Below are 288,358 nucleotides of genomic sequence, written 5' to 3'. Positions count from 1 at the left end.
ACAATAAAATACAGGGGATAAATCTAACTGAGGAAGTGAAAGATCTGTAAAATAACAAGACTTTGATCAAAAAATTGAAGATGAAACAATGGAAAGATATCTTGAGTTCATGGATCAAAAGAATTAATATTGTTAAAATGTCCATACTAGCCTAAGCTATCTATTGATTCAACACAATCCCTAAAATTCAGTGACAGTTTTCATAGAAATAGAAAAAACAATCCTAAAATTTTCAGGGTACCACAAAAGACCCTGAATAGCCAAAGCAATCATAAGAAAGAAAAAGCTCAGGAATCTCTCTTCCTGAATTTAAACTATACTTTAAGGCTATAATAATTGACAGTATGGTCTTGGCATAAAAACTGAGCCACAGATCAATGAAAGAGAATAGGGCCCAAAAACAAACCCCTGTAGGGATGCCTGGTGGCTCAGTGGTTGAGTGCCTGCCTTTGGCTCAGGGTGTGATTCCAGGGTCTGGGATCAAGTACTGCATCAGGCTCCCCTGGGGGAGCCTGCTTCTCCCTCTGCTTGTGTCTTTGCCTCTCTCTCTCTCTGTCTCTCATGAATAAATGAATAAAAATCTTTAAAAACAAAAAAAAAGAAAGAAATGCCTGTGTTTACTCTTAACTAAAAATGGACAGGGAAGCCAAGAATGCTCCACGGGAAAAGGATGGTCTCTTCAACAAATAGCATGGGGGAAAACCAGTAACCACCTGCAGAAGAATGAAATTGGACACCTGTCATACACTGCTCATAAAAATTAACTCAAAATGGATTAAAGTCTTGAACATAAGACTTAATATTATAAACTCCCTAGACAAAACCATAGGAAAGAAATTTCTTGGCATTTTACATATGACACCAAAAGCACAAGCCCCAAGACCAAAAAAAAAAAAAAAAAAATCGATAAAGAGGACTACATTAAACTGAGGCACTTCTATACCGCAAAAGAAACTGAAAAAAAAAATGAAAAGGCAACCTACCACATGGGAGAAAATATTTTCAAACCATATATCCTACAAGGGGTTAATATCCAAAATATATAAAGAATTCCTACAACTCAATAACAACAAAAAACAACTAAAATGGACAAAGGAACAAAATAGACATTTTTCTAAAGATACACAAATGGCCAACAGGTACATGAAACGGTGCTCAACATAACTAATCATCAAGGAAACACAAACCAAAACTATGAGATATCATCTCATATCTACTAGAATGGCAGTCATCAAGAAGGCAAATAATAACAAGTGTTGGTGAGAATGTGGAAGAAAGGGAACGGTGTAAGACACCGTTGGAGGAATTGCAAATTGGTTCAGGCACTATGGAAAACAGTATAGAGGTTCCTCAAAAAATTAGGTAGAGAACTACCATATGATCAAGTAATTCCACTCCTGTATATATTCAAAGGAAATGAAAACAGGATATTGAAGAGATACATGCGTTCTCATGTTTATTGCAGAATTATTCATAATAACAAAGATATGGAAACAACTTAAGTGTCCATCAATAGATGAATAAAGGTGTGGTATATACATATACAATGGAATTTTGTTCAGCCATGTGAAAAAAAACCCTGCCATTTGCAACAGCATGTACAGAACTTGAGGACATTATGCTAAGTGACATAAGTCAGACAGAGAAAGACAAATGTTGTATTATATCACTTATATGTGGAATCTAAAAAAGCTTAACTTGTAAAAACACAATAGAATGGTAGTTATCTGCAGTGGGGAGTGGGGGAATTGGAAAGATGTTGTTTAAGGGAACAAAATTACAAAGCTGCTAAGACACTAGATCTTAATTATTATTTCCTTTTAGTGGTGGAAACAATTATGTGGCATGATAAAGGTGCTAGCTAATGCTATGGTGAAAGCTACTAGCTAATGGTATATGTTGCACTATACAAATACATCAAATCAATATTCTGTACACCTTAAACTTATACAATGCTATATATCAATTATTATCAGTAAAAATAAAATTTTTCCCAAAAAGTGAAAAATAGACTAGAACTATTTCCAAATCACATGTCCTGGTAAGGGGCCTATATCCAGATTATATAAGAAATACTTGTAACTCAAAAGTAAAAAGACAAATAATGCAGCCACTATGGAAAACAGAATAGAGATTCCTTAAAAAATTAAAAATATAATTTCCATATGATCCAGTAATTCCACCACTGGGTATTTACTTATAGAAAACAAAAACATTAATTCTAAAAGATATATGCACTCCTATGTTTATTGCAGCATTATTTACAGTAGCCAAGATATGGACGCAACCCAAGTGTACACCAACAAATGAATGAATAAAGGTGTGTTATATATATATATGCATATGTATAGCCACACACACACACATATAGCCATATATATCTGGAATATTAGAATATTACTCAGCCATAAAAAGAATGCCATGCAGCCGTCTCACAACATGGCAGCTTATTTCCCAAGGCCAGCAGGAGAATCTCACACTATGGTCTGCTAAGACGATGTCTTCTATAATATAATCATAGGAGTAACCATCCCATAATATTTGCCATATTCATTAAGTAGAAGCAAGTCTCAGGTTCTGTCCACAACCATGTGAATGGGATCATCCAATGGTGTGACTTCTTGTGGCCTCCCTTAGAAGCTAAAAGGTAACTCAGAGTTGTCCCACTTGCAGAAGGAGGTTGGTATTCATCTGCTAATTCCCAGCCTGCTCCACAAAGGGCTAACAAATATGCCTCTGTATTCAGAGGATGCCCTGGAGCAGTGAGTTTCTTGAGCTTGATGTGAGAACCCCACAGGTTTAAGAACTTCAAAGGCCCGAGGGGAGGTGGACTGTGCCCTAGAGCACATGCTGACTACTATTAAGCAGAGAAGCCTCAAAAAATTAAAATAAAGGTAGAGGCAGGACAGCAAATTCTAATATCTTAAACAGTTATTCTTTTAAAGGTGCTTAAAATGTTAGATACAACAAATGAAAAAGGTTAAGACTGTAGAACGTGGGTATAATACTTGTAACAAATGTATGAAAGACTTACATCATGTTAATAATGGTTTTATAATGATTGTTTTTACTTAAATTTTTTAAATCAAAGAAAGTCACAATGAAAAAACTAATCAGAAAACTTTTAAACATATTCCCAAGATCCAGGCCCCAGCCAAGTTTTTGGCACAAACTGTTGGGCTGGCGAGACTGGAGACCTCAAAACCGCCGACCCCAGACCAGCAACCTCCCAATAAGGCCACCTTGCCGCCCTACCCTACCTTAGCACACAAAGACCTGTAACCCTTGCCCTAACTGGAATGCAGCCCTACCCCCATCTTCCCACCAAGACCACCTTACCTCCCTACCCTAACTTAGCTTACAAAGACCTGTAACCCTTGCCCTAATCGGAATGCCACCCTGCCTCCATCTTCCCGCAGAAAACTCTTCGTAGACCCCCCTGCGGTTTGCCTGAACATGACTTCCCTGACTCAAGCCCCTCTGAGTCTCAGAACCTCACCTGGGAGCGCTCCCCATTAAAGCACTCTCGAATTTGAATTCCTACTTTTTGTTTTTATTTCTCCACCATTCATTTGGGAAAAACCTAACCATCCTCAGAGGTGAACAAAAGGTGATCGTAAGCATGCCACAGGGCTAACATAGTAGAAAAAGCAGAGGTCACTGAAGCCTTCAGATTTCCCTGGACTTTGAAGGAATAGAGGCTCAGACTTTATATGTCACCTCAGTCTGTCCCATAGTACAGGGCATCCTATTGTTACTTGGTGTTCCTCTTTTATCGGAGTTGCCATTCAGGCATCCAAAGGAGAGTGGTAAACCCTAGCCTGCACTCTTTGGAGTTGAAGTGTCACATGGTCGTACCCCTGAGATTACTCTTAACAGAAGCATTTATGGCCAAGGCTGTGGTTTTTACTGTGTCCTCACTGCCCTCCTCCTGTTGTACATTAGAAGCAGGTAGGATATATCAGTGCATGCAACAGAGAATGAAGTGTAGGTTTATGTCCTGGCTCTCCTGATTATAAACTGTGTGATCTTAAGCAAGTCCCTTAACTGCTTTGGCAAATAGTTTTTCAACTGGAAATAATGATACTTAATCAGATAACCTCTTTGTTCTCTTCTAGATCTAAATGTTCTGAGCTCTGATGACAGTATTGTCAGGTCTCTGTAAAACAGCACAGCAATTTTTCCACTGATGGAAGTGTACTTTATCTGTGCTATCCAATATGGTAGCCACGTGTGGCTATGGAACAGTTAGAATGGGATAGTGTGACTGAGGAACTAATTTTAATTAAATTTAAACAGACACATGTGGGTAGTGGCTACTATACTGGAGAGCACAGCTCTAGCAACACATGCATGAGTAGAGAGAATAATTATTTCCTTACTAATGTCTAATCAGTTATTCCATTTTTTTTATTCATAGAGTGTTATAAGGATTAAACAAGAATACATGGAGAGAACTTCAAACAATACGTGGCCCACAGTAAGCACAAAATAAATGTTAGCTATTCTGTTAATACTCTTATTTTATGTAGCTGGCTGTTAAATTTTAATTACTAACTAGCTTATTTTTTGTAGCTTGATAAGATAAACAATAGATTTATGAAATTCTAAGCAATTATCTCCTTTGGCTCAATATGTATCTTCTCCGAGTGGAGGAGAATGGAGCATGGGAGTGTGGGGAAAAAAAGATTAACCAATTCCTGAGATTTTAACATATATGGCAGCATAATCTCCAAAATTCTGAACTGAATTCTTTATGCTTTTATGAAGTGGTTTTCATTTGTGATGATATTTTTTTTAGTTTCAGCTCCATTTCCTCTGAGCCCTTAGCCCTTAAAGGGTCTCACCTCTGTTTCTGTGGCTCAGTAGTTTTACAGCCACTGAAAATAGCTCATTTTACCTCTTGTTAGGTGCCTTTCAGAGCAAGATAAGATGGCTAATTACATATGCCATTAACTGAATGCAATTCCAACTAATTGACAAAAAGTATTATACAGCAGCAATTTTTGAAGAACAAAGTTGTATGAAATACAAGGTCATACTTCAGAAGTTTGTCTCCAGAAACAAAGAATTCTAAACATTTACTGTCTTGCTTATGAATTATCCTAAGATCTCAGCCTGTCTTGTAGTGTCCCAGAACCACCCCAGCTCCAGCATTTAACCAAAATTCACTGAGTGCCTGCTACATATAAGAAGCTCTGCTAGGTGTCATGATGGAAACAAATGTATCTACGATATAGTCCCTGACCCTCAAGAGGCTTGCATTCTCCTTCCGTTGATAGTGCTTCCATGAGTCCTCTTTGCCCCTAGGATAATATCTGTAGCACAGTCTACAGTCCAGCATGCTCCTGCTCCAACTTTCTCACTCAGCCTGATCTCTCCAGTTCTCCCCCATATGTCCTGTGCCTCAGCCTCCCAAGAACACAACTGTTCTTTCATCAGTGCACCACAGCAGCACATGCAAGACCCACCCCCCACAACTGCTCAACATCTGTTACCTTCCAGCTTCATTTTGCTCATACACACACACCATTTTATTCATCACTCATTTTTAAACTCTAAACACAGTTTCTTCTGTGAAAACCGCACTAAAGCCATTCTCTCTCCTTTCTGCTCACAATGCAGCTTCAGCATTACACAATAATGACTGTGATGAGCTGTTTTAGGTGTTCCTCTCTCCTGAATCAAAAGTTCCTAGAAGACAATGACCAAGCCTTCCCATTTATGTAACCCAGGTCCTATACAAAGGTTTTCAAAGTTGACTAAATAAATGAACTAAAAATGAGATTTTAAAATATGCACTTAATTAGATTTCAGTGCAAAACATTACAGGATGCATTCAGATTTTCAAACATATTGCCACTGAGAAATTTAATGGGGGGGTATCTTATACAACAAGATCTCTCAGAAGAATATCCTTTTTGGTTAGGGTGACAACTGAGCCAGTTCCTGATATATAGGGTACAAATGAGAAGGAAATCACATCAGATGTGGCAGGCAAGAGTTAGGGGATAACCACTATGACTAATATTTATTTATTCATCCATGACCATCTAGTGGCTGAGTGCTTTGAGAAATCCAGAGAAGATGATGCATAGTCCTTATTCTCAGGGATTTCAGGATTTAACTGAACAGATAAGAATTTTTGCATATTCTTATACTGAGGGATACACCTGAACTAACAGGAGATTCTGAGCATGCCATTCACAAAAATAATTCCATTTCTTCCTTTAAAGAATCCAAAAGAAGGCTTAGATAGGACTGGGGGAAAGTAGGTGACAGTCCTACTCAAACAGATACCTTCAAGGATTATTTTGGGGGCTTATTTTTTAATCAGAGTGAGATTTAAGGTGCATACAAATCCATCCAGAAGTCAATGTGGAAAGAATACCAAATTGGAGGTACTTCTGTCCAACCCCCAGGATACGGAAGCTTCCTTCTTTTTCTCTCTTAGCAGCCTGTCCACACAAGGTTGTCTCTACTTCTGGAGGTAGAGGAAATATCACAGAGGATCTGACTCCCTGAAGAGCTGCTGATGAACAAGTGAGACAGGAGAGTTAGCTCCTCTCTTAAGGACCAGTAGGAAATAAGAGAAGCAGACAGATAAAGGTTCTCCTTTCTCTTCCCTGTGAACTCCTGAAGTATGGTTCTTTCCTAGAGAAGACGCATGTGTTGAGTGAATACAAGTGCTAAGCAACACACTATGTTCTTTAGCAGCCTGTTATGTAGCAACAGGCACTAAGATAACTCTTGAACTGCTTCACATCTTTCCTTGACTCACTTCCCTTCTCCCCTCACACTCACTGCCCTGGGCTTGGGCCTCTCAAAGTTGTAACCCCTAAATCCTTGTCTCAGGACAAAGAGTGTGATTATCATTCTCCTCTTGCCAGGTTAATTCAGTTAGTATCACAGGACATATAACTCCATTTGATGTCTTTCTTCATGTCATTTGCTCTTTTCTTCCTCGGCTTTAGCTCCCTAGTCTTGGACCTCCAGTATGAGTATGGCCTTATTCTGCTTTCTAGGTGATCAAGAAAGATATACACTAAACTTAGGCCTCAATTTTAAAATTGTACAGTCATTTAATTTCAGTAAGTTAGCTAACCCTTACTAGAAAATCATTCAGTCAGCTTCACTTCTGTGTAAGAAGATTGTCAATATGCCCAGCAGAACAGAGTGATGGGGTTTTACCAAACTTGCATGTTGGTGCCCATGTCATAATGGTAGCAGCAAGAAACCACACATCAAAGACTGATTGTAAGTATAGCATAATCTGTAGTAGTAATTCTGCAGGAGAGGAAAACTATAGCCCTCATCTACCTAGTGGTCTCATTCCAGTATAATGAAATTGTTGCCACCCATTGAAAACCTTACTTAAACCAATTTGCCTGTTCACAAAAAGCACACAGTATTTTTCCTTTTTTTATTATGCCTATCCTGGCTCACACAAAAATTAAGGCTATTTTAAGACCTATTAAATACATTTATAAAATAGAAAATATCAGTACCATGAAAAACATATGAGTGAATAAAAGGTCAGAACTTTGAGATGGTGGCTGTTCAGGTTCTATCTTTAATAAGAAACAAGAGAAGGACTGAAGTTGCATTCATTCAATCAACATTCACTGTCCTGATGCTAGTCACTGTGCTAAAAGCAGACAACACAAAAATGACTGAAGCATTGTCTCCCCCAAAAACAAGGTTATCATCTAATGGAGAAGCTGTGATCTGAGAAAAAGCTATAGAAGATAGGACCCTACACTTAAACCTCATAGTAATTCGGAGACCTTCAAGAGTTCTTTACCTTCATTTTCTTTTTTTCCTTTATTATTATAGTAAATGTTATCCCCATTACAGAAATTAAAAACTGCAAAGCTACATCAAAAAAACTATTAGTGATATAGGTAAAAAATAAAGCTAGAACTTGGTCTGAATGTTCATAGGCATTTGATTTCTAAAGGACCTTTGAGGGCCTTCTTTGCTTATAAACTAAAGTGTAGGGACTCAAAGCTTAGTTTCAAGATAAAGATCATCATAAAATTGTCCTAAAAGAAGCTTCTTGATATAGTGGTCAAGGAACAGAGTAGGTACCTATTGTATGCAAGTCCTGAAATAGTCATAAAATATATGGCATTTGAGGTTGACTGATTATCCGTAAAAATGGAACCAAAAGTTTTACTGTCTTATCTACAACTAGTAATTGGTATTGGAAGCAGTATTCAAACTGGTCTGATTCCAAAAGCAGCATGTTTCTGTTATAGTCCAGCTTCTGCCTCATACCAGTCAAAATAATGTCTGGTGTTGTCACTAGTGTGTGACTTTGAACTCGTCACTAGAAACCTAAAGCAAGAAAAAAACAGGGAAATGTAGCTTAGCTCCTACATTTCATAGGCAAGGAAACAAATTTCAAACAAGCTTAAAGAAATGGAGTTAAGAGCATTTGACAGGTTTTGTTGTTTTCTACTTAGAGATAAGAAGAAATTCTACTAACGTGCTTAGTGCCTCCAGACAAACTTACTTAGACTGTTTGCTAAAATATCCTTGAAATACCTGTAAGAAAAAAAAAATCAATTTAGAATAGCTGTCATTTTTACTCTAAATGCACCTCAGGTAAGAAAGACATCTGCTAAACCTTGCCAAAACAATACCCAGAAGATTCTTTTCTGAAGATTTTTAAATAAATGCTGATGTCAACAGAGATAGAGAATCTTTAGTTGGGGTGAAACCACTGCATTATTTATTATCTCATTATGAACCCACATATTTTAATGAGTTCCTTTCTCCTGAGGCCCATTCACCGGAGGGTTTGAAAGAGAAGAGAAGGTCATGCAAAAAATAAGAAGGAATATGTTCATACTGAATGGAACATGAAAATCCAATTTGGGGGCATTTCTATCAGGTGGCTACTTTTTCACTCCCTTGGCAAAATAAAGAGCAGAGAACACAAAATCCAAAAGTACTCGCTTCCTCCAATCTTCATTTTTTTTGGACCATGCTGTATGGTGAAAATTGTTTTGTTTTATAATTATCTGTTTCAGATAGTTAATGCTATTCAACATCTGTCAGCTTGTTAAAATTTTGAAACAAAATCTTTAAAATATGAACTTCACATATATTTGAGGAACAACTCTATCCATGGCTTCTTTGCTAGATCTTATTTGCAACTGCCTCCAATGCTCACTCAGTTTTATTATCGGTTTTTCCATCAGGTTTGGGCATATTCCAAACCTAACTTTCCAAATCCATACCATTCCCCATCCATCCTCTGTAAATCAACCTCCACAGTTATTTTACTGCCAATGCCATTATCCTAGTAACCTAGGTTCAAACTCTTGGATTTTCTATCTTCTCACATTCAGTTACCTAATCCTGTAGCTACTACCTGAGTAGTATGTCCATTTCTTTCTAAGATGCCATCTGGGGCTTCATAACCACTTGCATAGCCACTCTTATCACTGGATCTCTAACTGGTCTCCCTGTCACTTCCACTCTTACCAAATAGCAATAGGTAGGCCAAATTAATTTTCCTAGAGCACAAAAATTGTCAAGTCTGTAATAGAAGTAAATACCACACGTGACACATAATGAAGGTATAAGGCAGATTGCTTGTAGATACCTGAAGTCCTAGAATTTGCAAAAGAATATATTTGATAGTAATTTTTCACTGTCCCACAGAGAGGAATACTTGTGTATAGCTGGACACACCAGGGACTGGGCTCCAAAAGACAGGCACAGCCCCTCCTCCCAGTTCTATTTATTTATAGAACAGTAGGGGAAGAAGGAACAAGAACACACCAACAATCATCTACTAATTGGGATTAAAAGGCCCTGAGGTCACATGGCAAGAGAAAATAGCCTTGCTGCAAAAGAAACATCCAGTTTCCAGAGTTAGTAACCTAGGGAACTATGTAGAATCTTCAGTATCAGCTAAAGACCTTGTCACTATTTTGCTGAGACATTTATTCTTATTCTAGCTAAAGGAGCCACCTGGAAGGAGCCCCAAAGCAGGCATGTCTTACTTCAAATCAAACTATTTTCACAGCCTTACTCAAAGGATCATGAGAGACCACCATGAGTTATTACAGACCAAACTGGACAACCTAGAAGAAATGGATCAATTCTAAGTAACAGACAAACTACTAAAATTGAATCATAAATAAATAGGAATTCTGAACAGACCAAGAAGAAAGAAGGAGATTAAATCAATAATAATAAACCTTCCAACAAATGAAAGAGCAAGACCACATGACTTCACTGGTAAAAATTCTAGGTAACATCTAAAAAATACCCATCTCTCCCAAACTCTTCCTAAAGAAATAGAAGAGGGAATGATCCCAAATTTATTTTACAAGGCCAGCCATACCCTAATACCAAAATCAATCAAGGACACACAAGAAAACCACAGAACAATATACCTGATAAACACTGATACAAAAGTCTTCAACAAAAAATTAACAAACTGAATTCTACAGTAAAGAATGATATGCCATGATCCAGTGAGAATTATACCACGGATGCAAGGATGGTTCAACATACACAAGTCAATGTGATACACCGCATTCACTCCATGAATAAAAATCACATGATCATCTGAATAGATACAAGAAAAGAATTTAATGAAAGCATTTGACCCATTCATGGTAAAAATCTCAACAAAGCATTGTAATGAAAGTCTTAGCCAGAGTAATTAGCAAGAAAAAAGAAGGCATCCAAATTGGAAAAGAAGTGCATCTGTCCATTTGCAAATATATACAGATATATAGATACACATACACCCTTAAGAATCCACAAATACTGTTAGAACTAATCAACAAATTCAGTAAAGTTGCAGAATATATAATCAATATATAAAAGTTAGTTGTCGGGCAGCCCCAGTGGCTCAGCAGTTTAGTGCCGCCTTTGGCCCAGGGCATGACCCTGGAGACCCGGGATTAATCCCATGTCAGGCTCCCTGCATGGAGCCTGCTTTTCCCTTTCTCTCTCTCTCTCTCTCTCTCTCTCTCTCTCTCTCTCTCTCTGTCTCTCATGAATAAATAAATAATCTTTTAAAAAAATGAAATAAAACCTAACATTTAAAAAAAATAAAATAAAATAAATAAAAGTTAGTTGTCTTTCTATAAACTAAGAACAAACTAGAAGAAAACTTAAAACAATTTCATTTACAATTGCATCAAAAAGAATATGTAGGAATAAATTTAACCAAGGAGATGAAAGATCTGTACACTGAAAACTATGACACTGACAAAAGAAAATGAAGACACAAATAAATGGAAAGATATTCTATGCTCATGTATTAATGTTAAAATGTCCATAATACCCAAGGAAAACTATAGATTCAACATGATCCCTATAAAAATTCCAATGGCATTTTTCACAGAACTAACAAAAACCATCCTAACGTTTGTACAGAAACATAACAAGCCCCAAAGAACCAAGACAATCTTGAGAAAGTATAAAAAGACTGAAGGCCCCACACTTCCTGATTTAAAACTATATTACAAAGCTATGGTAATCAAAACAGTATGGTACTGACATAAAAACAGACACAGATCAATGGAATAAAATGCAAAGCCCAGAATAAAGTCCATACATATATGGTCAATTAATATGACAAAGAAGCCATAAGTATATGATAGGGAAATAATAGTCTCTTCAAAAATGATAATGGGGGGATCCCTAGGTGGCTCAGTGGTTTAGCACCTGCCTTCAGCCCACGGTTTGATCCTGGGGCCCCAGGATATAGTCCCACATTGGGCTCCCTGCATGGAGCCTGCTTCTCCCTCTGCCTGTGTCTCTGCCTCTGTGTGTGTGTGTGTGTGTGTGTGTGTGTGTGTGTGTGTGTCTTTCATGAATAAATAAATAAAATCTTTAAAAAATGATAATGGGGAAAATGACAGCCACATTTAAGAGAATCAAATTGGACCCCTATCTTACAGCATATGTAAAAAGCAATTCAAAATGGATTAAAGACCTGAACATAAAACCTGCAACCATAAAACTTCTAGAAATAAACATAGGGGGTAAACTCCTTGCAATTGGTCTTGGCAAGGATTTCTCGTGATGATTTCAAACAAAAGCAAAAACAAACAAGTGTCACTACATCAAACTAATAAAAAGTTTCTGAACAGCAAAGGAAACCATCCACAGCCTACACAACCTACAGAGTGCAATAATAATAACAACCATCCACAACCTACAGAGTGCAAGAATATATTTATAAATCATAAATCCAATAAGTAGTTAATATTCAAATTATATAAAAACTCACTCAATAACAAATAACAATGAAAAATAAGCAGAGGAACTTAAAACCCATTTTTTCAAAGATGACATACAAATGGCCAACAGATACATTAAAAGGTGCTCAGTTTCACTAATCAAGAGGCAAATGCAAATCAAAACCACCTCAATCTGTTGGAATGGCTTTTTGGTAAAAGCCAAAAACTAAGAGGTAAGTGTTGGGGAGTTTGTGGAGAAAAAGGAAACCTTGTGCAGCCACTATAAAAAAAAGTATGGAAGGAAGCCTGGGCGGCTCAGTGGTCAAGCATCTGCCTTTGGCTCAGGGCATGATCCCAAGTACAGGGATGGAGTCCCACTTTGGGCTCCCACTGCAGCATTGTTTATGAAAGCCAACATATGGAAACAACCAACCATAGGTACAACAACAGAAGAATGGATAGAGAAAATGTGGTATGTATTACACAAGGAAGGGTTTTTCAGCCAGTAAAAAGAAGACAATTCTGCCATTTGCAACAACGTGGATGGATCCTGAGGGCATTATATTAAGTGAAATGTCAGCCAGAGAACGACAAATGTATGATTTCACTTATAGGAGGAATTACAAAAAAAAAAAAAAAGTGGAACTCATAGATACAGAGAACAGATTAGTGATTGCCAGAGGTGGGGTGGGTGGCCAAAATAGGTGAATGTGGTTAAAAGGTACAAACTTCCAGTTACAAGATAATTAAATTCTGGGGATATAATATATAGCTTGTTGACTAAAGTTAATAACATATTGTATATTTGAAGGTTTTGCTAAGAATACATTTTAAGATTTTTCATCATAAGAAAATAACTATGTGAGGTGAGGGAGGTTAACTAAACTGACTGTGGTGGTCATTTTGCCGTACATACATATACTGAGTCCTCATGTACACCTGATACCAATACAATGTTACGTGCCATTTACAGCTCGATAAAACCAAAGAGAAAAACCAGATGCAATGCATATCATGGTACTATGTATACAGTCATAATCCATTTAATTTACTGGTAAACTTACCTGTTTTGAAAAATTGTTTAGGTCTAAATATATAGATGATATAGATATAGATATATATTCTATGAGTAGATACTTTTTATGTATTTAAGTACTATGTATGCTTTACATGTAATTCAAGGAAGCTTCATTTGTTGAAGCCATTTGGTTTTAAGACACATTTAACTAGTTAGAGCAAAACAAGTTTATTGTAAGATCATAGGTTTGTCTCACAGTCAGGAACCCAAAAGGGATGAGAGCCTCAGGAGCATATCATTCAGTCATGATCCCAGCAGGAAACAGAAGGCATTCTCAAAAGGTATACTTAGATTAGTTACAAAAAGGTCAAAGGCAGAATAAAGAGAAACCAACAGGGCCAGATGAAGCTCCTCCTCCCCCTCTCCTTCTCCCTCCCCTTCCTGTCTGCCTGTCCCTAGACCTGAGAGGGCATTCCCTGAAACGCAGTGAGATCTATAGCTACAGCTGGAAGAGAAAAATGATCCTGTAAGTTCTGTGACCTTGTGACAGAAAGGCGACCGCTGCAAATCTAGAGCCGGAGAATGAGGAAGCAAGGAAATAAATACTCCGACCTCACTTCCACTTCCTACGTTTTGATCTCCTAATGATGACACTGTCCAAACCCACCCAGAAGCCAGAGGATGAGGGAGTCACCTTGAATCAGATGATGGAGATCAGACCCCTGGGAAACAAATCAGGGGGAAGAGTGAAGAGTGGATTCAGAGGGGGAACATGAATATCATCCCTATTGACATTCTCTCTTCATACCATATGCCTATGAAAAACAGGAAGAACAGAATCCACATAGAATAAAGTCAGGTTGGCTTTTTAGCTTCTCCCCCATATGGGGGAAAGATAGCTACCCTGTAGCTCTCAGGGTTACAGATCACCTGGTCAGGGATCAGCCCTCTTTCCATCTCAACTGCAAATTCCTGACAGAGAATGGGTTTGGCCAGGCTTCCGTTAGGTATTCACTTCTCATTCAATCACAGGTGACTGAGTATATAAACGTCACTGCCAAAGGACTCAACCCAGATGATCCGTAAAAATTTCAAAGGTAACCAGGGCAGCACAGACATCTCCAAGGAATCTGCCACTGAATCCTAAGGACACATATTTAAAAGCAACATGCTCAACTTGTGATCATGATCATCAAGTGACCAAGAGTTCAGAAGGGAGAAAAATAAGCTGGAAATAAGGGCTTACCTATGCTCTGGGACCTACCATTAAAGCAGCAAAATGTGATGCCCACCCTATTAGGCCCTAATGTGCTGAACAGATTAACGAATCTGAAAGGAACATTTTCATTTACCAACAGAACTCACTATTAAACATGCACTTGGGTACAGTTTCTGTTTATTTGCCTCAAACTCTGCCTCAGGCTCATTAAACACCACTCAAAGAAAAGAGCATCTCAGAAATGGTTCAAGGCCTGAGGAAATGTATTGACAACTCACAAAAATAAATAATAAAAAACCCACAACACTGAGAGGAAGTATGCCTGAAATTCTGTCTCCACTGTGAAAAAGCAAGCGACTCCTTATCATACTACTACCCCCAAGATAGTGCTAGCAACAAGCATTACAGTAACCTCGTATCACATGTGCTACAAAGCTCCTTGTTCCCAAATGTGTGTATATTAGATTGAACCTCATGAAAGAGCCAGAAATTATTCCTTCTAACAGATCAACTCTATTTGAAATAACAAGCTAAAACCCCTATTCCATGTCTTCTTGATTTGTCATTGGCATAGAAATTGTGTGCTGCCTCTACCACATATGTGTTTTCCACCTTTAAATTCAACCTCCTTAAAGTGAAACACAGTGTCTTGAATGTATGTTGCAGAGTCAGACTTGGATTCAAATTCTGGATCTGCCACTTAATCATGAGACTGACCTAGGTTCTCAGGAAAGAAGAAATTGGGGGAAAGATTAAAGTGATAATATCTTCTTTGGGAGACACAAGACATATTGGTGAGGATGAAAAGCAAAGAAAGGAGAAAAGTATGTGATGTGACGCCTTCCCACCCTAACTACTATTCACAACAAGCTATGAAAGGACAAAGCAAGCGCAGCAACAGGTGCATTCCCTCGGCACATACCTAGTACTTCTTTAGAAAAGTTACAAATTGAAAACAAAACTTCAGAGTAGCCCATGGAGGGTGGGAATTTAGGAATTAATGCTCCTCTCTTCCTCCCATCTTTCCCATTCATTGAAATTCATAGCTGGGGAGCTGACTCCCCAGTACTTCTGGGTTGTGTCACCTGACTCCAGCAGTCCCTTAGGAGACCAGATCCCATGCGCTGTGGTGTGTGTTTCATTTTATATTAGTTTTCCGTTACTGCATAACAAATTACCCCAACCTAGCTTTATAAAACACAGTTATCTCCATTTCTGTGGGTCAAAGTTATCTCCATTTCTGTGGCTCCTCTGTTCAGGGTGTTATAAGGCTGACATCAAGGTGTCAGCTAGCTGCATCCTTATCTCAAGGCTCGACTGGGGACAGATTTGCTCCTCTCTTCCTTTGACTTGTTGACAGAATTAATTTCTTTGTAGCCATAGGAGGGAGGGCTCTATTTTCTCCCTGGCTGTTAGTGGAGGACTACTTCAGTTCCTAGAGGCCTCTCATGGGTCTTTGCCAAGTTGCCCTCCTCACAGCTTACAGCCATTACATCCACTAATGGTCCAGAAAACCCACTATGGCAGGGGTGATGAGGGCCTGCTTGCCTGAACCTGAACAAGATCACGTTCATTCTCCTCCTGACCCCCATGTCCATGCTCAGCGGTTGAATTATTTGTCCCAACTCTGGCCAAAGATAAGTTTCCCTCCAGACGCAAAGGGCAGGGGATCATAGTTTCCATAGCCCGCCCAGCCTTAGACAACCTGTGAGGTTTAATTGGAGGACCCTGGGCCCAGATAAGCAATAGTGCCTTCAGGATCACAGAGTATTTTTGACTGGTTTAATGTGGTACCAAACTGAGTCAAAGTGGGAGCTGTTCATAGATGAAAGAGCATTTCATGCTTCATACATACATTTTAACTTGAAAAAATATTCATTGCTTTATATCTACATAAATGTGCTTTGCTGAGAAGCTAGGTCTGTTTTAAACCAGGAACCACATGTTGTGATTCCACATTTTCTTATTTTTCCTAGGATATTTCTATTTACAGTAAACATTGCCAATGTATAAACAATGTACATATATATTTGATTCTGGAGTGTTTGCTTTTCAATGTATACACTCCCACAACTTGCATGAAAAAATACCCTGAATCTATTAATATTTGGTCATAAAGCGGATAGTCAAATTGGAGGATGCATGGCTATCAAATTGCAAATACTGTATTCACAAAATTAAAAAAAAAGTTCAAACAAACAAAGAAGGGACCCCTTTGATCAGGTCAAACCCACACAGAGTAATTTCCCTTTTGATTAACTCAATGGATTAGTAACAGATCATGGAATGATACCCCATGATATTCACAGGTTCTGTCCATGCTCAATAGGCAGGTACGATACAGGGCATGTATAACAGGGGCAGAAGCTTGGGGACATTTTAGAATTCCACCTGCCATATCCAATTCCAAAAGCTGAAGAGCTGCCAGTGTTGCTGGGACACCAAAGAGAGAAAGGAAGAATCCAGGAGATACTGAGAACACATATGATGTTTTTTGTCCCAGTACAGTGGCCTTAGTCAATGTTCACTAGCATTTTCTCATGCGAAAAGTAGAAAAAACTAAAGCTAAAAACTTGTATTCTTTGGTTGGAAGAAAATATTAAGTCAGGGCGTATATTAGCTCTCATTTATTCTTATTTTCTGTGTGTTGGACGCTGCACTACGCATGCACTCCACATGCATTCTCATTAAACTACTTCCTATTTTGACAAATCAGTGAGTCTGGTCTTCAAAGCTTCATTTTCCAGATAAGGCTATCCATCTTGTTATTGCCTATATATCCTCTAACATACTTAGCACAGTGTCTCATACAAAAGTATATTTTTAATGGTGGCTATTAGTTTAAGAGTTGTATAACGAGTTGTAGGTTATTTTTTGGCTAGTCACACTTTTATATGAAAATTTAAGCTGTATGGACCAACAAGAATCCCCATGCCTCCTCCAAAATTAAAAATATAAGTTAGGCAAACACAAACAAAAACTTCTTTTTTTTTTTTATGATTCACAATACGCTTACTTTATTTCGGATTATGTGGGAAATTTTTTTTATAAATTTATTTTTTATTGGTGTTCAATTTGCCAACATATAGAATAACACCCAGTGCTCATCCCATCAAGTGCCCCCCCCCAGTGCCCGTCACCCAGTCACCCCCACCCCCCACCCACCTCCCCTTCCACTACCCCTAGTTCGTTTCCCAGAGTTAGGAGTCTTCATGTTCTGTCTCCCTTTCTGATATTTCCCACTCCTTTTTTTCTCCTTTCCCCTTTATTCCCTTTCACTATTTTTTATATTCCCCAAATGAATGAGACCATATAATGTTTGTCCTTCTCCGATTGACTTACTTCACTCAGCATTATACCCTCCAGTTCCATCCACGTCGAAGCAAATGGTGGGTATTTGTCATTTCTAATGGCTGAGGAATATTCCATTGTATACATAGACCACAGCTTCTTTATCCATTCATCTTTCGATGGACACCGAGGCTCCTTCCACAGTTTGGCTATTGTGGACATTGCTGCTAGAAACATCGGGGTGCAGGTGTCCTGGCGTTTCACTGCATCTGAATCTTTGGGGTAAATCCCCAACAGTGCAATTGCTGGGTCGTAGGGCAGGTCTATTTTTAACTCTTTGAGGAACCCCCACACAGTTTTCCAGAGTGGCTGCACCAGTTCACATTCCCACCAACAGTGCAAGAGGGTTCCCCTTTCTCCACATCCTCTCCAACATTTGTGGTTTCCTGCCTTGTTAATTTTCCCCATTCTCACTGGTGTGAGGTGGTATCTCATTGTGGTTTTGATTTGTATTTCCCTGATGGCAAGTGATGCAGAGCATTTTCTCATGTGCATGTTGGCCATGTCTATGTCTTCCTCTCTGAGAATTCTGTTCATATCTTTTGCCCATTTCATGATTGGATTGTTTCTTTGCTGTTGAGTTTAATAAGTTCTTTACAGATCTTGGAAACTAGCCCTTTATCTGATATGTCATTCGAGCAGAACTCAATGAAATAGAGACCAGAAGAACTGTGGAACAGATTAACAAAACCAGGAGCTGGTTCTTTAAAAGAATAAGATGGATAAACCATTAGCCAGCCTTATTAAAAAGAAGAGAGAAAAGACTCAAATTAATAAAATCATGAATGAGAAAGGAGAGATCACCACCAACACCAAGGAAATACAAACGATTTTAAAAACATATTACGAGCAACTCTACTCCAATAAATTACGCAAACTAGAAGAAATGGACACATTTCTGGAAAGCCACAAACTACCAAAACTGGAACTGGAAGAAATAGAAAACCTGAACAGGTCAATAACCAGGGAGGAAATTGAAGCAGTCATCAAAAACCTCCCAAGACACAAAAACTTCCTTAAGATAACTAAAAATATCTTTGGCTGCTTGTGTTACTATTTTAAGGCTTAAACTTCAGTGAAGAAAATAAAAGCTTACCTTCACTGATTATATGTGTTTCTATATGTGTGTTTAGATCTACAGAATGTGTACTATTTTTAAGTGTAGAGCTAGATGCAGGAGAGCCTTATGTTTTCCCCTTGATCCTAACAGCACTTCAGAATAGACTACTTACAGTATCACTTTCCAAATAATTAATAACATATATCTTACAAAAATGCAAATTCAAAATTAGCAATTGATCTTTTTTTTCTTTTTAATTACAGAGCTGCTATTATCCCCACCCATCATCCCCAGCCCCAGTCAGGGATTTCTTTTTTTTTTTTTTTTTTTAAGACCAATTCCGTTTCCCCATGTCCCTCCCTGCATTCCTTTCCCCTCCTAGCCTTTGCTATTGCCGCAAAACTAAAAGCAAAACAAAACACGAAAAACAACCAGATTATAGGAATGAGATCCAATAGCCAATTGTATTTTAGCAATATTCCTTCCAGAAACAGAATTACTAGTCTGCTGCCCCTTAGGCATTTTTAAGTGAAAGTATCAAGTCTCCAAACAGAAAATGCACAAGATGAAACAAATGGAAATTCAACTGTATCAGTCAGTTTGGGTGAAATCATGCCATGATAACAACCTTTCAGCATTCTCAGTGTTCTGAAACAGCAAAGGTTTTACTTCCCCCTCACTCTGTATTTTCATCATGAGTCAGCAGTAGCTCTGCTCTATGAATCTTTATGGTAAAGCCCAGACTGACACAGCAACCGCTAACTGGAATATTTTTCATCTTATGAGATAGGTAAAAGGGATCAAAGGGCACCTGAGTGGTCCAGTCAGTTAAGCATCTGACTCTTGATCTCAACATCATGAGTTCAATCCCCACATTGGGCTCTATGCTGGGTATAGAGCCTACTTAAAAAAATGCATGGTGGGGAGGGCCAAGTAGTAGACTATACAATGGCTTTTAAAGCTTCTGTTCAGGACTGACACACATCACTTTTACTCATTAGCCATCACTTCATGCAACACACAGAGCTGAGACTGATACCAAAGGAGTGAGTGGGGATATGTGATCCTTCCCTATGGGGAAGGAGCAAATATTTTGAGCAATAGAAACTATCATGGTAATTCATATTAATTCTCTAAGGTAAATTACTCTACCACACTCTAAGTAAAGTAACATAACATTTGTTGTATATCACCAATGAAACAGTTCCCCCAAGTAAATGATTTTGGATCTTCCACCAATTTTGGTACATGGAATCCTTGAGCTAGGCCCATGTTTATTTAGATAAAAACCTGAATGATGATGGAAGACATAGCCCAACCACACAGAGTGAAACTTTCAGAAACAATAGCAGTCTAGCCTCCATCCCTGCCACCCTGGCTACTTCAAGTGCCAAGCACATGGGTAGCTACTGACAGAAGCTGGTTAACACTAGTTAAGTTATTCTGTGTACTTGGTTATTAAGTACTAACACTCTATGCTTGACATATTCTGGTGATGCCAACACGTTATATATGAAGATCTTCACATTTCATGCCAATACTTACCTGCGTCTCCCCCCAGGCCACTCTTCTCTGATCTTCTAATCTTTCTCATTCTAAATAACCAACCAAATCACCACCAGTGTTCATGGATTAGGGTCTGCATAGCCCTTCAGTTAAGGTATCTAGGGCATCAGAGGTACTAACCAAGATGAGGGGCTTCTATAAAAGGTATTAGAAGAAGGAGATGATGAGTATCAGTTGTGTTGTCAAGATCGGCAACAGCATCAGGAGCAAGAGTATATCCCCCCTGATTTTCTTTTTTGTAAGTTTCTCCAGGAAAAGAAACTAACCAGGATCCTAGAAGATATCTTCACAGGTGGTATATAAACTTACTATATAGAACAAGTGGGTATAAGTGACACACACACACAAAAAAAATGTATCCTAATGGATCAAAACCAAGGCACTCATTTCTCCCGCCACTGGAAAGAGGTCTGCTGCTATAGACTCAAAATTGTGTTCTGCACAGGGAATTGTCCTCAGCTAAGAGTCTGCTTCAACTAAGGTTTTGCTCCCTCCCCAGCTGATCCATATGGAGGCACAAAGGTCTAGTCTCTTTGCCAGTTGGTACTTCTCTGAAAGGCCATCCCAGTTGTGGAGCTCCTTATGTTAATATTGATAATTGCAACCATATCACTGTTAAACTTCTCCCTCAGAAAATTCTGCTTTTCTCACTTCTTTACAGGTGCCAGAGCATTCCCCAGCAAACCTTCTGTACACAAATGTGAGAGTCAGAATCTTGTCCTCACCGAACTCTACCCAGGACAGTCCTAGGCTGTCCCACAAAGGCCTCTCTTGAGATTGTCTACTTTTCATCTGTAACTTTCTTGACATACAAAAATAGCAAATTTCTGGAAGCCAAAGCTTCACATTCCAGATGAGTTGAAGATTAGTAAACTGTACCCAAGCCTACTCCTGCTAGGACAAGGGAAGTATTGGTATTGTCTAGTATTGTTGTTCCAAAAGGCCCCAGAGAGCTACTGGCTATTTCAAGAAAAATAGCATACAACCTCAGCAACAACAACAAAGACAGGAAAGAAGGAAAGAAAGAAAGAAAGAAAGAAAGAAAGAAAGAAAGAAAGAAAGAAAAACTGAAATTTAGATAGGTCTAAGAAATTGACCACCAGCCAGAAGAAACAGATCTTAAACATCAAGAATACAACCAAACGTCTTCAGGTACTGAGGAGCTTCATAATGACAGCATCCTAGAGCTCAAGCAAACGGTCCAATGGAATCATTTTGAATAAAGGACTGGCCACAGTGTCCATGAAAAGCCAAAAGTCACTGATGTATATGAAGGTATCCTGGTTGGTCTAAATGGCTTTATGCCAAAGAGGAGAAAAAAATGGAAATTTCCTTGGAACAAATTCAATGACAAAAGGGAACACATTTTCCAATCAGTTCATTGGATTGATTTCTGACTCTTCTTTCCTAGATGCTAACAACAGTGTCTATCCCCTTCACGTTACCAAGCTGACAATGGAAGTATCAGACCGTAGGAAGTAAACCTGGAAAGGAAGAAAGAAATTTTACTTGATTTTATAATTTTTTTTCCTTTGCCCTACATAGAAGAAATGATAGTAATCATCCTTTTAACTTTGCTACCAGACAAATATTTTCTGGTAATTATAACTTCCAACGCATATCCTCTGACATTCTTTTACAGAATAAATGTCCACAAGGGCAGACTAGTGGCAAGGGGATAAATCTAAGTTCCCGCTTCTGGAGAGTCAGGCTTGTGGCTGTTTGGGAACAGTGACATTGTCAACTAGTGCATCTCTATGCATATATACACAATTTATGTATATATACATATAGAATTTAGATACAGTGTACAGCTCAGTGATGTTTACATCTGCATATTGATCTGGGTAATAGCTACATGACAAAGTAGAGAACATTTCCATCACCCTTGAAAGTTCCTTCATGCATCTTCCCAGTCAACACACAACTCCCATCCACTTAAGGTAACAATTTCACTTCCCTCCCCAGACTAAATATCAGTGCCTCTTTTATTTTTTTTTATTTTTTTAAAATATTTTATTTATTTATTCATGAGAGACACGGAGAGAGAGGCAGAGACATAGGCAGAGGGAGAAGCAGGCCCCATGCAGGGTGCCCAATGTGGGACTTGATCCCGGGTCTCCAGGATCACGCCCCAGGCCTGAAGGCGGCGCTAAACCGCTGAGCCACCCAGGTGTCCCCAGGGCCTCTTTTAAAGAAAAGTTCAAGTCCCAACAAATTGTTCCTAAGATGTGGGCTCTCCTTACCACAGCTGAGGAGGAAAGAGATTGGGCTAGAGAATAAAGACTTAGTACCTTCCCAGGAAAGGGGATCTAGGCAAAGTTGCCATTCCTTCTTTCTGGGTCTATGGCAGCAAGAAACCCAATTTCAATTCTCCGATGACTACATTACGTTAAATTTTCAAATTATTTTGCTATATTAGATCTCATTTCCGCATCACATGGACAAAGAGAAATATATCACAGAGATGAACAGTGGATCAGGAAAATCCAAACAAGGAACCTGAGCTTTCTAAAAGAAATAAATATGTCAACAATAGCCAAAGTCTGTGGGCTCATTGAGGACTCAAACACCACCTTGCAAACTAAATTAAACTGCCCCAACTTTAAGCCTATTTCCTGAGTAATTAAGGAGAGTTACTGGTATAATGGCAGAACAGTGAAAGCTTAACCTTTAAAAGCAGATGCCCTAGGTTAGGGAATGTACCAAATTAGAGTGTGAACATGTAACTAATCAGTCCCCAGGGTATTGGGGAAGGAGGAGAGCAGGGAAAGGAAGGGAGGGAAAAAAAAAAAAAAAGAAAGGAAGGGAGAGTGGAATATATTATTTCTCATTTTCTCCCCCCAGAGATACAGACACCCCTCATCCCATCTCCTAATAGAGCTGTGCCCTGGTAGAGCACTGGAAATCCAATGCTTCTATTCCTTGCTCTGCAACTCTCTCTGAATCATTCTCCTTCACACCTCAGAGGTAGCCAGCTAGGGAGAATATTGTTTCCTATTCAAGGGAAGAGATAAATACTTTGATTTTAAGCTTTCCCACATTTCTCCTTTCTGTTTCCAAACTAGGGAATTCTCTTCAGAGCAAACTTGCTTTCCAGTCCAGGCTTCAGTTGTTTGCCTTTTATATCCTTCTTCTAGACTTTGGAATATTTTTCTCACGGAGAAAGGGAATTATTATATTTTCCTTGTACGTTTGATCTTCCTTTTGTTGTAAGTTAAGACCACCAAGAAGCAAACTCCAATGGAGTGTAGTATTCAGTATGTTTATTAGGGAGTGTGACCTTGGGGTCAACACAGGTAGAAGTAGGGGAAAGAATCTAGAGTGGGTAAGGTGTCAAGCTACAACAAAATCCCAACAGCCAGCCAGTGAAAGAGCTTTATCTTAAGGAAAGGATTCACAAAATTGTGGAGGCCTGGTCAGTCTGAAATCTGCAAGATCTGCATTAACTGTACCTCTTGAGATGGTTTTGTTTTGCCCTTAACAGTTGGATGGATTTTGTCAATCAGCCGGATATGCTGTTTAAGTTTTTACAATATATTACTAAATAAAATTGACATTCCAATTGCCTCATTTCCCTTTAAAAAAAAAACTCAAGGAGGACAATTAGCTTTACTGAAATGAGACTTCTGATTTAAATGCGAATCTCTCTCTAAAAAAAAAAAAAAAAAAAAAAAAAAATTTCCATCACCCTAGAAAGTTCCTTCATGCCTCTTCCCAGTCAACACACAACTCCCATCCATTTAAGGTAACAACTTTCACTTCTCTCCCCACACTAAATATCAGTGCCTCTTGTAAAGAAAAATTCAAGTCCCAAAAAATTGTTCCTAAAATGTGGGCCCTCCTTACCACAGTTGAGGAGGAAAGAGTTTGAGACTTCCTTCCCAGGAAAGGGGATTGAGAATAAAGACTTAGTACCTTCCCAGGAAAGGGGATCTAGGCAAATTTGCCATTCCTTCTTTCTGGGTCTATGGCAGCAAGAAACAACCCAATTTCAATTCTCTGATGACTACATTACGTTAAATTTTCTAACTATTTTGCTATATTAGATCTCATTTCCATATCACATGGACAAAGAGAAATATATCACGGAGATGAATAGTGGATCAGGAAAATCCAAACGAGGAACCCGTTTCATAGAAACATCTAGAATAAAGTTTGACCAAATATCTGAGTATAGTGGTCTAGTCAAGTTGACACACACATTTAACCATCGTGCCACCCCAGAAAGGCATGATTTGGGGAGAAGATGGCTTCCTACAGCTAAGGCCTTCGGTAGGGATTAACAGCTGAAAACTATCTGCTAATGGTATTCCCTGCAGCTGGGGCAACGACTCTTCCCCATAAGTGGGAATCTGAGCAGATGTTCCTGTTCATCACACCTGAGATTAATTGTGTTAAACAATTAACTTTACAGTTAAAACACTTATTCAATAATATGTTTCAAAGCAAAAGTTGATAAATATATATTAATGTATAGATGTAAAGAACACATAAACTTTTTTTGTTCAAGAGAAATGATTAAGAAAGAGTGTTTAGGGCTGCCTGGGTGGCTCAGTCAGTCAAGTGTCTGCCTTCAGCTCAGTCATGATCCTGGGGTCCTGGGATCAAGCCCTACATGGGGCACCCTGCTGAATGGGGAACGTGCTTCCCCCCTCCCTCTGTTTGTGTACTCTCGCACTCTGTCAAATAAATAATTTTTTTAAAAAAAAGGAGTGTTTAAAATATCTGAAATTATTGCTTACACATGCAGTAAACCAAATGCCGAGTCTGTGCTATTGGTGGGGGGCAGGGGCCACCCAAAGCCTGGAGCTGGACTTCAACCTCTCTCACAATTGGGGCAAGGTCATTATGCATGGAAGGTGCTGCTGGCCAGCCAGGGAGGACCACAAGCCACGCCTGCACCAGCAGCACCCCATCTACAAGCTGGTAAAGGACACAAACACAGGTCCAGAAGCAACCTGAAGCTCCTCCTCACGCAGGCAATGGGAAGACTTGGAGTCTTGAGTGACCTGGTTTCAGAAGAAATCTTTGAGCCAAAATCAACTACTGCCTCACTATATGCACCACCCACCTGAAAACAAACTGTTTGAGGAGTAGAAATTACTGAGAGAAGAAAAATTTTAGAAGATCTAGGTCAGGGCAAGCGAGATGACAGTGAAGTTTCTGAGAAGCTGTCACCCGGAGGTGGAGATGAAGAACAACTTCAAATGGAAACTAAACCCTGCAAGAGTTGCCCGCCATTTCTTCAAAACTAAAATCAGATAAAAACAGACAGGGAGGCAAACCCGGAGAGACTCTTAACTCTAGGAAACAAACTGAGGGTTGCTGGAGGGGAGGCGGATGGAGGTATGGGGTCACTGGGTGATGGACATTAAAGAGGGCACATGAGGTAATGAGCACTGGGTGTTGTATGCAACTGATGAATCACTAATTTCTACCCCTGAAACTAATAATGTGTGAACTAAATAGAATTTAAATTAAAATAATTAAAGTATAATAATAATTAATATGTGAACTAAATAGAATTTAATTTTTTTTAAAATAGGTATTGTGGTTGCCTCACATACATTAAAGTTACTGGAAGAGCCCATTACACAGAGGGTAAGTGGTGTGAGGTGTGAGGTGACAATAAGTGGACTTGACATGGTGAGAGTGCCTATGTCTGTGATGAACTTTGAGAGGCCCAAGACCAAAAAGCTTACTGGTTATCCCAGCGAGCTGCCAAGGGAATGGGCCCTACCAGCTCTGGGACTATCTAAACCCACTCTCCCTCAAAAGCAGAAGAACAGAATCAGAGGAGGAGCAGTGCAGCAAAGATGGGCCAGCACCCTGGTACCACCCACTCCCAGCTCTGACCAAATAATGAAATTTTAGAGAACATATGGCAACATCAACCTAAACTGCACATCTGCTTTGAATGCTCTGTATCTCGCACCTCTGTCTTTACGTATTATCACATCAGGCCTTATTGGGGCAGTCAATTCACCTCAAGGAGTACCAGGCTATAGATTTGATAAGCTGAATATTAACAGATGGAAACAGTCCAGATCCTGTTTAGGCTCTTCCTCCATGGGAATGCTTTGGAACAAATGGAAAAGCTAGCCACTGTCTCCAGTACTGGGGCTGTTCTCACACAAACCTAACAGCTGTATCTCATGAGAGAATAAAGAGGCTGTGTTCCTTTCATTTAAGAGAATAAAATAATAAAAGCAAAAACAATTATAAAGCAAACATCAGTCTAACCACCAATCAAGGCAAGAGAATATTTCTAGCACAGCAGAAGGCACTTGTATACTTCTCCCACCCCCCCAGAGGTAAGTCTTTGCCTAACTTTTGTGATAATTATTCCTCCTCTGTACTGTATAGTTTGTTTGCCCTCAAAATTTACTCTCCATCTTTCACCTTGCTCTGTACCCCAAGAGAAATACATTTATGTATTACATTAACAGATTCTCTTGTCCTCTGGTTTTCAGTTGAATGTGACCAAAGGGAGGGATTGGAAGAAAATTAGAATATTAGAGATGAGAAACCAGGGAATTTCTTTGTCACTCAGGCTCTAGGGCAGTGGCTGGCAGCAGCTGTGTCTCCCCTTCAACACTCCTTCCAGGCCTTCTCAACAGCCCTTCTCTTTGTGTTTCCAGCCTCTACCTGAAGGCCCCAGCTTCCAGGCCCCTGGTAATACTCCCTACTCTCTCTGTCTCCCCAACCCAAGGAGTTCCTACTAGGAACTCTAATCTCTGGTAAGAACCAACATCCCTCTTTGGTTTTTCAACTCTTATAAGTTATACTTGCTCCCAAATGATGAGTTGATTCCCTAGACAGATGACACTATATCAGGGGCTTAGAACTGGTCTTTATCGCTGGCAGGTTGGGCATTTGATGACAGTAGAAGCTAGATAATTCTGTTTGCTTATATTTTGTTCATGATTTCTCTTCATGAGTGCAATTTTTTCACATCTTAATAGGTGGCAGCAACATTATTATGACATTAAAATTTTAATTAGGAACAGGGTCATCTTTTCTGATTCTCTGAAAGAGCTTTAGGTTGGAAGTATTTCTTCTGGAATGGCAGAAAGAACTGACTGGAAAATATAATTTGAGATATTCTTTGGTTTTAACTATGGTTCCAATCCTTTAGGTGACCATCCATACTTGCTACTTCTTTCATATGCTTTGATAAGTTCACTTCTCTAATAGAAATATTTCCATTTTTCTAAATTTTCAAAGTTATCAGCATAATGTTGTTCACACTTTTTTCACACTATGCTTTTTTAAAAAAAATATTTATTTACTTACTTGTTTTAGAGATAGAGCACATGCACATGAGCCAGGTGAGAGGCTAAGGAAGAAGAAGAGAGAATCACAAGCAGACTCCTCATTGACTGGGGAGCCTAACACAGGACTCAATCCCATGACCCTGAGATCATGACCTGAGTGTAAATCAAGAGTCTGAGGCTCAGTCCACTGAGCCACCCGGGCACCCTATTTCTCACTAACCTTTCAAGAAATGAAGGATCTATAGTGATGGTCCTGTTATTTCTGATAATAGATATTAATGTTTTCTTTCTTTGAAAAAAACTCAACAAAATCAGTCATGAATTAAAGAAATAGATTATGGATTTTAAAAATCTCTATTGTTTGTTTTCTAGTTCAACGATTTCTACCTTTAATTATTATTTCCTTCTTTCCAATTTTTAGATTGGTTTTGCTATTTGATTTTTAATTTTTTAAACTTCCTAAATTTGAAGTGTAGACTGGGTGCCATATTTAAGTGATAAGTCACTAAATACTACTACTCTTAAAACCAAAAATAAATAAAATACTTCCAACCCCTGCTGCCTGGTACCTTGTCCCCTCTTCAAGAACTTCTCCCTCCCAAAACCTACCCATACCCACCAATCCTGGCATGTACTAAGGGGTAAGTGCTGGGGTGGGGGCTTCAGGACACTACTGGCCTTGGTCCTCATCATTACTACCTCTACAGTTAAATACCATTAATATTGCCCCATCCTCTTCCTCCTCCTCCTCCCTCTCTCCCCACAAAACAGTTCCTCCTCCTGACTTGTTTCTGGGTCCTGTATCTCATTCTCCTGTTCATGTTACATGGAACCTCTTCTGAGCCCCCCTCTCCCATCCTCTCCTGCTCACCTTCAATTGGTTGTCTTCCCTGTGGCTTTGACCTCTTGCACCCTCTGCCACTCCTCCCTCATCTCCTCCTTTCCCCTCACTATGGCCTCCATCCTGGAACAGACTCTGATTCAGCCCAGTATTCTTGGCCCCTACTGAACTCTCCTTACCTCCATCCCTTCATCCTCCACAAACTTGAGGCCAAAGCCTGCCCTCCCTACCTTGCTTCCTCATGGGAATATACCTTCTAACCAAGGAGGTGGCCTTTCCCCTGCAAATGCCACCTCAATTAGAAATCCTTATACAGAAAAGGTATTTCATAAACATTTATTAAATCCAGTCAACTGAGAAAAAATTCAAGTGCACAGAATTACATTCATTACAAACCTTAGGTCATGATACACTCTTAACATTTCTATATACTATATTGGTCCCACCTTCCCCATGTCTTTTTTGTTACTCTTACCCTCTTTTGAGTTGACTATATTTTATTCCTCCTTTTTTCCCTCAGCTAGTTTACATTCCTTTCAGTGTCTACTCTTTTATTGGTGTAGTGGTGACCTAAAAATTCCAATGTGTGTCCTATGTCTGTTTAACCTATACCTTCTCCCTACTTCTTTGAAGACTTCAGCTCCACTTAACTCCTTCTCTACTTCTCCATTATTGTCATGTACTTTGATTATACATTTTAACCCCATCAGACATTATTGTTTCATACAGCCAATACTCATTTAAATGTACCAATATATATTTATCACTTTTTTGTTTTGAATTGCTCCTTGCACGGTAAACCCTCAATGTGGAATCATTTTTCTTCCTGTTGACTTTCAGAACTTTCTTTAGTCAGGGCCTGCTAGTAAGGAAGTATCGATTTTTAATTTAAAATATCTATTTCATCTTTGATCTTGAAATATTTTTTTAAGGTATAGGATTTTATTTTGGCAGATATATTTCCAACTTATTAAGGATCATATTCCATTGAATACTGGATTCCATTGTTAACATTAAGGAGCTAACTAACAGTCTGCTAATTGCCACTCATTGCAAGTAATCTTTTTTATGACCACTTTTAAGACTGTTTATCTTCAGTTCTCTGTAGTTTCACTGTGTGTCTACATATGAGTTTCTTTTTACTTTTCCTGCCTTGGATTCTTTGGGTTGAGTCTTTGGATTGGTCTGTCATCAGTTCTAGAAAGCTACCAATTCTCTTTCTAAATATCTCTTCTTTTTCACTCTCTTGTCTCCTTATCAGACTCTAATCAGATGTCAGACCTTTTTACTCCTATCTGCATTTTCCCTCTTTCTGCCTCTGGATAATTTCTTTTGACCTATCTTCCAATTCACTTATGTTCTATTCACCTACATTTAATCTGCTATTAAGCCCCATCTACTGAGGGATTTTTTTTTTAACCAACTTTATTGTAGTACAATTTGCCACCCATTGAGTTTTTTAGTTTATTACATTTTTTTATTTCCCAAATTTCTATTTGGTTTATTTACAAAATTTCCTTTTCACTTTTTATAGTTGTCTGTACCATCCTAAGATTTTTCAAATTTGTCTTTATTTTAGTGCTTTATAATCAGTGTCTGATCATTTTATCTTTGGTCTTTCTGGGTCTGTTTCTATTATTTCCCCAGTAGCCATTGCTGTCAGTGCCCTGCCCTTATCCTTGGGAACCTCTGGTACTCTGCTGAGTTCCAATTGCCACTGTCTGCTGTCTATTCTGCACACAATGGCTCTTTTCCTCAGAACCAGGGCACGTGTGCTACCTATGAGTGTGGCTGGTTACTAGTGCAAAGGAATTCACAATATCAACCTCCACACTGGAGCAACAACCAACCAATGTTTGATTGACCAGGACTGGCATAAAAGGCGAGTTTCCTCACCTCTTAGATGGGATTATTCTGAGATGTGTGTTTTGTACTATTTCCCAGTTTCCTCATGAGTTTAAATTCTAATCTCCCACATTGGGCTTTATTCGCTGTCTTCCCTATATCACATTTCCCCTTCCCAGCTCATTTCACTTGCACTGCCCAGATATTTACGTACCTTCAAATCCTTGTCTTGGATTCTGCTACAATGATTAAGATAAGGGTTTCCCATTTTCTTCTCTGCTTAGTTGCCCAGTCACCATCACCACACCCCTTCTTTTTAGCTTATCATTTAACTTAGCAAGTGTTTTGTAGAAATTCAGAACCCAGGATAAAGATATATTTATCCGAAGATTTGTATTTGCTCTGCCAATTCTGGGATGCTTCTTGAACCACCAAAGTGATGCAAATTTAAACTAAAAATTCACTTGAGGGCCAATCTATTATTCAAACTTTTCAAAACTTTTTACGTTTTGCTCTGCTCAGCACAAAAGTAGTTTCCTACAGGCTCCTGGGGGTATAGCTCTAGAGCAGAATTTTTTTAATTTTTTTAAAGATTTTATTCATTTATTCATGAGAAACACACAGAGAGAAGCAGAGACATAGGCAGGGGGAGAAGCAGGCTACCTGCAGGGAGTCTGATGCAAGACTCGTTCCCAGGACCCCAGGATCATGCCCTGATCCAAAGGCAGATGCTCAATCACTGAGCCACCCAGGTGCCCCTCTGGAATAGATTTAATTCTGGATCACCCTTACTCTGAAGAATAACCTTTTGAGGTCCAGCCTTATTGACAGGGTGGTCTCCCATGAGGTGCCCCATCTTGAAAAATTGCTACGTTTTGTCTTGACTGCTGTACCTAACAAAACTACCCCCCACCAAAGAAAAACAGGGTTGGTAAATATTGTGTGTGGGTTTTAAGATTTTATTTCTTTGACAGAGAGAGAGAGAGAGAGAGAGAGAGCACAAGCAGGGGGAGCAGCAGGCAGAGGGAGAGGGAGAAGCAGGCTTCCCACTGAACAGGGAGCCTGATGCATGGCTCAGTCCCAGGACCCTGAGATCATGACCTGAGCCAAAGGCAGATGCCTAACTGACTCAGCCACCCAGGGGCCCTGGTAAATATTCTTTGAACAAAATAAGAATTCTCAATTTACCTCTCTGGGCTCCCACCTTGTTTGATAATGTTTGAAAAAGTAAAGTCTCCCGCGTTTAATTTTTCACAATCTAGCATGTCTCTAATACTTTTTAAAATAGTTGTATTTAAGATAGCATTTGTATTTGTCCTAGGAGGAATGGTCAGGTCAAATATGTAACCAATATTATTAGAAATGGAATTCTACTTCCTTTGGTTAAAACCCAACTTGACTTAAGTTTTCTGTCACTTCCACATGAAAAAATCCTAATAATGAAGAAGGAGATGTGTCAAAAAAAAAAAAAGATGTGTCTTTACTTGTATCAAAATAATGTATAAATATTATACATATATTATAACTGGCTAAGCATAAAGGAGACAGTGTCACTGCATTTTCCTTTGTCATCCGATTGCTCCTTAAAATAAATCTCAGAACTTGAGGTACATGGTTTCACTAGTATATTCTATGCACATGTCTATATCATCCTGTGAGCATTACTGAGTCACATTAATTCATGGGTTCTATCTATGTAGGCTATAAGAGCCCTCAGGACAATGGACCAGACTGATTTCACCTATTATTCAGCCAACAAATATCCATTAAATGTGCTTTGTAAAGACACTAAAAATACAAAAGCAGCCAAGATCCCTGACTTCATGTATCTCACATAGAGGTATGTAAGACAGACATCAACAAAATAATCACATAAGGAAATATATGCATAGACATGCTGCAGTGAAAGCATATAATAAGGGAACATGTCCTAGCAAGTAAGGCAGGAAAGACTTTTGATGAACAATAAATGGAGTTGTCAGCCTCTGCAGAAACCAAGTTATTATTTGACTTTTTAAGGGATTAAAAATCATAGGGTAGAAGCTTTTTTTCTGTTAATTTGAAATTGTTCATTTACAAATAACTGTGAACATGGGGGTCTCCAATTCGGTTAGTTCAAAAATCAATCAAGTATATTGTGTTACCCCTTGTCCAAGCCAATGAACTCTGTATGGGATGATTTTTAACCAAAGGGCCATGCCCGAAATCTAAGCATTCACCTCATACAAAATGTCAGGTGCCTTTCTCAAGTACCAATTATTTCAAATTCTACACACTTCCCCAAGAACTACCACGATTATAAAGCAAGGTAAGGGCACCATCATCAAAGACTAAAACTATAAATTAAAGATGCCATCCCATTTATCCATGTTATACTAGTGCCTGTTATTTTAGACAAGGTACAATTGGCTATGGATTATTTGCCAGCTGAGCTTAAGAAATTGGCTCAATCGAATAACCCAAGGAATCTCTGCTTCCTCAACATGAAACACTCTGTGGTAAGCATTAGTTTCTGGATGTGTTTTTTCAGTGAGGTGTTTAAGATTTATGAGGTCATTTTTTATGTGATTATTTCTGATGTTTCCTGACTACATACACTGTTTTCAGGACTCAATGCAGCAGCTCCAACTCACTAAGTCCTGCCTGGACCTCTCATAATTCACTCCAGCAGGGCACTAACTGAACCAGAACCATTCTGTATTGCCATCTGCAAAACAAGGTCTAGGAAGTGGAAAACTTTAGTATTTGAACCAGAGTAGAGTGATTCAATTTTTTACAAAAGTCACCTTGAATTTTCAATACTCCAGTACATCTATTTCTCCTCACTTCACCCAACTCTAATTCTGTAGAAATTAATTGTAAAGGATGCATTTTAAAGTAAAAAAACATTAGAAATATCACAAGTTTGTATTTTCTTCATATTAAGCCAATAGGTTTAAAAATGTAATTTGCCTACATCAAGATTTAATTCCCAACTGTGAATATTCCATTTAGAAAATTCTCCTATATTGGACACATCACAATGCAATACAATTCCAAAATAAACAGCTCTGCAATATTATCAGCTAAAACTTAAACCAGCAAGTCATGGAAACAATCAGTGTTCACACATCATATTGTATTTAATCACATTAATTGCAAATGAGTATTGATGATGTTAAGTTAGCTGATGGTGATGTTTATTTTTTCAATTTCTTCATTAATGCCATATTTGTATAGGTTTAGACAGTAAGTTGTCAAGGTGATAGAACACATTTTGTTGAAAATAATGTAAATATCTTTGCCAAGTATAAAAGTCACTAGTATTATAAAACTGTTCCTCACATAATTCTGAGAAACTTTTCAGAGCTTTGCTCAGTAACCTCTTGAGGATAAACTTCATTGAAGTTTTAGTTAATGGTAAAGACAATCTGTCTGTATTGACACAGAGTTCATGTTAGTTCTACCTCACATCACTTAAAAGAAAAGGTCTATAAATCAATCATGGAAGAACAAAGATATTTTACAAAGAGAAATATAATGAACACGATGTTCATTCTTTACTTGTCTTTACATTAGAACAGGATGAGTGACCAAAATAAACCTCCAGTAATGACATGTAATTACTAATGTTTACCCAGAATGACATTTTTTATGAAACAAAATATGTGATGTTCCCTAGGTGCTTTCATGTCTCAGTTTATCTATACCAGATACAAAGATCAATAAATCAGACTTGAAAGTAAAAACTTTCAAGTTTCTCCTCCTCACCTTTAATCTCCCCTCTTCAGGTCTCATTTCTCTCTGTTTTCCCTCCAGTTTTTCTCAAAAAGACCAATAGGGCGGAGAGGAGGATCGAAGGTCTTAGCAGAGTGTACAACCAGACTATAATAATGTTCTAAAACTTTTTAAAATGTTATTAGAAAATAAATTATGTTAAATTCAACAAAGGTGAATTACTATTTAAAACCTTTTTGTTACTGCATCTAGCTGTCTCTCCATTTCTAAAATCAAGCATACTGTACTTGCATCTTCTTTGTGACCAGTATTGAGTGCAAACTCATCATGTGGTGCTATAGGCCAGGGGTCAGCAAACTTTCAGAATGACTGATCCAAGCAGTTATTATCCCTTCCCTTCTTAAAGAAGATTAGAAATGCAGCCAGGAACACCCGTTAAGTCTGAGGCTATGAACTTTCCACCTTCATCTTCTCTACCAGCTAGGCAGTAAGTTGGACTTCAATTCCCACTTAAAACTATAACAGCCCTGTGAAAGGTTGCTCCTTAAGTCTTTGCCAAATATGCAAGTTTTCAATTTTCATTTTTAATTTAATTACACTGAGCTCTGTTCATGATGCAACTGTGTACTGTTTCTTGCCAAGGTGGGGCTCCAGAGGGCCCTGCGGGAGAAGCACCTGAAAAAAAGTATATCCTGAGACAGTAGCAGGACCGCTGCTTGGAGAAGTCATACAGAGCCCAAACAAAAAGCTTTCTCACTTGATAATTATATCTGGACTATGGTGCTTTATCAATATGCTGGCCTCGACCAGGGTTGTGTTTGTTCAAACTGAATGCAGGGATACTGGTTTTGAATATGGACCTAGTTTATAGCTGCCTGGCATTGGAAAAAGCTGTAAGGTAGTCATCTGCTTGGTTCTTCCTTGGGAATGAATAGAAAAGAGAACTATGTGTATGATCATTCCACTCCAGGTTAGGGGTGCTTTGTTTCATTTAATTTTTTAAAGAAATGAGGGACAAAGGCAGAGAAAATATTAAGGAGGCTCCACACCCAACACAAAGCCTGACACAAGGCTCGATCTCGGGACCCTGAGATCATGACCTGAGCCAAAATCAAGAGTCAGATGCTTACCTGACTCAGCCACCCAGGACAAAGAGTATTTATTTTTTAATTAAACCATCTATTGCGGGGATCCCTGGGTGGCTCAGCGGTTTGGCGCCTGCCTTCAGCCCAGGGCGTGATCCTGGAGTCCCAGGATCAAGTCCCACATCAGGCTCCCTGCGTAGAGCCTGCTTCTCACTCTGCCTGTGTCTCTGCCTGTCTCTTTCAATCTCTGTGTGTCTCTCACGAATAAATAAATAAAATCTTTAAAAATAAATAAATAAAAATAAACTGTCTATTGAATGAATGAATGAATGAATGAATGAATGAATGAATAGTGGGTATAATAGAGAAGAATCTTACTAGCAACAATACCTTGGCTTCCCAGACTATTCTAATTAAAATATAGGTCAGATCATGTCAGTTCTTTTTCAAAATCCTCCAGTGACTTCCCACTTTACTCTAGGAGCCTGATCTTCTGTCAATAATAATCAAACGTGTATTAACTATCAAATACCAGGCACTTTTCTAGGCACTAGGGATATAAAACAGACAAAAACTCCTGCCTTCATGAAGCTTATATCATGAGGCCAGAAGTTATTGGAAACTAAACAATAAAATACCATATTACATAGTGATAAATGCCAAAGAGGAAAAATAAGAACCAATTCATATGTGCAATCCTCTATGCAGTGTTTACATTTTAGACAGGATAGTCTGAGGAAACCTCAATAAGGTGGCTTTTGGGTCAAGATTTGAGAGACTTAACCATCTCGGGGAAGAGAGTTCCAGGCAGAGGGAAAAGTAAGTGCAAAAGCCCTAAGGCAGGAGTGTTCATGGTGTGCACAAAGAATAGCAAGGGGATCAGTGCAGCTGTTTGGAAGGAACAATAACAGCAAGAATGAGTTTTTACTATGACTTTCCAGGTCCGGGGATCCCTGGGTGGCGCAGCGGTTTGGCGCTTGCCTTTGGCCCAGGGCGCGATCCTGGAGACCCGGGATCGAATCCCACATCAGGCTCCCGGTGCATGGAGCCTGCTTCTCCCCCTGCCTGTGTCTCTGCCTCTCTCTCTCTCTCTCTGTGTCTATCATAAATAAATAAAAAAAAAAATTTAAAAAAAAAAATCTAATTAAAAAAAAAAAAAAAAAACAAAGAGGGAGTAAAAGAATAGATTGTAACCAAGAAAGCACAAGGTTCCCTTCAGTTCTGGGTTTCCCACTGCCTCTTCTGGAAATAGGGAAAGGGAAGTATCTATCTGGTCAATTCTGGTCTGTCAGCTACAGATGTTGAAGACCTACTCCTTTAGGATTAGGCTGAGCTGGACCCTGAGCCAACAAGGACTGAGGTTGACGACATTTTAATAGTTACAGCCACCAACCCCACAGCAGACACCACAAGAATAGGAAGTCAAAACCTCATTGACCCTGATCTCGTTGGATAGCTACAAGTGTTCTCCTATTCTGATAACTATTAACATTGTTTAAATGTCTTTCCGTTTCTTTTTACCATTCCTATCTTCCCCTAACTTGCCAGTCCACACAATCTACTTGAGAAACTGAAAGTCCTCTAGAACAGAATGGATAGCCACTTGCCTTCTTTTCAACCTATTCTCAGTGACCTTGAAATACTCTAGATAAAAAAAAAAAAGTTGCAAGCTTTGATTATGCAAGAGATGTGTTACTGAAAGGGATGTAGAAATAGAATTTTTCCACTAATACCTCATAACTTGAGATCCATTTAAAAGGAATAATTCTGGCCCCAAGATGTCATTGAAAATCACACAAAGAACAGAAAATGCTATTTTATGAACTAACTCTGATAAAATATTTATAACCTCAGTTGAAAACTATACTCAAATGGTGGTACTCTAGGCTACCACAAGCTGAAGTAAGTGCTCTTGGGTTGTGGGCAGAAGGCCTCATTTCACTACACTTAAGAATTTGTGTTACAAAAAAAATAACTCCGGTAACTAACTGCATTGAACAAATGTTCTTCCCATTCAGTTCCCTGAGGTGCCTAAAAAATCATTATTAACTCTCCTTGAAATGTTCAGGTTACATACATGATTACATCCACTTGATAGGATTGCAAATCTGTCTTAAATTGCCCAAAAGGCTTACGCTTTTACACTTGAAGCTAATTAGACTACCCCTCCCCCGATTTACTGATTTCTAAATTTCCTTTATCCAGGTGATGAAAACTTAATGGGATGCTAAATACTTCACAGGTGTCCCCCAAAAGTTCCATCTCTCTAATCCCAGAGGTATGGAACCAAGCCAAAGCTTCTGCAGTTCCCGCAAGCATGAGGATTTGGGGAGACTTTGGCAGAACGCAGGCACCGATTGGAATTCGGACCTAGTCCTTCAGCCCAGCCCAACCTCAGAGTTGCCGATAAAGAGGGCAATGGGCAATGCATATTTCATAGGTTTGTGGGAGAAAAAGAAAAACATTTACCCTAGAGTGCCTGAAATTTCATAGGTGCCCAAATGTTGATTAAACACATTAAATCCATACCTCTATCCTAAAGGTCCTAAACACTACTAACTGTCTGGGGGGCCAGGCATAAGCGTGTCCCAGAGGGCCTGAAGGCAAGGGAGTCACTCAGCGGGGCTGCTGCTCAGTGCTCCCTGGAAAGACCACTTCAGTGCTGATGAAACTTGTGGTTTTTCCCTTATAGTGACAAGTCTGAATTTTTATGTGAAAAGATCTCAACTTTTAACTATTGCCTTAAATCTTTTTAGAAAGCTTGTTTTAAAATAAATTTTAATACAAATTTAAATAAAATTTTAAATAAAGCACACCTGCTAGACCAATGTCAGCTGTGAGCCACCAGCTTGCAAAGCCAAATTTATAATTTTTTCCTGTTATTAATCATAAAAAAAAAGCCAAAGGGACACCTGGGTGGCCAGTGGTTGAGTGTCTGCCTTCGGCTCAGGATGGGATCCCAGTGGGATCGAATGCCGCATTGGGCTCCCCACAGGGAGCCTGCTTCTCCCTCTGCCTATGTGTCTCTGCCTCTCTCTGTGACTCATGAATAAATTAAATCTTTTTTAAAAAAGAGAAAAAGGAAAACATCCAAAACCAAAACAAAGAACAGAAAAATGGCAAGATGATTCAATAGCAAAACACAGAAAGGAATATATTTATTGGTATCACCTATAGACAGGAAGGTTTTAGGCAACATAGGTAAAGAAATAATTTTATTAAAGAAGTTTCACATTGCAGACTTTTGAAATTGTATATATTGAATCATCTAGACTAAAGTGATTCTCAAACCTGGCTACACTCTACTTTCACTTTGGAGGCTTTTAAAAAACACCAATGCCTAGTCCCTGCTTTCAGAAATTCTCATTTAATTGCTGTGTGGTGGAATCCGGGTGTTCTGGTTTTTTTTAAGTGAACCTCTCTACCTCCCTACCCTCACCTCCACCCTAGAACTTACAGCTGAGATTAGGAACCAGATGTAAAGCAGCGACTCTCAAACTAAAGGAGGTTTCATTGTTGTTTTAACTGTGTCTTAGATCTACAGAATTGAAAACCAGTAGCTGGAGGTAGGGCTCAGAAATTTTCTTTGTTAATTTGCTCCCAGGTGATTCTGATGCAGGTGGTCCACAGACCACACTCTTAAAAACATCACTAATGTGTGGGTTGAGACACAATGCTTTCCTCCTATTTAGCATGTTCAATATGTGCACACTTTTTTTTTTCAACCTAAGTATCATTTCATAAAGTGTAATAACAGGGAAGGATCAGAAATGTGCTCACCAGGGAACATGGTGGAGCTCACATGGAGACTGAATCTGATGATTTAACCTAATTGGATGAGGTCAGCCAAGTGGTAGCAACAGCGAAGAAAGTACAGCAGGGCCCAGCAACTGTTGGTCACCAAGGCATTTGCCAACACAGGGAACACCAGAAAACAAAAGCATCAGACTATATTTGCCATCAGGAAGGTCATGGCCATTTCTGAGAGAGCTGCCCCAGTGCAGCACCCACACCAGCGGGAGGTAGTGAAGCACAGAGGTGGTAAGAGTGGAGAGTGAGGGGCGAATGGAGAGGGCTGAGGAAGGCAGTCAGGGAAAGTAGGCAAGGTCGAGCAGCTCAGCCACTCACTGGCATTCACCACAAGGCTGGGGTCCTGGCAGGGTTCTCAAGCAGAATTCATAAGTGAGAAAGAGGGAGTGCCCAGCCTAATAGCTCCCTCTAACTTTAGCATTCTTTGATTCTTTTTTTCCTGGTCTCCCAGCCCTGGGAGTTCAATAAGAGGTTTCTGGTTGGCTGGGTAAATCTGACTGACTAAATGGACCCAGCTTGTTTATAATTCATAGGCATGCCGCATTTTTGTTAAGCATCAAATCATTCTTAAAAGCTTTGCTTTCCCAGGTCTCTCAATCAGCATAATTAGTCGAACACCTGTTATGTATCTTGAGCTGTGACCTAGGTATTACAGTGTGAGACAGAGGAAATGAAGATACGAATTTGTCCTGTACCCCACCAGACCCCTCCCTGTCAACCACAAATACAGCTGAAAATGACAAGATAATACAGCGAAGGAAATAGAGGGAAATGCAAACCCTCCACCACATTGTACCACATTCTCTACAAGGCTGGTGCTCATTCTCTGTGAGGCTTCCCCTACCAGGGAAGGATCCCAGTGGTGACTCAATATTGGTCACTGGGTCAACTGTATCTAATTCTCTCTTCCTTAAGATGAAGGTCCTTCCCAGGAGGCTCCCCTGTCACTCATGTAATAAATTCAGGTAGGCATGCTTCCCAGTCATCCTCAAATATCTAGACACTATTTACACAAGCTGTACCTCCCATTCCCCACTCACGACAAGAAGGAAGGTTAAAGAGGTGGAGGTGTCTGTCACTTTTACTGTCAAGCTCACTAACAGGATGTAGAATATTTACTAACTGGAAACAATCTAGAGAAAGCTGAAGGCAGAGAATATATGAGAATAACTAGATGAATTAATTTCATATTTATATGAGAGCCAAGTGCCTATTTGCTTTCCTTCTAGATTCCCTTGAATTTTCTACTTTCAAATCCAGCAGGAGATCATGAGTTTTGTTTCTGGTTCTTAAATGACTTCCTTTTGCCTTTAACATACTTACTATGAATGTCCATCAACTGATGAATGGATAAAGAAAATGTGGCGTATATACACAATGGAATATTAGTCATCAAAGAGGACAAAATCTTGCCATTTGCCATGACATGGATAGAACTAGAGTGTATTATGCTAAGTGAAAAAAGTCAGAGAAAGACAAATACCACATGATTTCACTCATGTAGAATTTAGGAAACAAAACAGATAAACATATGAGAAGGGGAAGAATGAGAGAAGCAAACCATAAGAGACTCTTATCTTAACTACAGGAAACAAACCGAGGATTGATGGAGGGAAGTGGGTGAAGGATGGGCTAAATGGGTGATGGGGATTAAGAAGGGCACTTGTCATGTCAAGCACTGAGCATTAAATGTAAGTATGAATCACTAAGTCCTTCTCCTGAAAATAACATTGCACTATATTAGTTAACTAGAATTTAAAGAACATTTTGAAAAATAAAACCATATTTACTCTGTTTTCCTCTCCAACTTTTGAACTGATTTTCCACATCAGCAGTGAGATGCTGTATCCCTTTGAAAAGATGCATCCTCTTTTAAGTCACTAAGATTTCTCAAACCTCTAGCTTGCATCAAAGTCACCTAGGGGACTTCAGAAAACACAGATGGCTGGGCTCCATCACCAGAGTTTCAGATTGGGGTGTCTGGCGTGGGACCCAAGATTTGCATTTCTAACACATTCCCCAGTGATGCTGAGGCTGCTGGTCCAGACATCACACTTGGAGAACCACGAGTCTAAACCAACATCCAGTTCCTTTGGATTTAGGAACTGAGTGGAATATCGCAGTGAACTTGCAAATTGGCATCAAAGAGCCTCCATAAGGTAGATACCAGAGTTGTATATACCTGTTCCCCTCAGAAAGTGTCTCACTACTCTTCCTAAAGGTCTGTTTCTACTTCTCCTGCTAGATTGTCCTAGCTTTGGTAATGAGAATTAGAATAGGCTATTTCTGAAGACTTTTCAGGCACTCACCAAGTTACATGCCTCTTCATCTGTTGAACCACTGCCTTGATATTAAGCTTTATTAAGCTTTATTGCTGTTTCCAAACTAACTTTACAAAACATAAAATGGGAAATTATAGGAGCAGCCAGACTAGCAGCCTTAGGTTCCCTATGTGCCTGCAAGGTCAAAATGCCTAATTGTACCACCATAATTACAGTCACCCTTGAGTTCTCCTCAGACATAAGGGGTTACACAGAGAGAGTCATTAAACAATTACTTGTAAAAACACACTATGAATTCAAACTTGGCCTTCATCAGCCCAGCCTAGCAATTATGACTTTTAAAATAAATATAAAAACCTTATTTAGTCTCCAGGCAATTGTAAGTATCAGTTAAAATAAACATTCAGAAAATACTAAAAGTATTTGTCTTCCAAGCAGCAGACATTTATGTTTTGCTCTAGTCCAATTAAAGCAAAGTTTTAATGATGCTAAATGTAATCATTCAGTGGGCTGGGACCACAATGCAATGGAGGAACAATTATAAACTGCTTTGTTTAAAAAAAAAAAAAAACTGCTTTGTTGTTAAAAACCCATGTTCTAACATACCTGGAGAATAGACTTAGTGCTTGAACTACAGAAATCTAGACATTCCTTCCTCCCCCATCAAGAGAAGGTAATAATTCAAAGTTAAGAAACGCTGGTATGGGATGAGGTCAGGTATTTAGAAAGCCTCATATAGGGTGGAGAAAAAGTAGGCCAGAATATTAAAGAACGTCCTGCAAGCCCTTTACCTGTAACAGCCATCCTCTGGGACAGGTTTGACAGATGCTGCAGATGCTTTTGTACATGTTAGTTTGAGATTTTTCCAAAAGATCTTTTCTTTCGGCATCTTCTCTAAAATCTAAGACTAACAATTTGTTCAATAATCGACAAAAACTTATCTAACTCATATTATGTGCCAGATACACATGTTAACACTTGTTAACACTTAATTCAAACATATATTTTAAAATTTCCTCTGTTCTCCTTAGGTTTTAGTGCTAGAAGAGGCATACTGTGCAAATCTAGACAAGAGCTAGACTACACAAAGGTTGTTACCTGGGGAAAACCAACCAGCCTCCAGTCTCGAGTTTTCTCATCTGAAGAGAGGCCATCTGGTACCACATTAGCAGGTCTCAAACTATAGGATGCATCAAAATCACTTGGAGGACTTGTTGAAACAGAGTTTGCTAAACTCAATCCCCAAGTTTCTGAGTAGGTCTGGGATAGGGCTTGGGAATTTGCTTTTTTTTTTTTTTTTTTTTTTTTTTAAGAGAGTGGGGGAGTGGGGTGGGAAGAGAGACAATCTTAAGCAGGCTTCATGCCCAATGTGGAGCCCAGTGCAGGGCTCCATCTCACAACGCTGAGATCATGACCTGAGCCAAAACCAAGAATCAGAGGATTAACTAAGACTCAGTTAATTAACTCACTCAGGCACACCTGGGAATTTGCATTTCTAGTAAGTTGCCAGGTGATGCTGATGCTGCTGGTCCAGTTGCCACGTTTGTCTAGAGTATAAAGATTATTATCTAGAAGTTTTCTCTTGCCAGGTTGCTCCTTTCCAAGTCCAAGAGCAGGCTTTTTTGCAGAATGTTTTGTTTGTTTGTTTGTTTGTCTGTGGCTGTTGGTGTTTCTGGGTTGCAAGTATCTTCAGCTAAAAGTCTGTATGTGAAACTAAAAGAAAGCCCAGGGAACTCATCACTATGTCATTCCTTGGGTCCTGAGATCCCTAGCCAGTCTTTATTTTTCCACCCTTTAGAGTCTTATGTTTGCTTTGTATAAAATGTTTAGGACATTGTACTTACCATGAGAAAAAGAAAGGTGGGATAGTGCTTCTCCACCCTCCCAGAATCAAAAGTCTCTGGACCTCATTTTGAGAACCACTACATTAGAGACCTGCCACATCCTTTCCAACTCTATACTCTATGTAAAAAAGTGTCTCCATGAATTCATAAGACACATGACAGGGTAGACACTGAGCATCATAGAGAAGGGATAGGGGTTAGCTCTCTGGGCTTCTCTGTATCTATTTTTCAAATTACAAGTCAATTAGCACTACCGGGTGTGAGGTCTAAGGCTCCTCCACTAACTCCCAACTGCCAAGGTTGACCCGCACAATCTGTCCACACCATACCTCCACACAAGTATTCTGGGTTCTACTGTTTGCTAACCTAGGACCCATTCTCTGGGCCCTCTCTCTGTGCCAGAACTAGTCTGTCAAACCTCTCTGTGTGTGACACTGGTGAGGCTCCAGATCACATTTTTATAAGAACTTTATTTTGCTTTAACTTGGAGGATGGACTGGTAGTGATTTCAGTTGCTTCAAATCATCCTTCAAAGCTGGCATCCCTTCTTTCCTGGTCTCCAACAATTGCTTCCCCACAGATCTTCTTCTGTACACTCTTGCCCCATTCTAACTTTCAATATGGAAGTCTGAGTGATCCTGTCAGAATGAGAGGCTCATGGCTCATTTAGGTTTCAATCACTTTAAAACAAAAAGTACCTGCTATGTCTGATGTGGCTCTGCATGACCTGGGAGACACTTATCTCCTCTGCTCCCTGTACTCAGTGACAATGACCTGCCTTGATTGCCTCAGCTATCTTCTTTAGTTCCAGGCACCTTCCTGCCACAGGGCCTTAGCTCTTGCTGTGCATTCTCCCTGAAATGCTCTCCCTATTCAGTCCGTTAATTCACCCTCCTTCACATGCCAAATCAATGCTTTCCCTGATCACTAAGACCTCATCACACCCAGCTGTTACTCATTTATAGCACTGTTTCCTTTCCTTCATGGCACCTATTGGCGAATAATCACAAAATCTCTTCTACTTTATTTTTCTTGCACCATTATATCACCAGGACCTACCACAACGCTTGGTATATGAGATGTGTTTAATCAATCTCTCTTAATTGGAATGTATTAGAAGAGGAGAAACCACCAAATAAACCAATTAGTCATGTGCTGCAAAAAAGAAACAAAAAACTCACATTTGTTTCATTTCAATCAACAGTGCCTAGCACAATGGCTTTTCAAACATGTTGAAAGAGAAAATTTTCACATTTTATTTCATATGTTAAAGAACTAACATAGTGCTCAATACTCAACATAGCAGATTTTGCCATCCATAAGGGTGACATCCATAAGGGTGCTGTCTGGAGACTTTGGCTAATCCCTCAATACATGAACAACCCCCTCACATATTATTTACTCCACAAAAGTTTGGTTCAACAATGACAGACAAGCCTTTAACTCCTGATGCTTCAGTAAGATGACTGTACCACCTCTCAACTTTGGATCACATTTGCAAAGAGACTCAGTCATGAGTTTCCTGAGCACGACCCCAACCACTGAGCTAACTGCTGGCTAGCCACACTGAAGTTTTCTCTCTTACCTACTAAGCCATTCTAGACCTAACCAAAACATTCCTTGAAATATATGTCACTTTTCTTATTCCATAGAGTGCATATGGTAAACTTGTTCTGGTCGGTCAGAATAAGAGCTAGAAATCATTAGGACAAATTAAATGCAGAACATTGAATTCAACTAAGAAACATCACTTTCTCTGACCCTGTCTAGGGTCACAGACACCATATGATGTCTGTAGATCTCACAGGTGAAGAATCTTGATAAAGTACAAACTGCAGACTACACTGTAATGCTGATTTATATGTAAGATCCCAGTTCATTTATTTAAGTGTAATTGGAACAAACTGTATAACATTGGTTAGCATGTATTTACAGCTACTTCTAAAAGGAATCATATTTTGAGGTATTACATTCATTAAAGCAAGCTAAAAATTATCAAATATTCATAGAACAAAAAAAATTATGTAATACAAAACACTTGAAATATGACTTCTACTGTGAGAGTGGTTATTCAAAGCTTCACTTCAGTGAGCAAACATGGCTTGGACTAGAAAATTCAGTCAAAAAGCAGTCTGTAATGCCCAGTCATAAATGGTCACATACCCAAAGGAGTTCATATGTACCCACTATAAGAATTTAATAACTAAGCTACAGTAGTAGCTGTAGTGTTTTATAAACAACAAACATCAATTGAAAAGTGTGAACCAGCAAAACATAGGTACCAATAAGGGAAAGACCATGGAAAGTCCAGAAAATGTGAATTGAGCTATGCAAAAAAAGGATTAAAGATGCTCAAAAAAGTTACTTGGAACCAAGGTAAAATTAGAAGGTAGAGGAAAAACAGTAAAGTACCCTCCAGACTGAGAAGGTACTTTGAGACCAAAAAAACAAAGCAAATTACTCCATACCATGTACAGTTTTATGCAGGGTAACTTACCAACAGGGGCGTAATTGGGCAGACAACAATCCAGGAGCTATTCTCTCCCAGACCATAATCCACAGCTTTTATAGGATGAGAGGCATCGTGGTGAAGTCAAAGGGTTGTGACCTAAACTGTGCCATCTGTGTGCCAGAGGGAAGATCATAACAAGCCTTCTCACATTCTGGTCAGAGTGTACATTAACCTCCCAGGAGCCTGGAACACATAACCCCGAGGTAGGTCACCACACAAACATGAACAAGATGGGATTCCAAAGATGCAGTCAGAGTTGTTAGCACTCCTACCACAAGTACTTCAAGTGCCTATTCTGATATGCTGTTGGGGACTTCCTAATGAGTTAGGCTTACAAGGACTGTGAGGCAAGATCTAAACTTAGCAGAAAAGAACAAATCACTAATTTTTAATACCTGCCATGGGCTTGAGAGCAAAGGATGGTGGGAGAAATACCATTTTTTGTTGACCCCGGGGTCGCTCTGGTTTTAGAGCTACTTCAAATTTCTCCTGGTCTTCACCAGTACAAGCAGTTGACTTTATTAGAGTCAATATTTTTCACAAAAAACTAAAGTGTTTGTTTCACTTTAGCAGAATTTCTACCTGAGGGGTCATGCATAGAGGATGGCCAAATCTCACTGGGATGCAGTGAGGTTTACCACCTGGCTAAGTGGTTTTGCTGCTGCACAACAGCCTCACACATGGTCAGTTTCAGTTCTTGCCTCAGCATTGCCCAAATCACTACATGGGCATTTAGGGTCACTCACTGTTAGTTAAAAGTGTGATAGTTGAATGTGTAAATAAGGTTCAGTACTTGATTTGTGTACATGATTAGTAGTTTTGGACATAGTCCTTAATACAAGTTGACAATTTCTGCTGGAAAAGTAGATACAGTTGGATAAATACACATGTAAATAATGCTAACTATGCAAATGTGAAGAAAGGAGCCCTTTTTAGAACTGAGCCTTGAAGGATTAATAGAATTTTGAATGCAGGTTTTTAGTAAAAAAGAAAGTATTTCAGGCTGATCTTCCCTGGAGAAAATGTTTTTAACTCTAGTCCTGCTGCTTCTTCCAAAGATCCCATGGCTACCTCACCAATACTACTAAAATCTTGGTTTATATTAACTCTCCACAATTCTGCTTCTTGGCTGTATTAGTGGGTGTTATCCTAGGACATACCCAACAGTGGAAAAGAACTCCACATAGCTGAAAAGCACTGCTGTGGTCTACAAGTCTCTAATTTTTCTGGACTGCCACAAGCAGAAGCCATGAACAGGATATATAATATATTTTGTCTCCCAATGTTCTGAGGTTGATGAAAAGGAATAGCAGAAACTCAATAGATTGATGACAGGACAGACATCCCTTTATCCCTTTGCTTTTTTTTTTTTTTTTTTTTTTTGGTTGGGTCAAGACACAAATGCTTTTGTGCCACATAGAAAGTTTTGAATGATCTGAACTCAGCAGCTAGTAAGAAAGGCTCCCTGACCAGAGACACTTACCCAGAGCAGCTCTTCCATGGGTGACAAAAGGTCTCAAACCTGCATGTATGCATCTACTGTATGTTGACGCAAATCCAGTGCTTGTGACCAAGAAGAATGTAAGATGGTAAATTGCTTTAGTATGCTTCTCTGACCATAATTTGTAATTTATCACTGAAAATCATATCTATAAAAAATTTTCAATAGAAAGTATAAAATTCAGTGCAGCTTTTTGTGTTTTGCATTTATTTCTATCAGAAATTTGGCAAAGTGCATACCTCGGCACTAAATATTCCTAAGTCAGAATCCATGGAAGCAGGGTCTGAGAGGGAGTACTTGTTCAAATGATTTGTGGGAAGAGTACTTTCAAGAATAGGGGCATGAGGGAAGCAAGATAGGGCAGGGGGAGGAAAGGGAAGCAAAAGTGTACTCTCAGCTGGAGACGAGCTTGAGTCTCATCCCTGGGGAAGCTCTGGCGTATGAATTGCACCACGGAGTTAGTTCACTTTGCCAAAAGAGAGACAACCTTTGTACATACTTGCGGCAGTCATCAGCCAAAGTCAGTTCTCAGGAGGGAACATCTGTCATGTTTGTCAACACTCACAGTAACTGGGAGATCTGGGTGGGGCACCATCAACACCCACTGAAGCCATTTTTATTGGTAACTGGTCATCTATGCCATGACAGTTTCACTAATCAGTTGATTTTTCCTACTTCACTTACCTTTTCTCTAGTCCAGAAGTGTCAGCAATCTTTAAATATTGTAGGTTTTTCAGGCCACATCTCATCTCTGTCACAACCACTTAATGTTGCTGTTTTAGCACAACAGTAGCCACAGACAATCTGTAAATGAAAGAGCTTGGCCAGGTGCCAGTAAAAGTTTATTTACAGAAATAGGCAGCTGGTCAGATGTGACACGCAGGCTGCTGACTGTTGCTCTAAGTCCATCTCTCTCTACGTCCTGACTTGTTTTCTTCACTACTCATCATTGATCTCCTTCACGTGTGATCACATGTCATTGCACCTATTAATTCCCCATTGCTCTCCTTCCTATTCTCCCCCTCTTCTGACATGCCTCCCAGCCAACTTCCTTTCCCGACGAGTCCTCTTCTTCTCCTCTTACTTGACCTTTGAAATACAGCATCATCTGAAGTACTTCACACAGTTGCTTGATAATATTCCCATTGTTCCTTCTCTCAATGACCTTTTCCTTGTTTTACTATCACATTTATCTTCTATTTCTTCTTCATCAGTATATCTGTTTATCCCAAAATTTAGTTCTCTTAGCCTGGTCTTCTAGAACACAGCAGCGACCTTGTGGGCATCAACCAGGAACAAATTCTGTACTTATTCCAAATACCTACAAAAGTCCTGGTTTTCTGTTTGCTTTTCTTCCTTTTAGATATTTCTATAATTCTATTAACACTGGTTCAAGTTTTATATGCTGTATTTGGAACGCGAAAAAATACTGATTTCCAACCAGTCTGGTAGCCCAATCTTACCTTACACCCTTCTCAAGGAGTATCTAAGGACATCATGAAATCAATACTCAGAAAAGCAATCAGATATAGGATATGGAGTTTTCTGTGGAGCAGAGATAAACTTGTTTTCCATGTAGAGAGCTCTTTTTCCTCCCTCTTTAAGACTAGTTTTTTCTCTAAGAACCCACTTCTTCATGTGGTGTTTCTGAAAATAATGGACAGGAGGGATTCTTCTTGGGTGGGGATCTCAGAAGCAAGAAAGTATGGAAATGCGGCAAAAACCTCTACATTAGTAGCCTTCACAGTTCACTCTTAGTTATGACAAATTCATGAAGATAAGATATTGCTTAAGAGTGTGGGCTAAAGCTCTGGCTACATTGGAATGAACCCAAGGCATGTATCCCTGGCGACTAATGGAAGTGGCAGCAATCACGGTAGGCAGCTGAGCAAAGATTTGAGGATTCAGGATACCAGTTAAATCTTTTCCCAGAGGGACACTTGGGTTGCTCAGTGGTTGAGCATCTGTCTTTGGCTCAGGTTGTGATCCCAGGGTCCTGGGATTGAGTCCCGAATCGGGTTCCCTGCAGGGAGTCTGCTTCTCCCTCTGCCTATGTCTCTGCCTGTGTGTGTGTGTGTGTGTGTGTGTGTGTGTGTGTGTGTGTGTGTCTTTCATGAATAAATAAATAAAATCTTTAAAAGAATATCTTTCCCAGAATCATACCTGATGGAAGTGACTAGATGCAGAACAGCACAGGATATGGGAGACAGGCTTACTCAGAAAGATCAGACTGCAGGGGCACCTGGGCGCCTTAGTTGGTTAAACATTGGACCCTTGATTTTGGCTCAGGTCTTGATCTCAGGGTCATGAAATGGAGCCTTGCATCAGCTCCATGCTGAGTGTGGAGCCTACCTAGATTCTCTCTCCCTCTGGTCCCTCACCACCACCACTGCCATTAGCTCACTCTCACTCTTGCTCTGAAAGAAGAAAGAAAGAAGAAAGAAAGAAAGAAAGAAAGAAAGAAAGAAAGAAAGAAAGAAAGAAAGAAAGAAAGAAAGATCAAACTGCAAAAGAAACAACTTCTCATGGGAAAAGCCCCAGATGGAAAGAAAAAAATCTCTGGTATTGAGAGATGTTCTCCATCACTGGTTCTAAAAGTCATCTCAGGGGGATAAGGATTCATCTTAAGGGCTAAGGCAGGTTCACTCCTAAAGTACAAATTATAACAACAATTATTTATCTAATCTCACCTGAAGCAACAAGATCTTGTTTCAGACACTGATAGGAATTCATTTCTGGATTGGGGCAGGCTCAGGTTAGTTGGGGAAGTGCACTTTGGATCTGACAGTATGAAGAAATAGTAGGAGGCAGTGAACTCACTATTCTATTTTTGTTTTCCTTCTTTCTCCTACATTCAGTGAGGACTGGAGACCAGCATTTCTGGGAATGCAAAGCTGTGAATTTTACTTCTACAGTCTCCTATTTTCTGTGAGGAGTTGCTTGCCTGTCAGAAAGTGGGAGTATCTTAATTTGGATTCTCCCAGAAACAGAATCTGAGACAAAGAATTGAGTATAAGTTGTTTATTTCAGAGATGATCCAAGAAACACTTGGAGGGAAGTGGGAAATGAGGCAGGAAAGGGAGGGTATCAAGCCAGCTAATCACTGGGCCACTAGAGGCTCACCCTGCTGGGAAACTAGGAATCATGGTTGAACAGGCAATCCAGAGATATCCCACCCAAGTTATTGATTAAGGGCTGCTTATGGGGCATCAATTTTGTGGCACTTAGGTACAAGCAGTAAGTTCCAGCTACCTTAGTAGCTCCAGCAAATATGTGCAAATCCTGGCGGTTGGAAGTAAGATAGGGAATATACTACAAACATAAGGCTCAAAGAGACATGGTTGGGGGACCAACAGCATCTTTTACAAGGTATAATCCTGAATTCATTTGACTGTGGACTCTTCAGAAAAGTAGCAAAATTCCAATGTCCGAAAAAAAAAGGATAGAAGGCATTCTTGGTTCCTCCTTTTTTTTTTTTTTTTTGAACTTAAAATATATGATCTGTACACTAAATGGAAAAAGGAGACTTTCAAACTACCTGGATGAAAAATCTTACCATCCCAAACTTAAGAGATTTTACTAAAAGAAAGGAATGTTTCAGAGTTGTGCCTACCTTCCTCTCCCCTTTCTTCTCCCCACCAAACATGACAATTACAGTGTAAAAATGCTTTGTCAGAACTATTACATTTGAGTTTTAAATGGAGAGGGTGGGAGGGATCCCTGGGCTTTGACCCTGGATCTTAATCATTACAGCCCCATGTAGGCTGGGGCTTCTCACCAGGGTAGAAAGGGTGGGGGGCTCATCCCACCTTCAGTCCTAAGTGCCTGTCCCCTCCTCCTCCACATTATAACTAGGGAATAGTTTGACAAATAGGGAAGAAAAGAGAAGAAAAAGCAACAGCCACATCCGTTGGCTGTTGGTCTCACCCCAAGCAGGGGACAGGCTGGCCATCCTGTGCAGTGATGTGGCTGTGCCATGGGGATGGGAAGATGGAGGCCAGAGCAAGTACCTCGGTGGGGAAGCTCCCGTCTTGCCATCTGCCGGGTCCAGCTTGCCTCCTCCACAGGGGGCCAGTGGGTGGGGACCAAGCGCCAACAGAGTGGCCCTCTAACTGGTGAGGGCCACGCCCCAGCTAGTGCCTCTGGGAAGGGGTTTTTAACATTGGTACATGTGCTGTGGTTCTTGAGGTGCCTTCCACTGCCCCCTGCTCAGTAACAGGGCCTTGGTAATTGGGCTGTCACTGGACGAAAGTGCTTGAGATTTAAGTTACCATCCTGGCTTTGCCCAACCTCGGTGACTTGTAAGACTGACCGTGAAATAAACGGTGTTAATCCTGAAAAAAAAAAAAAAATAAATGAATAAACACAAGTAGGCTAGACAATAGGTACCAATTAGTCTTGCCCTATGGAGAAACTAAAAGTCTCTCTCTCCCTCTCTCTTTTTCTCTCTCCCCCTCTCTCTCATCTTTTCTTGGTTTATATTATCTCCAAAATATGCTTCATCTTTGTGGTGGTCTCTTACTGATAATAGCAACTTGTGGTTAGATTCTAAGATACGTGTTTGGTACTGGAAACACTGGATTGCTTGGGAAATACATGTGCATATAAGGCAATTTGTACTTAGAATGTAAATATTTAGTTCAGTAGATCTGGGTCTAGACAGTTCCTTGGAACTTTGGAAAAATGGAAGATTTGAGACTGGGGTAATTTCTGGAGGTGCCAAAGGAACGGTGCCATTTCCTATGGGAAATACTCTGGGTTACAGCTGGAAAAGAGATCTAGACACCAGAAAGATACTGCAGAGCTGAGACTGAACCAAACAAGAATATAGTGATGGGCAAAGTATATATGTATATGCGTTTATATTTATATTTATATTTATATTTATATTTATATTTATATTTATACACACACTCATATGTAACATAATACCTGTACAATTATATATATATATACTTGTATGTAATATATTACTTGTATAAATATACATGTTATTAGACCTCTAATCCTTCTAAGAACAAGAGATTGACTTTTAAAAGCAAGATAATTTTTAGAGTTATATCAAATAAGATTGTCGAGTAGAATAATAGGAACTGGAGTTATCCTCCCAACTTAAATAACTAAAAACCTGGACAAAATATATGAAACCACATTTTTTAGATATTAAGTGACAAAATAGCAGTACAAAAGTCCCTGAGAGAAGGGAAACAAATGAGAAGATATCTACAACTTTACTGGTTTATGATTTAGAAGCAATTTTCAGGCCTTTGTGCAGAGGAAAAAGCCAAATAGCCCAGCACTTCTTGAATTGAGAAGACAGGGGCTGGAGTACAGGAGGCCAAGACAGCTAGAATTTGTGGGGCAGAAAACCAAAAAGGAAAGGCAATAAAAAGGAGAGCTTTAGATTTCTACAGCGGGATCCTCTAGAGTCTTTGGTTAAGTATAGAAGTACATGTGTAACAGGGAAATAATCAAAAGAAAAAAATAGGAAGAAAAATTCCTGAAAAGCCCACTCAAAATAGGAATAGATTTTTATCCTACTGACCAGAGTATAAAAATATCACAACACCAGGTACATCGTGTAAGAGACTATAACTGTCATAATGGAGTTAAATTGATGCTAGAGTAAAGGATCATCTGGATCCACTCTAACAATTCTTGAAAGCCAAATTCAAAGATTCAACTGATTCAAGGTAATTTTACTGCATATTTGAATAAAATGCAGTATTATTTAATAAAAACAAAACCCAGCAGCCAAAACTAAAAACAATGTAAAATTAAAATGTTGGGCATGCAATAACAAATTATAAAGTATACAAGGCAGCAGAAAATTTTGACCTATAACTAGCCAATGCAAAAAGTAAAATAAAAAAAAAATTTGATCACAAAATGGCTGAGGCAATCAGCTAGCACATAAACCATAAAAAAGGATATAATATGTTCTACATGATCAAAAAGCTAGAGAAAAATATAGGCATTATGGAGAAAGAAGTGAAAGATAATTTTAAAAGACACAAATAGGTTTAAAAGTAACAATATAAAAATATGTACAATAGGGACACTTGGGTGGCTCAGTTAAGCATCTAACACTTGATTTTGGCTAAAATAAGGATCTCAGGGTTGTGAGGTCAAGCCCCATATCAGGCTCTGTGCTGAATGTGGAACCTAATGAAGATTCTCTCTTTCCCTCTCTCTCTACCCCTCCTTCCTTGCTTGCCCTCTGTCTCTGTTTCTCCCTCTCTAAATATATGTGTGTATGTGTGTGTATGTGTGTGTGTGTGTGTGTACAATAAAAACACTAATCAAAAGCAAGAAGGAAAAGTTATACTAAGGCAAGTAGACTTTAGTTTGAGAAATACTGCCACAAATAAAGAGAGATATTTTATAATGGCAAAGGGGTTGGTTCATCAAAAGTATATGCATTATTTTGCTGGGCCTACCATAACAAAGTACCACAGACTAGATGGCTTAAGCAACAGAAATTTATTTGCTTATAATCTTGGAGGCTAGGAGTATAACATCTAAGTGTCAGTATGCTTGGTTTCTTCTGAGACCTTTCTCCTTGCCTTGTAGATGGCCATCTTCTCCCTGGGTCTTCACACTCTCTGAGTGTGTCTATATCCTAATATTCTATTCTTATAAGGAAACCAATCATATTAGGTTAGAGTCCATATAATGAAATCATTTTAATTTAATTACCTCTTTAAAAAACCTAGTCACATTCTGAGGTACTGAAGAGTAGGAGGACTTCCACATATGAATTTTGGAGGGATACAAATCAGTTCACAACAATACATAACAACCCTAAATGTATATGTACCCAATAACAGAACTTCAAAATAGACAAAGCAAAAACTATAAGAACTGAAAAGAGAATAGACAAATCTGCAATTAAAGTTAGCTAATTCAACATATCTTTCTCAGTAATTAACAGAACAAGCAGAGAGAAACGTCATTGAGGATACAGAATGCTTGAACATCATTATCAACTAAACCAAACTGACATTTATTTCACAGCTCATCAACTGCAAAACACACATCTTTTTCAACTGCATATGGGATGTGCACTGAAAGAGACCATGTCCTAGACCATGACACTAACTTCAACAACTTTAAGAGAAGTTAAATGACACAAAACATGTTTTATAACCAAAAAATGAATTAAACTAGAAATAATAGCGAAAGATAACTAAAAAATCTCTAATATTTTCAGGTTAACTGACACACTTTTAAATAACTGCATGAGTTGAGAAGAAATCACAAGGGACATTTAAAAATATTTTTGAACTGAATGAAAATGAAAACACAGCATCTCAAAATTTGTGGGATGGAGCTTATAAGAACATTTATAGCAATAAGTGTATTTAGAAAAGAAACAAAGTCTCACAGTAAGTTATGTATATCTCCACTTAAATAAACTAGAAAATATGAGTAAATTTAACCCAAATAATAAGAAGAAAGTAAATAAGGATAAAAGCAGACTTCAATAAAACAGAAAACAAGAAAACAATGGAGATAGTCAATTAATTTAAAAAATGTTTTTAATTGATGAACCTCTAGCTAGTCATGCTAATTAAGAAAATAGGAGAGATGACAGAAATTACCAATATCAGCAATTAAAGAGGGTTCATCACTAGAGACCCTATAGTTATTTAAAAGATAATACAGGAATATTATACACATTTATGCCAATACATTTGACAAATTAAATGCACATTTGTGACTTAAGACTCTTAAGATGCCATGGCTCACTCACCAAGAAATAAATAACCTAGGTAGTCCTATATCTTTTAAGTAAATTGAATTCTTAGATAAAAATCATCTCAAAAGTAAAACTTCATTCATCAGTGGTGAATTCTACCAAATATTTAAAGAATAATACTAATCCTTCCCAGACTTCCTTAGGAAATAAAAGAGAAATACTTCTCAAATATTTTTTAATGAGGCTAGCATTTCCCTGACAGAAAACCAGATAAAAATATCCTAAGAAATAAAAATGAAAATTACACACATAGATGCAAATATTCTTAACAAAATATTGGCAAATTAAATCCAGTAATAGATAAAAAGAACAAAGCATTTTTACCAAGTAGAGTTCATCCTGAAAATGCAAGATTGGTTCCCCAAATCAATCAATATAATTTGCTATTTATGGACTAAAAAGAGCAATATGATCACCTTAATAGTTGCATTAAAAGTACCTTAAAATTTAAAAATTCAGCATCTACTTATGATAAAAAGCTCTCAGAAAACTAGGAATAGAAATATCCTGATAAATAACATATATGATAACTAATATCCTACTGATGGTGAAAAACTGAATGCTTCCTCCTGAGATCACGAGAGAGGCAGAGATGTTCGCTTGTCACCAATTCTATTCAATGTGGTGATAGATATCCTGGCTGGGGCATTAAGGCAAAAAGAAGGGGGGGTGGATTTTTTTTAAAGACATACAGATTGAAAAGAAGTACAAGTCTTCATTTGCAAGTGACATGATCTATGGAGAATATCCTAAGGAATACAAAAAAGCTACTAAAATACTAAGTATGGTGAGGTTGTGGGATACAAGATAAATATGCAAAACCATATTTCTATATAATAGAAATCAACAATTGGAAGTTGAAATACCATCAAAAAGTGTGAAACAGAGATAAATTTGACAAAAGTCATTGAACTTTTACAGCAAAAACTATAAAATATTGCTTAGAGAAATTAGAGAAAATTTAAATAAGTGGAGTGAAATTTCTAATCCTCATAAACTGGAAGACTCAATAATGTTAAAATATTGATTCTCCCCCAAACTGACCTATAAATTCAACACAATCACAGGAAAATACCAGCATGTATTTTTATATTTCTTTAAAAGATGCTTCTAAAATTTATATGGAAATACAAAAGACCTAGAATAGCCATAGTCATTTTGAAAAAGAAAAAAATAAAGTTAGAACTTTCCTGTTTTCAAGGTACATTGTAAAGCTAGAGCAATAAGAGACTGGAGCATTTATATAAAGAGATATACCCCATTACAGAGAGCAGGAGCTTGGGAAGATGGCAGAGTAGAAAGACCTTGAGCTCACCCCATCCCACATTTTCAACTAAATATCATCCACATCCAAGTCAACAAACGGGAGAGTACAATCCAAACACTGGCAGAAAAAAAACTCTGCAACTAAATATAGAGAAAAAGCTGCATCTGAAAGGTTAGGAAGGTCAGAAAAGCAGACAGAGGCTGCCTGCAGGAGGGAAGGAAAGACACACAAAGAGGACAGAGAAAGGGATCCTCACACCAGGGAGCTCATACTAGGAAGACTAATCCCCATAATGTTTGGCTTTAAAAATATTCAGAGGGGCTGAATTTCATGAGTTTTTAAAACCAGTGGGACTTGGAGCTTGGAACTTTAAAAGTCAGCTATCTCAGCACGGGTGAGCTGGGAAGGCAAGTCATAGCTGGGTCACAGCCCTCACAGAGACAGCAGCCTGTGCAGAGAGGCAACATAAAAACAGCAGTCTACACAGCATAGGGGACAAGTAGGAGGCAGATCTGTTTATGCTGATTTGAGTGTGTTGGGGTACTTCTCTGAAAATTAGGGAGCTGACAGGTGCCATTTTCCTTGCCCACCCCCAGCATAAATAACAGAGCCATGTGTGGTAGATGAAGTACACAGACACTGGTAGCTCGGCCCAGGGCTCAGGTTATGTTTTTGTTAAGGTTGCTCAGATGCCATTCCCTGCTGCTGAGAGACTAGCTGCCACTGTGCACCACACCCAGCCACAACGCAGTACCAACCACTTGCTCCCACCCACCATTGTGCGCTGCACCCAGTTTCTGGGTGCATAGCTACTACCAAATGGCACCTCATCTGCCACACCATACACAGCCACATGCTCTCAACCACCACCATGTGCCCAGCCCACCATCACTGTAGGCCACCCCCAGCCTTCTGCCCCCAGCACACAGCCCACACTTGCCACAGCACATCAGAAGAGCAGCATAGACCCAGAGCAAATTTTGTTAACACTCCTGCCCCACTCCCAAGTTCCCCAGCAGGCACACTGCCTCAGAGCTGGCCAGTCTGGATCCCATTAACACCATAGACTGCAACACCAGACAGACAGTACAGATGACTGCACTGAAAGGAAAAGTGACTCAGAGACATAACAATGGGGTGTAAACAACACACATAAGATATTCTCCATTAGTGCAAGGGTCTGGTGAACAGGGGAGTCTACTGTAGATCACTCCAGAACCTCTTATTCATAGTCACTACTTTCAAGAGAAGACACAGCTGACTTTGTTAACACAGAGTAGCAGATGCAAAGAGGCAGACAAAATGAGGAGACAGAGAAATTTAACCCAATTGAAAGTATAGGAAAAGGCCACATCCAGAGATCTAAGCAAGACAGATATAAGTGACATGCCTGATAGAGTATTTAAAACAATGGTCATAAGGATACTCACCAGACAAGAAAAGAATGGAAGACATGAGTGAGACTCTTAACACAGAGGGAAAAAAAATAACATGATAAAGATAAAGGGCTCAATAAATGAAATGAGAAACACTCTTAATAGAATAAACAGCAGGATGTAAGAAGCAGAGGAATGGATTATGACCTAGGAGAGAGTAATCAAAAGTAGTCAAGCTGAACAAAAGAGAGAAAAAAGAATTAAATAAAATGAGAATAGACTTAGGGAACTCAGAGACTCCATCAAATGTGATAACATTTATATTATAGGAGTCTCGGAAGAAGAAGAGAGAGAAAAGGGAGCAGAAAACTTAATTGAATAAATAATAGCTGAAAACGTCCTTAATTTAGGGCCCAAGGAAACAGATATTCAGATCTAAGAGGCACTGAAAACTCCCATCAAAATCCACAAAAGCAGACCCACTCCAAGACACATTGTAATTAAATTAGCAAAATATAGTGATAAAAAAATTTTCAAGCAGCAACATAAGTCAATAACTTACAACGGAAAACCCATAGGGGTGGTGGGAGATTGTTCAACAGAAACTTTGCAAGCCAAAAGGAAGCCATGATCTATTCAAAATGCTGACTGAGGGACACCTGGGTGGCTCAGTGGTTGAGCATCTGCCTCTGGCTCAGGGTGTGGCCCCGAAGTACTGGGATCGAGTCCCATGTCAAGCTCCCCTTGAGGATCCTGCTTCTCCCTCTGCCTATGTCTCTGCCTCTGTGTCTCTCATGAATAAATAAATAAAATCTTTAAAAAACAAAAGCAAAACCAAAATGCTGACTGGGAAAAATCTGTAGTTGAAAATGCTCTATTCAGCAAGGCCACTATTCAGAATTGAAAGAGAGATAAAGAGATTCCCAAACAGACAAAAACTAAAGGAGTTAATTACCACTAAACTAGCCCTGCAAGAAAAATTACAGGGAATTCTTTGAGTGGAAAGGAAAGGCCAAAAAACACAATATGAAAGTAGGAAACATAAGAGCAGTAAAAATGAATACTTCTGTTAAAAAAATCAGTCAAGGAACTCAAAAAAGAAAAAGGATATAAAATATAATAACATATACCTAAAAAGTAGAGAGGAGAGGAAAAAAGAATGTGTTCACACTTAAGTGACTATCAACTTAATATGAACTGCTATATGTAGAAGATGTTATATACAAACCTAATGGTAACCAGATATCAAAACCCACTAATAAATATGCAAAGAATAAAGAGATAGAAATCTAAATATATCACTAAAGAAAATCAGCAAATCCTGAAAGACACAAAGACAAGAAAGGATCAGAAAAAATCTTTAGGAACAACCATAAAACAAGTAATAAAATGGCAATAAATACATATCCATCAATTACTTTAAATGCAAATGTAATAAATGCTCCAATCAAAAGACATAGGGTGACAGAATAGATTTAAAAAACAAGATCCATCTATATGCTGCCTAGAAGAGACTCATTTTAGACCTAAAGCACATACAGATTGAAAAGTGAGGGGGGGATCCCTGGGTGGCGCAGTGGTTTAGCGCCTGCCTTTGGTCCAGGGCGTGATCCTGGAGTCCTGTGATTGAGTCCCACATCAGGCTCCCTGCATGGAGCCTGCTTCTCCCTCTGCCTATGTCTCTGCCTCTCTTTCTCTCTCTCTCTCTCTCTCTCTCTGTATCTCTCATGAATAAATAAATAAATCTTTTTAAAAAGAAAATAAAAGTGAAGGGATAGAGAAACATCTATCATGAAAATGGATGTCAAAAGAAAACCAGAGTAGCAATTCTTATATAAAATAAACTTTAAAACAAAATCTGTAACAAGAGCCAAAATAAGATGTGATATAATAATAAAGGGGATAATCCAACAAGAAGATATAAAAATTATAAATATTGGTGCACCCAACATAGGAGAACCCAAACACATACAACAATTAATAACAAACATAAAGGAACTAATCGATAATAATACACAAATAGTAGGGGACTTTAACACCCCACTTATATCAATGGAAATATCTAAACCGAAAATCAAGAAGGAAACAATGGCTTTGAATGACACACTGAAACAGATGGATTTAACAGATATATTCAACACATTTCATCCTAAAACAGCAGAATACATACTCTTTTCAAGTATACATGGGACATTCTCTAGAACAGATCCCATATTAGGCCACAAAACAAGCATCAACAAATTTAAGGGTATCAAAATCATGCCATGCATCTTTTCTGTCCACAACACTATAAAACTAGAAGTCAACTACAAGAAAACATCTGGGAAGACCACAAATTCATGGAAGGTAAATAACATGCTACTAGAAAATGAATTGGTCAACCGGGATATAAATAAGAAATTTAAAAGTACATGGAAACAAATAAAAATGAAAATACAATGGTCTAAAACCTTTGGTATGCAGCAAAAGCAGTTCTAAGGGGAAGTTTATAGCAATACAAGCCTACCTCAAGAAACAAGAAAAATCTCAATTAAACAACCTAAACTGGGACGCCTAGGTGTCTCAGTGGTTGAGCAGCTTCCTTTGGCCAGGTCCATTCCCACCAGTTCTATTCAACATAGTATTGAAAGTCCTAACCAAGCAATGAGATGGCAAAAAGAAATAAAGCACACTCATATCAGTAGGAAAGAAGAAAAACTTTCACTGCTTGCAGATGACATGATACAGAGAAATTTAACCCAATTAAAAGTATATATATATAAAACCCAAAAAAAAAAAAAAAAAAAAAAATAAAACCCTAATGACTCCACTAGAAAAGTGCTAGAACTGATAAACAAATTCAGTAAAGTCACAGGATACAAAATCAATGTACAGAGATTGTTGTATTTCTATATGCCAATAATGAAGCAGCAAACAGAGAAATGAGAAAACAACCCCATGTACAATTGCACCAAAAATAATAGGAAACCTAGGAATAAACTTAACTAAAGAAGTGAAAGACCTTTAAAACATTGATAAAAGAATGAGGAAACACAAATAAATGGAAAGACATTCCATGCTCATATATTGGAAGAGCAAGTATGGTTAGAATGTCTATATGACCCAATGAAACCTACACATTTAATGCAATTCTTATCAAAAAAAAAAAAAAACAGCATTTTTCACAAAACCAGAACAAACAATCCCAAAATTTGTATGGAAATAGAAAAGACCCTGAATAGCTAAAGTAATCTTGAAAAAGAAAAGCAAAGCTGGAGGCATCACAATTCCAGACTTCAAGCTATATTATAAAGCTATTGTCATCAAGACAGTATGGTACCACACAAAAATAGACACATACATCAATGAAACAGCATTGAAAACCCAGAAATAAACCTACAGCCAATTAATTGACCTGCAGAAACAAAGACCTCTTCAACAAAGAGGGAAAGAATATGATGTTGGGAAAACTGGACGGCAACAAGCAAAAGAATGAAACTGGACCACTTTACTACTCCATACACAAAAATAAACTCAAAATGGATTAAAGACCTAAACATGAGGCCTAAAATCATAAAAATCCTAGAAGAGAACACAAGCTTTGACATCAGCTTTGGCAACTTTTTTCTAGGTAAGTCCCCTGAGACAACAGATAAAAAGCAAAAATAAATAGTGAGACTACATCAAAATTAAAAGCTTCTGCACAGCAAAGGAAACAACCAAAAAAACTAAAAGACAACCTGTGGAATGGAAGATATTTGCAAATGACATATCTGATAAAGGGTTAGTGTCCAAAGTATGTAAAGAACTTATAAAACTCAACATCCAAAAAACAAATAATCCAATTTTAAAATGGACAGAAGACACAGACATTTCTGCAAAGAAAACATCTCCAGATGACCAACAGATAAGTGAAAAGGTGTTCATTATCACTTACCATCAGGTAAATGCAAATCAAAACTACAATGAGATATTACTCACACCTGTAAGAATGGCTAAAATCAACAACACAAGAAACAACAGGTATTGGCAAGGATGTGGAAAAAAAGAAGCACTCCTGCACCATCAGTGGGAATGCAAACTGGTGCAGCCACTGTGTAAAACAGTATGGAGGTTCCCCCAAAAAGTTGCGATCCAGCAATTGCACTACTGGGTATTTACCCAAAGAATATAAAAACACTAATCCAAAGGGATACATGCACCTCTGTGTTTATAGCAGCATTGTCTACAATAGCCATGATATGGAAGCAGCCCAAATATCCAATATCCATCAATTGATGAATAGATATGCATATATATATTCATATATGGATGGAGCTAGATAATATAATGCCAAGTTAAATAAGCCAGTCAGAGAACAACAAATACCACAAGATTTTACTCATGTGGAATTTAAGAAACAAAATGAGCAAAAGGAAAAGAAAAAGAGAAAGACAAATCAAGGAACAGATTCTTAATTATTAGGAACAAATTGATGGTTACCAGAAGGGAAGTGGGTAGGGGGAGAGGTAAAACAGGTGTTGGGGATTAAGGAGCGCACTTGTGATGAGCACCAGGGGATGTATGGAAGTGTTGAATATTATATACCTAAACTAATATAACACTGTATGTTAAACAAAGCAAACCAAAAACCCACTGTATATTAACTATTAACTAACTAGAATTAAATAAAAACTTTAAAAAAAGAAATACACCCACACTTTTTTTTTTTTTGCCAGTTGATTCTTGACAAAGGTGCCAAGGCAACTCAATGTGGGAAGGATAGACTTTTCAATGGTGTTGAAACAATGGGATATTCATATGTAAAAAGAAAAAGAAGCTTAACTGTTGCCTTATAGCATCAACAGAAATTAAATCTTAAAATAACATTACCTTATATTAATATTATAATATACAGAAAAATATTAACAACTTAGTATGATCACAAGAATCATAGACCTAAATGTGAAACCTAAAAGTATAAAATTTCTGTAAGAAACCATAGGAAAAAAACAAGACAAAATCTTTACGTTCTTGGGTTAGCAATGATTTTTTTTGGTAAGACACAAGAAGCACAATCTATAAAAGGAAACATTGGTAAACCTCATAAAAATGAAAATTTTTCAAAAGATACTGTCAATAAAATGAAAAAGGAAGGCTACAGATGGGAGAAAATGTTTGCCAAACATGTATCTAATAAAGGACTTGTATCTAGAACAGAGGTGGGCAAATTACAGCCACCTGTTCTTGTAAGTCAAGTTTTATTACTTGTTTGTCTTCTTTCAAGCTAAAATGTCAGAATCAAGTAATTGCAATCCAGACCTTATAGCCCAAAAGCATAAAATATTTGCTAGCAGGCCCTTTAAGAAAAAGTGTGCCAACACCTAACAATGTTTAAAGAATTCTTAGAACAAAACAGAAGGTAATCCAGTTTTCAAACAGACAAAAGATTTAATAGATACTCCATCAAAAATACATATACGAAAAGAAAATTGAGTTATAGTTAACCAGATAAATAAATTCGAGAGATCTGCAGTACAACATAGTAACTATAGTTAACAGAACAGTATCCTGCACTTCAAAGAGGGAAGATTTCACGTTAACTGTTCTTGCCAAAACAAAATCAAAAACAAAAGGTAAGCAAGGAAACTCTAGGAGATGTTGGATACACCATTACCTCAATTGTGGTAATGGTATCACAGGTGTTTGCATATGTCCACACTCATCAAATTGTACACATTAAATATGTGCGGTTTTGTATATCAATTATGCCACAATAAAGCTGTTTAAATATACCAAATATCATTAGTCATTAGGAAAATGCAAATTAAAATCATAATGAAGTACCCCTATACATAACTAGAATGGCTACAATGAAGAGGACTGACAAAACCGTGCCAGTGAGAGTATGATACCACTAGAACTCTCAGTCTATGCTTGTGGCAATATAAAATACTATAGCCATTTTGGAATAGTTTGGCAGTTCCTTATGAAGTTGAACAGACATCATTTCACCCAACAATCCCATTCCTAAATATTTATATGAGGGAGATAAAGAATATGCCCACACAAATATGTTCATAATAGCCAGAAACTAGAAACAACCCAAACGTCTATTGATAGGTGAACAGATGAACAAATTGCAATGTATCTATCTGATGGAATACAGCAATAAAAAGGAAGAATAAATACAGAGAACCTGGATGAGTCTCAAAAGCACTAGGCTAAATGATGGAAGTATCAATTGGTTTTCACTTTCTGGAGTTTAAGTCAAATTTTTTACTATATTTGGACAACATCCTTCATTGTGATTGGAGGTTGTTGCTATTCCCTATGTTCATTTTATTTTTTTTAAGATTTTGTTTATTTATTCATGAGATACACAGAGAGAGAGAGAGAGAGAGAGAGGCAGAGACACAGGCAGAGGGAGAAGCAGGCTCCAGGCAGGGAGCCTGGTGTGGGGCTAGATCCCTGGACTCCAGGATCGCACCCTGGGCCAAAGGCAGGCGCTCAACTGCTGAGCCACCCAGGGATCCTCTCCTATGTTCATTTTAGATGGATTTTTTTAATTCTATTTTTAAAATTTTATTACTGAAGCATAATTGACGTATGAGTTTTGAGTGCATAACACAGTGATTCTGATTCAACAATTTTGTACATTACACAAGGCTCACCATACGTTACCATAAGATGTTACCATCTGTCACATACATTATTAAAATTATATATATATGGTACTTTTCATCTCTGTGACTTATTTTATAACTGGAAGTTTGTACCTCTTAATCCCTTCACCAATTTTGCCCATCTTCCCTCTTTCCTCCCCTCCGGCAACCACCAGTTTGTTCTCTGTATTTATGAGTCTGTTTTGTTATGTGTTGTTGTTTGGTTGGTTGGTTTTTAGATTTTACATATAAGTGAAATCATGTAGTATTTATCTTTCTCTGTATGACTTATTTTACTTATCATAATACACTCTAGGTCCATCCATGTTGTTCCAAATGGCGGTATCTTATTTTTTTTATGACTTAGTATTTCATTATATATATTATATTATATTTCATTATACATATATTATATATGTATCTATACATATATACATCTATTATATATATGTATTACATATACATATATCTCACATATATACCATATCTTTATCAATTAATCTGTTGATGGATACTTAGGTTGCTTCCACAACTTGGCTATTGTAAACAAAGCTGCAGTAAACGTAAGGGTGCATATATGTTTTCAAATTAGTCTTTCTATTTTCTCTGGGTAAATACCCAGGAGTGGAATTACTGGAAATGGTATTTATATTTTATATTTGTTAAGGAACCTCCATACTGATTTACAAAGTGGTTGCACCAATTTATTCCCATTATCCCATTATTAAAAGGGTGCATAATAGCTCCCTTTTCTCCACATTCTTGCCACACTTGTCTAAGAGAGTACTGCCTATGTTTTCTTTTAGGAGTTTTTAAGCCTCACATTAGGTTTTTAATCTGTTTTGACTTTATTTTTGTATAAAGTTTAAGAAAATCATCCTGTTTCATTCTTTTGCATGTAGCTATCCATATTCCCATCACCATTTATTGAAGAGATTGTGTTTACCCTGTTTTATAGTCTTGTCTCCTTTATTATAGATTAATTGACCATATAAACATGGGTTTATTTCTGGGCTCTCTATTCTATTGATCTACATGTCTGTTTTTGTGCCTGGCCGTATTGTTTTGGTTACTATAGTTTTGTAGTATGCCTTGAAATCTGGGATTGTGATACCTCCAGCTTTGTTCCCTTTCAAGATTGCTTTAGCTATTCAGGGTTACATACAAAATTTAGAATCATTTGTTCCAGGTCTTTGAAAAATGCTATTGGTGTTTGATAGATATTACATTGAAACTGTAGTTTTAAAAATATTAATTTTTCTAACCCATAAAGTATGGTGTTTCTTTTCCATTTGTTTGTGTTGTCTTCAATTTCCTTCATCAATGTCTTACAGTTTTCAGAAAATAGGTCTTTCATGTCCTTGGTTAGGTTTATTCCTAGATATTTTATTCTTTTGGGTGCAATTATACATGAGATTGTTTTCTTAATTTTGCTTCTTACTACTTTGTTACTAGTGTATAGAAGTGCAGTGAATTTCTGTACATTGATTTTGTATTTTGCAACTTTACTGACTTCAATGATTAGTTCTAATAGTTTTTTGGTGGACTCTCAAGGTTTTTTATAGACAGTATAATGTCATCTGCAAATAGTGAAAGTTTTACTTCTTCTTTACCAATTTGGGTGCCTTTTCCTTCTTTTTCTTGTCTGATTGCTGTGGCTAGGACTTTCAGGATCCTGTTCAATAAAAATGGTGAGAGTAGAGAACATCTTTGCCTCATTCCTAATCTTAGAGAAAAAAGTTCTCAATTCTTCACCATTGAGTATAACATTAGCTGTGGGTTATATATATGCTTATTATATTGAAATATGTCCTTGAGAGTTTTATCAAGGACATAAAAGGATACCGAATTTTGTCAAATTCTTTTTTCTGCATCTATTGAGATTACCATATATGTTGAGTTTTTTTTAAAGACTTTATTTATTTGAGAGAAATAGAGAGAGAGGGAGAGAGCACAAGCATGGGGACAGCAGAGGGAGAGGAAGAAGCAGGCTACCTGCTGTGCAGGGAGGCCGACACAAGCTTCGATCCTAGGACTCTGGAATCATGACCTGAACTGAAGACAGAAACTTAACCAACTGAGCCATTCAGGTGCCCCATATATTTTTTAAATTTTTTTATTTAGATTCAATTTAGGTAGCATATTATTGTTATTAACTTCAGAAATAGAATTTAGTAATTCATCGGTAACACCTAGTGCTCATTACATCAAGTGCCCTCTTTAATGCCCATCACCCAGTCACCCCAACACCCCACCCATCTCCCCTCCAGCAACCCTCAGTTTGTTTTCTAGAGTTAAGGTCTCTTACAGTTTTCCTCTATGTTTTCATCTTATTTCATTTTTATTTTTCCTTACCTTCCCCATGTTCATCTGTTTTGTTTCTTAAATTCCACATATGAGTGAAATCATATGGTACTTGTCTCTCTCTGACTTATTTCACTTAGAATAATACCCTCTAGTTCCCTCCACATCATTGCAAATAGCAAGATTTCATTTTTTTCCACTGCATCCATGTTCATCAGGGATATCGATCTGTAATTCCCCTTTTCGGTGGGGTCATTGTCTGGTTTTGGGATCAAGGTAATACCAGCCTCATAGAATGAATTTGGAAGTTTTCCTTCCATTTCTATTATTTGTTAACAGTTTCAGAAGAATAGATATTAATTCTTCTTTAAATATTTGGTAGAATTCCCCTGGGAAGCCATCTAGCCCCGGACTCTTGTTTGTTAGGAGATATTTGATTACTGATTTAATTTCTTTGCTGGTTATGGATCGGTTCAGATTTTCTATTTATCCCTGTTTCAGTATTAATCCATCATTCTGATAATGTGATGTATCATGTTATTGATTTGTGAATATTGAAACCATTCTTGTGTCCTTGAAGTATATCTCTGCTTGGTCATGGTGGATGACCCTTTTAATGTATTGTTGAATATGAGATTTGCTTATATTTTAATGAGGATTTTTGCTTCTATGTTCATCAGGGATATTGGCTTGTAAACTTTTTGTACTATCTGGCTTTGGTATCAGGAAAATGGTGGTCTCACATAATGAATTTAGAAGCTTTCTTTTTTATTTTTTGGAATAGCATGAGAAGAATATGTATTAATTCTTCTTTAAATAGTTGGTAAAATTCACCTGTGAAGTCATTCAGTCCTGAACTTTTGTTTATTGGGAACTTTTTGATTACTGATTCAATTTTGTTACTAGTAATTGGTCTGTTTATGTTTTCTATACCTTCCTAATTCAGTTTTAGAAAATTACATATTTCTAGGAATTTATCTATTTCTTTTACATTGTCGAGTTTGTTGCCATATAATTTTTTGTAGTAGTCTCTTATAACCCTTTGTATTTCTGTAGTGTTAATTGTTACTCTTCTCAATAAGTCTGGGTAAAGGTTTATCAGTTTTGTTTATCTTTTCAAACACCAGCTCTTGGTTTCATTTATCTTTTCTGTCATTTTATTTTATTTTTTAATAATAAATTTATTTTTTATTGGTGTTCAATTTGCCAACATACAGAATAACACCCAGTGCTCATCCCATCAAGTGCCCACCTCAGTGCCCGCCACCCAGTCACCCCCACCCCCCGCCCTCCTCCCCTTCCACCACCCCTAGTTCGTTTCCCAGAGTTAGGAGTCTTCCATGTTCTGTCTCCCTTTCTGATATTTCCCACTTATTTTTTCTCCTTTCTCCTTTATTCCCTTTCACTATTATTTATATTCCCCAAGTGAATGAGACTATATAATGTTTGTCCTTCTCCGATTGACTTACTGCACTCAGCATAATACCCTCCGGTTCCATCCACGTTGAAGCAAATGGTGGGTATTCGTCGTTTCTAATGGCTGAGGAATATTCCGTTGTATCCATAGACCACAGCTTCTTTCCATTCATCTTTCGATGGACACCGAGGCTCCTTCCACAGTTTGGCTATTGTGGACATTGCTGCTTTTCTGTCATTTTATTTTGGTCTTTATATTACTTATTTCCACTTATTTATTTATTATTTCCTTTCTTCTACTAACTTTGGACTTTGTTCTTTTTCTGATTCCTCTAGGCATACAGATTGCTTATTTTGGATTTTTCTTTTTAAGATTTTATTTATTTATTCATGAGAGACAAAGAGAGAGAGGCAGAGACATATGCAGAGGGAGTAATAGGTCCTATGCAGGAAGCCTGATGTGGGACTCGATCCTGGGACTCCAGGATCATGCCCTGAGCCAAAGGCAGACACTCAACTGCTGAGCCACCCAGGCGTCCCTCTTATTTCTTGATGTAGGCCTGTATTGCTGCAAAATTCCCTCTTAAAACTGCATTTGCTGCATCCCAAAGATTCTTGGACTATTGTATTTTTGTTTTCATTCATTTCTATGTATTTTTTTAACTTCCTCTTTGATTTCTTTGTTGACTCAATGGTTCTTTAGTAGCATATTGCTTAGCCTTCATGTGTTTGTGGTTTTTTTTTTCTACTTATAGCTTGATACCTAATTTTTTATTATTTTTATATCTATGGCCTTTTGGGAAGGGAGAAGAGTAAGTATACCTTTATCTCCTGTCTTTGGCTGGATATTATAAGCTCATGGTTATGCACTTCTCCAAATTGGTACAGATTATACTATACTCCTTGCCCTGAGTTGTGACTAGGATCAGGGAATAGGCCACTAGTTATTAAATATCTCATGCTTGCTTACTAATGGATTTAGATAAAATTTTTTAAGTTAATCTATAAATGAAAAATAGTTTTAAACATAAGAGTGAGAAATAAGGGTAAAAGGGACAGAGAAAAGAGAGAAGGAAAATTCTGCCGGCTTTCTGTGACAACACTGAAATTAACTCTAAGCTTCCTAGAATCGAAGGTTGGGGAGTGAAATCACAATGGCTGATTCAGTTCTAATACCTTGATAAAAGAAAGCATGTTATCCAGTGGTAAGCAACTATTTTTTTCTGGCTTTAAAAGAATTCATAATAAGGATTTGTTCAATAGATAACTATTGTTCATTATCTCACCACATATCCCTTATATGTTTTAAACTGCAAAAGATAGATTATTCTCCTCTTTGGAGGAGAGGAGCTAGGAAGGGGGAGTGCCTAACATTCAGGTGATAACAAACAGTGAGAGTAGAAATTGCCTCTGCCCTATCTGTGAATTTACTACTAGTGCTGGCTCTAGGTCTTCCTACAATACTTACACCTAGACTGCATTCTTGCCAATCCTGATTTCTGAGGCCTAGTTAATCCTCCTGATTTGGTTTTTCTCCTGGTTCCCATAGTTTCTACTTACTCCAAATAATGAGAACCTCCTAGACTTACTTGCCTTATCTTTCTTGGGCCCATAGCTTGCACCTCTTGCTTCAAATTCTGTATCTTGATGCCATAGTATGGTAATGTGTTTCCTTATACAGAAACATAAAGGGTCAAGTCAGCCCCCTCAGTAAATGGTGGATATAATCATGGTGGTTTAATGGCCTCTAGAGAAGAGTGCTGAGATGCATTACTCAGATCCCTCACAAGGAGTAAAGGATTTATTCCCCCAGCTACTGAGACTGCTGATGGAAGAGATCTCAGCTGTCAGATCTCAGCTTACCTATTGCCATGGCTGAAGGTGATGATTCTTCCCAAGGCTGCCTGAATTCAAAGAGTGATCTTCACACGGATATGACCTTTTGTCCCTACAGGATTCAGAACTCCCTATAGGGTTTGGCAGGGGCCTTTCTTGAAACTATATTATAACTAAACTTCTCCCTCCACACAATCTGGCTTTCTTCCCTTTCCTTCCTCACTCACTAACAACTCTCCTGCCCACTGATCCCCATTGAGGAGTCTACTTTCTATAGAACCTAATGGGTAAAACTTCTTTTTTATATATAATAGATTTTATTTTTTTAAGACTTTATTTATCCATGAGAGACAGAGAGAGAGAGAAAGGCAGAGACACAGGCAGAGGGAGAAGTAGACTCCATGCAGGGAGCCCGATGTGGGACTCCATTCCCAGTATCACACCCTGAGCCAAAGGCAGATGCTTTAACCTCTGAGCCACCCAGGCATCCCTGGGTAAAACTTCTTAAAGCTAGCTTGGGCTGATCAACTGCATCATCATGATCAGAACATCATAATTGGCATAAGTGCCACAGTATTAACTAATAAGAACATGTAGGGCCAGAAATGAAATACAAGGTACTAGAAAAGATTTAGAATTCTAGAATAGAAGGGGATGAATTAAAAGAGTAGGTAAGAAGGAAAAAGAACAGCAAGCATATTAGTGTAGCTATCTCTATCCTCAAGACACAAGTCTGGGGATTAGACATTGAAGGAATATCTAAAAACATTCCACCAACACCATACCACCCGAAAAATGAACACCTGAAACATCTTGAAGATTCCGAATCCTGAAACCTCTAAAATGTTTCTATGAATCTTCCAGTTTGATTATCAAGCTTTATCTGCCTGAAGAGGTGCCACCTTCATCTCACAGAAGGGGAGGAATACTCAGAGAGTTTAGACAATTTGTCCCAGGCCATCAGCTACATGCCCAAGGCCACCCCCATTACAGTCTCCTCTGAAATAGAGGGACCCAAGACAGCCAGTTGGCACTTAATCCATTTTAACTTAGCTTTTTAAAATTAGAGTTGCCCATTTCCTGGGGTTATATACACAGCTTGAGTAAAACACTCTTGGATCTCTGGCCTGCATGAAGTCACTGCAAAAATAATGGAAAGCCAGTTAGAGTCAAAGAGAAAAACTCTGATCCTCTCAGCTGCTGCCTTCCACTCTCCACAGGTGTAAATACTACTCCACAGACCATTTTAGTGCAGGAGCTAGAGGCCTATTTATTTTCCTAGTTAAAAAAAAAAAAAAAAAAAAAAAAAAAAAAGCTTTTCTGAAATCTTGCTTGGGGTCTCAGAGCTTCCTGCTTTGCCACTGTGTACCTGCAGTTTTAGTATATAAATATATGGAGCTTGTCCCTGAAGTTTCCATGGGGCCTACGTTAGCTTTATTTTCCTTGTGGGGATCTAAGCATCACTTAGCAAATTAGAATCAATTCCTGGAAGACCATATAATAGAGAGTTGCGACTTAGCTGGCAAGGGACACTCTGCTGTGAGTCTTGCTACTGAATATTTTAAAACAGATATAGATCAAGGAACTGGAGAAAATCTCCCTATGTCTTTGCTCTGACTCCTGATTCTTGCTCATTTGGATCTGTGTCCAACATGCCCTGTTGCCTGCATTTTGTGTTGCTCTGGGAGGTGCCAGACTCCCAGGATTAGTAACAATGTATGTTTCCTTCTGTTTCTCCCCTGGACAGCATGGTTGAATTTTTTTTTCATGTGTAAGTAAAATAAGCAAATCTCTAAGAACATCTATGGGAGAAAAATCAGGGACTTTCTACTCCAGCCACCTCTTGGAAGACTTAGCACAGGTCCTCTTCCCATGTATCACATGGGCTGGTTTGCCATGCCTCTCCCTTTAAGCCTGATTCAGGAGAGATTTTTACAAAGCTATTTTGATACCTGAGAACTTCTCTTAAAACAAAGCAATATTTAATTATCTTTTCTTTCTTTTATCCCCCTTTTATTTTGGTGTTTTATTTTTTGTTTTTTTGTTTTGTTTTGTTTTGTTTTGTTTTGTTTTAAGTAGGCTCCACACCTAGCATGGATCCCAATATGGTGATTGAACTCACAACCCTGAGATCAAGACCTGAGCTGAGATCAAGAGTCAATCACTCAACTGACTGAGCCACCCAGATGCCCCTTGGTGTTTTCTTTTAACGAGAAGTATAGGAGTCATCCATACTGGCCTTTATTTTGTGGAAGAATACTGTAGGTAATAGGACTACTTTGTAGAAGACAACAAGTGAAGAGGTTTAAACATAAATTACCAATGCTGACATTTATGGCGCTATGTGGTATTCTTCTTTTTTAAGTATTACTACCACAATGGAGTTGTGGGTGATGGATGCAGATAGTCAATCAAGAGCCATACAAATAGAAAGTGACTTCATTTAATTTTCTTTGTAAAAGAACAGAAAAAACAATTTTACCTGGGTATTTTATAATTCAGAACAGAATAAAATATTCTTCCATCCAAATGAATAATTTTAGTGAATATTTTAAAGAGAAAGCAGGGTAGGAATGGTAGTAAAGTGTTGTGTGTGGTGAATCATGTAACTATTGAGTGAAGACAGTCAGGACTGTGCTGCAATGTACTGGATAAGAGTACTAACTGGGAGGTAGATCTCTTGGTACTGGCTCCATAGGCTAGAGTAAAATTAAGGAACATCCTATCTAATCATTCTCAGCCCTGTTATTTATGTCATTTAAATCTCAGTTATGGCCAAAGACCAAGTTCTGAATGTTAGGAGGTTTACTCTACCATATTAATACTGATAAATTTTACTGAGGGCTATTTCTTCCCCCTGGGGAAGGTCATCTTTTTGCCCAATTTCATACTGTTAAGAGGGAGGCCTGAAAAACCATAAAGCAGGAACCAGTATCACTCTAACCAATCAGATCAACTGAATCAACCTTTATAATCAAAGCAGTAACATGTTTCTTCTAGACTCTTCTTTCCCTGCATATCCACAAAAGCTAGCCTCCATACACCAAAACATACAATCTTTTTGCAAGATGCAATTTCCATTAATATAAGGTGCAGTTTTGGAACATGAAGTGTGTGCGTGTGTGTGTGTGTGTGTGTATATCTGTGTGTATGTCTGAATGTGCTGATTTGCTGAGTCTGATGGGAATGGTTTGAAAAAAGATCCCAGAGTTAAGAAACCTGGAACAAAAAGCAGCAAAATAAACCTTTAAAAAAAACATCCTCAGATGGTAGGAAGAACAAGTGTGGTTAGACACAAATACATGCCACCCTTTAGAAAAGGAAATCTACTAAGCTATCAGATTGTGGGAAATATGGTCAACAAGATGGATCTGCCTCAGCTACAGACAGCTGCTCAGCCAGGTTGCTGCCTTTCCTGGGACAGCCTATATTTAGTGACCGAGTGAAGTGGAGGGACAAAGTCCTCCTATGTCTGTCCACCAGATAGTTCTGATTGACAACACACATTCCCAAACTTCCCACCAGCTTCCTGTAGACAAGTTGGGTCTGCACTGCAGTACAATTGCTTCCCACTGACACACCCTTCCTTTCCCAAGTGTTGGCTCTTAACAAACTGCCTCCATCCCAAACTCCATCTAGATGTCTACCTCTGGACAATCCAACCTGTGACAGTTGGTGTCTGTTTCTGAGAAAGCTCAGATTGGGACTTGGAGATGGTTTGCTGGTCCTGGCTGGCACTGAGCTCCCCATCATTAGAAGAATGTGAAGGATAATCAGCTCCTAGTACCACTGGCAGTTGAACTGTGAAAACATTGGACAGTGCTAAGTTGGAATGATGCACTTTTGAAAGTATGGTAGATGCACTGGCGAACGTGTCAGGTGTTTGAGACCCATAGAGGAAATAGTAGCTCTAGGGATAATAGGAATGCATGGTTATGCCTGTCTTCCATATTCCAGAAAGATAACTAATAGCTGAGCATAAGTAGAAGCATAGCTTGGCTCTCATCTCCAGCAGGAGGAGGGAAGAGGATTTAGAAGTTAGAGTGGCTCAACATCAAAGAATTAAACACCCCAACAGGACAATCATCTTATCCTGAGCTCAGGGCCTAGGTTAGGAAAACACAACACTAACACACCAGATGGAGACTTCTGTGTAAATGCCCTTGAAGATTTTATCTCCCCAGACTCCTCAGAACATTCTCCAGTAAGAACAATCATTTCCCCCAACTTCTCCAACTGGAAGAGAGAGCAAAGGCCTCTCCCCTGAAAGGCAGCATGTGCTCTGGACAGGCTCCACCTCCCCTCCTAGCTATTTAAAAGGCCTATTTGTACGTAATCCAGTTATCTTTCTGGAGTATGGGACAGCAGCCCAATCCTGCTACCTCATCGTCCTCTCAAAGGCGTTGATTCCAAACTCCTCATCAATGCTTACTTCTGGAGAATGCTTCCCACAAAAGGAAGGGTCGCTTAAGATAGGCCCCAAATCATTTTTAAACATTAGTGTGAAAAACTGGATGTGTAGCACAGGATAGTATATTTTGACAAGATATAACTCTAGGAGGACTGGTTCTGGGGTAAAACTGTGAAGTAGACAGAATTTATCTCTAGAGCATTTCCCATCACCCTGTCTGCCTCTATCCCTACCTGTCTGCCTCTTCCCAGGTATGTAAGGTCTTCTGCTCATCTGGATGCTCCCTCTCCTCATATTATGGCTCCCTACACACAAGGCTCTCTTGCTTTGGTCTCCCCTCATATCAAAATTGATCTCTAATACATAAGACACATAGGTATTAACCATGCACAATATCTTAAGGTGTTTCTCCCACAAATGTTTAATAGCTACGGTCAGTCAGCATTCTTCAATACCTATTAGGTGCCATGAAGAATTTGGAAGGGATTGTTTCCTGCCCAACAGCTTCCTCGTTAGTTCTACCTGCCGTTAGCCTTGTCCTGTGTAAACGTATTCAACATGCTGTCCCTTGAGCAACCTTTCTAAAATGTAGGTTGATTATGTTGTTTGCTTGTTGGAATGCCCCCATGACTGCCATGATGCTCAGACTGAAATAACAACAGCAATAATGATAACTATCCTTTACCAAGTACTTTGTATATGCCAGGCACTGTATTCAACATTCTCTATGGGTTAGCTCAGTAACTCCTTACCACATCCCACTGAAGCAGGTAAATTGTTTCGATTTGACAGCCCTGATTCAGGTGCAAGTTCAGGATCCCAGCTCCTGCCCTCCTCACCATTACACTATACTACTGAATCCTTTCGGTGACTTATAGAAGCCCTGTATAATGTGGTTCCAGTTTTTCTCTCCAGCCTCACCCAGTCTCTTGCCTCTCCCTAGCCTGAACTCACTGGGCTCTGCTATGCTTCCAGACCTTTGCCTGATGTTTTCTAGAACTGCCCCCAATGTACTCTATAGCCCTGCTGCTTTCTTCTCACTTAGGCTTTATTCACTCTTCTAGCATCCATTTAGACATCACTTCCCATATCAGTTCCCCTCACCATTCTCCTAACAAGTTGTAAACACATGTATTTACCCTTATTGTGATTTCTATTTGCTTGTCACCCCCACTAGTCTGCAAGTTCCTTGCAAGAAGGAACATCTTGCTTACTGCTATATCCTCAGTACTGGTAGCACCTGACAGAGAGTAAATGCTCAAAAACAATACTTGTTTGATGAGTGGATGAATGAAGCCCAAAGGAATATATGAGATGGGAATTTCTTGGTGGTGGTGGAGGTGTGTGGTTAATTTTATGTGTCAACTTGACTGGACTAGGTGGTACCCACAGAGACAGTAAAACTATTTCTGGATGTGTCTGTGAGGGTGTTTCTGGAAGTGATTAGCATTTAAATTGGTAGACTGAGTAAAGAAGATAATCTCCCCCAATGCCAGTGGGCATATCGTCCAATCTGTTAAGGGCCTAAATAGAACAAAAAAGTAGATGAAGGGCAAACTTGCTGTCTGCTTGAGTTGGGATATCCATCTTCTCCTACACTTGGACACCAGTGTTTCTGGGTCTTGGGCTTATGGACTTATATGGAGACTTACTTACATCCTTCCCCTCTTCCCCTCCAGCAGTTCTCCAACTGGTCATCTGCAGATCAGGGGACTTCTTGGCCTCCAAAATCACATCAGCCTATCCCTAGAAGAAATCTCTCTCTGCTCTCTGTCTCTCTTTATATACATAAATATATAAACACACACCATATATACACATATTTAGTATATACTTTCATTAGTCATACTTTTATTTATATGTATATATAAAATACATACATATATATTGTATATATATGAAAAAATAAGAGTTTGAACACTAAGCTCCAGGCATATTGCCCCACAAATTCATCCATGAACTCTTAGGTGACTGGGGCTAAATTTTGGATCCAAGTCAGGTTCAGAGTCTGTTATGCCATTTTGTGTCTGACCACACGTGCCACCCAGAAGGATTTGGGCTGGCAGGTTCCAAGCCAGAAGAAGCCTGACAATTGCTTGTTGAAAGAAAATTGTTACCAACTCTCTAGATATTTGCAGTCTAACAAATAAACTGTCTTCCTCAAAGAGTTTAGACATACGTAACTAAACACTGAATACCCAGATGGCCCATCATGAATGAAAAGGTGGTAAATAAGAAAAACCCAGTGTAATCAATGTTGCTGTCTTCTAAACTACATGGAGAAAAATCCCAATCAATATTTGGGATAGTCAGTTCTTTTAAAACTGGGGAATGCTGAGAATGAAAGACTATTCCATACACAGAAAATGATTTGCGGAAACCTTCATTCTAATTTAAAATGTTCACATTTTTGCAATTCATGAGATTTGCTCTGTAGCAAAAGAAGGGAGCTACTGTATATAGAATTTAGCAGCTCTGGACAAAATTGACTAAATGCTGTAAACACTTTTGCAGTGTTTTTTGCCTACAAAACTGTACAGGAAAATAATAGCTAAAAGGCAGCAAAAAATAAGCAGCCTTAGTTTGGAGGACTTATTTTTGCAAATGCATTTTTTTAATCACCAAGAAATTGCCTCAATTAATTGTTTTTAGGAATAAGGCATAATGAAAATCTAAAAACAACACTTTCTGGAAATTATTTAAACCAACTTGGTTAAAAGACCTTTTTAACTTGCTATAAGTACAGCTTGCTAACTAAATATTTATCTTACTAAGAAATCGAGACTATTTTTTTCATGATCTCTTGTTTTTTCCCTTAGAAAGGGAGAATGTCTCTTTCCTTTCCAAACTTCAGTAAATTAGAATATCGGTCATATTTATTGAGTGCCCATGATTTGACCCATGCTGGTCTACCGGTTAGGCCTTTCTTCTGACAATATCTCTGCTGCTTTCTTATGTATAGAGAGTGATTTCTGCTAATTTTGAAGAAGCTAAAAACACATTTCCCAATGGATCTCAGGACATCCTGGCTATGTGTGTCTGTTCTAGCCCTGACTCTCTCATGATCCCGGGAGTGCTCCACTCACTTAGGCCTCACACCCCTCTACCCCCATCATCCTTCCTCCCCAATCTCAATCTCAACACTCCACATCTCTGTGACCATATAACCATCCCCAAATGGAAACTCAGGGCACAAAGCAGAGGAATCACTTGTCATCATTCTTTCATTCTTTCCTTCTTTTGAACACTTAAGCATTTAGTCTGTGCCAGGCTCTGTTTTCGATATTGGAGAGAGACAGAAATGTATGCAAACAATAACCGAGATGACTCCAGATGATGAATGCTAAGGAGGGAGGAGTAGGCTTTACTTTTATTGAGAGTGTGGTCTAAGTGTCACATAAGCAACCACTTTGCACAGATCTAGGGACAGAGAACTTGGGGCACAGGGATAAGTAACTATGAAGGTAGTAAGGTGGGAACAAAAAGCCCAGTCCGATTGGATCACAGTGCTTTCTGGAGGGAGCTGGAGATGAAGTTATAGAGGTAAGGAGTGGTCAGACCATTTACCATCTTTAGTGGATAGCTCCCATCTGACCCTCCAGGTTCACTCTTCACCCAGCTTTGTGTCCTGGGGGCAACTTTCCCTGACCTTCTGCCTTCTGTTTGTGTCCAGCCAATGATGAGTCCCAGCAGATGACAGAATATAGGGGCCTGAGTGTTTAACTGCTAGTCTCAGCTCCACGCAGGCAGTCCATCTTCACGTTAGTTAACAGGTAGCCTTCCTTTCAGACCTGGGGTACCATCTGTGCCGTTCTCTTACTATCTCTGGGGACTCCACACCACCTGTTGCTTCAGGATAGTCTGCCCACACTTTTAAGGAAAGTTCACCAAAGTATTTACAGCTTTTTTTAAATTTGAATGTGTCATCTATTTACCATGGAACCCTGACTCATATAGCCATATCAGCCATGGCAAAGAGTATGGGTTTTGTCTTAAGTACAATGGAGAGTTACTTGCAATTTAAAAATTTTTAAATTTCAAATCACGCTTATTGAAGTATGATTTATGTATAGTAAAAATCACCCCTCTTAGGTGTACAATTTTATGAATTATGACAAAGGTGGGTCATATGATCCCACCACAATCAAGATACAGAACATTTCCAACCATTTGAGTGTTAAACAAGGGGGTTACATGATTTTTGTTTCTATTTTTTAAATCTTACTTAAACTTGAAGAAGGGTCATAGGAAAGCAAGAGTATATGTAGAGAGGCTAGTTAGGAGGCTACTAGAGTGGTTTAGGCACTATGCTGGTCAGGGTATGATAGTGAATGATCTGCTCTTTAAAACATTATAGTCTAGCAGGACAAATCAACAAGGAAGGAGAACATTATAATTCAGTGTTATAGTTTATGGGATATCCTGAAGTATGGGGTGCTATGGGAATACCTGGGAAGAACAGAGGGGATCAAAATTGCACAAATTTTGTCTTTCTGTGACCTCTCTAGTCTAACCAATCCCTTTGGCCTGGGAGTACCCAGAAGAGGTCTGATTCCATCAGCACCAGTACTTGTGGGCAGAGGGAAAAAGGGCTTTTGAGTTCTCAAAATCCCAATAGTTCAAGGTATGAGTGCCACTCATTCGAAGTATAAAGCAAAAACATAAAAGATTAATACATCAACATCAGATAACATATATCAGTGCTTCCTGACATTTTCCATATCACAGTCCACATAGCACACTGGGGTAAAGATCAGAGGTGGCTCACCTCCAAGCGTAGACCAACCAGGCTATCTTGGCACACAGTTTTTACCAGACCACCTTGAGGGCTGAGGAGTGTTAAGATTTTGGCTCTCATTTAAGCTATTAATTGAGAAGCACTAACATAGTCTCCCTCTCATGTGAAAGGGTGTCACAGAGAGTGAAAAGAACCATGGAATTTAAAGTCACGAAATCTGGTTTAAGTCACAACACTGTTTGTGTCATCTCTGCCAAGGAAAATCTCTTTGGGCCTCAGAAAATACCTTCTGATTTTATAGACTATTGAGCACTTTGTCAAACATCAGTTATTATTACACTGTAAAAACTTCAGTTTTTTGGTGCATACAGAATCTTCAGGATTGATCACAATGCCCTGCTTGATGTGTGTACCTGAGAAAAATACTAGTTGTTGCCTGACTACCTCAAAAGAACAGCTCAGACGAGGGCAGTGAATGGAGAAGGGAAAACTTTGATGAACCCTCATCATTAACCACCTGCTGTCACTGCCCACCTGAATCACTTCCATTCACCTATATCAACAATCACCCTCTCCACCAAGCCCCTGGGAAGCAGAGGCTAGAAAAGAAAAGTGAGACAATGTGGTTGGAAGTACCACTTGGGTTGATTTTAGGTCATTAAATAATAGACTTGAAGAGGGCTGAATGTCATTCTTCTATTACAATTTGATCCTTTGTTATATTTTTCTAAGTTTTAACATTACCTTGCATCTGTAGAATTATCTGAAATGGCTTGCTAAAGGTAAACAGTGGCTATCAAAGGATTCCACTTTAACAGGCAACTAAAGATCTGTCTGGATACTCAGAAGAGGAATGCTTTCAATCCCACAGAATAATATGAGTGGTAAATCCAGGCAGGAGGAAGAGGATGGTTGATCAATATCAAAATCACTGAGATGATAATAAGTACAAAAATAAACATAAGACATAATGATAATGCTAACCACATTGACAACATCAATGTTGACATTAACGATGAGCTATAGTGGTGTAAATGGTATAATGGTGCAAATAATTAAAAAGCATGAAATCTGAGGTCTCATTATTATAAAGTTAATGAAATGATCAAGGTGAGCCTGCTGTGGAGGTTGGAAATCACTTACTAGTTAAGGTTATCTAAATTTTCCAGGTTTCATCATACATACTATGTATTAGGCTTTGCGCTAAGCGTTATTATGAATTATCTTGCTTAGTTCTGACAAACAACCATAGGAGGTAGGTAAGTACTATTACCAAATAACCAATTAGAAAACTAAAACTCAAAGATTCAGTATGGTTTTGTAGCCAGGCCAAGGTCAGGGAAGGGGATCAATGGCAATATCAGAAGACTCGCACTTTTGGGAGGCAACTTTGCCACGACTTGAACCTCCTCATAGAGCTATGTAGCCAATGCAATTGGTAATTTATTGCCTCAAGGTCTTTTATGATGTTTCTGATATTATTCTCAGAAGTCTCTGAAATAGACCAGAGCATGACATCAATTCATTTTACTTCAAGGTCAGCCTCTATACTAGATGGATGGTTTTCAAATTTTGCCATGCATCATAATCACCTGAAGAGACCATTAGATTACAGAGGTCTATCCCCTATACTCGGCCTTAAATCAGAACCTCTGGGAGTGGGGCCTGGGAGTGGGGCCTAGAGAGCTGCATTTAGACAACATCCTCAAGGAATTCTGGTGTATATCTGTTTGGGAACTATCACAGCAGGCAGTAAGGAAAACATGTCTTATTATATTTTTTCATCTCAAATTATGCTCATGTGTTGTCAAAACTTTCTTAGGATTAAGAATCTAGTATATACAGTTAAACAAATAGAATTGTGTCAGCAATATATAAATACTGCACATTTGTTGCTATCTTCATCTAATTTTTAAAAATCAAAAACTTCATCAATTACTGGATACAATTTGGTGAGTTTTGTAAATGTATATAAATATATATAGTTGCGTATCTACCACCACAATGGTGATATGTAATATTTCCATTATCCTCAAATTATTTTGTGTCTCTTTGCAGTTAATCCCTTCCTTGGCCACTGGCAACCACTGATTGGCTTTCTGTCAGTATATTTGCCTTTTCTAAAAATTTCATATAAATAAATCATACTAATTATAGAATAGGATAATAGATTATATGTCTTTTATACATCCTTGGGTCTTAATAAGAATAAAGATTTTTCAGAAAATCAGTGAGAGACCAAGGGGCCTAGCTTTACCTGGAAGGATGAGTATGAGTGCATGCCCAGCCCATGCAGAGACCACTATGGAGACTATTACACACTGAGGAACAGAACAAGAGTTGAAGAAGTGTTGTGTCCATTTTCACATTCTCCAGTTATGACTCCTGGCCTGAAAACAACCAGAGGTGAGAAGGTTGAAGAGAGACTAGATTTGCTCTTGCTTATAACACCCAACTAAGCAAGGTAAATAAGTACAAAATCACCAAACAAAAGACCTACAAGCCATGGAGCTGTACTACAAATTCACATGGGTCTTATGCCTGGTGATCTGCATCCCCACAGAGGGGACAAGGGGAAGATTATCCCAAAACCCAAGGGATAGTAGTAGCATAGATGTGTGGAAATACCAAAATGAGAAAAGAAATTAAAAAGGCAAAAGAAAAATGAAGAACACATATCAGGAAAAACTATGGTGGTAAAGTCAGAAAGAGGATATAATAAAACCACTACGAAAATGTAAAACATTAAAAGCAGCAAAAGAGAAAAGAGAGACATCTGAAATGCAGTGACATGAACTCTTTGAAGCTAGGCAATAAAATGGGAAAAAAAAGACAAAAGAAGAGGCTAAAGAGAAGATCAGAGGCATGGAAGATGAAAGCAGGTTACTAATACACACATAATTGATAGTTCTCAATAAGGGAATGGAACAGATGGATGCCAAATTTTTTTCAAAAATATAATAAAAGTTGGCAGAGAAAAAAGCAAGCCCTAAATCTGCAGTAGCAAAGATCACACTGTGGCCCAAGAAAATTTGCAGGAAAGCACTATCCTCACTGAAAAAGTCACATGCAAGGGGATAGAAGGTATCAGGTTGGCGCATATATTCTCAACAGGAATGACATCACCTCCAAGGGGAGAAAAATTGGTTCTCAGAGGGTAAGGGGGACTAGAAAAATCTTAGATGTTACGATAGTTTGTGGCCCACCAGAGGCCATAAGAGTAAACAATGTAGAGTATATTTGTGGTATTAAAGGATCTTTCAGAGAGAAAGCAGTAATGCAATTAGAACATATGAGATATATGTATATGTGTGTGTGTGTGTGTGTGTATATGTGTGTGTGTGTGTGTTATATGTGTATATAAATATAATAATAGTGAAAATAGAAACACTGGATTAATATAACAAATGTCCACAAAATCTTCCTTGCCAGAGCAATGTTTAGAGAGGCCAGGGGAGAAATAAGCATGTCCCAAATAATTTCAAACTAATCAAACATCAATCATGAATATAGTCATTAGCCATGCATTTGCAACTACACAAAGAATCACAACATAGCAATCATAGGCCCTAATGGGAAAAACTGAGAGAGAATGAACTCCAGCTAGCCAAAAGAGGACCTGAAATAAAGAACCAGAAATGAGGGAACTGTGATTTTTAAGGACTGGTGGTGAACACTGAAGCCATTAGAAGTTTATTACATTCACTAGAAGTGTTGTAAACTTTAATGCTGTGAAAATAAAGGAACTAAAAAGCAAAGTAGTGATGTAGGGGTGATGTAGGATTTCCCCATATTTCATAGCAAGGAGTCAATAGACCTAACTTTAAAAAATATTAACAATCATAAAGGTAGCCACTAGAGGAACTAAAAACCAGATTATAAATCTCTCAAAATATCAATAGTAGGAGAGCAATAGAACCAAAATAAAGACATAACCATATAGCAAAAGATGAAAAGCAACAGAAGCTTTAGAAAGAGAAAACACAAAATGACAGAATTGAAATGTATTATATATGTAATAAATGTGTTCTATATATATATGAAATATAAAAAATTCTTCAAAGATTCTCAAATTGTATTTAATAAACAATAACTATATGTCTTAGTCATTCAGGAATGTTAAAAATAAAATGAATGATATGACATGTGGTTCTGGCTTTTCTTTTCTTTTTTTTTGGCAATAATTTGTCATGTCTACCAGACAGACTTCAAGGCAAAAAGCATTAAACAAGACAAAAGAGTAGTTTATCATTACAAAAACATTCAAACTTAAATGAAGATATAACTACCGTTATATTTTACATTCCAATTATTGTAACATAAAAACACATAAAGCTTAAAATACAGGGAATTTAAAGAGATTGCTCCAAATGGAGAAGGATTTTAATTTATTTCTTTCAGCTGCAAAAAAGTCAAATTCTCAAAATGAGCAACAGCATAAAGAATCTGTAATCTGATCTATCAGATTAACATTTATTATTACAAGAATGGGCTTGTTTTCAGGTACTTCTAAAAACACTTACCAAACTTGACCATACTGTAGGCACAAAAAAGTACTTAAAAACAAATGATAATAATAGTAATGACCATGCTCTTAGGTTATAATGCAATTAGAGTAGAAATTAGTAACTAATAAAACCAACCACTTGAAATGTTATAATTCATTCTTTAACAATTCTGTTCATGATTTCTTTATTGACTCCAAAGTTACAGAATATCTAGCAAATAATAATATTGAAAACACGACATTAATAAAACCCCATGTCAATAGCTAAAGCTATGCACTGTAAAAAATATGAAGTTATTAACACATTACTAAATACAAACTCAACTCAGTAATTTAAAAAGAATAAAACCTAAGGCAAGCAGAAGGAACAAATTATTTAAGATAAAAAGCAGAAATTATATATTATAAAACAAAAGAGAGAAAGTAAACTTAATCAGTAAAACCAGAAAGTGATTCTTAGGGTGAAAAGAAATAGAGACAAATCAGCTGTTAGTCTAAACAAAAAATAGAAAGGAGACAACACAAACACAGATCATTAACAATGAGACTAAGGGAGGAAGAAACTTCATATGCAAAAGATTTTTAAAAGAATTATGAGTACTTTGCAAAAACTCAAATTCAAAATATTGAATTCCTAGATGAAATGGATAGTTTCTAAGAGTTTAAAAAGTACCAAAACTGAAAGCATTCTTAATTTCTTTCATGACTATAGATTTGTTTATCTTCTTTCTCTTCTGGGGTCAAAGAATAACTACTCCCCATCTCCCTAGTCCCCCAACAAAAGTAGGTCAAAAAGATGCAAAAATGCATTTTGTCAAATCTTCAAGGAACGAATAATGTGATATTATTTACACTCCTTCAAAGCATACAAGACAAATAAGAAACAAAGTTCAATCTTGCTAATGAATGTCAATGCAAAAATCTCTAATGTAATATTAGCAAATAGAATCCAACAGAACATTTTAAAAAACGTCTCACAACCAAATAAAGTTTACTGAGAGATGAAAGGATGGCGCAAGAATAATTAGAGGCCACAACCTTCCCTTTGCTATTGATCATTTCTTCCCTGGACCAGTCTTGTAACTGGCCCCCTGCCTTCTAAGTTCATTCATCTTCCCTCCCTCCTCATCATTCCATCAGAGTGGATCATCTACATTATTGACTGAGAAAGCGTGCTAATACTTGAATTTATATTTTGTTGTTTCCCTACTTGCACCATCAGAGATTCTCCACCCTTCAAATAAAGTGTTATCCTCTATCTGTGGCATGTGAGGCAGGTCTCGCCCACCTGTCTAGCTTTGTTTCCTGCCTACATAGACACACAGTTGATTCTCTAGCCACTGCAAAGTACTTGGAGATCCTTAACTCTTTTTATTGTTTCTCACCTTTGTGGCCCATGTGCTATTTCCTCTGCCCAGAACACTTTTCTTCCTCCTCTTAGCTTCTTTCTCAGCTATTCTGGCATCATCTCCTCCAGGAAGCCTCTCCCACGAGGCTGAGTTGGTTTACTTCTGTGCTCACTACAACGCCTTGTTCAGACCTCAGTAGGACTTACCACAGTGCATTAGAATTGTTAGCTGTGTGGCAGTCTCCCACTTGACACCTTAACTTCCTTGAAGATGAAGAGTTTTACTTTGTCTCTTGCATTGAGTGTATGTCTGGCATATGGCAGACGTTAAATAAATGCGAAAAGGGGGAGTACTTCCCAGTCTGGTGGAAAATCAACTCCAGATTGACCAAGTCACTGTAAGTTGTTAATGAAATCACCTAGAAATGGAATGACTTTGGGGGCCCGGCTTAGAACTACTATATGCCAGCTTCTGACAATGAGAGATTTTTTCCAGGAGTGTCGCCACTTGAGAAACAGATGATTATGTTAGAAGACTGTGCATTTTAATGTGTTTTCCTATACTTGGGAGGATTAGAAACAAAATCCCATAGTTTGAAGATGACAGGATGCCAAAGACTAAATGACCCATCTCAAAATTCAATTTGGAGCAAGAAGAGATTTAGTTTACTACCACTGCATAGGCAGCATGCTTGGACACAAACACCCCTGGTTTGCCACTGCAGAAGAAGAGCTACACACAGCCACACATCACATTATTTTCTATTGCAGAGTGTAACATCAGTACTGGGAAGAGACCCCCATCCTTACCCCTATTGCTAACTAAAAACAGCTACTTTGTTTCTCAGTAGGATATCATCTGCATTTCTGGGTCCTCGATTCTCAAACATTTCTACTTCAACCACAGCTTCAGTTGTATTTGTTTTATATAATTTATTTCCCCCTGTAATTTTATCTAAAGATTACCTTCAAACTTTTTGGCAGGAAAGCACTCTGATTTGGTGCAACTCTTATTTCACAGATGAAGAATGTGAGGCCAGGTAGATTAGTTACGTTTGCCCACACAGCTAGTTATTAAAACCCAAACCCCAAAGAAACACTAAAAAATCCTAGATACAGTGTTCTTTAGGGAGAATAATCCTTATACTTATTTCTGCTTCCAAGGTCTATTATAGCACAAAAGTCTATGTGCTCATTGTCTATGTCTCTTAATACAGCATCAGCTACTATTTTATTCAATTTTCTGACCTGGGAAGTCATATTTTCTCAAGTATTACTCAAAGACAGTATTTTTAAAACCTAACACTAACCAGACAACACACACACTCCCATGAGGTTACCAGACACATATCTCATGCCACCTGGAAACTAGCTAGCAGATTTCTACTCTAATCAAATCCATTGTCGATAAGTCACAAAACAAATTAAAATGCAGCAGAGAATGAGGGAAGTTAACTTCAGAGTCCACCAGTGTGTTCATTCCAGCACCATCTGTGCATCTGTTACATGATTAGACTCTGTGTTGGGCAGTTTTTAAATAACTGGGCAGCCCTACCATAAAGACCATATGCTTATAAGTGAATAAGACTTGTCAATACAAGAACCATCAACTCCTCTGCAGATTTCTGTCTACTCTGAGATAAATCTTCTTTAAAAAGTTTTGTTTTTTTCTCCGACTGAAGTAAGATTGTAGAAGGGAGTTCTTTCTAAAGAGCTTATAAACTAGAACTACTTTGGGGCTGCAGCACAATTACATGCAGCCACAAACCAAGCCGCCATTGCATGTGCCATGGTAGAAATATCAGTTATGCCTTCAGACCTCACAGAGCCACTCCATTCTGCAAAGTTTCACACAGCTATGAATGAAGTGGAAGAGGGCACTAGAGGAAGTATACTGAATTTCATATACACTATTCCAGTTTTTACTATGCACTTCATACTAAGTCATGCATTTGGTGTGTCAAAAACATAGTAAAAATTTTTTTTCTACTCTACTCTTTTCAAAACTCATTACAATGTAATCTCTTGCCAGATCATGTCTTACCAAAGAGGCAGTTATTTTTCCCTCCTTTTATGTGGAAATATTACACTCTTCTTAATCATCTGTTTTGTTTGCTAACCCCCGCCCCCACCAGACAGGGAGCAATTTTGTATATCTACTACATAGTGCAGTGCTTGCCACATGCTAGATACTAACAATTGTTAGAGAGAAGGTGAGACGAGAAAGGGAGAGAAGGAAGTAGCTGTTAAGTCATCAGAACAAGAGCAATGTGAGAAACACAGAAAAAAAGTATAGATCAGATGAGTTGTAAGATTTTTGCCATTTTAGCACATGGGCTATGGAACTTCAATCTTAATGAGAGAAAATTAAAGACTGACATTGAGAGACACAGTAGATCTTCAAATTTTGTTCTTTTAGTATATACATATTATATACCATTTTCATTTTAGAATGTAAGATCAAAGGGATTTGTTGAAAGTGACAAAAGTCTTTATAAAGCCCACATTAATAAGCCTCTTAGATACTGTCATACACCTAGGTAGACATTGCATTACTATTAGAGTCCCGATCCTACAGCTGAAAGTGAGCAAAACTCCTTGCACTCTACCTGCACCTCCACCGTTCCCTGTTAGACAATTTTTTTCTGATGATGTTACTCATTTCATGACCTTGAGCCCAGAGCCTAATGTGAGCACATATGATCGGTTTACCCATCTAATGCCAATTCAAGAGGAAATAGCCAGACAGAAGGTTACCATGGGAGGGAAAAAAATCAAGTCTGAGACAGAATATAAAGATAGAATAGGAACCAAAGACTAGATTGGCCTTGATCTCTCAAAACTGACAATCCCAGACTGAAATATCAATAAAGATGTGTTCAAATTTCACTTGAGATTGACTATGAAAGTTTGAAACTGCTAGGTTATGAAGAAGAGATATATTAACCACATTTGAAAGTAATACTGTTTCTCTGAGAGCACTGAGTAGCAAATATAACTTGAATTGAAAATTCTTAAGCATACACTCAGATATTAGTGATGTTAAGAATCTTAGAATCATGTTCAGATCCCTAACACTAACAAAAGAGGAAGTTGAGGTTCAGAGATATTTCCCTTGGTCTAAGATCATTGAGTTAGTGTCAGATTGAGATTCCTAACTCCAACCAGAATACTCTCTCTTTCTGTCCATCTGAAATAATTCCTAGTTATGCGTCATTTGCACAAAACTAGCTTAAACAATGAGGAACTATATGATTTAACTGGGCCAGAAACAGAGTAAGCTTCCAGGTACCCTTGGTCAGCAACTCAGTAATGTCATCAAAGACGCGGGTTCTTTCTATCTGTTCTACTCTGTCTCCCTACGTACAACTTCCTCCTAAGCCTGATAACCTTCATTATTTCAAGACAGCATCGATTGCTACTGGGGGTTATGTGTTTATTTGTTAATATTGGTTATGGGAGGTAGGGAAGGAATATAAATCTTTTCTAATTCAGCAAATTTAGATTTTATGCTCACTCCTCGTCTTGAAAGCTGGAGATGGGATGGATACCTAAATAGATCCAGAGTGTTGTTATCCACTAGGAATTTAGAATTGGGTAATGAATTTAGTTTGACTATTATGTGTCTATCCCAGTGATAGTTCAAATCAGTATGCAAGTAATCAGAAATGCAAGCTGCCCTAGATACACCTTAAATGCTCCCCTCCCACTTCTAACCCACCATTCCTCAATATTTCCTCCATCAAATATCCAAAGTGATATAGCAGATGGGGTGAGAGAGAAATTGGCATAAGCTATTGTATCCATTTGCACGCAATTTCTGTTCCTGATTGGCAGGACTCCTTCAATTTTTCGGGTGGGCAAAACACAGCAGACTCTGCTAAACCCAGCTTTTGGGTTTAAATTAGTGTTGCATATTAGAATATTGATACCTTTACAGCACCAGGAAACTAATTAAATTAGTCTTTTGGGGGGTAGAACCTAGGCATAGGTATTTTTTAAAAGCCTAGGTAATTCTAATATGCAGCCAGAGTTGAGAAACACTACTGTGTTAAATTTCTCAGTTATTATCTTTGAGTTGTCTAGTTGGCCTAAGACTTTGAATTCAGTTTCTTTGCAATTCCCCCAGGTGACTTAAAGCATAATACATTTAAATAAAACATCATCTGTGGTATGATAACAACCACAATTTGAGGTAAGGATGCTGTGTCAGCTTCCTTTTAGAGAATGCTGCTCAATCAATGGATGAAAGTCTGAACCAAAATATTATATAGGCATGAGGGTTTTTGTATTGCTTTCTATCTATTTCTGGGTGTAGTGTATAACATACATTGGCAACATTTCATTTTTATATTGTAATGGGATCTCCATGGGCTTATATTGAAATTGGTTTTCTGTTGTAATCTCACATTTTAACAGCCTCTATAGACCTGCTCAGAAACTGACTAAAAATTGTTGTGAAGAATATTTGGCATCATAATTTATTTTTTTAAATTATACAAATGCCTCAATCCCCTCTACCACCAACCACAGGAGATATTGAAGTACCATTATAACTGCAATGGGAAGTAAATACTTGACATATTTGATAGTCATTTTACAAAAGCAAGAAACTGTTTTTCCCCCTGAGTAGAGAGTCTTCAGTCATCCTCAGACTTTTTAATAGGATTTTGATGTCCATTTCAAATTATAAGAGAAAGTGATTTTATCACTTATTTTCTTTGAGTAAATGTTAACTTGAAATTAATATTACAGGCACCAGAGTTCTTCAAAGCCCCTAGTGCCTCCAGGTGGTAACTCTCCTTTATCAGACTTGTCACATTCAGGCTGCTGTCCAGATCAGCCAGTGTTGGAGGAGGTCATTGAGAGGACATGACCAGTGGTTGACTCATGAGCTGGACCTGAGCTTCAGGGGCTTCTTACCCCCTTCCGTGTTCTTGGGATGTATATTTTGTTAGGCCTTCCCCAAGCTAAAAGCTTCTCCAAAGACATAACCTTCAGATAGTTATGTGGTATCAAAATCATCTGGACAGTATACACAACTGAACCCAGTTAGGACAACTAATCCTGTGGCTGGCTGCCCAAGACAAGCATTGCAAGTAAGTTCCCCTGCTTATTAAATCTGCCCACTTACTATCTGGAGTGGCCTCTTTCTTCAGTCTGTCTTTCCTCCCAGTGTAAGGGGGTCAGTTTGCTAACCAATAGTGGGTGAACCATCCCAGAAACTAAAGAAATGGGTGGAAAAGAGGCATCCCAAGTTGGCCATTGACCTCTATGCAGGGAGGGATAGCCTATATGTTAGATGTTTTGTGGACTGCCATGTGAGTAAAAGGATTCCCTGAAAACACTGGCTGCATGAATGCACACTTGTTTAGGAAACTACACATGGTGCATTGTGGCAAAGAAGTGAAATGAATGGCTGACACAGAGGGTTGGCCTCTACTGTGGGCAATTTGGCTAGACACTGATGCCTAACTAGAAGCTAAAGCTCAAGTTAGAAAGCAGGGAGGAGAACTGAAGTTAGAGAAGGATGTGCAATCTCCCACTACGCTGCTAGCTTCCAGGCTGGCAGGCAAGGTAGAAGAGCTGAAGAATAACTTGGGAGAACTTATTGTGCCATTTTGTAAAGCTAGGAGGCCTTGTGACAAAGCCTGATTAGGATGCTAAAAGGTAGAATCCCTGGGACAGTAAGGAAAGCAAAGGGAAGGATGTTGTGATTGACAGTGAAACATGAGTATCCCATGCTGTCTGACCCCTAACACAAAGGAAAATTTTAAATAGCAAATATCTAGACTTCTGATAATAAAGAAAAATACCTCAAAACTCCTAGGAGAAAAGTTGCATTCTTTCTCTGTCCTTTGAAGTTGTAAATCTTAAAATGTCTTTGAAATATAAACACCCCAGGAGATAACTAAAACACTATCCACAAAGACTGAAGAGGGAAAATGGGGGAGAGAAAGAGACTTTTTCAAATATGGACTGCTACAGAAGCTCCCCTGTCCAAAATCTAGTCCACAGCCTCCATATGATTATTCATCAAGAGCTAAGATTTTGGAATAAAAGCTATGGGTCTCTGTGTCTGTCAGTATGTTTGTGTATGTCTATGGATGTGTGTTATGTATAAGTGATTTTTTTTGTACCTCTAGAGGTTATTTACAAAATTGATTTGTAAAAGAGCTCTATTTAATTGACCTAAAGAAAAATTGGCTTTAATATCAAAGTGTATTTATGTAAAACTGAAAACTAATTTTCTTTCATCTGCTAAAAGTTCTTGGTCTGTTCTTGGTAGGGTTGTGAAAGTCTTTGCTTTCCTTGTTAAGTAATATGCCAAAAAAAACAAAGATTCTGTATTTTATCAAACTAATTTCTTGTGCTCTGTATTGTATTTATCAGGTCTTTGATTACTGGAGAAAACTGAGTCTTCTCTATTCAAAGAGCTAAGATTTTTTACAACTATGTAACTTTCTGTATTTACTTTGAAGTCTTTGTCACTTTCATTAATGGATAACTAAGTGTTGTTTCACAGTGACCTATGATCCTATTTAATCAAATGTTTTAAACATTTTGATATTTTTAACAAAGTTCCCCAAAATCAAATCCTGAATGAAGTCTTATTGACCCTGAGCAAACTTTGGGACTTTTCCAAAGGGTCCTGGACCATCTCAAAAGATATATTCTTTCTTCTTACGAATGCAAGACGCTGAACTAATTAGGCTTAATTGGTATATCATTTCATGGGAAACATTGTCAAATAAGAAATAATACTAAACTTTCCTTGGGATATATTTGTATGAAATTCCTAAAAATCTGACACGTCCTGGTATAATGTTATCAGTTATAACTTTAAAATGTGTGTCACTGAAATAAATTCCCTTGTCAACTGCATTATAATAAACTCTCATCAGATCTTTAACCATAGGTTGTTTTAAATCTTTTGCCATTTACAAACAGTTATTGTTTTACTCTGATATTTGCGAAAGTGTTCCTGCAAAAGTGTTTCATCTTCAAAGAGATTCACAGAAATGACTCTGCCAAGTACAGTTTTCTGATAATTAAGATCAATTGGCTTTCACATGGGAAGGTTAACAATGGACCTTACATATGCTTCCCCAAAGCTACCTATGTGGTCTTACAATATGTCATGGGATGGTAGCCTGAGACCTGTCCCTGTTCTTCTTCCCCGCATCAGTAAAATGAGCAATTCCATTGATAATATAATGTTTACATGTGAAGACTTGCCTCTGCTGTTAGACACTCTTCAGGCTTTGCTGAAACATCTGTGAGGGAGAAGTTGGGTGGTAAACTAACAAAAATTCCCACAGAGAAAAAGGCCAAGGCACCCCCACAAAGTATTTGGGAGTCATTTGGTCAAGCAAGACATACATCCTCTTAGAAACTGTTATTGACAAGATGCAAGCCTATCCAACCCCTAAGAATGTGAAAGAGATGCAAGCCTTTGTAGAGATTTTTAGGATTGAAGGACTTTTTTTCCTCACCTGGCAGATTGCTTCCATCCCTCATACCACCTGGTAAAGAAAGAGCATGTGTGGAATGAGGATTAGAACAGTAAGCTGCCTTTGGAAAGACAAAAATACTAGTGAGGCAAATTAAAGTGAAGCTCTGGGCATCTCCCAAGCAGGACTACCATTTGAGTTAGATGTGTTTATATTCTGGAATTTATAGGTCACACACTGTGGCAAAAACAACAGAAGAGAGTACCTTAGGATTCTGGTCCAAGCTCTAAAAGGGGAAAGAAACCCAAAATATCTCCTAGAGCAACAGTTCTTACCTAGGAATGCAGTTCTCCTCCAGGTAGATACTCTCATACAGAAGCCAGTGGCATAACCAGTAGGCTGAACTCAGAGCAGCTTGGCTGGTGATCACTCATGATGCCTGACCATTAACTGTTTGCACTAACAGTTGGACTATTCTAAGGGGATTAACATTATGGCTTATATGATGGGAAGCCAAGATATGGATAATGATGAGTGGATCCTTGTAGGGTCAGGATGTGTGGAGGGAAATTTGGGTTCACCTGCAGGAGCCTGAGCCATTCTTCCCTATCTTCCATGTCCTGGCTCATAATGCACTGGTATTCCCTGGCAATCAGGAAGCTGATACCCTAACCCAGGTATAAGCCCTAACAACTGACCCTTCTGTAGATATAGCAGATTGGGTGCATAGGAAGAGTGGCCATCATTGCACTTGGGTTGTTTAGAATGCTGGTATTGCATTAATCAAGTCACTGTAATTCAAAAGCAAACCAGTATCATTGGCAATATGCCATCCCACCTGGGTACAAAGATGACCCAGTTGGTAAGTGATTGGAAAATTGATTATATTAGCCCCTCCATCTGAGTGAGGATTGTACATATGCCTTGGTTTATGCAGACCCCATATCTACACTCACTCAAATTTCCCCATGACCATACAAATCAGGCTGCCACCATTAGGGGTTTAGAGAAGCTGAGTACCATGTATAGATATCCTCATTAACTAAAAAGTAATTAGGGGTCACATTTCAACCTGTGCCGACTGGACAAAAGAACATGCCATTGAACAGAAGGTCCATCTCTCCTATAACCTGCACATAGCAGGGTTGGTAGAAAGGAAAAATGAAATATTAAACTAGCAGAATAAACTAATGAGTAAAACTACCTCAGTTGGGTAGACCAAAGTACTGTCCCAGGTCTTAATACATATGAATGTAAGGCCCATTGTCCCATATGCCAGACTGAGAACCCCTGCTGAGACACCCAGGGCCACAAGGGTATGGAAGTCGAAGGGAAACACCATTGCCCACTCTCACTATAGATCAATGTGCTATGCTTCTGAGAACACTAAGCCCCATCAGACCTGGAAAAGGGGTTATCTATTAGAATTTATAATGGGATGTCCCACCAGGATGGGTGAGTTACTTCACACCCCTGGGTAAGGAGGAACTATTCCTTCTCCACTGAGATTCCCTTGTCCTGCTATAAGGCGGACCTACTGAAATGGAGTGGAATGGAACTATACCTGGAATGGAACATGCAGCATTAAAACAGGGAAGATGGTGGGGGTCCTGGTCTGGCATATCTGGTGACAACCAGTCCATCTTCTCATGCCTGGCAATACTGTCTCCCCCAGCTAACAAGTATGGTATAAACAGTCAGGTCAAGCTCCTAAATCTGTCAACCTCCCTCTCCTCAAGTCCAGGTGAGCACATTTTGTTTTCCAGTGGTATGATCATTTGGCCACCATCATTGTTCCTGCCTTTGGCCTGCAGAATGTTATAGCACACAGGAAAGTCCTTACTATATGCACCCAGCAAGCCATAAATAACAGCCCGTCCTTATCGAACACTTAAATGTCTCTAGTGAGAAAGGTTGTCCTCCAAATAGGATGGCCTTGGATATTATTACTGCTTCACAAAAAGGCACCTGTGCCATTAGCCAAACAATGCTGTATGTTCATACCTGATGCATCTGCCTATGTGTCATCTTTATTAAATTACAAGAGGACATGTGAATGCTCTGAGTGCCTAGAAGACTTAATAATATCAGTGAATGAGATCATGCAGTTCTTGGTGGAAAAAGTTTTCACTGATGTTGGAAATGATTGTCTTAATTTATTTTCTTTTGGGTGTTCCTGTATTGTTACTATGGTATCTGCCTCCAATGCAGCCAGATTGCTGCCACTGAGCCATACCCAAGCTAGCAAAACCCCTTGCCGACCACTCAGGACACATTGCAGAACAGGGGGGTGTCTGAGATTGTAAGAACTGGTCATGAGGGGTGGATGGTCAGAGGAGGTCATTGAGAGGACATGCCCACTGGTCAACCTACAAGCTGAACCCAGCCAACCAGAAGGTCCTTACTCCCTTCCCTGTCCTTGGAATGTGCATTCCTTTTGCCTTCTCTACCCTAGAAACTGCCTCAATTTAGCCTTGAAATAGTAATGTGATGCTGAGACCATCTGGACAATGTACATGACCAAGCCCAGTTGGGATCTCTATATAAATTTTCAAGATTTGGCAGGTGGGTACAGAGATCTACCTGTCTTGCAGCCACCCAAGACTAGCTTCAAGGTAATTCTCTTGCTTATTAAACACGCTACCTACCAATCTGGAGTGGTCTGCCTCCTTCTTCAGCCTCCCCTTGCTTTCTGTGTATGAAGGGTAGTTTACAAACCAACAGCCAGGCCACTCTTTTTATCTCTTCCACCACTTAGGCATCCCCAAAGTGACAGGAGAACTAAACCCACCTCCTCTGTGGTGAAATCAGCATTATCAGTTGCCTCAGAGCCTATAAGATTCAAAAGGGAGGTAGCCACCTGCTCCCTCAGGTCATCCCCTCCTCTGGGCAATCTCTCTGGGTTAGAGTTTCACTCCTTTATCCCACAGCATCTCTCTCTGGAGCTCTGCAGAGGTTCAAAGTCAGATGCACGATTTACTAACTCTAGGTTATTTAAATAATTTTGCCTCATCGAATCTCCATTTCTTAATTAGTAAAATGCTAACATTACCTTTTAGTATCTTTGGGAGGATTAAATGAGATAATGCATAGATTGTGTTCACTCAGCACAGTACACAGCACAGATTTTTAGCTCCTGTTGATACAACACTGCTACTGGCCATTGTTGCCACCACCATACTGATGCTTGCAGAATTCTATGGGGTTTTTTTACATCTAATTTATTTTTTCCCATTGCTGCTTCAGTCCTTTACCACATTATACCTAGACTAACATTGTTAAGGTCCATAATAGTCCTCTTTTCCTGCCTTAGCTGCTGGTCTTTCCTCTCCAGCAAGAGGAAAACAAACAAAAACAACTCAATTCTCTTTGTGAGAACTTCACAAAGAACCTCTAGTTGAAATGGAAGACCATAGATGCTGTTCCCCAAATTTACCCCTCACCCTTTTTTTAGTACAGCTCTTACCACCCCTTTGAACTGGAATGCTGCAGAATACACTTTGGGAAATGGTGTTTTAGGGAAATGATAGGACTAAGTCACAGAAGCCTACTATGCTCTTTCTCGATGTTCCCATGCCCTAGAGAACAAAAGGCCAACAGCCTAAGAGAGGGAGCACAGTCAAGCCTAATTGAAGTCCTCCTTCATGAACCAAGTTTCCAGGAGTCTTCACTTCTGTCATGATCTGTAAGGAGATGGCTTTAGGAAAGATGGTGACACATACAGTGTGAGGCCATCAAGACATACACAGCAATGACATCCTGCATCTGATGCTGCTTTTCAAGCCTTTTCAGTAACACAGGAAGGACATGGAATTCTCTGAGTCACTCTATGAAATCTTCATTCCCATCACCTGCTCAGCATGAACCTTGCTTATTGCTTGGGTTTGAGGTGATTTACTTAGTTGCTACTTTAGGATGCACCAACCACTGTTCTGTTCTAATTAGGCTAATGTAATAACCCAGGGTTCTGAAAAGAAAGCTTTGCTACTTGGTACAGAGATTGGTGCAAAAATTTATAAAAGCATTCTCTCCTGCCACTTCTCTCTCCATCAAAATATACAGTTCTGTAAACAGGAGTAAGGGATTTGTGCTCACAGAAATAACCTCTGCCACTCCTAACTAATAGTCTAAGTCTTGTACCTGTGGCAGCAGAAGCTCCATTAAGTGTTAAGCACCTGTTCTCCTCATCTCAGTTCACAATTTAAGGGTACAGTGGGCAGTGTAACTGCAGTCACTGCTTCATGGTACAGTATGAGTAGGGGAACTATGTAATTAATTATCCAGACCAGAACTTCACTTTTAAAAGTGAAAGGGAACAATTAACAGTTTTACTTGGACAACAGGCATAAAACAGAATGATCCCAAGGAAACTAGGAATTATATCACCATACTTAACAAATACTACAGTTCTTAGAAAATGCTATGGGAACACAAATCTCAGTCCTGTGTCCCCAGAGATAAAGAAGATGACAAGTCTTCTGCTACTACCAACTGGCAGAAAAGAGCTCTTCTTCCCCATTCCCATCATCCAGGCCTTTTCTTCTAATCTGATATCTAGGATGAGAACTGTCTACCACTCTGACCTTCCAACATCATTCCTCAGAAAAAAGGGGAGCTGCGTTCTCTGGTTTGATTCCATCTTTGCTCATTTTATTTGCTCAAAGGAAGAAAGTATAGACTATCCCTGACTTACGATGGTTCAACTTATGACTTTTCTACTTTACGATGTGCAAAAATGATATGTATTCAGTAGAAATCTTATTTCAAATTTTTATCTTTTCTTGGGCTAGCAATATGCCCCATGATACTCTCCAGATGTGGAACAGTGGCAATGAGGCATAGCTCCCTCAGTTACACAATCACAAGGGTAAACAACCAAACACTACAACCATCTGTTTTTCACTTTCAGTGCAGTATGCAATCAAATACATGAGATATTTGACACTTTATTATAAAATAGGCTTTCTGCTAGATTACTCCACCCAGCTGTAGGCTAATGTAAGTGTTTTGAGAACATTCAAGGTAGGTTAGGTTAAGCCACAATGTCCAGTAGGTTAAGAGTATTTAAATGCATTCATCTTTCAATGGACGCCAAGAAGATGTGGTCTATGTATACAATGGAATATTCCTCAGCCATTAGAAATGACAAATACCCACCATTTGCTTCAACGTGGATGGAACTGGAGGGTATTGTGCTGAGTGAAGTAAGTCAATCGGAAAAGGACAAACATTATATGGTCTCATTCATTTGGGGAATATAAAATTAGTGAAAGGGAATAAAGGGAAAGGAGAGAAAATGAGTGACAATATCACTGAGGGTAACAAAACATGAGACACACCTAACTCTGGGAAACGAACAACAGGTAGTGGAAAGGAAGGTGGGCGGGGGATTGGGGTGACTGGGTAATGGGAACTGAGGGGAGCACTTGGCGGGATGAGCACTGGGTGTTATACTGAATGGTGGCAAACTGAACTCCAATTTAAAAAAAAGACATAAAAAAAGAGTATTTAAAAGCATTTTCAATTTATGATATTTTCAACTTCCAATGAGTTTTCTGGACGTAGCTTCATTGTAAGTCGGGGAAGATCTATAATTTCCTTTGACATTAAATCATAAAGTCAACTGATTATTCAAATTAATAATTCTGAAAATACAGCTCAACTTGTGATAAATACACAAAAAGAAAAATCTAAGTTCACAATACCCCAGAAATAGGGGAAAATTCTAGTAGATGAATGGATAAAGAAGATATAGTATAGATATACAATAGGATATTACTCAGCCATCCAAAAGAATGAAATCTTGCCATTTGCAATGACATGAATGGAACTAGAGGGTATTATACTAAGCAAAATAAGTCAGAAAAATACAGATACCATATGACTTCACTCATATGTGGAATTTAAGAAGCAAAGCAGATGAACATAGGGGAAGGGAAGGAAAAAATAAGAGAAAAGCAGAGAGGGAGGCAAAGCATAAGAGATTCCTAACTGTAGGGAACAAACTGAGGGTTGCTGAAGGGGAGGTGGGTGAAGGATGGGTAGCGGGGTGATGGACGTTAGGGAGCGCACTTGGTGTAATGAGCACTGGGTGTTTATGCAACTGATGAATCACTAAATTCTACCTCTGAAACTAATAATCCAGTATATCTTAGTTAAATTGAATTGAAATTAAAATTTTTAAAAATTAAAATAAAATAAATAAATCTTTCTAAAACATAAATAAGAATTTCAAGTAATAAAAGCTGAAAAAATTCAAGAAAAAATTTTTAGAGTGTGTATACTGTCTCACAGTAGAAAATATGCTAAAATATATAAATGACCTATGTGGCAAAATTTGAAATGATTATGAAGGGGATGATCAACTATTATAAAGATAACTGATCTTTCCAAATCAATCTATAAATCTAATAAAATTCCCATCAAAATTGCAGCAAAATTAGGACATGAGAGAATTGCCAAGTGGTTGTCAAGTTTATCTCTAAATATTTTATTCAACATCATTTTTGCTATTTTCACAGATGGAGGATGTCTAACCCTTACAAATATTAGAATATATTATAAAACCACAATTCCTAAAATACTATTAAAATAAGATTTTTTTAAAGTAAATATCGATATACATCTAAAAGCCAAATACATGGAGATGGTTTCATTAACCGAATTGGGAAGGGATTGTTTGAATAATAGGTGAGAAATTCATTTTTGGAAAAAAAATTCTAAGTCCTCAGTTCATTCCATAACCATAACCAAATAACCTAAATATATGTAAAAGTTAGATTTAAATTAAAACCAAAAAAATAAAATAAAATACATTCATATATTTAGTTGATTTCTCAGTGACAGATTTTCTACACATTAAAACAATGGAGAAATCACAAAGGGGAAAAACAGATTTGGTTTTATAAACCCCTTCAACTTCTAGAAGTCAAAACATCATAAACAAAATTAAAAGGCAAGATCTAGGACGTATTTGTAATTTAATGGCTAAAAAGAGGATAATAGTTGTATGTTATCTATTACCATAGCAATCAAAGCCTCAGAAGACAATAACAATATTTACTGCTCACAGTTCAGGGTCAGCTAGGCATCAGCTAGATTGTCCTGCTCATCTTGACTGGATTCACTCTCATATCTAGGAGTCAGCTACTGTCAGCTGACTTAAAATGTTCTTGGGGCACCTGAGTGGCTCAGTCGTTGAGCATCTGCCTTTGGCTCAGGTCGTGATCCCCAGGTCCTGGGATCGAGTCCCATATCAGGCTCCCCATGCGGAGCCTGCTTCTCCCTCTGCCTATGTCTCTGCCTCTCTCTCTGTGTCTCTCATGTATAAATAAATAAAATCTTAAAAAAAAAAAAAGTCCTCTTCTCCTTTCCACATGCCTCTCATCCTCCAGCAAGATAATTCTGGAACATATATACTCATGATAATGGTAGAGATACAGGAGAAAATGTGGAAATATGCAAAGATGTTTGGGACCTAAGCTCAAAAGCAACACATCTCTGCCTCATTTTATTGAAAAAGGAAGTTCTATAGGGTGGGAAATAGACTCTGTTTTGTTGGGAGGAACTTTAAAGTCACAGGTCAATGGGCATAGGTGAAAATTTGTGACCATTGATGCAATCGATGTCCCACAACATCATTAATCAATTAAGAACACGATCTTACTCCAATTAATAAGGGGACAAAGGCTCAGGTAATCACACACAAAAAGACAGATATACAGATGGCAAATAAAAATATTAAATTTCAATGAGGATAAACAAAATGCAATTTTTAAGAGATAATATGTAAAAATATTTTTTAATTTATTCTAATTTGATAGCTTTCAAAAATATAACTTTTAAAACAAGAAAACATGCTATTATTTCCTAATCTATTTTCTAATTTGATACTATCCAAGGAGTGGAAAATTGGACACTCAGATGGAGCTGGTGCAAACACATATTAGTACACCTTTTCTAGAGGAATGCTGGGCAATATATATTAAAAGTGTTTTCTCTATTACCTCTAACTTAGAGGAAATAAATACACCTGAAGAGGTTTGTAAAATATGGAACACACAAAAGTCAATAGCAATGTATACTACAGGCATTTATTAAAGTTTGAGAGGGAAAAAGGAAGAATGGAGATAGGAAAGCAGACTACTAAAGTAAGAATCGGAATAAAGGGGCACCTGGGTGACTCAGTGGTTGAGCATCTGCCTTTGGCTCAGGTCGTGATCCTGGGGTCCTGGGATCAAGTCCTGCGACAGGCTCCATGAAGGGAGCCTGCTTCTCCCTCTGCCTGTGTCTCTGCCTCTCTCTCGGTCTCTCATAAATAAATAAATAAAATATTTAAAAAAAAAGAAAAGAATCTGAACAAATACAGCTCCAGATGCAGTCCTTCCTTAACTAAAAAAGATCATTTTTCTTCTTTGGCAGAACACACTTCGGTTTTTTACCCACATCAATCTCTTTTCTTTATCTTTTCTAATAGTACCCCAGTGTTGTCCATGCATCTTCCCCATTTCCTGAAATCCTGATCCTGTCCCAACCTGCATATAGCATTTTCCTGATACGATTACTGATCTTGATAGGAGCACATGACCCATGATAGGTCAATCATACCAAAGGGAAGAATGTATATTTCTTGCTACGGGAAAATGTTTTCCTCACTCTTCTACTGGTTGTGAATAAGGAAGCATGGTACCCTGATTGCTACTGTGATCATTCTGCAACCACAAAAGAAACAGCCCTAGAAGGTAATAGAGCAGAGAAATGGAAAGAACCAGAGTCCTGGGTCACCAAGCTTAAAGTCAGCTTGGCCTCTGGGTTCCCAGTTATGTGAGATATTTCTCCTTATTGTTCAAGTCTGAAAGTGTCTAGGCTTTCTGTTACTTATAGCCAGAGACATCCTAATCAGTACACATTCCCCCCAACACACACACAACTTTTTACTAAAAGTATCTCCTTCTAAAATATGTGCCGCCATTGGAACTAAAACTTCTTTACAGACTTCAAGACATTGTATAGAAAAATATTAATCAGTATCACTAGCCACTTTTGCCTCCTAACGAAAGCACCAAAATGTGAGACACACCTGCTCCCGCTTTCTTGCAGCCAGATATTGGAAAAGCATTCCACACAACCCTGAGAATGTGAGATAAAGGGGGTGGCAGTGGCAGTGGCCCGCTTTCTAGGGATCTATCTGTGGCCATAGACACAAGTCAGAATCTCAGAAAAGTCTGTTATGTGCAACAAAAAGAGCATGGTTTTATGTAATATCTCCAAACATATTCCTGATTTAAGACTTAAGATTTAAGAGCAAAAAAGCTCTTTTGTGCTTGGTGTTTCTAATCTGCGGGAATACTACTTGCGTCCCTACTAAAAATGGTTACAGTCTCAATATTTTCTTATCTGAGAACCAAAATACTAAAGATTGTTACCCGTAAATGTCTTTTATAAAGACAAGAGTTGTAATTTCGTTCTCCATATCACAATTTTTAAGCTCTATTAGAGTGATTATGACCTTTCATTTGAACCGTTCTTGAGATTTTTAAAAGCCATATCCATATGATTAGATAGAAAAAGAATATTTTCAACACACTTTTAATAGGACATTAGGGTCCAATAAAACAAATGTTCTGTGGATATGAGAAAGTTCAAATTATTGGTGCCTTTTTCGAAAATTTTTATTAAGATTATATTGAATTTTAGTACTGAGTTGGAAGCTATTCCTATAGTACAAATGCAAAACCTCATCAATTTTGACTGCATGAGAATGCAAACTCTGTCCTTCCAAGTACCTTAATGAATAATTAATATCATGTTCAATGATCTGGCTGCAAGCACCAATCAGCTGGCCAAAATAAATTGGATTTGTATTGAGGAAATAGTTCCCCATGCTCATCACAAAGATTACTGTTTCTTTTAGGGAAAGCCTATAATAGTATAAAATGAAGCCCTGTTGGAAATACCTTGCTGCTATCTGCTTGAATAATCATTCCTTTTTTAAACTACACTGTCAAAGCACTAGCTGTTCCTAGAAATTAAAAGATGGTGGTACAGGTTGTTCCCGAGTCTGTTCCCCACCACCTACACACACACACACACACACACACACACACACACACACACACAGAACTAACAACTATTCAAGAACAAGATACCACTGAGGGAATTTCCAAAACACAAGTGCGAGGCTAAAGCACTCCCCTGCACCACAGAGGCCGGGACCGACTGCATTAGAAGGATAAGAGGAACATTTACACATTAACCACATGATCCTCCCCCAAACCAGCACAGCACCATGTGGAGAGTCTCCTCTGGTCCTCTGGTTCCTCCAGTGGAAAAAAAGAACCCAGAAGGACAACAAGCTCCTTCCACCCCAGCACTGTGAATTACTTTGAGGTAACCCCTATTTTGATCTTGCACCACCACAGGGATTGCAGGGGAATTTGACTATGATGGAGAAGGAGGGAGGGACTTGCAACAACTAGCACACAGATCTTGACAAACCAAGTTTATATCTGGATCGTTCAACCAGCAGATTTATTTCCTCATCTGTAGAACCAAGTCAGAGGAGCAATCTAAGCAGGGAACTCAGTAGGGTACAGATCTGCCTGATTTGAATCCTCAAGAAGATTTGCTAGCCCTAGAGCCCAGCTTAACTGTGCCCAGGAAAGGGGCTAAATCACAACCACACCTGCTTTGGCAAATCTCCTGCCCCCATCTGACCAGAAAGGCTCCTGGAAGATGTGCAGCCCAATGGTGTTTAAGCCAAGACGTGGGCATGCAGAGATGCTCACCTCCAAAGCAAAGCCAGTACAGGGCATGGTCTATTCCCATGCTATACACAGGCAGGGGGATTAATTCATAGCCAAGACTACAGGTAGCTCCCAGCCCTTCACAACCAGAAAGTCATTTTGGGAAATTGAGAGTAAAACAATCCTTCCCAGTCCTACCCAGACAAAGAACTGAATCATAGCCCTACATGCTATGGAGAGTGTCTTTTGGCCTTATCTGACCAGAAAGACATTCTGTGTCCCAGTGGTCCTTGAGCTAACAGGTGGGCAGGCAGGGCCAATACATTGCATAATAAAGCCAGCAGCCCTGTTTGGTCAAGAAATTTAGGTCTAAGTCACATTAAGAGACCGAAGAGTTTTACTGGCTCTTCTCCCACTGCATCCAGGCAGTGGGAGAAGAGCTGCTTCTCCCACTGCATCCAGGCAGGGAACATACTTCACAGCCCCATTCATCACTGGATATAACCTTCAGCTTTGCTGGCCAGGGAACCTAACAAGAACACACAGGAAGTGGCTAAAATACCCATTCAACAGCCCCATATACAGTAGCACTTGAACAGAGAGCACAGCTCATAGCTTCCCCTGTTTGCAGAGCAAAACCTGTGGCCTCACATAATCGAGTAATTCACACTCTGGCCTTATTCAGATCCCCCAAACAATGAGCTATACAGGCCCTGAGTCTGTCCTGCTGCCCTGCCAGAGCAAGGAAGCTAATTCATAGCCCCATTTACTACTGAATATAGTACACAGTCCTGACCATCTAATAAGCCTGATTAGAGAATTCAGACAAATGCAAGCTTATCCTACACACTTGCTTGGGTAGGGAACCAACCCAGCAGTCCTATCTAACTATTCTCAGACAGTGACACACTGCCCATCCCTGTCCTCAGGGCTCAAACAGTTACCTCACCCAAAAATAGACCATAATAGTCCTGCTATTTACCAGCAAGCACAACTGAAAAACCCAAAATGAGCTGACTAATGAACTGTCTCTGCCAAAGCAAACCTGTAAAGTCAGGAAAAGGAGCCCAGTTGTTCAGCGGGCACAGAAACCAACATAAAGAATTAAGGATCACAAAAAATCAGATAAATATGATACCACCAAAAGAAACTAGTAATACTCCAATAACTGACCTTAAGGAAATAGAGATGTATGAACTGTCAGACAAAGAATTTAGAATTCTCTTAAGGAAGTTTAGTGAACTACCAAAAAAACACAGACAACTAAATGAAATTGGAAAACAATGTATGAATAAAATGAGATGTTTAGCAAAGAACTTAGCAACCATCAAAAACAAAACAAAACAAAAAAAAAAACAAAAAACAAAAATAGAAATCCTAGAGTTGAAAATACAATAAACTGAAAGGAAGAATTTAATAGAAAATTTCAAAAGTAGTCTTAACCATGAGGAAAAAAAAATCAGCAACCTAGAGGATAAGACATAGGAAATTATCCAGTCAGAGAAGCAAAAAGAAAAAGAATGAAAATGAGTAAACAAAGCCTATGGGAATTATGAGACAAAATGAAAAGAAACATTCTTTGCATTATGGGAATCCCAAAAGGAGAAGAAAAAAAGAAAGGGACAGAAGATATATTTAAAGCAATATTTGCTGAAAGCTTCCCAAACCCAGAGAGGGAAATGGACACCCATCCAAGAGGCCCAAAGCACCCCAAAAAGGTTGAACCTGAACAGGGCTACACCAAGATACATTAAAATTAAATTGTCAAAAGTCAAGGTCAAAGAAGAATTTTAAGAGCAACAAAGGAAAAGACGGAAGTTAAGGGAACCCCCATAGCCTATCAGTGAATTTTAGTGGTTGAGCATCGGCCTTTGGCTCAGATCATGATCCTGGGGAGCCTGCTTCTCCCTCTGCCTATGTCTCTACCTCTCTCTCTCTGTGTCTCTCATGAATAAATAAATAAATCTTAAAAAAAAAAAAAAAAAGAAACTTTTCAGGCAAGTAGAGAATGAAATGACATATTCAAAATGTTGAAATTAAGTAACTGTTAACCAAGAATTAGATACCCAGTAATGCTGTCCTTCAAAAATGAAGGTGGGATAAAGATTTTGGTGAGCAAACAAAAGTTGTGGAAGTTTATTAACACCGGACTTGTCTTACAAGAAATGCAAAAGGAATTTTTTGAGAAGTAAAAGAATATTCATTAACATAAAAACATAAAAAGGTAATGTAAATATTACTGCTAATGATAAACACATAGTCATAGCTAGATTCTTCTATATGGTAACAGCAGTATCTAATTCACTTTCAAGTATAGTTTAAAAGTTAAAAAAATGTAAAAATAATCATAATTACAACAATCTGAAAGCTATATTAGTTACACAATATGAAAAACATGTGAATTTTAACATCAATAACTTAAGTGGGGGGGGTAAAAGTGTAAAGTTTATAAATTCTATTGAAGTTATTTGTTTAAAATAGGGTATTATAAGTTTAAGATATTTTATGTAAGCTTCATGGTAACCACAAGGAAAAGGTCTGTGGCAATTATGCAAAAGAAAATGATAAAGAAGTGAAAGCCTACCGATACCAAAACACATCACACACAAAAAAAAGGCATCAGAATAAGAAACAGGACAATAAATCTACAAAACAACAGAAAATAATTAGCAAAATATTAATTAATAGTAAGTCCTTGCCTATCAATAACTTTGATGTAAACATATTATATTCTATTACATTCTCCAGTTAAAAGACATAGAATAGATGAATAGATAAAAACCAAGATCTAACAATATGCTACCTACAAGAGACTCATTTTTTTCTAAGAGTTATTTATGTATTTATTTGAGAGAGAGAAAGCATGAACAGAGGCAAGAGCAGAGGGAGAGAGAGTGAATCTCAAGCAGACTCTGCACTGATCACAGAGCCCAATGAAGGGCTCAATCTCCCTACCCTAAGATCAATATTAAAGCTCCTAAATACATAGGGACACTTAGGTGGCTCAGTTAGTTGAGCATCTGCCTTCGGCTTAGGGTATGGTCCAAGGGTCCTGGGGTAGAGTCCTTCCTTCAAGGAGCCTGCTTCTCCCTTTGCCTCTGTCTTTGCCTCTCTCTCTCTCTCTCTCTCTCTGTGTCTCTCATGAATAAATAAATTTTAAAAAACACCTAAATAAACAAAGCAAAAACTAACAGAGCCAAATGGAGAAATAAACATTAACATAGTAAAATAGTTGGGGATTTTAACACCCCACTCAACAATGCTTGATTAAATGTTTGTTATGTCTTCTTGATGTATTAACAATTTATTATTTGGTTTATAATGCTGTTTAGATCTAGAGAATCAATAAGGAAACAGTAGATTTGAACAATGCTATATACCAAATGGACCTAACAGACATATACAGAACAATCTGTCCAAAAAACATTCATCTCTCAAGTGCATATGGAACATTTTCTATGATTGACTATATATTAGGCTACAAAACAAGTCTTGGTAAATTCAAGAACTTCGTTTTTTTTTTTTTTAAACCCCACAAACTCTTTATTTTTTTTTAATTTTTTTTATTTATTTATGATAGTCACAGAGAGAGAGAGAGGCAGAGACACAGGCGGAGGGAGAAGCACGCTCCATGCACCGGGAGCCTGATATGGGATCCGATCCCGGGTCTCCAGGATCGCGCCCTGGGCCAAAGGCAGGCGCCAAACCGCTGCGCCACCCAGGGATCCCAAGAACTTTGAAATCATACCAAGTATCTTCCCCGACCACAATGACATGAAACTAGAAATCAATGACAAGAGGAAAATTGGAAAATTCATAAACACATGTAAATTAACACTATCCTAAATAACTAATGGATCAAAAAAAATAAAAGAAATAAAAGTTTCTTGAGACAAATTAAAATGGAAACACAACATACTGGAACATGTGGGATGCAGCAAAAACAGTCCTAAGTGGGAAGTTCATAATAATAAAAATGTACATTAAGAAACAAAACAGATGCCATATAAAGAATCTAACTCCAAGCCTTAAGAAACTAGAAAAAGAAGAACAAACTGAGTCCAAAGTTAGCCAATGACATGAAATAATAACTATTAGAGCCAAAATAAAGAACAGAAAAGATTAACCAAACTAAGAATTTGTTCTTTAAAAAGACAAACGAAATTGACAAACCCTCAGCTAGAATAATCAAGGAAAAAAAGAAAAAGGACCAAAATCAACACAATTATAAATTTTTAAAAAGGAGATATTACAATGGATACCACAAAAATTCTAATAATCATAAGGAACAACTATATGCCAAGAAACTGGACAATCTAGAAGAAATAGAAAATCTCTTAGAAACTTACAATTTATGAAGACTGAATCAGGAAAAAATATAAAATCTAAATAGATCGATTGTTTGTAAGAAGATTTAATCAATAATCAAAAATCTCCCAATGAAGAAAAGTCCAGGACCAGATGGCTTCACTGGTGAACTTAACCAGACATTTAAAGAAGAATTAACAGCAATCTTTCTCAAAATCTTCCAAAAATTAGAAAACCATATCTGGGGGCATCACAATGCCAGATTTCAGGTTGTACTACAAAGCTGTGGTCATCAAGACAGTGTGGTACTGGCACAAAAACAGACACATAGATCAATGGAACAGAATAGAGAACCCAGAAGTGGACCCTCAACTTTATGGTCAACTAATATTCAATAAAGGAGGAAAGACTATCCATTGGAAGAAAGACAGTCTCTTCAATAAACGGTGCTGGGAAAATTGGACATCCACATGCAGAAGAATGAAACCGGACCACTCTCTTTCACCATACACAAAGATAAACTCAAAATGGATGAGAGATCTAAATGTGAGACAAGAGTCCATCAAAATCATAGAAGAGAACACAGGCAACACCCTTTTTGAGCTCGGCCACAGTAACTTCTTGCAAGATACATCCACAAAGGCAAAAGAAACAAAAGCAAAAATGAACTATTGGGACTTCATCAAGATAAGAAGCTTTTGCACAGCAAAGGATACAGTCAACAAAACTAAAAGACAACCTACAGAATGGGAGAAGATATTTGGAAATGACATATCAGATAAAGGGCTAGTTTCCAAAATCTATAAAGAACTTATTAAACTCAACACCAAAGAAGCAAACAATCCAATCATGAAATGGGCAAAAGACATGAAGAGAAATCTCACAGAGGAAGACATGGACATGGCCAACATGCACATGAGAAAATGCTCCGCATCGCTTGCCATCAGGGAAATACAAATCAAAACCACAATGAGATACCACCTCACACCAGTGAGAATGGGGAAAATTAACAAGGCAGGAAACAACAAATGTTGGAGAGGATGCGGAGAAAAGGGAAGCCTCTTACACTGTTGGTGGGAATGTGAACTGGTGCAGCCACTCTGGAAAACTGTGTGGAGGTTCCTCAAAGAGTTAAAAATAGACCTGCCCTACGACCCAGCAATTGCACTGTTGGGGATTTACCCCAAAGATTCAGATGCAATGAAACGTCGGGACACCTGCACCCCGATGTTTCTAGCAGCAATGGCCACAATAGCCAAACTGTGGAAGGAGCCTCGGTGTCCATCGAAAGATGAATGGATAAAGAAGATGTGGTTTATGTATACAATGGAATATTACTCAGCAATTAGAAACGACAAATACCCACCATTTGCTTCAACGTGGATGGAACTGGAGGGTATTATGCTGAGTGAAATAAGTCAATCGGAGAAGGACAAACAGTGTATGTTCTCATTCATTTGGGGAATATAAATAATAGTGAAAGGGAATATAAAGGAAGGGAAAAGAAATGTTGGGAAATATCAGGAAGGGAGACAGAACATAAAGACTCCTAACTCTGGGAAACGAACTAGGGGTGGTGGAAGGGGAGGAGGGCAGGTGTTGGAGGGGAATGGGTGACGGGCACTGAGGTGGACACTTGATGGGATGAGCACTGGGTGTTTTTCTGTGTGTTGGTAAATTGAACACCAATAAAAATTAATAAAAAAAAAATAAATTAAAAATAAATTAAAAAATCTTCCAAAAATTGAAGAGGAGGAAGTATTCCCAGACTCATTTTATAAGGCCAGCATTATCTGGATACTAAAACCAGAAAAGGATGCTACTAAAAGGAAAACTACTTTAGTAATACAGATACAAAAATTCTGAACAAAATACTGGCAAATCAAAGTTAGCAGCACATTAAAAGCAATATTCACCATGATCAAGTGGGATTTATTGCTAGGATGCAGGGATGATTTAACATACACAAATCAATCAATATGATTCATCATATTCATAGAATGGAAGAAAAAATTTATATAATCTCAATAGACACAGAAAAAGCATTTGACAAAATTCAACATCTATTCAAGATAAAAACTCTTAACAAATTAGGCATAGAAGGAACATATCTCAATATAATAAAAGCCATATGACAAGTCACAGGTATCAAATCATACATGTGATAAGGGCTTAACATCCAAAATATATAAAGAACTCATACAATTCAATAACAAAGCCAAAGACATAACCCAATTAAAAATGGGCAAAGGACCTGAACAGAGATTTCTTCAAATAAAATATATGAAAGGTCAACAGGTACATGAAAAGGCGCTCAACACCACAAGTCATTAGATAAATGCAAATTAAAACAACAATGAGATATTATCACCTATGCCTTTCAAAATGACCATCACCTACAAGAAAAAAAATAGCAAATGTTGGCATGGATATGGAGAAAAGGAGCCCTTGTGCATTGTTGGGATTATAGATTGGTAGAGTCACTGTGGAAAACTATGGAGGATCCTAAAAAAATTAAAAATAGGACTACCACATGATCCAGCAGTTCCATTTCTTGGACTATATCCAAAGTAAATGAAAACACTAATTCAAAAATATATCTGCATCCCTATGTCCATAGCAGCATTATCTACAATAGCCAAGACATGGTAACAACCTAAGTGTCCACCAATGGATAAATGGATAAAGAAGTTGTGAAATATAAAAATATATGGCTATATAAACATACATATACATATAATATGCATATATGCATACACTTACATAAAATGGAATATTATTCATCCATTAAAAAAAAAAGAAAATCCTATCATTTGCAACAACATGGATGGACCCTGAAGGCATTATGCTAAGTGAAATAAGTCATATAGAGAAAGATAAACACCATATGATCTCACTTGTATGTGGAATCTGAGGGAAAAAACCTAAGACTTAGAAAAAGAGACCAGATGTGTGCTTGCCAGGGGAAAATTGGAAGAATTTATAACAAACTTCTGGTTATAAGACAAATAAGTAGTAGGGATGTAATGTACAACATGATAACAATAGCTAACACTGCAAGATACATAGGAAAGTTGTTGAGATAGTAAATTACCAGGTGATGTATGAATTGTTGAATCACTATATAGTGTACCCGTAAGGAATAAAACATTATATGTTTAAAAAAAAAAACAGAAAAATCAGAAGAAAGCAGAAATGCCATTTCATTGAATCATCCATCTGGTTTTTGAATCCTCACTGCAGAAAAATATCACATAGACATTTTTGTCAGAAACACACTTGGATCCCAGGGCCTGTCTTCTTTTGGAAATAGAGTAATACTTGGTGATAATAAAAATGAAGCCATTGAATAAGCAAAGCAATTTGAAAGTAGAAGAGAGGAGGTTTGGGCTTATATACATATAGGTATGTCAACAGAGGTAAGAATAACTCATTTTGAGCTAAATATAGTTTTAAAGTCTAGCTAATGGTAAATTATAGGTGCAAAATGCTCCTGAAGCAAATATATCCTACTATATCCATAGTGTTAGTGAAACAATTCGCACAATTAACTAAATAGATAACGATGCTAAACTAATAATTTTTAATTCAAACATTGTTTAAATGCATCATAAATATTATCAAATTATCATAGTTTAAAAAGAACGGCAGCAATTAATTATGAAGCAATGCATCTGGAACTTTTCTGAGAGTTCCTAATCTCTATCTGTAAATATACAAAAATAGTTTTGCCATGCTGTCAATTGCTAAACACCATTTGTTAAATTACTACTCCTCTGTAAGCTGGTAAGTGCACATATTTTCATTTATGAACACCATTTTATAAGTCTTAATTCAGATACCTTCAATGGCTAACAAAACCAAAATCCAAGGGAATTGTGCCTTCTGAGTAGATGCCATTTAAAGAAGGGAGTTGAATTTTGGATCCGTTTTTGACTCATCAGGAAGACTTTTTTTGACCAGCAGTGGGCCACAAAATATAATTTAATCACCATCGTAAAGACCATCTATTCACTAGTGATCTTAAACTTAAAACTCAGAACTCTCCCAAGATGAAAGGACATGCTGTCTTCCGTTCACTTCTTTCTCTTCACAAGTCTTAGTTAGCTGTCACTGCCTGGGGCTGAACAAAACGACTCTAAACCTCTTCCACATGGCAGCCTTTTAATTAAAGAGGGTGGTTTTTTCCCTGAGTCTTCTCTCCTTTAAGCATGATTTAGGATCCCATCACATCTTGGTCACTCTGCTGAATGCAAGTCTTGTGCTGAGTCTAAATAGCTGAAAAAGAGAAGAGAGAGGAGAAAATACTTGACAGAGAAAACGGTATATAAACAAGAAGTCAAGAAGAAAAAAAGTACCTAGTAAGTTCAGAGAAGAGTTGAGTCAGGGGTGAGAGAGGCACTGAGTAGGCTAGCCTGCCAGGAGTGCAAGGTCACTGAGAGTAGTAGAGGAGACAGTGCTGGCAAGCTAGCCTGGAGCCAGACTGTGTATAGCCTGGCTGAAGAGTTTGGACTTTACATTCTGTATTTGGGAAGAAGCCAGGAAAGCTTTCGAGCACAGGAATAAAATGTTCAAAGTAGTATTTTAAGAACATTAAATCTGACAGCAGCATAAGGCTAGCCAAGAGGCAAGACATTTAGTTGGAAGACAACAAAGTATTAGTGATTACAGACTTGGGCTCTGGAGCCCAACTGTCTGATACGGAATTCCTGCTCTGGTGCTTTCTGTGTGAATGTAGTAGGCAAGTTTCTCAACCACCCTAAGCCTATTTCCACATCTATAAAGTAGGCATAGAAATATTACCTACTGCAGAGATTGGTTGTGAGCATTAAATGAATTAATATATGGAAAGCACTTGATATGTGATACATACTAAGTACTTAAAAATGTAAGCTTGTTTTACTATCGTATTTATCATCATTATAAGGCAACACTAAGTGAAACATAAGATCTTGAACTGGAGTTATGGTAAAGGGAATAGAAAGGAGGGGGTATATTTGAGATTTGTTGCAAATGAAATTTCTCACCCTCCTCCATAACCTTCCTTTGTCTTTCCTCTCATTGTTGGTCAACGACATGGGTTTCAGTCCAAATATATGTGACAGCATGAAGTCATGAAAAAAAAACCTCGTTTAGTAGACAGGGAATGAATTCATTTTCTGTCAATAAGTCCAAACTGCCTCATTAATTTTAGACAAGTTAGAGAAAGGGTTATATCTACACAGACTGTAGCCCTAAACTCTTGCCTCATATACTAACTCCAGGATCTTTTAATCACTTCTGCCCGCTGTTCTCAGATTCTAGTCTTTCCTGATCCAGTAGAGGAAATACTGAACTTATCAACCCAAATGTGATATTTTTTCTGGTGCTCTTTCGATTAACACGTAAGAGTTCTAGGTTCTAAACTTACTGCATTCTGAGTTCTAAAACCTCACCATCAGAGGGAGGTAAGATGGTGGATGTAGGATGTAGGATGACCCCTAGCCTGCCTCCTCACTCAAACACAGCTGGATAAATATTAAATCATTCTGAGAACCCAAGAAATCAGTCAGAAGTCTTAGAGAACAAAGCTGCGTGTCCTCAAATCAGAAGAGTGACCCACGGAAGGTAGGAACTATGGAAGGTTGGTCCATGGGAGAAAAGAGTGGTGGGCGCTCCCTAGGTGAGGGAGCCCTGCCTGTAGAGGGAGTAGCAAGAGAGGAGGAGAGAGAGAAAACCCATAGGGGAAAAAATAAAGAGTGAAAATACACACAAGAAAACTACTGCTCAAAACCGTTGATGGAAGAAAAGGAGAAGAGTACAATACCACCAGTTTTCTACAAATACAGTACAGATTCTAAGGTATCAGAGGTTTGGGACATAGCCCTATTAATGCCTGAGGAACTGAGGGGTGCTCAAGGGGGAGAGCAGGGCTGAGCCCCAGCAGTGGGCAGCCTGAGGATCCCAAGGGTCACAGAGAGAAGTGGTGTGTTTCAGAGAGGTGCTATAGCCTCTCTAAAGGCAAAAGACCCTATTGGAGCCATTGAGCCGCCACCCACCAATATAGGAACAAAGACACCCACTGAGGGCTACAAATCCCAGTGCCAGCTGTATGTTGCAATTTACCATAAATTCCAAACTGCTGCCATGGTGGTGCCACTATCTTCTGGGACACACAGCCACTGGCCACAGCTTGAGGCATTTGGGAGAGGTGATAGGCCTTTCTGGTGGGCAAAGGACCCTGAGGGCCCATTGAGCTGTCCCACCCACCAGTATGGAACGAAGACACTGGCTGAGGGCTACATAACCTGGCCCCAGCTGTGTGCTGCAATTCACCGTAAACTCTGAACTGCTAAAAGGTTGCACCACTGTCTTCTGCTACTAGCCAGCACTGGCCACAATGCAGGGAAATGCTCCCTACCCCCACCAGGAGGATCAGGGTCGGTCCAAATCTCAGGGGTCTCTGAAATGTGGGGTTTTGAAACACAGCCATGCCTGAGATAAAACATAGGAGTGCTGTACCATTTGGCAGGTAAACAGCTCTAACACAGACAGAGTAAGGTAGAAACCTGACAGAAACCAGGGATACAGAGGGCCTCACTAAAAGAGGTGACATGCATTGAGAAAACCAGGCAAGACCATTTTCTCCCCACACCCACCAGCTTGATCCACCTCAGTGAGCTAAATAGCACCACCAAAAGCAGAATAGAGCCGCTACACTTCCTTCCCCTGCCCCTCCACTAGGGCACATCTCCACTAGGGCAATTCCACCTGAGAATCAGAGCAGCAGATCCTTCCCCAGGAAGACCAACACAAACTCCTCACCCATACCAAGTCCACTGATTATAGAGTGTCATAAGGCTTCAGCTTTAAGGGAAACAGGATCTAGCATTTGGGGGCTTTTTTGTTTGTTGGTTTGATTGTTATTTGTTTCTGGTTTTGGTTTTTTTTTTTTTTTTTTGGTCTGGTTTTATTTATGTGTTTGTTTTTTGGACATAGAGCAATTAGTTATTTATACTATTTTATTTTTAATTTTTATTTTTTCTCTTTTCCTTTTCCTTTTCTTTTTTCTAACAAGCTTCTTATAATAAGTAGACCATAAAACACCTAGGATCTAGCTTCCTTTATGTATTTTATTTTTTAATTTTTTCCATTTTTTAAATTATTTTTTTTCTTTTTCCCCTCCAAAATGACAAAAGGGAGGAATTAACCCCAAAAGAAAAAACACAGGAAGAAATGATAGCCAGAGATTTAATCAATGTGGATATAAGTAAGATGTCTGAATTAAATTTAAAATAACAATTATAAGGATACTAGCTGGGCTTGAAAGAAGCTTAAAAGACACTAGAGAATCCCTTACTACAGAGAATAAAGAACTAAAACTTAGGCCAAAATTAAATATGCTATAACTGAGATACAAATCCAAATGGAGACCATAAAAATGGGGATGGATGAAGCAGAGGAACAAATCAGTGATACAGAAGATAAAATTATAGAAAATAACAAAGCTGAAAAGAAGAGGTCATGGATCATGAAGATAGACTTAGGGAACTCAGACTTATTAAAATGAAATAATATTTATATGATGGAGACCCAGAAGGAGAGAGAAAAAGAGAATTAAAGAAACTCGACAAGCCAGAAGAGAGTAGTAGGATATATTCAATGTGCTAAATGGGGAAAATATGCAGCCAAGAATTCCTTATCCAGGAGACTGTCATGTCAGAATATTAGAAAAAATAAAGAGTTTCCCAGACAAACAAAAACTACTAAGTGACTACTAAACAAGCCCTACAAGAAATAAGGAGACTCTTTGAGTGGAAATAAAAGACCAGGGCAGCCTGGGTGGCTCAGTGGTTTAGCACCACCTTCGGCCCAGAGTGTGATCCTAGAGACCCAGGATTGGGTCCCAAGTCAGGTTTCTTGCATGGAGTCTGCTTCTCCCTCTGCCTGTGTCTCTGCCTCTCTCTCTCTCTGTGCCTCTCATGAATAAATAAATAAAATCTTAAAAAAAAAAAAAAAAAGGAAATAAAAGACCAAAATCAACAAAGACCAGAAAGGACCAGAAACAGCATCACCATCTACAGATAATACAATGATACTAAATTCATATCTTTCAATAATCACTCCAAATGTAAACAGACTAACTTCCAATCAAAAGATTTGGGATAGAGAATGGGTTAAACAACAACAACAACAGCAACAAGATCCAACTATATACTGCCTACAAGAGACTCATTTTAGACCTAAAGACACTTGCAGAATGAATGTGAGGGTATGGAGAAACATTTATCCTGCAAAAGGACGTCAAAAGAAAGCCAGAGTAACCATCCTTGTTATCAGATAAAATAGATTTTAAAACAAAGACTGTAGCAAATGATGAAGAAGGGCATTATATCATTATTAAGGGGTCTACCCATCAAGAAGATCTAACAACTGTAAATATTTATGCCCCCAAGTTGGGAGCAGCCAAATATATAAATTAATAATAAACATAAAGAAACTCACTGTCAATAATACAATCATAGTAGGGACTTTAACGCCTCACTTACAGCAATGGACATATTATCTAAGCAGAAAATCAATAAGGAAAAAATGGCATTGAATTACACACTGAACCAGATGGATTTAACAGACATATTCAGAACATTTCATCCTAAAGCACAAGAGTACACATTTTTTTCAAGTGCACATGGAACATTCTCCAGAAGAGATCACATAGGGTGTCACAAATCAGGCCTCAACAAGTGCAAAAAAGTTGAGATCATACTATGCATTTTTTTCAGACTATAATACTATGAAACTTAATGCCAATCACAAGAAAAAATTTGAAAAGCCCTCAGATAAAAGAAGAAATTTAAAAATACATGGAAAAAATGCCAATGAAAACATGACAGACCAAAACCTTTGGAATGCAGTAAAAGCAGACCGAAAAGGGAAGTATATTGCAATATAGGCCAACCTCAAGAAGCAAGAAAAACTCAAATATGCAACCTAACTTTACATCTAAAGGAGTCTGAAAAGGAACAGCAAATAAAGCCTAAGGCCCTCAGAAGGAGAGAAATAATAAAGATTACAGCAGAAATAAATGGCATGGAAACAAACAATAAAACAGAACAACAAAACTAAGAGCTGGTTCTTTGAAAGAATTAATGAAATTGATAAACCCCTAGCGCTCTTATCAAAAAGAAAAGAGAAAGGACCCAAACAGATAAAATCATGAATGAAAGAGATCACAACCAATACCACAGAACTGCAAACAATCATGATGGAATACTATGAAAAATTATATGCCAACAAACTGGGCAATCTGGAGGAAATGGACAAATTCCTAGAAACTTGCAGACTACCAAAACTGAAACAGGAAGAAAGAGAAAATTTGAACAGACCCATAACAGCAAAGAGATTGAGTCAGTCATCAAAAATCTCCCAACAAACAAAAGTCCTGGGCCAGATGGCTTCCCAGAGAAATGCTACCAGACATTTAAAGAAGACTTAATCCCTATTCTTCTCAAACTGTTCCCAAAAATAGAAATGGAGGAAAACTTCCCAACTCACTCTATGAAGCCAGCATTACCTTGATTCCAAAACCAAAGACCCTACTAAAAAAAAAAAAAAAAAGAAAAGAAACAAAAAACCCTACTAAAAAGGAGAATTAAAGGCCCATATTCCTGATGAACATGGATGCAAAATTCTCAATAAAATATTAGCATATCAAATTCAACAGTACATTAAAGGATTTATTCACCACGATCAAGTGGGATTTATTCCTGGGCTGCAGGGGTGGTTCAACATTTGCAAATCAATCAACATGATACATCACATTAATAAAAGAAAGGATAAGAACTAGATGATCCTGTCAGTAGATGCAGGAAAAGCATTTGACAAAATACAGCATCCTTTCTTGATTAAAAACCCTCAACAGGGAATCCCTGGGTGGCTCAGTGGTTTAGCGCCGCCTTCAGCCCAGGGCGTGATCCTGGAGTCCTGGGATCGAGTCCCACATCGGGCTCCCTGCATGGATCCTGCTTCTCCCTCTGCCTGTGTCTCTGCCTCTGTGTGTATATGTCTTTTATAAATAAATAAATAAATAAATAAATAAATAAATACATACATACATACATACATACATACATACATACATACATACTTACTTAAAAAAAAAAAACCCTCAACAAAGTAAGGATACATGGAACATACCTCAACATCATAAAGGCCATATACAATAGACCCACAGCTAATATCACCCTCAATGAGAAAAACTGAAAGCCTCTCCCCTACAGTCAGGAACACGATAGGGACGTCCACTTTCACCACTGTTATTTAACACAGTATTGGAAGTCTTAGTCTCAGTAATCAAACAACAAAAAGAAACAAGAGGCATCCAAATTGGCCAGGAAAAAGTCAAACTCTCACTATTTGCAGACAACATGAAATTCTAGGTAGAAAATCCAAAAGACTACCAAAAAATTGCTAAAATTAATACATGAATTAATACATGAATTCAGCAAAATTGTAGAATATGAAATCAATGTGCAGAAATCTGCACACCAATAAAGAAGCAGCAGAAAAAGAAATCAGGGGATGATCCCATTTGCAGTTGCACCAACAACAGTTAGGTACCTAGGAATAAACCTACCTAAAGAGCTAAAGGATCTGTACTCTAAAACTATAGAACACTTATTAAAGAAATTAAAGAAGACACAAAGAGATAGAAAAGCATTGTATGCACATGGAATGGAAAAAAACAAACATAATTAAAATGTCTATACTACCCAAGGCAACCTACACATTTAATGCAATCCTATCAAAATAACATCATTATTTTTCAGAGCTATAACAAACAATTCTAAAATCTGCATGGATCCACAAAAGACCCCAAATAGCAAAAGCAATCCTAAGAAAGAAAAACAAAACTGGAGGCATCATGATTCTGATTTCAAGCTATATTACAAACCTGTAGTCATCAAGACTGTATGGTACCAACACAAAAATAGACACATACATCAATGGAACAAAAGAGAGAACCCAGAATTGGACCCACAACTATATGGTCAATTTACCTTCAACAAAGCAGAAAAGAATATCCGATGGAAAAAAGACAGTCTCTTCAACAAATGGTGCTGCAAAAACAGGGTAGCAGCATGCAAAAGAATGAAACTAGACCACTTTCTTTTTTGTTTTGTTGTTGTTTGTTTACTGGACCACTTTCTTACACCACACATAAAACTAAATTCAGAATGGATAAAAGACCTAAATGTGAGACAGGAATCCATCAAGATCCTAGAGGAGAACATAGGCAATAACCCCTTCAACATCAGCCATAGCAACTTCCTACTAGACACACCACTGGAGGTAAGGGAAACAAAAGCAAAAATGAACTACTGGGACTTCATCAACATAAAAGGCTTCTGCACAACAAAGGAAATAATCACCAAAACTAAAAGGCAGCCTACAGAATGGGAGAAGATACTTGCAAATGATATATCACATAAAGTCTCCACACATACCATTCACTCTGCTCTGCACCCTGTTCAGACACTTTTAATGTTTATATAAACACGACCCATATGTTCATCATACACCATGGCCTTTACAGTGTGCCCTTATGAGTAAGCACGAAGTAAGAACTAATAGATGCTTTTTGGCAGTGAAAAAAGCCAATGCAAGACTTGCAACTACCCATCTTTTCTTCTTTGCTGCTCGCAGGTCAAGCTTTTACCAATAGCCAACAATAGGGCTTCTACAAATAAGGATCTGAAAGCTTAGAACAGGTCAATGGTGTCAAAACTTGCCTTAAAAGAGGGGTTAGATAAGTTGATCTTTAGAGGTGACTTCAATTGCTAAGATGTAGATTCTCTATCTATGGTTTTACAGACCATTTCTGAAGTTTTTAATATCTGGTGGTATTACAGAAAGACCACATTGTCTAGGTGAAGTTTGGAAGCCCTACCCTGTACTTTGCCACATTCACCCTGCTATGACACGGGGCTTGGAGCTAAACTGAGGCTCATCAGTAAAATAAGGATAATAATAGAATCTAATCCATACAGATGTTCTCAGTGCAGGTGCATATCAAGGGTTTAGCACAGTGCCTGGCTTATAGAAAGTGCTCAAAAAATGTTGGCCATTACTTGATTAACAGGAGATGGGCGAGTTTCTCCCCAACTTGATCTCAGTGAGTATTCACTGCAACAAAGTAGCTGCCACATGAAATTATTCCAGGAGAACAGCAACAGCCCTTCCTTTTAGGTGACAGAGACACAAAATGCCCTTTAATAACTGCAGGTCCCACTCGGATGAAGTTAATTGAGTGTTCTCACTTAAAAAAAAAAAAGTATTTATACTCTAGTAGTTTATGTGCTCTAAGGTTCTAAAAGCAAAGACAGAAAACAGATAGTGAAGATAAGAGTTAAATTAAAGATTTTCTGCCACAGACCTCCGAATCTGCAAGAACAGGGGCTCCTCTAACATGCCAGGTCACTCCAGGACAAGGGCTGGTGGTGATGGGAAACTTAAATCAATGAGCGACATCACTGTCAAGCTGCTACTTGGTATTTTTAAATAAATTCCATTAGAGAAATCTCCACGTTTGGGAAAAGAGCAAATGTCAGTACTTTCTACCAAATTAGAAAGGAGAAAAGAAGAATGACCCTGAAAATGATAGATAAGTCAGCTTAATGTCACAAACCCTGGGTGACACTGGAGCAGATCATCAAATGATCGATTTATAATCACTCAGAAAATTAAGCGCTAACAAGTGCAATCAAATAGCTTAGGGAGCTACAAATTATACCACATTAATTTTACACAAGGGCAGTTTATCTAAACAAGGGCAGCAGGGATGGGAGAGCCAGAGATAAGACTCTCCTGAGCTCAGTGAAACTTCCAGAGTCTCAGCCTCAGGAGATTTTTCAGAGGCAAACCGGGAGAACGTGGTCTGGATCATAGAACTCTCAGGCAGTTTGCTTGTCTTTAACCCACTGTGACTTAGTTATTATTTCCAGAAAAAGGCCTAGCCTATTTCCATCCTTTACTGATACAGCTGGACACCAGAATAAGTGTAACGGAGTAGCTACCATGTGCTAGGAATTATGTGTAAATTATCTATAATCTTCCTCCTTCCCTAGTTCCTCAACAATACCGCAAAGTAGTGATTTTCTTCACTAGGAAATGGAAAAATACAAACCTGAGAAGGACAAATATGAGTTGTCCAAGGCCATAAAGCTGGTAAGTGGTAGAGTTAAGGCTCACACTCAGGTCTGTATCTCCAGAATCTGGGTCAATATGCATTATCAAAACCACAATTTATAACAAGTAATCATAAGTTCCTTCCCTGGAAAGGTGAATCAAAACAGTCCATTTATTTTTCTCATACCTCAGGCTATAGAAATTTGGTTAAGAGGACAGTCAATAACAATCTTAAATAAGGGAAACAATGAAATAAGAAATGTGCAGTCTATACAGAAGGGAGGATACTTTCAGGCACTCAGCCCTAACTTTCAGATGATGATGAGAGGAGGAAAGAATAAGGCCCAGAAAAGCTTACATCCTAATTTGTGGGTAATGTAGGTCAATTATAGTATCACTTCCTGGTCTTCTATCTGTTTAACTGGTAGAACTTTTCTACCTGTTTAACCTGTTTAACTGGTTGCCTCATCTCCAACCACAGCAGGACACAAACACACACTCTTTGAAATCTGAGAGATTTTAGTCAGGACAAAAACATAATACTCCTGATCTGATATCTCAGTGCCTTTCTACCACAGCTCAGAAACAAAAAAGTGGCTCTAGAGTAAATAAATAAATGAATGAACATACAATTCAAAAATTCTCTTATCACACACGCACACACACAATCTCACAAATAAAATGAATAGTTCCCAATAATGAGCAGTTTAAAAAAAGTAACAGTTACTAGCAGAAATTAGCCACCTACAGCAAGAGATTTTGAATATCTGTCAACAATACAGTACTTGGAAAGACAAATAAGGTACTGGGTTCCAGAGATGCCACGGTATAACAAAAGTAGCACAATGACCAAGGGCCCATATACAATTTTTCCTTTATACAATAAAACCCTTAGAAGACTGTGTCCTTTGTTCCCCAAACTTTAAAAAAAAAGAGGTGAGTTGAGCTGGAGAGAATTCAGAATAAAGGTACAGATGATCAACCTGACTGTGTAGGATCTACTTTTCTTCCTTTTAAATAAACCAGGGGTAAGAAGGGAATGGCTTGAATACCTGATATGATTTGATGCCAAAGTGAAATGAATGACAGGGACAAGATTTGAGATGTTAAAAAGAGATTTAGGTTATTCATAATAAAACGTGTCCTCACCATCTGGATAATGGTGCTCTGGAAAGATCCACAGAGGAGTCCTAGAATCATTCCACCTGAAAATGCTTGTCCCTGCTTAAAAGAGACAAAATAAGATCGTGTGGGGTGAGGACAGGAGCAGATAGGGGCTGGGCCACGCAGTGTCCTGGGCACCTGAGGAAGTGCCGCAAGGGTCAGAGAAGTCCCTTGGCAGGAGAACAATGACCAATGGAGAGAGGCTGAGGGGCAGTGGACACTAATGATAGCTAGTGAAAGCTTTGAGGAACTGGGCCAGATGGTTTGGGTCTTGAGAAAAGAGGACAGGAAAGGGATCCCTGGGTGGCGCAGCGGTTTGGTGCCTGCCTTTGGCCCAGGGCGCGATCCTGGAGACCCGGGATCGAGTCCCACATCGGGCTCCCGGTGCATGGAGCCTGCTTCTCCCTCTGCCTGTGTCTCTGCCCCTCTGTGTGTGTGTGTGTGTGACTATCATAAATAAATAAATTAATTAATTAAAAAAAAAAAAAAAAAGAGGACAGGAAAGGAAGAGAAAAAAAAATGTGCAAACTACAGGCTGAGAATTTTGGAGCTGAACTGAGGTGCAAAATGCTTTTTGACCCTCTTAGCCTCCATTCCTCCTCAAGAAAAACACCATGGGGCTTGGGGTCTCTCTAGGTAATATTCAAAGTACGCACACAGCGGGTACCCTCTGGATCCTGCTAAAAACTTCCAAGAAAGGGAGGAACTAACATTTCAGTGATCGTGTACCAGACCTTAAGCTTACTGCCCCCACACTTGTTCTCTCACTCAGGTCTCCCTGAAATCTGAGTAATCCAATCTTTATCTTTTCCTTTTTACATGTGAAGCTCAAAGAGTCTGTCCCCTGACCAAAGTCAAAGGGCTAGGAAATGACAGAGCTGAAATTGGAACCCATATCTGTCTGACTCCAGATTTTTTCTTCACTGAGATAATAAACCAGGTATATTTTTAGGCCCTGAATCACTAGGCTGATGATTATTATCAAAATATATTTTTCCTGTGTGGGCTTTGTTCTCTCTCTCTCTTTCTTTTTTCCATGTGAGGCCCAAGAAAAATCAGATAGCAAAGACTATCTTGGAAGATGAGATACAAGGCTTTTTGATACAGATGGAACTTCTTGAAAGTACTCAGAATTTTAAAGTTAGCTCTCTTGGGTGTTCTTTTTAATATGCACGTCACAGTTGATAAGGTGTCAGCAGGAAGGAATCATACAATACTTACAGCAGACATCTGAAGAACATAATTGCCCCAGCTGACATGTGTGACTGCTCTTTCATTATCATGTCAAGAGGACAGTTCAGCTTATAAATTGTTTGCAGTGAAAATAAAATAGGAAGTACTTGCTTAAAGTTTATTATAGCCTTTTAGAGTAACATAATTATGATTATAAAGTGTTCTTCCTTGGTGTGAACATTTTATTTGTTCTTCCGAGGATTTCTTCAGGATCAAAAAAGAAAATGTTATTTCAGTGGATGTTAAGCATAAAAGTTCCATTCATGGAAACTTTACTCAAATGTTCAATCATATTCTCTGGAGGACATAAGCCCCCCAGGGGCCTGCTGTGCACTCTTCCACAGATTAAGAACATCTTAGCAGGTTGCCTTGCTGCAATTTTCCTGGGATATCAAGGCTCCGAACTAATCTTCAGGACCAGCATCAATCTATAGTAGAATTTAAAGTGAGAAAGGAATGGATTCATTAGAGTCAGGACTGAGACTGTTCTAACCCCCAACAAGACAAGACAAGCCAGGAAGTGGTTTTCACGCCTGCTAAAATGAAAGACCCCTGGGATGGGCAACCTCCAAAATACATCATTGGCTCCTTAAGTGAACTGATTTTAGGTTATATTTAGTTTTCATAAAATTCTAAGGACGAGAAGAGGCTTAGAGACCACCTTACCCAGTGCTTCCTTTCACGGATGAAATAACTAAGACAGTCAAGGTTGTGTGCCTTGTTCGGGATGACGGGAGACAGAACCAGGGGACAGATCCAGGACTCCTACTCCAATTCAATCATCTCTCATCTAAAGAGCATGAATCACTGGACAACTGAGAGAAGACAAAGGAGAAGACAGGAATCAGGCAAATTGCATCTCTGGTGCCCCCTCATCTCTCTGTTCTGTTCCCTGAGATGAGTGAAATGACAAGACAGAAACTCATGCGGGAAATTTTTATGAAATAAGTTTTCCATGCACATGTAGTGTATATTAAACTGCCTGTATTCTGTTGCTCAGAACTGTCACATGGCCCCAAGCAACTGCTAGAGAAAAGTCACTTGGCTATGCAGCTAGGAGGCGAAGGAAATTGGTTTGGGTAAATATATAGCAATCTCCTTGAAATGTTCTAGTTCCATAGCTTTTAAGACATTTTTTATTTTCTTGTTCTTAGATTCAGAAATCATTGACTGAAGAGGAAGCCTGATCCTCTTGAGGAAAACCATGTAACCCACATAAGTTATTACAACGAATACTTCCCCAGTTCTTCCCCTAAATGGTCTGGAGCTATTTATCAGGGTAACTGTACACCGGGAAATGGAATGTCCAGAATATGAAAATTTTTTTGAGGATTGTGAGATACAAGAACTGAGCTGCCACTAATAATAAGAAACCCAAAATGTCATAATAGCTCCCTGGGCAAGGTGAATGTCTATTGAGGCAGGTGATGATAGAGATCATACAAAGATCATTTTAAAGAGGGTTCAACAGGACTTCAGACCTGTCCTATGGTTATTCCCCAGTTCCTAAGTATATAATTGGATAGATATGCTTACTCCTAGAAGAATATTCACATTTTTTGTCCAACTTATGAGGTAAGAACCATATGGGAAAGGCCAAGTGGAAGCCTCTAACACAGCCCCAGCCTTGGCCTAAATAGTAACTCACAAACAATATTGTACCCCAAAAGCAATTTCAGAGATTAGCACTACCCTCCAAGGCTTAAGGAAAACAAGGTTGGTACTCTCCATCACATCCCTCATCAGTAGAAAAAGAAAAGAACCATCCCCTTTATCGCCTTAGTAATATGGGTGCTGGTTATCACAGAGAACACCATCTGCGTGATACAAGTGAGAAACTATCAAACCCTGCCTATGTACCACCCAAGTCCTTGAAGCTTCACCATCCCTTCCAGCTCTGCATGCTTTCTTATCTGCATCTTTCTTAAGCAGTTGCATCTCAACACCGCCTCACCTTCTCACCTTCTCCCCAAGTCTTGCTTCTTTCCTTTCTCTCTCCCAAGTGCTATCCTGTTGAAGCTGTTGCTGGACCCTAAATGGTGCCCACAGGCACAAATGCACAATCAGGAAATGCTGGGAAGTTAATATCCTTGACAATGGAAAGCAAGGGTCAGTAGATAAATTCTTCCCCTATCTCCCTTTTCCCACCCAAGGACAGTTCTGAGACACAATTTATATAACTTCTCAGAGATGTAGTCCCCTGATTTGAGCAATTAATTACACTGGTGGCCCATTAAATAGCACCTTCACATGGGCTCTCCCTCCTTGCCTGCATTATTCACCTGGGTCCTTTACTCCTGCTACCTGAGATTGCATTTCCTAATAAAATAATAGAGAAACCTGCCTGAGCTTCTGTTTTCTTGGGAACCAAGAAAGGCTAAGACAGTTACTATTGTTGATTTTATTGTTGTTGTTGTTGTTGTTGTTGCTGTTGTTGTTATAATGGCCACCTAATAGATTTGTTGAAAATATTATAATTATTAGCACATTAAAACTGCTTAGAAGCAATGCCTAAACATTGGCTATCATCATCAGCATTAACCATCACCATTATTGTTAACATCCCAGCCACATTTCCTGCCCTACCCTCTGCCCTCCTCAAACTCTATATTCTATAAAAATTGCACTTGTCCATAAAAGAGAGGATATGTTCCAAGGTGCTCCTTCTTGTACTGATTTCAGGGGGGTAGAGATAGAGTGCTAAGTGGCAAAAGAAGGTAGTTTGGGACCATGAGGTGGTCCCCAAAATGTTCTGACTATTCTAAACCTTGGTTACATCCCTCCTTTCAGAATTCATGCACCGCTAATTGTCTAAACCAACCAAAGCTACTTTTGATTTTATGGTGTTCTATAAAATTTATACATACACATGTATATACACAAGCACACATACACAAATATGTTTTGTCTTCCTATCTAGACTGAAGAACCTACTTAAATATGCCTCCTGAGGTCCTGATCCGGGCTGAGCAGATTCTAGTGTTTGATTAAAGTTTATTTCTTTACTGCCGGACAGGCTGAACAGGATTTCTTCTCATTGTTCCCCCATGGCACCTTTTCTTTCCACTCTCAGTTGTTCATCTCACCTGCCTGGATTCACAACAAAGCATGAACTACTTGTATCTAGCATTTCTTTTTCACAATTCCCTGGCTGCTGCTTCTCTAATTAAATAAGACTTTTCTTAGGCAGAGAAATCTACCATTTTACGGAAGAAGTACAAAAGAGTCCCAATGGCTCCTAAGCCTTCGTGGAATACTCTGCTCCACACTATAACCATCTTGGCCAGGCTGGACACCCTGTCTTCAATGTAGAGTACTGTCCTGAACACCTTGAGAAGAATTTGTGTGCCTGTGCCGGCTCAGGGGAGAGAAATCAGTCAAAAGTAACAAAGCTAGCAAATAATCCCCACACACCTCCAATTCCAGACTTTGTATGGTCCACACTTAGCGCGCTAAGGCTGAGTGTGGGGAGTTTACAAGTAAATAACGTGGGGTAGCAGATAAGGTCCTTCCATATTACTCCCACATTTTCCTGTTGGTATTTTACCTTGTCTATTTCATTGGTGTTCATGTCACAAACTATGTGCCTCTGGGACTGGATCTTGCTCTTGCTATTTTAATTTTATTCTACCATTTTCAAAATTAAAGGGACTCTGTTTTTATTTCAGACCTTCCTTCTTTCCCCCCTCACCAGATTGCCTGGAATATAATCTGTCAAGAGGAAGCAAAACCTGCTTTCTCCACCCTCAGTATTGCTAAGCTTTTCATCTTTGTCAAACAGAGGGGATAGCAGTTGTTAATTGAGCTTTCTTTGCAATTATCAAACTCTAGGCAAGATGGGACCCATGGGGCTCAGAATGTGCTGCAGGGCTCCTTGCCAACTTTGTTACCTTTGTGGCTCACTTATACTTAGATGAGATATTCCTCACCTAAGGACAGTCTTCTCCTTGAGGATCTGTACAAAGTAATCGCTCTCATGGATTTCTTTGAACATCAGAAATTTTAATCCTTGAGGAAAAAAATTTAAAGACCATCAGCTCTACTGCTCTTAAAAAAATGCTAATTTTCAGAAATATCCTTTTGATGCTTTGATAATAGATACAATTGGAGCCATACTATTAAGGGTTAAAGGCACAATGTACAAAAATATTCCACATCTAACCAAAAGAAGTTCTGACTTTTAGCTCAAACCTAACAAGCCTATCTTTTTGCACATGAGAACAATCAGCGCATTGTCAGTTGTGGTTAAATGGTAGCAAATTCTGGATCCATTGGAACTCTAAATGCATCAGAATTTTTGGAACCCATAAACCTTTCCAGAAGATAAAAAGAAAATCACAAAGAAATATGTCTTCTCTGTAGACTCTCCCTACACAAATCAAACACCTCTTTCTCTATGTATAGTTTTGACTCCCCTCCCCCCAGTCTCCTATTGTACTATTCTAGTTAGGTTTATCTGGTCCCAAGAAATAGAAACTCGTTCCAATTACTTCAAATAATTCTGGGCTCATTGAAAGGATGTGCAATCATAGGAGTCCAAGAACAAGCAAAATTCAGACCTTAGGTGACTATGTGTCCATCCATGTTAACTCTGGGAAGAATTTCACAAGTCTTCATTAGGACATATAAGGTGATCAGTCATCAAGGTCACTTAGCAACTTTCCAGGTGTCTGTGTCTCTCTACCAAATGGCTTCCTCACCCTCTGCATTCCATCTTTCTCTCCTCAATGTCAAAGTTTTGTTGAATCAGAATTTGTTCCCTCATTTACTTCCATCTCCCAAGGAGAAAAAGAAGGAAGGAGCATGAGACTCTGCTCTCAGCTTGCAATACTTCAGTGTCTCATGATTTCCTGTTGCAAACTCTCAGGAGATTCTGATTCTGGTCAATTGATTTATTGTTGTTTTGTTGTTTCTACCAGGCCCTATTATAAATAGCTGGCTAGCTTGTACACTGGCTGCTTTGAGGTCATGTGACCACCTCTGATCCTGTCTAGAATCATACCACACAAATACTATCATAATTGCCCTAAGCAGACCATTCCTAGGAGGGAATCTCAGTATGGCAGCCCCAACGGCTGATTTGGGAACCTCAAGCCCTTACGTTCCCTTAGATAGAACTTAACCTTTAATCATGCATAATGCTATGTTGTTCACTAAGTTTTCATGTATTCATATCTGTTAATCTGAGCTACTATATATAAGCTACTTGAAGGCAGAGGCCATTTTTAAGAGTTCTGTGTTCTCCACAGCACCTGGCACAGGCTTGAACTTACACAGTAATATTAGCTTATTGGCTTCCTCAGGAACTAGTTAAAACAACAAACTAACAAAAATGGATTTATCCACTCAACCAAATCTCCATATGCCTTCTGTATCCTCTAATTCTGTATCATAATTTTAGTACTTACTGTCTCTACTTATACTGTATCAACTTATCCCACAAGGTTTGAGGTCGCATGATCATTCATTTCCCAATAACAACGCTAAGGCACTAGAAGTTTCTGGGAAGAACTCAGGTTAATCTTTTGCTACATGAGAAAAGAGGATTCAATATAGGCTGAAATAAGAATCCATGTGTAACCTTGAGTCAAACTACTTTAATAATACATTTAGCTATTCTGGTTCTTTGTAGTTCTGCTAATATTTGGCCTTCCTCTGTGTGTCAGTTGCCTAATGTTTCCTAAAACCCTAAAAGAAGACCCAGAAGCAATGTATTCACAAAAGAGTAGAGCTCTCATCTCTCTCTTTGTGTTCAAGAAGCCACTAGATACAGAAAGATGATGTTGACTTGCTCCACCTCAGCACTTCTAGATTTATGAAATTCTAGAGTTGGAAAAACCCCTGGTAGTTCACCAGCTTTTAAAACTGAGACAAGATAGTGTAGCATGGGTTTAGAAGTTATTCAGGATTGGATTCAAGCCCTGCACTACTACTTACTAGCTGAAGATTGTGAGCAATTAATTACAATTTTTTAAACTAGGGAATTCACTTATAGAAAATGAGAATTGAATAAAATAGTACATCTAAATTACTTAATCAGGTGCCTGGGTCATAGGAAGTATTTAGTAAATATTAGTTGACTTTAATTATATAATCTATTTTCCTTAATTTACAAATGAGGAACTAAAGGCCAGAGAGGTAAAGGGAACTAGCTAAGGTTGTATATCTGCATACTAACAAAGGTATGTCTTAAACACTTGAACAATAATTGAATGAAATCTTCACTTTAAAAAACAAAGCTCCTTTCTGGCCCATGTTATGGGCAAAGAATGGATGCTCCAAACAAGAAAAGTAAATTGCATATTCTGAGTGTTTTCTCTTTCTCAAACACTGAGCAGATATAAAATGAAAAATAAAAATATAAATGAAACAGTCCTGTCTTGAAATCACTTAAAACTGATTTGAAGGGCAGCCCGGGTGGCTCAGCAGGGTGTGATCCTAGAGACCTGGAATCGAGTCCCGCGTCGGGCTCCCTGCATGGAGCCTGCTTCTCTCTCTGCCTGTGTCTCTGCCTCTGTGTTTGTGTGTGTGTGTCATGAATAAATAAATAAAATCTTTAAAAAATAAAAAAAACTGATTTGAAGAGATGAAAGATAATCCTAATTAATTAATACAATTTTTCCTAACTAAATGCCAGATATGTGGAACAGGTTTGCTAAGAATGAAGAGGTGAGACACGGTACTTCCCTGGTGCAATCCAAGAAAACTTCTTGATAGGAATAGGTCTTAAGATGGGGTTTCTTATTGGGCAGCTGAGGGAAGAAGAAGGGGGAAAGCATGACAGTATTACATTTTGTTACCAGAGAGGGAGAGCCCAAAGTCTTCATTTGCCATCTAATTTAAAAATTCACAGAGATCTACTCTTTGCATCAATGAAATCTCCCTTATACAACATATTTTGAAAAATGAAATTTTATTTCTTTCAGAGATTATACCTTAAATCCTTTTCCATTACCTTTGATACATTAGACACTCTCATGTAAGTGAATGCAAAATGTAAATAATCCAGAAACAAAAGGCATATATATAAATTTAGCACTCTAGCGATACCAGGGAACTGTCCTTCATTGTCATTGGATAAACATTTCCTTTTTAACCATTAATTTCTTTAATAAGCCTCCTTTTTCCTTTTTTTAAGATTTTATTTATTTATTCATGAGAGACACAGAGAGAGAGGCATCCCAAATATAGGCAGAGGGAGAAGCAGGCTTCCCACAGTGAGCCTGATGTGGGACTCAGTCCCAGGACCCTGGGATCACCCCCTGAGCTGAAGGCTGATGCTCAACCACTGAGCCACCCAGGAGTTCCAAGCCTCCTTTTTTAAAATAAATTTGTATAAAAATATATTTCAATCCATCTTCTTTAATTGGTTCCTGGATCCATGTATTCTTTCTTTGAGGGACAAGCCCCACATAGAGGGCTCTCATAATGTGTGTGTGCCCTGCATTCTGAGGATATGCTGCCATCCTGCATTCTGGAGGATGGCATTATATCCTCACAGTGTTGCCTCTGACCTGTGTATCAGCAGCACCTTCAGCAGATTGTTGCAACACTCTACTAAGCCACTGCTTCTGGGTGGTACAATATGTCCAACACCACAAATGTGTGGTAAGGAAAGGGCTGCTGGTGCAACTCTGGTGAGTACTGTGGGGCTCTGGACTACTTAACTCATGTAGATTGTTTGTGCTTCCTGGTCCTACTTGTTCTAGATTCCACATGTACCACTTCCAATTCACAGTGGAAAACTGCTAGGTATACACCTGATTTTATGAGTTGGTGGTTCAACAAGAATTTATGGATGATGGGAAATTCTGAACCTATGGTTACTCAGTGGTCCAATGGCCAAGTATTCTGTCTCTACAAGGCACTACTGGGGTGTCAAAAGCTGTTTTGCCAAAGGTACTATGGCCTTGCTCCAGATCCACAGGGGTCTGCATTTTTATTCTCATACTGAAAGGCTTTGTTGGATCAAATAGCCCAAGAAACAGGGCTGCTTGTGCTGCAACCTGGACATGTTGCAATGCCTCTCTTATTTTGAGTCCATTAAAGGATGGCAGTCTTTTGTGTTACCAGGAATATGGGCTTAAGCACCATTCATAAATTTGTAATATGACACCTACTATGAGTTGCAATCAATGAGTTAACTTCTGCTAAAGTTTCTTCTACCACCAGGCTTAATCTTCAAAGGAGAACTACCAGTGAAATTCTTAATGGTGCTAGTATATCTTTTACAAGTGCCTTCCCAATAGCTTTGGAAAATTAGGTGTGTCCTCAGCCCGTTTCCGTGGAATATAATCCAGTGGTGGATCTTCTGGACTCATATAATATCTCCACTCCAGCAAGTCCACTTCCCTGAGACTTTTGTTTTCTTCTTCTGATACCTGCAATGGCAATTCTGGCATTTCCACTTCAGTCAGCATGGGCCATCATTTTCTCTTACTTCTAGAAGCCATCCTAACAGTGAGTCATTGCCAAGGTAGTAAATCATCTGTCCTAAGAAAGTGCCTCCAAGCCAATAAACTCTCTCATATGCAATGTTATGTTCTGGCCCCTCAAGAACCGTCAAAATTCAGTACCATGAGTACTCCCCTAGCTTCTGGTGGTACATGCAGACTAGATCTTGTAGCTCCTATAGAGTATAATATCATTCCTCCCTTATTATAAGATCTAGGACATCCCATCTGGGACATGCTATGATATGATCCTAGTTATAGGCCAAGCATCCAAGATAAGAGGTTCCGCCCATATCTTGTTGAGGCTAGAGAGAAGCCTGTGAGCTTACAGAAGAATGGCCAGAAATGGTTCCTCATATGAAAGGGTTGTATATTAGTTCTTAGTAGGGAAAGGGACCACCTCTAAAAGCTCTGAATATCCAGAGGAGTTTGGAGAGCCAACATCTGGGAGACAGCAACAGATTACCCCCTTCACATGTGTTAGGATGGGAACAGTTTTCTCAAGCAGAATCCTAACTTTGGCATAACAGACATGCTTCAGCCACATAACCAGTTATGTTTGAAGCTCTGGATTCTATTTTACCCTGCATTTGGTCTGTTTCTTCTCTTCCAATGCTGAAGATAAAGGCCTCTTTTTAAGCTACCAAAAAGGACTTCTGATATTGTTAGTTGCCAATTTTTAACTGCCTTCAGCTTTTCATAATCCCTCTAACAAGCATCAATGCTACTTAATAACAATCAGAAAATTCTATTTTCCTTGTATGAATTTTTTTCCCTTATCTTTTTACAAATGCCTAAACCATCGCAATGGAACATCATCTCAATTCAGCAGAGAAAGTTTTTGCAATTGGGCCAACATCTTATGCCAGACACTAATCTGTGCCCCCCACATACCACCTGGGATAGGATTCTCATTGCCAATCAGGCACTGAGTGATCCAAGCCCAAAACCTCATCTTACCACCTGTTTTCCTCTAGCACTCCTGGAACCACTGCGTCAGTGAGGTCCTCTGGGAAGCAGGTGTTGAGAAAGAATTAAGAATGCAGATTGAAGAATAATACTCATGAAAAGAAAAGGGAGAAGTAGGATTGAGCAGAAAGAAAAAGAGCCCATAATGTGTATTGGACAAAGCTTCAGCCTGCCCAGTAAGAAACTCTGAAGCAAAGATTGCCCATTTGGGGAGTGCCAGCTCAAAGGCTGACATGGACCTGAAGAAATGAACAGCCTGAGGCTGCCAGTGAACCACGCTTGAGCAGCAAGTCCTTTCTTGAAGGAGGATCCGAGAAATGCATCTGTGTCTGTCACTATGCTAGCTAAAATAATTAGGTTTTATCTTATATATGGGCCTGAATATATATTGACCTAATTAAGGCTGGATTGCCCCTCATGAAAATTTGGACAAATTTTACTTGTTTTAATGAGTCCTTCAACCCTCTCTGATCTCCAAAAGCTTCTAAGTTCCTCTGAGTCTTAGTGTGTACCCAGATATCTTACTGACATCTCCATGTCAAAAGAGATTTGGAATAACCCTAAGGAAGAGAGGAAAGTTTAAACATTACCATCATCTCTGAAACTATGTCCTATTTTCTAATTAGCTTGCTTTGAAGAGGAAGTCAAATGGCTTATAGTTAGTTCAACCAGAAAAACTACTCATGGCTACAATTCTCCAGTCAGACTCCAAGTGTCAAACAGCTCCAATGTCAACATTTTGCAAGTTAACATACATTGGTCATAATAAAAAGTGCTGGAGATAAAGTAACCGCCTAAGCTCTGACGTTATGATGTTTGCAGTATTTCTGAGCATGTGTAGGAAATTCTACAACACTGAGACCAGAGTGGAGAAGACATTCACACTACAAATCTCTGCTTGAGAGCTATTAATCAATGGAGCAGTAACTCAGGAGCTAAGATAATACCATTTTCAACAACCACCCCATTTGTTGACACTGTAGGGAAGCTCTGAATCTTCTCAAAACGAGTGAACTGCTAGCCTATAAGAACTTAGGTCTTTGGGTCTGAACCGATACTAAAAGATTGGGATCATCCCCTGCATATTCTCAGATCATAATGCCTTGAAATTAGAACTAAATCACAACAAGAAGTTTGGAAGGACCTCAAACACGTGGAGGTTAAGGACCATCCTGCTAAAAGATGAAAGGGTCAACCAGGAAATTAAGGAAGAATTAAAAAGATTCATGGAGGGATCCCTGGGTGGCGCAACGGTTTGGCGCCTGCCTTTGGCCCAGGGCGCGATCCTGGAGACCCGGGATCGAATCCCACATCGGGCTCCTGGTGCATGGAGCCTGCTTCTCCCTCTGCCTGTGTCTCTGCCTCTCTCTCTCTGTCTGTGACTATCATAAATATAAATAAATAAATAAATAATTTAAAAAAAAAAAGATTCATGGAAACTAATGAGAATGAAGATACAACCGTTCAAAATCTTTGGGATGCAGCAAAAGCAGTTCTAAGGGGGAAATACATCGCAATACAAGCATCCATTCAAAAACTGGAAAGAACTCAAATACAAAAGCTAACCTTACACCTAAAGGAGCTAGAGAAAAAACAGCAAATAGATCCTACACCCAGCAGAAGAAGAGAGTTAATAAAGATTCGAGCAGAACTCAACGAAATCGAGACCAGAACTGTGGAACAGATCAACAGAACCAGAAGTTGGTTCTTTGAAAGAATTAATAAGATAGATAAACCATTAGCCAGCCTTATTAAAAAGAAGAGAGAGAAGACTCAAATTAATAAAATCATGAATGAGAAAGGAGAGATCACTACCAACACCAAGGAAATACAAACGATTTTAAAAACATATTTTGAACAGCTATACGCCAATAAATTAGGCAATCTAGAAGAAATGGACGCATTCCTGGAAAGCCACAAACTACCAAAACTGGAACAGGAAGAAATAGAAAACCTGAACAGGCCAATAACCAGGGAGGAAATTGAAGCAGTCATCAAAAACCTCCCAAGACACAAAAGTCCAGGGCCCGATGGCTTCCCAGGGGAAATCTATCAAACGTTTAAAGAAGAAACCATACCTATTCTACTAAAGCTGTTTGGAAAGACAGAAAGAGATGGAGTACTTCCAAACTCGTTCTATGAGGCCAGCATCACCTTAATTCTAAAACCAGACAAAGACCTCACCAAAAAGGAGAACTACAGACCAATATCCCTGATGAACATGGATGCAAAAATTCTCAACAAGATACTAGCCAATAGGATCCAACAATACATTAAGAAAATTATTCAACATGACCAAGTAGGATTTATCCCCGGGACACAAGGCTGGTTCAACACTCGTAAAACCATCAATGTGATTCATCATATAAGCAAGAGAAAAACCAAGAACCATATGAGCCTCTCATTAGATGCAGAGAAAGCATTTGACAAAATCCAGCATCCATTCCTGATCAAAACTCTTCAGAGTGTAGGGATAGAGGGAACATTCCTCAACATCTTAAAAGCCATCTACAAAATCCCACAGCAAATATCATTCTCAATGGGGAAGCACGGGGAGCCTTTCCCCTAAGATCAGGAACAAGACAGGGATGTCCACTCTCACCACTGCTGTTCAACATAGTTCTGGAAGTCCTCGCCTCAGCAATCAGACAACAAAAAGACATTAAAGGCATTCAAATTGGCAAAGAAGAAGTCAAACTCTCCCTCTTTGCCGATGACATGATACTTCACATAGAAAACCCAAAAGCCTCCACCCCAAGATTGCTAGAACTCATACAGCAATTTGGTAGCGTGGCAGGATACAAAATCAATGCCCAGAAGTCAGTGGCATTTCTATACACTAACAATGAGACTGAAGAAAGAGAAATTAAAGAGTCAATCCCATTTACAATTGCACCCAAAAGCATAAGATACCTAGGAATAAACCTAACCAAAGAGGTAAAAGATCTATACCCTAAAAACTATAGAACACTTCTGAAAGAAATTGAGGAAGACACAAAGAGATGGAAAAATATTCCACGCTCATGGATTGGCAGAATTAATATTGTGAAAATGTCAATGTTACCCAGGGCAATTTACACGTTTAACGCAATCCCTATCAAAATACCATGGACTTTCTTCAGAGAGTTAGAACAAATTATTTTAAGATTTGTGTGGAATCAGAAAAGACCCCGAATAGCCAGGGGAATTTTAAAAAAGAAAACCATAGCTGGGGGCATCACAATGCCAGATTTCAGGTTGTACTAAAAAGCTGTGGTCATCAAGACAGTGTGGTACTGGCACAAAAACAGACACATAGATCAATGGAACAGAACAGAGAACCCAGAAGTGGACCCTCAACTTCATGGTCAACTAATATTCGATAAAGGAGGAAAGACTATCCACTGGAAGAAAGACAGTCTCTTCAATAAATGGTGCTGGCAAAATTGGACATCCACATGCAGAAGGAAACTAGACCACTCTCTTCCACCATACACAAAGATAAACTCATAATGGATGAAAGATCTAAATGTGAGGCAAGATTCCATCAAAATCCTAGAGGAGAACACAGGCAACACCCTTGTTGAACTCAGCCACAGTAACTTCTTGCAAGATACATCCACGAAGGCAAAAGAAACAAAAGCAAAAATGAACTATTGGGACTTCATCAAGATAAGAAGCTTTTGCACAGCAAAGGATACAGTCAACAAAACTAAAAGACAACCTACAGAATAGGAGAAGATATTTGCAAATGATGAATCAGATAAAGGGCTAGTTTCCAAGATCTATAAAGAACTTATTAAACTCAACACCAAAGAAGCAAACAATCCAATCATGAAATGGGCAAAAGACATGAAGAGAAATCTCACAGAGGAAGACATGGACATGGCCAACACGCACATGAGAAAATGCTCTGCATCGCTTGCCATCAGGGAAATACAAATCAAAACCACAATGAGATACCACCTCACACCAGTGAGAATGGGGAAAATTAACAAGGCAGGAAACCACAAATGTTGGAGAGGACGTGGAGAAAGGGGAACCCTCTTACACTGTTGGTGGGAATGTGAACTGGTGCAGCCACTCTGGACAAACTGTGTGGAGGTTCCTCAAAGAGTTAAAAATAGACCTGCCCTACGACCCAGCAATTGTACTGTTGCGGATTTACCCCAAAGATGCAGATGCAATGAAATGCTGGGACACCTGCACCCCGATGTTTATAGCAGCAATGTCCACAATAGCCAAACCGTGGAAGTAGCCTCGGTGTCCATCGAAAGATGAATGGATAAAGAAGATGTGGTCTCTGTACACAATGGAATATTACTCAGCCATTAGAAATGACAAATACCCACCATTTGCTTCAACGTGGATGGACCTGGAGGGTATTATGCTGAGTGAAGTAAGTCAATCGGAGAAGGACAAACATTGTATGTTCTCATTCATTCGGGGAATATAAGTAATAGTGAAAGGGAATATAAGGGAAGGGAGAAGAAATGTGTGGGAAATATCAGAAAGGGAGACAGAACATGAAGACTCCTAACTCTAGGAAACGAACTAGGGGTGGTGGAAGGGGAGGAGGGTGGGGGGTGGGGGTGAATGGGTGACGGGCACTGAGGGGGGCACTTGACGGGATGAGCACTGGGTGTTATTCTGTATGTTAGTAAATTGAACACCAATAAAAAATAAATTTATTTTAAAAAAATAGAACTTAGGTCTCTTCTTCTGCCAAGTAGAAATGTTATGGATTTAAGAATGTGTCCAACCTGGATACAAGTAATACTTCACTGTAATTAAATTAAATGCTAATGTTATCAAAGAATGCTCTGATTCAGAAACTTGGAAAGGTACTTCCCAGATAGTGAAGAAAAGTGTGATCCCTGGAAAAGGGAAGGGAAAGAACTGGAGAGAAAAAAAGAAACAGCAAGTTTTGTTTTGTTTACAGGTATCATTCTCACTTTATAAAGAAAATGCTCTAGTTAGATAATGAGCCAAGTCCTCTAAGGGCAGGCGCTATCCCTTGCAGACTTTCTGAAGGTTGCTGGCAGAGGAGATCAGGCCCTCATACCCTGACTCCTGGAATCTTTTCGGTAGGTTTCTGATGTACAGGAAGGGAGGTAGGGGTGCTAAGGAACTTCCACCCAGACCAGAGGACGAAAGCATTTGTTAGCATTTAATGAATCTCCCTTCATGTGGCTTCAAGCTACCAGAAAGCAGCCCTTCCACTCCCCACCCACATATATCCCTAATAATCTTCTCAGCTCTTCTACTGAAGAATTTGGCCTTCAGGATGACAGGCTGTTCGAGGAGCTTTCCCCTTCCCAAAACTTTGCAGCAGCCCAATCACACCATGTCACTGATAGGAGCAGCTCCAGTCTCGTCTTTGGCAGCATTTCCTCATGTCTACTCACTGAGTAAAGTCCACAGTTTATCAAGGTTGACAGATGGGAAGAAGCTCTGGTTCCTCTTCAAGTGATAATGTCTCATAGCAACTTTTCCAAAGTAACCTAAGAGATATTTGCCCAAGTTGATCCTGTGGTGATGCATGCCACCAGCATTACCCTCCAGCTTCCTGGGTGCTTCCAGTGCTTGCCTATGTGACCTTGACCATGGCTCACATGGCTCAGTCTGGATGACATGTTGGCAGCCCAGATGAAAGGGTGAAACAACAGGTTTTTGGATGCTCTGTGACCCCATAAGGGAACAGAGGCTGAGAAGAGATGCGGAGAATCAGAATTGCTAAGTGGAGTGATACCTGAGCCCAGGAAGAATTACATGGGACCATAAGGTACTGACCATGGACATTCACTGACTATCTTTACCTCAGAATTGTGGAATCACCGGTTGGGCTGATGGCTCAAGCGACCAGAAGAAAATCGGTTTTTTCCTACTGGTAAAGTGAAATGAAGAGCCATTTCCCATATTCCCAAGGCCATGGAAAGTGAGCTCACAGGACTTTGAGGACAGAAATAAAGCCAACTATCAAGAAAGGCCAGTGACCTAAAGATAAGAGCAGAAACAGAAGCTCAGGAGTAGCCACATGATGTGTGGGTCCTAATTAGAATTACAAGCAGAATGTGGGTCTCTTGCTCAAAAATTATTAAGTTTAAAGTGCAACAGTGAGCATGAAGCCAAGTACAAGGCCTATCTGAGCAAGAGGCTCCTGCAACTGCACAGGTTGCAAATCCATTAAATCCACCCTGAACAAGTTAATTGTAATAGTTATTTATGGCTGGGGAAGGAGAAGTCCCTACCTTTGAAGAAAGGAGCATAAAAAGAAAAAAATATATAGGGACTTATATTAAAACTTCCACAGCTGTCTTCTGGTCGAAAATTATTTATTTTCTTCCCATGTGCAAAATGGACTCATCTCCCAAGATTCCTCAAAAGCCTTATCCTTTTATGTCACCAACTCAAAGTCCAGGACATTGGCATCTGAATCCAGTCCAAATGAGCATGACCAGAAACCTGTTTATTTATTGCTACATAACAAATTGCCCCAAAATTTAGTATGTTAAAACAATAAACATTTCCTATCAGTTACTGTGGTTTATGTGGTCAGGAATTCAGGAGCAGCTTAACGGGGAGGTCTGGCTCAGGAACTCTCTTGGGCTTGCAGCCAAGATGTCATTGAGGGCTACATTCACCTGATGGCCTGCCTGGGGCCAGACTGTCCACTTCCAGACAACTCACTCGTAGGAGGCCTCAATTTTTAGCCACATGAGTCTTTCCATAAGGCTGCTTGAGTAGGCAAACAGGCTCTGCCCCAAGTAGATGATCCAAAAAAGAGAACAAGAGGAGGTTGCAATACCTTTTTGTGTCCCCATTTCAGACACCACACACCATCATTTCTGCCTCATTATTTGTAAGGAGCTAGTCACTGAGTCCAGCTCCCACTCAAGGGAAGGATAATTAAGTTCATATATGGAAATGGGGAAGAGAGAGCTAAGGATTTTAGGACCTATTTTAAAGTCACCACACTGACCAATTCAGTAGTTATACAGAGTGTCCTTTCACTCAAAAATATTCTCACTCAAGAGTATTATTCACAGTTGCCTAAAAAGCGATAGAAAAGGCAGTGAACCAAGAAGGATCCTAAAGCCCTTGAGTGGTGACAAGAAAGAGCTCCCTGACATTCTGTGAGTTTAAAAAGCCATTTCCCCTCTCACTGTTGACACCATTCTACCTGCTTGAACTAGCGTGGGTCTATCCTGGGTCGGGGTAAGTGCCTGTGACCCTGCAATAGAGGGAAGATGGTTATGTGAGTATGTCTGCAATCTGACTTCATGACCACCACGGATCCAGCAGAATAGGCCACTGAGGAGGGTAAGAATAGGGAGTGAGCGCTGCTTAGGGCCATGTGAAGCCAGCCTCCAGCCGAGAAAAGCATGCTGGTGGTAGGGGGTGTTTTCCTTCTTTCTCCTCTTTCTGTACTTTCTCTCTTCTACCCTGGGGAAGACCTAGATTCTTTTCCCCAAATATGATTCTCGCATGTGAGGAAAAACGAGCTTGAAGCAATCCGAACATACCTGAAGACCTCAGGCACCCGTATTCCAGGTTTGTAGTCAGTAAGAACCAGTAGCATAAGCACAAATAGGAGATTGAACTGCCAAGAAATCACGAAGGACTGGTGAGAAGCCACTGAGAAGCAGCACCATGAATCAAGGAATCTGCTGGAAAATCTACAAGCCAAGGGAAGAAAGCCTTAAGGAAGTATTTAAGTAATGTCTTAGAAAATGATGATGTATCACAAAAGTGATACAATTTTGAGGGGATATCAAGCAACATATTGGATAGTATTTTGCTAACAAAGATTATAAAAGTTGCAAAATAGTATAGAGGAAAAAACACCAAACACCCAGACTCTTGCACTATAATTTTGGCTTTGCAACATTTACTCCGGTGATACTGGACAAAACATTTTGCCACCTTTAATCTCATTATCTGAGAGAGAGACTAAGATTGTATAAAATTGTATCTCCTCTCATTTTCTCATAGGATGTTCTAAGGAGCAAATAACATGCAGCAAGAGACTAAGCTGCATATCCACAATGAATCAGAGATCCCTAAATGTTTTTCTAGGCATGTTGGAAAGAACCTGTACCTCAGGGGATGCGAGGGGCTGAATGTTTGTGTCCCCCCTGCCCCCACCTCAAACTCAGGACCACCTTCATGCCTTCATGTTTATGTTTGAGTAAAGACTAAAAGTAACCTTGTCTTATAACACTTAACAGCAACTAGCCCCTACGGGTCCTGAAAGTCTTGCTTCCAAATTCCTTAGCAACTTACACTGTCCCTAAACCCCACTAATTAAAAAGCATATGATCAGTCACTCCTCAAATTCATATGTGGAAACTCTAATCTCAATGTAATGGTATCTGGGGGTGGGGCCTTTGGGAGAAAATTGGGTCATGAGAGTGGAGCCCTCATGAATGGAATCAGTGCCCTTATAGGAAAAGACCAGAAAGTCAGCTAGCCCTCTCTGTCATGTGAGGATATAATGAGAAAACAGCAGTCTGCAAACCTGAAGAGGGCTTTCGCCAGAACTGATCATGCCAGCACCCTGATCTCAGACTTCCAGCCTCCAGAATCGTGAGAAATAAATTCATGGTAATTTGTTAGCAGTCCACACGAAGACAAAGGTTAAGACCTCCCACACAACCAGGAAGAAGATAGCTTATCAATAAACTCTTTAATCAATGCATTGAATGAGAGAAGGCGAGGCTTCCAAACAATCCCACAGAGTCACTGTTGTCAAGGAACTTAAATCTCATTTGTCAGTCTCACCTGGAAAACCCTGGAGTAGAACCTAGGATCTTAAATCATCGAACTCTTACATTCTGAAGCCATATCCGGACCTAGTAACTGTGACCAGGTAGGCACAGTGCTGATTTGAAAGGAAGCCACCCTAGACCATCTGGGGCCCAGGAAATTGTGACATGTAAACATGGTCGCCCTCACACATATAAATTAGAATGATGGGAATAGAGAAATAGGCATTTCCAAAGGAAGACGATGAGGGAAACAGGCAAGAGAAATGTAGCTTAAATTAAATCTCCTTACAGCTTGCAGCCCACTGACCCCTGACACATGCTGTGACATGACCTTCCTCAGGGAACTCAGGGCCACCTTCATGCCTTCACGTTTATGTTTTAGTAAAGACTAAAAGTAACTTTGTCCTAACAGCAGCTAACCCCTATGGCTCCTGAAAGCCTTGCTTCCCAATTCCTTAGCGACCTCTACTGATCCCTAACCCCCACTAATTAAAACATATATGATCAGTCGCTCCTCACAATCCCAGGGCAGCTCTTTCTGCCCACGAGTCCTGTCCCCATGCTGTAATAAAAACACCTTTTTGCACCAAAAATGTCTCAAGAATTCTCTATTGGCTGCTCACACACCCAGAAACTTCCAAATTTTATCATTTTGGGGCCCTTATGTGGGGTTTCGAATCTTTTCCACTGCAAAGATTGAGCCTTGGTGCAAAACTGGTGAGTAATTCTTCTTCTCTTCCCTTACTTTCATCTCAAGGGCTTTTCAATGAGCACAGTCTTACTGGAATGCCTTCCTGTCAGTTACTTAGGCTCCAAACCCCTAGCCCATGACTACTTTACAGGGAGGAAAGACTGCCTTTTGGGTGGAAGTTAGTACCCTGGCTGGAATGGAAATAAGATCCAGAAACTATATGCCCTCTCTTTATTCCTATTCTTATACAGAGTTGTCTTTGGGCATGGAACAGCTGCCTAGGTCACCAGGACGGCAGCCAATCTTAAGACTCCATGAGAAGTTTCCTCCTCATCAGTCTACTGTGATCCCCTTCACATCTCTGGTCTAGCCCCTCCTGGCTGAGGAACCTCTGACCCACGCCAACTGAAACCAGTACTCAATTGAATTAAAACTCAGCTGGGGACCATTCGGTTATAAGGACTAGAGAAGTCGGTTATAAGGACTATACGTGTTGGAATGTCACTTAGGTCATGGTAGATTTCGATCTTCACTATTTTTCATTGGTGTCTCCTACTGATGATTGAAGACACAGAATTGTGTAATTTCCCCTTGTAAAACTTTTCTGGTGTTTTCCGTGAGTTGGAAATAGCAGGTTCTTCACTGCTCAGCACGGTATTTTAGTCCATTCACTGGTACCCAATGTAGACAATGGGTAAGTTGGGAGATGCCAGCATACCTCCTGTGGGGCCTTTATGGCAGAATGGTGATCAACAGTGATTTTGTTCAAGGGACACCTCCGCTCACTTTTGACACCTGGAACCTCTGACACATCCTGTGTGAGATGCCCACCTGGGAGTCAGGGGAGATTTTTGGTAATGGATCTTTTTTAGGCTGCTTCTTTAGTTCCCAAGGACTCTCCCTAGGAATGCCTTTTATCCCACTGGAATAGATTCAGATTGCAAGATCTAAAAAGGACTGGTCTTCTGTAATATTGCACAGCCTCAATACTTCTTAGAGAAATGCCCATTAATGGGACATTAAGCTTCAGTATGACCTATCAGTTAGATCTCTCCTGCAGAAGCAGGGCAAATGGACTGTGGCACCCTATGTCAGGCCCTCAATGGCCCTAAATCAGGACCCTAATCTAAGGTCCTCTTGCAGAATGTGTCTAACCACCAGCCAAGTTAATGAACCACCTCTGGACACTGGATGTTGATCGTCTAAACAAGCCTTCTCCAAACAAACCTAGGTTGCCAGAGAAAAAATAGGCCATCACAAAGAAGGGGACGCTCTCTCTCACTGTTCCTCCTAATAGACTCAGGTTACTCTTGTTGTATGTAGGAGCTTCTCCCTCATTCATTTCTTAGGTTAAAGGCTATGGTAATGAGCCAACCGTCTGTGGTTAGTCTACCCCAAGCGGCTGCCAAAACTCCTTTTGTTTCAGAGAAATTCCCTGTCTTCTCCAGCCTGACATGGACTGCATACTTCCTTCCACTTGTTGGTAGGAAAAAAAAAAAAGCTATCTTCATCCATCCACACTGATGAGCTTTAGGACTGGGAGACCTCTTTCTCAGACCTCTGGGCTTTTATCCACCTCCAGACTTCCTGGCAGGACCTCACCTGTTCTATCTCCCCATCATTCTCTTCCTGTTTCTACACCACCTTGGGTGCAGCTTGCAAAACTGGCTCCTATACCATCCTCAGTGACTCTCCGTACCATCCACTCCTCCTCCCTTCCCTGTCAAGGAGCGCAGAGCACCCCCTTGGACTTACACTACCCACTTCAGATTTCCCCACCAGGGTCCCAGGTAAAAACTGACGATGGAGAACAAATTGATTTTAACTGGGCCCAGGTGAAACATATTTAGTATTCAAACTAATTTAAGATCGTTGGTGTAATTAAGATATACATGTCTTTAGAGTTATCAGCATTAAATATAAAGCTTTTTATTCTACCAAGGTTTACTGAAGGTCAAAGAAGCTCATGTTATCTCTGTTGCAATTTGTTAGCAAAGGGGTGACTTGAAAAGATGGTTCATTCTGTCTCAAAGTTGTCATGGGTAATTGTCAAGATAGCTTTCAAAGTCTTTGGTAACCTGAAACTTTAAAGTTTTGCCTGGCTGAAAAATTGGATTGCATTTGTTAGACATCTAGGTCTTTTCCAAATATGATGGAGTGCTGAAGCATTGATTACTAAATCAATTAGTATGTGTGTGCTTTTGGCTTCTTATTGCAGAGAAGCTGAGGATACTTGGGTCTATTGGTAAACATGCTTTGTGCTTTATAAAAGATTATACTATAAAAATCTTTTTTGTTAATTATAAAATGTATTTATAAATGTCAGATCTAAAAGAAGTCTGATGTAACAGTTCTCAATTGGTTACTACTTAGTTTTCACTAAGAGATTAAGGTTCCTAAGAGTTAAAAGTCTGCTAAATGTAATTAAGACTGATTTTTTTTTTAAAAAAAAAAAAGAGTTTAGGTCAAAACCTAAATTAAAAAAAAGTTGTAGATTTATAAAGAGAAATCTTTGGAAAGGAAATTTATGTGCAGTCAGGACTAAGGTTGAAATAAATAGATTTTTAAAGTACACTGGCATAAGACTGAAATTCTGCTTTTCTCTGTTAAAAAGACAAAGTTTTCTCAGACTATTGATCTCCTTTAGATAATAAAAAAAAATGTGAACAAAATTTTTCCTCTTTTGTCTCCTCAGAAAGCCAAGGTTTCTATGTTTTATCTTTACCAGGTCTTTAAAACTTAGTTAAAACTTCTTAATATTAAAGGAGCTAAGTTTTGCTAACAGCTATATAACCCTACATAGTGGCCTGTGGAATCTCTTATTGCCACCTTGGTTAAATAAATAATTAAACTTTAAGTTTTGTGATGATCTGTAATCCTATTTAGGCATATGCTTTATAACTTTCTGAGGTTTTTAACAAACTTTCCCAAGATTGAAAATGTAAAGAAAGTCTTTTTGATCAATGAGGTTTGTTTATTTGGTATGTTAAATTACTTGGAAAGCACTGTCAAACAAATAATGATAGCCTTAGGTCATATTGCTTGGGTAAATGCTATAACTGTTCAAATATATACATCTGTATATATCCATATACATATATATGATTCCTGAAATTTTAATATGTTTTAATAATAAGGTCATTACTTGATATTCTGATTATTGAAGTGTTATGTGTCACAAAAATAATTGAATTTCCTTGTCAATTGCATTATAGTCTTTTGTCATTTATAAAATAAACTTCAATGTATACAATGGAATATTACCCAGCCATTAGAAATGACAAATACCTACCATTTGCTTCAATGTGGATGGACCTGGAGGGTATTATGCTGAGTGAAATAAGTCAATTGGAAAAGGACAAACATCATATGGTCTCATTCATTTGGGGAATATAAAAATTAGTGAAAGGGAATAAAGGGAAAGGAGAGAAAGTGAGTGAAAATATCATTGAGGGTGACAAACCATGAGAGACACCTAACTCTGGGAAATGAACAAAAGGTAGTGGAAGGGGAGGTGGGCGAGGGGTTGGGGTGACTGGGTGATGGGCACTGAGGGGGGCACTTGGCGGGATGAGCACTGGGTGTTATGCTATATGTTGGCAAATTGAACTCCAATAAAAAAAATTTAAAAAATAAAATAAAATAAACTTCATCTTCAAGGAGATTCATAGGAAGGACTTTTTTCAACAAATACAGGTTTTAATATCTTTAAAATCATAAAACTAAGATGGGTAAAAATTTCTAGAACAGAAAAGCTGAATTCAAACTGAACAAGAATTAGGAACATGGAACTAAATGAACTGAAAAAGATGATTATAGTGTTGTGACTCTTGTTTAAAACATTGCTGGTTCTCTAATGTTTTCTCTTGCAGACTAAAGCAACTTTCTCTTAAGATATCCATGATATAGGGACACCTGGGTGGCTCAGTGGTTGAGCATCTGCCTTTGGCTCAGGTTGTGATCCTGAGGTCCTGGGATGGAGTCCCATACCTGCATCAGATCCCCGCAGGGAGCCTAGTTCTACCCATGTCTCTGCCTCTCTCTGTGTGTGTCTCTTATGAATTAATAAAATGTTTATATATATATATATATATATATATATATATATATATATATATATATCCATAAAGACAGAAACAGAATAAAATATTCTTTTATATACAAATTGAAGCACTTAACTTTTCTCTCTACCAAACCCTCTGAAATTCCAAAATTCTCAGTGAATATTTTTTCTTCTGTGGCAATTATAAGCATTTGCACAAGTTCAATAAGAATCTGTTCTCATAACAGGACACCACTGGAAACACTGGTTATTTTACCAAGACTTTGACTGGAATGTCATATTTGAGAGAGACATGCATAGACCCAGATATGACCAGACACTTTAAGGAACTAAAATTGACTTTATGAACCATGAAGCCAATAAAGCCCTATGGAAATGTTGGCCTGATACCTTGCTTACAAAGTTCCCAGCAGCCTTCCCAGGTGAGTAGAGAATGTCACTTCCGGGCAGGTGCAGGAACTTCAGGATATTTTGGGGACCTCGAGAAGAATTCACCTAAATCTACAAGTATATCAGGCATGTCAGATGGCAAGTAGTTGGCTTGGCTTCTGGCCTCAAGAGGCTAATAAAAGTTCAATTGAGATTCCTTATGAAAAGTTCCAGCAAAATAGATTTTAAAAGATCTATACACTCGGGGCACCTGGGTAGCTCAGTCAGTTAAGCATTGACTCTTGATTTTGGTTCAGATCATGATCTCAGAGTTGTGAAGCCCACTTAGGATCCTCTCTCTCCCTCTCTCTACCCCCTCTCCCACTCATGCTCTCACTCTCTCTCCCCTCATTAAAAAAAATATATATATATCAATATGGTCAATCACTATTCTTGCTGAGCTTATGTAAATAAATAATTAGGTCAAGTTTGTTTGGGACTTGCTTTTTTAACAAATTAATTTTTTTTAAAGATTTTATTTGAGAGAGTATGCACAAACCAGGGGGAGAAGCAAAGGGAGAGGGAGAAGCAGACTCCCCACTGAGGAGTGAGCCCAACTTGAGGCTCAATCCCAGGACTCTGAGATCATGACCTGAGCTGAAGGGAGATGCATAACCAACTGACCCACCCAGGTACTCCAAACAAATTAATCTTGATTTAGGTATCTCTGATTAAAAATAAAGGTGATTGAAGAGAGGAAAGTGTTTCAATAACACATCTTTGTAAATATTATATTTGATTTAGCCAAAAAAGATTTAGCCAATATTAGATTTTAACACTATTTCCTGAATTCTTCTGGTGTCCTCAAATATACGGCTCTCCAAACAGGTTTCCAATCTTCTTCTATTCTCTTGACTTAAAGTCATTAAAAACTAAAACTGCCTCTTCTCCTGAAGCCTTGAAAACTGATGCTGAACAACTTGAGGTCAGCCTCAAAAAATTGCCACAAAACTCAAGTATAGACAATCTTTGTACCTGTTGCTCTATAAGCCATTCAAAAGGACCACCAGAGACATCCGAATCACAAACCAGAAAAACCTATCTGATTCCTTCTGCCCATTCCCACTCTGAGGATACTTTAAGTCTGACATCTAAAAATCTTCTCACTGGCAGGACTTCAAAATCAGATACTGACTTTATAATTTACTCTAACCATTCACCCATATTTTTCTTTTGTTTCCATAAAAGTGCCTCTTATTAATTACCTGATTGCTTGCTAAACAAAACAGAGTCTATGTGATGGTTAACAACACCCGCTACACAATGAAGGCCTTAAATGGCTCTCAAAATAGCATTATATTATTAAACACTAAAATATCTCAGATGCATAACACAGTGCTACAAAATAAAATGTCATTAGATGCTTTAACAGCTGTACGAGGTAGAGCATGCACCATTATTAAAATGACATGTTGTATATGTATTCCAGATCATCACAAAAATATAACAGGATTGCTAAAAAATATAAATATATTGGTGCTTTAAACAATCCTCCCTCTTCTTTAATAACTGGTTAATCTCCTGGACTAGAGGAGGATTTTGGTTAACTATCAGAAGTCTTTTACTGGACTTCTTTTCTCATTATTTTTTAAAATATTTATTTATTCATGAGAGACAGAGAGCAAAGACACAGGCAGAGGGAGAAATAGGCTCCCCGGGGGGAGCCTGATGCAGGACTCCATCCCAGGACCCCAGGATCTTGCCCTGAGCTGAAGGCAGATGCTCAACTGCTGAGCCACCCAGGCGTCCCTCTCTTGCTATTTTAATCAGGTGCTGCTGTGTTTTCCAATGTCTTTCCACCTGGTACAGAGACTCCTTCACTGCCATAACTTCAAGCTGACAGATGATCCTTTCTGCTCAAGGAGACTCCCATATGTTATCACCTCTAGATACAGCTGCCTCAGCCTTTCCTAACTCCTATTAAATTGTCAACTGACCAACCTGGACCCCTAGGTAGAGACATCTCTATGTCCATATTCAGTAGGAAGAAGCTACAGAAGATGAGACCTTTTGCCTTCAACTACCTTAAAGATTTAAGGGTCAAATTTGTTCAGGAGTAAAATGATGAGGGAAACAGAGGCAAGAGAAATGTGGCTTAAATTAAATATCCTCACAGTTTGCAGCCCACTGATTCCTGAAACATGCTGTGACATGACCTTCCTCAAGGAACTCAGGGCCACCTTCATGCCTTCACGTTTATGTTTTAGTAAAGACTAAAAGTAACTTTGTCCTAACAGCAGCTAACCCCTATGGCTCCTGAAAGCCTTGCTTCCAAATTCCTTAGCGACTTACACTTATACCTAACCCCCACTAATTAAAAAGTATATGATCAGTCACTCCTCACAATCCCAGGGCAGCTCTTTCTGCTCATGAGTCCTGTCCCCATGCTGTAATAAAATCACCTTTTGCACCAAAAATGTCTCAAAAATTCTTTCTTGGCCATTAGCTCACAAAACCAAAAATTTACAGATTTCATCAAAGAGAGCCACATATCTGAGGAAAGGGAAGGAATTCTGCCCCCCCCCCCAAAAAACCCCAATAGTTGTACTTTTTAGAAAAGAGAAGGTAGTTCAGGCAAAGTAAAAAGCTGAGGTCAGGGGGCACCTGGGTGGCTCAATGGTTGAGCATCTGCATGATCCTGGAGTCCCAGGATCGAGTCACACATCAGGCTTCCTGCATGGAGCCTGCTTCTCTCTCTGCCTCTCTATCTCTCTGTGTCTCTCATGAATAAATAAATAAAAGCTTTAAAAAATAAAGAAATAATAAAATAAAAGCTAAGGTCATTGAAGGGAACTGAAAATATAAGGTCAGTCTATCCCATGCCCTAGCTTCAAAGAGCTAGAGAGGTGCAGGGAAAGTATGCCATAACCCTCTGCGTTTGACCACAAATAAAGCAATGCTACTGCCGCCTCAATATGGGTAATATCAAGCAAGAAGCGTTTAGGGTAGGGAGGGATGACACCCAGCCATGGAAAGGGAGCCACAGGTCGCAGGAATGCCATGCACTAGCTAGAGGAGACAGGCATTTAGGGGCATTCACGGTGACTCTCTGGGTGATTTTGGAGGTATTTGGGAACAAAGACAGCAGAAGCTTTGCTAATACTGCTGCAAATCAGACAAAAATGTAACATTGATTTATGCCTTAATTAAACTGCCTAGACTCTTGTTGCTTGGGAAACCATTGACTACTGAAATAATAATGCCAAAGAGCTAAACAAATTAAAAGTATCAATTTCAGAAGTGATAGGAAACATCTATTAAAAGGAGGCAGAAGGGAGCTGACATTTATGGAGCATCTACCACATGCAAGCTCTGAGCCAGGAAGGTGACAGTAAGTCTCACTTCATCTTCATGAACCCTCTGGGTACAGAATATAAGCTCCTCGAGGGCTGAGTTTTTTGTATGCTCACTGCTGTATCCCCAAAACTTAAAATAATTCCTGCAACTTAAAAGGCACTCAATAAACATTTGCTGCAAAAACTGAGTAAGTGTAACTGTCCCCATTTCTCAGAGGGGTAGAACTGAGTAATAATAAAGTAATTAAATTGCTGAAAGTAACGCAAGATTTTAAACCCAATTTGTCTGACATCATCAAAGCTGACCTCTCTTGGAAATCATTTTCTACTAAAGGCAGAACTTCCAAAAAATTTCTGACTCCATTTACTATTTAAACTGCACATCTCCAAAAAGAATTGGAAGAGCCCAATGTGTGACCTGTCTCACTATTTATTTCGTCTTTCAAAAAGTTAAGGAAACAAATACTCCATATTTTGACCAATAAGAAAGTAGTAGTCCATGACACAGTTGTAATAGAAGAAACCATTTAATGTGCCATAACAAATGATGAGAATAGTGTCTATCACTGGGCATATAACCTAGATGCCATCCTGACTACAAATGAAATCCCAGGGTTAGATCATTTAAAAGGGAAGATACTTTTCCAGGATTAGAGATTCTCAGAAAGAAAATTCTACCATTTGAAATTTCCATGGACAGTTCTAAGATGGTAAGATATTTTTGAAAAAAACAAACAAACAAACAAAAGCAAGCAGATAAGCAAAAAACCCTGTACCTCGCCTCTACCCCAAGCCTAACAACAGCAATCTGCCCTTAAGAAGGGGCCAGAGCATGGGGAAAAAAAAAACCCTGAGAGGGGCAGGTCTGCAATGCCCACTGGGGGCTGAAAATAGACTGCAATTCTGAGAAAAATCCTGCATCAGCCTTGGGACCCACACAGAGCACAATATACCAGTAGCCAGATGCTGGAAGAATTTGAGGTCTGTGTGGAACTGAAGGTAGAGTCCTGCCAAAGGCACTGATCATAAATCTAATACTTTGCTTTGGATGCTAAAGTACAGGAAATTCACAGGACAAAAGAGCATAGTGAAGTGCACCAGAAACATGCAGTTGACAAAAATCCAGACTGTGAGTAATGCTACAGGTCAAATACCTTCAGATTCTTCAACAGATAACTTATAAGGGGAAAAAAAAGGGATGGAGAGACACTGTAAATGTTTTAAAAATAAGAGCAAATAAAAATGAACAAGACTAAGGTACACTGTCTAGAAGAGATGACTATAAAAGCCTGGTGAGTGGCACTTTGGAGGGAGGGAGAGGATGGAAATTTTAACAGGGCACATGGAGGAGTTTCGAGATGGGTGGCAAAGTTCTGTTTCTTCGCCTGGGTGATAGTTATAAGAGTGCTTGCCTCATAATAACTCACTAAACCACACACTTGCTTTATGTGTCTTTTTTTGCTGTGTTTTCTACAATAAAAGGTTAAGAAAAATAAGTGTGATCTCAGACCTCGGAACTGAAAAGAAGTTATATAAAAGTTGAAAAACGGGGGCTTGACAAAAGATAGATCCTAAGAAGGACTAAAATCTATCAGGATATTGCAGAATAAACTCAAAGCAGAAATATACACAAGAAAAAGTAGACTCACTACCCATGGCAAAGGGATTCACATTAACAGGTTCTCACGATGGCAGAGATGAGAGGCCAGAATTTCGATCTCCAACTGAAGAGTGGAATCTTCAGTCCTTCTTAATGAGAACTATTCTTGTCTTTTGGGTCCAAAGTCCAAGATTGATTTAAAAAAAAAAAATTACTTAGAGACCCTAGTAATACCCTAAGAATTCAGGTTTCCAGATTAAAATAAATTACATCCCAGAGTACAAGAATTATCTGATCAAAGGAATGCTTTCAGCCAGCTCTGAGGAATCATGGAGAGAAGTTTGGAGTGATTTGTTTAGACTCCACATAATCAGGGTAAATTGGAAATTATGAAGGTCTTCAGACAGCTACTAAACTATGCCACAAGTTTCCTATTAATACGTATTTATATATGCCTAGTAACTACAAGTAAAGATTACTTGTCAGAGTGCTAACGCATCATAGGCATTTTCCCTAAAACATGATAGCAAACGTTTTTATTTTTTAAATTACTGTAGCCACAGTATTTGATTCAATATACACTATACAGTGACATGAATATATAAATTGTGAATCGTCCAATATGAACACGCAGTGCTTTTAGCTTTCATTCTATTTTACTTAAGTACCTTGATGATTTTCATGAAGTCTGCTAACACCAGCATTTCTAGCTATAATTATGATAAAATAACTGCTATTTGTATTCTCACAGTGTAGAGTACTAGGCTAGAAGTCAGAAAATTTCGTTTTATTCTGAACTCTGTCATTAACTAGCTCCGTGACCCTGGTCGAAGCACCCTCTGGGAAAGAATTTAGTTTTCCCATCTGTAAAACATAGATATTGGATTATATCTGAGGGTCAAATAGAGTGTTTTCACTTTAATAGAGGGCTCAGGGTTTTGCAGGTTTCTCAGATTTCAAAGGGAACAAGTCTCTAATGGTGTCATTTTGGATACCTTTTCAGGGTTTGTGATTGAGATTTGGTGCAAGAGACCATACATACTTTGCTTCTCTGCTTCTGAGTTGAGAGCTCCAAGCTCAGCTAAGTCCAACCCCTCAGGCTCCCAAAAAAGGATGGTTCTAACATAGATCCACCAATGGAATCATGAGTTTGGGGATGGGGGAGGGGGACCTTTTAAACTGACTTATTTAAAGGCTACATGCTCATTTTTCACTTATTAAATTGGCAAAATTTAAAAGAATGACAATACCCAGGGTTGGTATAGCAGTGGGCAAAGGTGCACTGTAGTTTACTGTTCACGAAAGAACAAACTGGTAACGTTCTGAATATCAATTTGGCAGTATCTACCAACATTTACATTTCATATCCTTTGCCTCAGCAATCTCAACTATGAGAATTTGTCCCATTGAAAATGCTATATCTACATAAATACATACATGTGATAGTAGGTTTTATGGCCTTATGTGTGCAAGTGAAAACTAGAAAGAACTCAAATGCTAATCGAGAATTGGCTGAACAAAATGAAGGATAGCCAAACAATGAAATTCCACTAAGCTGTGAAAAGAATGAAGAAGATCTATTTGTACTGATATGATATTCCTATGAAATTATCAGTCAACGAAAAATGCACGTTGTAAAACAAAATGTATGACCCCATTCACAAAACTATAAACATTTGTATAGATATGCATACATATTCATGCATATATATGTGTGTGTGTAATAATATGGGAGCTTACACAGGCATAGGAAAAAAGCAGAAAGACAAAGCCCAAGCCCTGCAGAGGCCATGACAACATATGTCTGAGATTATCTACTGCAGGGAGCACAGTTGACCAATGGATCCCAGCTACTGTGCTCTGAAATCCATTGCTGGGTTAGTATCAAAACCACATTCCCCAGCCAATGACTAAACACAGCAGAGCTACCAAGGCAGGCCCATTTCTGGAAGATGCATGACTCCTGACAGAAGACTGTCTCAAAGACTCCCCGTTGGCCAGGCCTAAACTTTCTTGGAACTGTATTACTAAGACCTCGCTTCCGGCATTGCAATCTGCTGGCTCTTATTTTCTCCTTTGACTCACTTCTCACTGTCCCTCATAGGCGTCTTCCCCAGTAATCTTTTCTACGTCTAAACCCAGGTTGACATCTGTTTTTTGAAGTACCCAAACTAACATCCAGCTGACAGTGTTTGCCTCCGGGAGACAAAAATGTATGTAGATATTTTGCTGTAAGCCATATTCTTTTGCAAACTCTTTTTCTTAAAGATTTCAGAATAGGGAAGCCCCAGTGGCTCAGCGGTTTAGTGCCACCTTCAGCCCAGGGCCTGATCCTGGAGACCCGGGATTGAGTCCCACAGCAGGCTCCCTATGTGGAGCCTGCTTCTCCCTCTGCCTGTGTCTCTGCCTCTCTGTCTCTGTCTCTGTCTCTCTTTCTGTATCTCATGAATAAATAAAATCTTTAAAAAATAAAATAAATATTCTGTAAGTGAAAGAAAAGAAGATTCCAAAATAAGGTCCAAGTACCAATACCCATGTGCTTAAAGTAAATCCCTACTCTGTATGAGCACATGCACAGACACCCGCAGGTGCTCTGGTCCCTCCAGCAGCAGAGCAGGTAATGACTCCTCCTAACGTTTGTACAGTCCATTACAGTTTTCATTCCCAGTACATCTCCACTCAGAAAAAAACTTCAGTTCTCTGAGCCCCAGACTTCTTGATTCAATCCAGTGTTCCTATTCCCCAAATTACCCCCTGCACTGGAGAGCCTGGGGCACCTGTTTGAGGTACTGCTATCCTGATGAGCCAGCATGCTATGCTCATACCCACCCAAAAAAATAGATATTACCTTTATCCTTATTTTACAGATGAAAAACCAGAGGTCAGAGAATTTAAGGGACTCATCCACAGTCATAGTAGGAAGTCATAAGTCAAACTTTGAACCAAGGTAGTATGATTTCAAATAAACTTGTTGCATGAAACTACTTACTAAGAAAAAGCTGACTAAAAAAGTAGTAAAATGGGCAAATTTCTCTTCTTCCATGTATATTTATTGTTACTCCTCTTCTCCCCACTCCAGCAGAGGTATCTTTTCACCCTCTTCCACTCATCCTTTCTCAAATGATTTTTTTTTTCTTTATGGAGATACTGTCTTCAGTCAGACTTGAGTGAAGGCATAATCTACAATCCACACCCTAGAAAGAGGAGGCATTGACTTGACAATGAGAGCAGACCTGAGGTTCAGACAAGAGTAAATGAGGGGTCTAGTGATTTAGAGGAGCCAGAAAGGACTCCACAGTGGCATGTAAGCCTGGGACAAGCTGAACCAAGGTGTGCCAGAGTGAGTCCTAGAAGTTCTCTTAATACTGGTTTAAACTGAAAAGTAATTCAGGAATTTTAAACTATTCTGAGACCTATATGCCAGTATCTCCAGCAGTGACTTAGGAAAATGGACATAAGAAATTGGGGAGTGAGGGATGCCTGGTTGGCCAGTCAGTTAAGTGTCCAACTCTTGGTTCCAGCTCAGGTCATAATCTCAGGGTCATGAGAACAAGTCCCACATCGGCTCCATACTCAGCAAGGAGTCTGCTTGTGTTTCTGTCTCTTCCTCTCTCTGCCCCTCCCTCTTCCCTACCCCCAAATCCACACTCTCTATCTAATAAATAAATAAATCTTTGAAGAAGAAGAAGAAGAAGAAGAAGAAGAAGAAGAAGAAGAAGAAGAAGAAGAAAGAAGAAGAAGAAGAAGAAGAAATAGTAGTAGTAGTAGTAGTAGTAGTAGTAGTAGTTGGGGAGTGAGAGAGGGATAGTGATTTCAGACCCAGGGAACAGATGAGGAAGGGGTAGAGATCCTAACCCGAGGAAGAGGAAGGGGAAGGAGGTTAAGTCATCAGCCTCAGAGGAAAAAACAGGACACCTTCCTTCCCCCAAGATCTGAGGAACAGCCAGCCTTACAGAGAGCCACATCGAATCACACAAAGCAATCAGGAATACCTACAGTTCCCAACCTAGACAACTGAAAACACTTCCCCAGCATGCTGCCAGCATGAAGAAATTCTGTAATTATAGACATGCAGGGGTTTGTGTTTCTGACCTCACTCATCAATGAAACACTTCTGTCCCCTCCATTTCCCATGGTGTCTCTAGCAAGAAATGTAAAGCTAGGGATCCCTGGGTGGCGCAGCGGTTTGGCGCCTGCCTTTGGCCCAGGGCACGATCCTGGAGATCCGGGATCGAATCCCACGTCGGGCTCCCGGTGCATGGAGCCTGCTTCTCCCTCTGCCTGTGTCTCTGCCTCTCTCTCTCTCTCTCTGTGACTAAAAAAAAAATAAATAAATAAAATAAAAAATCTTTAAAAAAAAAAAAAGAAATGTAAAGCTAGACCCTTCAGAAAAGACTCCTCCCAGATGTGAAACTGATCTTAAGATCCTTTGCATTTCCTGCTCCAGAAGTCTAGAAACCACCACCAAGAAATACACAGCCACCTTCCTGTTTCAGAGTTCATGGACTTCCTGACATCTTTCCATGGACCCTCTAGAAGTCCAAGGAACCCCTCGTAAAGAACACCTGCCCCACATGGCTCTGGAAGCCCAAACCCTTTGAGCTCCTAGAGGATCAAGTTCAATACTTGAGCCATCTTTTTAGCCATGCTTTTGCTGAATGACTGACTTATCACCACATACCACAAGCTGTGAAATGAACCTCACTGACCCTCCCTCCCTCCCCAAGAAACAGTTAAAACCCAGTGACACAATGGGTTGTATTGGACAGAATCTTCTCAGACCACACTGTGCCTCCCTGTTGCTGATTCTGCAGCACAGAGTCTAAAGTGCCATAAAGTATCAAGAGGATAGATGGTCTTCACTGCAATAACAGAAAATACAGCTTAGACTGGCTTAAACAATAAAAGGTTTAAGCTTTGGTCCATGACAATAACAAAGTTCATGTCTAAAAAAAAAAAAGAAGAAGAAGAAGTTGGGGAGTGTAATGTGGAGGTAAGGAAGACTAGAGTATCATAAATGAGAAATGGGAGCTAATATGAGAGAATGAGTAATATGAGAGATGGAATTTTTAATAGAGGGTAGAAGTTTTTGAGAAATTAGAGGCATTATAAGTATAATCAAGAGCTAGCATCACTGCATCACATACCCATGCAGAAGGCTAATTTTTCCCAGCCACCTTTCTTGAAGAAGATCAGATAGGTAATGTCTTCTACCCAGGAGAGCTGAAAAAAGGAGATGGTCCCTGATCAATATCCACCAACTCCAAGCTAAGTTCTTTAGGTCATAATCCCAAAGGGTAAATAATCATAAAAAATTGAAGTTAGGTCACCATTCTACCCAGAGCTAGAAACCATCTGAGAGAAGAAGGTGTCAATTCCCTGATCAGGGTGGCAGGAGATCAAGCAGAGAGTTCTTCAAGAATTCTGAGGCCAAGGACTGGCCAACCAGCAGAATCTTGGCTCCCTAAAAATTCACTCATCTAGCATCAGCTATGTACATGGCCTCAAAATAGTTGTGACAAGGTTAAGTAGTTTGGGCCAAGAGTGCCAACTGCTGGCCCAAGCATCAGTGGGAAAAGGGCAAGAGAAATGTCAAATAACATTGCACCCAGGCTATGATAGGCTGCTGTGGTCAGCAGCCCAGGAGGAAATAGCAAAGAAAGAGAACATATGAAAGAGGATAGCTTCTTTATTTCTTCCTATCCTGAAGCCACACACCTGGGAAAAGGTTTCTGACAACTCATGGGGGCTGTATTCAGTGTTTGGTGCATAGGATCTTTCTTGGCTCCCCTCCGCACTAAAATGACCCCCCTGGATGACTGGAAAAAATGGAGGATGTAGGAGGGGAATTCAGTGGACAGCCTAGTGGAGTCAAAGGAAGAGTTGAGTAGTTCAAAATTTTTCCAGTTTCTAAATTACCCAATGGATGTTAGGCTAATGACAAGATAATCATTTTATTTTTTTAAAGATTTTATTTATTCATAAGAGACACAGAAAGAGAGAGACAGAGAGGCAGAGACACACGCAGAGGGAGAAGCAGGCTCCATGCAGGGAGCTGGACATGGGACTCCATCCTGGATCTCCAGGATCACACCCTGGGCTGAAGGCGGCGCTAAACCACTCAGCCATCTGGGCTGCCCGAGACAATAATTTTAAATGACCTCTCCTGGGGCACCTGGTGGCTCAGTGGTTGAACATCTGCTTTTGTCTCAGGTCATGATCCCAGGGTCCTGGGATTGAGTCCCTCTTCAGGCTCCCTGAAGGGAGCCTGCTTCTCCTTCTCCCTGTCTCTGCCTCTCTCTGTGTGTCTTTCATAAATAAATAAATAAAATCTTTAAAAATAAAATAAGTGATCTCTCCTGACCCCTCCCAACTTGATTTGGTTTTCTCAGATGTGGACAGCAATGTATCATTTACTTGGTTAACCACAGTAAAATCACTTGTGCTCTTTCAAAGGCCAAGGTCAATCTGGAGGAGACACCTACCTTCAAGGCCTAAGTAATGGAAATTCTGCCCACACAGGGAGAGAAGTCAGCTTATGAACACGCTCTTTAGGAGCTACACTGGGATGTTTGTCTAAACATTAGCATTTCCTGTTCAAGCCTGAGCTTTCCCAGCACTATCACATCTTCTGAAAGCCTCTTTCCTTCCATCCCTCTCACCACCCCTCTGGCAGCATGTGCACATCTTCAATGCTATGGGTCCAGCTCATCCAGCCTATTTTGTTAACCATAGACTTTCCAGGACAGCCTTCATTTTAAATATTTGATAGGTCCCATAAATCATAAAAATATACCAGAAATTCCATTACGTCTACATCTAAATTATGCCCAGAAATAGCATAAAATTCCTCTTGCATATTTTTATCTCGATTTTTTTAAGATTATTTATTTATTTATGAGAGACACAGAGAGAGAGAGGCAGAGACATAGGTAAAGGGAGAGGCAGGCTCCCTGTGGGGATCATCCAGGATCACTACCTGAGCCAAAGGCAGATGCTCAACCACTAAGCCACCCAGGCACCTTTTTATCACGATTTTTATTAAGAAATAGACTATTCATTTTATTCATTTTTATCTGGGCCTTGAATGGCCAAAAAAATCAGCCTGAATTCCACAGCTTCCTCCCTCTAAACCCACAGCGGAAATTATCAGTGTAATGCAGAGCTCCTTGCCACTGAGGTCTCATTCTATCCCAGAACCAAGACTGAGTCATTGTCAATCAATTATGCATTTGTTCTAAGTCTTGTAAACTTATTTATACTAAGATTTCACTGCCCAATAGGTTAATGTAGTACCCCACAAAGTTTTCTCTTATCTAGATCTGTAGCCCAAGATATCTGTATTTTAAATCTCATCCTGAACAGTAAATCTATTTTTTTTTAAGATTTTATTTATTTATTCATGAGGGCAGAGATATAGGTAAAAGGAGAGGGAGGCTCCCTGCAGGGAGACTGACATGGCTCTCAATCCCAGGACCCCAGGATCATGCCCTGAGCCAAAGGCAGACACTTAACCACTGAGCCACCCAGGTATCCCAGTAAGTCCATTTTCTAAAAAAAAACACTGTGTTAATAGTTCCTTTATCAAAGAGTGTATCTCTACCTGTAAAATTTCAGGAGTTCAAGGGGATGGGCAAAATAGGCCCTCTTGAGGCTTCGAATGAAGCTAGGTGGGAGACTCCAAATGCACCTGTGCCTGAGACAAGCCCAGAAGTAAAAATGTGTGCTCAAACTATGACCTTATATGTCTTAGAGAAATCATTACTAAATTACAAATCCATCCCTATAATAAAACACCAAAGATACAAGGTATGTTACACTCACCAGGACTACCTGAGTCCTTCCTGGTGACCACAAAAGTTTAAGGAAGAGTGAAAATGATTGTTCTTACTCCCTACCTCTTATCACACAGTCGGAAATGCATGCACACAAGAATCAGGCCCATAAGAGGATGATTTGCAGATGTATTTATTATAACAGAACTATTTCAGAAAATGTTTGGTGTCTGGGGAATTATTTTAAGGATGATAATTAGCATTCATCTACCACCTCCAGAAGTAGTTCTGTATTAGCAATGCTGTTTAATTTCTGAATTTATAATGTCACACTTTATGAGCTCAAATAAAGATAGAGACAAGACCCAACGTTGGCTGAACTGTCTGAGGACCGTTTACAGGGATAATAATAGTAACCTGAAACTTTTGGAGCAATTGCTGTAATTTTCCATTTCAGCCCTAATTTCAAATATTGAATTGCAGGCTACAGAGGGTAGCCTGGTTCCTGAGTAAATTTATAGAGTGCATGGTTTTTGAAATTTGAATAAAAAGGATAGTGAACTATTTTCTTTTGAACATAAAAGAAAAGACAGGTTGATTGCCAACTCTGGATTATGTTCAATGACCACAAACTATCAGGCCAATATATTCATAAGCCTTTTTCTTTTCAAGTTAAAACCATCACAATAAAATTACAAACAAAAAAAAAAAAAGTAAAGCAAAGCCTTTTTGTGCTTTGATTCTCAACTTGGAGGTACTTGCAGAATTGGAATTTGCAAAGGCCTTATGATTTGGCCCTCATATATTTTAAGCATAGTCTATAATAAACTTTAAAAACAATCTAAATGGCCATCGATCAGATAATATAAGAAAGTTGTCATCATCTACACAGGAATAACATGAAGCCATTAACAATGTCTTTGAAAAATGTGTAAATAGGAAAATATATGGAAGTATACATAAACATTTTGACAGTCTTTACCCCTGTGGAGGAAGTCTGAAAGCACAGGGTAGGAAAGAGTTTACTTCTCATTATCATACTACCTGAATTTTTTATTATAACATTTTCATTTTAAAAATAACTGTACATGGAGTATAATAATACAAATAAATAGGCTTATCTCTGTATTTTGTTTTCCTCGGTATTTTCTAAATATTCCTCAAAAAAACATGTATTGCTTTATAAAAAAGGGAAAATGTGCATAATTTATTAAAATACATCACAATAATCTCTTTAAGCCTCATTTTGATAAAGTAAACAATACCGGGTTTGGCCTCTGGGATTACAGAACTAATTTAAAAATTGGTTGAAAAATAAAAATAAAAATAAATAAAAATAAATAAATAAATAAATAAAAATTGGTTGATAATTCAGTAACACTAGGTTGTCCAGGTCTTCCTTTCTAAAGGCAACAAAAAGGTAACCAACAATAGTGACAAAGACAGACTTTCATGAATGCTGTTGAAAAGAGAAAGCAAATTACACAACCCTATGCACAGAATGATTCCACTGCATGTATGAGCTAGTGTGTGGGTGGGTGAGTGGATGGATGGATGCATGGATAGACAAGCAAATACAAGGAAGGAAGGGAGAAGGGAAACAAAGGAAGAAAAGAATGAAAAGATATTCACCAGTTTCTAAGAGGGTTTTTTTTTTTTTAGTGGGACTATGATAACCTTGCAGTTCTTCTTTTTGTTCCTTGACATTTCTGATTTTTCTACCATCAATGTGATGAATTTTTTTAAATTTAAATTAAATTTATGCTGAAGAAGGAGCTGGACCTCCAAAGAAATTCAATGGTTTACTAAAGTCTATCTAAATAGCTAGAGTAGAACTTGGACTTCAACCCAGGTTTGGTTTTTTGTTGTTTTTTTGTTTTGGGTTTTTTTTTTTTTTTTTGTATATTTTTTTATTGGAGTTCGATTTGTGAACATATAACACCCAGTGCTCATCCCATCAAGTGCCCCCCTCAGTGCCCGTCACCCAGTCACCCCAACCCCCCGCCCTCCTCCCTTTCCACTACCCCTTGTTCGTTTCCCAGCGTTAGGAGTCCCTCATGTTTTGTCACCCTCACTGATATTTCCCACTCATTTTTTCTCCTTTCCCTTTTATTCCCTTTCACTATTTTTTATATTCCCCAAATGAATGAGACCCTATAATGTTTGTCCTTCTCCAATTGACTTACTTCACTCAGCATAATACCCTCCAGTTCCAACCACGTTGAAGCAAATGGTGGGTATTCGTCGTTTCTAATGGCTGAGGAATATTCCATTGTATCCATAGACCACAGCTTCTTTATCCATTCATCTTTCGATGGACACCGAGGCTCCTTCCACAGTTTGGCTATTGTGGACATTGCTGCTAGAAACATCGGGGTACAGGTGTCCCGGTGTTTCACTGCACGTATCTTTGGGGTAAATCCCCAGCAGTGCAATTGCTGGGTCGTAGGGCAGGTCTATTTTTAACTCTTTGAGGAACCTCCACACAGTTTGTCCAGAGTGGCTGCACCAGTTCACATTCCCACCAACAGTGCAAGAGGATTCCCCTTTCTCCACATCCTCTCCAACATTTGTTGTTTCCTGCCTTGTTAATTTTCCCCATTCTCACTGGTGTGAGGTGGTATCTCATTGTGGTTTTGATTTTCAACCCAGGTTTGTATATCTAAGTCTTGGCCAAGGGTTTCAAGTGTTTTATTCCAGCAAAACAAGCAGGCATCCTTATTATACCCTAAGGAATCTTTACACATTAGGCTCCAAAACTAATGGCCTCAGAAAGTTAAGAATCAACTAATATACTAGGTACAAAGACCAGTTTCTGCTCTCCTTAAAGAGAGGGTGGTGGGTGTGTTGGTGGCTCATTGCTTCTTTTCCTGCCTTCTGAAGAGGTAGGCTGAACAACTCCTCCCAAGGAACCAGGAGCAGGGGGCCTCTTGTTTCAAACACTGCTTTGGAGGAAATGAAATGGGGAGTTTTACTGACTGCTCTAAGCTTTTGTTTCTCCAAAATAAATGTATGTTCTGTTTCCACAGACCCAGCTCACTGGTTTGCAGAACAATCTGGTATTTTCATCAAGAAGAGTGATTACAACATCAGCAGTGGCTGGAAACAGTATCTATTGTCCTGATAATTCATTGTCAGGCATTCCTTGTAATCAGATCAGTGAAGCATGGTTATCCTAGGGCAGTCCCTACAGGGGCACTCACACAGCTACCTGTGCACTTGTACAGAGGAGGATTTAGCCTGTACTGTTTGAACACAGGGATGCAAGTTTTTCAAATTATATGTAGGAACAGTTGAAGTAATTTGGAAAACTTGCCTCCCTGTGTTCAAACAGTACAGACTAACTTAAAAATGCCATCTTTACACCCACTTTCTCCTTCCATCAAACCCAACAGTCTAATTGAACAATAGTTAAATGCGGTATTATAGGCCAAGCAGTCAGGCTGATATATACATGTATGGTTAGATGAGCAAACAATATGTCCAAGAAACATAAAGGTATCCTCCATCCTCCCAACCCCCCCAAAAAATGGTAATGAGGAGGATGATTAGAGAAGAAAAAAGTTATAATTAAGTCATGAGTTGTTTAGAAAGGCTGTTTCCTGGATAGTCCCAAGATCCTCTGTGTGAATCACAATGAAACAAGGAGAAGCATCTTGGAACTTAGAATGTGAATGAAAATGCTTCCAAGCCTTCCTAGGGAGCCAGATAAGAACAAAGGCCAAGCATAGGCTAGGTCCAGCACTCAGAATTAAGATCCATGCCCTAAATTCTACACTCAGATTCTGTGGCTGCTTGAAGCATAGCTCAGGGTACAGCTCATCTCCCACCACATCACTGCGGATGCCCATCTGTTCCATTCATTACATCTCATGCCCACAGTCTGGCAGATTTTATTGTGCTCTAGAAACCTGACTTGAGACTAAACTGTTCCTTTAGTTAAAAGATTTTCCTCTGGAGGGTGGACAAAGTAAAGGGAAGTGCACTCAGTTCCCAGGCCAAGGCCACAGAGAAGAGCCTCTCAGAAGAGCCTCATGCCATGAATTAATATCATGGGCTGAGGAAGCCAGTGAACCAGCCATCTTCTACATACGCATGGTTCCAGATAGGTCTGTCCATCATGCCATTTATTTGTTCTAGTGAAAAGTCTGGTAGTTCTTTGTTGTATAGTAGGGCACCCCATGTCAAAAACCAACTATTAACTTGACTGAGTGATCCCAATCTTCCAGATTGCAGTAGCACCAACTTTACCCATTGAATGTGAGTGAGCAGTGTGACCACAGCTGGCTTTGTTACTCAGAAAATACCAACAATGATAATGGGACTAATAATAGTAGCAAATACTTATTTGGCATTTACTAGGTGCAAGGCACTGTTCTAAGCATTTTCATGTATTTCTATATCTGAGCCTCAGTTATCCCGTATACAGAGTCAGGCTAATAATAGTACCTGTACCCTTGAGTTATAAAGATTAAACAAGTTATGAAATGTTCTCAGTGACATATGGCCAATATATAGTAGAGAGCCAAGATTCACACTTAAGCACATAAAATCTGCTTTTAACTGTTTGTATTAACCATGTTTCCAGCTTCTATAAACCTGATGCTTTAACGCACTTTAACCCTACACACATATGTCACACAAGCCTCGCTCTGGGCAATACAACACCACCATGTTTGAATCACCTTGCCTTGGCTTTCTGTCCCCATTGTCACCTGACACCCTCTTCCTCAGGAGTCCTCCTCCTCCCAGAAGCATGCTTTGCAAATACAAACTGACCAATACAGAGCTCAGACCCCCAACCACCAACCACCTCTATCAGGCTCTCATACTCCAGGCCACTACCCACCTGCTAAATTACCCTATGGCCAGAAAGCAGACAACTTAGGGACAGGCCCCATGCCCCAGAGCCACTGAAAGTATTCAAACAAAGCAATCCCCTGCCTCACCTAGTCCTCCCATGTAAACTACAATAAAAGTTTTTGTCCACAGTTACCCTTTCTTCCTCTACTGCCTGGCCAGCCCCTATGCCTCCCTGGGAACTAACATTTATATGATATGCCCCTTCCTCTCGGGAACTGACATTTCTAATGTCAATCATCTCTTGACCTGGTGGCCTTACTGTACCTCAAATTTTCTATTAATACACTATATTCTAATATATATCACTATGCCATACCCAGCGAACACATTCCTGTGAATCAGACCGGGAATGTTTGCTCTGTACTCAGTTCAATTCATCTCTGAAGGCTTTCTTGCTTCCAGCATTACTGGGTGGAATTTCAAAAACTTCATCTGTATATGAAAAGAGCCCTACAGTGCCTGAGTGGTTCAGTGGTTGAGTGGTTTGGCTCAGGGCATGACCTCTGGGTCCTGGGATTGAGTCCCACACTGGGTTCCCCTCAGGGAGCCTGCTTCTCCCTCTGCCTGTGTCTCTCATGAAAAAATAAAAATAAAATCTTTTAAGAAGAAAAGAAAAGAGCCCTAAGTGAAGTCTCTGATCCTTAGCCCCATCTTCTAATGATGTTTCCTTCTCACAGGATGAGGTGGGAGGCCCGTCCTTAAGCACAGCACTGTCAGGGTTGCTGTACATATTTAAAATCTATAGAGATATAATATTTGCAACAACATATATGACACATCTCTACTCTAAGAAAAAAAATTAAAACCTGCAGATCCCTCTGCAGGATGTATTTTGACTAGAAATTCTGCTTGCTTCAAATTTACATGAATAGGTAGAAATATCTAAAAATATACATATAGGGGGAACCTGGGTGGCTCAGTTGGTTAAGTGTCTGCCTTCAGCTCAGGTCATGATCCCAGGGTCCTCGGATCAGAGCCCCAGGCTGTGCTCCTTGCTCAGCGGGGAGCCCACTTCTCCCTTTCTCTCTGCCATTGCCCCCTGCTTGTGTACTCTCTCTCTCTATCAAATAAATAAATTATCTATCAAATATCAAATATCTCTATCAAATAAATAAATAATTTTTCTTTGGAAAAAATAGAAAACGTATTCTTTGGTATCCTACATAAAGGAAAGTTCTGATTGGATATGTGACAGGCCTAAGGAAGGTAATAAATGCAGTTAGAATGTTCCTCAACTTTTTGCTGGAAAAGTTGTCTCACGAACCCCACAAGGGTTTAGGTCGTCACAATGGGCTACAGACAAAACACTCAGTGTGAACACCAACAAAGAAGGCAGCTCCAAATTCCAAAAGTATTTAAACCACGTTCTGAGTTCAGAGGAACTAGTGGTATGAGGCTTTATCTGACAAAACAGATAACATCTGAAGATAACGTGACATGTTATTTGATAGGAAACAAAAGGTGAATAAAGCCCATTGGTGACTCCCTGATTGTATGTGTCCTAAAATATCCATCTTCTTGTAATCAGAAGAATCAGTACAGTCAAATCCAAAGAGGGAAAGTCATCCTAGTGGTGACAGTCACTGAGACAGCCTATCCTGGTGCTGAATGAGTTGCAAGCGTATTTTAAAATCATAGCATCACTTCAAGACAATTTGCTAAAATGAAACACTGAGACCCCACTATATCTAACTTGCTTCCTCATTTAAGTAAATTGTATTTGTGAGAAAATGCTTTATTTGCATCAACGGCATGTGCATCAGATGCCAGGTTTATCTCAATTCAGATACGCATTTTAAAGTTGTAAACATATGGTTACAATTCCTGTGGAGCTGTTTAGGAAATTTTTATGGATCAAATACTTAGTCCTGACATTCCAGCCAGGTTCAGAGATTTTTAAAACTGCTGCAAAACTCTTCACTTCCTAACGGTTCATTTATAACAGGAATTGGCTGTGGAAGTGTTTGTATGCTCTTCGGTGTTGTCTATAATTACTTTCTCAGCTGAAGTGGTGGGAAAAAGGGAGATCCAGACTGAGAAAGGAGATGAAAAAAACCCTGAATAAATAAATAAAAGTCTCTTATGGGGAATCTGTTTCATCTCTCTGGTCTTGCAATTTTCTTCCCCACCCCCCCACCCCCAGCTATAATTGAAAAAAATACCTGAGTCCAACTATGGATATTAAAAGAAACATTGCTGATTTTTGTTATGTGGGTCTCATAGGCTTGAGGTTTCAATAGCAGCTGTATAATGGGCAGTGTCCAGTGAGGAGATTGGGAACAGTGAAAACTGAGTTTCGTCTCCGTGTTATTCAGACACACTTGAGAAAACTATTTTCACTTTACCTGGGAGAATATGAAAAACAGCTTTCTCAGCCCTCTATTATGTGTATAGTGTATGAACAAGTCCAAGATAGGGTACTTGAAAGTAAAATTGCTATTCTGAGGGTTACTGAGGTAATAAACAAAACTTGTACTGTGTGATGTGCTATGGGCTTCTTGACGGTGAGAGTTGGAGAAAATCCAGAGACTCTCTGGACTGTGCAGTCTGGGGTCTGCGAGAGACCTAATATGAGATTTGGGTAAAATCCACCAAATTTGAAATTAGTAGAGACTTCTGGGACAGTGGTAGCTGTCTTCTTTCTTCCTACTATTTCATTTCTCTGATCATTGCATTCCACATCTTGCTTCCCTCATTACATTTGCCTACGCCCTGGATTGTGTCTACCTATAATGAGAAGAAACAGTGAGGACCCCAGAACAGCAACTGAGCAGGCAGGGATCACCCGGTAGAAATCTCTAGCAAGATACCACACGGAAATGTGGCCACTGCTTACAATAACAATGCAGCCCTTTTTCATTCATTGGACTATGATGCTGATAAAGGCATGGTTACTATTTTTAAACGAGGCAAAAAAATAGAGAGACACACATATGGAACACTTTTAGATATACTTCTAAATTAAAAAGTAGAGTCCTGAACAGTGAGTATTTTACTTCTTTTTTAAGGCAAGGACTTATTTATGTCCATATGCATCTCTATGTTTAGACTATCTCTGAAAATATAAACTGATAATATGGAAAGGAAAGAGCATCAGAGAAAGAGAACTGGCTGCTCATGGTCTGAGCAAAGAGGGAAGGCTGAGTTTTCATTTTGTTCTATATGAATTTTTACTATGTACACATATATTAATCAGAAATTAATAAAACGTAAATAAAAATAAAACAACGATTCGTGTGGTCTAGTTCTCAGAACAGTCTCATCTCCAAAGAAACACAGTCAGCAGACAAAAGCTATTTCTAAAAAAATCAAGTAAGTTTTACTTACATCTCTTGAACACCATGAAGGACGCCTGTTTCGCTCTTCCATTTCCTTCACACCATCACTGTTCCAGAACATTTCCTCCTCTTTGTCTCCAAACTCCTTACAAAACTCCACCTCCCAACCAAGACTCCTGCATCTTCTATCTTTTACCCTTCACTCTTTTCTCCAAATTTTGCCTAATAAAGCTCCCCAGGAGTTTGGCTATGGACACAGGATCACACTCACAGGGCAGGCAGGGAAGCAGACTGACTGGACCAACCTAGAAATCTTTTCAGTCAAGCAGGGAGATGAAGGCTGAGACACAATAGAGGCATTAGTTTTCATCCCATTTCATAACACTTATTGGCCTATCAGGACTGGAGCACTGGAAAACTGAAGTCAAGATACCTGAGCATAACCTGCTTCATCCTGACTGGCTTGGCCAGGAGTGAGTGAGCAGAGGTAAAGGACCAGTGGTGCCTCTGTATAAAAACATGCTCTTAAATGTTATATGTCATAAATAATGAAATCTAAACATATTATGTGTGTTTATTTTTTTAAGATTTTATTTATTTGAGAGAGAATACACATAAGCAGGGGAAGCGGCAGAGGGAGAGGGAGAAGCAGACTCCCTGCTGAGCAGGGCCCCCCCCCCCCCCGCCCCCCTCCAAATCCAGGCTCGATCCCAGGTCCCTAAGATCATGACCTGAGCCCTGAGCTGAAGGCAGACACTTAGCTGACTGAGCCCCCCAGGCGCCCAAAATTTGTGTTTATATGTATACACACACACATACACACATAAAGACTGGTGATCTATAGTCATGTATAAAGGGGACACTGTTGCAATTCAAAACTAAACCTCAAAGATTTGGCAAGGCCCACTTTATGTGCACAGCATTGCTCTTAGCTTCGCACCCTCTCACTGGGGGCTCTGAGGCCTTGGAAGTTGGGTTGATTCACAGTGTACGCTCTGAGTCTATGTGGCCGTACAGAACCAAAGTTCTGTAGTCTTTATTATAAAAATTAAGAATTAAATTTTTAGACTATTTGCGGTTATGTGCATGTACCAATATGAAGCCAATCCAAATCACTGCACATAATTAAAGAAAGAAGGTGACCATGATTTTTTAAAAGTCAAGGCACAATTCAGCAGTACCCGTTCAATCTCCATCTACATAGGAGGACTCAACTTACCCGATCCTAGTAGCATCACTCCTCCTGCTGTGTACCACGGTTCCTCATACAATTAAAACTTGATGCATTAAAAAAAAAAAAAAAAAACTTGATGCAAATGTTATTAACACCTCTAATTCTGATCTCTTGCACATAGATAATATTATGTTTATAATTTGGTTTCCCACACAATGAGCTACAGAGGGAAAATAAGTTAGCCAGAGGAAACAGGTGTCTTGTTTTCTCCACAGTTCTTATTCCAACTTAATTCATCAGCATAATGGTTTTAGATATCAATCTCTATAAGAGTTTAGTTAATGTAAGTCTACCCCTGAGAAATTTTACTATATTAAGTCAGCCCCCTCAAAATGGATTTCTCAACTTGAAAGCCTGGACCCTGGGTCCAGTGAATTCTTACTTTGGAAGGCCTCTTGGAAGACAACCTATAAGCCACCTTAAAGGTACCATTTGCAAGGGGTTCATTTTTTCAATCATATTATTTGTTTGACTATATAAGTAATGGGCTCTGGGCACCTGGGTGGCTCAGTAGTTGAGCGTCTGCTTTCAGCTCAGGTTGTGATCCCGGGGTCTTGGAATCGAGTCCCACATCAGGTTCCCTGTGGGGAGCCTGCTTCTCCCTCTGCCTATGTCTCTGCCTCTCTCTGTGTCTCTCATGAATAAATAAATAAAATCTTTAAAAATAAAAATAAAAAATAAGTAATGGACTCCTGTTGTAGAAACTTTAAAACATACAGAGAAGTTGCAAGAAGATAAGAATCACTCAAACAACCATAGATAGCCATTGTTACATACCTAGAATCTTTCCCCTGACTTCAGCTCTGCACTTGTATCTCTAAACATGCATGTGAAATTTAAATGCTACCAGAAATCACGTTGTAACCCATTAATTTCACTAAACAGAATATCTTAAGCATTTCTCATATCATTAAATATGTTTTGAAAATACCTTTAATCAATCCCTTTTGGATACTTAAGTCAATTCCAGTATTTTGTTAAAATAAAACATGCTCTGATGAACATTTCATCTTCACAGCTCTGAATATTTACTTAGGGTAAACTCATAAAAAGAAAAAATACTGACTGGAAAGGTATGAACAATTTTGGTGCTTTGATCTATATTGCTATATTATGCCCAAGAACTTGCTGAGCTGATTTTCACTAAATCAGCAATTTTGCTTTTGGTGCCAGGATGACAGTTTTCTTTACCTTTCACCAATATTAGATGAAAGATTATTACTTTCAATTTTTGATTAATTTGAAAGGCTAACTTTATGTTTGCCTTGTAATAATGTGCACTTTCTTATACATTCTGGGAACATTTCTTCAAATATCTGTGGCCACTGTAGTTCTCATTTTGTCATTTTGCTTGTTCTTGCCCTTTGTACATCATCTTCTTTACGCACTGATTTGTGAAATCATTTTTATAGTAATCCCATGCAACATATTAAATTTTCTATCCAGTTTATCTCATATAGATCAGTTATGTTCATGGATCACCTTTTTCCATTTTTTGATAGATGGAATTTTTTCCAAATTTCTCTTCAGAGATCTCAATCTCAATCTGTTCATACCTCCTTTTTAGTGAGTCAGCAGCCCATGGTTCCTATTGCCTGGCACTCATGCTTTATTTCAAGCGACCCCTTCTTTCCCAGTCATAGCTGAGGGATAAGAGATAAGCATCTGACCCAGAAACAGCCTCTCTGTAGGCTGATCTGCAGTCTCTACCTATAATGCAGTCTGACATAATGACAGATATGTGGTTATTAGTGGAACTAAATTTTTATCTCTCAAGGAAAACAGTGGGGCAGGATCTGAAAGGAATAAATTCCAGAGGAAAGTTAAAAAGCTAAATGAACATTGGGCAGAAGGGAGACAGGATCAGAAAGAGGATAAACAGAGGAAACCAGTGAAGAGAGAGAGGACAAAGGACAAGTAGGAGAGCAGAGAAAGTGCTGCCCTGAAAGAAAGCCCATGAACCCTACCAGAGAGATGTGGAAACCAGAGCCAGTCCCTTAATCTGCCTTGTTTCCTTGAAATTTTACATTTCCAAGACAAGGCCCCATGTAGGTGTATGATGAGCCCCCATGACTTGACTTTGCAGGGGCATTTTTTCCTTTTGCATCCAAAAGGAATAAGTGGTTCCCATGCAGTGGCATTTTTACCCCATAGAGAATATCTGGCAACATCTGGGAACATTTGTATTATTATGACTGGAAGGGTACTACTAACATCTAACGAGTATAGGCCAGGAATGCTGCTAAACATCCTACAATGCTCTGCCTCCCATAACAAAGAATTATCTGACCCAAAATGTGAACAGGAGATCAAGAAACTGACTAAACATACAATGGGTCACAATGTCTTCGTGCCTGTGATTACCACACACCACTAGAAGAGAACGTGACAAAGATGCTCGCAACTTTCTTGATTTAAGAAGTCTTCTCTAAAAAAAAAAAAAAGAAGAAGAAGAAGAAGTCTTCTCTTCTGTAAAGGTGAACCGGTTACTGTGAAAATCCATCTTCCTCTTAGTGGAGAAGCAAATGCTAATAAATCCCCTCAGCAGTTGTACTGAAAAAATACAGTCTACTTAACCACAAAACTGATGACATACAGGATTCTATATTTACTCAACCACCAGATGTTCAAAATTACCAGATTGGGGAAGACTTAAGAAGGTGGTACTCAAGGAATGGTGTCAGGATACTGGTCATTAGGCATACAGGACAGAAGTCCCTTACTTATAAGGTAGAGTTTTTAGAGGTTTTCAAGATGAGATGAGAGGGTGGAACTAGGCTAATATGGTGAAAAGCTATGCCATGAAGAGTGGAATATGACTTAAATCAACTTTAGTGAAAGTTTACACATTTGAGCCGGTTTTCAGACGTCACATCCTGTCCTCTCTTCTTTTTGCCAACATTATGGGGGCCATAAAGTTTTCTAAGATTCTGCGAGGCAGATGGTTTCTGTCCGCACATCACCATAACAACCTATATTTCACAGTAACTAACAAGCATGATTAGGAAAGACAGATGGAATGAGCCTGCAAATGTAAAATATGCCCCTCAATTTAGAATTCTTTGTCCCTGGGGGAAGGTTCTCATCTGGAAATTTAGTTGTCTTCTTGTGAACTCTTGGTAGCTCATCACAAACAGCACTCACACATTAGACTTGTTCCTTAAGAACTCAGATTCCTTTCCCTGTATCTACCCTGAACCAAAGATTAATCCATTCTACCTGTCAGTGACTTGAGAAGGGAGGGGGGGGGGGGGATAGGCATTTTCTGCTCAGTTACTCCAGATTCTATCCCCAGTATAATACAAACTACAACTTGAGCAGCTCTCTGAAATTTCAAATAGCAGCATTTTGCTGGTCTGCACTTGCTGGCAAATTATCACCATGACTTCATTAAGTACTTGTATCTACTCTCCCTTGCCCCTTAGAACTTGAATTCTTGTGTTGACTCTGTCTTTCATGCAGTCCTTATTTGGACATGGATATCTTTAAACCTAAGCATACTTACTTCCCCAGTACTTATGAGCTAAGTTAATATGCATATATCTGGCAATGTACAAAACATCCACAGGCAGAAACATGGAGAAAAATTAATAACCGGAATACAAAATATAACTTTTTTCCATAAAAACAGGAAAGATCAATGCCATGATTAGAAAATGTGCCTTTAAACAAAACAGATTTGGAGAGAAAGAGATTGAAAGCCCTCTCAAAGCCTATCTATACAACAAAATAAGCTGATTCCAAAAAATACCTCTTCAAAAAAAATTAGAATAAATAAGTGTTCACCAGCAAACAGTCATAATCCAATGAGGTTGTTTATTAAGAGCATTTTTTAATCTTTTCTTTGTGTAACACTATCATATAGACCAAGGGTCAGCAAACTGTTTCTATAAAGAGCCAGATAACAAGTATTTTAGCCTTTGCAGCTCAAAAGGCTTCTTTTCCAACCACTCAGTTTTGTTATTGTAGCACAAAACGGCCATAGATGATATGAAAATGAATGAGTGTGGCTATGTTCTAATAAAACTTTATTTATAGACGTTGGAATTTGAATTTTATACCATTTTGTATCATAAAATGTTATTCTTCTTTTGATTATTATCAGTGAGGTCAATGATTTAAAAACTTAAAACTATTCTTAGCTCAGAGAACATAAACAACAGGTAACGGGTTGGATTTGGCTCATGTGCCAAAGTTTGCTGACCCCTGAAACCGACTTAGGTTTTTGGTTTCTTTTAAGATTTTATGTATTTATTCATGAGAGACACAGAGACAGAGGCAGAGACATAGGCAGAGGGAAAAGCAGACTCCCTGGCAGGAGCCCCATACAGAACTCCATCTCAGGAACCCCGGGATAATGCCCTGGGCCAAAGGCAGACACTCAACCACTGAGCCACCCAGGCATCCCCAGACTAACGTTTCTTATAACTGAAGTGATTCTCAAAATGCTTCAGTGAGAAACACAACTTAATAATGTTCAACTCTCAAAATAATAATAATAATAATGATGATGATGTCCAACCCTCCTTACTTTGTTTACTGGGCAAACTTCTCCCGACCTGCAATCTAATCAGTTCCTTTGTGGTATTTCTTTCTGGTGAGTTGGTTCAATCAGAGAACCAAGAAGGGACTCTAGGAGCAGAGCTTTTTTTCCTGGTGCATTAATAAGCTCATTTCCAGATTTCAGTTCGCTTTATAAATTGTCCCTTGTTCTCCTAAGTTTACATAACCATTCAAAGTTCCAGATCTCATATTTAAAGGAGCAAAGACTGTAATATGAAAGTAAACAGCAGCTATTAAATCCCTGGTCAAGGCAGAATCAACATCCTTATTGTAGATTCTAATACATCACTGTCAACTCAAACGGAGTCCAAATGAAGACAAGTTACAGTTGAGTCAATTGCTAGTCTGATTAGTGATGATTATAAAGTAATAAATTATAACCATAAAACTTTAGGACCTCAAACATCTAATATGCACACAGAGTCAAAATGTGCCAAGATTGTACCTATAGGATAAAGGGAAGATCCCAAAAGCCACATTGCCACAGGAGAGATAAAATGGAAAATAAACATCTAATAAGCAAGTAGCTAATAATATAAATATACGAGTTTCATAAAGTTAATGGAAGCATACCTATCCCAAAAGAATTGTGTAATAAATAAGAACATAGTTTAATCTGTGCCAAATTTGTCTATTACACAGTTGATCAATCATGGAATAATATGAAACCCATGAGTCCCCAGAACTCACCAACTAGATGGTAAAAATGAATTCTATTACTAATTTAATCTCATTCTTGTCCTCCTACACTGTTAAGCCAAACTTATAAGAGTCTCATTTTTTTTAATGCAGTCTTTTTTCATGAGATTTTTGAGGTTCTCATGAAAATAAATGTCCAGTGTCTTTCCATCCAGCTATTTAGACATGGAATACTGGAATCCTAACAAAGTGGGGAAAATATAAATCAAATAAGCAAAATCCTGATATGTGGCAGAGCTGAGGCTTAAACCTAAGCTACTGAGTCTAATTAGCTCTATAAATTTGGGACAAATTGTCTTTACTTCTCTGTGCCATGGAGCAATAGAGAGACCTTCAAGCTTATCTAGTCTGGATTTTGAAGCTCTTCTTTAGTAAAAGAATCTTTGTTTAAAATGTCATTTAACACATAACCCCCAAATGTAAAACTGAAAAAAATATAGCTGCTTTGTTAAAGAGAGGTCAGAGCACCAGGTGCCCTGCCCACTCAGCCTTTCCAAGGCAGCTATTTTGGCCCCCAGGGGTCTTCCTCAGAACCCGAGATCATTGGGGAGCACAGCTAGAAACCACTGATCTTATGCAATCCTCTCACTTTACAAATGAGGAAGCTACTAAAAACAAGAAAAATGGCCCTGCCAGCAGCCAGACAGTGCTATTCCTAACTGAACATAAACAATAAATATAAACAGTGCTCAGACAAGGCCATACTCCTGCAGTGTTTGGAACAAGACAGAGACAAGGCCACTCCACAATCTCAACAATGACAAAACACCCCCTCTTCTGATTAACACGAGACTGCAGTTTCTCTCCCAATAAGAACTCCTAGCCCACCTATAATCAACTGGCCTCTGAAAAAATGTATTAAGAAGATACCTAGTCACTGAATGCCCCTGCTTTTTAACACCATCCATTCTAGAACCAGCCCCTGCTCTCCCGATTCCTCCCTTGAATCATCCAACATAACTTTTGGGTTTTACTCCAGGTGTGTCCCCCATGGTCTTTGGCCTCAGTGCTACATTAGAACAATTCTAAGCAACGTCCTCAAGAAAAACAAAGCAGCACCAAGAATCGGTTAAGAGAACAGACAGTTGAGCTCCTGGAGTGATAAATATATCAGAAACAAATAGAGGATAATTCAGGCCATAATAGACAAAATGCTACATACATTTATTTTTTTTATTTACTAATAATTCTCAAATCTGCATTCCTAAGCCACACAGTTCCCCTGAGCCTTGATATCTACACTGGTTCATCTCACAGGCAATAAGTTGTAAGATTTTTTACACCTGTGAAAGCCTTGGTCATCTCCTCCTTTCAGCTTTTCTTTACTCCCACCTCAAGCCTGTTCTGTCTCCTGGTTTTTATATCTTTTCTTGGTGAACTGTCCACCATCCCCACACCACATCTGAAATCTTGGGATCATTCTAAATCACTCCCTCGTTGTATTCTTTCATAGCATTAGCCACCAACCAAGTATTTCTCAGTTTCTCTCCTCCTTTCCATTCTTTCTGACACATTGCTTATTTGAAAGAGTCCCCAGAGTGTTCTCTCTGCTTTCATTTTCCTCCACCTTCAAACAATCTGCTACATTGCTGAAAGAGAGCTTCCTAAAATGCAAATCTAATCACATCATTCTCTGCTTAAAACAACCATTTCAGGCATCTCCCCACCCCAACCCCACCCCCACCCACTGTCCCAAGCAAAGCAGAGGAGGCCCCTGCCCCATCTCCTGCAGCACCCTTCACCCCACGCTCCAGCCATGCCAACTGGCAGCATCCTCCCCTGGAGTCAGAGCACCAGGAATGCCCTTCACTCCTCTCTGCCTAGCTCACCTTATGTGTTCTCTAAGCAGTTCAAGCATTGCCTTCAGAGGGCTCTCTCCATCCTGATCCTTCCCCTGGCTGAATTAAAGGCCATCTTCTTTTCCCATTGTACACAAAATGTTTCCACTCTGTGTGAGGCAATTCAGAGATGCTCAACTCTAGCTGCATGCTAAAATTCACCTGAGCATCTGAGTGCCCAGAACTCAACCACTGCGATTCTGATTTAATTGTTCTTGGAATCAATATGATTCCCATGTGCACTGGGCTTCATGCTTCTCAAACTTTAATGTAAGGAACAATCACCTGGGGAGCTTTTAAAAAATGAAGATTCTGATTCAGCAGGTCCGGCTAGGATCTGAGATTCCACATTGTTAATAAGCTCTCAGGTGATGTCAATGTTCCTGTTCCACAGACCACACTAGGACTAGTAAGCATCTAAATAAACTCTGACATTGGCCAGCCCATCAGGAGGCAATAAAGCTGTAAAGCAACTACAGAAAGACTTCCCTGTCAAGGAAAACAGATGTTGCTAAAACGTGTGACATACCCTGGTTCCAGAAAATTTTATGAGTATCTGCGATAGCTGCAAGGTTGTAGAAGCTATTGTCACCTAAGGGTGTCGAGCCCAGAAAGTGAAAGTGATTTGCCCAGAAAATCACAGAGAGTAAATAGCAGGATGGAGATCTAAACTCAGAATACTTGATTTTCCAGTCTGTATTCTATTCAGTATGTTAAATGCCTGGAAGAGATGTTGACCATCACACTAGGGAAGTAGCAATCAAGCAGGGCATGACCAATATTAGCAAGACCCAGCTAAACATTTTGATACAGAAGTGACTAGAGCAGTTCATTCAAAAGAGATCCCAGTCAACAACTGCTGATGAGAGGAGCAATAAGGAAACTGGTCACTTGAGGCCAGAGGTATTGAATGTGTTCCTGAATGAAGTTAACCTTGTCCAATGGCAAATGACATTGAAAACATGCACTGCCGAACTCCAGACTATGCCAATGTCTTTCAATATCTTGAAGGCAGCAGGAATGCATTGTTCATTTTAATATTTCCAGCATCCAGCACAGCATTTGATACATAGAAATCACTGAATATCTGTTGAATAAAGCCTAACCAGAGAAAGTCTTAGCCTTCTTTACGTAATACTACATCTAACTATGTTGTAGCCAGTATCCATCTTATAGGGTGAGATGATACTAGCCTGCTGCCTGACTTTCTCCTCTAGAGAATTCCTCAAGTTTCTGGGTGGGAGTATCTAGTGGAAGTATGATACAGTACGAGCTTCCTCAGGCCCTTCACACATATGCATGGAAGATATAAGGATTAAAGGCATAAACACAGTAGTGTTTATTCTTCCTGGAGAACCAGGCAGAAGTTAACTGCTTTTATTAAGTTGTGGAGTGAGGGATGGAGGAGTGGTGACCTCACCAGTTTTCCAGAGAGCAGAATTGTTGGTCAAAGACAAGAGAATCATTGAAGGATAAGTCATATTTTCTAAAGGTGAAGAGCATAGGCTTTAGGGTCTGAGAAATATGAGTCTGAATGTCATTTCTACTGATCACTCATCACTTGGTACAAGCTCCTTAACCTACTAAGCCTCAGCTTCCTCCTCTATAAAATGGAGAAAACAAGTAACTTCCAACGAGTATTGATGTAAGGATTGAGATCACTGTGTATTTAACACAGTGTCCAGGACACTGTAGATGTTAAATAATAACAGTTTAGCAACAGTACCAATGGAGAAAAGCATCAGTGCCAATTGTGGCTGCATGGCTAATTCTAGAATCAAGAGTTGTGGTCACCATTTGTATTTCTTGCCAGAACATACAAGGACTGAAAAGGGGGCTTTTTTTAATTCTTGTTTTTGTCTTTTCCCTTTTAAAAAATGAGAGTGATTATTTCATTTTGCTTGTCTCGATCACATTTTGGCTTGCCCTCTATTGTTGTATATGAAGTAGGTAGGCGATAGGTATACTAAATAGACAAGGAATGGCAAATTTTTTTCATCTCAAATCACTCCCGCCTATTTGGGATTGGTGGCCAAGCCCACTGTATTAAGAGGGATGTTGGTGCCAAGCCCAAGCTAAGTGAAAAAGAGAGCTATGATTGATCCACACTACCTGCAATGAGTGCTTGTCACACCTCAGTTTTATCCAGAAGCAGTAGAATACTGAACAACAATAGCTAGGTAGGGTCACAATGAAGCCAGAGGGAATGGATGGCAATGGTAGCTTGTAGATGGAGAGATTGATAAACATTCCTACACTGACCTTGAGATATTTTGTGATATAGTTGCTGTGTGTGTGTGCGCCAATTTCCCCTCCACATCTACTCTTCACCCAGCTCCTTGCCTGGAAGCTGACCTATACACAGTACATAAACGGGGCTGTATGCCCACTGGCTCTGGTTAGTTTGGCCAATGGAGAGCACCCCAACATGAGATATATGTGAGAACACAGCCAGAGCAAGATCATTATTTCCCTGAAATTATTTCTCTCTGCAGGGCTGCTTCAGGCTAACCATGGTCCCTCAGTATGAAGTCATTGATCCTCTCAGTGGAGTTGACTCTATATGATTCTTAGTTCTTAAAGATCTCAAAAACAATCTCCTCTTCCCATCCCTTTAAAACAAAAGGTGATACAAGCTCTAGGGTACTGCACTACCCTTGATGGTTCTCCTCACCTAAACTATTATAAATAGTCCCTTTATAAATGAATGCTATCAAACTATATCATTTTGAAAGATCACCCATATCCCTTGGAACCCTGAATGATAGTATGCCTTTGGGTTGCCTATATGTTGGAAATGAAGTGAGTATTTACAGAAACACAAATGATAGAATATGCCAGGTAGGGGATCTTTGTAAATCTAAGAAAAAGGGTATGTGTCTGGTGGCCAGATAACTAGAGATAGCAAGACAGATGCCTGTCATACCTGCTTCTCCATCTACCTTAAACTGCCCACCAATGATCTGGACCTTGCTCTTCACAGCAAGATCAATTAACTTAACAGAATTAAGTACTATCATTAATAATCTCTAACTTGATCTGATGAGACAGGATGTCCTAGAGTATTCTGTTTCCCTTGATGGAAAATTAAAACTCAAAAATTCATCATCTGGATGTCAATGAGATGCAGAGGTACAGGGGTACCTGGGTAGCTCAGTCAGTTAAGCATCTGCCTCAGCTCAGGCCATAATCCCAGGATCCTGGGAGAGAGTCCTACATAGGCTCCTTGCTCAGCATGGAGCCCGCTTCTCCTCCTTCCTCTGCCTGCCTCTCCCCCTGCTTGTGTGCTCTCTCTCTCATGCTCCCTCTCTCAAATAGATAAAATATTTTAAAAAGAGAGAGAAAGAGATGGAGAGGTACAGACAACTAGACGGTGACTGAGTCAGGTTATCAGCAGAGAATTGGACTGAGGAGCACAATGTGGTCCTGCCCCACTAGTCATCTGCCTTTCCCACCAGCCTGCCCTTTCTGAGGCCAAGTTGTAGAATTCTTTCTAGGTCTCTACATTTGAGGAAATAAATGCATCTCTGATCCCTATTCAAAAGAAAGAAAGAAGGAAAGAAAGAAAGAAGGAAAGAAAGAGAAAGAAAGAAAGAAAGAAAGAAAGAAAGAAAGAAAGAAAGAAAGAAAAGAAAAGAAAGAAAGAAAGAAAGAAAGAAAGAAAGAAAGAAAGAAAGAAAAAGAATCCCTGTTCACCACCCTTCAGTGATCTAAGAAGTAACATTTCACGATCAGCAATGTAGACAGAATCAGGACAGGAAAGGTAACCTCTCCACCCTCAAGGTTAAAGTGCTATGCTTGAATATTGCACCCAGCAATTTTGTGACTCGAATAATTATTCACCTGTAAAGCCCCATGTGGACTAAGGTGATCCCAGTTCTTGGTAGGAGACAGACCCCTCAGAACCATTAAGTCTTCTCCCAGTGTCCAGCATCCAGAGATAAGGCCTCCATAGCAAGCACAGGCAAGGTAGCGAAGTATAGCTCTGACTCTCTCCTATAGAAAAGATGAGAAAGCATACAAAGGGAAAAGGTAATGCAGGATTTCTCTGAGAAGGCAGATTGTAGGAGAGCAATCACAACACTATTTAGGGGAACAAAAGGGAGAGGAATTAGGGCCAAGGAGGGCTGTAGGTCTCTGCCCCTTAAGCTAGGAAGACAGTAAAGCTCACTCCAATTCCATTTTAGTAAGATTCTTTTTAAGCTTCTGCAACCCTTCAATTCACTATCTTCAATAGTCTTTTCATCTCTGAAGGTCCAGATCAAATGCTTTCTCTTTTGTGGAGGCCTCCCTGATCCCAACACCTCCCACTCCCAGTCAAAATTAACCGTTCCTTTCTTTACACTCTTAATGCATGCTAATCCTTCCTTTAGCATTTTTTACTTTGTAAGATATGAACATGTTTGCCTCCCCCAAATGATTTGTGAGCTTGCTAATGGCAGGACCTGTCTTAGTGATTTCCGAATAAAAATGGTCCCTAGATGGTAGTGGAATATTAAATGCTCACTAAGTTTGACAATGACAGGCTTTTGCTATCAACTGGAAACTGAACAGCCTCCCTCCCCCAACCTCACTCTCATCTCTTTCCAGATATGTCACTGGTGGGAAAGTTAAGGGAACCTCCAATGCAGGTAGAGCTCTCTGAGTCTGGGTTCCAACAAAAAGTGGAATTTGATGCAAGGACTTCTGGGAACAGAGGTGGGTATGGAAAGGCCAGGAAGAATTCCAGGAAGAATTGAAAAGGAAAGGAAGGAAAGTCAAAATAAGGAGTGTTATTGAGCTGGGCCCCTCTTCAGCAACTAGGGATCCCCTCCACTGGGGACAGTCTGAAGGGCTATGTAGAAAGTACCTCAGAGGGGTACTTGGGTGGCTCAGTGGTTGAGCATCTGCCTTTGGCTCAGGGCATGATCCTGGGATCCTGGGATTGAGTCCTGCATTGGGCTCCTCATAGGAATCTGCTTCTCCCTCTGCCTATGTCTCTGCCTCTCTCTATGTCTCTCATGAATAAATAAATAAAATCTTTAAAAGAAAGAAAGTACCTCAGAATTGTCTCCCCAAGGCCAGAAGATGAGAGAAGATATCCACATGCTCCCATTACCCACTGATCAAGGATTACTTATGGGAGCTTACCTACCTCATACTTTCCAGTGCATGGCTGGCTGTCAGAATGACTGAGCAAATGTTTGCAGGAGGCCCAGGTGATGGTAGCAGAGATGCCCCGGGACATAAAGCAAGTGACAAATGGTTCAGTCAAGTTAGGTGCAGTCCGATTACACCTGAGCAGAGCTGGTTACCACAGCAACAACTACAGTAGAACGGTGAGCTAAGAGGATGTGAGGGGGGCCATAGAAGTATCCCTCACACGTTGTGATGACTCTTGTTGGTCCTTTGTGATTTCTATCCATCCTGGAGAATAAGTCTCCCTAATCCTAGCATTAGTCATTGTTAAGTTGCTAGGAAAAAGAAAACATTGCATGATACAGCTAGAATTTCCCCAAGCTCCACTAGACTGTGTGTAGAGTCATGAGAAACACCCAAATTTCAATGGTTCTAACCCTATGGCTTCTAGCTCTAGTTTTCCAGCCATTTGCAAGCTTCCCCCAGCTACTGCTCCAGGCCTGCTGAGAGGGCTTCACACATATGTAGAGATCAGTCTGTCAGCTGTGATCACCTTGTGGAGTTGGCCATGCACTTCCCCTCCTGTTTGAGTCCCCCTTCTGCATATCATTTCCCAAGCAGCTCTTCCTGCCATCTCTGCTGCCATGGCCACAATGAGACCACACTGAAAGCATAATCTTCCTTGTTCCTGACACTGCCAAACCCTCTAAATGTCAAAAGGACACATTTCTTTCCACTGTCCTTGTGCCAGAGCCATGCCATGGCTCAGACACAAATGGGAAGATGCTTCTTTCCACCATGTCATCCTCTGAGCTAGGAGAATACCAGCACTGCTCCCTTGACCTGGAGGCTCTGTCATTGAAGGTAGCTCCCTCAGCTTCAGCTCTAGTCAAGGGTGGATCCTCCTCTCTTGCTTGTCTTCCCTCTCCCCATCTCCCACCACCAACACAGCTCACGCAAAATGAGACAAATACACACATCCTCATGCAAATAAACTCAAAAAAGTCAGCAGCCTGTGGCCCGTCACCACAGGGTTGTGGACATGGCCAGGCAGGCCCGCACACCAGGGTGCTCACAGCCTCAGCACATACACTGTATATCCCTCTCAGGGCAACTATCTGATATCTTCTACATGCCAGTGATCATATGCATTGAAGCTCAGAGTCACATGGATGCAAACAGTTTGGCACCCAAAAATCCCAAGGTGTTTGTGGGTTTGTTTGTTTTTTTACTACAGCTACAAAATGAAATCTCATTAGATGCCCTAAATAGCTTTTTATCCTGGCATTCCCTCACATCCCTTCACTTTAAAGAAAAATGGGGTTTTGCTTGACAAAAGTACTTAACCTCCACAAGACCTACTCTCCAAGAGCCACGTGGTATAAGTAACTCCAGTGCATACAAAGTTTCCCTGGACATATCCTTAAATGACAAAGTTCCCTAAAAGTAACCTTCACAGACATGTGACATCCGTCCTCAGTTATATCTGTAGAAAAAAATGTGTTCACAACATGCTACAGCTTGGTCCAGCTATTTGAAGAACAATAACGGATGAAAGCCAAGAAAAAAAGAAAATGGCAATAAAATAAGGTGGCATATTGACAGCTGAGATCTAGTGTGACATCTAGGAGTGGCTCTGTGGCTCCAGGATTAGATTGCTCTCACTTCAAAAAAGCCATCCATGAACTCCATCAATCAGCAACTTGGTCATACATACATAAAATTTCTTCCCCAATATGCTGCCAAAAAAAAAAAAGATGATGCTTAAAAAATAATGTATAGACCATATGCATTCTATTAGTGAACAGTTGCATTTTTCTCCTCGACTAATTTCCAAACTGAGTTGAATTTTAATCCAACCTTTCCCATGCCTCACTTTTACAAAAGGAATTCAATTTATTATTCTCCGTGGACTTCAAATAAAAAGGTAACATCAAAGTTGAACAGAAAATGAAAGCCCTGGTTCAGACATTATTTTGTTTTCCTCTCCCAAGTAAATATTTGCACTTGCTGAAGGAGCTTATCCTGCTATGTCTGTAAATTGAAGACATATTTTTATGAGAAGGTAAGTAGCCAGGAACAAAGGGATACAAACCAAAGTTCCCCTGTGCTCTCTTCCGAGTGACCTCCAGCCAACCGTTCAGATGACCTATTTAGAAGGAAGATGATTTGGTCTCCATGGAAGCTCAGTGTGTGGGTTCTGCTTTCACAGATTGACAGCTGTGCTAAATGATGTTGAAATTACATGTAATAGATTTTAGGTTATGACTATTGTCCAGTAAGGACTAAAGAACCTCATGCAGTGAGAGAGGAATCAGTCTAGTTAGCTACTTAAGCTTCATTCCAGAGTAAAAAAGGCAAAGGCTCTTATTATAAATTAGACTTTTGGTTTGTCGAGGGAGGTAGTAAGTACTAAAGTAGTTTCACTAATTAGAAGCTATAACCCCAGAACAGTCATTGCCATTCTTTCCTAGAATGAAACATAGGCATGCTCAGTACATTTCTGGACACAACTTTACCCAACTGAAAGCTAGGACTAAATGAAATGCTCAATTTTTCAATGTCATAATAGCAAACTAGAGTAGTGTTTGACTCTGCAAAACTAGTGGGCTGCTGACCTTATTTATTGATATGCAAGATTTTCTGTTTTATTTTGCCTGTATAAAGTAGGAGAGTGGGGTTTATAGGAGGATAACCAGGAGAGAGGAAAGTGATGGAAAGGATGTGGGTGTCAAACCCCCAAAGAAATGGAGGAAATGAGCAAGAACAGGCTTAAACCTGAATACAAGTGAGATGGGATCCAAGAACTCCCCAAAATGAGGAGGAACCAAGTGCCTGTATGAGAAGGTAGAAGTGTAAGGTCTGAAAAATGTGCATTTTAAAACACTACCATATTTGTTTCCATTACTGGGAGCCAGAGTATAGATTACCCTGAGTACCTGGGTTTAAACAGTATCCCCTTTGTCATAGTACACCACAACACAGGTCATGCTCTACCTTTACCCTTTTAGAGCAAAGTTGGTATATTACTCAATAATTAACATCCTTGGCCAAAGGACTTGAACCTCTGTAAGAACACAACAAAACAAGCAGCTTATTAAGCCACTGGATAGAGGACAAGAAAGGCAACAGAGAAATAGGAGGAGAAAATAAGTAAGAAAGATATTTTACATTTCATCAAAATATGAAGTCACATTTCCTGTTTATCTCCTCCAGCATACTATCACCACCACCCCCAAAGTGAAGCATCAGTCATATAAAAACTAGCTCCTTTTCTGAACTAAACCGACCAGTTCAGACAAATGTGTATTTGCTCTAAAAGCTACTTTGGGAACTATGGTCTGAGGTTCACTGAGTGCCAGGGGAAACCCCCATGATGCAGTCACACCCACATGCTGTCTGGGGGCCAGCTACTAACATGTGGTCCCAAACCAGGAGCCTTGGCCTCACTTGGCAGCATATTAGAAATGCAGGATCTTAGCCCCACCCAAGACCTACTATGTCAGCCCAGGTGATTCATGTGCACATTAAAATTCACCCCAGCTCAGATGATCAGTTCTACCCTTTAAATATATTGAGAGAAGCCAAAAAGGAGAACTTAAACAACAACAACAAACAAACAGGGTACCTGAGTGGCTCTGTTGTTTAAGCATCTAATTTTGGCACAGGTCATGATCTCAGGGTCCTGAGATGGAGCCCCGATTTGGGCTCCCTGTTCCGGAGAGTTTGCCTCTCCCTCTCCCTCTACCCTTCCTTCTGCTTGTGCTTGTTCTCTCTCTCTGTCTCTCTCTCAAATAAATAAAATCTTAAAAAATAAATCTGAAAATAGTGAAGGTGGTAACTTATCCTTTCTTATTTGCCTCTCCCATTAAGAAAATCTTCCCAAAATGCAAAAGAACATACTTTGTGTAAGAAAGAGAAATAAAAAAGTGTATATATATATTTTTTTTCACCAAAAAAGAAACATAGGACAGATAAAACAGAAAACAATCTGATTACTTACAAGGTGTGAGGCAAGAGAACAGAGTAGAAGACATATAAGAGGGAGTGACACCTCTCCAAGTATACCTTTTGGTATGGTTCTGATTTATGGGATCATGTTAATATTCAAAAAATAAAATGAAACAAACAATGATAGAGGAAAGAAAAACCTAAAACCAAGCTAAAACAAATAAACAAATTGTATTTTAAGTGAGTTCTACAACCACAGTAGAGATAAAATCAAAACGAAGAACTAATCCAAGTAACTTATGAGCACAGTATTTGACGGTACAGATGGTCCTCAACTTGTGATCGTTCAGCTGGCGATTGTTCAACTTTACAATGGTGCAAAAGAGAAATGTATTCAGTAGAAACTGTACTTCAAATTTTGATTTTTTTTTCCTGGGTAGCCATATGCAGTACAATACTCTCTCATGATGCTGGAGAGGGGCAGTGAGCCACAGCTCCCAGTCAGCCATGTGATCACGAAGGTAAACCTACAACCATTCTGTATCTGTGCAACCATTCTGTTTTTCACTTTCAGTACAATACTCAATCAATTACATGAGCTATTAGTGTTTTAGTATCAAATAGGATTTGTAGGGGCACTGGGTGGCTCAGGTAGTTAAGCAACCAATTCTCCATCTCAACTCAGGTCTTGATCTCAAGTCATGAGTTCAAACCCTGCGTTGGGCTCCATGCTGGGCATGGAGCCTACTTAAAAAAAAAATAAAATAAGACAAAATAAAATAGGCTTTGTGCTGGATTATTTTGCCCAACTATAGGCTAATGTAAATGTTCTGAGTACATTTAAGATAGGCTAGGCTAGGCTATAATGTTTGGTAGGTTAGGTGTATTTCATGCATTTTCAACTCATGATATTTTCAACTTACTATGGGTTTATCATGACATAACCCCATCATAAGTCAAGGAATATTTGTGAGTCCCCCAGTCTTGGGTAAAATGGAATGATAACAAGAGTTACAAACAAATCCTAAACTCTTTTTTTTTTTTTTTTAAGATTTATTTATTTTACAGTAAAAGAGAGAAAGTGAGCAGGAGAAGGGGCAGAAGGAGAATGGGAGAGAATGCCCAAGCAGACTCCCTGCTGAACATGGAGTCTGACTCAAGGCTTCATCCCAGGACCCTGAGATCATGACCAGCCAAAATCAAGAGCTGGCCACCTAACCAACTGAGACCCCCATTAACTCTTATAATATCTTTGTTTCTTGTATAGGTATTGGCACAGCAATTCTGAAATTGTTTTAAATGTATTATAGGATTAAACAAATGAGTAAATGTATGACGTTGTTGGGAATCAAAGACCAGTGCCTGCTTGAGACACATACCAATGGCCACAGGAGCGAGCTATTTCCCTAAGCCCAGCATCAGGTATGATTTACATGGGAATCAAGATACACAATAAGAGATGGACAGAGGGAGTTCCAGATGAATACCACAGAGGAGAAGGCAAGGTGAAGATTAAGGCAGAGATTGGAGTGATGCAGCCACAGGCCAAGAAACGCCTGCAGCCACGGAAAGCTAGAAAAGACAAGGAACAGATTCTCCCCTAGAACCTCCAGAGGGAGCATGGCCCTCCTCACACCTTGACCTTAGGCTTCCAGCCTCCAGATCTGTGAGACAAAACGTTTGTTGTTTTAAGCCACCAAATGCATAATAATTCATTACAACCTCCCTAGGAAATCTGCAAGAAAGATATATTATCATCTCCACTTCCTAGACCTGACAATAGAGGCATAAAGAGTTCAAATAACTTGCTTAAGTTCCAGAACTAGTCAATAATCTAATAGTAATTGTTAACCCAGGAAATGTGATTCTAAAGATAGCCCTTTATAACCTCTATTTCGAACTCTTTCTGCCATATAGTCATTAAAGATAAAAGCTACGTGGAGTAGCCATCTTTCCATATCAAAATGTGATTATGTAGAAAGGCAAGTCACAGAACTGTATACAGGGACACTTTGGAAAGCAAGCATGGAACCTTACCTTAGTAAAAATTCATAGAAATGCTGGGCAAAGAACTAAAAGAAATTTATACCAAGCTGAGCTTGAAAGGAAAGGAAAATCCCCAGTAGCCAGAAAGGAAGGAACACAAAACCAAAGCAATTAAGCGTATGAATAAGGGCAGGGGATTAACATCCACAAAGGAGCAAGAAACTTAGTCTCAGAATGTACAATTTAGGGAGGAGGAATTGAAATCTCCCTTTAAAGCCAGGACTCATAAAGAGTTATCCCTCAGTGAAGTGGGACAAGACATAAGATCCACTCACCTGCTCAGGGAAGGTTAAAGAAAGCTGGTCTGTGCACTGTACATGGGGAAAAGATACCCAAATAGAAACAGCAGCCCCCGGCCTAGTCTACACATGTATGTGGGGGGTCTGGATTCATAAAAACCACACAGTATAGGAATCTCCAGCCAAGAAATTATGTAAATATGGGCTCCACATAGGTGAAACCCCTGGGACTTCCAGCAAAAGCAAACACCAAGCTGTTTAGAAACAAACCTTCTAAACCCTAAAACATACAAAACATTCTAAGGCACACAAACACACACACAAATAAATACATTCTGGCTGAAAATGAGCTCAAAATTTAAAATTCCAGAGCACAGGAGAAAGGGGGTCACCATGAAGCAGAATCAGCAGTCACTGCAAACAGAAAGATTTGGGTGGTCAATGGGAAGGCCAGGGGAGGACAAAGCACAAGCTGACACCCTACAACCCGTTCCCCCTATCCCCTCAGGTGGGATCCATGTGATATTCCTCAGGCATTCCTGGCTGCCCTAAAGCTAAGGGAAAGGAAGAACAAATAGTTAACTTATAGAGATTATAGTCCTATAAACCTGAGTCCCCCTCAGTTTACAAAATGTCTCCAAGATTTACAAGAAAAAAAAAAATTCTTATCAACAACTGGACTTCCAGAAGGAAACTCCCAACTATCTTAAGTTAATGCTTTACTAGAGACAATAACTTGACAATAGCAAGGCCTCCAATATCTTGTAGGTCCTCTTTAGCATACAAAAATTATTTTGAAAACCTCCCTTTTCCTTACCTACCCTAACTCCCAGGTATATAATCCCAGGTATATAATCCCTCACAAGCCTGGGGCAGCAGCTTTCCTGCCCCAGGGTCTTGTCCTGTGTTTTAATAAAACTACCATTTTGCACCAAAGAAGTCTCAAGAATTCTTTCTTGGTTGTCAGCTCCGGACCTCACCCCACAAACCTCACCTATATTCTAAAACCACCTCAATATGACAACCTGAAAGGGACTGTTTCAATAATCATGTTTCAACTGATACAATAAAAAGACTTGAAACCTTAAGGAAAGAATAGGCATTGCATGGAAAGAACTGGCAGATTTGAAAATGACCAAATAGAACTTCTAGAAGTGAAAATGTAAAATTCAACAGGTAAGAGAGCAGATTGGAGACAGCTGATAAGAATACAGATGTGAGGAAAACATCCAAACCACAGGAATGAGGGATGCTTGGGTGGCTCATTGGTTGAGCATCTGCCTTCAGCTCAGACTGTAATCCCCGGGTGCTGGGATCAAGTTCTGCATCAGGCTCCCTGCAGGGAGCCTGCTTCTCCCTCCTCCTGTCTCTGCCTCTCTCTGTGTGTGTGTCTCTCATGAATAAATAAATAAAATCTTTAAAAAAACAAAACACAGCAATGAAAGATAAAGAGATGGAAAACAACTCATGTTTTCATGAGATGAGATGTTTCCATGAGTTAAGAGTCATGAAAAAGTTAAAAAAAATCTTTCTCATTATAATTCCAAGGGAGAAATTAGAGAATCATATAGAAATAATAACCAAAATATAATGGCTGAGAAATAATGAGAATTGATGAAAGATAGGAGTATCAGGTTCTACAGTGAGAATGGGGAAAATTAACAAGGCAGGAAACCACAAATGTTGGAGAGGATGCGGAGAAAAGGGAACCCTCTTACACTGTTGGTGGGAATGTGAACTGGTGCAGCCACTCTGGAAAACTGTGTGGAGGTTCCTCAAAGAGTTAAAAATAGACCTGCCCTACGACCCAGCAATTGCACTGTTGGGAATTTACCCCAAAGATTCAGATGCAATGAAACGTCGGGACACTTGCACCCCGATGTTTCTATCAGCAATGGCCACAATAGCCAAACTGTGGAAGGAGCCTCGGTGTCCATCGAAAGATGAATGGATAAAGGAGATGTGGTCTATGTATACAATGGAATATTCCTCAGCCATTAGAAACGACAAATACCCACCATTTGCTTCAACGTGGATGGAACTGGAGGGTATTATGCTGAGTGAAATAAGTCAGTCGGAGAAGGACAAACAGTGTATGTTCTCATTCATTTGGGGAATATAAATAATAGTGAAAGGGAATATAAAGGAAGGGAAAAGAAATGTTGGGAAATATCAGGAAGGGAGACAGAACATAAAGACTCCTAACTCGGGGAAACGAACTAGGGGTGGTGGAAGGGGAGGAGGGCGGGTGTTGGAGGGGAATGGGTGACGGGCACTGAGGGGGCACTTGACGGGATGAGCACTGGGTGTTTTTCTGTATGTTGGTAAATTGAACACCAATAAAAGTTAATTTAAAAAAAAAAAGGAGTATCAGGTTCTAGACAGAAAAAAAAAAAACTCTCAAGCCAGGTAATTGAAAAAAATTGAAAAAAATTTGATGAAGCAACTGTTTACAGAAGCAGGAGTGCAGGGAAATGAATAAGGAATAGAGGAACACCCAGGAGCTAGTAAGAGCAAGGAGTCTGCAAGGGCAAGGTGACCCCAGAACTCCGAGAAAGATCTGCATGAAGAAAGTTGCCCAGAACAGCAGCTGTGCCTTCAGTGGAGCCACCCAGTGACCCCTGGTAAATTAGCATGGGGGGAGCCCACAGAATAAACACACAGACCTCACTCTCCTTTGTCCCCAGAGCCTCTGCTGGGGCCTTGCACGGATGGAACTGTACTGGAAGTGAAAGGGCAAGAGGAGATGCAAACCACTCATTAACCTTCCTGGTTCAGGGTCTTCAGGCAAAGGCTACTAGCAGCTCCTTACCGGAGCTCCTGGGTGCTTTATCAGTTTTCCTAAACCCTGCCACACCTTTGTAAATAGCCCCCAGGCATTGTGCTACTGCTTCCTGCCAGAACCCTGACATCCTCCACCTGTGTAGACGTGTGCGCCTGCATTATAAGTGGAAAGGAGAGAGAGGGGAGAAAAATACAGAGAAAGCCTAAAAGTAAATATACCAGAAAGCCACCTTTTTTTTTTTTTTTTACTTGCTACATTTTCTCATTTTTCTACAGTGAACATGGATGGAACACAATGATGCAAGACATCAATATTATAGTAATGCTAAAAATCTATAGAAAAATATGGATTCTTAATCAATTCATTCCCCACTAGTCTGACATCATCCCTAACCCAGAACTCCCTGCCTGATATCAGAGCTAGAGACACAAGCAAATGATGCAGCTGGAAAAAAAGAAGAAAGCGGGGATGGGGGCGATGGGGAAGAGGCAGGATTCAAACCAGGTATTGAACAATGGCTTTGTAAATAGTGAAACTTTTCTAGACAGGGTTATATGAAGACTTGCTTAAGCTCAGTAAAACAGAATCTCCCAACTAGGGCATGGCCAGGTTGTGGAACTGAGCCCCAGGCCCGTGAAAGGTAGCCAGAAGTCCTATGAAAACTGAGACAATTATGTATTTAAAAAGACAACAATGAAGTCTCGTCTCTGACCACCTAGAATGCTTCCAGAAATAGGTGTACCTTCACTTTGGCCAAAATGGAAACTTGATGTTATGATGTACAATGCTTGCTAGATTTTTTTTATTAATCTACGCACACAGCTAATCATTGCTTGAAACTCAAATATCCATTTGTTGAGGCTGGGGGTGACATGTGGCTTTTGATGGATTAGCAGGCAGGTCCTCTTTTCCGTCTCTTGCCTCTAAATGTTGCTGCCTGGAAAGGGACACATCCAGGCAAACTGGCCTGGACCCAGAGGGAAGAGCGCCATCTACCGCTGAATGCCCCTCAGCCTGCAGGTTCAGCGTGTGCTTTCCCCCAAAAGCCTTCATTCAGATTGTTCCAGCTCAGACGGGCTCCCGAGAATTAACAAGGTTTCAGCTGGGGGTGGGAGGGAAGGGAACCTTTGACCGCAGACCAACACTTAACTATATTAAAAATCCCAAGTCTTTGGCGGGAACCGTTTGCTCTTAACGTCGCAGTGCTATTAGGCAAGGATAATGATTGACAGAAGTCATTTTACTAGGCAGTCACATACAAGTGTCAATTTCTTGGAGTTTGTATGAGAAATGACATCATCCCCACAATTCCCTGGTGAGGAGTGCAGAAGGATGTAAAAGCTAGTAGAGCCAGCTAGAAGCCTTTTGGTCCTTAACAGGAGCCACTCCCACCTGACACGCCTGAAGAGAATACCTAAATCCTACTTCTATCCTTTATCTGTGATAGAAATTCATGTGCGGGTGAAGGAGACAGGACGAGGCACTGCAATCACCTAGGGCGAATCTATCTTCTGCAAAAAGTAGACTTTGGTACATCTCAAGTGGGGCAGAAGAAAAACAGGCTTTAGCTTAGCAGCAAGCAGTGGGGCTTGGTGGGTCAGATAGCCTCACAGAAGATTCCACCAACCACTGACAGAAAGCTTCACAAGGGCCTCGCAGTCAGTCTCTTATGAGATGGAATGCAAATGTGGCTGTCTTTGGGCTATGAGTCAAACCCTGATTGGCATGCAAATGCACAAATATTCCTTCCAGCTCTAAAATTCTATGGCAGCTTACGCCCACATTAAACTATGTGATAAAACACAGCTCAGAGCAGCATCAAAACCAGAGTTCCCTGAAATGCAAATCAGAACCACAATGAGATATCACCTCACACCTGCTAGGGTGTCTATTATCAAGAAGACAAAAGATAACAAATGCTGGCAAGGATGCGGAGAGAAGGAAACCCTCGTGCACAGCTGGCAGGAAAGTAAGTTGGTGCAGCCACTTTGGAGAACAGTATGGAGGTTCCTCAAAAAATTAAAAATAGTATATGATCTGGCAATCTCACTTCTGGATATATATGCAAGGGAAGTGAAATCACTATCGCAAAGAAATATCTGCGCTGCTTTATTCATTGCAGCATTATTCACAAGAGCCAAGATACAAAAACAACCTACGTGTCTATCGACAGATGAATCGATTTAAAATATGGTTTAATATACACAACGGAATATTATTCAGCCTTTAAAAAGGAAGGAAATCCTGCCATTTGTGCCAACACAGACAAGCCTGGAAGGCATGATGCCAAGCGATTATGTCAGACAGGAAAAGACAAATATTGTACAGCATCACTTATGTGTGGACTCTTTAAAAAAAAAGTCAAACTAGAAATAGAGAGCAGGATGGTTGGCTGAGGGGTGGGGGGGAATGGGGAGAAGTTGATCAAAGGGTACAAACTTTCGGTTACGAGGTAAATAGGTTCTGAACACCTAGTGTACAGCATGGTGACAATAGTCAATAATACTATGTTGTATATTTGACATTGGCTAAGAGGGCAGATCTTAAGCATCTTCACCAAAAGAAAAAAAAAAATAACAATGTAAGATGACAGATGTGTTAACCTGGTCATGGAAATCTTATAATATATACATATACCAAATCATCATTTTGCACACTGTTAAGTATATTATAATTTTATTTCTTAATGATGCCTCAAAAAAGCTGGGGGAGGCGGAAAAACGGAGTGCCCTCAGCCTTTATTACCACTGCATGAATTCCTACCCTAGGCTGGAGGAGTTTCTTCTTCAACAGCTGCACCCTTGGGTCTGTAACTTTTCCCTGGCTCTGTTACTTCTCTCATTACATCCTCTTTTATCACAGAACTGAAAACTCAGGGTTTAGGAAAAAATATATATATCTGTGTGCCTCCACAAAGAAAGTTAATGTACATAGTAAGTAATTATAAGAATGCCACATTCCACACCTTTAATTGCTTTATATTTCATTCTTTCTGCCCAGTAGGAGTCACCTCACCACTCATACTTTCACTCATTCATTCGTTGGATTTCCAGCCATCTGGGTTGAACTCTACCATCTGGCTCTCTTAGAGTGCAGTGACATAGTAGCTGGGCTTTATGGATTTCCAACAGAGTGAAGTACTCTCTACTATTTCAGCAAAGTTTTAGTACTATGGGCTGGCAGTCTGCGTGCAGCTGTTGTTCACTCATCTTTGCGACTTCTACCTAGGGTTAGATTTTGAAGGGTCTGTCACACATATTCAGCAAATCCCCAGTTTGGGTTGGTGCCGCTGACCACCTGTCCATTCCACGTCAGGACCATTACAGAGAGAATCACACACACACACACACACACACACACACACACACACACACATTTTTGGGTGATGGATAAGCATGAAATCAAAAGCCTTCCACATTTCACAGTGCTTCGCAATCCTTCTACATGTTCCAGGTTCATTTCTCATGTTCATAATTTCTAAGCTTTATCTCCCTTCCTAAGTCCTATTGTCTAACCATCTCCCCACCCTCTGCCCAAAGAGAAAAATGGAGATGGGAAGAATGAACCCCTTTCATGTCTTGCTCTCCCATCTCCACCTCTTTGCTTGCACTCCTAACCACACCTCTGTCCCCATCAGATGTTCCTCCTCTTGTTCAGGATTAGTCCTCCCACCTGAGCTCCCATTCCAATCTTTCCCACTTTCTCAAAGACCTTACCCTGAGAAGAAAGAAAGAAAGAAAGAAAGAAAGAAAGAAAGAAAGAAAGAAAGAAAGAAAGAAAGAAAGAAAGAAAGAAAAGAAAGAGAAGGAGAGAAAGGGGAAAAAAAGAAGAAAGGAAAGAAAGAAAGAATAGAGAAAGAGAGAGAGGAAGGAGGGAAGTGAAAAGAAAAGAAAGGGAATGCAAAGGGAAGGGAAAGGAAAAGGAGAAACTCCCTCAATGGGGCACCTGGATGGCTCAGTGGTTGAGAATCTGCCTTTGGCTCATGGTGTGATCCCGGGGTCCTGGGATCAAGTTCTACATTGGGCTCCTTACAGAGAGCCTGCTTCTCCCTCTCCCTATGTCTCTGCCTCTCTCTGTGTGTCTCTCATGAATAAATAAAATATTAAAAAAAAAAAAGAAAAGAAAGGAAAAACTCCCTCAAGACAACATCCCTCTGATTTTCACTCAATCTCTTTTCTTATGGCACATACCAACTAATTACCCTTAAGAGTGCCCTCTTGGGGTACCTGGTCAGTTAAGCGTCTGCCTTCAGCTCAGGTCATGATCCCAGGACCCTGGAATCAAGCCCTGCATCCTGCTCCCTGCTTCACAGGGAGCTTGCTTCTCCCTCTCCCCCTCCCCTCACTCCCGCTCATTCTCTCTCTCTTTCTCTCTCTAATTAATTAATTAATTAATTAATTAAAAAAATAGTGTGCTCTCTAGTTGAGTCTCCCTTGTCTCATAAACTACCCTTTCATCAACTGAGTGCAATCTGGTTCAATCTCCACCACTCCACTGAACCCTAACTGAGGTACACCTGTGTGAGCATAAGTGCGGTGCATCCTACAGTGCCTGGTATAGGGTGCAAGGTCAATAATAAACTTTTCTGGCCAATCTCTCCCTAATCTGTAAACTAGATGTGAGCTTTCCAATTCCTCCTTTACTTGATGTTTCTACATCAGTGATGCCTACCCCCTCTGAAATCTCCCAGATGTGCCTCCAGGTCCCTTCTCTCTCCTGGAGTTTCTCCTCCTCTAACTACTCCTTATGTCTCCTTTTCAGAATCCTACACACCCCCGATGCCTTAAATTAGGACCACTTTTAGTCTTCATCTCTTGGCTGTATACTCTTACCGGGTGGCTCTATCAAGTCCCACAAAAGCTTTACCAACTTTATTAATTGGACAAACATACAATGAGTTCCTACTATATACCAGTTCTACAATCCTCCCCACTGGATATCTCCATTGAAATCACACACACACACACACACACACACACACACACACACACAAATTATTCTTCATTCTCTCCTTCCTGTTTAAGGAAATGACACCACCCATCCACCAAGTCAGTCAAGTGAGAAACTGATAATGTTAAAATTGCTTTTCACCCACCCCACATCCAAAGAGTTGCCAGGTCCTGTGTATGCTACCTCCTAAATTCTCGAGAGTCCCCGCCACTGTCTCCAGCCAATTGGCTGGCTTCCATTCTCACTTCATCCTTTGCCATCAGAATTACTGCAGCAGCCTCTTAACTGGCCTCTCATGTCCGTTCTAGTTCCTGTCCAGCCATTCTCTACCCTGGCCTTTCTAAAACATGATCTACTACTAGCATTTCTCTGTCTAAAAAAATTCAGTGGATCTCCCTGCCCCAGTATAAAATCCAAACCTGTCAAATTGCCAATGATCTGGCTCCCACCAGCCTGCCCACAATTGCATCTTGACACCTACTCTCCTACTGATATTTGGTGCCTGTGGTTTCCCACACTCTCTCATGCCTCCAAGACTGTACACACTCAGGCCCTCTTCACCTCTTCCTTTCTGTCCAGGTTTGTTCTATTTCCAGACTCGGATCAACCGTCACCTTCTCTGCCCTTCCTCCTCACATCCTCAGTCTGAAGTAAGTACTGCTTTCTGGGGAATCCCAAAGCATTCTGTACTTCCCTCTGCAGTATAACTTATCACATGTTTGTGATTCACATTACATAGCCATATCCCCCTATGATTTAAGCTCTACTATAAGCTCCGCAAGGCCAGGGGTCATTAATATTCAGTATCAACAGTACCTATCATAGTGCCTAAAACATAGTAAGTGTTCAGTAAGTATATGTTCATTAAATGTGTATAGAGTGAAAGCATTACAAAGCTCTCCCCAGCCTCACCAGCTATGGCACCAGTGAAGTCATAGTAACAATATTAACTCAAAGTCCAGTGAATTGAGGCCTCATCTTTTCATGTTAGATATAAGGCCCTGCAAATACACATGCATATGCACATCATGCACACTCGGTGAAAAGTGCACAGGAACTGCTGACGCATGACTCTTTCTGCTGGCAAGAGCTCCCTGTTCCACCTGACCTCACCACAGTCTCCACTGTTCACAGATGCCCCTTTCTGATGCCTGCACTGGTGCCCTAAAGGTTTTGTGATGGTGCTCCTTGGCAAAGGAGGAGCTGAGAAAATAAGCAGAGAAAGCCCATCTCCTCCATTAAAGGTGCCCCCAAAACAATACAGTTTGTGCTACAATTTTATTACACATCTGTGAATAAAACATCTTTTTATCACTAATCTGCACACTCCTTCTCTGCATGAGGCCCCAGGCAAGATCAGTAGGAGTTGTTGTCTGTGAGAAATCTGAGTACTGGACACTAGGCTGACTCAGTTACTTTTCCCTTCCAAAAATTATGGCATTCTTTATGGAGGAAGTTCATCTGCGTAGTTCCTCTCTCCCTCTGCCCTGCCCCAGTGGTTCAATGGATATGGTTGATTCTCACCTACATCAAACTGGGACACCTGTCCTTACTACACCATGCATCAGACATGTGCTGGCACTGGGTACAAATGGTCAACAAGGCAGACATGCCATCATGCAGGCAACGCAGCATAGAATTGAAAGGCAGGGAGCTGGAGCTCTACCACCTGGGTTTACATCCTGGCCCTGCCATCTTCCAGCCTGTGTGACCTACAGCATAATACTTTAACTTCTCTGTGCCTCAGTTCCTCCATCTGTAAATAGGTGATAATATAGCACCTACTCTATAAGGTTGTTATAATGAACAAGTTAATTCATGTTAAACAGCATTGCCTGCCAACATGTCACATTGCAAGTACTCTATAAAAGTTATCTACTATTATTATAGTCTAGTGGGAGGTAAACAATAAAATAAATAGATAAATAAGCAAAATAATTACTAGTTGTAATAAGTGCTAGGGAGGAAAGGAGCCAGCCACACAAATAGCTGGGAGTGCAAAATTCCTGGCAGGGAGACAGAAGGAACAGCAGCGCAGAGTCCCTGAAACGGAAAGGATTTGGTGAATCATAACTCTTGAAAGAGGGTTCATGAGCTGAGAAGAGCCAGTCGGGCACGGAACAGCACAGGAAGAGGAGAGGGAAGATCAGATTGTGTTAGGCTGATGAGCAGCAGCAGAAAATTTCAATTTCATTCTATGTTAAATGGAAAGCCATTGGAGGGCTTTAAATGTTATCTAATCTACATGTTTTAAGATTACTCTGACTAATGGACTGAAGGGTAAGCAAGAGTAGAAACAGGAAGATAATTAGGAGGTTATTGCTGTTGTCCAGGATAGAGATGGCGGTGGCTGGCACTAGGGGGTGGCAGTGGAGATATAATGAATCAGTGGTCTAGAGTGTTATCTGCAGAGAAAATGCAGTGGACTCTGCAATAGGGCAGAGCCAGCTGAAGCATTAAAGGTTAAGAGAAGGTGAATTATCTCCCTACTGTAACCTGAAAGAGAGAGAGGCCTTTATTAGTAAACATGGCTTTGGTTTTCCATGGAAGACACACAATCACTTTTGCCCACAACACAAAGCAATGATTTACTGGGAGCCTGTCGAGGGTATAGCTCTGGGGTTGGTAGAAATTACTTTGTTCTGTAATAGATGCACAGATAAAGATAACTTCTTTTTCCCTTGATACATGTGCCTGAAACCACTGCTTTTAAGCCATCAAAATTATATTTATAAATCCTCTAAACAATAAAAATGAAAACAAAATAGGCATTGGATATAATAATCATGAGAGAATTAACTGGCATGTTTTAGGTCACTTATAAAACAATAGATTCATATCTGGTAGGTTATATGTGTTTTGTGATATTTTGTGGGGCCTTCTGTTGCAAATATATACAGTATATTTATTAATATTTTATGGAAATTATAATATAATTTGTTTTAAATGATTAGATTGATTTTATATTTTCCTTTGTAAATATTATATATTTATATATTACCATATGCAAGACTGTTTTATATGTTATACTTTTAGTCAAGAATTGTAGCCCTAAAAAGGGAAATGAAATTTCCTTCATGAGAGTTTTTAGAAACCTACTCTGGCAAAAGTGGGGCCTGCTTATGATCTCTGTTTACTTTTCCCTGGCTCAGAGTCACATATAGCAGAGGTTTTAAAATCATTGTTTAGTATCCTCTTTTCTCTGCTCCCAAATAATTGAAGCTTTCTCTCTCATAATCTCTCTTGTTACTAAAAAATAGCATCTAAGAATGCTATTACAAAAACATTGCAAGAGCGAGAAAAACAATCAAATCAAATCAGCATATATTTATCAAATAACTAATACTTGAACTCCCTTTTCTATATATTCCACTTCCAAACTTCATTATTTCATCCAAACTAAAAATAAAGTATATGTGGATTGAGCCACCTAAGGAAGTAAATAGTTACTTAAATAGAATAGGGGAGAGGTATAGTTAGAGAAAAATAAAGGAAAATAAAAGAAACCATCCAAACTTAGGGGCTACTGGCTCCCTGTGCACTTTTCTCAGGATGGCTTTCTTTTATATATATATATATATATATATATATATATATATATAATTTCTTTATTTGAGAGAGAGAGGAGAGAGAGAGCGCACGTGCACACCAGCAGAAGGAGAGGGGGCAGAGGGAGAGAGACAAGCAGACTCAGTGCTGAGCAGGGAGCCAGACATGGGGCTCAATCCCAGGATCCCGAGATCATGACCTGAGCCAAAGGCAGACACCTAACCCACTGAGCCATCCAGGCACCACTCAAGATGGCTTTCAAGAGAATTGGAGCACCTAGCTGGCTCAGTCAGTGGAGCATGTGATTCTTAGGATCAGGGTTTTGAGTCAAGCCCCATGCTGAGTGTTCAGCCTACCTAAAAAATAATAATAAAAATAAACCTCAAGAGAATTAACATTTGTTGCATGTGTGAACTTAGGGAAGACTCAGCTAATGTGAAAGCAAATGACCTTCTTGGGAAGGTCGTGTTTCTTACCATCCTTAGAACAGGTAAATTCAGCACATGGGTGGAATAACACTATGAGGAGAAGAAGCAGAGCCAGCACTGGGGGATTAGGACAGTGTGTGAGAAGGCAAGTCAATTTCCATTTATTCAATCAATGCATAGATAAAGACTAGCAGATGGGAAGCCAGCCAAGGGACTCAAGGTTAAAATATATACTTTGAGTTGAACATTATGCAGACAATAATTCACAAGTTTTTGGCTGTATCAAAATGTCTGAACTAGAAGTTTCTCAAATCCATTGCTAAGCTAGGAATTCTATACACTAAGTTCATAAACATGTAAGTGAGAGGATAGGGTGGAGGGAGACTGCATGTCTCCAAAACGGTCATCCTTCATGTTTATGTGTAGAGGAGAATCTGCTTCTTGGCTAGCTTGATGTTAAGGATCTGTTTCACCCATTTGGTTAATATCCAAAATGGCAGACCTAACTGATTATCTAAGACACTAACTCCTAGGGCCAGACTGAAAACTAGCCAAAGTGCAGGGAAATTATCAAATTAAAAGGAAAGCAGATTCGAAATGGCTATTTTTAAATGGGACACATCATTTTTGAAGGCCAAGGGATAAAATCAGGTTAGGGAAGGAGAGTAGGAGTACAAAGGAATATACTGTTATTAAAAATTCCAACAGAATAACAGGATGCCTGTCCCAAAAATCTGTGCCCCTATAATCTATTATCAACATAGAATCCAGGTAATTCTATTAAACACAAGTCAGATCATGCCCCTCTTCTCTTCTAAACCTTCTAAGGACTTCTGACATCATTCAGAGTAATTGCCAAATCCTGTAGGGCCCCAAGTGATTTAAATGGTGAGGACCAGAAACAGAAGGCTCCATGGAATATTTCCCCCTTTTTTGGCTCCCCAATGTTCTGTACATCCTTCCCAGCTAGGGGAAATCCTCTGCACAGTATGGTGCTTAGAAGGAGGCAGGGCTTATAGCAGTGAAAGAGAGACTGTTCCCTGTCCCCACTCTCTAATCAGCAGAGCAATCACAAGACCCAGGCTAGGCCAATCTGGGTCTGCATTTTTTTTATTATTCCCTCAAGATTCAAAGATGGAAACTATTTGCAATGATGGAATCAAGGATGCAGTGGCTGTCACGTTGTATATGGTGGTAGCAGCACCACCAACAGCAAGCTGTCCATCTTCAGTGGTGCCACAGTAGCATCCCAACTAGACTGTTCTTTTGCATGACTCTGGTGCCTGCTGAGCTTTCTTTGCCTCCTGCCCATTTTCTGAGGCTGTTTCTATAAACTCTCCGTTGACTCTAAAAGTTGCTATGACCTGCCAATAAATTCCTTTTCTGCTTAGATTAGCCAAAGTTGTTTTCTGTTGTTTAAACCCAAGACTCATGACAGGTAAAATGAGCTTTGTTGCACATGGATGAATCTTTGAATATAGAAGGGAAAGGAAAGACTAGAGTCTAGTAGGGTGTGCAGAGAGCCAGCTGGCTCTGAATAAAGTAGACAAAATTGAGTTTCTTGGGGCACCCAAGGAGCGGTGGCCTGGGATGCAATCTTGAAGGAGAGAGAAAAATCTGAGTAACTGGGCTGAGGAACCCATGAAAGAAAGGGATCAGGAAAAAAGTTCTGATGAGCAATAAAAGGAAAGGCAAAGGAAAGTGAAATTGTAAAAGCTTACTCTAAATAGCCTTACTCAAAATAAATAAATAAATAAATAAGCAGCCTTACTCTTGGGGCACCTGGGTGGCTCAGTCAGTGAAGCATCTGTCTTCAGCTCAGGTCATGAACCCAGGGTCCTGGGATGGAGCCCCGTATCAGGCTCCCTGTTCAGCAGGGTACCTGTTTCTCCCTCTCCCTCTCCCTCTGCCTGCCGCTCCCACTGCTTGTGCTCACTCGCCCTCACTCTCTCTCTCTAATAAATAAATAAAACCTTTTTAAAAATAATGATAAATAAAAATAAACAGCTTTACTCTTTAGAATCCCACCTCCTGTCCTGTACCTTATCTGCCCATAATTTCTTTTCTTACTGGAACTGCTCAGTTAAAGTCAGCAGCTCCAAAGCTTCGGGTGAGATGTCATTTGCTACAGCTGAATTAAAAAAAAAAAAAAAAAAAAAAAATCTTTTTAATCAATACCTAGGTAAATCTGACTTAAGAAAAAAAATGCAGTTGAATACAGGTCATGTATTCTGCTTCTACAGGACTATTGACGGCTTTGTCATTTGGTTGAGTAATTGATGTATTTTATCACTTGTTGGCCATTATTCAGAGATCAATTTATTGAAACATGAAACTTTGGAACAGTCAACAAAGAATGCTACATTTCTGAGGTGAGTAGTGATAGGAAGGGTGTAAGTCCCTGCATTACTCAAGTCTCACACCCTCGTCCCTCTCTGGCCCTGTCTCTGCCCCTCAGCATCTTTTCCTAGTCACTTTTCCATGTCCCTGCCTCCTTCCATCTGTGTGCTTCTGTCTAGATCTGCCTGTTTCTGCTTTGTTAACTCCTCACCTCACGTTCAAAAAGGGTTTACTGCATCTCAGAAATAGCAAGAAAACATAGATTCAAAGTAAATAAGAAAGGAAAAGAAAAAGGAAAGAAAGACACAAACAAGGGTCAAAAATGAAACTAATACAAAAATGCATACCAGGAAGCCCTACTCACCAGCAAGGGGACCATCAGTTTTTTGTGTTTTTTTTTTAAAGATTTTACTTATTTATTCATGAGAGACACAGAGAGAGAGAGAGAGAGAGAGAGGCAGAGACATAGGCAGAGGAAGAAGCAGACTCCTCGCAGGGAGCCTGATGCAGGACTCGGTCCTGGGACCCCGGGATCATGCCCTGAGCTGAAGGCAGATGCTCAACCGCTGAGCCACCCAGGTGTCCTGGAACCATCAGTTTTATCCACTCTCCAGCAATCATTTCAAAGATGGAAATACAATTGGTATCCATAAGATAAAATTTTACCAACTGCTCAAGCTTCCTAAATCTGCATAGTAACTTAATTTGTGAAAACGATGCATCACAATGACACAATTTGTCAGAAAATCCCTCCACCTCACAAATGGCCCTGCCACACTTAATAAGCAGAAATAACTGGCAGAGAGTTCACTCACCTTCCTTGGCTGGAAGAGCTGGTTTCTCCGTGTGCTTGATGGGAGTATTGCTTCACACAGCAGGTAATAAATTTGCAGAATTCATTACCCCCAGGAGGAGGTGCAGGCAGGAAATAGAAATGGATTTAAAAAGGATTGGTCAAATTTATACGTGGTGAAGCCATCAGTGGCTCTTATTTTGTTTCCATTTAATAATATTTTATAGTGTGATCAACCCCACCCTCTTACCTGCTATCCTAAAGGGCATCCTTACAGCTCCTTACCTTTCTCTCCAGTGAGATTTTTGATGCTATATATAATACTTTATATATATATTGATTTATATACAGAAATACTCTATTTTTACTTTTTATAGAAATATATTTCAAATTTCACTAACGTTCAAATATAGATGTTTTAACAGTCTTCACATTTTCAACATATAACACCACACAACACATAACTAAATTAATAATTACAGTGCTGCAGTCCCAACTAATACCCTGCTTTAGAACAAATTAACTGTGCTTTGACAATCCAACTGAAGTAAAGCTGACCCTGGGAACATTTAGGAAACTTTCTTATTGTTCAAGGCCCAAAAGGGAGTGAGGAAGGTAATTAGGGTTGGATGAAGCTCCACTGACACTTTGCATGGGCAGGTAAGTCAAGTCTCTGCTGTGTCCTGCAGTAGTAGGTGCCTCTCTATCCTACAATCCTGCCTGCCTGAAAAACGGGAAATACATGGTCAGTCTTTGCAGGAAACCAGCTCTGCTATTACCACTCTAGGGATCACCCATCAACGTGTAGTGTGGCAGTTCTGGGAACCAGTCACTCTTCCCCCACAGGTAGACATCATCGGACATCTGTTCAAAGGCCTCTGAGCATAACAACGGGAGACAGGATTCTGCTGGGCTTCAGGTCACTTTCTTCTCTTCACTTTGGGGAAACCGTGGAGAACTTATCAAGCCCTTGAGCAGCTGGGAAAAGGTAACCAGAAGCCACATCCTCACTGGTTTTTTAGGGAAAGAATTTCTGGGCACCTAGGGAAGGAATCAGTTTCAGGTGTCTTATTTAAACCAGGAGGCTCTGAGGCTCACATTGACAGAGTTCTCTGGCCCTTCTGAATGGGGTGATTTTAGGAGGTGGGAATGAGTGTAGTAAACAGTTTTACAGCAATAAAAATATGCTTTTTCGATGTGTTGGGATTTTCTGTAGCTGCCACTAACATGGCAGAGACAGGTCTCATGACCTAGAATCAAGCCAGGAAAAAGAGGCCGGTACTGCCCTGGTGTACTTTCCCATTAGTCTGACTAGGGCTTGCTCTGAGCCCCATTAAATTGGAATATCACCTTGGACAAATTCCTTAACTCCTCTACATCTTCCTCATCCATAAAATGAGGCAGCTAGACTAGGTTATATTGAAGGTCACTTCCAGCTCCAAGCTCCTTTCTACCTGGCCTGTGGCTATAAAAGGCACTGCTGGTGGGAATGTGAACTGGTGCAGCCACTCTGGAAAACTGTGTGGAGGTTCCTCAAAGAGTTAAAAATAGACCTGCCCTACGACCCAGCAATTGCACTGTTGGGGATTTACCCCAAAGATTCAGATGCAATGAAACGTCGGGACACCTGCACCCCGATGTTTCTATCAGCAATGGCCACAATAGCCAAACTGTGGAAGGAGCCTCGGTGTCCATCGAAAGATGAATGGATAAAGGAGATGTGGTCTATGTATACAATGGAATATTACTCAGCAATTAGAAACGACAAATACCCACCAGTTGCTTCAACGTGGATGGAACTGGAGGGTATTATGCTGAGTGAAATAAGTCAATCAGAGAAGGACAAACAGTGTATGTTCTCATTCATTTGGGGAATATGAATAATAGTGAAAGGGAATATAAAGGAAGGGAAAAGAAATGTTGGGAAATATCAGGAAGGGAGACAGAACATAAAGACTCCTAACTCGGGGAAACGAACTAGGGGTGGTGGAAGGGGAGGAGGGCGGGTGTTGGAGGGGAATGGGTGACGGGCACTGAGATGGACACTTGATGGGATGAGCACTGGGTGTTTTTCTGTATGTTGGTAAATTGAACACCAATAAAAATTAATTAAAAAAAATAAAAATAAAAAATAAAAAGAAGACCCATCAGAAAAAAAAAAAAAAAAAAAAGGCACTGCTAAGGGTGTTCCTGCCTACTACCTGTTAAATTTGCATGATGTTTCTAAGTACTGATTTTTTTCCTGATGGCAAGAAAGCAACACTCATCTCACCAGAATATTCTTGATAAAATGTAAAAATATGTTTCTACAAACATTTGTACTGAGCAAGAATTGCTTGAGGTTTTTAGGGACCTACCAGGAGAGGGTTGGGAAAGCAATTCAGGCTGCTCACTTTCCTTCTGTTTAAAATCAAGATGAGGGGTGCCTTGGTGGCTCAGTCGGTTAAGAGTCTTGACTCTCCATTTCGACTCAGGCCATGATCTCAGGGTCATGAGATGGAACCCCTCATCAGGCTCCATGCTCAGCATGGAGACTGATTGTGCTCTCCCTCTACTTCCCCCACTTCAAAATAAATAAATGAATAAAATATTTTTAAATAAATATAATAAATTAATATAATATAATATAATATAATATAATATAATATAATATAATATAATATAATATATGAACGGGCTCCTCAGTGGCTCAGTTGGTTAAGTATCTGCCTTCAGCTCAGGTCATGATCTTAGGGTCCTAGGATCCAGCCTGGCATCAGGCTCCCTGCTCAGCAGGGAGTCTGCTTCTTCCTCTCCCTTTGCACCCCCTTCATGCTTGCTCTCTCTCTCTCTCAAATAAAAAAATAAGTAAAATCTTTTAAAAAATAAAATAAAGATGAAAAGGACATCCACCTCAAGGTGTTGTAGAGATCAAATGAAATCATATTTAGCCACCATGGTTTCCTGTGTAAACAATGTTATGAATGCTATGGTGAGTGCTACTATGAGGTGGCTATGCTTATCTCTGTGCAGATAAAAAAACTGAGATTCAGAGAAGTGAAGAAAATTCCCCAAGGTTATATAATTATGACATAGTAGATTGGCTTTTAAACACACAAAAATTGGAACACCTGGGTGGCTCAGTGGTTGAGCATCTGTCTGCCTTTGGCTCAGGGGTGATCCTAGAGTTCCAGGATGGAGTCCCACATCAGGCTCCCCAAGGAGCCTGCTTCTCCCTCTGCCTATGTCTCTGCCTCTCTCATGAATAAATTTAAAAAGTATTTATTAAAAAAATAAATAAACACAAAAATTTGACTCCAAATTTCATCCCCTTAACTCAGTATATGTATGAATTGTTTGGCTTTGCAGTCCTCAGTGTGTGTGTGCATTTTGTAGTCAGAAAGAGATGTAAACAAATGATGACTAGCACATACAAGCAATGACTCTAGACAAATAAATTCATTTTGCTAGGCCTTGGTTTCTATATCTGGAAGGATTAAAGGAGATTATATATATATAAAGCACCTGGGGGATCCCTGGGTGGCTCAGTGGTTTAGCCCTTGCCTTTGGCCCAGGGCGTGATCCTGGAGACCTGGGATCGAGTCCCACATCAGGCTCCCTGCATGGACCCTGCTTCTCCCTCTGCCTGTGTCTCTGCCTCTTTCTCTCTTTCTGTGTCTCTCATGAGTAAATAAATAAATTCTTTAAAAAAGAAAAAAAAGAAAAAAAAAAAAAGCACCTAACACAGGCAAACCTTCAACACATGGTGGTTTTCATCCTGAATTTGTAAGTCCCTAAAACAGACCCTAAGAAAAGGGTTTGGATGCAGTAGTTTGTTTGGGAGATGATCCCCAGAAGTAAAAATAAGGAGGTGGGCAAAGCAAGACCAGGAAGGAAGAAGAGTCAACAAAGGATGTATTAGTGGCTCTAGCCCATCTAGACTGTCTGAGAAAATGCATGAAAGCCACCTTAGAATCATCCCATGAAAGCAACGGTATTCAGACTTGAGGACACAGAAGAATCTCCTGGAGGGCTGGTTAACATAGATTGCTGGGCTCCATTCTCAGACTTTCCCATTCAGTACGTTTGGGATAGGGCCCAAGAATTTGCATTTCTAACAAGTTCTCAGATGACGCTGATATCACTGGTTCAGAGGCCACACTTTGAGAACTACTGCATTAAAAGAAGCCACTGGTTTGTCCCCTACTGATTGAGATGCACCATTGTTTGAGAATGAAACTGTCACACACATATTTCCAGACTGACCTACAATGGTGAAGCAAATTTGAGCAGCACCAAAGCAAATTTTCAGGCACAGCAAAAGAGAAACGGGTGCTACAAGTAGGAAGCAACTGTGTCCCACAGCAGCTGATGAACCCAGGTAAGCTGAGGGGTAGGGGCAAGCATCAATAGTATCTGCTATACTTTCTCTTCATTACTGTTGCTGCATTTCTGGCCATTATTAGTCTCTAAACTGAAAAGCTATAGTCTCAAGGTCACTGGTGGAGAAATCTCTGAACCCAATGGCTATAAAGGTGGAAAACTCTCACACCCTGAGGCTGATAGCAGTCATGAAAGACTCTTCTAAGTCAATTTCTTCATCAAATCAAAGAAATGAGGAGGACAGGAGTGAATGAAGGCCAGAGCAATTATCAGTGAGTGACTGCAATGACCACCAGATCCACTATGACCCAACACAAACTTCTGACCCCACTGAGGCACTTCCAGGCTACAAAGAGGATACATTTTACATACAAATCATGCAGAGCTCAGCGCTCTCCCACAAGCTTTTTGTGCCCTGTGGAGAAAATGGCTAACACTGGTGATAAAACGGGACTGCTCCATTATTCTGTTCCGCTGTACATTTAATTGTCAACATTGCAATAGCTTTAACTGCAAATAAGCACAATCTCATTGCCCATCAATTGTTTGATGGGAGGAAAACAGGCAATTTGGAGATGATTCTGAGATGAGAAACATCATTATTATCTTTTCATATGAGGTTTTGTTTTCATTCTTCACTTCCCTCACCCTCTCCTCAGTGATTATATTTTTCCACAAATTCAACATCAAAATACTACAGCCAATACAAAATATTTCAGCATTCATGCGAGTCCTGAGGGTTTCATTTACTAATTTCAGATATCTGTAGTAGCATTTTTTTTCTTTTCTCAAAACACTTAGTATCTCTTAATCCATTCATCCTCATAACAGTGTCTTGAGCTTAGGGAGTTGGAGTACTTTTTGCAAATGAGGAAACTGAGGCACAGAATAGCAAATTGACTTCTCCAGAAACTGACTGGTAGTAATAGAGCTGACGCACACTAAATTTCAGAGTATCACATTCAAATTTGCTCATGCTGTTAGAAAATCTTTGGATATTTAATCAATGAGTATAGAGAATTCCTCATAGCTCCTCTTCCCTTATTCAAGCTAGTAGCAGAACTCTGCTCAATGCCCAAGGAAGACATGTGGTTCAAAAAATAGAATAATTCCTGAAGAATTCTACAAGTTCCCAGAGGATGTAGGAAGGAAAGTACAAGAGCAAGTACAAGACTCTCCCCAGACGAGAAAAGGAATAGAAATTCAAGAAGACTGAAAAGAGAGAGCTGTGTGCTAAATCAACAGGGATCCAGACTCCATTTCCTGGCATCACAGCCAGGGAATAAGCAACATGCTAGGAAGTGCTGTGGGTACAGGACACCCTAGGTACAGACCCTGGACTCACAAAGACTTTCAGAGCCCCAGCATATTTAGGAAGCAATAGTATCCCAACACTTGAAATGATATAGGGACAGAGGCATAGGATGTCTCAGCTTAAAGACAGATGACCCATCATCAGAGGTCCCGCAGTTTCTCCTTATGTCCCAAACATGGCACTAATACATGAAACATTGAACCAAATCCATGAGACAGAGGCCAGGGGTGGGGGGCATTGTAATTGGAGAACCCTCAGAATGGCTGAATTAATTATCTAGCAGAGAAAGAATGACTGAATTATATGGTATAAAGTAAGTGATATTTCACACATCTGGAGTTTGGGGCTAAGCTTCTCATCTGTTATGGTATCTGTTGTTGCTTTGGTACCGGCAACATTCTTGAACAAGAGAGTCTTAGAGAAAACAAGTGAAGAGGCACCTGGGTGGCTCAGTCGGTTGGTTAACCATCCAACTCTTGGTTTCAGCTCAAGTCATGATCTCAGAGTCATGAGACTGAGCCCTGTGTTGGGCTCCAAGCTGGGTGTGGAGCCTGTTTAAGATCCTCTCTCTCCCTCTCCACTCTGCACTCTCACTCTCCCGCTCTCTCTCAAAAGAAGAAGAAGCAAATGGAGGAGGAGGAAGAAGGGGAGAAGGAGGAGATTTATCTGACTCTTCCATCTCAAAATGCTGGAGCCCTCTCGGCACTTTCCTCTGCTGCCTCTTGGTTCCACGGCTGCATCTTTCTGGATGCTTGCTCAAGAAAAACCTTCCACTACTACCATCAGAACACCACCATGTAGTACCAACTAGATTATTTAATTATCATTTTCAGTCTCCTACCCACCCAAGCCCTAGGAGCTATAACACACAAACTTCCATCAGCATAACTTCCATCAGAAGCAGCAGCTCACCATGCAGAAATTCTCGGATGAGGATATAGAAATGGATATAGGAGAAATGCAGGGATCTGAGTAGAGAGAAACAGAGGTAAGGTATGAGCTACTAATGTTCACCAAAATGGACATAGGTTTAAACATGACCACCCCAGTACAGTATAGGAAGAGCATCTTCAAATTCTAGACAAGGCCATTGGGAGTGCTGTAGACATGAGCCATGCAGGACAAAAGGTTCAGAACCACTGCATTATGTTTAATCACAAAGCTTTGGAACTATGGAAAGCCAGGAGAATAGAGTAGATCCTAACTCTACCATTTACATCTGCATGACTTAAGAGGAGAGTCATAGATAATTATTCTCTCACACAGTAATACTGATATTAGCAGCAGCAGCATCTCATCCTCATCATCTCTCCTACTACTACTTACAGCTAGTACTTGCTGACAATTTCTCATGGAACAGACATTATTTTAAATGCCTTTAAGCTGCACACAAATGTTTTGTAGTATCCTTTTTATCACAAGGATCTAAGGCTCAGAGAGGTTAAATGGCTTGCTCAACAAGAGAATCAGTTGTCTAAAGAGAGCAAACCCTGTACTGTGAAATGAGAGCTCCGAACCACACTGCTATTCTCTGCATAGAGGCATAAGGAGGATTTTAGGAGACAATCCAGGACTGCGTTACATATACTATAAAGCCCTGCAAAGGGGATATATAATCATGGGAAAACCAAGTTCCTTCCCAATTCATGGAGTACTAGTCAGGGTTCTTGGTTGCAAATATGTAACATATATCCCTGCAAACCTAAGCAGAAAGGGAATTTACCCAAAGGATACTGAATGATGAAGAGCTATAGAAAGCCTGGCAACAACACTAGGCTGAACACTAAGGGCAGTGAGCTACAGTGAGGACCCTACCATAAGAACAATCCACTCAGGACCCACCACCATCACTCATTGGCCCCAATCATTGACCATGGCTCATTGAGCTTTGAGCTAAACCCTCCCTGCCATGCTGCCTAACTAACTCAGTAATGTCAGGTTTACTCCCATCGGTAGTGAAATGAAAGAGAGAGGCCAGGCAAAAGTTGGTCGAAACAGGCTTTTAATGGGACAGGCTCTCGGGCGAGGTTCCAGGCCCACAGGAGAGGAAAAGAGTGGGGAAGTCGCGTGGAGGGGAGGGCAAGCGGGCTTTTTAAGGGGGGAGGGGTAAGGGGTTGTGTGTCTGTCCGGGGTGATAGGTGTTAGGCATATTACCGGTGAAACTGGCATGAGGCAATAACTGCCCATGTCCTTATGTGGGGTCTGGGCAAAGTCCGGTTCAGGTTTCCTGCATAGGTCCTGTGTCCCCTTGATGACTGTCCCCAAGCGGTCTGCTGGTGATGGGAAAGTTCTGAGGTGGGGGCAACAAGGTGGGGGTCTGCCGTTTTGTTGGTATCTCCTGATCCCCCTTGATCCCACAGCCCAACATTCCGATCCTTTTGTTTTTATAGGGCATCGGTTCAGATCTGGCTACTTCCTGCTGAGTAGGGGGCTCGTGGGGTCCCTCAGAGTGGGCAAGCAGGAGTAGGGGTGTAGGAGGAGTTGGTTGACAGATACTCGAGACATTTGGCGAATCCGTTCCTGTTTCACTGATGTAGTAGCAGCATTCTTTGTTGAGAAACAGGCAGGCTCGGCCCTTGTCTGCGGTGAGGAGGTCCCAGGCACGTGGGTTCTGCAGGGTCCGCCGGGCCACTGAGGTTCCCTGGCATTGGAGGGAAGCCAGACTCTGCCAGGCCTCGGCCATTTGAAGCCTTTCAGATGGGTCCCTGGTGGCATCTGCGGAGTGGATTAGACCCCCCGTCCCCGATTCCGTGGCCACCAGGGTTGAGGCCTGGGAGACCCGATAACTAGTAGGAGAAAGATCACTCGTTTCTGCTTTTACGGGGGGCTGGCGAGGAGGGCTACTTCCGCCTGACTATAGATAGTTAATCGGGGAACCAGGGAGACAGTCAGACAGGAGAGAGGCAGAGGTATGGAGAGATTTGGAAAGGGTGCCATTGCTCCAGAAGAAACTGCCAATAAGACCGTGATGAGAGGTAACATTTGACAAAGTGACGTTGCAGAGGGAAGAGTTAGGGGTGGAAGAACAGAAAGGGAACTGGTAGGAGAAGGGGCCCTGGTCCTGAGCTGGATTAGCCTGTAGGTGGGTTTGGAGAAGTTGTTCCTGTGCGTGTACGTGTGAGTTTGGTTACTTAGGGCGGTTTGGAGAAGTTAAAGCACACACCCAAATAGGATTAAAGACCTGATAAAAGGCAAAACATAGAAACTGGTTTTTGTGGGCAGGCAAAGAGAAAACAACCCTTTAGATTTTCTTATCAAGAGCAGACCAACAAATCAAGAAAACTCTTGAATAGAAAGCAGACTTTCAATCTTATACCCAAGTACTTCCAGTCACTTCTATCTTAGTCTGTCCTGACCACACCTAAAATTCCTTTCCAAGGATTTCCCTTCACAAACCTTCTACACCTTCCTTTGCATTCAGAATTTGTCCCAAGCCATTTCTTTCCAGTCAGTCTCATTTAGGACAAAATTGCTTTCTTTTACCTTGAACAGAAATATATTCCCATCCCTTATATTTTTCTTACACATCTTCTACTTTTCTACATACAGAGTTGCCTCCCTTATTCCCATTAGTCTTAATTATATTTAGCAGAGTTTTTCACTCTTAGAAGCCTTAGTCTCCAGTGAAAACTAAGGAGTAACAAATTTTGAACTGTCACACCAGAACTCTTTAGACGGCAAATTTATGAAACAGTGAAGTACAAAGCATGTTCACCAACAGATTCGAGTATCCTTAGTTCCTTTGCAATCAGAAGTCAAAAGCACAGACTGATGTCCATTAATCAATGCTTCAGCACTTTATCCTGTTTGGAAAAGACCTAGATGTCCAATGAATTTAATCCCATTTATCATCCAAGCCTAACTTTAAGGTTTCAGGTTACCAAAGACTTTGAAAGGTATCTTAACATCCTATGAAACTTGGAAACAAGACAATTAACCATCATTTTAGCCATTGTTTTTTACTAACAAATTGCAAAGAGATAACAGAGCCTATATGACCTTCAATAAACCTCAATAGAATAAAATTTTCAGGCTTAGTAGTGTTAATTTTCAAGACCTATGTTAGTTAAACCAACAAATTTAGTTTAAGTGCATACTATGTCCCACCTGGATCCACTTAAAGTCAATTAAAGTCAATCAATTTGCTCCCCATCGTCAATTTTTACCTGAGACACTGGTGGGGAATCTGGAGTGGGCAGTGTTAAGTCCAGGGGGTGTTCTTCTTGCTCCTGGATGGTGAGGGGAGGAGGAGCCCTTGCACCTGAGGCACTGAGGATGGCCTAGAGCCAGCTATGCAGGCCATACCCGGGTGCTGCAGGAACAGGAGGAGGGGGAGGGAGAGGGGGAGGCAGAAGAGGGGAGGTGCTGCCGGAAGGCAGAGAAAGGGCTCCTGGTTCTAGAGCACATCAGCTCCCACAGAGGAGCAGACCCAGGTTTTCCCACCAACAAGGGGGAACAGGCGGTCCACGTTGGACCTGAGAAGACAAGGAATTTGCCACGAAACAAAGGGAGTTTTGGCAGCTGCTTGGGAATATTCCTTAAAGTCTCTGGCTCCAGGCAGACCAACCCCAGTTGGCTCCAATTATAGCCTTGCACCGGGAGTGAAGGAGAAAGACCAATGGAGGCCTGGAGTTTGTGTGGGATATCCCAGCCGAGGAGAGGAGCTGGGCAGGAAGGGATTATAAGGAAGGAATGTGAGAAGGGGAACCCATCCAGGCTGCCAGGAGGAGTGGGCGGTCCGTGGAGTAGAGGAGGCGCCGCTCCTGGAGAGGGGAAGCTGGCCCCGGGGAAGGCAGAGCGGGGTAGGCCGCCCCCTGTCCACAGGACTTACCGCCACCTGGGGCAGGACCTGGGCTCGGCCTGGGTGGGGGGCGCCGGGTGTGGGCCCGGCAGTGGCCGCTGGAAGGCTGGACCGGCTGGACTTAGGCTCAGGGTCTCCTCCGCGAGTCCGGGCAGGCGGATTCCCAGTGGCCCCTCACTCGACAGTGGGGCGCGCCGCGTTGGGACATCGCGGGCCCAGCGTCCCTGCTGCAAGCCCCAGGCGGGTGCGGGCCCCCCCCCCCTTCTGGGCCTCCCGGAGCCCGCGGGCCGCAGGTGCCACAAGGCGGGGCTCTGGAGTTGGACCTTGGCCGGAGCCTGGCCTGCCTCTGAGGCTCAGCCGCTTCCCCTCGGGTGTTAAAGACCTTAAATGCCCTTTCTCCCGGTGGGGAACGGGAGCTGGAGGACCTCCTCGGCCTTCGTTAATGACACGGGTCGCCCAGACAGCGGCCCCGCCGCAAGGCAGGCTCCTGGCGAGCGCACTGGTCCCGGCCCAGGGAGCCTATTAGGGTCCCGGAGCTCATCAGAGCTGGCGGCCGGGCCGGGCCGGGCCGGGCGAGGCCCCCGCGTGCCGGCAGGAGGCAGGGGCCGTGAGAGCCGCGCGGCACCCAGGGCGGGCGCCCCAGCACCCACCGCAGGCCGCACCGGCCGGGCAGCAGCCTGAATACGCCACCTCCCCTCCGGCGTGAGGCGGTGGCCGGGACTGCGTGCAAACCTGCCAAGTCAAGCACTGAATTCCTGGACATAGTTCCCCGGGTTGGCAGAGCAAGAGCCCAGCCCAGTTTTTCCATTTGGGAAAAGTCCTGGGGCGAGAAAGGAGCGTGGCCCCGAAGGGCCCCTCCAGCTCCCGCCACCTCTCGCAGGGGGCAGGCCAGGTCAGGGGAGGAGGAGGCCTTGTGGGATTTTGTGCACGTGGAGATCGGAGGGGAGGTTGGAGGGGAGGTAGGGGGTGAGGGTTGGGGTTCAGAAACAGTAAAGAAGTGTGTGGCTGGGAGGCAGGAGGAGAAGGAGAGGGGGCAGGGGGGAGGGCTGGCATTCCCCAGTAGGTGGGCAGGCCAAGGTCTCAGGAGACTCGGAGGGAGGGGAAGGGGGAAAGATTCGGGGGCTTTTGGAGCTGAGGGAATAGGTGGAAGGGAGGGAGGCAGCTGCACCTGCGCCAAAAGGACCTGAGTGATAGAGCATGGGGAGCAGAGGGAGGGACAAGAGCAGAGGTCCCAGAAAGCCTGCACGTATGGAACCTCAGTCCACTTGCCCTGGCGTCTACAGAGATGGTCCAGGTCCATGAGAATTTGCTAAGACGGCGTTTTCTGAGGTCCTGTGAGAACTCCAGAGTTTCAAAATTGGCCAGTAGACAACCCAATGGAGTTTTGGGGTCAAATTTGTATTGGGCAGTTCCCATGATTCCATTCTAAGTGCTCATTCAAAAGCAGTTGATCGGCCACCCTTATGTCACAGGCTCATTCCCTACCTTGCTAGAGATCTGTAACTGTCAACTCTTGCCACAATAATGCTATATAACAAACCACCCCAAAACCCAAGAGCTTATAGCGACAAGCATTTACTTTCTTGGCTCACTACAGGTCAGCTGGAGTAGCTCTACTTCAGACTGCAAATCAGTCAGGATCAGATCTGCTCCATGAGTCTCTCATCTTCCTTGGATCAGAAGCTAGATGGCCATGTTTATCTCATGTACGTCATCAGTGCAAGAGCATAAACTGAAATACCTGATGCCTCCTGAGGCCCTGACTTTAAACCAGCATACTGCCACTTCCACAGATACTCCATGAGCCAAAGCAAGCCACAAGTTGTATGACCAGTCCCAACATCAATAGGGAAATACACTCTCCTCACTTTAATGGGAGAGACTGCAAAGTCACATGATAAAGGGCATGGATGTACAGAATTCTAACACAAAAATGTGTAATATATTGTGAATTCACTCTATCACATGGGCCAAAAAGAAGGAATGTGCTTCTGTTCCCCAAAGAGTGGAAAGGGTGTTCAGCTTCTACTCAGCCACTACTCATTCTAAGGAAGAGGCCTTCCAGAGACAAGAGGACCAGACTAAGAAACCTCAGAAATGAGAAATCCTCTCACTTCACACAGTGAGTTATAATCTCAACCCAAGGTCCAGCTTAGGGTCAAAATTTTATTGCAAGTTTTTAAAGAGGTGGACTTATTCAGTATGTCTCAGCCTGTGATACCCATCAATTGTATTATTTCCCTGGATGATTTTTTCAATTTTTATTAGAAATGACAGCTTTTTTATTAAAAAAGGCAGGAAATATATTGAAGAAAAATACAAGCAACAATAATCAGGTGTTAAAGGATATGAAAGTCCTATCTTATGATAGAGAACTAACCATATCTTTAGAGGATTTATAGTTTGAGTGGTTTATTAAATCTGACACCAGGCCTGTAATTACCACCAATTATTTGGTCATAGTGTCAGTTCCATTTAAAGTGAAAAAGATAGTGATGGCAACAGCTTATTTTTAATAACTGATTTCAGAGAAAACCATTTTATGTCCAATTGCTACTTCTTCACCTTCTGATCTCCAAATAAAAGACTTGTACCTGTGGGGTTACTGGTGTGAACCCCAACTCAGGAAAGCAGCCACAAGATGCTATTATGGGCTGACAGTAAGGTGTATATTTACTCCACTGCTCATCCACCCTATAAACACATGGGTGCATCCACTGGGTGCTGGCCCCTACAGTAAATTCCTCCTAAACACGCTGCATTCAACTGAAATGCTGAATCTGAAAAATCTCACCACATTACTAAGAGGGCCTTCATTCTCAGAGCAGGAAGAGACTTCATAGAGTCTTCTGTTGTGGTGCTTATGTATGAGGAAATGCATCCTTCCAGGTCTATGAATCCGCTCCCTCTTTACTCACTTAAAGAATTGAGTGCTTTTGTTTGGCTGTTGAAAGCTGCCATCCTTGGGGACAAATGGCTTTCAAGTCCCAAGAGTGCTAGCAGGACAGCGTCTTAACCGTCACGCACTAGTCCCTGAGCCAGGGAGGGGAGTAGAACTCCAAATACAAAGTTGCCAAATATAAATGAAGTTACCTTTTAAAAATCCGCTTTTCTTTCTATTTCAAGATAAATGAAGTTACCTTTTAAAAATCCGCTTTTCTTTCTATTTCAAGATACAATCTCCCGCAATCTGTATCAAACGTATGTAATTTAGGGACTAAGTATTTATATACACTTCTACTTCGAGGTGCTTGTGTTTGATACTATGTTCAAATGCCACAGCCACCCACCAAGTTTTTTGCTTGATTTTGCTTCAATTTTTCCCCTACACCCTTAACTTTCTTTTATGATTCTGGAGTTTAAACGACAGCAACTATGAAAACCCAGAAAGTGTAAATTTAAGAAGTTTTAACCATCTAATCCACTGAGGTGAGTGGATAAATAAGGTGTCAAGATTCAATTTTGACATAAAGAGTGACTACTGATAGGAGACTCGACTGAGGTCATCTTTTCCAAATGTTGTCAGTGTGATGGAGTAGGAGAGAAAGGAGAGATGAGGGAAGGAGGAGGACATTAGGGGGAAGTCTGTATATTCTCATTTAAGCAGACAAGCAACCAAAGACTAAGAGAACCTTTAAGCCTTTTGGTAAAGGCTTCTCACTGGAGGCAACACATGTCATCGTCTGTCTCAAGCTCCGAGCCTCTCTTCAGCGTGAACACAGCTGCTTCAGGAGACAGAGACTGAAATAGAAAACCAGCCATGGTGATGAAATGTGACAACTTGCTTCAGAAAAGACATGTTTGATGTGTTTTCCAACTGGATGTTTCTAAAATTTATGGCAGTTTCAGACAAGATTTCCAAAGAAATCCTTTTTCTTACTCATTTCAAGCCTCTGAATCTGTAATATCCTTATCACTGCTGCAAAAAAGGCACCAAAGAAAGTTTCTTCCCCGCCAGTTTCACAAATTACCTTTCAGTCTTGAGAAGATGCGTCTCCCCTTGGCCAACTCGGGTATCTCTCACAGATCACTCTGGCTCATCTTCCCCAGCATTGTAGGACTTGCTTCCTAGAGACTCAGTTTTCTCATCTGCACAATGAAGAGGTTCTGCTAAATAATCTTTAATGCCCCTTCTACATGTAACATGCGGGAACCCCAATTTTACCACCAACCTGAAAGCATTTGAAGGATTCACTGCAACCATAATAGTGCTAAGAGGGACCTTCTGGAAACACGAAGAGAAAAAACAAAGAGATGTTTTAGGACAAGGATTGAGTTTCTAGTAATAGCCAGGGAAGCATCCTTCTCCATGTAGGAGAAACCTCTGCATATTCCACATGGAATAAACCCTCCATAGATAGATATTCTGAAATACAGACATATACAAGAAGCAGCTACATGAAGGCACAAGAGAGTGAAGGGAAGTAGATTCTAGTGAGAAGTCCATGCATGAGAGGGGGCATTACATGGAATAAGTTCTCCATTTTGCTGCTTCTCTTATAACCTGAAGGGAGGCTCAGTCAGCATATATAAAGCATCAAGCATGTGTAGAAAATTGCCACTTTTTTTGGCCCAGGGAATCAGAGTACTGAGTCCAGGGTAACTGTAGCCATTGGATAAAGAAACAATTTGGGAAGGAAAAGAACCAGAAAGGGAATACTCAAATTCTGCCTCCTTACATGTCTGGCTGACTCCAGAGCCATGTATACAAGGAACAGCCTTGAAGTACCTCACCTAAAGGTAAAAGATCAGAACTGACCTGAGTTTGGAACTAGAGAAAAGCAGAGTTGGGAGCTCATATCTGATCAAGTATGCTGGAATGAAAAAACAGGACTCATTAGAGGAAATGAAAAAGAGCATTCAGAGTCTCTACAATATTACATTGATAACGTGCATGATATAATCCAAAATTACTCAAAATATAATAAATCAGAGAAATGGAGATCCTTAAGCACAACAGACAAGTTCAAGAGGAAGGTCATAAGGGATATTTACTCCCTTATCTCCCTTCCTGTGAGGTCTGGCTATGTCAGGCCATCCCATAATGTTTTAAATTACCTACTCCCTTCATACCCCTCAATCCCAGGAGTCATTTTATTTCTCTAAGTTTGGTATTAAGTGAGCTATTAATTTCAGGGGATAATAAGGGATTCTTTTCACCACTGCATGCCCTGAGCACCCAGAAGACCATCTCCTAATATAAAGGGATTTTTACCAACTTTTGCCCCCAAAGAGCGAGCCTGCATCCCTCAACTCCCTTTGAGGATTGGTTGTTTACAGTCTGCTCCCAGTAGCAGTATCGTAACACCAAGGTTCTTGATTGCAAACCACAAAATCAAAGTCTAGCTGATTAAAAAGAAAAGACATTTTACAGGAAAGAACAAAGTAGTTCAGAAAAGTATGAGGGAGACAACTGCTTCCAGCCATGGTAGAGTAACAAGAAATCCACTTTAAAGAGAAAGATACCAAAGGTAAAATCAGAGGATGTAAAAAATATACCATGCAAACACTAAACATAAAAAAGCTAGAGTGATCATATAGCTACAAAGCAATTAGGTAGCTCTCTACAAGCCAAGAAGGGCAGCCTCAAGCCAAACCTGCTGACACCTCAATTGTAACTTCCAGCCTCCAAACTGTGAGCGAATATTGTCTTCAGAGAGCTTACCTTTGTTAAGATAGTGGAACTTTGGGTTGGAGTGTAGAATTGGGAGTGGAACGACACTGGCTAGAAGATTAAATGTCCACTGTGGCATCCGATGCAAGTGATCAGTGTTATCAGCATTTATGGTGTGTATAAGAGCTGAGGGCAGTGGACTGGATGGACCATGTGCTTAGACTCTGCCTCATGCTGCAAAAAAAAAAAAGGAAAAAAAAGTATTAGAAATACTTTCAGTATTATTTCTGTTCTGGGATCTAACACAAAGTGTGTTTTATCTGCCTATAGTATGAGAAACAGAAGACCAATCTAATAGAAATTCTTACAAATGAGTACAGTACATAGAAGCTGGCAGGGATGGGGGAAAGGATGGAGAAGGGAGGCAGACAGGATCAATTTTATGTGCCTCTCACATAATAGATATTCAATGTATTTGATATTGATAAAAATGACAGATAAACTAAACCTATTATGCTTGTTTTTGTTTGTTTGTTTGTTTTTTGTTTTTTGTTTTTTTTTTATAAAAAAGGATAGGACAGCCCAGGGAGGGCGGGGAGGGGGGGGGTGTTCAGTGGTTTAGCGCCACCTTCGGCCCTGGAGATCCAGGATCCAGTCCCACATCAGGCTTCCTGCATGGAGCCTGCTTCTCCCTCTGTCTGTGTCTCTGTCTCTCTCTGTCACTCTCTGTCTTTCATGAATAAATAAACAAAATCTTTAAAAAATAAAAATAAAGGATATTAAGTACAAATGCTATCCTAGCAATGATGTCCTACAAATGTGACTAGTTACCTGAAACCTTTTTTAACACCATGAATTAAATATATCTTTTATAAAAATTATAGGCTATCGAACCTTTATGGCAAAAGCATCAGGAAGAAATTAAGCAATGAGTCACAGCACCATGTAAAGACAATCAACCAGAACCAATTTTCAAGCTTCTGGCAGGGCAGTATTTATAGCATGTGATAGCTGGGTCAGTCCTCTTTGAATAAGAACCATGCACTAAGTCCTAATCACCATTCCCGAATGCCTATTAGCAGGACCCAGATCAGCTTGGCATTAAGTGATACCATGATTATGTTAAAAAGCTGGCACAGAGAAGGCCTGAGGTAATGAGGGCAGGTTTGGGCTTTAATGAAAGGAAGGGGAGGTGGCTGTCATCCCTCTTGGGTACTACACATCACGTTGTCTCTAAGTCAAGCAACCAATGACGCAAGAGCTGTGCCTTCGACTGAAAAAACGCTTAATTAGACCTATAACTACACTGAGCACAAAACTTCACAGGTATCTTTTCTATGTTGTATGAGGTCTGTTTTCAATCTGGCTTTTATACTGCTAACAAAAGAATTCCACAAACAATATAGACTTTTTGAAAACAACATCAGTTGAAAATATTCTCAGTTCACTCCATATTTTTTAAAGAAGATATATTTTTTAAAGCTTGAGTAATTTTATTTAAAATATAGTATGAATGGGGATCCCTGGGGGGCTCAGCGGTTTAGTGTCTGGCTTAGGCCAGGGCCTGATCCTGGAGTCCCGGGATCGAGTCCTGCATCGGACTCCCTGCATGGAGCCTGCTTCTCCCTCTGCCTGGGTCTCTGCCTCTCTCTCTCTCTCTCTCTCTCTCTCTCTCTCAAATAAATAAATAAAATCTTTAAGAAAAAAAAATTTTTTTTTTTAATATTTATTTATTCATAGAGAGAGAAATAGAGAGGCAGAGACACAGGCAGAGGGAGAAGCAGGCTCCATGCAGGGAGCCCGACGTGGGACTCGATCCCGGGGCTCCAGGACCATGCTCCGGGCCAAAGGCAGGTGCTAAACCACTGAGCCACCCGGGGATCCCTTTTTTTTTTTTTTTTTTTTTTTAAGAAAAAAAAATTAAAAAAGAATAAGTGTAGCCCTGGGAATATGATGACCACTCTGTAACTCATATTCCTCATCTAAAATAATGAGAATAATAGTAACCTCTTCATGGGGCTGATAGGAGTACTAAATGAGTGAATACCCTTCAAGTTCTTGGCACATAGGGGTGCTGGGTGGCTAAGTGAATTCAGTGTCTGCCTTCTGCTCAGGTCATGATCCCAGGGTCTTGGGATGAAGCTCTGCATTAAACTCCAGTGAGCCTGCTTCTCACTCTCCCTCTGCCTGCCACTCCCCCTGCTTGTGCTTGTACTCTCTCTCTCTGCCAAATAAATAAATAAAATCTTAGGAAAAAAAAAAAAAGTTGGGATGCCTGGGTGGCTCAGTAGTTGAGCATCTGCCTTCAGCTCAGGGCAGGATCCTGGAGTCCTGGGATCAAGTTCCGCATTGGGCTCTCTGTATTGAGCCTGTTTCTCCCTCTGCCTATGTCTCTGCCTCAATCTCTCTCTGCATCTCTCATTAATGAATGAATGAATGAATGAATGAATAAAATCTTAATAAATAAATAAATAAATAAATAAATAAATAAATAAATAAAACTGTTCCTGGCACACAGTAGGCACTTTCTTGGGATAAGAACTGGGAAGGGGTGCTGTTAAAACAGTGATGGATGCCATGGTTTGGGGCTCTACAGCAATGTCATGCTATCTGTCATAGGGAATTAGATGCTATTTGAAAATCAACTCCTGGCATGCTACAGGGCCTTGGAAGAGGCAGAAAACCTCTTGATCTTGCTCATGCTCATTCTCAGATGTACAATTTTCATATTACAACAGATAGCTATGCCCACCTGGTCATATGTGTTGTCAGGTCTGATGGAACTCATGATTGGCAAATCCTGATATATTGTCACTTGGTATTTTGTGGTAAGATATTTCTTTTTGCCAGGATTAGAAGTAGGTCCATGATCACAAAATCCATTGATCATATACTATTCCTCAATATCCAGAGCTGGGGCCTAACAGAATGTTGGATAAACCTATGAAAGTCACAGAGAAAGTGTCATCTCAGAAGCAATACTCTGATAGAATAAGATGCCATCTTCCAGGACACAGTATAGACATTACATGAAATATCATTGCTTGACACTGTCTGCAGTAGAAAGAATAAACAGGCCTGGGCACAAGAAGAGTGAAGTAAAAATAACCCCACTTACCATTACTCCCAATGACTGAATTAAAAAATGTGTGTCTCCTATCCCCACAACTATGTGTCCCACAGGGCTTAAGATCTGGTCCCTGAGAAGAAACTCCTACTAGAGAACTAGCAAAATCCCCATTGAACTATAAGCTGCTGCTTGGTCCCTCTGGTTTCAGGCAGAAAGAGGAGTCATCATCCTAATAAAGTAATTATCCTTGATCATGAGAATAAGGTAGGACTATTGTTACAAAATAGGCCAAGGAAGAATATGGGTGGCGTTCAGGTAATTTATCTGGACACCTCTTGGCCCTCCCTTGCCTGATTATGACTACAAACAAACAGATACAACAAACTGTGCCTGAGAAGGGCATAGTTTCCAAGGTCTCAGACCACTGAGCATCAGGTTCAAGCCACTATGTAAGTCCCTGAGGCTAGCAGACCTGGTCAATGGAAGATAGAAGAGGGAAACTAATAACAATTGCTATGACCTGGGGGAGCTGCTCTCCACAAAATATATGAAGAAGTGTAGCCAAGGAGACTATGGGCTGTAGTAGGCCAGAGATGCACCATGCAGATCCCTCTTCAGGGAAGGACTTGCTCCCCAACTTCAGGGAGACCAGGGATCTTTCAGGTGTACCCCAGCTACAGAGAGTTGCCTGGCCAAGGTCATGTCCTTCCCTGAGACAGCCCCAGTGCAAAGACTGAGTGAGACAGGGGTAAAAAGGCTCAGCTATTTCAGTACAGTGCGGTTCAACCCCAATGGGCAATACTCACTCCAGAGCTCCCCAGTAGGCTGGCTGAGCCTTTCTCAGACCCACAACTACAGTTTAGTTTCTCTCTCTGCCCAATCCTGCTTCTTCCCCTTTCCTTTCTCAGGTATTGATCCCCAATAAACATTTTAAATCCCAAACTCCATTTTAATGTCTGTTTCTAAGGAACCCAACCTGCAACTGTGTGATTGTATGTTTGTAGGAGCCCAAGCAGACAGTACAACCCAGCTCAATGTAATATATAAAAAAAAAAAAAAAAAAAAAAAAAAAAAACTTTCCCCTGCCCCCTCCAAGAGTATTTGGAAAAACTATTCCTGAGCTAAGGTGTACATCACTCCAAAAGTCATTTTCTTCAGTGGTCAATGACTATCCCAGGTTGTTGGACCATCAGTGTCAATGGCAAGTATGCCCACATCACCACAGACCTTTTGGTAGTGGTCAGGTACAACACAGAAGCATCAAGAACAGCAACAGCCAAGAAGTCAATGAGAGAAAGACAAATACCATATGATTTTACTCTATGTGGAACTTAAGAAACAAAACAATTGAACAAAGGAAGAAAAGAGACCAAAAAAACACTCTTTTTTTTTTTTTTTTTTTTTTTTTTTTTGCAAAAACAGACTTTTAACAATAGAGAACAAACTTACCAGTTACCAGGGAGGAGGTGGGTGGGGGATGGGTGATGAAATAAGTGAAGGAAATTAAGAGCACACTTACGGTGATAAGCACTGAATAATGTATAGAATTGTTGAATCACTATATTGTACACCTGAAACTAATATGACACTGTATATTTACTCTACTGGAATTAAAAATAAAAGAACAGCAACACCCAAGAGAATGGAACAACCATTCTCTTAGACTACAGATTTTCTAGTCTTTTTCCATGGCAGGACAGTGACCAACACTGAGTCTGAGAGTTAAGCAAATACCCTTGGGTTTTCTTACCCTGACGTGTGAGCTCAAATTCTGAGACAGGAAAGAAAGGGAGAAAAGAGAGAGAAATGAAAGAAAGATATTATTTTTCTTTTTTTGAAGATTTTATTTATTCATGAGAGACACAGAGAGACAGGCAGACACACTCAGAGGGAGAAGCAGGCTCCCTGCAGGGAGCCCGATGCTGGACTCATCCCAGGATCACTCCCTGAGCCGAAGGCAGATGCTCAAACACCGAGCCACCCAGGCATCCCAAGAAAGATAATCCTGTATTTTGGAGCCACAAAGTAATTCGACTAGAATATTAGAAGTAAAGTGAACTCATGCTTACAACCTCTAAACTGATAAAACATACTAATACAACTCTTAAATGAAAAAAGCAGATTATAGAACAGTATGCATAGTGTGAGCCCACTGTTTATGAAATATATATCAATATGTTCATTTAAAAAAAAAGATCAGAAGGCCAAGATGTTTTTAGCAGTGGTTATGTCAGGATGGTGGATTTTTATTGCATTATTTCCCTTATCTGAATTGTCTGAATTCTCTGTGATGAGTTTGTATTTTGGTAACAAGGAAAAAAGTTATTGTTTCAAATTTACTGAAGTGGTAAAACTGTTCCCCCCATCCTTCAACAGCTTTAATTTTTTTTTTTTTTTTTAAGAAAAAGAGAGTGGTGTTGCATTCTTTTCCTAAGAAATATAAACATTTCCCCTTTCTTTCAATTAGAACAGGGCTGCCAGGTTGGAGGCCATTCCAGATGTCAATCTACAAAGCAGTCTAGAAAGGCAGGAAATAAGCCATGGAACATTTTAATTGCTTTCATAACCTTGATTACAGAAAGGAGACATCTCCTTTGTGGTTTCTGCTTCTGAGAGGAAGGTGTTATGGCCAAGGGCTTAGAAGCTCACAGAATCCCTCCCCGCTTCCGTGAGTATTATTGAAGACAAGGTATCACACTGAGCGATTGTGAGCATAAATAGAGTAACATTCATACGCTCTGTGAGCTCATCTAGTCCAAACGGCCAGCCTTTCTGCAAGATCACTAATGGCTATCCATGCGATGCCCGCTTGAACATCTCTATAATGGGCAAATCAACCCCTAGTGGTAGTCCCACTTAGATATACTTAGGTACTTTGAACTCAAAACTAAATTTACCACCCTTTCTCCCCATAACAGTACCTTTTTATATATTCGACTCTTGCCACTCCCCTGACTCCCACCCTGCTAGACTGTGAGCAGGTCACTCAGCCTGTCTCATTTCTCCATAATACCGGTGCCTAGAACAATATAGTAGATAGATAATATAGTAGTTACTCAATTCACACTGTGGAATTACTGTTGAATGAATAACAGGCACCCCAAAGATTCTCTTTAAAAAACCCAAGTCCTTTGGTAAGCTTTTGTCTTTGATCAGCTTGTCTGTTCAATTTCTGCTGTCCTTCCTTTGACTGTGACCTTGTGCTATCTTGGAAGCAGTTGGTTTCTGTCAATTTTCTTTTGCTAATTATCTCAGTACCCATAACCAAGGTCATCTATTTCAAGGAGCCTATGGGGTGTCAACATTCTACATATAGTCATATTCCTCGGTTAACCCTCCTAAATAAAATTTGACAGAAAAAGGCATTTTTTGAAATGGAAGGGTGAAAGAGTAGCTCAATACAATAAAAGCCCAGTAATTTGAACTAAGTGCAGAGAAGGTCAGTATGACAGGGAAAAGTACAAATTATAAAAGCTTTTTTTTTTTTTTTTAATAGAGAGTGACTGGTCTCATGCATAGGAGGGTTACAGACCAAATTCAAAATGTACCTTTTAAAAAAATTAATGTTATATTATGGGTGGAAAGAGAGAGGAAAAGGCAAAAGCAGCCAGAGACAGAAAGAAGCAACTGGGTCAGGCTAGAACACAGGCCACCAGGAAAAAGCCAACCATTAAGAATGCAACCTCTCTGTACATGCCGCTGTACTATCCAGAAAGATGAAAGGAAGTAGGCACCTGGGTGGTTCAGTGGTTGAGCATCTGCCTTCAGCTCAGGTCATGATCCCGGGGTCCTGGGATTGAGTCCCACATCAGGCTCCATACAGGGAGCCTGCTTCTCCCTCCACCTATGTCTCTCTGCCTCTCTCTTTCTGTGTCTCTCATGAATAAATAAATAAAATCTTGAAAGAAAAAAAAAAAAGATGAGAGGAAGCTTAGGAAATTTGAGGGAGGGAATGTCACCCATATTCTGATCTGACCCGAAGTCATGACCAAGAATGCCACAGAGGTAGCATTCCAGGTAAGGCAGGCATCACACCTGGCAGTGATGAGGAAAGAGGGCTGACAGCGAGCAGTGAGCATCTCCTGGACATCCAGTGCAGGCCTCTGTGCCATGCCTACTGCTTGAAGGACCATACATACCAGTTAAGTTTCAGGCATAGGACCTATGCAACTCACCTTGGCCTAAATCCATGAGGACAAACACCATCTCTTGTGAAACCCTGAAAGAACTAAGCCAGGCCCTGGGGCAGCACATGATCTGAACAGCACATGATGATGAGATACAGTCAGACTATGGAAACCAGGACTTTGTGGACCGGTGGAAACCATCATGGAGGACACAGATCTCCCATATAGTAGGATGGGTAGGATTTGCTTAGTAAGAGAGAGGTGTGAGGGGAAGCAGGGTCTGTAGGGAGAACAGTGTGAGTACAACCCAGAAGTGAGGAGGGGTGTCGATCGTGTTGGGGTGACAGCTGAAGGGATGGTCTAGGCTCAGTGTGGGGAACCGACCAGCTGAGACAGAGGGGGATCAGTATGTAGTCCCTGGGTACGAGGCACTGTTCACAGCACCAGGCAGACAGCAGGAAACGAGACCAACACACCACAAGGCCAACATTTAGTAGAAAGAGCCATCCCACTGAAAAACTGGTAGGGAGCTGAAAAGCACACATAATAAAAAAACGAGAGATACAAAGAAATTCACCTCACCCCTCAAAAAACCACAAGTTTTGTCCAACTGATACTGGCCAGAGGGAGGGAAGTGGTTACATAAACTAGTGAGAACGGCCAGCAGGGCCATTGCACTTCTTCCCAACTCTGAGTAATCCGGTAAGATAGGTGGATCACAGCTAAAGAAAAGAGGAGGTGAAGGTGGAAAAGAGCCTCCAAAATAATCATGTCACTTTAAAAAGACCCGAATCAGAAGAAACATACTCTGGATCCTTTGAGAAGTGCTGACTCATGCCTTAAAATTATATCTCCATTTACTTATAAAATAATTAATGTGCCAAACATCAGCAAATCAATCTAGTTTCTTTTTTTTTTTTTTTAAGATTTTATTTATTTATTCATAAAAGACACAGAGAGAGGCAGAGATACAGGCAGAGGGAGAAGCAGGCTCCATGAAGGGAGCCTGATGCAGCAGGGTTCGATCCCAGGACTCCAGGATCACGCTCTGGGCCCAAGGCAGACGCTCAACCGCTGAGCCACCCAGGAGTCCCTCAATCTAGTTTCTAGGCAGAATTTCAAATTGAATGTTTTCCCATTTGCCTGGAAAAAGCTCTTCATAGGACAAACTAAGTCAAGAATAATAAGAGGTCTTTCAACACTTTTATTCCTACCTATTCCTTCTCTTCTTAGCAAAATAAAGACCAGTTCATCTCAATTTTCACTGCAAATATTATTTTAGAGAGCTGCCACCAAGTGTAAACATCTTCATTCACTTTCCTTTAAATTGCACTATTTTATTGAATAAATTATTCAGTGTCAGGAACCTAGACAAGGGACCACATTACTCTGAAAGAAGTTGAAATATGGCATTAGAGACTAGCAAGCTGTCATGGCAAATTGGGCATGACCCACCACCTCTACTCCCACCCAAGCCCCTACCATGTTCCTGAAGCTTCTGTGACTGAATCATAAGTCTGGAAAACTCAATTTGGTAAGTGTGGGAAGACAGATCTTAATTGAAAAGTTCAGTTCTAATAAAATGCAAGGTGGTAAAAGGTTGGGCTGGCAGGGTAGATCATTTGAGTCTTTATTAATAACATCAATTCATTTTAATTCAGTGAAGCACATAATTGGCATCAAGCTTTTCAAGTTCACCACACATTCCTGTGCCTGGAATCCCTAATATTTTTTTTAAAACTTTTCTTATTTGGTAATAGATGTTCTAATAATTTGCATTTTAACAAGAGGTTACTTGTAGCAGGCTTATACTAATTATAAGTATGTTGAGTTTTACTAAGCCAGGGGTACCCACCGGCCAGTGACAAATCTTTCTAAGTCTTAACTGGAATTCCCAGCAATTATTCTGCAGTCAGCTAAAACTCCAGCAAAGAGATGAATGAGGCCCCTTGAGATTACGGCACCTTGAATAATCACAGGTGGTCAGCAGGGTCAATTACTGTTTCAGTTTGTGCTGTAGCTGCAGCCTGTAAATCCGTTTACTAGGGGCTCCAAGAAAGCCTTGATAGCATTTGTTTCATTGCCTTTATCTCTGCAACTGCAGTCATTTTGTGATGCAAGACCCCAAGGGTGCCAAGGACCACCTACCTACAGGGGAAGTGAGGTCACCTGCAGAAGGGCTGCAGAAGGTTTTTGAGAAGGAAACAAACAAACAAACAAGAACATCCTGTGTTGTCTTATTCACAGGATGGAAGAGAGGTGGAATTGCTGGCTTAGTGAAAAGACAGGACTGAGAATCCAAAGACAGTTTTCTAATCCTCCTTGGCTGAGATAACCAACCAGCCACTCACACCAATACGAGCTTCTTCTGGGGCTTCATACTGTCATGCAGTTCTCTATAGCAAGAAACACAACATGGAGCAGCAGAGGAAAAAAGGCAAGAGGCAAAAGCAAGAGGGAGAAGGGGGAAGAAGCCCTACCATGAAAGTAAAAACAAACGGGAACAGGTAACCCAGGCAGCCCTTGTTAGTGAAAAAAACCGAACATACCATCGCCTTTGTTTGAACTGGATAAATGTGCACAGTGTTTCTGGTTTAATTTAATGATAACTTATTAATACCTATTGGATGTTACCGAGGTTACGAAGATAACTAAGAATAGCCACTGCCCTCAATCGTTCAAGCTTGTAGACAAAAAAGACATATGCAAAGAACAATATTAGTGAACAAATGATGCCATCAATTGTTGTTCATTCAAATAAGTTTCAATATTTTTGCAAGATTCAGGATGTCAACTTTAGAACCCGTAAGTGTCCAAACCTGGCTGTGCATTGGAATAAGAGCACAAACCTTTTTTTCTGGAAATACAGATGCCTGGATTCCAATCCAAACTTCAAGAACTATATTTTTTTTTTAAGATTTTATTTATTTATTGAGAGAGAGCGGAGGGAGGGGCAGAGAGAGAGAGAGACAGAATCTTAAATAGACTCCCCACTGAGTGCAGAGCCTGACCCATGTCCCTGAGATCACAACCTGAGCCTGAGCTAAAATTGAGAGTTGGACGCTCAACTCCGGCACCCCAGGCTATATTTTTAATCAGCCTCCTAGATCATTTTTATTCAGCCATCCTAACACCAGAAAAGGTTCAAATTTTGAAATCCATGCAGCAATTTACAAATTATCAATTTTCCCAGTTCTAAAGAAAGAAAAAAATCACCTTCATTAATCCCCCAGGCAGAGAAATGGAAAAACTTCCTCAGTTAAATCCAGAACCCAGAATACCTTTCTCCCAATTCACTCATCCCAACCCTCTGTTCTTTATGGCTTATTTTCTTCAATACAGTCAGGGACAGGAAGGAAGCAGAGGAAGTGTCAAATTCTCAACTTGCTCAAATATTCCTGTGCAGTGAGGAAAGCTCAGCAGGCTGCATCGTGGAAGTGCATTTAGATGGCATTTAAGGACAGCTGGAAATGTTTGGGAAGTAAAAGCAGCTAGTGTGACTTTTAAAGCCTGCCAAAATGATTTTACTATAAATGAGGAGACAAATGAAGAGTTCACCATAACGACCACACCTCTACATGGTATTAATGATGGGACTAGAACCCTGATCCCAGAACCCCCATAAGCTCCTTCCACAAGGCCTTTCCCATCCCCCCTCCTGGCTGCCAGCTGGCCATAATGGAAGTCAGGCACACATGGTTTTGTTCTCCTGCCAGGACACGTATTTATAAAGGAAATGGATGCCTATGCAAAGAGTGCATTGGATATATGTACTTAAGATATCTTGTCTCAAGGCTGTCCACTTACTTATTCAGCAACCAGAAAGCTAAAGGTTAAAATTCAGTGCTTCCACTCCCCCTTAAAAATGTGTTTGTGGCTAAGGAACACACACTGAAAACAGTGAGTCACCATCTCTAGCCTCTGAACTCCATTTAACGCTGGAAGAGATCAGCCCTGGTCTGGGCTGCTGGTGGCCACAGGCAGGATTGTCCACCACCCTACAGTAGGATCAATATGGAAGGTATAATGTTGGCCCAGGAAAAACAGGTAAGGGAAGACAGGGACATATCCTAGGCCTCTGTGGTCAAGATGGGGAGGAGCCTCAGTGTGACTGGGCAAGGTGAGTGCAGGGGCATCAAATGGCTTTGCTTTTATGGGAGGTGTGTTCCTGGATCCCCACGTCAATGCCCCAGATTCAGTGTCTCAACAGATGAATTGACTAAACCTGTGTCGAGTGCCTACACCTAGATTCCTGGAGCTAATGAGAGGCCTAGCCTCCTCTTTTTCTCTTTGGAAAATAGGAATCTGCTTCCTATATATCCCCACAGAGTGGATACAGGAAAATCATACACACAAATGATAATTGCTCACTTTAGACACCATCTTTCTCCTAGCTACTAAGGCTCAAAATCATAGAATCATCTTGGAATATGAAGGAAGGTCAGGATGCCTGGGTAGCTCAGTAGCTGAACATCTGCCTTTAGCCCAGGGCATGATCCCGGAGTTCTGGGATTAAGTCCCACATTGAGCTCCTTGCATGAAGCCTGCTTCTCCTCCCTCTGCCTATGTCTCTGCCTCTGTGTGTGTGTGTCTCTCATGAATAAATGAATAAAATCTTAAAAAAGAGAGAGAGAGAGAAAGAAGGGTAATTCTATAGTTCAATTCTGTGCCCCTTTGTCCACAGTATTCCTTCCCTACCCTATCTGATGCAGGCAGTCTGGGTCTGAGGACCCAGAAGGAGTCCCAAAGGGCTAGCAAAAAGGGTCCTTGGCTTCATGCAGGATAGAAATCAAACATGAGCCAGCAGGAAGTGAAAGCAGAGTTACTGGAGTTAGAGAGAGAGATGGATAGAGCATCCAGGAGACTCTGAAAAGAAAAAGAGCATGAGTTTCATTTTTGCTTGGGGCCTGGGGTTTTTATTGGCAATTGCGGTCTGTTGTTCTCTTAGGCATCCAGGAACTGGTCAAAACAAGGACAGGGTCCAGATGTCCTCCATAAGTCACTTATTTCCTGAAGCCAGAGGTCTTGGCATCAAAGTGTTTGAAGTTCACGGTCTTAGAGAATGTGTGGCAACCCTGCCTGGTCACTGCTTAGACATTATTATGCTGGAAAACTCCAAAGTTACCATTACCTCTTTGTCCATTACAAGGAGGACATGCACTATTTGCATCACAAGGCTGTGTAGAGTGGGGTGGGGGTGCAGGCCCTAGTAAGAATAGAAGCTGGAAAAGAGGCAAAGGGGAAAAAAATACAACTTTTTTTTTCATGGGATCCCTTTAGTTTTCCTGTCTCGCCTCTAACATTCATAGGCCCTTATGCAAAGCCTATTTCAATCACCTCCAAACAATTTTTTTTTTAATTTTATTTATTTATTCATGACAGAGAGAGAGGGAGAGAGGCAGAGACATAGGCAGAGGGAGAAGCAGGCTCCATGCAGGGAGCCCAATGTGGGACTCGATTCCAGGACCCCAGGATCACACCCTGGGCCGAAGGCAGGCACCAAACTGCTGAGCCACCCAGGCATCCCAATCACCTCCAAATAATTATCTCAACACGTCCACCCTTTCTTCCATGGCCAGAAAAATGTGTCCATGCACAGAGTTCCAATAATGCACCTTCTCCCTCCATAACAATTGCCAATCAAATTAGATATGCATTCTTTTCCTCTTTTTCATGTAAAGCCTTTCATACTGTGGTCTTCCCACCTACATTTCCAGCCCCTACTTTCCCACCCCCACCCCCCCAACACACACACACACACACAGTTACAGCTTCCTGATTCTGAATCTTTACTCATGCCACGCCTTCCACCCAGAAGCCTTTCCCCATAATTTCTGGTTAAAACCCTGCCCATCCATGATACTGTGATTTACAAGAAATCTGAATGACCAAAATTTATATGTCTTAGGTGAAGTTGATCTTCCTCCACAGTTTCTGGCTCACAGTTCCCAAAACCCTTGGAATTTCCTGTAACAAGGGTGAATTAGATGTCTTTTGTTATGTTAATGAGATAGCTTTTGGAAAGCCCTTAGATAATCTAAGAAGAGGGGCTGGTTGCCAGGAGAAATGACCAGGTGATTTGAGGGTTTGAAGTTTCAGTCCTACTTCCCACATATGAAAGAGGCTGGAGGTTGAATCAACCAATGGCCAATGACTTAATCATGACTGTGCAATGGCTCCTTCATTAAAAACCCAAAAGGACTGGGTTCAGAGAGCTTCTGGGATGGTGAACACTTGGGGTGTGGAGAGAATGGCACACCTGGAAGCTCCACACCATTTCCCTGTACCTGGCCCTATGTATTTCTTCATCTGGCTGTTGATTCATACCCCTTATTATATCCTTCAATAAACGGGTAAATGGTAACTGTCTCCCTGAGTTCTGTGAGATCCTCTAGCCTATTAATCAAATCTAAGGAGAGGGTCATTGGAACCTCCAATCTATAATTGGTCAGAAGCCCAGGTAACAGCCTAGGGCTTACAAATGGTATCTGAAGTAGGGGATAGAGGGCAGTCTTGTATGACTGAGCCCTTAACCAGTAGAATCTGATGCCATCTGGGATAAATAGTGTCAGAATTGAATTGATTGCTCAGACTCTCTACTGACGTCTGCAAATTGTTTGGTATTGCACGTGAGGGAACTCCCCTGTCCCTCCCCTGCCCATGTTGGAATTGGGGCTAGGAACCTAAAAAGACCATCCCATAAAGAATCACCATAAATATCTGTTCCTTATCGAGCATTTCACAATGCCTCCCCTCAATTGCATCTCCTTCCCCTAAGTTCAAAGTCATTCACTTGTTATACTTACCTTTCCTAGAGTACATTTTGCATTGCTTTCATGTTTGTATCCTATTACCCATCCCCATCCCTAAATCCCAAGCCCTTTGAAATCAGGAATCAAATTCTACTCATCTTTGGGCTCTGCTCCTCCTCTCCAAGTCCTGTTTTCCTAGCATGCACCACAATGCCTCCTATCAATTAGTTGCTCAATAAATGTTTGTTAAGTGTAATTAAATTTTGTGGGTTAGAGAAAAAGAGCCATGGTTGTCTGAATTTTATGGTAACTAGAGCCAAAGTGCAGTAAGAGCCCTCAACTGACATTTGCCTTCCCTCCTGCATGTAATGTGTAATGTGAGTAGCTTTGGTGTCCTCCGAAACTTTCCTCATAATTGTCATTATTTATTTTATGTCCAGCCTTCCACTAGAATATAAGCACCACGAGGGCAGGAATCCTGCTTTATCTGATTCGCCTCTGTATTCCTGGTACATACCTCAGTGCTCAGCATACAGAAGGTGCTCAAAAAAGAGAACTGAATCAAAGTGAACTGAATCTTATACAGTCTGATCCAACCAATGGAATCTAGAAGGAGAAGGGAGGTAGGTAACAGGGTGCAAGCCTTGCATTACATCTTAGTCAGCTGACCCCTGCCAGGAGGGGGGCCCAAAATAAAGAAAGGAGTCACTTAGGTCTTCCTAAGATTCCTTAATAGGTAATGACCCAGGCAGCTAAAGCACAAGCCTTGGGGCCACAACTAGGGGAAGCATGTAGGATAACATTTCATTAAAGGAACCAGATGGAGACAAGTAATGTTTTGCTGAAGGAAGGTCCACCTTAAGGCCTTTCTGTCTTTTCACTTATGCTTAAAAGAGTTTTAAATGAAGGACTGCAGTCTAGTCATGCACTTCCATAACAATTAATTAAGAGAAGAGCTAATCTTTGCAGGAAGCTGAATAAATCATTACTCATTTAGTAAAATTTAAAGGTCACTAAGAAAGCTCCCCACACCCTCACCAAAAAAAAAAAAAAAAAAATCAGAAATATATCTTCTGATACTAATTATTCCTGTTTCCCACACATTAATTAGGTGACTTCTCTGAACTGCTGAACAAGATGTCAACCAGTCCTGCTTCACCCTATTACAGATGAACAAATCAACCATCTGTGGCTGCCTTAAATTTCAACATCCTACCATGAGAGACCCATTCCTTTTGGTTTGGGAGGAATCTTATCCTAAGGAGACCTTTTAAAAATGCCAATGGCCCTGGAAAGGATTGTGATATCATTATTTTTGTTGGTCTCTGCAAAGTTTTCTGAATCTAGTTGAGAGGGTAGAGTGTAGAAACAGGAAAGAGAGAAGGTAGATTCCTGGAAATAAGAGAGATATTTGAGAGGACCAGGGGTGGAGGAAAAGAGAACATGAATTGTTAATGACTGCCTTTGTTTCTGCAATTTCACTTATAGCTGGGACAACTAGGAAACTTCTCAGAATCAGTCTGACTAGTTCAGTCAGTTGAGTGTCTTCCTTCAGCTCAGGTCCTGGTCCTGGGATCAAGTTCCGTATCAGGCTCCCTGCTCTGTGGAGAATCTGCTTCTCCCTCTCTCTCTGCCTGCCAGTCCCCCTACTTGTGTTCTCTCTGTCAAATAAATAAATAAAATTAATACTCTCTAGAAAGTAAAGTTTATAGACAAATAGATTAGTGGCAAATAGATATACATACAGGAACATTGATTTAAAATAAAGGTGGGTGCCTGGCTGGCTCAGTTGGTAGAACATGTGACTCTTAATCTCAGGGTAGTGAGTTCGAGGCCCATGGTTGGCGTGAAGTTTACTTAAAAAAAAAAAAAAAAGAACTTTGAAAAAAATAATAAAGTGGCACTGTGAGCAATGAGGAAAGAACAATATTGTCACCAAAGGATGACAATGGAATGCCCTTATGAAAACAATAAAATTTGACTCCTACTTCATTCTATGTAAAACTCAAATCCAGATAGACTGTAAGCCCAAATGTGAAAGACAAACAAACAGCAACTGAAAAACTGTTAAAAGAGTATAGAGGAGATTCTTGCTATCCAAATCAGGAAAATTTTTCTTAAGCAGAACACACAAAAAAAAAATTATAAAAGGGAAGATGGGAATTATACAGTTGACTGTCTTTGAATTAAGAACTTAGAGGCATGAAAAGACACTATACAGAAGTATAAAAACAAACCAAAGTGTGAGAAAACATATATTTGGAACACATTTCAACAAAGGACCCTAACCACAATATAAGAGTAACTCCTACAAATCAGATTTTTTAAAAGCAGGTAGCCAGAAGAAAACTGGGCAAGAGATTTAAATAAGCACATCTGAAGAGAGAATATCCAGGTGGCTCCAATAAACACATGAAGTGGTATTCCCCATCAACTTCATTGTTATTGAAGAAATACAAAATAAAACCACAATAAAATACCAATGCACCCACCAAAATAGCTAAATTTTTTAATATCAAGCATTAAAGAGAACGTGGAACAAATAGGAACTTTCCTGTATTGCGGAAGGGAGTGTCAGTTAGAATAACCACCTGTGAAAAGTTTGGCACTATCTACTTAAAACAAATATACACGTTCCTTCTAAGCCAGCAAGTCCACTCCTAGGTGTATACCCAACAGAAATATGCACACACACATCAAGAAAGCACACACATTTAACAATAATAGCAACATTATTCTTGAGTCCAAATGATAATGACCCAATTTGTCCAACAGCAATAAAATTAAGTATATATTTATACAATGAAATAAAGTACAAAAATGAAAAAAGTGAACTATTTCTATGTAAACAGTATGGTTGAATCTCAAAAACAATACTGATTTTTTATTTTTATTTTTTTAGATTTTATTTATTTATTTGAGAGAGAAAGACAGAGAGCATGAGCAAGGAAGAAGACGAGAAGCAGGCAGAGGGAGAGGGAAAAGCAAGCTCCCTGCTGAACAGGGAGCCCATGAAGAGCTCAATCTCAGGATGCTGGGATCATGACCTGAGCTGAATGCATACAATTAACTGACTGAGCCACCTAGGCGCCCCCACAATATTGATTTTTTAAAACACAGAGACAAAGAATACATACCATGGATCCATTTATATAAAATTTAAAAACAGGCAAATCTAATATTAAAAGTCTGGATAGCAGTTATCTTTGGGAGTAGGCAAGGTTGATGATTGAGGGGGACACCAGAGGAAGGCCTCTGTGGGCTGGCACTGTTCTGTTTTTTGAGCTGGTTGGTGATTCATGAATGTTTATGATGTCCACTTAGCTAAGCTGTCCACTTAGATTGTGTACACTTTTCTATATGTTTGTCATACTTAACAATAAAAACATTTTTAAGTGAATACCCTTTAACCTGGCAATTTTACTTCCAAAAATTTAACAAAAAAATGTGACCTAAAGTTGATGTAAGATGTAAAAAGATATTCATTGCATTGTTATTAATATGATGAAAAATTGGAAACAATCTAAAGATTCAACAATAGGGTATTGGATAGATAAATGAGACTATATCTCCCTAGTGGATACGACATATCTATTAAAATAACTGCTCCAGATCTGTGTGTGTTCATGTGGAAAGACATCATGTTATATTAAGGAAAGAAAATGGTGTATAGAATAGTATAAGAAATCTAAGTCTAATTGTGGAAATACCTGCATAGAACATTACGGTTGAACAATCCAAATGTTTTTTAAAGTTTTATTTATTTATTCATAAGAGACACAGAGAGAGGCAGAGATATAGGCAGCGGGAGAAGCAGACTCCCCGCAGGTAACCAGATTCAGGACTCCATCCCAGGATTCCAGGATCATGACCTGAGCCAAAGGCAGACGCTCAACCACTGAGCCACCAGGTGCCCCAACGATCCAATGTTAATAGTTATCATCTATATATAGAATTTTGGCCACTGCTTTCCTAATTTTTCTGCAAACAAGATTACTATGGTTATAAATAACAATAGCTACTATGTATTGAACAGTAGCTTAGTGACAAATATTGAGAAAGATATAAGACATATTTTTCTTATTTAATCTTCACAAAAATAAGTACAATTATCTCCCTTTGGCAACTAAGGAGACTGAAGAAGAAGTTAATATGCAAGATCAAATAGCCTAAAGTGGTCAAAGTCTTTAACCAGGGGTTGTCTGGGTCCCAGCAAACACTCCACTCCACCTCATCACACAGTAAGGTTGTATTAAGAGTAAGATTCATAGTCAGAGTTTGAACCCAAATCTCTTCATTCTATTTCAAAGCAAGAATTTCTATAAGTTCATGAAGTAGCACACACAAACCAGATACAAAAATAAAACCTTAGACACTAGATGTGATGTAAATAGGGAGTAATAATAACTGCTACCATTTATTAAATGATGGCCATGAGCTAAGTACTTGCAAGTAGCATCTCATTTTAACCTCATTATCCTGCAGTAGATTGGCTGTATTAATGGCCCCAGTTCTCTCTTCACATTCTTTGCAAAGTAGCTTTGTAGTGTCCTCCCATTCTGCCTTAGGTCTCCATCTTGTGATTTACCTTGCCCAACAAAGTGTTAGCCGCCATAAAGCAAACAGAGGCTTGAAAAGTGCTTCTGTGTTTCTGCCTACTGTTCTTGCCTCTATCATCACCATGAGATCATGCTAAAGCTAGCCGTGGGGCAGATGAAGAACACGTGGGGCACAGCTAGTCACCCCAGTCAACCCAGATGAGGCCATACAAGATTAGCCAATAGCCAGTCAACACCCAGACAAGTGATTGAGCCCAGTCAAAATCAATGGAACTGCCTCAGGAACATCTCTGTGACCTCCAGACACATGAGCAATAAATACTCTAGGCCACTGAGATTTTGTGCTCCTTTGTTATACCGCATTATTCTAGCAAAAGACATCAGTTTTATCTAAATGATAAAACTCTTGGGAGGTAAATAGTATTATTATTGTGTCGATTTTACATGGGAAGAAACTGAGGCTCAGAAAAATCAGCTAGTAAGTGGTGAAGCCAGGATTTGAATCCAGGTCTGTCTTAACCCAGAGCAATACATTCCCTCTACAAACACACCCCCAAGTATAATTTTAAATGAAGCTCCAGCAACCTGTGTGGCCTGTGTACACAAGTGCACACAAGTCTTTCTCCACAGCTGCTCACTCGCTAAAAATTTAAAATTTGGAAGCAGTATTTCTAACTTTAATATCTGAGCCCTATTTAGCACTTTTTAAAAAGCTGACTGATCATAGTCTCCTTGTAGTTTAAACCAACAATTCTATGCATGGGGACTCTCGTGGTTTTTTTTTTTTTTTTTTTTTTTTTTTTTTTTTTTTTCTCTTTCTCTCCTATACTCTCTACTCTCTCTTCTGTAGGCCACAGGTATTTAATTTCTCACAGATGCCTTCCGTGCTGACATGTATCCCAATATTAATTTGTGTGCTTCAAAGATTTATCCTAAAAATGCTGATGACACCAATAGAAGATGTAAAATCTGACCTTCACTTACACAATGATTGGCATTGACTATAATTCCTTATGAGATTTCACATAATCAACATGCTGATGTGTGCAGCTAGAGTACATAATCAGTTGTTCCGTATTAAAAATCACCTTGTAGTTGGGGAAAGGAAACAAATTTTCATATTATATGGTCAGGAGAAACAGATATCAAATATGCAGCCAACTTCTGGGGTGCCTGGGTGGCTCAGTCAGTTGAGCATCCAAGTCGATTTTGGCTCAGGTCATGATCTCAAGGTCATGGGATCAAGACCCAAGTCTGGCTCCGTGCTCAGTGCAAACCATCTTGTTCCTCTCCCTCTGCTTCTCCCCCTTCTCTCTCTCTCAAACAAATAAATGAATTAATTAAGTAAGTAAGCAAATAAATAAATAAATAAAAATTTTAAAAAAGATATACAGCCAATTTTCAATAATCCATGTTAAGGATATAAGTGGATAAATGATATATCCACCCAAAGTTTTGCTTTCTCACCAGAAATCCCAAATTTATAGTGATGAAACCACAGAGGGCTCACAGATAGTTTGAGGCCAGGTGCCATGAACTTAGATTCTCCCCTCCCGAGGAAAGCATAGCATGTGGACACATAACAGGTGGGGTATCTGGAGATGTGACCTCCAGTCCCAACCCTACCTGAGACTGATGGGTTTGGCAGACACCTTTGCTTCCCAGATCACTCTCCACTCTCTCCTAACCTACCTGGTGCCAGGAGGTTGTATGGACTATCTTGCCCCTGGCTTCCAGCTGGGATTTCTGGAGAGGGAGCTCTGGCAACAAATCAGTGGGATGGAGGAGAGGGACACAGAACCATTTGTTCCCCTGGCTTTCCACCTGTGGTGTCACAGTAGGGTGGCTGTACCCCTCCGCAAAGGTCTCGGCTCTTTTCAAGTGGCCCCTCCACACATCCCTCCCTGTCTCAGGGTTCTGCTAATCACTCCATGCATTCAGACCTAGAAGGAGTAACAGCCTCACTGCTTATAGTTCTAGAATCTGCCTTACCTCTTATCATGTTTCCCTACACCAGTGCAAACCTTTGTGGGTAATCTCTGTATTAAACCTACCTTGAATCTTCCTGCTTTGAGTGAGCTGGGACTGATCCACTCTGTGACCCTAGGGACATCCTCTCACTGGTGTCATCTTCCCAATCTACAGAATGAAGAAAATCTCCCCTATTACAGAGGGTGGGCAGATTTTCTTTTTTAAGATCTTAACACCAACACCCTTGAAAGGATTAAGTGCTATAGAACATAAAGATATTATTACATCAAGTCAGTTGTTTTTTTTTTTCAACAACAGTGAGGGATGTGATTTATTGATAAATTGGTTACTAATGAAGATGAGTTTTTACACTATTTCCTTTATAATTAGCTAGTTCACAGAATGAAGAAAACAAAAAACAAAAGCGACACCCCAATCTTTAACGTCTGAACAGAACATTTCCCTTTCACTTACGTGAAAATATAAAAATATAAATGACCATGTATGGAGCTGTACCATTAAATTTACTTAGTGGTTCTGGTTTTTTACTGAGAATTTTACTTATTTACTTTGAAAAAAATTAGAAAATTGTCATTTTTGAAATCAGAACCATTAACATATTGGAGGCAACAAACTAAAAAAAAAAAAACAAATGGCTAAAAATAACTCTGTTGTAAAAGTACAATTTACAATATCACATATTTCAGAAAAATAAACAAAACCACTAAATGTCTTTCCTTCTAGATGACTATTTTCTCTCTAGAAAGAAAAAGCAATGAATGAAATTAAAATCAAACATATCTTAAAGCCTTACTGGGTTGACAGAAAACAATCGTATGTCAGAAACAGGAGGGGAGATGAAAGTGTGTAAAGAATCTGACTAAACATAGGGTCTGATGCAGAGAAAATGAGGGAGGAGAAGAACAGAAATCGGACTGCCCTTCAATGACAAGCCATGGTAGGATCGGTTCTGATTGTGACTGATGTCCTACCCACCTTCTTGGTTTTTGCTCCTTTTATCATCTCCCACTTAGAGCCCACTCAGGAAAGTCTATGTTTTGTTGAAAATTAAGGTATGTTAAACTTGCTGACATAAAAGATGAACATATTTGATGCAAAAGAATCTGGATAAAAAGTAAAAACTTCGCTGGGATCAATACTTACTGACATGGGCTGGCTCAGGGGTTGACCATCTGCCTTTGGTTCAGGTCGTGATCCTGGGGTCCTGGGATGGAGTCCTGCATCAGGCTCTGCACAGGGAGTCTGCTTCTCCCTCTGCCTATGTCTCTGCCTCTCTCTGTGTGTGTCTCTCATGAGTAAATAAACAAAATCTTTAAAAAAATAAAACTTATTGACACTATAGCCCATAGATTCCCCCTGGCTCTCTCACCTAACCAAAGGGCCTGGTCTACGTCCCTAAGATTGTGGCCAATTTGGCCTTTCACATTATGTTAACAGACACTGTAAATTTTTACTAACATTTGTTTATTCATTCAGCCTCATCTTTTAGATAACCACTGTGTGATAGGAATTCTCCTAGGCAGTGGTGAACCAGAAAGACAAGGTTCCTTTTCTCTTAGAGTTTATATTCTAGTGCCATTGTCCAATGGGATACGTATAATCTTTAAAAAAAAAAAAAAAAGTCTTAAAGAGGTAAAAGCACAAATACTGATTTACAGTATCCTCTACATATATATGCAAACACAAAAGACTAATGACTATTCAAAAATGGAATTTCAGATCACTAAATCAGACCCCAAACGCCTCATACTTCCCCACCCCACTCCACTCCCCACACAGAGAAATTACAAATGAGTAAACAGACTGGGCGATCTTTGATAAATATCACAACCTCTCTGATCCTTAATAAATGGCAGAACCAGCACTAGATTCCAAGGCCTCCTGAATCCCACCATGCTTCATCCCTGAGAGCTGATTTCTCTTGGTGTTTCCCTGCTCTGGTCACCCCTGTGGCAGGTGGCAGATCATCTTATCATCTTAGGAAGGCATCTCTTGTCCTGGTCAGAGCCTTCCCACCTGTTGTTTGCCCAAGCAGGCTATCTCCCTCTCTTCCTCAAGGTTCTCCAGGGAAGCTTCTCGGAACTTCCAGACCAAGCCCATCAGGGCCTGCCCCACCCCCACCAATACCCATCAGGCACATCTGCAGTAACTCACCCTCCCCCATCAGCATTGCTTCTCATTCACAATTCCTAGCGTCTGACCGTCCTGCCCCACTAGACGTCTCTAAGGTCCATGCGCCCGTCTCTCCCCTGTGCCCAGCAGATGGCAGGCCTGCTGAAAGGATCTATGAAGAAATGAAACTCTTATTTAATTTATAAAGGAAAACAGTGAGAAAATTGGGATGTGTTCACAGAATTTGACATGAAAGAAAACTCTTAAGAATGAGGCAGTTCTACACCTCACTGTTTTAAGCAAAAAATAAATTTGATTATGTTTCTGAATAAAAGAAAAAAGAAGGCTACCCCCTCCCTGGGCTCTTGGCCTGTGAGGAGCCAGGTCCTCCTTCCTGCTCTTTTTGTCCCCCTCCCTCAGAGCAGCAGGCCTGACACCACTTCCTTCTCTCAGGCCAACAGTGATTAACACACAACCGTCCCCTTCCTCCCCTTCATCCACAGCAGCACAGAAAATGTGTCTCCCAGCCTAGGAATTTCCTCATCAAATCTAAATGGGAGGAGACCAGAGGATTCAGAGGGAGGGAGCCTTTCCCCTCCAAGGCCATGGACCACACAGTCCTCAGGGTGGAGGAAAGATTGCGGAGAAGCACAGATGGCATGCTGGCAGCTCGATGAATTAATGTGATTGCATCCCAGTAACGTTTCAAGTGAGATATTCATGTAATTCATGCAAATTCAGAAATAATTGAGGCTCAGGTTTCTCGGATAAAGTCGTGGCATTTTGCTTTCACCTGAACTACCCCCAAAAAGGGTCATTTTTATTATTCTGTACTCAATTATTCATAGCCACACGCTCATGGATTTTAGAACCATGAAAGGTCAGTCCTCTTTGATTCTGCAATTGTTTGCCTCTGAAGTGGGGAAGCGGGGCATGAATATGCACGCGCACACCATCCTGACACTTCCCTCACTGTTCATTAACAGCGTGTTCACTGTATATTTCAAAGTCAAACAAATAATACCTGTCATGAACATGAATTTTTAATATCTCCTATATTTCATTTTAAATGAAATGTCAAAATGATGGAAAATATTTCCACGGAAGTTTGGAAAGGGCAGCGTGGCCCTAGCGCTGCTTGTGAAATCCAGCACTGGTACGAAAGCATCACTGAAGCAGGTCCACTACCACTGGAATCACATTGTTTTCTTGGTATTTTACTGCCTTTGTCATTCCCGGGAAATGTCAACGTGAAATCTGTTTGCCGAGTCAATATGCTTTGGGGGCTGATGGGACCCACTAGCCTCTTTTCATCTGAAAACGGACGCCGTTGGTTCACAGCCTGTTCAATTCCCTGCTTTTTGGCTCAAACTGCATTTTATTTGTGCGTGGCGTTCCGCTTGGCATATGTGCCATTTGTCCCTCCTCGTTCTTTGAACACTATGGCTTATGCTTAATGGCAGGGAAATTAAACAGCTCTGACCTCCCTTTCCCTCCAACCCTCCATCAGAATTTCTTAATTTCAAGCTCCCATCTCCTCTTCCAGAAATAGCCTATTTTTTTCCCCTAGAAATCGTTCCCTAGAGATTAGCACAAGTCAAGGGCAGAATGCAGCTGAGATGGGGTCAGGGAATGAGGGGTCGTGGTGGCAAGAAATGACCAGGTAAGTCTATAGCAAAGTGTCTCAACCTCAGCACTACTGATATTTGGGGCCAAATAATTCCTAGCCGTGGGGCAATCCTGTGCATTACAGGATGTTTAGCAGCATTGCTGGCCTCTACCCACTAAATGCCAGTAGCACACGCCCTCTTTCAGTTGTGACAGCCAAAAATGTCTCTGGACATGCCAAAAGCACCTGGGGGTGGGCTTGGAGGTGGGGATGCGAACTCCCCACCCCCACTGTAAACCACTGACCTACAAATACAACCACAAATGATTGTTTTCTCCTCTCAGCATTAAAGACAGCAGGTGGCCCAGGAGCTACAGCAAACTGTACCAGTACTAAAATGTGCAGCCTCTCTGATACCCTGGAAAGCAGAGGTTTTCTGTTCTCCACCACTTGGAGATTTGGCCAGGTAGATGTGGGCTGAGACTATGGTTGTGACCCTTCCCCCGCCCTTTTGGCCAAAAGCAATTTTCTGATCTCCTACCTAGTAACATGTATCCTATTAAATAAGAGGCTATTATTTTAACCTATTTGTGTGGCCTTACCCTCCCACTGCTCCAATCTCTAAAGAAGGCTGAGGCCTGTCCATTGTCAGGCTCTTCTACCTGAGTCCTAGGGAAGGGTAGGGTGGGGTAGGGCAAGAACAAAGAAATTGGGGATAATGACTTGTATCCTTTTAGTGGTCTTCAAGACATACAAGCAAAGGACCTAAGCTAGCCTCTTAGTTGTGTGAAGGAAGAAAGCTGGGCTGTTTCTTCCTCAGAGCCTCCAGAAGGAATCAGCCCTGCAACAACTGGATTTCTGACTTCTGCCTTTCTCAACTGTGATGCCCTCCTCAACTGTGAGAGAACACATTTCCACTGTTTTAAGCTATTTAGTCTATGGAAATGAGAATGGAAGTCCTAAGAAACTAATACAGCCCTTTTGTGTCTGGGGGACGTGAACTTTAATGTTCAATTTGGGAGCATTGGAGCATGTTGGGCCAGACTATCCCTAGCCTCACAGTGTGTGCTGGAGGTAGCCACTAACAAACCCTACACCTTCTATAATCAGGTTCAGGCATGAATGAAGAGGCTTGCTCTGTCAGCCAAGTGAGAATCACAATTGAACAACCCAATTAAACAGCTGTCTAAGGATGCTACAGGTTTTAGTGCAAACCTGGGCTTGGAGGAAGTGTTTCCCTTTCCACTCTCTCTAACTTCAGGATTACCAGCATGTGAGAGTCCTCCCCTAAGTGCACCAGACCAAGGGCTCCACAGGGAGACCCCACAGGCCCTGTAGAAGAGTTAGACTGTGAGCAGAATCCCAACTGTATTCTGCTGCACACTCCCCCATGGCCAGGCACCTTTAGGAATGCTGGGACAGATATGTAAGAGCATGTGTGCATATTCTTCCCCACATAGCTCCACCACCATGAGTAGCTATGAGACTTTTCTGTGGCCTAATAACATGGCTTCACACAGAAAGGGTGAAATAAGATTTATTCTGCATGAGAAATCAGTAAGAATGCTAGAAAGAGGTAAACGTTCACTTAGTGACTAGTCTTTGCAGGGAACTTCATATATGAGCCAGCATAGTACCTAGAAAATAATAGGAGGTCTGAAGTGATCAAACCATATAAAGGAGAAATATCGACAGGCCAGGGCTGGAAGGGATGACTGGGAGGCACAGCAGCAGAAGCCACAGAAATTGTACACAGAGGAAAGAGAAGTAGAGTACAGACAGCAGGATAATGAAGTAAATGGTAAAAGAAGATGGTGATGAAAAAAAGGCAAGAGACCCAAAGAATCCTATGTCAACAAAGCTGCAAAAGAATTGGTCCAAGTTCACTTGGATGCCTGGGTGGCTCAGCGGTTGAGTATCTGCCTTCAGCTCAGGGCATGACCCTGAGTCTCACATTGGGCTCCCTGCAGGGAGCCTGCTTCTCCCTCTGCCTCTGTCTCTGCCTCTCTCTGTGTCTCTCATGAATACATGTATACAATCTTAAAAAAAAAAAAAAAAAAAGAAAACTTGTATGATTAAATGTTCATCAACAAGGAAAATTGTAATCTTCCACTCTTCTAAAAACAAAAGTCTCCTTCTTGATTTCATTATTTAAACAACAGATCTACTGGGAGGCAGTCAGCTGCCACCCATCAGCATAGCCCATGGGGACAGGTGCCATTTAGTGGGACAGCAAGTCACAGGCAATGACTGGCTACCTGGTCTCGGAGAACGGAAGACAGAACTGTGTCCACATTCCTGATCTTTTCCTGATCTTATCCTAAGGATTTCTCTTATAAATACCCCTACCCGATACTGTATTTTGGCGATATTTTTGATCATCAAACAAACTACACCTGCTGGTTCATGGATGACTTTGTTTCCCCCACTTTTCTATTAATTATTCATATGCCTTAGAAGCATACACAGCTTCTGATCAGTTTGCATATTCACCATTCCCACACTCAAGCAATAGAATCTTAAGCAAAAGCAAAGAAGCATGTGTTCTTGCCAGCCCATACAGCCCTTTCAGAGAGCAATGCATAATTTCTGTCTGACTTTCAGAGATTTAAAAAAAAAAATGTTCATAGAGTCCCAGCACAATAGCATCGATCTCAAGGTCAAAAGATCCTAGGCTGGAAACCACTGATTAACTATGATTTTGTCTAGAAGCTGTTTGACCCCTGGTAAACCTATAGAGGGATTCCCTCCAATCCCTAGTTTCTATGGCTTTTTCCTTCTCTGTCATCTCTCTGCCAACCCTCCTACAGATATCAAATATCTCCCCATCATGTCAGAATTCTGTCCATTCATTCTTTTCCCTGTTTGATAACACTATTACATAGGTCACACAATACTATAGAATAAAACAAGAGATACTCAAATTCTTCAAACTGGGTAGGATTATTTTTCTATATCATAAACCTATTTTTTCGTGGTAATAATTATAGACAGTGCCTCAGCATTCAGGTACGGGGAATGTCACATTTGTTTTTCTCAAGGTTAGTCCAAGTCCAGCATTACCTTTCAGAGCTCCTCATTCTCCTTTGGTTGGTTCAAGGCCCCCAGGAACTTACATAGCTCAGAAAGCAAGCCCCTTCCATTTTCCTCTGGGCCAAGAAGGACCCCCGCATCTGTTCTGGAGGCCTTCTCTGCCTCTTGGTGGTACTGTCCAGCCTTCTTCAGACACCGCGGTCCTTGCAGCTTTGCTCAAGCAGAGGCCAGCTCTATTTCCTCCACAAGAAGCAATCTGGGCTTTAAACGCCACCACAATCAGTTATCAACCCATTCGGAGCCCACGCAGTCATCCTCTAAGATCCTACTACCTCTGAAGTGATTGCCAGCATGAACTCAGCATCCACCCATCCATCCATCTTTATAGGCCTTACTCCTCTTCTCCCAGGGGAGCCTCTTCATCCCCCAGAAACCAAAGTGTCCTGCCATTACCTTAATAAGAGTGTAGAAACACAGAGGCCTGTTAACTCCTGTAAGGGTCAAGGGATGAAGAGGGGATGAGAGGTTGGTGAGCAAGGAAGGATCTCCCTCCACTTCTTCCTAATGAAGGAACCACAACAGGGCTTCATGCTATAGCACTGAGAAGCAAAACTGAAGTTGTTTTCAGCAGGACACACACACACACACACACACACACACACACACACACTATGGCTATGGACAGGCTACTGCCCCAGCTTTACAGTTTCAAATGAAATTGTTAATATTTTCCAATTACAAATATATATTCACTGTAGGGATTTAGAAAATAAAATAATTAAAATAGCTTTATGTAACTCTGGATTCAGTAAGATAAGGAAGCATAGATTATTATAAAGAAGATCAAAATGGCATTTTCCATTGAGGCCATGCTAAGGAAATTGCCACCAGACAGCAACAGGACTACTAAGATTCCTGTAGAGGTTTATAGTCCCTCATCCACAAATCTGATTTCCGAAACCAGAATCTTTTCTGCAATTCATTTGGCATCAAAATCTGACCTAACACGGAACTATTTATAGTCTTTGTTTATCTTACTTAGTGTGAATATTCATATTTTGCTACAGAAATATTGGTGTTTTGATATTATTAGGTGCTTTCCCAAATGAGACTGACTGAAAGTATTCCATAATATATTTCCAAAATTCAAACCAATTCTGAATTCTGAAATCTATCTGTCCCAAGTTTTGGGAAAAGAGACTATAAGTCTACAATATCCCACTCTTTGAGGAACAACCTCTGCCATGAGGAATTGGGGCTAAAACACCCATTTCTTCAAGATCTTAAGTAAGATATTGTTTTAACGCTGGGTCATCTCAAAAGAGCCAAAATTTACAACATTAAAATGCAAGCCTTTTTCACCAAGATTTGTACACTATAAACATTCTTCTCTCCTCTCTAAGCTCCTCTTCCCTATGGGGAGTCTTGGGGTGAGATTCAGGGACAGGAGGAGGGTAGAGGCTTGAAAGTCAGGGACGGACTGAGGGTTAAAGATATCATTTCACTTTTTTAAGTTCAATAGCTATTTTTTTATGGTCACAAATAGATATGAATATCACTACAGCAACCAAATGGCTATATCAAAATGTCATGAACCCCATGAAAGAAAGAAAGAAATCTTTATAGCTACTAAAGGAGAAATTGTAGCTGCTCCCAGGAGGTCTAAGACCTCAGAGAGATAAATGGCACCCAGGAGTCTGGCCAATGAAACACAGTTAAGCCCATAGGTCAGACTGGAAAGCCACAGGCCTGCTTTGTTTAGATGGCACAGCATTGATCTTCACAGGTTTTATTTTGTTTTGTTTAATGTGAGTAGCTTGCCACCATTAAAATTTGGAAGCTTTCATGTAAATACCTTTTTATCTGTCTTCTTTTGAGAAATCTAAAGACCTGGCAATATTGGGCCCACATTCAGGCATGACAAAAATCATCTTGAGCTAAAGACAAGCTATTGCCCCATTTTAAGCAGACATGATCTCCCCATTCCAGCACAGTCCCCATACTCTGGGAGCTCCATGTAGTCCCTGCCAGCATTTGGAAGTGAGACACAGGCTTTGGCCACCACCTCTGGGGGGCCTGCCAGGAATTCTGAGATGTACCAGTGTGTACCATGCTGGGGTTACACATGACCATGGATAAGCTAGGGACAAATTAGTCTTTCTCTGCAGGGGAAACTTGCAGTCTTGCTCCAAAGCACATGTTTGAGCAAGAATGACTTATAAAGTGACCCAAGGAAATCACAAAGGGAAGTACTGAGCAGAAATGGGAAGTCCATGAGGGGTTTTGCATGAGTAAAATAGCAGTATTGGGCAGCAGTTGATACAGGTACTCTTAGCTGAAATAAACCTTAGGGAACTTCTAATATAAATATTTTCACTCATTAGAAGCCTGTTGCTCTTCTTCCAGCCAGACACAAACATCCCTAATATTTATAGTATACCTACTAAGTACAGGTGTTTGACATATACTCATTTTCTATTTACAACATCCCTGGGAGGCAGATATTATGATGTCCATTTTTGAAACAAAGAAATGAAGGAAAAAAGAAATTACCATCTAGGGATTGTAAATAACTTTACTCAAGTACACCAGCTTCTAACTGTTATAACTGAGATTCAAACTTAGGTTTTTGTGATCCCCAAATAATTCACTTCTCATTATACCACTAGACTAAAAGCAAATGTTTTTATCTTTACCCACCAAGAAAGTTATCCTCAAATAATTGAGACATTTTCATTGTTTCATTGTTCCTCTCTCCCCTGAATAAAAATTACTCTCAGTACCAGACATACCAGGCCATTTTAAGTCATCATTTTAAGTCATTTTGGAGTCTTAACAGAAACCGCAAGATTTTTCACCCAAATGAAAGGAGATTAATAGGGAAGAAGGGCCCTTCCCGGTGTCACTGAAGTCACATTAGCCTTTATTAACCATACTTCGGTTTTCGCCAAGCTTGCAAATATGATCTGGGAGGCATGCTCGGGGCCCATGTGTAAGTTTTCTCTATTAAGACTTGATCAGGGAAGTCACAACCTCCTGGCAAGGAGACAGTTTGTAGAAGGATAAAGCACTGATTGTCCAAGCCGTGCAAAAGTCTCTGGCACCCAGGTCCCTACTACATGATCTCAGAAAACCCGATTATTTTATTTTATTTTATTTTATTTTATTTTTTTATTTTTTATTATTTTTTTAGAAAACCCAATTATTAATGAGTATATGAACATCATTTTGTTTTGATTAGATTTCACTTTAATTTAGATTTTGTTAAAGCCACAAGAGAGTATAGAAACAGTCTCGTGAAATAAACGAGACAGTCTCAGTTTTATTTTTCATGTTTGCAAGCCAGGATTGTTGGCAAATCTTATCAGTCAGGCGGCAAATTACCAGGAACTGCATTAAAAATGTGTATAGTCATTTTCATTTTTGAAAGATTCAAGACTATAAATAATTAAATGCATTAGACATCTGTTATTTATGAACTGAAATGACAGTTTTAATTTAGTTCTTCATTTAGCTGAGCCTGACGTATTGTGACTCTAAAGGAAAACACAGGAAATATCTAAAAATGACATCTTTCTGAGTCCACAGTGACCATAGGTGCAGATCAAAGCCTGGTTATTTTCACTTCCCTTCAAAACCTGTCAAGACACAATCTTCATTTGTGACCTTGTGTTGTCTGTCCTCGGAAATTCTGATTGGCTGACAGACCAGCCTTGCACCTGCTAGCTTCACAATGTAAATCAGGCAGCTCAGTAGGAGCTGGGAACGGGCTCCCAGTTAATTATATATGGGGAACTAAGTCACTAGATCAGATCTACAGTCCACTTCAGGGAAATGCCAAAGAATTCAAACCACCTGCCTTTCCCTCTCCCTATGCTAGAGATGTTATTTGGGTTTCCCAAAGATGTGCACAACTCATGGATTATGGAAAGGAGGAGGCAAGAAACAGATGCAGGAGTCGTGATTTGGAAGCCAAGGGACAATATGTTAATAATTAAGATGCACTGCAGTCACTAACTATAGTCAGAAAACGATGGACTCGTTTTTGGAAGTGGAGGCTCCCTAATTACACAGCCCCACACCCTCACACACATCAGCCATGTGCCCGGTGACAAGATACCCTTGGATTCCTGGCTCAGAGGAAGCGCAATTTTCTGTAGCTTGGAGCCTTCCAGAACTGTGGTGAATCCTGAAGTGACCCTGGCCTCCAGTGATGGGGAATCACAGCACCCCAGCCCATGCCAGAGCCTCTGGAAGTGTGACAGGTCACAGTATCCATACTCAGCCAGATAAAGAAGTGTGCCATTTGATTGCGCACATTAAGCATTGGCCACAGGCTACAGGTTGGAAATTACTGAATATTTAATAGTAGCTTACTGATTCCCATCCATAGATTGACTGATTTGCAGTTTGTCAATTTCAAACGATTTGCCTTGTGAATTTTTATCTATGTGTTTGTGTATCATGTGTGTAATGCTTAAAGCACTAGGACTCCTGATTGGAAAAGACTAGCACACAATTAGGTGAATTCCAAGGGCCCAGAATTGCTTAACAGACTAACATGGATGTATGGTTTCGGGACCATTTGCAACCACGTTCTCTTTGGGGAACAGTGGTTAAAGTGTTGTTTGATCCAATATACAAAATATAAACCAGGGAGCAAACCAATGCTTTTTTTAGCTGATAAAATACATGCAGGTAACATGCCTCCCCAGTCCTGAAAGTTTTCAAACTCCCAGTTGGGACCACTTCGCCCTTCCTCAGGCTATAAGGCTGACCCTGAAGTCAGAGAAATGGAAGGACCACTGGGGCTCAGGGACTCACATCTGAGGAGCCTGGGGGTGTCCTTGCCCTAACCTTATAGCCAGATCCAGTGCCAGGACTTCTTCTTGCCTTGCTTCTTACAATAAAACTTGCCTTACATACCATTGTCCATATTGTCCCCAGGACTCCTGAGTCCTCACCTTCCTTGCCTCTAGGTCCTCTGGGAGCTGGAATCAGCCTTGCTTGTTCCCCAGAAACTAGCATCTTATCCTTTAAACCTACTGCCAGTAATGAGGTCAGACTCTGTCATGCACAGTCCTGGATACCTGCCTGGACCCTCCCGAGGCTCCCTAGGCCACCAGCCAAGACAGCTAGCTACCCCATCGTCTCTGCTGAAACCCCCCAGGGTCTGTTTCGACTTCTTTCCTCCTTACCCTCTCCACCCAGCTGGGTCACCCAGTCCAGCGCTGGTCCATTTTCACAATGGCTTCTCAGATGTGGTAACGAGGCATTTAGCTTTTCCCTCTGCTCCATCCAACAAGCCTGATTGACAGCTTTTCAGGGATTTCTGACTTCCCCAGCTGCTAATCCTGCTCCTCACCCAGCTCTGTATTCCCCTGCTCAAATTAATCTAGGCAGGAGCTGATTTGGCTTGTAATGTGAGGTTAATTACAGAAGTGATAACATTTCTAAATAAAAATGAGCAACTTGATTTTTAAAATCCAAATTAAAATAAAACCAGAAGGAAATCATGTTGGGTTACAAAAAACAACCTCTGTTCCCCGCTCTTGTGAGCACTTCTGCCAGGGGCAGCTTGTCCTTTTCAGCAGGGCCAGCTTCATGGACATACAACCTGACCAGTCACTCGGGGTCCTGCCCACAGGAGGATCTTGTGCTTGGTTTAATGTTCTGCTGCTCTTGCCTAGAAATCCTCATCTTTGAACTGGTTTTTTTAAGTGAAGCCCCATGGGACAGTGGAGCATGCACGTGTGCAGAGGTAATGTGTGTGATCTACATAGTCTGTCATTTCCTTGCCACTCTGTCAGCATAGAGCATTCTTGATGCCCCATGAACGTGGAATTTGCATGGACCCATGATGCATCAGTGAGACTCCAAGTGACTACAAGGTACATATTATGTCTACAACAGAGTTTGGGGGGGCACTGACAGCTCCCAGGAGCCATAATTTTCATTCAAACCAGAATTTGCTTTGAACAAAGAAGCCAATGGTCTTCCTAAGAAAGTGGAATGACCAAGGAACCCTGTCATACCCTTTCTTACTTGTGTTACCAGTAACTTCCAATCACTCCCACTGAAAATGATGACATAAAAGAAAAAGGAAAAGATAGTACAACCCACAGTTCTCTTCTTACTCCTTCCTTACAACTTAGCAAGAAAGAGGTAGAGTGTGTTGGTACAATGTGTACATATCACAAAATGAATGAAAACAGTTGAGTTAGTTTAGTGTAGTGTTTCCACTGTTCTGGTCAGAACAAAATACTTATGCATGTATTTTGCATGAAATACAAATTGTGTAACTTTGGTGGTTCTACATAGGAGTTGAATGCTCTTATATTTGCATTTAAAACTGGCATCATGGGATGCTTGGGTGCCTCAAAGTTTGAGCATCTGCCTTCAGCTCAGAGCATGATCCAGGATCCTGGGATCAAATTCCAGATTGGGCTCCCTACAGGGAGCCTTCTTCTCTCTCTGCCTGTGTCTCTGCCTCCGTGTGTCTCTCATGAATAAATAAATAAAATTTTAAAATCAATCAACCAATCAACCTGGCCTTGCAACTGGGTGATGGCATTAAGGAGGGCCCATAACGTGATGAGCACTGGGTGTTATATTAATATATTGGCAAATTGAATTTAAATTTTAAAAAATAAATAAATAAAACTGGCATTGTGTAATATGAAGTTGAAGAGTAAAATCTGTGCTAATAATCTTAAATTTCAATTTGACTCAACTTAAAAAGATGGTAAATAGCAAATAAAATCATCACAAAATATTTTAAAAATAAAAATAAATCACTATGACAAATTGTGGGAGAGACCATCAGAGAAAAGAAAAAGCTTTCTGTTTTGGTACTTTGAACATCATCACTCTTCCCTGATTTGTGAACAAGGAGCTTCACATTTTCATTCTGCCCCAGGGCCCACTAATTATATGGTTAGAAGCAGGCTAAATGGGCAGGCAGGGAGGGTCTTCCTCATGCAGCTTAGATGGGCAGGAGGGCAGTGCAGAGGCCCCCACTGCTCCCAGCCTGTAGATTCATCTCTGTGTTTGCATCTTCGTTCTGGGACCCCAGTGCTGTGGCTCTTCTGCCCCAGTGTTGAGTTCCACTCTTCACCTGATGGACTAACCTTGAGTTCTATATAGCTGACTCTGCCGTGGCACAATTTTGACCACTGTGTCCAGGCCACCAATACCCGAGGCCTGAGCCCCATCCATCTCCCCACCTCTACCCACCAGGACATTCCTGCTCACCCACTTCACACTGCTTTCCACATCCTTCACCTTACCAACCTCCCTCTGTAGCTCTGCCTCCCCCAGCAGTCCTATCTTTTCACCAGGTTCCCCTATCCAAGCAGCAGGACCAGTTCTTGGCCACAAGAAGCCCCATTACTGGTTCAACTCCCCTCTTAGGTTTCCTGTCACTAGGGACATACCCTTTGGGATTGCCTGGTTCTCTATCAAACTGCTAACCTCTGTAGATGATCCATGTAGGAGTCAGAGGAACAGTGCTGGCTAGGGCCAGTTAGCATCACAGAAGGAGGGGAGCCCCACACCAGCCCCATAGCTCCCACAAATGTTACTTGGTTGTCTCTGACAAAACCAACATCCAATCATTCAAGACAGCTTACATCAGAGGTTCGCCACCTTCATTCATTAGAACCACCTGAGGAGATTTTAATAAAAACTGATGCTGGGCTCCCATCTCAAGTTCTAGCTGAATTGGTCTGGGCCCAGGCTCAACACTGGTATTTTTCAACACCGTCCTCAAAGGACTCAGACAATACAGAGATCCAGCCATAAAATAAATCGCTGAACTGAGCTTAAAGAGCAGAGCTAAGAATGGAAGACAGGACCACCTGGTTACCTCAAGATCACTTCCTGTTTCTACCTCTCAAGTGGCTTTGGGTGAACCACCTATGTCACTAAACATCACTTTTTTCTTGTGAAAAACAGAAATGATTTTATATATCCCTGCCATTGATGCTCTAAAATAGGATTAGAGCAATAATACATTCCTCTAGTGAGCCTAGTAATTTACAATTTTGACCATTCTTTCATAGTCATCAGACCCTAAGATAATCGGGGCACACACAGGAGGTGATGCTATGGACTGCATGTGTGTGTCTCCCTCCAAAATTCACACAGTGAAATGTAATCCCCAATGAGATGGTATTTGGAAGTGGGACCTTTGGGAGGCAATCAGGTCATGAGAGCTCCACCCTTATAAAAAAGACTCCAGAGAGATTTCTTGCCCCTTCTGCAATGTGAGGTTATAGCATCTCCAAAACAGGAATTAGGCCTCACCAGACACCAAATCTGCCAGTGCCTTGATCTTAGACTTCCTACCCAATTTATGGCCACGCAGTCTATGGTATTCTGTATGGCAACCTGAACAAATTAGGACAGGTAGGGATGTGGGAAGCATGTTAACAAGCTCAGACCCCCCAGTTAGTGTCATGAAGACACACAGGCTGGTATATTTTACTCCATCTCTGAAAACTTCTTCAGTGTGACAAATACTTTGATAAATCATTAGTAAGACACAAATCCAAACTTATCAGCAACATTCTCAATTATTCCTGTTACCTATTTTTTAATTTAGCCACTTATTTATGCATAAATGTTTCTATCAACACTTAATGATCCCTTAAGTGGGCGAATGATCTGATCCTATTCTCTAATTTAAAATAATAGCTCAGTCAAGAACTTTAAGGAGACTGGTTTTGAAAATGTAAAGCCTTCTACTTTGTCACCAGGTTCTCACTGTTTTTCTTTTTCTGTTTCCCTCTTCCTCTCTCTCCTACCTTTCTCTGGCTTCGGCTTCCTTCCCCTCCACTTTCATCTTCCCTGAGAGATTCACATTAGAAGAGACTTTTCTCAAGGCATCTAGTCCAATTCCTTGACTGATCCCTCTTACCGCATGACTCTGCTGGTACTGATGAGGCGGCCATCTCTGGGGACAGTCCTGTCACTCGGTCTCCTCACACAACTCGAGCAGCCTCAGACTGTGTGGCCTCCATGGTCCCCCACAGCCCCGGCCACTTCCTTCCACAAGGATAACTGCCATTGGATATCTAGAGAATCTTTTCCTATTTCTTCTCATCCCTTTTTTACTGACTAAATGTGTGCCTTCCAGAAGAAAGTGGTTTTCCTCAACGTCTTCACCTGTCATTTTCATAGGCCATCACATGGATGGCTGAGGGTTAAGCTCCACTGCCATCCTGACCCCAAGCTACCTCTTTTTTGTTGTTGTTGTTTTAAGATTTTATTCGTTTATTCATGAGAGACACAGAGAGAGAGAGGCAGAGACAAAGGCAAAAGGAGAAGCAGGCTCCATGCAGGGAGCCTGATGCAGGACTCAATCTCAGGACCCTGGAATCACGACCTGAGCCAAAGGTAGTTGTTCAACCACTGAGCCACCCAGGTGCCCCTCCCCTACCGGGGCTACCTCTTGAAGTTGGTTGCAGGTGGTGTCCAGTGGTTGAGCCCGAAAACTGAAAACAATGGCAAGGAGCAGACCTCGGGCCGGGCTTGGGCCTTGACAGGCAGTTTATGGGATCAAGAAGAAACTTCTGGGGAGCCTGGGTGGCTAAGCGGTTTACCGCTGCCTTCAACCCAGGGTGTGATCCTGGAGACCTAGGATCCAGTCCCACATCGGGCTCCCTGCATGGAGCCTGCTTCTCCCTCTGCCTGTGTCTCTGCCCTCTGTGTGTGTGTGTGTGTGTGTGTGTCTCATGAATAAATAAATAAAATCTTTAAAAAAAAAAAAAAAAAAGAAGAAGAAGAAGAAGAAACTTCTACTCTCAGAGGCAGTGCATCCTTCCACAGCCCAGGCTGCCCTGGGGCGAGAATCAAAGGGCAAGCCATTTCCTTGTATGCCCACAGTTCAAAATGCAAAATGTTGCTGTCAGAAAAGACCGAAAGAAGCATTTTGTTTTTTCAGGCTGGGCCTTTTTTCCTTTAATACACATACACACACATTCCAGACCTATACACTCTCTCTCTCTTTATAATTTCACCTCCTCAACTTTCTCTATTCCTTTCCCTTCCCATCTGTCTCCTTCCTCAAATAATCACTGAATTTAACAAAATCTAAGTATATACATTGTCATTAATTGGTGAGACATCCTGAAAAATTTATTGTAGTCATTAAGGAAAATAAAGACACTCAACTGTATCAGGATCCACTTTTTTTAATAGACTATTTTTTAAGAGCAGTTTTAGGTTCACAGAAAAATTGAATGACAGGTATAGAGAGTTCCATATACCCCCTGTCCCCACACATGCAAGAGATGTCCCCATTATCAACATCCCCCACTAGAGCGATATACTTTTTTAAAAGATTTTATTTATTTGTTCATAGAGACACAGAGAGAGGCAGAGACACAGGCAGAGGGAGAAGCAGGCTCCATGCAGGGAGCCTGACATGGGACTAGATCCAGGTCTCCAGGATCACACCCTGGGCTGCAGGCGGCGCTAAACCACTGCGCCACCGGGGCTGCCCAAGAGTGATACATTTAAGGTTGAGGAACCGACATTGACACATTATCATCATCCAAAGTCCATAGTTTACCTTAGGATTCATCTCTGGAGTTATATATCCTATGGGCTCCAACAAATGTACGATGACATGCATCCACCATTACAGTATCATACAGAATAGTTTCACTGTCCTAAAAATCCTTTGTGCTCCACCTCTTCATCCTACCCTCCCCAGTAACTGCTAGTGACCACTGATGTTTCCACTATCTCCACAAGTTTTGCCTTTTCAAGAATGTCACATAATTGGAATCACATAATATGTAAATTGGCTTCTTTCACTTAGTAATATGCATTTATGTTTCCTCCATGTCTTTTCATGCCTTGCTAGCTCACTGACTTTTTGAACTAAATAATTTTTGAACTAAATAATTTTCCATTATCTGGATGTACCACAGTTCATTTATCCACTTACCTACTGAAGGACAAATTGGTGCTTCCAAGTTTGGGCAATCATGAATAAAGCTGCTATAAATATCCACGTGTAGGTTTTTATGTGGATATACGTTTTCATCTCCTTTGAGTAAATACCAAGGAGCAGAATTGCTGGGCCATCCAGTAAGAGTACATTTAGTTTTCTACAAAACTACCAAATTGTCTTCCAAATTGACTGAGCTATTTTGAATACTAACCAGTAATGAATGCGACTACTTGCTTGACATCTTTGCCAGCAGTTGATGCTGACAGTGTTCTGAATTTTGGTCATCCTAATAGGCTTGTGGTGTTATCTCATTATTGTTTTAATTTGCATTTTCTTAATGGCACATAATGTAGGGCATCATTTCATATGCTTATTTGCCATCTGTATATCTTCTTTGGCGAGGTATCTGTTCAAGTTTTTTGCCTATTTTTTAATTGGGTTGTTCATTTTCTTATTGTTGAGTTTTCAAGACTTGTTGTATATTTTGGTTAGTAATCCTTTATCAGCTATGTCTTTGCAAATATTTTCTACCACTCTGTGGCTTGGCTTCTCATTGTCCTGATGGTGTCTTTCACAGAGCAGAGTTGTTTGTTTGTTTGTTTGTTTGTTTGTTTTTATCTTAATGAAGTTCAGCTTATCAATTCTTTCACTGATCATGTCTTGGTCATACCTAAAAAGTCATTACCAAACCCACGGTCATCTAAATTTTCTCCTATGTTATCTGGTAGGAGTTTTATAATTCTGTGGTTTATATGACACATTTTGAGTTAATTTTTGTGAAGAATATAAGGTCTATGTCCAGATTTTTTTTTTTTTTTTTTTTTTTGCATGTGGATGTCCAGTTGTTCCAACATTACTTGTTGAAAAGACTATCTTTACCCCATTGCATTGCTTTGGCTCCTTTGTCAAAAACCAGTTGATTATATCTGGTGAGTCTATTTCTGGGCTCTCTGTTTTGTTCCATTGATCTATTTGCCTATTCTTTTATCAGCACCCCACTGTCTTGATTACTGTAGTTTTATAATTCATCTTGAAGTCAACCTCTGCCTTTGTTCATTTCCTTCAAAATTGAGTTGGCTCTCCTGGATCTTTTGCTTCTCCACGTAAACTTTAGAATCAGATTGTCAATATCTACAATATAACTTGCTGAGACTTTGTGGTTCCATTGAATCTACAGATCAAGTTGGGAAGAACTGACACCTGACAATACTGAGTCTCCCTATCCCTGAACATAAACTATCACTACATTATTTCATTCTTCTTTGACATCTTTCATCAAAGTTTTGTTTTCCTCATATAGATCTTATACATATCTTGTTAGATTTATTTCTAAGAACTTCATTTTGGGGGTGCTAATATAAATGGTATTGTGTTTTTAATTTCAAATTCCTCTTGTTCATTGCTGGTATATAGGAAAGCAATTGACTTTTGTATATGAACCTTGTATCCTACAACCTTGTTATCACTTACTAATTTCAGATTTTTTTGTTTAGTACAGTTCTCAGCCTATGGATAGTGATGCTATGGGTTAGAAATGCCTGGGGGCAGTCATCTGGGGCCTGCATCTCCTTTAGAACCAATGTAGTGACTAGACTGGCCCTTGTGGCTTTTTTTTTTTTTTTTTTTTATTCATGAGAGACACAGAGAGAAAGACAGAGAGGCAGAGACACAGGCAGAGGGAGAAGCAGGCTCTCCCAAAGGAGCCCAATGTGGGACTCGATCCCAGATCCAGGGTTCATACTCTGAGCCGAAGGCAGATGCTCAACCACTAAGCCACCCAGGCGTTCCTATGTTGCTTTTATTATGATTGCAAGACACCCTCAGCAGTAACTATCAGGAAATGTTGAATGACAAGGTTATAACTCACAACACTTAGAGAGTACACAGCACACCTGGGGCCACGGAGTAACGTCATGGGTAGAGAAAGAGAGTGTGGACCTAGGGTTCTGCTTTTATTGGGGTGGAGAGTGAAGGCCTATAGTTTTATGATTTATTCTTTCTTGGTGAATTTAACAAAGGAGTAGGAATCAATGCACAAGAAGGGAAAAACAGAAGGTCAAATGGTGAGTAATCTAAGCCAAGCAGCAGTCTCTAAAACAAAATGAAACTGGAGGGGGGGTGTGCGGTGGCTTGACTCTTTATCTGGTCCTGTGGCTGGCAACGCATTTATTCAAAGTAGCCAGCTGTCTTCGAAATGGTTGCCTTTACAATCAAGAGCTTAAGTCAGTTGGGATGCCTGGTGGCTCAGCTGTTGAACATCTACCTTCAGCTCAGGGTGTGATCCTGGAGTCCCTGGATTGAGTCCCACATTGAGCTCCCTGCATGGAGCCTGCTTCTCCTTCTGCCTGTCTCTGCCTCTCTCTCTCTCTCTCTCTCTCTGTCTCTCTCTGTCTCTAACAAATAAATTAAAAATCTTTAAAAAAAAAAAAAAAAAAAAAGCTTAAGTCAGGCACTTGCATTACATTTAAAAAAAAAAAAAAAGCCAGGAACTTACACTTGTCAACTCTTCCAGATTTTCTATATAAACAATCATATCATATTCAAACAAAGACAGTTTTATTTCTTCCTTTTCAACAATATATTTGGGGGGGTCTCATTGAATTAGTTAGGACTCCCAATACAACATTGAAAAGGAGTGATGAGAGGGGACATCCTTGCTTTGTTCCTAATTTAGAGGGAAAGCTTTGAGTCTCTTCCTGTTAAGTATGATGTTAACCGTAGGTTTTTGCAGATACTTTTTATCAAGTTGAGGAAATTCTCCTCTATTCCTCATATACAGAGTTCTTATCACGAATGAGTGTCAAATTTTGTCAAATACTTTTTCTTCACCTATTGATGTGATTATGTGATTTTTCTTCTTTAGCCTGTTGATGTGATGGATTACATTAATTGATTTTCAAACTGAACAAGACTTGCATACCTGGGATAAATCCCAATTGGTTGTGGTATGTAATTCTTTTTATATACCGTTTAATTTGGCTTTTTGATATTTTGTTCAGGAATTTTGCATCTATATTCATAACACATACTGGTCTATAGTTTTCTTTTTTCATAATGTCTTTGTCTGGTTTGGGTTTTAGGATAATGCTGACCTCAGAGTAATTTAGGAAATATTTCCTATGCTTGTAAGAGATATAGAGATTATAGAGAACTGGTTGTAATTTTGTCCTTAAATGTTTGGTAGAATTCACCAGTGAACCTATCTGGGCCCACTACTTTCTATTTTAGAAGTTTATTAATCATTGATTCAATGTCTTTATAGATATAGGCCTTTGGGGATTGTCTATTTTTTGTGTAAGTTTTAGCAGAGGGTGTCTTTCAAGGAAATGGTCTGTTTCATCTATATTATCAAATTTGTGGGCATGAAGTTGTTCATAATATACCTGTATTATCCTTTTAATATCCATGGAATTTGTAATGATGTCCCCTCTCACTTCTGACATTAGTAATTTGTGCCCTCTCTCTTTTTTCTTAATTAGCCTAGCTATAGGCTTATCAATTTTATTGACCTTTTCAAGGAACCACTTTTTGGTTTTGATGATTTTCTCTATTGATTTCCTATCTTCAATTTCCTAGATTTCTTCTCTAATTTTTATTATTTCCTTTCTTCTTCTTACTTGGGATTTAATTTATTCTTCTTTTTCCTAGTTTCTTAAGATGAAAGCATAGATAATTAACTTCAGATCTTTCTTCTTTTCTAATATATGCATTCAATGCTATAAATTTTTCTCTCAGTACTGCTTTCACTGAATCCCACAAATTTTTATAAGTTGTGTTTTCATTTTGTTTAGTTCAAAACATGCTTTTAATTTCTCTTGGGATTTCTTCTCTGACTCATATGTTCTTTAGAAGTGCTTTAGAAGTTGTTTAATCTTTGAGGATTTCCCTGAGATCTTTCTGCTATTGATTTCTAGTTTAATGCCATTGTGTCTGATAGCAGACATTGTATGACTTCTACTCATTTAAATCTGTTAAGGTGTGTTTTATGGCCCAGAATGTGGTCCACTTTGGTGGATGTTCCAGGTGAACTTGAGAAGAGTGTGTATTCTGCTGTTACTGAATGAAGTATTTGACAGATGTCAATTAGATCCAGTTGATTTTGGGTGCTACTGAGTTCAGCTATGTCTTTAGTGATTCCTGCCTGCTAGATCTGTCCATTTCTTTTTTTTTTTTTTTAAGATTTTATTTATTTATTCATGATAGACAGAGAGAGAGAGAGAGAGAGAGAGAGAGGCAGAGACACAGGCATGAAGCAGGCTTCATGCTGGGAGCCCGACATGGGACTCCATCCCGGGACTCCAGGATCACGCCCTGGGCCAAAGGCAGGCGCTAAACCACTGAGCCATCCAGGGATCCCCTGATCTGTCCATTTCTGATAGAGAGGCACTGAAGTCTCCAACTGTAATAGTGGTTTTATCTATTTTTCCTTGCAGTTCTATCAGTCTTTGCCTCAAATATTTTGACTCTTTGTTGATAGGTGGACACACATAGGAGAACTGATCATTTTTTCTTTATGTAATGCCCCTGTATCCCTCATAACTTTCATTTTTCCGAAGTCTGTTGTCATGGATCTCCTCTTTAAAAAAAAGTATCATAACATGACAAGCAATACCTCCCCTTGGTATTGCCCCTTGAGTAGTGACTTGTTAAGTCTTCTAATCATGGTGAATGACCAGGGCATATGCAAACCCTCACAGCATAGCACAAAGAGTCAGTTTCGTCTTGCAAACCATAGAGTGTTATACACTATAAATATGTATGGAGAGACCTGAGTCGGCTGACCAACCCAGTCTATTCTTATCTAAATGGCTAGAGCAAAGAGTTTGTGTTCCTTCAATCCTTCTCATCTTAGTTATGAAACATGAAGGCAATCTCTTTAGTTTCTACTAAAGACACAAGCTGACCTAAGGTGAACAATGGGCTCTGGACAAAAAGAGTTCTGGATGCTTGACTAGTCCTAGAACACATTATATATACGAATATTATATATACAGACTTTGGAGTCACAGACAGCCATGTTGTATGACCTTAGACGGCCCTTAGTTTTCTCATCTGTAAAATGAAAGAGGAAGAAGTGGGACTACAGAAATAAACATCTTCATATTTTGTTGTGAGAATTAAATGAGGTACAGTATGCATAGTACTAAAACAGCCTGGTATTTAGTAAATGCTCAAAAAATGGCAGGGAAGTATCTCCCTAAAATTATTCATTAATTACAAAGAGGAAAATAGTAACTTCACAGCCCAAAAACCTGAGAGACACCATCTTACCAAGTGATCAATGTTAATATCACCAGTAATGAGACAATCTGACATCAAGTGCCTCCTGATGTGATGCATTTCTATTATATTCCTGCCAAAAATATATAACTGAATCTAATTACGAAGAAACATCAGACAAATCCAAATTGAAGGACATTCTAGAAAGTTGTGGCCTGTACTCTTCAAAAATGTCAGTGTCATAAAGACAAAGGCTGAAGGGCTATCCCAGATTAAAGGACTAAAAAGACCTGACAACGAAATGCAATGTTTGATCCTGTGTTAAATCCTGGACCAGAGAAAATAATAGCCATAAAAGACACTATTAGGACAGTTGGAAGTTTGAATATGGGATGTGTATTAGATCACAGTATTACTGCAATGTTAAATTTTTTAATCATTGTGCTGAGTTATGTAACAGAATTAGGAAATCTGTGCTGAAATATTTAGAGGTAAAGGGGCATATGTCTGCAGCTTACTATCAAATGGTTCAGAAAAATAATCATTTTATACAGGTAGGTAGAATGAGAGAGAGAGAAAGCCAGTGTGGTAAAATACTAACACGAGGTGAATCTGGGTGAACTACATACAGGAGTCCTTCGTGCAACTTTCTGTTCTGTGGGTCACAACTTGCCTGTATATTTGAAATTATTTCAAAATAAAACGACTTTAAAAGGCAGGGAAGATTATTTTTCGTTGCTAATTGGAAAAAGAAATCAAGGTACACTGCTCACTCTCTCAAAAAGGAGGAAGATCCTTTGGTAAGGATTTTCTAACTTCTGTAAACTCTTAATTCACAGAAATACAGTATCTGAGCAACCCCACCCAAAGCAAAGCTATGATATTTGTATCGGTGAAGCACTTCCCTGCAAGCAATGACCCTCACCCCTTTGCTTTATCAGCATCTGAAGAACCAGAGTTCTGTATTGTCTGTCTGATAGGTACCATGCTAGACCCTAAGAGACTCATAGGAGGACATCAGTAGGTAACAAAAAGAATTATTCTTTTTTGAGTATATATATATTTATATATTTATATATATATGGCAGTTTAAGTTTTACCTTATTAAACAAATTATAACAATCTTTCAAATCATTTATTATTACCCACTTTATAGATAATGAAACTGAAGCTCCGGAGAATAAGTGACATGCCTCAAGTCACACGCTAGTAAGCAATAATGCCAAAATTTGAGCTCAGATGCATCCAATTCCCAAGTCTTTGCTATTTCTACTATCCCTTTGCAGGATGTCTCATGTTTGTTTAGCAGATATACTCAAAAGCCACATCTTTGGCAGCTCTTTTGTTACATAATTCCCAATCCTTTCAAGCAATTAACAAGTTCTGGGGGCAGCTTGTGTATTTCCGTAGCACTAACATCAGAAACAATCTCTGGGTGTAGACACTACAATAGATAGCCCTAGGCACCAAGGCTGAGTGTCCCCATGCATAATCCCTGCCTAACTGAGCACTTCACATAACTGAGCAGAGGAAAAAGCATGGGATAGATTGCTTCTGAATATCCTAGTGTGTAGATCTCAAATGGCAGGGGACGGCAAGTGCGTTAAAATGCCCAAAACCATGTGGAAATTCAAGGGGTCTTCCATAGAATTTATATGTGCTCCAAGTCTTACTGTGCATTGCAAAATAAGTAGGCAATGCTTGATGGTGAAGGTAACCTATTAATGTTGGAAGCTTTGGGGGGAAAAATCATTATTCTCAATGTGCTTCAGATGCTTGTCTGTAAACATTTTATCACCTCAGAACTCCAGCGATACAAGGCCATGGCTGATGCTGTGAAGGTTGTTGACTATCAGAATCTCATGAGTGCTAAATGTGAGGCAGTAAAGCTGTCCAAAGATTAATTCACACCTGTGGCAAAGAATATTCTTGTACCAGGCAGAAGCTTATAATTCTAAAAAATACTAAGGTGGGAACGCAGGATAGAACACTACCACAGCCCTCTAACAACTACACTTCAGCAAAAGTGAACGTGTGTGTCTGCATTCATTATCTATTGCCGTGTAAGAAATCACCCCAATATTTAGCAGTTCTTTAAAAATGCACACTTTTATCTCATGGTTTCTGTGGGTCAGGAACCCAGGTGTGGCTTAGCTGGGTCCCCTGACTCAGGGTCCCTCACAGGCCGCAGTCACAAGAGGAACATAACCACTTCCAGGCTCACTCATTTGGGTGTTGGCAAGATTCGGTTCCTTGAGTGCTGTTGGACTGAGGGCCTCAGCTCTCACCAACTGTTGACTGGAAGCCTCCTCCCTTGTTTACTTGCTATGTGAGCCTCTCCATAGGGCAGCTCACAACATGGCAGCTAGCTTCCCTAAGAATGAGTGAGCAAGCAAGATAACTAAAAAGGGGAGCAAGAGGGAGGCCAAAGTCTTTGTGTAACCTTATCTCAAATGTGCCACGCCATAACCCTTGCTCATAGATCATCATTCTATCAGTTAGAAGCGAATCACCTAGCCCAGCCCACACTCAAGGGGAGGGGAAAACCCAAGGGCCTGAATGCCAGGACTTGGGTCTCACTGGAAACCAGCTTAGAAGCTGCCTACCCCAGGGTCATTGGACTTGGTACAACAGAAGCATTCAAGTCAGGCTTTAGATGGACTCTTGCCCACTCCCACTCTATAAACAGTAGCTCCTCACTCAGCCCTGGATGATGCAGGGGTACACTAGCAGGACCTATTCCAGAGGAGGCAGGCTTTTGCTTTTGTTGAAACAACACTGTTGTTCACCTTGTAATATTCCCCAATAACCTCTGCTTCATCCTAATAGAGTAATACTATGGAAAAACACACACACATTTAGAGTGAGAACACAAACAAAAATGGCCAACGTTCTCATTTTTTTAAATGTAGACTGAGCAACATCCTTAAAGAATTAACCTCATAAAAGTGGTGAAAAAGAAAAGGACCTTTTTTAAAATTGATTTTCTTAATTTAAATTCACTTTGCTAACATATAGTATAACACCCAGTGCTCATCTTATCAAGCGCCCTCCTTAATGCCTGTCACCCAGTTACCCTATCCCCCTCCCATCTCCCCTTCTGCAACCCTCTGTTTCCCAGAGTTAGGAGTCTCTCTCATGGTTTGTCTTCCTCGCTAATTTTTCCCCACTCAGTTTCCCCCTCTTCCCTTATGGTCCCTTGCTCTACTTCTAATATTCCACATATGAGTGAAATCATATGATAACTGTGTTTCTCCAATTGACTTATACCCTCCAGTTCCATTCATGTCAATATAAATGGTAGATATGCATCCTTCTGATGGCTGAGTAATATTCCACTGCATATATCTACCACATCTTCTTTATCCATTCATCTGTCAAAGGACAGTGTGGCTATTATAGACATTGCTGCTATGAACATTGGGGTGCAGGTATCCCATTGTTTCACTACATCTGTATCTTTGGGGTAAATACCCAGTAGCACTATTGCTGGGTCATAGGGTAGCTCTATTTCTAACTTCTTGAGGAAACTCCAAGCTGTTTTCCAGAGTGGTTGCACCAGCTTGCATTCCCACCAACAGGGAAAGAGGATTCTTTTAGAAAAGCTCTTTACGTATCAGACAAGAGACCTGAGTTCAAGTGTTGCCTAGGGATTCATTGTATGACCTTTGACACCTCACTTAACCTTTCCTCACCTATCAAAATTTAAAAAAGAGAAAGAAAAAGGTGCCCATCCAGCTCCTTTTCTAAAAGAACTCTCACAACCCCTCCTTTGGGGCCTGCCATACTGTAATTTATAAGAACTACACATTTGGGCATTCAGATGACCAAAATTTATTTCTCATATATATTTGTTCTTCATCCACAATTCCTTGCTCACAGCTGCCAAAACCCTTGGAATTTCCTAAATTTTAAGAGTGACAAAGGCATCTCTTGTTATGTTAATGGATGACTTTTGGACTCTACCTGAGGATTAGAAGGTCTGAAACTTAAGTCCCTTCTTTCTCCAACCCCATCTCCTCCTCCAGGGAGGTTGACTCAACTGCTGATGACCAATGAATTAATCAGTCTTGACTATGTCATAAAGCCTCCATAAAACCCCAAGAAGATAGAGTTTGGAGAGCTTCTAGGTTGGTGGACACGTGGAGGTGCTGGGAGTGTGGCATGCCTGAAGAGGGCATGGAAGCTCTGCACCCCTTCCCAGTACCTTGCCCTGGGCATCTCCACCATCTGGCTGTCCCTGGGTATATATCCTTTTATAATGAACTAGTAATCTAGAAAGTAGAATCTTTCTCTGAGTTGTGTGAACTACTCTAGCAAATTAATCAAACCTGGGGAAAAGGTCTTAGGGATCTTTGATTTACAATCAGTCAGGTAGAAGCACGAATGACAACCTTGGCTTGTGACTGGCATCTGAAGCAAGGGCCAGGGGAGGGGGTGGTGAGCAGTCTTGTAGGCCTGAGCCCTTAAACAAGGGATTCTGATGCTATCTCTGGGTAAATACTGTCAGAATTGAATTGAATTATAGGTCACCCAGCTGGTGTTGGAGAATTGCTTGATGTCTAGGAAATCTCTCCCTCCACACATTGGAAATCAATCTCAGAACACCAAAAGAGGGCCCAATGTCAAAAGTGGTCATTTGCCCCGTTTTCCCACACCCCAGGGCACCCTAGAACCCTGGTCAACTGGTTACTTGTCAGTGCACTCAAATTCCCACAGTAGCCAAGGATAGGGTGTTTTTTTTTCATCGATATGATTTTAATGTATTGATGGTTAAACTGAAGCACTAAGAAATTCAATACTTTGTAGGACCACACAGTAGCAGGGGCCAGGCTACCAATAACCCAATAATTATGCTGTGAAGTGTCATGCCTCATAAAATAACAGTTAGGGACAAGTAATTTCAAATGTGGATATAGAACAATCTCATTATTAATGAATATTCTGAAAGGAAAGCTGATTTCTAAAGAAATTGGTTCCATTTTAAAAATAATATGTCATATACAATCAGCACCACACCATTTAGCTTGTGTGTGTGTGTGTGAAAATCAATAAAGGGAAACCCCACTGCAATGGAGTCAGGACAGTCTGCATTGCAGCTCTCACACTCCACCGCTTGTCCTCAATTGCAAATTCAACAGGAAGACACAGACTTTGCACATGGATACTGCTTTACTCTCCCAGCAGGAAGAAGAAGGGCTTTTTTCATGCCCACTCCCGGCCCCTCCCACCACAGTAACCAGCCAACTCAGCCACTACACTTCTAGTTCCCAGTTTACTCCAATGGACTTTTTGTTTAAAAAAAGCTTCCCAACTCCACGATTTCATTTATAAAAGAGCATTTGTCTCCTTTGTTCTTTGGGTTGCCTAAGGTTTTGCCACAGCTTGCCTGTCCTGGATTTCAATTCTCTGATATTCACAAATAAATCCATCTTTTGTTGGTAAAATACTGGAAGTTTGTTGGGATTTTTTTTTAAGATTTTATTTATCTGTTCTAGAGAGGGAGAGACAGTGCACGCATGCACAAGTGGGGAAAGGGGGAGAGGGAAAGGAAGAGAATCTCAAGCTGACCTTCCACTGAGCACAGAGCCAAATATGGGGCTCCACCTCATGACCTGGGTCAAATCCAAGAGTCGATACTTAACCGACCGAGCCAGCCAGGCACCTCTGGAAGTTTTATTTTTAAGGTTAACATCACTCATTGGCCTGTATGGGGATTCAGGGAGGTCCCTCAACAACTCGGAGACTAATGAGCAAAGGGGCCAGTACCCACAGAACCCATTGGGCTCACTGCTCTCTCACCAACCCTGGGGTTTAAAGGTAGGTTTTCTCTTGGATTTTGAGTTCCACACTTTGTGTTTGATCTCTCCAGGCTTTATTCAGGATATGTTTTAAGGCCTCGGTTTGTGTTTTTCCCTCTGAGAGTACTCATTTGTCCTTAATTCCAGCTCCTTTTCAGAATCCAACTGTTTGTGGTGGAAATGTGCTGCCCTAGGGGTGGCTGGGTAGCTCAGTTGCTTAGGTGACTGACTCCTGATTTCAGCTCAGGTCATGTCTCATGGGTCATGAGATCAAGACCCACGTTGGGCTCCACACTCAGCAGGGAATCTGCTTAAAGATTCTCTCTCCACCCTTCCTTTCACAATCTCTATCTCTCTCTCTTTCTCTCTCTAAAATAAATAAATATTTTTTTTAAAAGAAGAAGAAAAAATGTGCAGGCCTTCAAATCAGAGTCCTGTTTGGAACTGGACTGTTCTATTAAACTATGCTAGTCTTCAGTCTGACTCCTTTTTGGAACCAGACAGTTCCTATTGGAACTGTGCCAGCTTTCAGTCTGATTACTTTGGAACCAAGCTATTCCTCCTGGAACTGTGCTGGCCTTTGGTCTGATTCCTTCCAGGACAGGCTATTTCAAAAATGCTTTGAGGGTGCATCTCCCTACTGGGACTCTGGCTGCTTTTATGCTTAAGACCTATGGTCCTTCCACATGCACATTTATAAATAAATGGACTGCCTTAGCCAAAAGTAATTCAGAACTTCAGTGGCCATTCTGTGGAACTTTCAATTTCCCCAAACTTGTTTTTCTCAAAATTAAAAGAAAGTCATGGCTCCTTAAAAGAAAAAGGAAAAAAAAAAAAAAGAAAAAACCTGAAGGTATGCTAGAAGGTACCTTGAGGCTTCCAGATGGTTTCAGGATTCTGGGTTGGTGTCTTTGCAAAGTCCTATGTCTAAATTAACCAAGGTAAATAACTGAAAGAAGTCAAAATCTCTTCTGAGGCTTCTTTATCCCCTCCCCCAGCTTCTCAGTCCACAGACACGTGGCAGCCACTTTGTGTCAGTCCCCGCCTCTGGTGCCGTTTTCCTCTATTCTCTCTGCTGATTTTTCTTTTCCTTCAGATCTTTCCCCTACTCCTTCCTCTTCTGAGTCAGTTAAAACCTGCTTTTTTAAAGTTAAATCTTCTGAGAACCTAAATAATCCTCAAGTTTCTTATGTTCCCCAGGCTAAAGTCAAATTATGAGCCATAGTTACAGTCTTTCTTTCTTTCTTTCTTTCTTTCTTTTTTCTTTTTTTTCTTTTTTTTTTTTTTTTTTGTTTAAAGAGGTGAGAATAGGTGACCATTTTTTTAAGATTTTATTTATTTATTCATGAGAGACGAAAGAGAGGCAGAGACATAGGCAGAAGGAGAAGTCTCCCTGTAGGGAGCATAATGTGGGACTGGATTCCAGGAGCCCCAGAATCACAACCTGCGTAGAAGGCAGATGCTCAACCACTGAGCCACTCTGGTGCCCACTGTGTTTCTTAAAGAGACTGAGGACCCCCATAAGTTTGCTGAAGAATTTAACATAGTTATTTAAACTTACCAACCTGGTTTCTCAGGTTTATATTGTATTAATAAGTTCACACACTTGTTGGTGAGGTTCAGGCCAAACATTGGGTCAAACTAGCCAGAAGGGAATATCCCAAAAGGAATTTACAGAAACAAAGCCCTAATTTTTGGCAAGATGCTAGAAAACGCACCGGAAATCTCTATCAAGCAATAATAGTAGCTTTTCCTGAGCCTGTTGATTGGAATGAAATTCAGGCTAGCACACAAAAGCCTGATGAATCTGCTCATGATTATTACAATCAACTCCAAATTATCTTTTAAGAATATTCTGGTCTTCCTTGAATGTTGAATCCATCTGGTAGCATAGAATTTTATGTTTATTAACAGGCTGAACCTGTGTCTTTCCCTTTTAGTTAAAAGGACTGGGATGGAATGGAAAATTATGTCCACTCTAAATTTAATTAATTAAACCCAGTTAACATGTACCCTACATGAGTCACCTAGAGGAAAGACTGTTAAAATTTTTGATGTTCAATTCCAGTAAATGAAAGCCCCTAAACAAAATCAGAAATCTAGTTTCTGCTATTATTGTAATGGACCAGGACATTGGGGGAAAAAAGATGGTTAGAAATTTAAGCACACCAAGTGCCTTCAGCCTTCTAGTCAACCTTTACAGTGTCCTCCTAATTCCCCATGACAGGACTTCAGGGAACTACAGGAGCTCTTCCCATTCCTCCCTGTTTGTTCCTCAGATAAACCAGATTCCAGGCTGGGAATGAATCCCTCTCCTTCCTTGTTGACCCTGGACCTACACCCTCTGTATTTAACCCCACTGCTGTAAAGCAGTCCCTGCATCAGAGTACTAAGGTTTTTGAACAATAGTGAGGGTCTTTAAAAAGCCTCAACAGATTCCTGTCCCTAAGCCTATTCTATTTTGTCTAGGCCATTTGAGAAATACACACCCTTTTTCGTTAGTTCCTCTGCCCCTATCCATTTATTGTGCCAAGATCTCTTAGTAAACATGCCAGAATTTCTCCCAAAAGGGGGAAGCAATTCTAGAATTTGACAGTAGTAACCAAAATAGCCAACAAAGGGAAATAAGTGACCCTTCAGCATCTTTTCTATGCTCTGATTCTGATGACACTACAGCTGAGTCTGGGGATACTCATCCTTTGTTCCTATTGGTTCAGCTACCATCACCTCTGTGGGCAAAATCCTCAGTAGATATTAGCAGAATTCACAGTACACCTACCAGCAAGATTCAAACAGTTTCCTCAAAATCTCTTCCCATAATAAATTGATGCCCTTCAGGGCACCAAGCCCATAATAGAAGATTGCAAGGCTCAGGGCCTTATTATCTCCTCTACTGACCCCTGGAACACCTCTATTTATAAATAAACACCTATGAGGAAGCCCAATAGCCAAGGATGGTGGTTTGTCCAGGACCCCTAGGCAATAAATAACATTATTATCCCTTAGCACCGTGTTGTTTTTAACCCTCAGATGCTACTGACTTTCCCACTGAAGGCAATTTTTTTCACTATAATTAATATATGTAGTGCATTTTTAATATTCCAGTTGATAATGATAGCCAATATCTTTTTGCTTTCACTTGGGAAGAACGGAAATGCATCTGGACAGTAATGCCTCAGGGATATACAGAGAGTCCTTACTTTTCACAAACCTTAAAAGCTGATTTGGATAGTAAAAGTTTTCTGCAGCCTCTACCTTGTTACAATATGTAGATGATTTCCTTCTCTTCTCCCCTTCTCAAACCTGTTCACAGAAAGATAGCATCCACCTGTTAAAACTTTTGGCCTGAAGGGACATAAAACCTTTTATGAGCAATTTGCTTAAACTCAGGTTCAATATTTAGGGCACTTGATCTCTGAACAAAGACTGGATTTGGACCCAGGTAGATTTCATGGCATCCTGAATTTCCCCAAATCTAAAACTAAGCACCAATTACGAGGCTTTCTTGGACTGACAGGCTACTGTCAAAACTGGATTCCAAACTTTCCTCTTATGACTCAGCCTTTACATGCCTTATTAAAAAACAAAAAACTTAACCCTATTTTTTGGAAAGAGGGGGATGATGTAGCCTGTGAGACTTTTAAGAAAAGCCTAACAAAGCCCCTTGCCCTGAGACATTCTAATTATCAACTTCCCTTTTCCCTCTTTGTATGCAAAGGAAAGGAAATGCCCTTGGAGTACTCACCCAAAAACATGGAAACCATCATCTGTCCATAGGGTACTCTAACCAACAACCAGACCCCCTTGTCCCAGAGCCCTTCCTGCCACTTTTAGTTAGGGCCACTAAAGAAATAATCACAAGGGCCCCTTTAACCATCTTGTACCCCATGCAATAGAAGCCCTCCCAAATTCTCACTGCACTGAACACTTTACAGTCAGTTGCCCCACATTCTAGGAAATCCTTCTTTTAATTCCTCATATAACTCTTTCTCATTGCCACCCTTCTCCCCTCCTTCATAGATGAAACCCCTCATAGCTGATTAAGATTGACAGGTCAACTTTTGACTCCTTATGACAATTTACAGGTAACTCCTCTATCCAACGCAGATTTGTCATGATTTACTGATGGTTCTTAGCATAAAAAATAGTAAGTGTCAGAATGGGTATGCTATTGCAACTCCTCCTGAAGTCATTGGGACAGCACGATTACCTCTGGCTGCTTCAGCCCAATAGACTGAGTTATATGCCCCTACTCGCTTCTACCTTAGCCATGGGTAAAACCCCAAACACTTACATGGATAGTCTGTATACCTTTGAGGTAGCTTGTGACTTGGGAACGTTATGGAAACAAGGTTTCCTTACTTCCAATGGGGATAAGATTAAAAGTGGATCCTGTGTCCAAAATTTATTAAGTCCCATACTTTTGCCAATAGCTCTAGCTACTATTAAGATTCCATGACATTCCAAAGTTGACTTCCTGGAGGCCAAAGGAAACCACCTTACTGATATTTCTGCAAAAACTACTGCTCAGAAGATTGATGGACAGACCTCTGTCATATTCCAAAGGGATGTTCTCCCAAATAACAACTTGGAAAAATTGACCAGAGATGCCTAATAATTGGCCCCAGAAAAGGAGAAACAATATTGGAAATCTAGTAATTGTTGGCTCATAAAAAGAGAGATCTTTGGTTTATCCCAAACAAGCCAGTCCTACCAAAAATTCTAAAAGTTCCACTATGTACAACTGTAAATGCATTAAACCATTGGTCTACTGACAAAATGATAGCATTCATGAACCAGTATTGATGGGGAAAGGTTAATAAGGTGACAAAAAGTGGCTACTTCACTTGCCCCAGCTGTCTGAAGTATATAATCAAGAAAAAAACTGTTAACCTGTCTGTACAAATGGATTTCAACCAACTTCCCCCTCTCATAGATAAACATGTTTTAGTCATGGTCTGTATGTTTTCTCACTGGACCAAAGCTTTCTCTTGTAGACAGGCCACTGCTGCTTCTATTAGAAAAGATTATCCCTACCTGGGGAACCCATCTCAGACTTCATAGTAATTGGGGAACCCATTTTATTAGTCAGGTGCTTTTGACAATTTTGTGCTATTTGGTCAGTTTTATGACACTTTCATTGTGCATATCATCCTCAATCCTCAGGGTTAGTCAAACACAATGGTGGCACTACTGAGACTCAACTGACAAAATTTGTGACACTCTCCAAATACTTTGGCCCCACATTGTTGGTTCTTCTAAATCTCAGATCCACCCTCTTGGGAACTCAAAGACTCACCCTTTGAGACAGTCATAGAATATCTAATGCATTTATATGGCCTCCTCTGACCCCCAGTTGATAAAAGGAGATATACTGCAATAACATAAAGGTCTAATAGTTTTTATTAAAAATAGCCATGATTTGGTAGAACAATCTTTTTACAGTGCATTCCCAGGAGACAATTGCCTTAAGCATCTCACCTTACAACCTGGAGATTTCATCTGTTGGAAAGGACACCTCTAGAATGACCTCACTGGAATGACCCTTATCAAGAACTGCAAACCAACCCGTGTTGCCCCCAAACTCCAGGAAATAGACTCTTAGATTCATGTGACACATCTAAAGAAGACACCATACCCTGACTGAACCTGCACACAATCTGGTGACCTGAAAGTAAAGATTTCCCAGAATTGAAACAATGACATCTGGTGAGACAGCTTTCCCAAGATGTCTGGACCAGACTTGTGTATCTTTTTCTCACTGTTGCTTTTTCTCTCTTCTATGAGAAAACAATGCCCCTGTCTGCATTTCTCAAGCCCTTGCAAAAGGGGGAAACTTCCTCTTCTTTTGATTTTGAACTTTCAGAAACAGGTCTCATTACAATTCCAGGACAAGTCAATTTTCACTTGTTTTTTCTAAAGCATTAGAAGGTTCAGTATTCATAAAAGTCCTTTTTTTTTCAAAAATTTAAACTATTAGCTGATACTGGATTCTTATTCAAATTCATGATCTCTGAATTTACAACTTTACAGATTATATTATTGGATAACATTTGTTTTCAAAACAATTCTTTTGAGATCACAATATTTTTCTTTACTACATCTGTTAGAAGTTTTGCTATTCTTGCAAAAAGTTTATTAACTATTGCTTCATGTTTATATTTGCACTGTAACTTCCCAAATGTGTCTGGTTATTTCATTCAGTGCACTCTCGCAGTATTCCACTACTTTGCTTCGCAGCCACTTTAAGAGGGTTTGCAAGTGGCATACCTGACCCCAAGTTTGCCTTTACAAGAAGAAATCTTTCTTCCCTAAGTCCAATAGGTATTTTCAGTGGGCTACTTTCAGATGTAGGGTCCTGGCTCAGAACCAACATACAGTTTAGAATTGTCCTGTTACTTTCAACTCTGTACTTGTCCATCGATCTCTTGTAAAATGGATGTACCCAACAAGGTGATGTTGGCTAGACACTCAAAACCTCTAGAAGATGTAGACTTCAAATGGGAAGTGCCTGAGAGTCCTCTCTCTTAGCCTTCCTTGTTAGTCTAATGTGCCCTGAAGTGGTTTCCAATGACTATCAATGAGGACATAACAACGAGAAAAGGTCCTTTCTGACACTAAACCACTAAATATAAAAAACCTGACTATTGATCAGCAGTGCTTTCAAAGGAAGATCTTGATGTAAAGGGGAAAATGCGAAAATTAATAAAAGGCAGCCTCTCTAAACTAGAGTCAGGTAGTTTGGCTCTCATCCTCTACCGCTTGTCTCAATTACAGATCCAACAGGAAGACAGACTTTGTGCACAGACACTGCTTCACAATCCCAGTAAAAAGAAGAAAAGATTTTCTCACGTCCCTGCTATAGCCCGACCAATGAGAGACAGTCACAACTCAGCCAATGAAAAACCACTATACTTCCAGCTCCCAGTGTACTCCAATGGACTTTCACTTTTTTGGGGGTGGGGGGAGATTTTCTCTTTATTACAGCCTTCCCAGCTTCCCATTTTCCTTTATAGAGAGTTCTTCCAGGATCCCTGGATGGCACAGCGGTTTGGCGTTTGCCTTTGGCCCGGGTGTGATCCTGCAGACATGGGATCGAATCCTGCGTTGGGCTCCTGGTGCATGGAGCCTGCTTCTGCCTATGTCTCTGCCTCTCTCTGTGTGACTATCGTAAATAAATAAAAACTTTTAAAAAAATGGAGGGTTCTTCCCCTTCATTGTCTGGACTTGCCAATCATTTTTTCAGTAGCTTACTGGTCCCAGATTGAAATTCACTGCTGTTCCCAAATAAACTTCTCTTTCGCTGGTAAAAAAAAAATAAAAATAAAAATGAAAGTTTTGTCTTCAAGGTTAATAGGTGTGACTTTGGGTAAATTATTTAACTTTCTCTAACTCAGTTTGCTCATGGTAAAATGTGGGAAAGAACTGGCAATTTGTTGGTGGAGTGTTAAATTAGATTGAAATAGCTAAGATGCTTGTCATGATACAAGCCAAAACACTGTATCTGTATTTATATTTTACAATTACATAAACATAAATTATATTATAATTATATTTTATTATAATTATCATGACTGGCTCATAAAGAAAAATCCGTTTAGTTTGTTTAACTGATGTAATTAAACTTTGGGAACACAACAGACGGACAATAATTTCTCTACTCAGGTGAGCATCTTATCTGTTCTTTCAAGGACCAAAGAGTTAATCTGAAACATTCGGGGTTATTTTCAGGAGCTTCCAAGGGCTAAGGAGTGTAGGACCCCATTAAGAGTTTCCCCTGTTATTCAAAAGTAGAGCATTCTTATGAAACCTTTTGTAAGCCGAAATGCCATAAAGTGAAGAAACAATTACCATTAGTTTATATGGGAAATAGTTCAAGCATTCCCAGATCCAAAAAATAACTTCTCATAGACTTTTCTGATACCTTAGAACACACCTTGCTAATGGATGTACAAAGTAGGGATAAAGCACAGATGCTCCCAGACAATTCAAAGCTATGACGGCTTGATGCTAAGATGTTGACCTTAGAAAAAGCAGAGTATACCATACAGAGTTTTGTTTTTTCTAAACTAGAATTCCCCCTCCCTTAGTATAGGTCACCTTGATAACCTTTATATGTATCTAAATTCTGTATGTCCTCTCTTCTTTTTGTCATCCAACTCCCAGATGCATATTTTATGTTTTCTCAGGCAACTTAATATAATTTCACTCAGCACTTAATAATTAATTTTTTCTCTTAATCTTTATATGTAATACTTAGAATATATCTCCAAGTCTTCCACATTATTTTTATTTTATAGCAAGGAACCTTCTGATAATGAATGTACGAGCTATGCTTATAGCAGTGCCCAGCACAACGTCTTCAATGAATGTTGGCATTAGTGTGGCTGAGCCAACAATAGCTAGCTAATATTTATTGAGAACTAATTCTGTGCCAGGCACTGTTAGCCAAAGGCTTTTTTGTTGGGCTGGATTATCCAGGATCAATGTATTTACCAGGACATCTTTAAACCATTTAATTGGTATTCAAATTGACGGTCCAGATTCTTTCTTCTTCACAAAAACAGGTGTGGGACCATGCACAGGACGCAGAGATGTTCCTGTAGAGGAAATACTTTAGAAAAGCTCCTGCAATCTCATTATTCCCAGCAGTCTCACACATAAAATTTTTGATAGCTGACAATTTAACACATCCAACCAGAAACAAATCATCATCATTAAGCATCACTGATAGGCCATCCACTAAGCAGATGTGTGAGAATTTGTGTTGTAATTACCTATGGAAGAGTTGCCAGCAGCTATTGCCCCAGAAAATTTTTTCAAGCACACTGGAGTATTTTATATCTATTGTCTAATATGCCAGGAATCAAAGGTACTTTAGCAGCAGTATTAGCAATCCAACTATCTGTAATAACCTCGTTGGTGCCCTGAGTCTCAAATCAGTACCTTTCCCAATTACCCTTAAGTCCTAAAATTTCACTGTTCATTGTTGGTTGCAACCATATTTCTGATCCACCAAAACTTGAGAGTGGATATTAAATAGCCCACCTCCCTGCCTCTATTGGTAGCACAGCTCCCCATTAAGAATAGCAATAAAAGCCCTGTACTTGTACTGCCCATGTGTGCAGAATCCTTCATACTGAAATCTTGGAATGGAATATACTATATTAATTCATCCAATGGCAAATACACAAATCCCTCTCAACATTTCCTGCATTTCCATTATTCCCCATAACACTAGCTGGGCACTGATTAGGGGTGAAGTGTTGAATTGCTGGACTTTTCCCTGCACCCAATCATTTGTACCCTACTTATTCTTGGTCCCACTCTCTCATGCTCAGAAGATGATCTCAATTCCTATTTCACTGAATAGAGCTACTTTAAAAAAAAATTGCTCCAATTTTATCAAGATATAATTGACAGTTAACATTGTATTAGTTTTAGGTACGCAACATGATGATTTAATATATGCATATACTGCAAAAGGATGACCCAGTTAGTTTAGTAAATATCCATCAACTCACACAGTTATAAATTTTTTCTTGTGATGAGAACTTTTAAGATCTACTCTCTTAGCAACTTTCAAATACATAATACAATGTTATTAACTATAGTCACCATGCTGTATATTATATCGCCAGAATATATTTATCTCATAACTGGAAATTTGTACTTTTTGACCACCTTCAGCCATTTCACCCATCAATCCGTTCTCCGCTTCTCTGAATTGGGTATTTTAGATTCAACATAAAAGTGAGCTCATGCAGTATTTATCTGATTTATTTCACCTTAGCATAATGCCCTCAAGATCCATCCACATTGTCCCAAATGATAAGATTTCATTCTTTTTTTATGGTATAGAAGAACTCATCCTTTTTTACATGATGATATATCTAATATATATATCACCTATCCATTAATCCATCAATGGACACTTAGGTGGTTTCTGTATCTTGGTTACGTGATGGTTACCTGATACCAAGAGGAGCCTGATGTGGGCTCCCACTTGATCCCAGGACCCCCAGGATCATGACCTGAGCCAAAGGCAGATGCTCAACCACTGACCCACCCAGGTGCCCCTTTTTGGTCTTTTCAATAATAGCCATTCTACCAGGTGTGAGGTGATACCTCATCGTGGTTTTGAATTGCATCTCCCTGATGATTAGGAATGCTAAGCACCTTTTGATGTACTTGTTGACCATTTGTATGTCTGAGTAGAGCTAATTTAATTCCTCCTCCCATCTACCCTCATTTCTCTGTACCCCACCATCTGTGGAATTACTTTCCCATATGGGTTTTTCCCAAGATGCTTGTGCCCTACCACAACCCCAGAAGGATGAGTTACAGAGCAACTGCCATGTTGATATTGCAAAAAGAAAGTGTTGAAGGCAAGGAGCGCAACCTTCTAGTCAGAAAATAAAGGGCATCTCATACCTATCCTGCCTTTTTCATCTTGCCAAAATGTCCCTGCTACTACTGTGGGAGATCCTCCAATATGGCAACCCAGCCCTGCCTCAGGAATTTGTAATAGATAAACATTATTTTTGTGATGTTCGACATTTGTCTATCAGGTAGACATTCTGGGTCTATTACAAAGCTATTTGGCTTTTTTTCTTTGTTATTGCTAAGGATTTTATTGTCTTGGCTTGTGCTAATTTAAATTTTCCTTTCCTTTCTTCTTCCTTCATTATCAATCCCTTTCTGTTCAAGCTTTTTTATTTTCTTTTTAAAATATTTTCCCTTAATCCTCTTTGTTAAAGTACTAATACTGAAAAGCATTCTGAATTCCTTATCTTGTACTTAAGCTTCAAACCCATCAACTTTTATGTTTTTCACATTTTTATAGCATGTTTTTCCATTTATAATCCGTTATTCTCTCAATGTTTTATCTTTTACTTTGATGCATTTACTCTTTCACCTTGTTGACCTTGTTGGTTTAAGTTATTGTATCTTTTATCTTAAATCTTCTTTATCTCATCGTTACTTTTTAATTCTTCATTTTTATTTTTTAAATTTTATTCATAGTCTGCTAACTTTATTTTTTAACTTCAACCTGACTTTGGCTTCTTTGTGTGTGTGCACACTCCGCTCAATTTCTTTCAATGATTCTGTCTGTTCTTCTATTTCCTTTATCTTAAATTTACTTAATTCATCTCTCATGACTATTTTAAGTCTTGAGCTTTTATCTGTATTGGCTTTATTCTCTTATTAAAACATTTATTCTATTCTTTTTCTCTCAACTTTCTCTTACCAAGTCTCAATGTTTTTATTTTAATGTTCTCTTAGCCTTCTACTCTGCTTTTATCATTTTCCTTAAGTTTTCTCTCCTTTCTTTCTTCTCTTACATTTTAATTTATTTTATGACTTGGTTTAAAATCACCAGCAGGAGCAGTAGTGAGAGAAAAACCCCACCTCCCTCAGGCAGGAATTGGAAAGCTTCTCCCCCAGGGAATCCTCCCTGCCACTGCCCCCCAGACCCCTTATCTCATGGATCCCCCATCCCCTTTAAGGAGCCTTGAGAGACCATCCTCTAACTCTCTCCAAGACTAACATTTTCTTTTTGTTTTTTAAGATTTTATTTATTTATGCACGAGAGACACAGAGAGAGAGGCAGAGACACAGGCAGAGAGAGAAGCAGGCTCCATGCAGGGAGCCCAATGCGGGACTCGATCCGGGAACTCCAGGATCATGCCCTGGGTGGAAGGCAGGCGCTAAACTGCTGAGCCACCTAGGGATCCCCCAGACTAACGCCTTCTGAATGATTGGGGGTAGGGAGGTAGGCATGATGAGTTTACTCAAGGGCATTGCTTCCTGAGATCAAATGTTATCATATATACATATGATAGCCAACACAATGAAGGAAATGTGAGCAGTTCATACGAGAGAGAGAGAGAGAGAGAGAGAGAGAGAGAGAGAGAGAAAGAGAGAAACATTTTTGACATCAAATGTTATATATTATATTAAATGTTATCATTTATATATGATATTATGTAATTTATATATATCATTTATATGATATGTTATGTCATTTGTATGTCATTTTATATATTTATATATCATTTATATATTATTTATATATTATATATGTTACCATATATAAATGTTATCATATATTTGTGATATATATATCACATATATTTGATATATTCATTGAAAGTGTCATCACAGATCTGCAGAATCAACCCTACATCTGCTCAGACATAGGCCACAGAGGTGTTCACCGGTGCCCCACCGGGACCCTCCCTACCCCCCCACGCAGGTCACCTCGGACCTCTCGCTCTAGCCCACTATTTCTGCAGATAGACTCAGTGCGGGATGGTGGTTGGCAATCCATGGCCCAAGGAAGGTGGTCCTTAGCTCCACTGGGTCCTGGCGGCCCCCTCTGCCGCTTCAGCCTTCTCTGAGATGGGCCCACCTCAAGTGGTTGGGTGTGGTGGGTGGGAGCGGGGGGAGGGGGGGGGGAACAGGGGTCCAGGGAGGGTGGGAGTGCAGCATCGCTGGCCCCTGCCCCAAATGCTGCTTGCAGCACCCCACTCCCCCTAATAGCCATACTTAGCCTCAGCAGGAGCCTGGCCTGTAACTTAAAAAGTGCAACCTCATGCTGCACCCTTAGCTCCAGGAACTCTCCATGGACCTTTTTTTTTTTTAAAGATTTATTTTTATTTATTTATGATAGACAACAGAGAGAGAGAGAGAGAGGCAGAGACACAGGCAGAGGGAGAAGCAGGCTCCATGCCGGGAGCCCGACGTGGGACTCGACCCCAGGACTCCAGGATTGTGCCCTGGGCCAAAGGCAGGCACTAAACCACTGAGCCACCCAGAGATCCCCTCCATGGACCTTATCTTTATACAAGATTAATAAAGATGTTTGAAATATATATATGTATGTATATATGTATTTGAAAATTTCAGTTATTTATTCATGAGAGGCAGGCTCCCTGCAGGGAGCCCGATGGCGGACTCGATCCCAGGACCCGGGAATCATGACCTGAGCCAAAGGCAGATGCTCAACCACTGAGCCACCCAGGTGCCCCCCACATATATATATATATATATATATATATATATATATATATATATATATATATATATTTTTTTTTTTTTTTTTTTTTTTTTTAAATCCATGTTGAGGCTGTCTCAAGCCTCAGCCTATGTTGAGGCATTTTGAGAGAAACAGCCCTATGAAAACAGACACTGGGGGTTGCTAAAGATGGAGAGGATCCTTTTCCTGAGCTCAACATCAAGAATAGGAATAGTGACACTGGTTCCCCTCTCTCTCATATGAACTGCTCACATTGCCCTCATTGGGTTGGCTACTAGAAGTCTTAATGCCAAATGTATGGCCTACCCCAGGCAAGTTCCCAGAACCCAAGGGCAGGCCTTGTGCACACTTACCTCCCACCAATTTCATCCTCCCTTTCGCTCAGCTACAATTTTTTTTTAAAGATTTTATTTATTTGAGAGAGATAACACAAGCGGCGGCGGGGGGGGGGGGGGGGAAGCAGACTCCTTGCTGAGCAGGGAGCCTGACGTGGGGCTCGATTCCAGGACCCTGGGATCATAACCTGAGCCGATGGCAGACACTTCACTGGGTGAGCCACCCAGGCGCCCCTCAGCTACAGTTTTCTAATCTACTTGTTTTACTCACTTTTGTGCTTTATATGTATTTGAAAGCATCATAAATCCTTTCTAAAACCAAACCACTTTGAGTTAGTACCTGAGTGACCTCAGGCAAGATCTTTGTTCTCTCTGTACTTCATCTTCCTCATCTGCAAAATGGAAATAACTGATAGGTGATTGTGAGAATTAAATGGAGATAATGGACAGGCCTACTTAGCACAGTGCCTCACGTACACTAAGTGCTTAACAAATTGTAGCTAAAATCAAGAGAGAAGCCAGAGAAAGGACTGGAATAACAAGCTAAATAAAGTGCTATACAAATGGGTTACAACAGACTGTATTTTCTAAAATTGGCAACATTTTCCATTCCACCTGCTCTTCTGTAGTGTGAACTTGCTCCATCATGGGGTGGAGCCTGTGTCCCCAACACCTTGAATCTGGGCTGGCCCTGTGATTACTGTGACCAATAAAATACAGCAGAAGTCATTGTGCCCATTCCAGGCACAGCCCTTAACTTTCCCAGAAACTCTGTTTCTTGTCTTTAGGGGACCAGCCACCATTAAAAAGTGCTACTACCCTGAGATCAACAAACTCCAAGAATCCCAAGACATGTGGAGGGGCCTGTAGGATGAAGCCATGTGGAGAAAGAGAGGCGAGGGAGCCCCTAAGACACCAGATATGAGAGGAAGATGCCATGTTAGGAACAGATCCTCCCAGCCCCCAGCCACCCAGCTGATACTCAGCTGAGACCTTCTGGAACACCTGACCCAAAAAACTGTGAGCAAAAGGGAAGAGCTGCTTTAGGTCACTAAGTTTTAAGGTGATTTGTTCTACAGTAATAGATAACTGAAATGGAAATGGAAGTTCTTTGTAAAACATATAGAAACTTATTGGGTCCTCAAACCAACACTTTACAGGGGAGGAAAATCAAATTAAACATACTGTTTTAGTTGTATGCTAAAAGTCCACTTCCCAGTGGACAAAGGCCATGTCTAACACTTCCACAGAATGTCCTGATAATTCCTAAATTCCAAGTTGGGCATTTTGGTATAAAGGCCATATGTCCGATATGCAGGATATTTATTCATTCATTCAACAGATAAGTGTTTAGTACTTAGTATGTGTCCAGCATTGTACCAGATGTTGGAGATATAGCAATGAACATGTCAGATCAAGTCCCTGCTCTCAGGGAGCTGGTACAGATACTTCCCTACGCTGATTACTCTTCATCCCATCCACCAGATCCATTCTGCCTTCTCTGTACCCTGGAGGCCAAGCTCTATGGTCTGCATTACCTGAGCTTCTCCTCACCCTCTGGCTTTCTCATTAAACTGCAAAGAATTTACTGAGGGGTCTGTTCAGTACATAGGGCTCAGACATTAGAAGGCACTGAAAGATCAAATGGCAGAAGGAGAGAAGGGTCAGGATATTTGCTCCCCCAGTTCCCTCTCTGCTCCATCTCCCTTGGTTCTGTCCCTCAGCCTAAGGCCCAAGGCCCAGTTCATATAGAAGGGGCCTCTTCCAGGTCTCCAGATCCCCAGAATCCTTAAACACTGTACCTTCTGTTTGCATTCAGGCCAGAAGATGAGAATTTATTTTCACTTGTACTAATACCTGGGTGCTTCACCATTGCTCTTAGGGTTCCTTGATCCTGCCCTGAACCCTGTCAGAGCCCCTTCAGTACATTCTCTAGTTTTACCACATTGGGTATGCAGCCTGTTACCAGCCAGGATCTTGACCTGGTCTCATTTCAAACTCAACAGGATCTTTACATAGAACACATTTCAAACTTGAATTTATTTATTTATTTATTTATTTATTTATTTATTTATTTATTTATTTATTTTAAAGATTTTATTTATTTATTCGTGACAGAGAGAGAGAGAGGCAGAAGGACAAGCAGGCTCCGTGCAGGGAGCCTCACATGGGACTCGATCCTGGGTCTCCAGGATCATGTCCTGGGCTGAAGGTGGCACTAAACTACTGGGCCACCGGGGCTGCCTTCAAACTTGAATTTAAATCAGGATGGCCATTGTGGGCTTCCAGAAGTATTGACCACTCTGGTACCAACTTTATACAACTCTAAAATCCAGCATTCAAAGACATCAATGATGAATTCCAATCATTATCGATCATGCATAAAGATAAAAGAGGTCTCATTTCATGCACTAACATCAATTAGTCGGAAGAGGCTGCATAGAACACTGTGTTGAGAACTGCAGGACCATATCAGGGTTCTGCAATGATTAGCTCTGTGATCAATTAGCAATGTCTGCTGTAAGCACAGGATGGGAAGTGACAGTATGTGAAACCCAGAGTTCAGGCCATGATTCTAGTATCACTACTGTACCACTATATGCCATTGGTATCTTCCATAAATACCCTTTTAAACATAATACATAAAGACCCACAATAAGTAAAGCTTCTACTTTGTACATGTCTATTTCCATGAGTCAGAGATTGTTTTTTGTCACTAGAAGATCAAGGAAGTGAGCAGAACTGAACCCCATGACCTTGTAGTGCTCTGCCTGAATCAAACAAAACTTCAAGGTACAAAGACTGTATATCCTCATGAAATCGGTATTTATTTGACTGTTGGGAACTATCACAGTGATTTTTAAAAAATTTCTTTAGCAATAAAACTCTTCATTTAAATTAAGCCTCAACAGAACCCTGAAGAGATAAAGGTAGAGTTGCTCTCATTAAAGACAGAAAAGCCAGAGGCTTCCCTTGTCTGTGACACCCATCGGAAGCATCTGAGCAAATCTCTGAGACCTGGAGGGCACAGCTTGAACACTAAGAGGAACCCTCTTAGGTCCACTGAGGGCCTATGTAATTGTAGCAGTAGAATATTTTGATGTATTAACCAATTCTTTTCACCTCCAATTCCCAGTTACCCTGTGAGCCAGCCCCAGTCATGCATTCAGACATGAAACATGGCTTGCCTTAAGGAGGATTCATCCCATGGAACTGCAGATATAAAAGGTCAAATGCTTAGCATTTGTTTTCAAAAGGCAAGGTCCAAGTTGAATCAGTCTTCCTGATTAATATTAAGCTATCCTACAGCAAAAACCAACCAGAAACATCAGTGACTTAGCACAGGGAAACTTATTTGGGTTGGGTCTTCCTCCTCAATCTTTAGCAACATCATCTAGAACACGTGAAGGTCGGTACCACAAAACAAGAAAGAGAATGGGGTCTCCCTTTTAAAATTTAAAATTCTTCAGCCTGTGTGTCTGCTCAGGCAGCCATAACAAAATACCACAGACTGGGTGGCTCAAACAATAGAAATTAATTTTTCACAGGTCTGGAGGCTAGAAGTCCAAAATCAAGTTGTCAACAGATTTGGCATTTCCTGAGGACTCTCTCCTGGGCTTGTAAATGGCCACCTTCTTCTTGTATCCTCCTTGTGGTCTTCCCTCTATATATGCACATCCGTGCTGTCTCTTCCTCTTCTTATAAGAAGCAGTCGTATTGGATTAGCAGCCCCCTCTTTGATCTCATTTGACCACATTTATCTTTGTAAGGGTCCCATCTCCAAATATAGTCACATTTCTAAGGTCCTGTAGTGTTAAGGCTTCAACATATGAGTGGGGTGGGGGCTAGGGATGGAGTTTAGTCCATACGTCCTGGAACCAGTTAAGTACCATTTCCATTCATATTTTGTTGGCTAGAACAAGTCACATGGCCCTACCTGACCATAAGAGAGACTGGAAAGCTTCATCCTCACATGTGCCCAAGAAGTAAAGAAGAGCCAGATGTGAGTGAGCATTAGCAATCTCTGCCTCACAAGAGTAAGACAAAAAGATTTAGGAAAATATATGATTGGGCACAAACACCCGTAGGGTGAGTCTTCCCCACCCCTCACCCCTAGAGTGAATGATGGGGAAGGAGGAGGGACGGGTGACAAAAGGGAAGTGATGTGGGGAATTGACGAAGGGCCTCCATTGGGACAGACATGTGGATGTGCCCCCACATTCCCCTGCATTCAAGCAATAAACACCAGCACCAGAAAAACAAATGGAAACTGCGTTCACGCTCACAGGTGACCCAGACTCCCATTCTATTCAAGTAGGCCCTCTTGAATAGGGCAGAGCAGCCATGCTAATCATCCTTTCCTCTACCATGGGGATGACCTATTATTGACAGTGGCCAGCATGTTGTCCACTGACCATCCATCCAGAAGGACTGCAGTCCACGTGCCCCAGACTTAGTATCCAACCGCTCCATCATCTGACTACTGTCTCCACACAACTCACACACACACTGAGGCCCTCAAAAAACCCAGACACAGAGGGCTGAGATGCTGATGAGGGCAAGGTGCGGGGGAGCCTTCACCCCCCATTCTCCTCACCTGCGGGACAGAATGACACAGCCCAAGATTTCCCCACTGGCCAGGGCAGAGGTGAATTAACCTCATTTAGTGGCACCAACGCAACGCGTGTCTGTGCAAGGAGCGCCACAGAGCCATCTACTGGTCACAAGTAAAAAGAGAAGTCACCCGAAAACAATAAACAGGAAAAAAAAATTAAAATACTCAAATCCAGCTCTAATACCTTCATTATAGAGACACGATGGGACGTGTCATCTCATTCCCTCCAATGCAAGAAAATAGAAGAGACACTCCAAGTCAGACAAGCCTTTAGTGGATGCGTTTAGGGAATTAGGACTGCAGTACCCTAAATGACCCTAGAAGGTCATCCAGCACACGGTGCTGTGAGCTTTCCAATGCTCTCAGTCCTACATGTTCAGATTCCCCAAAAATAAGACAGGGATTCATCTTCCGAAGCCTGAAACCTGCAAGTGTAATTAAGGAAACTGAGATCCTGCAGCTCGGCTGACAAACGACCCACTGGGCACCCCGCTACTAGGTGCTCCGCGTGCACAATCACACAGCCATGGAGCACGCACAACGTCTGAGACGGAGTTTCCTGGGCGCCAAGGGTTTTAGCAACAACAAAAAGCTCCCAGGCTTGGGGGCAGGGTAGGGGCAGTAAAAGGCCTCGCCTCAGGCGGATGCCCCCTTTGCAGGGCAACACCGGCTTCCGAGACGGGGCTGTGTCGCCTCGAACCCCACGCAGCCGCGCCGCCCCTGGGGAGCTGGGATCTGGCCCGCGCGGGCTCCCGGGGCGCCTCTACCGCGGCCTCCGCCGCCGCGCGCGAAACCCCGACAGGCTGCGAGGCGGAGGCGCTCCGGGAAGCCCCTCGGGTCAGCCGGGCCTATGGGCGCAGCTGCGGAGCCCAGCGCGGGGCACGCTCCGGCCTGCGGTGGGCGCCGCGTTGGAGCACGTACCGGCTGACCTTCCGTTTTGGGTCGGAAATCGGCTAATCTGTTTCTCAGACTTGCTCCGCAGACGCTGAGCTGCTAGAAGCAGTTTAACTAAAAAGACGCCAGACGCCGTCCGCGAACGAAGGGCCGGGAGACGCGCTGCCCGCCCAGCATCGAGTGCACAGCGCCCCCTGCAGCACGATGGGTGCCGCTCATCCGAGCCCTCCACAGCCGCGGGGAAGGCAGAAACATCCCCCCACTTTAGGGGTTCAGGGCGCAAAGTAACCCAAACTTTACACTTGGCAGATATGGGACGCCCGGGTGGTGCAGCGGTTGAGCATCTGCCTCTGGCCCAGGGCGTGATCCCGGAGTCCTGGGATCAAGTCCCACGTCGGGCTCCCTGCAGGGAGCCTGCTTCTCCCTCTGCCTGTGTGTGTCTCTGCCCCTCTCTGTGTGTGTCTGTCATGAATAAAGAAATAAAATCTTTAAAAATTTTTTTAAAATAAATTTGGCAGATACTATGTTTACTCAAAGATGGAAAAAATAGAAAACTCCAATAACGTGGAGGAGTTTGGGCTAATTGGTTATAGGCTTGTCTGTTTGTTTTCTTGCTTACTTTAACAGCAATGAATTCTGACATTGTGATTTTTTTTTTTTTCCCCTAGGATCTGTTGCAAAAATTTACCAGGAAGTAAAAATCAATCAGAAATAACCGTCAGGGGGATCCCCGGGTAGCTCAGCGGTTTAGCGCCTGCCTTTGGCCCAGGGCGTGATCCTGGAGGCCCGGGATTGAGTCCCACATCGGGCTCCCTGCATGGGGCCTGCTTCTCCCTCTACCTGTGTCTCTGCCTCTCTGTGTGTGTGTGTGTCTCATGAATAAATATATAAAATCTTGAAAGAGAAAGAAAAGAAAAGAAAAGAAAAGAAAAGAAAAGAAAAGAAAAGAAAAGAAAAGAAAAGAAAAAGAACCGTCCAGGGGCAGCCCAGTTGGCTCAGCGGTTGAGCATCTGCCTTCCGCAGGGGTCGTGATCCTATCATCCTGGGGATCGAGTCCCACGATGGGCTCCCTGCATGGAGCCTGCTTCTCCCTATGCCTCTCTCTCTCCCTCTCCGTGTCTTTCATGAATAAGTGAAATAAAATCTTTTTTTTAAAAAAGAAAGAACCATCAAAAAAAAAAAAAAAAGTCAAGAGCAGCCGACACTGAAATCTGATGTGAAACATTCAATCATCTGCCATCTCTGAAATTTAGAAAATAAAACCCTGGTAGAAGAGACTCCAGAATCTTCAAACCTTACAGAAGCTAGATAGAACTGGATGTGATCACAGCTCAGCATTCTGGAAAGAGCTGCTACAGTCAGCTTCCCACTAACTCCTGAAAGCCTAACCATCTTTCCCCTCTTTTGAGTCCATCTTCACTGATTCTTTTCTTTATGTTTTAATTCAAACTGATTAAGCATCTACTATGTGATATAGGGAGATAAGATAGAAGAGGGAAAAAGAAATATAATGATGAGATTAGCTCTTAACCTCAAAAACTTGTGCCATTTATACTGCCTACCCTAATTTTATCACTTTAACATAATGTGCTCTTATATACAGATCCACGTTTTCTACCAAGTTTTATTTGCTCAGAGGAGGAAAAGTCACTGGGCAATCAAGAAAATTTCATGCAGAGGGGAAAAAAATCTCACTTCTTCAAATTCAAGCTCAAATGTCAAGAGGAGACAGCATGTGAAACATAAGGAATGACACACAAGCAAAGCCATGGAGGTGCTAGATGTGCCCTACATAAAATAGCACTCACAACTGCACACATACAGGCAGAGACAGACACATCTTCATTTACACAAAATCCACTCAATCTCCTTATTCTGCTTTGTTCTCTCTCACAACATTTATTATCACCTGATTTATATGTATTCCTGTGATTACATTCTGTCTCCATGACAAGCTATACAACAGTAAGAACTTTGTTTCATTCGCTTCTGTATTCTGAGTGCCAAATCTGGCACATTGTAGCTTCTAGATAAATATGGAAGGAAGGGAGGGACAGAGGGAGGGAGGGAAGAATAGGAGGAGGGGAGGTGCTTAGGCCACCCACTGAGAAGCAAATGAGGAAGATTATGGGAAATTAGATACCTGGGATGATGAAGACAGAGTACAGGGTATCTTGAATGCCAGGTGAGAAGCTTGGGTTTTTTTCTGCTTCTTCTAAGCTGCCAGTTTGTACAAAAGATAATGACAGTAGGCTAAGCTAAGATTTTAAAAGATTGATCTGGTGAAAGTATAGGATGAATTTGAGGAGAGACAGATTAGAGGTGAAAGGAGCAGTTACTGTGAAATAAATAATAATAACAATGGATTTATTCAATGGTTGTTGAATAAAATAGAAATCTATAAGACCTTAAAGATATAAATAAATAAATGAGTCCGAGTCCAAGTCCAGGATGAATTTGGAATATTTCTGGGTCAGAAAGTAAGGAAGTGCTCAGAGGTTAATGAAAATATGTCAAAAGGACTAAGGAGACAGCTTGAAGGGCATCCTACTAGCCAAACTTGGACATCTTAAACTATAAAATAAGTGATAGTGAATGTTGTACAGCCCATTGAATAAAATGAGAGTCCATTAG

At 40.1% G+C, this 288,358-nt stretch overlaps 1 long non-coding RNA gene and 1 pseudogene across 5 annotated transcripts; one reads left to right on the top strand and one right to left on the bottom strand.

Annotated features, from left to right (window-relative positions):
- Positions 1–25,283: 25,283 nt before the first annotated feature.
- LOC112919884 (large ribosomal subunit protein bL9m-like) lies at positions 25,284–26,194 on the top strand (annotated as a pseudogene).
- A 23,961-nt stretch (positions 26,195–50,155) lies between these two features.
- On the bottom strand, positions 50,156–285,919 carry LOC112920035 (uncharacterized). 5 transcript variants are annotated; one of them, XR_011997377.1, is made up of 9 exons: positions 285,752–285,910; positions 217,652–217,834; positions 216,746–216,800; positions 216,159–216,211; positions 215,958–216,075; positions 215,619–215,727; positions 179,153–179,305; positions 168,195–168,252; positions 109,156–111,522 (listed from the first exon to the last, which is right to left on the bottom strand). It is a non-coding gene; the product is annotated as an uncharacterized lncRNA (long non-coding RNA). The 5 variants fall into 5 exon arrangements; XR_011997373.1 differs by lacking the exons at positions 109,156–111,522; positions 168,195–168,252; positions 179,153–179,305 and adding exons at positions 50,156–51,483; positions 220,353–220,541 and having other exon boundaries at positions 285,752–285,897; XR_011997374.1 differs by lacking the exons at positions 109,156–111,522; positions 168,195–168,252; positions 179,153–179,305; positions 216,159–216,211; positions 216,746–216,800 and adding an exon at positions 50,156–51,483 and having other exon boundaries at positions 285,752–285,917.
- Positions 285,920–288,358: the final 2,439 nt, after the last annotated feature.

This window comes from Vulpes vulpes, chromosome 15 (genome assembly GCF_048418805.1).
Source record: "Vulpes vulpes isolate BD-2025 chromosome 15, VulVul3, whole genome shotgun sequence".
NCBI lineage: Eukaryota > Metazoa > Chordata > Mammalia > Carnivora > Canidae > Vulpes > Vulpes vulpes.
This window is presented reverse-complemented; position numbering and strand designations above follow the sequence as displayed.